Source organism: Callospermophilus lateralis, chromosome 5 (assembly GCF_048772815.1).
Source record: "Callospermophilus lateralis isolate mCalLat2 chromosome 5, mCalLat2.hap1, whole genome shotgun sequence".
Classification (NCBI taxonomy): domain Eukaryota; kingdom Metazoa; phylum Chordata; class Mammalia; order Rodentia; family Sciuridae; genus Callospermophilus; species Callospermophilus lateralis.
The window spans coordinates 118,390,234-118,678,591 of NC_135309.1; the positions used below are offsets into that span (position 1 = coordinate 118,390,234).

General features: G+C 38.2%; 1 protein-coding gene and 1 pseudogene across 1 annotated transcript; one reads left to right on the forward strand and one right to left on the reverse strand.

The window, feature by feature from the left end:
- Positions 1 to 46,329: 46,329 nt before the first annotated feature.
- Zswim6 (zinc finger SWIM-type containing 6) lies at positions 46,330 to 232,183 on the reverse strand. The gene is made up of 14 exons (XM_076856119.2): positions 231,529 to 232,183; positions 115,576 to 115,932; positions 101,726 to 101,874; positions 98,248 to 98,398; positions 69,948 to 70,127; positions 65,420 to 65,596; positions 65,012 to 65,158; positions 61,145 to 61,291; positions 59,665 to 59,925; positions 55,293 to 55,428; positions 51,495 to 51,652; positions 50,669 to 50,832; positions 48,627 to 48,708; positions 46,330 to 47,192 (listed from the first exon to the last, which is right to left on the reverse strand). Exons 1-14 carry the CDS (start codon positions 232,181 to 232,183, stop codon positions 46,330 to 46,332), a joined length of 3,627 nt encoding a protein of 1,208 aa, XP_076712234.1.
- Positions 77,258 to 77,445, forward strand: LOC143399412 (U6 snRNA-associated Sm-like protein LSm5 pseudogene; annotated as a pseudogene).
- Positions 232,184 to 288,358: the final 56,175 nt, after the last annotated feature.

Sequence of the window (288,358 nt, forward strand, 5' to 3'; positions counted from 1 at the left end):
AAACTTCCATTTATATACACATCAATACATAAGCAAAAGTTTGGATAAATAAATCATATTGTTATATTGTGTACATTTACAAATATGGAACAATAAATCCTATTATTATGTACAACTATAATGCACCAATAAAACATGTGGGGGAAAAATTAATATATGATTTGCATTATTTATCTCTACATGGAGACTATAACTAACATGAGTTCTTAAAATCAAGTAAAATGGTAATTTTAAAAAATTAATGATCTGTGTTTATCCTGAACAACAGAAAGAAAAAGTATGAAAGCAAAAGGACAATTGTCTAGAGCAGTTGTGAAATGGGTCTGTGATAAGCCTGAAGGCTAGAATTCTGAAGCTGTGCCTGGGAAGCTAATGAAGGAGCAGCTCAAATAAAATCAGATACCACAGTCACTTCTCAGTCCATACTGCACATCAGAATCATCTGGGAAAGGCATTTTTGGTTTGTTTGTTTCTTAGGAAACCAATGCCCCAGTCCTACTCATGCCAACTGATGAAACCAGAAAAGCCTGTCTAGAACAGTATGAAATTTAATATACATTTTACTCAATTTTTGTTTTTAGAAATTTCTTTAGGAGAAATTTCTACTTCTCCTTCTTACCCGCATTTGGCCTCATATATTGAAGGGAGAGGACATTATTAACAATAGGTAAGGACATCTGCTATCTGTTTAGTACTATTGCAAATTACCCACATGGACGCTCTTCCATCAACATCATAACAATATCGTTATCATAGTTGCCATGATTATGCTCATTTTAGAAATGAGAGAACTGAGACTAGGTGATGTCAAGTATCATGGACAGGGTAAGACAGTTCGTAAGTGGCAGATCTAGAATCCAAAATGAGGAAGTCTAATTCTTCATTCCCATGCTATACTCCATCTTTGGAGCTTGGAATGTGATTTTTGCAAGCCAGGAATTGGGTTAGGAAGGTTGTAACTACTCAAATGCAGATTGACACCTGGAGCCCTACTCCTCCCAAGCTTTATTCAGCACATGCCAAAATGTTTCCTGCCTGGGTCTTGTGTGTGCAGTTGATTTCAAACTCCAAGTCAATTAGGTCCTGGGGAAGGTTTCCACTTTTAGAACCTCCATCCTTAATGATCTTTAATGATCAGAATTCAGTATTTATGGAAAAACACCAGAGAAATTTCTCTGTGGTCTCAGGACAGAAGACTGTAGGGTTCTGAGAAATATGCTGAAACACTCCTGCCTCCACTTCTTCTTACCTGCATCTCCCCAGTAGCTTAGTTTACTCATCCATTTGTTGCTAATTCTATTTTGCCTTTTTGTATTAGCAGCTAAGAGTGGGACTAGGCAGGGATTATTTAAAACTTGTCAGCAGAAAATGAGCAACTACCAGTGTTTCCAAATTCTTTCTGGCAAAATGTGGGACAAAAAATAAGAAGAATATAGCCTCAGATCATATCAAGGTTGCAAAAGCTCACTTACAATCATTATAAGTGTGGATCATATTTTTAAAATATTCTCCTTGCCCTTTAACCCTGAATCCCTTGTGCTAACAAGGGCAGCTGCAGGATTCTGCTGCTCCCGTCTGCTTCTCTTTGCATCCTCTGGCCTCCTTCAAGCCAAGCCACCTGCCTCTTCTCATTCAAAAGCCTCCTCCCATCCCCCTAATTTAGGAACCCCCCCCACCTACCATTTTCCAACATCTGTGCCTCCACAAGGGACTTGAAGAACAAACCCAAAACCACAGCACACCACTCTTCTGTAATTTGCCGGGCTGCCAGCCTAAAAATGAGACTAAATATTCCCTTTTTTGTTGTTGTTTAAACGATCTGTGAAACAAACCAAAGTTGTGGTTTTGTTTTCCAGAAACAGTTTAGTGAACTAGTTTAAATGCAGAGGCAAAGACAATATACTCATGTAACTATATAATTCGAAAAGAAAAAATTCTCCAAAGAAATTTCAGATTACATTCACTTTAGACAAATCAGATACACACATACATGAATAAAATGGATGGGTTGGGGAGAAAAAAAATCAAGCATAAGAAGGGCTAATCTTTGAAAAGCACAACAGAGGAACCCCAAGGACAGAAGCACAAATGTTATCTGCATATTGGGACACCCATATAGGATGTAACTTTTGGTGACTATTAATCTGCCTCCTAACCTCATGGAAATCCTTACCATCCATCACACCCATGTATTTCTCTCCTATTTGATTCTGTCATGTTCTCCTCAAGAAGCAAAGCTGAAGCCCAACTCACTGTGGGCCCGTCACCATCCAGCAAGTGTTTGTTGGTCATCTACTCTATCCCTAACTCTATTCTGGAAGCCAAAGAAGGAAAATTTTACTCACTCAACTAGCATATGTTAATGAGGAACTGCTACGTCTTGGTTCAGATTGGGGACTGAAGAGATGCATAGATAAGGTCCCCATTCTCAAGGCGCTCCTGGTCTCACTGGGAGCAAACCTGGCATAGCTGAGTTACAGGCTGCATTAAGTCCTTCAGCAAAATTCAGTTTCTTCTAGGAGCCAAGCCCACTCTGGGGTAGACAGTTCATGCCACGGAAAGTCTCCAGGCCAGTGTAAAGCCAGGCTGGCACCACATGAGGGTAAGGGTCAAATGTGTCTGAGAGGATAGGGACAGCAGACCCCAGCCCAGCTCTCTCCACCTGGTCTTGGCTTCACCCAGTCTCTCCAGTTCCTCTTGCCTTTCTTCCACTTCTCAAACTCTCCTGTCTCTTCCTAGACTTAGAGTCTCCCTGCTATCTTTGCTATCCCTGGTTGACCTAATCTTTTTAGGTCTGACTTTCTCCTTCTCGTCCGTCATGACTCAGCTCAAACATGTTCATCGGTTCATGTTGGGTGGAAACTCACCCAAATGCAAGGCATTGCTAATCTCTGTGTCAGTTGGTTGCTAGTTCCATTCTTCATATAACCAACTTAGATTTATTTTATATACTTATCCTTGGATTCACGTCTGTTTCCTCCACTTAAAATACATGCTCCACTGGGCTTAGTGGCTCACACCTGTAATCCCAGTGGCTCAGTAGGCTGAGGTAAGAGGACTGCAAGTTTAAAGCCAGCCTCAGCAACTTAGTAAGGCCCTAAGCAACTTAGGATGATCCTGTCTCTAAATAAAATACAAAAAAGGACTGTGGATGTGGCTCTATGATTAAGCACCCCTGGGTTCAATCCCAGGTCACTCCATCCTGTTCCCTATGTCTCAGCACCTAGCACAGAATCTAAAAACCTGATATGTGATTGTTATTCTTTATGTGTTTATTGACTACATGAACATGAATGAATGAAGTGATACAAACCCAAATGTGACCACTGATGATGCTAGTCATTTAACCAATGCAAGTGCCAGGTACAGATCTGGATGCTTTATAATTATTAACTCAATGTAATAATATTTTGAGTCTTAAAGGACAAATAGAAGTTTCCAGGAAGAGAAGAAAGGTAAGGGTGTTCCAGGTAGAGATAACAGCGTGTGCAAAGGTTTGGGGCTGTGAAAGCACACAGCACAATCAGGAGCTGACTGACAGATGACAATAAGAAGAGGAGCAGGGTAGCTGAAGTGGGCAGAGACAAGCTGGAAAGAAAGATGCAGAAAAACCAAGGAGAGGTTTGGGGAGGCAAAGAAGTGATTTTATCCTGACGGCAAAATAGAATGGCTGGGGAAAGGATTTGGAGACTCCCCTGTAATTTCCCAGTAAATGGTGCTGGTGGTTCATCTGCCAGCACAGGGGTATATTATCTTCTTGTGCTTTCTGGGAATAGTTCTGCACTCCAGAGCCCACCCCAGCCATACACAGTGTCTGTTGTGATAGTTCATCTTACATATCAACTTAACTGGGCCACAGGGTGGTCAAATATTATTCTAGGTGTTTCTGTCACGATATTTTTAAATGTGATTAACATTTTTAAATGGGTAGACTGAGTAAAGCAGATGGCTTTCTCCAATGTGGGTGGACTTTATCCAAACAATCTAGGGCCTAAGTACAACAAAAAAAGTTGAGTCTCAGGGAATTTCTCCTGCCTTCAGATTGAAACTGAAACAACAACTACCCTGGGTCTCTGGCATGATGACTCACCCTGCAGATCTTGGGACAGGACCCGGCAGTCCCATAATCACACGAGCCATGTCCTTTTAATAAATCTCTTTCTCCGTATATATACATGCTGTTCTCTGACGAACCCCAACTGAGTCGTTCCTCAGATATTGATATTGGGGTGCAAGGATGAAGGCAGAATGTTTTAGTCAGCTTTTTCACTACTGTGACTAAAAGGACCTGGCCATAACAACTGTGGAGGAGGAAAGGTTTACTTAGGGGCTCACAGTTTCGGAGGTGGCAGAAGAGTGTGGCAGAGGGAAGCAGCTCACATGAAGATCAGAAAGCAGAGAGAGACTCCACTTGTCAGATACACAAATATATACCCCCAAAGCCACGCCCACCAATTCCCACCTCCTCTAGCCACGCCCTTCAGTTACCACTTCAGTTACCCTCTCAGGGGATTAGTTCACTGATTGGGTTAAGACTTTCACAGCCCAATCATTTCTCCTCTGAACCATCATGCATTGCCTCACACATGAGCTTTTGGGGGACACCTCACATCCAAGCCATAGCACAGAGAGAGACAACTTAAGGAATTCAAAAGGAGGAGGGAGGAGTGACATAGGAGTGATGAGACAAGGGTGGAGAAGGCAGGGTCAAGCAGCCAGAGGTCTGGATCTACATCTTACTCCCCAGGCCACTCCTGGGTCCCAAGCCTGCACTGCTGGATGGATGCAGGCTCTAAATGCATGAGGAGCAGGCTACTCCAACCCTGCCTGAGATTCTACATGGTGGCCCTTGCCTCTACTCCATCAGGGAGCTGGAATCTGACCATATTTATGAGTGGGACTTCTGGCCTTTGACGGGGGCCCCAACTGGAAATGAACACCTGATTGTAGACATCCAGCCCCCAGACCTCCAGCCTTTCCAAGGACCAGACTTCTGGCACGAAATAAGTTTCCAGGAATTCTTCACCATTTTCTGCTGCTCTGTCCCTCATTCTACTGTTTCCAGCATGTGGAAGTTTGGCTGGTCGGGGAGAGTGCCAGAAGGCAAGGAGGTAGAAAGGGTGCTCCTTGTAGGGGAAATCAGAATGGCTTGTGGCTCTGGGACCTGGTCTCATCTGTCTGAGCTCTGGGTCCTGAGGCACTGCTCTTCTTGTCTCCGAGTCTCTGTTTCCTGCTCAGTATAATGTGTTCTCTAAGGTCCCCTCTGGGTCCAGGAGCTCAGTGCTAAGTCAGGCTCAGGATCCTCCTGGAAGGATCAACTCGCAAAACTTCTCAGGATTTTAGGAGGAACTATCCACTTTTTGCATCTGGAACCTAGAATAGGGGACCCTATGGTTTGTATGAAGGGACATATTTAACTTGAGTAGAGGTGTAGGAATAACAATAAAACAGTCAGAAGAGGGACCAGCTCACCCAGAGGATCCCACACTCTTTAAATGACCATGAAATCACAAAGTGTAGTGTACAAAACATAGCCCCTCCCCCCGTTTTCTGTGTGTGTGTGTGTGTGTGTGTGTGTGTGTAAGAGAGAGAGACAGAGAGAGAGAGAGAGAGAGAGAGAGAGAGAGAGAGACAGAGAAAGATTTATAAAAATACCATATTTATTTATTTGGACGGGAGTATAGTTCAGTAGAATGTGAACAAGGCCCTGTGTTTAATGCCCAGAAACACACATACACACACACCAGATATTGAGTCAACAAACTTGCATTTCAATTCAATTCAGTCATGGAACTTGCTCAGTAGATAACTTAAAGCAAGTTGATTTTGTGTCAAATGAGGCTCTAATACCTATTGTAGTAGATTAAAGATGGCCCCAGATTCACTGCTACTTCTCTCACTGTGAGGGCAGTCCATTTCCCTCCCCTCAGATCTGAGCTGGACTCTGTGACTTGCTGGGTCAATAGGATGTAAAGGAAGTGACACTCATTATCTGCCAAGTGTAAAGTACATGGAGTCTCAAACTTCCACCACGGTCTCAGAATATTCACTCTTAGATGCTCCCTCTCAGGACTCAGCCATCAGATTCTGAGAAGTCCAAGCCACATGCAGAGGCCAACAGTCAGCTTGACCTTTCATGTGAATGTGCCACAGATGTATAGGCATTAAGTTTGGGAAGTTTGCAGGACAGTAAGGGGTCATCAGAGCACCTAACTTGCAGAGCAAGTGACCAACCTGTGAGATTACTTGCCCAGATTATAGGAAGTACCTCATACACCATCAAGTGCACCACAAATGTAAGGAGGCATGGTTAACAGCATGAGTTCCTGTACTGCCCTTGCCATCCTGTCCCAGTGGCCTGTTCTGGGCCCTCATTTCAGCCCATGGCAATTCTGCCTTGGCTCTATGCCTGAGCACTTGGTTTTCCAAGTGAGCTTTTCAAAGAGGCCAAAATTGCAGAGGGATCCTGCAGGAGCTTTTGTGGCTGCTTGCTGGAGCTCTTAACCCATGTGCCTAAACTCTTATCTCATCATCTGCTCACAGCTGACATTTCAAACCTGGGTGACAGAAGAAAACTGGAAAGAGATGTCCACTTGTGCCCTCAGGCCTGGATGCTCTAAACTGTTGCTGAAACTAACTTTCTCCAACCAGAATCTGGATAGACACCTCCTGTCAAACAGAGGGTCAGTCACAGTGTCAGGAGAGTGAAAATGCAACCATAATCAAATGACTCGGATTTCTTCTCTGATGATCTTGATAAAACCTCTGGTAGAGAATTCTGAGACTAATTCTTCAGCCGGTTTTGCTCACTCACACAGATCCTGTGGCCTTGACCCATCTTCAGTATAGGTCTCTATGCTCCCCAAAAGGCATCAAACATGAGAGTTGACAGCAGACTTTTTAAAATATCCATTCAACTGTTAAAATTTCCTGGTTATCTTCAGTAGAAATAAATACATGATATTTTTGATCTAGAATCTACTTCTTAGAACATACAATTAACAATGATTTCTGAATAGCACACTAGATTGGTGTTGGGTTTCTCTGGTCACCTGTTCCTCCAATTCCTCAACCCGTCAGTACAGGCTGAGGACAAAGCATCACCTATGATGCCTCACAAACCGGATGGCTTCATCTTCTCCTGCAGGTGCAATGCCTGGGTCATGGTTTGTCTTGTGCCATCCTGGCTAGCTGTGCCTCTGACCGGAGGATGGAGCCTAGTGGGGACAGAGGCCTGCAAACAACATTTCCTGGGCCAGTTCCCATGCCAGCTGGCTTGTAGGTTCTGGCAGGAAAATGGAAGAAAAGAGTGTTATGGTCTGGATGTAAGGTGTCCCCCTCAAAAAAGCTCATGTGTGAGACAATGCAAGATGGTTCAGAAGAAAAATGATTGGTTTGTGAAAGTCTTAACAAAAATCAGTGAATTAATTTCCTGATAGGGATTAACTGGGTGGTAACTAAAGTGATAGGGTGTGGCTAGAGGAGGTGGGAACTGGGGGTGTGGCTTTGGGTATACATTTGTATTTGTCGAGTAGAGACTCCCTCTCTATTTCCTGATCACCTTGATGTGAGCTGCTTCCCTCCACCACCCTCTCCCACCATGATGTTCAGCCTCACCTCGAGCCCTGAGGAATGGAGCTGGCCTTCTATGGAATAAGAACTCTGAAACCGTGAGCCTACAAATAAACTTTTCCTCCTCTATAATTATGCTGGTCGAGTCCTTTATTACAGCCACAAAAAAGCTGACTAAAACAAGGAGGAAGGGAGAAGACATCTTTTTATCCCTTCTTCTGGTATTATCAGTGGCATCCCCCGTAGCAGGAGAGGGGGCAGTCCTGGGTTCCTGGTAGTCGTGGGAGCAGCTTTGGCAACTCAGTGCTCCTATAGCAGCACTGGCAGGGGAACATCTTCAGAATCCCAGGCTCCTGCAGAGCCAGTGAGGGCACAGGCTTCTGGCTTCCTGCAAGTTGGCAGCAGCAGGTGTTCCAGAGGCCAGGAGTTTGGCAATCCTGAGTTTGGGGTAACACTGTTCCTTTCTGCAGCCGCAGCCCAGCAGTGGCATCTTGGGCAGTTCCTGCTTCCTGGATCTCCTCATTGTCCACCCTGCTCATCCAGCAAACACATCCGTACACTGAATCCCTCTGCTTGTCATACCTTGGATAGATTTAATTTTCCTTACTAAAGTTTGCTGGTACACAGTAGCCTAAGCATCTGTGGAAGAGAGTGTTCATTATCTACTCAAAACACACACACACACACACACACACACACACACACACATATCTTTCTTATAAATGGGACTCCAATTTCTACCAGAGCAGTAAAATTCCCCAATAAAGTTTCACTTTCTCAGTCTCTTTTGTAAGCAGGGATGGGCCAATGAAATAAAAAGAGCTTTCTGGGATTTTTCTTTCCCAATAAGATGAAACAGGAAAGACTGAGGCTGCCTCTTCTCCCTCATTTTCTGGGAAGACATGATGTTTGGACCTGCAGCTGCTCTCTTGCTTCCATGAGTCAAAACATATCAAAACCAAAGGCAATAGTCTAAGGGTGGTGTGGTAGAAAGGCAGGAAGAAACTGAGTCCTGATGGCATCCTAGAGCATGGACCAGGTATAGTTCACCTTAGCCCTGGGTCCATGCTTCCTACCATTTTTGTGACGTTCTGAGTTCTAGAGCTCTCCTCTAAGGTCCAATTCTTTCCAGAAATTTCTGCCTTCATTTGACTACATTGGAAAGTGGCGTCCAGTTCCTGCCTAGTGGGGTTTGCAAATACACTCAGACAGGGCTTCTTCAAAGAAGGGAAAGGGGCAGATTTAGCAAATGAATAAAGAAATATCCCCACCAACAGGGAAGCTGGCAAGAGGGTGAATGTGGGCGGAAATCTGACAGGAGCAGCCACACTGTATTTGACCTCCCCACTCTCATTTTGAATTGCCCTTTATAAAAGCTCACCACACTATTCTCATTAGAGCCCCTGAGGTAAGATGGAGTAGGTCAGAGGCAGATTATTTGGGTCATGGCCAATAATACAATATCACAAACCCTTTCCCCCTCACCCTACTTTTCCCCTTCTCTCCTCCCTCCCCTCTCTTTAACCAAAATTGGCTGTCAGCTCTCCCCTCCCTTCGGGGCAAACTGGTGCTCCCTGCTGCCCCCCGTTTCTGTTGGCAGCAGGTCTGGCGTGCTCAGTGGTCAGACCCAGTCTTGCTGAGTCCTTCTCCCTGGGAGACGCCCGCCGCCGCCCGCCCGTGCTTTAATTAAGTGGACATCTCTTCCTGCAGAGGTTGTACAGCTGCTGTGGTTTGCTAGTATCTTGCAGCCAAATTAGAATTTTTGAAAATCCTTTGCACTTATTTGCTGAGTCCACTGATCTCTTGCGGGAATCGCAGCCCTCCTGCCCTTCTTGCCTCCCCCCTGCCCCAATGGTTCTTTAGGACGCGTGGCCCAGGGCAAGTGGGCGGGGCGAACTGGTCACTGGTCCTGCCCCCCCCCCCCCCCCCCCGCCTGGTTAATGAGGCCCCTATTTGTGAAGAAAGGGAGGGGAGGAGGAGAAACCTCATTTCTCTCCTTCGATTTGTTTTTTAATCAAATCAAATTCTTAATTACATTTGGCTGGAATGAAATTATGCTTCTGAAGAGCTTCCAGATGGAACTAGGAAAGTGACTTTAGCCGAGCTCTGCGGCCATTTTGGTCAGCTTTCAATGTTTTCTCTGGAAGAATCTGCAGTCTGGTGCCTTTGCTCTGAGGGACAATGGACACTTTATTTATTTATTTATTTATTTATTTATTTATTTATTTTTACCATCTCTCCCTCCAAATGTTGCTGAGAGCTTCTCTCCTGGATGGACTAGGGGACTTCTACATTTAGAGCTTTCTTAATAAGCTGGCTGAGGACCCTTCAAAGGTGGGTGGTCCCATGAAGAGTTTGGGAGATTATCAAACAGGCCAGGATTCAAACCATACCTTGCCAGCTGTGTGATACTAGGCAATGCCAAACCTCTCTGAGCCTCATTTTCCTCAGTCAAATTTTCTTACCTCATAGGATTGTTGTGAAGATTAAATCATATGGTTTGTGCAGAGCATTGATTTCCTCTGCTTTTCTTATCTTCCGGGCGTTTTCTTCAGAGAGAAGAAATGATGCAAATGACATAAAATATAATCTGCTGCTTTATTTAAAGAACGTTTCTTTAAATTTTTTTGATCCACTATTTTCAAGATTTTAAAAAATGGACAAGCAAACAAGAATACCAGTTGTTCATCTCTCACCTGCCCCAGTACCAAGGTCCTGACCTTCTGCTATCCTCAGCCTTAGGAGGGACTGACGCCGCCTGGACATTCTCTTCCCCCGGATGCATCATTGTAGCCTACCCAATGCCATCTCCTAGGAGTTTTATTTTAATAAAATGAACAGAGGTGTAGCTAAGAGAAAACAACTGATTGGGTAGCCTCTGGGAACCCAGGAACTCCTCCTTGCCCACTGAGCAGGTGGAGGGGAGGAGAGGCAGGGAGGAGGCAGAGATTGTCACTGGGGCGGAGGGGACACATTTTAACCACTGGATTCCTGTGATATGATGAATAACCACCTAACTGAAAGTGGAGACAGTGAGGCTGATGCGATCAAGTACCAACGCCCACGCAGACCCCAGCAGGCAGGGAAGGGTGATGAGAAACCTTCAGAGCAGGGCAGCAAGCATCTTGTCATACAAACTGGCTACTCTGTTTCCATGGCACACGTCACCATGAGCACATGTAGAATTCCGCGGGAGGACTCACATTCAAATAAACGTACAGGACACCTCCTTTCAGATTTTTGTCTGGGGCTTATGCCAAACCACCCTGGAGTCACTCATCCGAGGAGCTGGAAGTTAGACTTTGCTTTATTCTCTCAGAAAAAAAAAAAAAAGGAGATCCTGCTCTTTTCCTTTTCCCACCATCTCTTTTACTTCCTAGCTCTTAGTTGAACTGAAACATCATGAAACATGATTCTTCTTAATCACACATTAGGAAAAGTCCTATTGGGATACCACTGTATGCAGAGCATAACTGTTTCAGAGTCAGCTATGAATCTTTTGAGTTTAATTCACTGGTTTATTAAAAACTGAATGTACAATATGACTTCTTAAAGAATTCCAAAATTGTGTCCAGAGTGTTAAAGCAGACAGTGTAAAAGGCCTTCCTTGATATGCAATCCCAACCACATTTTTCCTTATCTTTCTTTAACATAGAGTTCTGGAGAGCTAAATACCGTACTCAGTTTTCCTAGCCACCTTGCAGCCAGGGATGGCCATGTTCTGGGCCAAAGAGATATGAGTGGAAGCCACAGGGAAGCACTTCCCTTTTCAACTAAAAAGACAAAGCTTCTCAAGGAGAAGGCTTTGGCATTCCCCTTCTTCCTGCCCGGAAGCTGCCTTACAAACAGGAAGCTCCGACCTGCATGCTAAGAATGATTGGACAAGGAGATACAAAGGAACTGACAGCCTCGCAGAGCAACTGTACAGCCCTGGGCTGTCCACCCCAGACTTCTTGTTTTTTGAGGAAAGTCAATTCCAACTGAAAAGTTTAAGCCTCTTATAGTTTGTCGTCGTCTTCTTCTTCTTCTTCTTCTTTTTGCAACAAAACATTCCTACATTATACAAGAATGATCCCATAGAGATACCAAAGATTCAGCACATTTCTTTCCTTCTGATTCCTAAAGAATCCCAGACTTGATTTGGTGGTACAGGAAAAGGATCAAAGAAAAAGAATTCAAAACCACCCACTAACTCTAGAACTGGAGCTAGAGCTGCTGGTATTGGGCTGTGTGGCATAACAGACTTTCTATTCCTGTTTGGGGGGATTTTTCAAAATTTAGTATTTAGAAGGCTGGAAGAGATTCAAGTCTCCTGACATAGAAACATGAATGGTTTCGCTTCTCAAACATTTCAGTTGAATGTTTGCCAAAGTTTTTATCTCAGGGAAACTATTTGCTGAGTTTCTAATATTATGTAAAATATTGAAGCAAGACTTCCCCCAGGGGATTATATTACTATTTAGTTTTATATTTCTTCTGATGCCTCCAATAAATCATGAACTTCTTTAGAGATGTCAGAGGGCAGCCTGTCTCTTAAACTGCAAATGACAAGCCATGAATAATGCACAAGAGTCTCTTGCAGAGAGAAACCCTAACCATACAGCCTGTTGCTTTTGGGTTCTTGTTTGTTGTTGCTCAGTGGATCCTGATTTCCGAGGTGTCAGGCTGGTCAGTCATTATAAATCCCTTGAGTCAAGCCCACCACCAGGAAATCTGGATTATCAAGAGGTAGTTGCAACTTCCAAACTGAAACCAAAAAACTCCAGAGAAAGCAACCCATGTGACCGAATTATGTCAACTAGACTAAAAACTCCTTGGTTCCCTACAATTCCTAAAGTATGTGTGGACCTTAACAGTGTCTTAACAAATATTTATTGGGTGGGAAGATGGACATATAGATGAATGGATGGATGGATGAGCTTCCACAGAAAAACTGAAAGAAATAGGACAAGTACATAAAATCATAATGAATAGAACAATAATTAATAAAAACTTACTTACCAAATGGTAGATCAAGGGAAGTATCATGAAAATGGCAAACAGAGAAGAGAGCGAGTATAACATGACTTTACATATCAAAAAAGAAAGCTTAAAGAGCCCACTCAAAAGTAGGACAGATTCTCTAGCTATAAACTACTTTCATCGTTTTCTTTCCTTTTCATTTTTCATGAATTCCCAAAGGAATAGTGTATACAAGTATGTTATAATCTGGCCTTCCCCTTGCCCAGCCTTCTGAATCAGCTGTCCAATATCTCATTAATGGCCTCCAAAGTACAATGTCCAACATCTTTGTCTAAATCATCTCATTCTCTGACTACGAGAGTTGTGACATTCCCAACCTCTCCTCAAATTCCCTTGTGTTTCCCTTTTATGACTTCTACATCTCTGTACTTTCTGACTCCTTCATGCTCCCTGTCCTTACTCTGTCTTCTTCCTCAGGTCTGCCAGCTCCTTGGGTACACCCCTTCCCCTCCTGTTTTTTTTTTTTTTTTTTCCTCATGCTACACTGCCCTGGTGATCTCATTCACATCTATGACTTCAAACATCTTTCTTTTCTGAATAGCCCTCATGTCATGTCTTTGATCCCTGGGTCTAGACTACATCCACCCATTTATTCATTAATCACACATCAATTGAAACCTTATTGTGCACAAAGTCCATTGCTAAAAACGGGGGTTACCAGGAAAATATGGTTTCTTTAAGGCTATCAAAGTTTAGAGGAGACAGTAGTAAAATTATGAAAGAGGATTACAGTTGTCACCACAGAGAAGGGCCACTTGGGAGACCCCAAGGGTAGACTAAGTGGAGGATGGCCCAACAGATGTGATGGCAAAGAAAGAAAGGCAAGGGTATGGAGACTCGACAGACCACACACTGGACAACTTGCACTTAATGGTTTCTATGTGCTAGATGTTTTCACCAAAGAATATTGCCTCACATTTACTCAATGATATCAAGTATCAAGCACTTTTCTAAGTGCTTTTTATATAATATTTTATTTAATCTTCATAGAATCCTCAAAGATAATATTAGTACCTTCATAGTACAGATGAAGAAACCAAAACTGTCTGTAAAGTGAACCCAGCAACTTAGTTAAGGCTTACAACTAAATGACAGAGCTGGGAGCTTAAGGATGGATAGTTTAGCCTCACGAAACATAAACTTCAAGCTAACTTAAGTAAAAGTGGCTTTATTATAGGGATGTGTCCTAGAACCCAAGGGTAAAAGCTATAGTCAAGCCACACTAGGAGCTGGAACTGGGCCCAGAGAACTCTCAGACCAACACAGCTACTTTCTCCTTTCAACAGATTGTCCCTCATCACCGCTCCTCTCCATCAGTTCCACCTTCCTGGTTCTCTGTATATGGAGGCTGGCTCTCTCCTCTTGCTCATCATGGCCTTTGGTAACATCATAGAGGCTCCATACCAGCTCCCTTGTCCCCCAGACAAATAGCACCTTACAAAGTCAATACACAAAAGACTATCCTGTCATGTCTGCTCACTCTAAGTTCTCAGGAGAGAAATTCTCATTAGCCCAGTTCATGTCAGGTAACCACTCATGACCCCGTCAGCTACAGTCAGGGAGTGAAAGTAGAGTAGAATGAGTACCAAACATGGCTACAGGAAACACAATTGTTGGAGAAAGAAGGATGGACTGGGCACACTTCATAAAACATGTCTTCTGTATTTACAGTTGATCTTCTCTTCTACGTGTTCTGTGTTGAAGTCCTATTTTTTAAAACTCTTTCCTATACTACCTTACCTTACAAACTCAACATCCAAACTCAAGATATATCCCCTTAAATAAGCCCCTCTTATTTCAATTAATGACTTAACATCAGCGCATTCCCCTCCCCCTTTAACACTGCAATGTTAACTTCAATGTCGCCCTCTCTTTAATACCCTACACCTGATGTTCTGCCTTAATGATATTCAAAAGTCTCCCAGGTTAGCCACTTTTTCCATCCTAAAAGATCAGCCACTGTGATTCAAATTTCAACAGTGACCAGCATCACCCAAAAAGGATGAGATTGACAAACCTCTATTCTGCTTACAAAGCCCTAAAGTAAACTTGATGAAAGATTGATTAACTAAGCTATCTTGGACTGAATCAAGAAAATTGTAGGAACAATTTTTTTTCTTTTTTAACTCATAAACAAAGAAAAGTATGGGCTGGGCCTGGGGCTCAGTGGTAGATTGCTTGCCTAGCATGTGTGAGGCCCTGGGTTTGATTCTCAGCACCACATATAAAGACATAAAATAAATATCTGTTGACAACTAAAAAAAAAAAAAAAGAAAGAAAGAAAGAAAAAAATTTTACAAAATAAAAGTATTAGCAGATGCAGAACAACCCAATGAGTAATTTTTGTTAAGTGATGAGATGGCACTGGGTTTGTCTATTAGTTAAACTTAAACTAATGATGCTATGGGGAAGGAAATAAAAGATTAAATGAATGAGACGGAACTGGTAGTAGAGAACAAGTAGCTAAAGAAAGGAACCTGCCAAGATCAATAAACAAAAATGGCCCATCAGGATTGATATTCCCAGCAGTGTGCTGGAAATATCTAACACTGACTGCCCAGGGAGAAAAGGAGCTAAATTTACATCAATTTATATGGTACAAATATTACCTCCATGGCCAATTTCAAACTACTAACCTCATTCAATGAGGAATTTAGAAGAGATGCTTGCAGTTGACCCTCCTGAGCCAATAAAACCTGGTTCCAGCCCTGATATATCCACCCTTCCTGCCTTTTTCATCATGTCCTAGAATGAAGGGAGTCTCAGCTCACCCAAATTAGAATCCTTTTAGAATGAAGAAGCCCTCAGCCAAAGTAACTCACCCCAAGGTTTTTCTATTATTAAAAAGAAAAAAAAAAAAAAGCTATTCTATGTTCAAACACTTCTTCCATCTTGCCCTAAATCAACTTGTAATCTAGTACACATTCAAACAAGTGTGAAAGGCAAACTTTGGAAAGGGGACTTGAAGAACAGAGGGAAAGACAATCCTAATGACAGAAATTCGAACAGGATGTCATGTAAGAAGAGAACAGGAGGGGAAGAGGCAATTTCAGGAAAGGGACTAAATTGGGACTCTGTAGGGGGAGAGGAAGATCACGTTTGGGAGCATGGGTATCTGTGGACGGGTAGAGAGGTGAGCTCAGAGAAAATCAGCTGGATCAGCCCGGGATGGGCCACACAGGTTTGTGAAGCACCCTCTGGCCACAGAGGGCCTTGATCAGGACTGCACTTGTTGGAGACCACTCTAGCAGCAGTGTGGTCTTTGGATGAGGTGGCAGTCTGTGAAGGAAGAGAGAGAGACGGGGCGGGGGAGACAACACTGTGTGCATGCACATATTGGGGTATGGTGTTGATCAAAGTCATAAGACTGTAGCAAAAACATGAGTCTTTGGGTTTGAAAGAGGTGGGAGAGGGAATGAAAGGAAGGCAATGGGTTTAAGAGACTTCAGTCAAATAAAAGCAACCGATCAAGATTATAGAGGGATAAGAAACTCTGTAAATGCAATAAAATTGATAGTGTGTGAGGTACAGTGGGAACTGGAGAGATATGAGACAGAAGCAAGAGTGAAATGCTGCAACATGTTTGATATTTGGGGATTTTGAACAACAGAAATATTCTATAATTAAGAAATTAAGTTTTCAAAATAAAAATTTCAGAGATAAAGGATGAGCAGAAGTGTCTAATGTTTTCTGAGTTTGTTCAAAAGAGCTCAAGAGAGATCTCCAAAACATTTCCAGGTATGAAAATTCCCCATCATGGTCAACTCTGAATGGGCTGCAATGACTGTATCATTTTGCAGGAGTGTAGGTTTGCATCTGGACTCATCTATTAAAACTCAGAATCCTGGGTCCAAGAGTACTCTCTCTCTCTCTCTCTCTCTTTAACCTTCTTCTCTGAGGTCTTGCAACTATAGACCTAGCTACCTCTCTTTTGAGCAAAGTCTCTTGAGCGCACTGCTTCCTTTCCATTCTGTTTAACCATAGGTCTCTTGCCGCACTCAGGGACTCAATGCAGCCCCTCTGTCTGGAATTATCTCTTCCCCTCTTGAACTCCCCATGCACCAAATCCAAATCAAATTCCAGCTCTTTCATGTCAGCAGGGCTTTCCTTTCCTCTGTTGAAGTCCCCTTTTCAAAGTCTGCCTCACACAATTCCTATAAAGTATACACCTCTAAAATGAATGTACAGTGAAGGGATCCGTCTTGTTTCTCCTGACTCAGTACCTACTTGGCAACTTACATATTGAACATGCAACACAGAAACTGCTGATTGTTCCTTAACATCCATTCTCTGCTTCTCTATCTTAAAGGCTGTCTTTAAGCTGTGCACGTGGCCACCTACTGCCTGGCAAAGTCTTCATTTCCCAGCCTCCTCTGCATTAGTTCTGGCACTGGGCTCAAGTTCTGGCCAACGGAAAGTAGACCAAAAGAGTATGTGCAGCTTCCAGGTGTTCATCTTAAGGGGGGGGGGAGGGGTGCTTGCCCCTTCCCATGTTCTCCACTTTCTCTAGCTGGAATGCAGATGTGGTGGGCAGCCATGTTGGTCCAGCAGAGGTGAGCAAAGCATTAGAACAGGACAGAGCAAAGATAAGAAAGAGCTCTCTCAGACTCCACAGAGCCACCTTCCTAGCCAGCTGAGCTGCTTGTGTGTACTCAGTTACACAAAGAGAAATACTTTTCCACTGGGCTTAAGCCACTGTTACTTCAGGTCTGCCTTAGAACAGCTGCATTTATATTCTAACTAATACAAGGTGCTTAATACGTGTTTGCTGAATAAGGTCATGGGAGGTGGATTTCAGGTTTGTACAGGAAATAAGAAAACCTAAGGGGATCTTCCTTTGTGTGTTTAGGTTTAGGTTTTAAGCAGCCATACCTTGTAGGGCCCCTCCCACAATGTCCCTGCCAAACCAAAAACTCCTTAGAAACTGAGCTGACTCTATAGCTATTTTATTGATTAAAGCCACTTATCTCAAGATCAATATCCCAGTTGTGCTACAGATAAACGTCACTGGTAGGCCCAGCAGAGTGTCACTCTTCTCCTTGACTGAGGAAGTCAAATAAAAAATAAACATTAAGGGTTGGGAGTGTAGCTCAGTGGTGGAGCTCTTGCCTAGCATGTGCAAGATCCCCAACATCACAAAAAAATAAACATTCACCAGAACAGTGTGCCAAGTGTGACTACTTAATCAAGGGCCCAGCGATATGCTTTCAAAAACTCCTACAACCCAGAGTGTTCTTTGACTTTCTTCTGTGTTTAATCTGATTTTCTCAAAAGTGGCTGAGTCCCCAAAGAATCTGAGCTCCACAGCAAGGAAGGGTCATTTCCTTGTCTGAATCCTGCCAGTGCTCATCCACCCTCATTTTGCAAGATGCTTGCAAATGAGCAGGCAAATCCCACCTCAGACTGCTTCAGGGTATGGGATGAAGGGCCAGGAGATGGGATGTGCCCAGTCACTTAACAGAAGGCACCTGGGCTTCTCTGAACTGCCACTTCCCCTAACCACTAGGCTTGCATGATGAAGTTTACAGGAACTGCATGCCACATGTCGAGTGAAATAGGAGATACAGGAAATGAGCCAGATTCCTGGGCTTCAGGGAGGGCGGGCTCCCTGTTAACCAGAAGGGACCAGAACAAGAGCAGTCACACATGGCACTCCCAGCCCTTGGCAAACATCTCAAAGGAAGTCTGTGTCCTCCCATTCTAGAGACAGTTTAGGGGTTGGATTCTGATGGACTAACTTCATTTCTTTTCTTCTAAGCACGAAGCACTTAAAATTCAAAGTGGTTTCTATGTGGGTGTTAGTGTGTGCGGGCATGCACACACGCACACTTTAAACATGGCTGTCGATCAAACAGTCTGAGGCTTCTTGTAGACACTTAAGAGACTGACTTAAGCTCACAGTAGACAAAGCTAATTCTGGAAAGAAGTCCAAACTGGAGATCTGGGAGGTACCCCTGACTCAGCAACTCAAACCACACTACCAGCCGCACCCTTTCAGAGCCAGAGAGTGCCATTTAAACCTGGGGTGAAAGGTGCTCTGGGCATCAGGCTGGAGGTTGCCCACATAGCTCATCCTCAGACCTGAATCACTGAGCCCTGGATCCAGACCCTCCTAACTCTAAAATATAACAAGAGCTTAAAGCAGCATACTACAGGGACACAGCCACATCGATGTTTATATGGCTCCACAATGTTTATATGGCTTCACAATAGCTAAACTGTGGAGCCAACCTAGATGTCTCTCAGTGGATGAATGGATAAAAAAAATGTGGCATTTATACACAATTGAATATTACTCAGCATTAAAAAAGAACAAAATCATGGTATTTGCAGGTAAATGGATGGCATTGGAGAAGATAATGCTAAGTGAAGTTAGCCAGTCCCAAAAAAACAAATGCCGAATGTTTTCTCTGATATAAGGGGGATGATTCATAGTGGGATAGGGAGGGAGAGCATGGGAGGATTAGATTAATTCTAGAAAGGGAAAAGGGTTGGGAGGGAAAGGGAGGAGGAAGGGGATTAGCAAGAATAGTGGAATATGATGGACATCATTATACAAAGTATATGTATAAAGACTTAAATTAGGTGTCAACATACCTTATATACAAACAGAGATATGAAAAATTGTGGTATATATGTGTATTAAAAATTGCAATGCAAAAAAGTGCATGTATAATGGCATAAATTGACGTGAACATACTTTATATACAGAGATATGAAAAATTGTGCTCTGTATGTGTAATAAGGATTGTAGTGCATTCCAGTGTTGTGTATTTTAAAAAAATAATAAAATCAATTAAAAAAAGAAAAAAATATATGAGAATTCAAAAAAAAAATAACAAAAGCTTGACTTGGGCTTTCTTTAGTCTTCTCACTCCTCTTTTATCTTCCTTTTCATCAAAAATCACACCCATGGTCTCGGCTCTTCTGCTGGGACTGGAAGCCTCCTAGGGACAGGGTCTTCAACGTCTACTTCATTCTGTGTTGTCTTGTATGATACCTAACACAGGCAACTTGATAAATACTTGATCAAGTCAGTTTGATTTTCTGCAGAAGGGTCCTCTTTCTCTCTGCTTTACAAGACAAGGATGATTCGTGCTAGGCCCACCCCCCGCCCCCCTCAGGTCCAAGAGGCGCTGGCTGCCTACTGGCTGTTTGTCACTGTCCAGGAGCAGGCACAGCAGAGGAGCCCAGGCCAAGGCTGCCTTCGTGTGACCCAAATCACACCTAGACTTCCCTTCCTTCTCTCCAGATCCCCTGTTTCTGGGAGAAACCAAACAACTCAGTGATGATTACTGACCTAACAATTAGAAGGGAAATTAAATGACAATAAATGACTTCTTCGCCCCTGCTGGTAAAAGCTCAAGCACAGGAAGGACATTGTTATCCAGGGACAACAGCAGAGCCTGAGTCCTTGGAAGAGTTGAGCCAGACCCACTGTCTTTCCCTGGAGGCTGCTCAGCACCCTAGACACCCCCAGAGCTCAGCCACCATTCCTGGGCAAACTGGCCTGGGGCCAGGGGAGGAGGGACCCCAGGGGACAAGCACTTCTTCCTACAGGGGAAACACAAAATGGCTCTACACAAAATGGCTTCCTATCGGAATTGGAGGATTAAGAGACTTTTTTCTGGTGACATCAGAATCACATCGGCCCCTTGATTTTTCCTAGGAGGTAGAGAAACCATTTCCTAAATATCTCCAGAAACTGTAGCCATAGGTATAGAATGTACCTGAAGGGGAACTGGGCCTATTTCTTGGTGGTGTTCTTGACCTGGCTTCTGTGTTACAGGAAACCACAAGGAGCCCTGGGGTGTGGACTCGACCCACGGTGTACATGGCTTTACCCTCTCTCCTTCGCTGGCTCCATTCCAAGTGCTCCAGGTTTCTAGGGTTCCTCAGATGGACCAAACATGTGCTGGTCCTGGGCCTTTCCTCTGGTACCCTCAGCCTGGAATGTGCTTTCCTCCGAGATCCTCATGACATCTCTTCCCCTCATTCAGTTGTGCTTGGATATCACCCTGTAGAGAACTCTTTGCTGATACTTCTCCCCTCCCAGTCCTAATTCCCCTCCCGAGTTTCATTTCTCTCCATGACATCTATCACTGCTTGATGATTGTCAGTTACACATTTAGTTTACAGCCTCCTTCCCCCTCTAGAACGGCAGGTCCAAGAGGGCTGTATCCTCAGCACCTAGAACAAGACAGGTAAATAGATGCCCAAATATGTTAAAAATATTTATTAAATAAATGAAGAATTATTATCCCTAGTATTGTTACCACATGGGTGTATAAGTTACCCCTGGCCTCAGCAGGGGACAATAATTCACCCAGGAGCTGCTCCTCCTAGGAAGATTTGTCTATGATCCTCCGAGGCTGCACTGTTGTGGCATGCTCCAGGCCCCGCATTCCACCCCCAGCAGGGTGGGGGGCAGAAATCCCTCCTGCTGCTGCTCACTGTATTAATCTGCTAGGACTAAAGTGACAAATGACCACAAGCTGGGTGGCTTCATGACAGAAGTTTCTCGTCTCACAGTTCTGGAGGCTACAAGTGTGAGACCCAGATGTTGACAAGGTTGGCTCCTTCTGAGGATGGTGAGTCTGTCCACCTCTCATGCAGCTGCTGGTGGCTTGCCGGCACTCTGGTGCTTTTTGGAGAGGAGAAGTGTCACTCATCCCCACCTCCATCTTCCACCCATGGCCCCCCTGTGTACATATCTGGGTTTAAACCTCTCTTTTTATAAGGACACCAGTCATCTTGGATTAAGGACCCCCTAATAATGTCCTCATCTTAACTAATTACATCTGCAATGACCCTATTTCCAAAAAAAAAAAAGGTTACATTCTGGGGTCCTGGGAATTAGGAAGTTGACACAGGCATTTAGGCGGGACAGTGAATGCAGGTAACAATCCAATCCCTAACATGCGCCACCTTGCCTAGATTCAGAAAGCTTGCCTTTTTGGCAACATCTTCTCTTGATGCCCCTCTCTCTGCTTCTCAAGGGAAGGAATAGGGACATCAGATGAGGCTGGCCCTAGACCAGCTTATCAGCCTGTGCCCACCTTCCCCGGACCCTCCCCTCAGATGACCATCGCCTAGTGTCTGGGGAGTGTAGGCCTCCTGGGCTTCTACCTCTGCAGCCCACTGATTCTTCAGCCCCTAGACAGGACCCAGATGATTCTCCAGGAAAGACAACTCAAGGCCTCTCTGTGTCCAGCTCTGTCCCCCAGGAGTGGGAGCATGCCCGTGTCCCAACATACACGGTTCACATAGTGCTCCTCGGCGGATCAACCACCCCAAAAACTCAAACATGGAGAATAAACTCAGGTGAATCTCTCCAGCAAGTGGGGGCTCAGGAAAGGAAGTTGAAACAGCCTTTACGGCCACAGCAGGGGACAGCCGGGAGAAATTTCCCAAGAGCTAGGCAGGTGATATTGCCAGCACCTAACTAGGGCACCTGCCCACAATTCCCAATGTGAACACTTTGAGAAATAGAAGTGACAAGACTGACCTCGAGCAACAACCAATATATCCTCTCCAGATGACATACAGACGTTGGAGGCCTCAGTGGGATTTATTATAGAGCTGCCCATTAGCATCGGCACATGGAAGCCCATATCAGAGTGTCATTATGAGCCCCATTCTGTGTGATTTATAAACTACAGTAAACCTGGTATGTTGAGGGGAGTTCCTAGAGCTTCCTCCAGGTCCTAATCCATGAGCATTTCCCCCTGGAAAGGGCACTAAGGAACAGGGGGATACTGTCCTGGCAAACCATGACGTGTTGATCGTACCAGAAATAAAACAGGAATATTTGAAACCTTATAGTGGAAGCCCTGGTATGTGACCTCCATAGAGTTTTTGAGTCCCAGTTGCCCAGTACTGTCTAGAAAATATGATTTCCTTCCTTCCCTCCTGGTTGTATGACATAACTATGTGTCCTGCACATAGTAGGTGCTCACTGAATACAAAAAGGATCTTAGTTGAAGAAGGAACAACCTCCAGACACAGGCAGGACCAGGCAAGCATCCCATGTATTGGGGCTGTTTTAATCTCTGCAGCTCCAATGGTGACTACTGCAGCCAGAGGCAAGAGACAGGAGAGTCACAGGTGCCAGACTCCGTGGGTGGAGTGCAGTCTGTGGTGCCTGTTCTCCTGCCCAGGTTTAAATTAAAGTGCAAAATTTGCATTCTGTCCCCTCAGGGCCTGGCTTAGTGACCAAAGACTTAGGTTTGAAATACTTTTGCTCCAGGGAACTGCAGGTTCAAATCCCTAAGGGATTTCTGTAGGCCTGGCATCCTTCTGAGACACATCATTTGAATAAATGCAATTTAATGAAGGCAGACCTTTTAGAGGAGGCCTCTGCAAAGGAGATACGGAGAGCTGGTAGCGGGGATAGAGGGTCAGAGTTCTATCAGGGGTTTTCTCCACGTTCTTTCCAAATGTCAAGTGGACTTGGAAGATTATGGAGAAACCAGGGAAGGCTCATAGCATAGCTAAGTGCCATAGCCCAACCCCTCCTTGTCTTCATTGTAAAGCCTCCATTATTTTCTTGCTTCCCTGCCTTCCACGTGGGTGCTTTTTAGGAGTGGGAGTGCTTCTGCCTAAACTCTTACAGTGTGGCCATGTGCCTCACCCTCTGCAAGCCACAGTCCATGGGACGGCAGGGGTTGAGGGGTGTTTGCTCAGGGGCTGAGTGTGTGGGCTCCAGTGTCAGCTGACCTGCATGTGACTCCTGGCTTTTCTAGGTCCTGCTTATGTAACTTGGAACATCCTCTGTGGCCCCAAAGTATACCTGTCTCTGCATTTAGAGAAGCATCATAGTGTTAATACCTCTAAGGCATCGCCACAGTGCCTGCTGCCCTGGGCTTGGAGACTTTTGGATAAAGAGGACTCCAACAAAGCTCCTCTTCTAGCTCTCCAAAGCAGAAAGCAGTGAATAAACCTCAGAGTGACCAAGGGCTTCATAACATGAGACACACCCTCAAAAACCACTTCTCTTAAACTAACTTCCCAGAGTTAACCACAGGCTGATGAAAATTTATATGACTTAAGAAGCCATTGCTTTCCGGGCTCTGATCTACATGGGAACAGTACAGAGGGCTATGGAGACAGACCAAGAGGTGAGGCAAGAGAGGGGCCTGTCCTGAGTTGGATCCCCCAGCAAGGATAGAGATCAGCGTGCAGCGTGTTCATGGGGCAGAGACCTGTGCTCATCACCCGGAGAAGGGAGGGGCAGGAGGCAGGCTGGGCACAAGGAGCCTGGGTGTGGTGCAGCCTCAGCAGAGCCCCTAGCTGACTATACCAGGCCCATTGGAACTGGAGAGGCTCTTCAGAGACCCAAGCTGGAAAAGAGAGCCAGACCTTCATACCCCAGGATCAGCCACTAAAGGTGGGCTGCTATAGGGAGGGGACCAGGCTCTGGGAAGGGCGCTGTCCCAGTGGAGGCAATTCCCAAAAAGACTGCTGGTGGCTGAGAGCTCTCTTCCCACAGCACACAAAGCAGCCTAGAGTAAGTCCTTGTATTCTAAAGAGGTTAACAAGCCATACGTCATGGTGTCTACTACAGCCCCCACAGGGACCACCTCTTCCTGTTTTCTTTTTTATTGGTGCATTATAATTTTACATGGTAGTGGGATTCACTATGCCATATTCATACATGCACAGGACACAATTTGAGCAATCCCATTCCCTAGTAACTTCCCTTCCTTCTACTTCCTGATCCCTTTACTTTTTTAGTCTCCCTTCTATTTTCATGAGATCCTTTTTTCTGTTTCTATTTCTCTCTCCCTCCTTCCTTCCCTTCCTCTCTCCAGTTTCCACATCTGAGAGAAAAGATTTGATCCTTGACTTTCTGAGTCTTGTTTATTTTACTTAGCTTGATGTCTTCCAGTCCTATCCATTAACCAGCAAATTCTATAAGTTCTTTCTTCTCTATGGCTGAATAAAACTCCATTGTGTATATGTACCACATTTTTTAATCCATTCATCTGTTGATGGACACCTAGGCTGGTTCCACAACTTGGTTACTGTACATTGTACTGCTATAAACATTGACGTACATGGATCACTGTGGTATGCTGACTTTAGTTCTTTTGGATAAATACTAAGGAGTGAGTGGTATGGCTGGATCATGTGGTGTATTCCATTCCTGGGAATACCTCTTTATTTCTGACTATAAACATTACTCACTACCTTTGGGTAGCCAGATCTTTAGAAATTAATTGCAATTAAAATATGGAGTTTTGGGGCTGGGGTTGTGGCTCAGGGGTAGAGTGCTTGCCTAGCACATGTGAGGCATTGGGTTTGATCCTCAGCACCACATAAAAATAAATAAATAAAACAAAGGTATTATGTCCAAATACAACTAAAAAAATATTTAAAAAAATAAAAATAAAATATGGAGTTTCATTTTGAAATGAAATGGCTCAATCCTGCCACTGCATCTGGAATGAAGCAGTAGTCACCCAATTCATGTGCAAATGGTGGGACGATTTCAAATTGTAAAGTCCTTGAATCAGAAAGAAATTGAGATGTAACCTTATTGAACTCTCACCAGGAGAGACCCCTTTGCAATCCAGCTAAAGCTGTCCAGTCTCTGCCAGAGGATTCCATTGCCTGGGCTGGGGATGTCTCCCCTACCACAAGTCTGGACAGTGCTACTCATTAACTGGAACTTCCTGATGGCAAGTTACTATCAACCTCCAGGAAAGATCACTCATACATCACAAAATAAATTTTCTTGTCATAGATCATCCTCCTGCTATTTAAAGATAAATATTTTGCTTCTTTTCCCATTATTCCAGTGACTCAAGGGAGGCCTATAGTACATATAGATGCTCACTAAGTGCTTAATAAGCCATGAGCAAAAGAAAGAATGAATGACCCCAAAAGGTTTGTGCGTTCAAGGCTTAGTCCCCTATGCAATGATGTCCAAAGGGCTATTAGGAGATGGGTCCCAGTTGGAGGAAGTAAGTCACTGGGGGCCCACCATTGCCTCCTGAGCATTTGCTCACTGGCTGAACAAATGCTGCCTTCATGCCTTGCTGCCAAGCCATTTCATGTACATGACACAACTCAGCCTTTGTAAGAGTTGTCACAAGGATAATATGGTCAGCATTACTGTTGTTGGTTCCTATCCTGTGAAATCAGAAGAGGAGGACATTGGGTTGGGTCAAAAAAAGAAAAAAAAAAAATGAAGAGGGAGCTTCTTATCCCAGAGGGTCCAGCATTTTAGTTGGAGTATAGGACTAATGAAGACCTGGAGCATCCAAGAGAGCTGGCATACTGGGGGACAGCTCTGGATACAACTAGCTCCATGGCTCTTAACTGGGGAAAGTTGCTCCCTGGGGGACACTTGGCTATGTCTAAAGGCATTTCTGCCACAACTAGGGGTGGTCACTAATGACATCTACTAGAAAGAGACCAGTAGTGCTGCTAAACCTTCTACAATTCACAGGGCAGTCCTCACAATAAATATTATCTGGTCAATATTTCTGAGTGTATTAGTTAACTTTCTGCCACGATGACAAAATACCTGAAAAAAAAAATCAGCTTAGAGGAGGAAGGATTTATTTGGCTAGCAGTTATTAGTCCAAGGTCACCTAGCTCCATTGCTTTGAACCTGAAGCAGGCAGAACATCATGGTGGCAGGACCATGTGGCTGAGTAGATTGCTCACTCTCATTTCACTTTAGCCACGAAGTAAAGAGAAGAAGAGGCTAAGACAAGATACACCCTTCAGAGGTGGGACCCCAGTGACTTACTTCCTCCAACTGGGACCCATCTCCTAATAGCCCTTTGGACATCATTGCATTGGGATCCAAGCTTTTAACACACAAACCTTTGGGGTCATTCATTCTTTCTTTTGCTCATGGTTTATTAAGCACTTAGAGAGCATCTATGTGTACTAGGCCTCCCTGGAGTCACCAGAATGATGGGCAAAACACACCCAGTCCTTGCCCTTGGGGATTTTATGATCTGAGTAGAGAAGGGAGTTACTATTTGAATAATCCCACAAACACAATCACACAACAGCAGATACAATGAGGCAGCAATAAGAGAGAAACAACAAGACTGACCGAGGAAGTGTCTAGGAGAAGAAAGGCTGAAGATGAAGAATCCAAGAAGGAGATCAGATGAATGTTTTCAGGGCAAAACACAAGGGAGAATGAGCCAAGTCAGGGTAAATTGTTGGAGGCAAGAATCCATGGGACTTCGTAGCCTAGTTGTCATGGGTGAGTGGACAGAAGTCAGTGCCCAGCCTGGATTCTGGTTCCAGGCACCGTGTCAGAAATGGCGGCCATATCATGTTGGGGAGGGATGGGTGAAGAACCTGGGAGCTCAGATTGCTACTCTTAGACCTGTGAGGAACAACTTTCCAGCACAAGGTGTTTCCCAGAACGCCTTAGGCCCTAGGACACAATGAGGTAGTCCAGTGACAGCCACCTGTTGGAGCTGCCTTTTTTTTTTTTTTCACTCAGCTTATCTCTTTCTAATGCTTTTGTTTCTGGAAGAGTCCTTAGAGATGAAGCCCTGTGACTCAATATTACAGGTGAAATCACTAAGGCCTTCCCAAAGTCACCCAGATGGTCAGTGGTTTGGACAAAGCTGGTCCCAAACACCCAGTCCTGAGCACAATGGAGTGAAGACTGAGCCCCATCTGCCAGCCCCCCCCCACCACCGCACATTCTCCACATGGGGGCACCCCACCCAGTTCTCTGTCCAAGGAATCTTGGGCTAAATGGATTTAGAAGCATTTTGTCTCCACTTTGCCTCGTCCTCAGCAGTGAGGTCATAACAGGAGAACGAGGGGATCTCAGGAAGGATGAAGTCATCCAGGAAGCAAAGACCAGCTCAGGAGGCCTGGGGAATTCCATGGGTGAAAGGGCACAGGCGGCTGCCAGCCCCCTGAAGTGGTTAGAACACCAGGGCAGCCATTGTGGCCCGTCATGCCCTGAGGGATACAGAGTGTCCCTGGGCATTCCTTGTCTAACCAGCTGTTAAACAGGACTCTTCCTGTCTCTGAGTGTTGGCTGAGGCCCCACAACTGAGAACAATGGTTGCTCAAAACCCCCACTCTCTAGAGAAAGGTGTTGGATCCTTTAGACAGCAGCCTTCTCCTGTCTGTCGCCTGGAGGGTGATGGCAAAGGTTAGAGATCAGGACAGTTAGCTGAGCCTGTTGAAGGGGCTGGCAGGGAGGATTTCTTCAGAGAGAGTCGCAGTCTGTCAGAGGCTGTCTGTAAGGGGGTGGGGAAGAAAAAGTGAAGAAGAACTTGGTTTATGTGTCTCCTGGAATTAGAGAGGAGACAAAGATTGATTCCTGGCTCAAAAATGCAAGGTGACAACACTTTGACCAGGTGGGGTGGCACCTGCTTCCAGATGGGCCCAGGAATGGGGACAACTTAAGAAAGCAGGGAGCGGGGAGGATACCCCAACACAGGGATGGGTTTCTCCAACCCAGAAGTAGAAGGAGGTCCACCTGAGAAGTGTTGCCCAAGGTGCACTGCTGCAAAGAGGAGACCCCAGAAAGGGATGAAGCATCCCACCCTTGGGCACCCCTGAGGGCCCTGGCCCCAGGTCACAGCCCACGTGGCTGGAGTTGGTGCACTCTCTCTGGCATACTCACTTCCACTGCGGCTGCACCTGAAGGGACAAGAACAGCAGTAGGGTAAGAGAGGAAATGGGGTAAGGAGGTGGGCCCTTCCCACAACAGGATTCCAAGGTCAGGCCTGAGCTCCGTGTGTGCACAGGTGTGCATACACACGTGCATGGGGGTGGTGGTATATGTGTGTAGTTGTGAGTGAGGCAGGGGAAAGTATTTGAAACATATGAGGGAATAGAGTTTTGATTTCAATGTACTGAATTTTTAATATCTGGGGATGATTGAATGATTTGGGACAATGGAACTGAGCTTGAGTGGAAAAATCACGAGACCATCCCAATCCGTGGAAGAGCCAGTGGAAATGTGAAGGGACCATGTTTGCACCTCATTGAGTCCAACTCAGTCAGTAAACTGATTCATAGAGCCCGTTTCTGGGCTGGTTGCACCCTGGCAGGGCACTGTCACAGTGGCAAGGAAAGGCCCGCCAAAGTCAGAAAGAGCAGGCCCCCGACCTGGGACACACTGTGGCCTCTCTGGTTGTCATGGAACGAGCCCAGATACATCATCACTGGGCCTTTGAGAAAGAAGATGAAAAGCCAGGGCGAGGGTTTTTCAGAAAGACAATTGCTAGCCTGGGAACTAGCATAGTCCACCAGGAGACCCCTGCGCTGGGTCACTCCCTGCTGGGATTTTTGTTTCCTCTCTTCACGTGGGAGATGAGGGAAGGCAGTGGAAACGCCCTGGCTTCCCCCCAGCTCCCTGAGAATTGTCTGGCTATGAGCCTTCTCGGGATGTCTCCTTCCTACGAAGTTGATCCTTCACAGATGCAGAGGACTTGGACTGTGGGGGGTCAAGAGTGCAGAGAAGGGGTCAGGGCTGCAGGACTGATGCCTCCAGACCTTCATAGGTGCTTCTACCAAAAGTCAAAAGCAGGTCATACTCTGACCAGTAATGTGACCATGGAGAAGTGGCCTCACATCTCTGAATCTTGATCCCTTCCTCTATGACACCATAAAACTCACTTTATTGTGATGTCATTGGATGGTCAAGTGAGCAATGGTATGGAGATGGCCAAGAGCACATAGGTGCATGGAAGGCATTCAGAAAATGTTGCTAGGTTAAAAACAAACCCACAGACTCGTTTCCTTGGTCATCCCACTATAGGCCAGCTTGCCTGTCAGCGCATTATCCTGTTGGCTGTTCTCCAAAGGCAACGTGTGACTGTTGGAAAGACAACCCATGGCCAGGTATAGGGTGTTGTCAGCCCAGTCACCAACAGACTCACAGTGCAAAGCCTGGACCTTGTCCTTCCAGATTTACCACCAATCTTCTCCTATATCCTAATTGACCTCTCTTTGATGGTGACTTAAGCCAAGTATAATCACATGTGGCCCGTGGATAAGCCAGACTACCACTATGTTGATATCAGAGGCAAGGGTGACAGAGGAAGAGGTGGTCCCTTTCCAATGTCTGGAACTCTCTCTGTCCGGACTCTGACGTCCCCAGTTCCAAGACATTCTCTCCCCTGCTCAGAGGAACCGCGCTATCCTTTCTTCCTTAAGGTGCCCCTTCTTCTGGGTTCCATTGCAGATTAGATACCCTTGTGCCTTCATCAAATGTTTTGCTGTCACTGATTGTATCACTTGAAGTGGCTGTTTCAATGGGCCTGTGGAGATCTCAGTGTCCCCTTGTTAAATGTTGATTTACTTAGTTTAGACTTTTACTTTCCTCGAAAAACTGATTGAGAGCTTGTTTGGAGGTTCTAGCAGGGGAGCGCAGCTACTCGTATACCCTTGACCGAAGAACGGTCCTCCTCTATCGGGGAAGGTCGTCCTCTTCGACCGAGCGCGCAGCTTCGGGAGGGACGCACATGGAGCGGTGAGGGAGGAAGGGGACACCCGCCTAGCCAGCCAGATCAGCCGAATCAACCCTGGCGATCAATGGGGTGACAGATGTCGCAGCCAGATTGCCCTCACATCCGAAAAACTGATTGAAAGACTAGGAATACCAAACGTGGTCCCAGTCTGCTGAGGCCCAGAATGTTTCCAGCTGTCAACTCTTGGAAATCATCTGTGCAAAGATCTGATCCAGCCCACTAGAAGGGACAGGACAGTCAGGCCTCTGAGCCAGACATGGCAATAGCACTATATCAATGTCTAAAGAAATAATCCTCTGACTTTTTCTAAATTGTTATTCCACACATGCCATAGGCAAGGCTGTTGCCCATTAACAGCAACAATTTGGGGGACCAGAGAGGAGTTTACCAGAGAAGAATTTAAAGGGCACAAAGATAAGAGTTCAGATCAGAGGCTGCGTAGAGTGGAAACAGCTCAAACTTGGTGCTAGGTTGTGTGCCTGAACTCAGCCACTGGAAATGAAATACGCATCTTTTGCCAAGTTGCAACAGTAGTCAGTTCTGTGCTGAGGAGCATTTTTCTGTCTTCATTCTAAAATCTTGTGTCCCTGGCTAGGAATTCCAGCTATTTCCCACCTACTGGGCTTCCCCTGCTGGGAAGGCTCTGGAGCTGGAGCAAGGATACAGCACCCATCAACACAAACTTCAAGGGTACTGTTCTGGTTTGAATGGGTCCCCTTAAACCCAGGAGTTACCAATGTGATAAAATTAAGAGGTGAGGCCTTTAGGAGGAGATTAGGCCCTGAGGCTTCCTCCCCAGTGGGTAAGATCAGATGTTATAAACAGTATTGATAAAGGGAGTCCTTCTGTCCATCTGTCTTTTTCATGTGAGGACAAACTATTTTCCCTTCCAGAGGACACAGCAATTTATGCATCATCTTGGAAGCAGAGAGTGGCTCTCACTAGACAACATTCCTGACAGTGCAGTGATTTGTAATTCTCAGACTTCAGAGCTGTGAGAAATAATTTTTTCTCCTTTATACATTACCTAGTCTCAGGTGCTCTGAGATAGCAACACAAACAGACTAAGATTGGTATGGTTCTCCAAACCAACACTGTCAGGAGAGCGGTGATAAATGGTGCCTCTGGTCAGTTCAAGAGCTCAACAATTAGCTCACGAGCTATTCCTGATGGATAAAACCAACAGGAAGCTCACTGTAACCCAAGAATGCACTCAGGCCTTACAAATGAAGGCCCATGCAGAGGGTCTCAATGGAGAGGAAACATGGGAAAAGCCCATTTGTCATCTTAGAGAGAAAATCTGGACTAAGAGCTACGTCAAGTCCTGACGAACTTCTGGTCCCAGTCTAAGTAGAGCCTGTAGTCAACCCTGCACTTCTGAGGTGACAGGTGTGTCTGTGTTCCTTGATATGACAGGGACCCTCATCAAACCCATGTCAGCCAAAGAAATAACAGAAGACTAAGAACTCTTGAGCCCCTGCTCGTTTCCACAGCTGTTGCTCTGTGGGCTGTGCCCTTTCTTTGGAAATCAAGTGTTGACCATTTATTGAGCACCTCTCAGATCCTGAGGGGTCCATCCCATTAAAACTTTAGATTCTTCATTTCTCACAAAATCTGGAGGGGCAGATCTTTGTTCCACTTTAAAGATAAGGAAACTTTATCAAAATGACTTTAAAACAGAAAAGACAACCCCTGGCTAGAACACGCGCACTTTACTTGTAGGAATGTAAAATGGTATGGCCACTTCAGATTTAGCCGCTCAGTCTTGCCGAGTTGCTTCATGCCTCACTAAGTTGCTGAGGCTGGTTTAGAACTCATGATCCTCCTGCCTCAGCCTCCCAAGCTGCTGGGATTACAATCTAAAGATTCGTATAAATGTTAACCAGAGGTACCAAATGACTTGGAAATTCCATTCCTAGGTATAATCCTGAGACTTAAAAACATGTGTCCATACAAAACTTGTACATAAATAGTGTTATTTATAATAGTAAAAATTTGACAACCCAAATGTTCATTAGCTGATAATTGAACAAAATATATCCATTAATGGAATATTACTGAGTAATTAAAAGGAATGGAGTACTGATACACGCTACAACACGGGTAAACCTTGACAGTGTAGCATTTTATGAAAGATGCTAGACACAAAAGACCACATTTAATTAATTTTACATGAAATAGGCAAATCTGTAGAGATAGAAACCATATCAGTGGTTACTTAGGGCAGAAGATGGGAAGAAATGAAGGGTGATTATTAATGGTCATGGGCTTTATTTTCGGAGCGATGAAATCTTTTAAAGCAAGATTATGGTGTTGGTTTCACAACTCTACAAACACACTTGAAACCATAGAGTTGTATACTCCAAATGGATAAATTTTATGGCATGCAAATATTTCTCAATAAAACTACTTTAAAAAAGTAACATGCTGGCCAAACCCTAACAGATACCTATGCCTACAACTAACCTTTGAATCTAATGTTCAGGGCAATTTTCTTTCTTTCCTTTCTTTTTTTCATTCTTTCTTTCTTCTTTTTTTTTTTTTTTTTTTTTTTAATTTTTGGTACCAGGGATTGAACTCAGAGGGACTTAACCACTGAGCCACATCCCAAGCCCCTTTTTATGCTTTATTTAGAAACAGGGTATTGCTGAGTTGCATAGCGCCTCACTAAGTTTCTGAGGCTGGCTTTGTGATCCTCCTGCCTCAGCCTCCAGAGCAGCTGGGATTACAGGCATGCGCCACTGCACCTCGCTCAGGGCAAGTTTCCAAGAGCAAAGCCAGGCTGCTCTGTGTGTTCTGGTAGAGAGCACAGAGCTCTGCTAACAGGTGGATATGGTCCTGTGTGTTCTTGAGTAAGCTGCTTCATCCTCTGTGCCAATTTCGAAGACATTTATGAAGAGAAAATGAGATAATTGTCACAAACTTCTGTGTCTACTTGTGGTTGAGTATATGTTCATGATACCTTCCCTTTTCCTACAAGGACAAGTCAAAAGAACAAGAACAGGTCCTGCCCTGAAATGGAACGAGGGTGTGAGTGATGGGACCGCAGCAAGAACTAGTAATAAAGCGGAAGCCCATCGTGACTCCTGGACCCCAGTGCGAGGACCCGGGCTCAGTAACAGCTCTGAAATCAAGACGTGTGTACAACCAAGAACCGAGCAGTGAGACTCAGCCTTAGGTTGGGAGAATTTGAGATGTTTGTCCTAGTCCTGCAATTCGTGGGAGAGCTGAGGAGACCATAGGGAGTGGAAGACGACAGAAACAAGTTATCAAAGTAACTAACACCGAGACCTGAGTAATCTTGGTCCTTTAAAAATTTACCTGGTCTGGGGCTGTGGCTCAGGGGTAGAGCACTTGCCTTGCACATGTGAGGCACTGGGTTTGATCCTCAGCACCACATAAAAATGAATCAATAAATAAAGGTATTGTGTCCAACTACAACTAAAAAAATATTTAAAATTAAAAAAATTTTTCTTCTATTTCCTGGTGGGCATTCAAAGCTAGAGAGACCTGTTTTCATTGTTTTGAAATGGTTAAACAAATACAGATGGGATAGAAAAGGTGGCTTTGCTTAGATTATTGATAGCTTTGAACTTTTCACTCAATCATTTCTTTCAAAAGATTACCATTCCCAAATTCAAATGCTAGGCCAATGACCCCCAGAACATTCCTTGTCCTCCAGACTTTGGGGGACAAAAGAGGAGGCAGTGTACCTCTCCATCCAGTCAGCAAGCACTCTAATCCTTCTATTTTCTACAGTGTCTTTAGCACCTGTTCTTTTTTGAAAGAGATGGGGAAAGAAAAGAACAAAATACAAGGGTGTATGGTTAACACCCGGCTCCTGATTTCCAATTCCATCAGCCCACTTAAGATTCAAGAATAGTACAAGCTTAGTGATGCAGGAGCTAGAAATAAAGTTAATAATAAGCACCTCAAAGGACGTGGAGGTAGAATAAGATGGTGACCCAGTTGAGCACATCGTAGATCGGAGTCAGGTAGAGACAGGCCTATGTCTGAAACTCCTTTAAACCTCAAACGCCAACCTCAAAAGCTGTTATGAAATATGACTTATACAATTCCTTGTGCAGCGTCTGGCATTTGTGGGTCTCTGTGAATGGTAGAAGTGAAGCACTTTACCCAGTGATAGGCACAGTCATAGTCCAGGCAGGGGTCAGAGAGCAAGGAGGGAACTGAAAGGCAGAGTCGAAGACCCCAGGGGTGGAAGAAGCCACAGGAGAGCTGGTCGACAGGCAGGTGGCCCACCTGAGAATCTCACACCAAGGTCTGGCTTCAGACCTCAGGACTGAGGCAGTTCCTGCTCTTGCTGGAAGCTTCCAGCAGGGGAAACACCACTCCCAGGGTGCCTTCAGGAGGGAGCCAGGTGGTCCATCAGGGGGAACCAGACAGTAGGCAGGAGGAGGGAGTGTGAGGTCATGTACAACAGGTGACTAAATGCCTGACCGTGGCCAGCAATATTGACCTCACTGGGCAGCAGTTGCTCCATCCAGCCTGTTCAGAAAGTCCAGAATCCCACAAGGCTCATCCAAGTGCAGAGGCCCATCAAGGCCCATAAAGTGCACCACCCAACTCTCCCCCGTCTCAGTCTGAGGCTTCTTTTGAGCTCCACAATTCAATAATAAACAGGCCACTGCCTACATCCAAAGTCTTTTGTGTGTGCTGTTCCTGCCTCAATGGGTTGCAGGTTTTCTGCAGAGAAGAAAGACAGCCACCTCTTTTAATCCTGTTTGTGGTCCTCAGCTTTTCCCAGCTTTCTTGGTGACAAGCTTCTCTCCCCCGAGTCGTGCATATCCGTCTCCAAATACAGAGAGGAGAGGTTTTCCTGTTAAGGTAAAGGGTCCCTGGTAAGAGGCCTTAGGTGAGGTGATGGGCTAGGGGAGCAAGGAGGACCAGGAGGACATCATTTTGGGGGGATGGGAGGATTCTCACCAGGGCCTCAAAGCTTCATGATGAAAAGAAAACAGTGCACATTACTTCAGGCAGCTCCTATGGTGACCTGGAATCTCACTGAGGGAGCTCGGAACTAAATTGAACAAGTCAGGGAGCCAGGAAACAGACAGAAGAGGGTTGGGGGTAGGAGGCGGTCGTATTGCAAACCTGAGGCTCAGGAAGATTTATCTAAAGCCTGGGTAAAAAATAATTTATTAACTAGTTCCTGCGAGCACATGGTATAAAATTCTAGAGATTAAAGTGGAAAGTTAAGTTCCTCTCCTAACCCTGTATCCTAACCAAACAGGTCCACTCCCTGGAGTACCAATTTAGTACCAATTTCTTATGTATTCCTTATGTATTAGGAGCTAATCTATGCACCTCTAAGCATAGTGTGTGTGTGTGTGTGTGTGTGTGTGTGTGTGTGTGTGTGTCTGTGTCTGTCTGTCTATCTGTCTATCTATATTCCTCCCCACCCCTTACACGGTAATATGTGGTACATATTGTTCTGACTTCCCTTTTCTCTACTTAATATATCTTGGAACCCTTCAGTATCTGTGTAATTAGTGGCATTTAACCTACACTATTGTTATTTACCAGCATTTAAAAATATTGCTTTACTTCCCGCTCTCAAATATTTGGAAATCAATGCTTGCCTTCTTTTTTCTTCCCAGAACCTCACATCTTGGTAAATACATAATTCTTACATTGAAACAGCATATCACATTTGCATTCTGTTTTATAGGCACAGCTTCCACAGAGGTTTTCATTCTGAGTCGGCTGTTGGATGGATTCAGTGCCGACCACCACTTCCATTGCCACTTTTTCTGCCGATCTCTTAGTGGACTGAGATTGAACTTGTAGTTTTCAAATCGTGGTCAACATAGTTGCTGGTCTGGCATATTTGCAAATCCTAGTCTCCTGTCTTTAAACATAATCAGCATGTTTGCTGGGTATAAAATTCTTAGATTCCCCACATATTCTTTTTATGATTTGGAAAATATGTTGATTAATACTGTGGAGAAGTTCAACAGGAACCTGATGTTTCTTCCTGATAATTTTTCCTTTATCTTGGCCTTTTAGTCCCTTTACTGTGACTTGAAGCTGAGTATGTCACTTCTCCTTGGGACATGGTATGCCCTTTCATAGTGTAAATCCAAGGCTTCTCTTATTTCTGTAAATATTCTCGAATCAGCTTTTTGAGTATTTATTCTTTTTTATCTCTTTGCTATAGAGATGCTCTTTGTGGCTCTCATGGGACTGACATTCCTATCTAGGATATTCATAGTTCTTGTCAGCTTCTTCATTTCCGATTCATTTCCCTTGCTTCTCCCTCCTTTCCTTCCTGTCTTTCTTGTATTTTCATCAGTATCCATTCGCTCATGTCCTTATCCCAGAGTGAGCTTCATTTCTCTGTCTCCTTGGGACTCTCCTACTACCTGGCAGTGTAGCAGAGTGGTTAAAGATGAGGGCTCTGAAGTCAGGGTTGCCAGAATATGACTCTCATCAACTCGCTTGTCTTTTGGTACTTCATTTAAAAAAAAAAAAAATAGGTGAGATGAGAGCACTTGCTTTATAGAGCTGGAGTTATATGGAGTTACATGGAGGAGTGAATACATAAAATCCCTCTGAACCATGATGGGCACGTATTAATGTCTGAATTAACATTCAAAGGAAGTAGTAGTAGTAGTAGTAATGGCTCTTTCTTCCCTGGACTTTCATTTCTCTGCTTTGAGCTCTTAGAGTGATATGTAACCCTTTTTGGATCTCTTTCTTTTTTAAATGGGGTCATGATTTTTCATCTACTCGATGGCTGCCAAGAGCCATCCATGGAATATGTGTGGACCAGATGGGCATGGAAGTCCACTGAGTGGGAAAGTCTGGTATCTGGGAACTTACTGTGACAACCCTACTGTAAGATGGCCCAAATACATGAGAACTCCGACTCAGCTCTGCCAAGTTCTGGCACAGCACTTGAGATGGGGTGACTTGCTGCAGCCACTCAACCTCTCTGAGATGGGTGTAACCTGCCAAGATGTCAATCAACCTGTTGATTGCAAGACCTCACCAAGCAAGACTCCACCCCTGGAGTCTTATCCCTGCCTTTGATGTACCCCCTTAAATAAACCCCAGGAGCCATTTTCTAGTTGTTCAGCTCCAGCTTCTGGGTGGGCTGGACCTATCAGGCTCTCCAATCAAGCTCCCTTTAAAACTATTTTTTTCTGACTCTGTGTCTTTTGTTTCCCACTAATTATTCTACACTTTAATTTTTCTCAGGTGGCTCACACTCTCTGCAGGCAGGAAGAAGGACCCCTTAGCAAGGCACTGGCTGACTCCCTATAGACAGCCACATTTTTCTGGTGCCTGTTTTTTTTTTAATCATTTATTTTTCTTAGTATTTCCCTCACATGTTTTCTGTAACATAGATCCTGTACTGATTTTTTTTTAAATTACTTTTTACTTTTTAAATTATCTTTCAATGAGGCTAGATCCTTGGACTGATCCTTGGCAGAAGATTCCTATGAGACAGGCTGGCCTGTGTTTCAGACTAGCAGAAACTCCCTGCATAATCATAGAGCTGTGCATGTGAGTGAGTCATTTTGTCCTTCACGGAAATCAGCATTTACGTGACTATACTATTTGGCCTCTCTTGCTCATCCTCTTTGACAAATTGCCACCTTCAGAGATAATTTGTGTGTGTACCTCATTTGGCCTCAGTCCCTGCCAAACGCTGGTTTCAAACAGGGGCCAGAGAAGATCCCCACCCCCTGATCTGCCTATCACCACCATTTCAAAGAAGGGAGGGTCCGTTATGTCTTTTTCGGTGTGGACATGATGAAGCATGAGTTTCATGCTACTTCTTGGTTTCCATCTTTACTTCTGGTGGGGTCATGGCTTCTGTGGCTTGTAAGAGGAAAGGATGGAGACTCTGTCTCCAACCACATGGACGAGCAGCTGATCTGCCATCCTGTAGCCCCACCAGTGCAGGAAGGTGGCTTCAGTGGACTTAGTGTCTGAGGGCTTCTGTCATTGGTAAAGCCACCATCCCTGCAGAACACAGCCCACCTTGCCATGGATTAATTTAATCATTCAGAGATTCCCATCCTGCTTAAGGTGAAATAGGCATTTTTCACATCTTACCATCATATTGTACTTAGATGCCTCACAATTGTAACAGCTGTCATAGCTATTGGAGAATCAAGAACAACTAGGTGCTTTGCCTGAGTGACTTTGTTGAAAGGTTATATTTACTCCCTGAATAGACCAAACCTTTCTACCCTTGGAGTTACCAGAACCAGAAGCACCAACTGATTGGGCAATAATCAGATGAGAATTTTAAATACTTCCTTAATTTAAAAACAAATGTGGACAAGCAATATCCAAGCCTGTCTGGCTCCTCTTCACTGCCTTGACAGGACAGTTTGGTACTCCTGAGTTACCATGTCAGAAGGCAGGAAGTCATTTGCTACCTGGTATGAGGACATTGGTTGAAAATGTCTTGCAATACAGGAAGTCGCTTTCTTGGTAGAGGTTCTGCACACAGCAAGACCAAGTCCTAAGTCTCAGAAAGGTCTCAGAGGGTGCAAACCACCACCACAAAGTCATCGCCTTTATAAAGTGTGTGGTGGAACTTTGAGGCTGTCAGACAAAGTGCTCAGAGAAAGAGGCACTTGAGAAGGTCCCGGGGACAGGAGCGCACCTCCCCCACTTCACCTGGACCACTGGCAGGGTACTCATGAAAACCCAGTGGGACCTGAAGGGCAAGGAGATCTTGAATGTGAATTCTCTGCCTAGCAGTTAAAAGAAATGTTTTTCACACATCATCGTCAGTTCTGAGTCTCCCAGATCTCCTAGAGTGACAGCAATCAAAATTGATTTGGGAAATTTCATCCACAAATTAAATTTACCGGTTCCCAATATGGAAGCTCAGTGGCTTTGTTTTGCCGCCAGTGAGGGAACCTAAGGATTTGAGGTATGACATTTAAGACACAAAACAAAAAGGCATTTGATCATCAGGCACAATTGAATAGTTTTAAAGTGGGCGCAGATGCAATTTCAGCTCTTCGAAGCCAGCTTGGCAGGGCCACCTCAGTCAGCCCTTTGTGTGACTGACTTAGTAGGATTTTTAGGGAGGCTCATGCCTTCAAAGTTTACTGCCTAATTTTCTCCAGGCTTTTTTTTGTTTTGTTTTGTTTTGTTTAGGTGCTGTGTGAATAAGCTAATGCATTAATTGCCTTAGGATGCCATCCCTGCCTAAAATTTTGTTCCCAGACAGATCTTTTGCTGGATGCTCTCTCTCTGCTCCTGGGTTTCTCCAAGAGAAAGCCCACCAGTGTCCAGCCCACAGCTTCTCTGTCCTTCTTATATGTGGCATCTCTGTGCAGCAGCGTTCCTTGCTCTGGACACCGTTTATCGGGTGGCAGGAGGGAATGGCAAGGAGAGAGGGGTGCTGCCACGCAGGGCTCTCAGCAGAGAGGAAGCAGGGCTCAGAGTATGGGGCCATGGTCCTCTTTGTCCAGAATCCTCCTCCACACCTTCTTTTCCATCACCCTTGGGAATAACACTTGGGAATGTTGGATGTAAAGAGCAAAATAAAAATGGTCTTTAACACTGAGCTTTTCCCTATACAGATTCTTCCTGCATCCCCTACTAAAAAGAGTCAAAAAACACTGAGCTGGGTTGGAGGCCAGGAATGAGTGCATCTGACAGTCCCTCGGGTCATTCCAATGCAGGGGGTTCATAGAGTGTGTTCTGATAAACATTAATATGCTAGATGATTCAAATGCCAAGGAGATTGAAATGTATTTTGCTAATGTGAAAGCAATTACTGGGCCTGTACTCCCCCTCCACTCTCTGTTGTAACTACTTGCTGGGATGCACATTGATGGCAGAATTTAGATTAGTCACCTTGGACCCAGAGATGGAGAATGTGGTTGTGCTCTGGACTGCCTATCTATCTCTGGACTGCTAGGTGAGCTAATACACTTCTATGAGATTTTCAACATACACATACATTCATGAACATCTGAAATTGTATTACCTTGACTAGGGTGAAGATAAAATTGATCATGTCATGTTGCTCCATTGAGCAAAATGTGAAAGTTCAGAAGTTGTTGAAGTGTTACACCCACCTCCCCTCACTCATTTTTAAGTTCATCTGGGCAATTTATCTGGAAGGTCAGAACTCTTGTCATATTTCTTTGGGTCCTCTACAGTGCTAAGAGCATAGTACATTTTCAAGAAACATAATAATCCCTTGAGAAGCAACAGAACACAATCAGCTCTGAGTGTGGCTTAGGAGCCCATGGCCTCAGTTTGAATGTGTTACTTACTAGCTGTGTGACTTTGGAAACCTTTCTGTGCCTCGGTTTCTTCATTGGCAAAATGGGGCTGCTAATAACACACATCTCACAGGATTATTGTAAGAACATGTAAAGTGTATGGAAAGTGTCTCCATTTTGACTCTGGGGGCAAAGAAGAAAGGGGCTATTGCCTTCCCTCCTCATTTTGGTTCCAGTCTCCTGTGCGGGAGCCATTCACCTCAGCAGGGCCCAATCTTTTACTCAGAGGGTAAAAGAGGGAGACGGAGGAACGGCTCATGTGGACATTCAGGAAATTACAGCTTTCATTTGATCACTCCCTCAACCTTAATATTTGCAATGTTCAGAACAAAAAGTTGGGGAAAGGAAATGAAAACAAATAAAAGTAGGAAGTGACAGGGATTATTGTTTTCTTATCTGACTTTAAAGCAAACAAGACTCTCCAAATGTAGAAAGTATAAAATTCTTGCCAAATGACAGCACAGGTAGGGAAAGCCCGAAATATTTGTAAGGCAGTTTGTAAGATCTGCCCGTCAGGAGGATAATTATTGTTACTGGCAGAGGAGTCGCAAAATGATTGCATAGTTGAAGAGAAATCTCTCTTCTCTGGAATTTCACACCACAATAAATAGGGCTCCCCTACCTGGCCATGTCTGTGCCCCTTGACCTGTCCACTGTGTCTGGGGCCAAGTCATGACCGGTCTTCCTTGGAGTTTTCCAAACTAGAACTCACCAAAAGACAGTCCTTCTCTGGTGGAGGAACTGAAATGTGAGAGTCAGAATCTTGTTTTCCATCTATGGAGAGACTATTTCAAGAGAAAAAAGTCAGTCTGCAGACAATAAAGATAAGATGCTTGAAAGGCTGAGTGCTAGAACTAGCCAGTACTCAGAGGTCAGGGAGACAAGGAAGGACCTGCAGGGGTTTGTGTGAGACTGACAATTCAATCGAGAAAATGATCATTTTCAGGACTCTCTATTTTGGATCAAGTTACCTTCATTCACTTCTTGTCTCATAGGTATATATAATATTTTAATACTAAAATGCTCAAATGTTTATACCTAGCCCTGGGCTTTCTCCTGAGCTAAGTCCTATTTGACAGCTCCACTTGGGTGTCTTACAGGCAACTCTAAACATTTAAACTGTTTGAAACTGAACTCCTGGTATTCCTCCAAGAAACCTGTTCCTCAGCATCCTCTCCATTTGTTATCGGAACTTCTTCCTTCCAGCTGCTCGAATTTAAGATTTTGGGGTCATGTTTGATGCTTATCTTTTTCTCACATGCCACATCTAATGTCAAGAAATGGCCGAGATTTCCAAGATATGCAAACTCTAACCCCTTATCACCATCTCCACTAACCCCACTGCAGATAAGCCCGTTTTTCCCAGGATCCTTGCCGTTTCTCTGCTTTTCTGTTGCTGTCCTAACCGTGAGGCAGCCAGCAAATTCTCATTTCACTCAAGCCAGATCATGATTCCTCTTTACTTTGGATCCATGTCCCCCTAGGAGGGACAACTCTTGGCCTCTTTAGTCCTCCCTTCTCTTGTAATCTCACCATCCCTCACTCCAGTCTGCCTCGACAGTCCCTTCTTCAGTTCTTCTAGATTAGCACTTTCCCACACTTCTACCTTGGGGTTGCGCTTGCTCTTCTCTCTGCCTCACACATCTGGTGGACATTAGCACGGCCAGCTCCCTCATTTCCTTTGGGTATCTGTTCACGTTTCACATAAGAGATCTTCTCTGAGCCTTCTACTTAAAATTGTATGCCTTTCCCTGCTGTTTTTGCTTGTGATGTCGCCAACTCACTCATCATTTCTCCCTCCCACTAAAATCTATGTTCCTTGAGTACAGTCATTTTGCTTTGCTTGTCACTTATTAGTGCCTAGAACCATGCCTGTCACATGGTAGGCCCAAAGTTTATGGCATGAAGCACTCCCAATTCTTCCAATACATGCTCCCTCTTCTGCTTCAACTAGACTGAATTGGTTCATAAACTGGTATAAAACAGTTCATCTTAAATCTTACCTCTGTCATGTCTTATACTAAAATGTATTAGATTACTTAATGAAAATGTTTTTGGCCTGTATTTTTGTTTTATTTAATTATGGAACTTGCTGCCATTTAACACCTTCTCAGCAATATAGAAAAGGCTTAGTTCTCCTTTGCTACTATATTGTACAGTCATAATATTATGGCTACAGTGACTGTGATTCATTTTTATTCAGTATTTAAAACCTATGAAACTTTCATTCCCTCTCCAAACTACAGCCAGTATTTTCAAATGAAATCCAGTAAAGAGCACAGAAATGTGGAATTTCAGTCCAGGCCCCAATTAGGAACAAATTCTTTTGCCTTAGAATGATCTAAGCTCATCCCTTCTCCTATTTCTCTTTCCTGCTATTCCAACTTTAGGCATCTCAGGACATTTTCTAGCACCAATCCATAGGAGAGGAGAAAACATGAATATATCAAATCAGTTTGTCAACTTGACCCATCATAATAAAAGACTCCAATGTGTGGCGGCTCAGGAATGTTCACTAAAATGGAGATGGGAAAGAAATCCTGGTCTGCTTGGTTCTCCTAAAAATCCACGATAATTGTTGAGATCTCTCTGCAGAGATGGTCAATAAACAGATTAATTTCCATCATGGAAGATCTCAAAGTCTTGGCTACTAGAAGGCACTCTTCTTCTTTTGATATGTTGTCTCCTTTTAAGCAGTTTGTTTCATTAGGAAGTGTCCTAGTATTTTAGCAGATCTATATGAATTTCTATCTGCCCTTATGCAATATCAATCTTCTCAAAAAAGAATAAAATTGCAAAAAGGAACTAACTTCATACCATTTTATAGTTTCTATTTTTATTTCTACTTGGCATTAATGGAATTTTAAATGTCACCATGAACTCATTTATTTTAACTTCCACCTATTGGCTTAACCTGTTGACATTTGGAATTTACTATTAAGGCTAAAAGTCAAAAAGAAACTTTGAAAATATTTTAAGGGAGTAAGTATTCTGAAAATTGTAGCCACCCCGCCCCCAACCCCCAAAAAAAAGAAAAAAAAAAGGATTTGCTGACCGCACTTCTGAGTATATATAGCCACAAGAATTTAAAGGAGGATCTCCAAGAGTTAATTCTATGGTTCCTAACAGCATTATCCATAATAGTCAAAAGTAGAGGCAGTATAAATGTCTGTTGATGATGAAAAAACGAAAGTATGGTATGTACTGTCCATTTGTACATATAATGGGATACAATGCAGTCACATGATACAACATGGATAAACCTGGAGGACACCATGCTAAGTGACATAAGCCTGTCACAAAAATAAAATATTGTATGATTTTATTTATAGGAGACATCTAAGTCTAAAGTAGTTCAATTCACAAAAAATACAAAGTAGAGTGGTATTTAGCAGGCGCTAGGATTATTTAGTTCAATTGCAGTTGAGTTATGCAAGATAAATTCCAGTGATTTGTTTACAATAGTACAATTTACAAAAAATAATTTACTGAGCCGTATACTTAAAATGGTTAAAATGGCAAATTTTGTGGTTTAATAACCATACACAAAATATATTTGCAACTTTTTTTTTTTTTTTTTACAGATCTTTGATGGAGGTGCAGGTGTGTATATTAGAAAATTTACTCCTTTCATGTAATTTCCTTTTAAACACACACACACACACACATAGCCTCTCACCAACTTAGCATTACACATACTTAAATTACGGTCATTAAGAAGGAATGACCATGTATACTGCCTGAAAATAAACTAGCTATTCCATCTGTTGTTTTATCTTTGTGATTATCTGAATTATGTCTGTCTTCTCCAATAAGCAGAGAGTAAGTTCCAGGGCCTGATTTTGTTTTGTTTTTGTGGTGCTGGGGACTGAACTCAGGGTCTTATGCATGCAAGGCACGCACTCTACCAACTAAACTATATCCCCAGCCCTAGGGCCTAGTTTTGTTCTCCATTGTATCTCCAGGGTCTATACAGTGCCTGGGAAATGGTAAATAAACATTTTGTGAAGCAATGTATATAGTATTAAATACTCAGAGAAATAGTGACGCCCAGGTCTGTAAGATCACCATATTCAAGTACAGTAAGAGATAGAACATAAAGGAGGCAGCATCAACTTTCAAAAAACTAATTTTAATCAAAACAAAAATTGTTGATCATTAACAAGTTTATAAAACAGTGATTTAGTTACATAAATAAATTGATATCAGTGTATCAAATCTTAATTACTTTCAACTTCATGAGCATGTTTACATGGGTGATGAAGTACAACCTTTTTTTTTTCTTTTTACCTATTATAATAAATAAAATGGAGCGCATGAAATAGTTCTTCTAAACAAAAATACCTACAAACATACTTCTAGCATGTTCTCTAATGAAGGGAACAAGAGACACTGGACAACTTTTGCACCAAAACATAAAAAATTGCTTTAAAAAGCACAAGGTTACAGAACCATCAGCTAAAGTAAAGACACTATACTGTAACCAAAGTTGGTATTTTAATAATATAATGAACAGTTTGGTAGTTAGATCTCCAGTTTGGTTATTTTAAAGCATTAAGACAAGGCAAGATAGAAGGCTGCTTTTGTTTTGAGTAATTCTAGAGAAAATAAAATATATTTTAAAAAAAAGAAAACTGAAAGTAGAACAGTCATACCTACACAACTTTCTGTCCTGCACAAAGTCAAAATACCTATGCAGAATAGATATATAATATATATAATGTTATTTGTGCACAAAGGTTAGCTTATTATTAGCTCACTGCAAAGGCGTAATGTATCATATGTCAATTGTTTTGGAAAACATTTTGCGTTTTGTGTCAAAAGGATATTTCTTTTTTAAGTTTCCTAGGCTAGGAGGCACAAACCCCAATTCCGGCATACTGTATATTCTTAATGCTAAGGCTTGCTGCTCTGGCTGTGTATTTTGTTGTCCCTCTTTATTCTAGTGCCTGTTACAAGCATGTGTGGTGTAGTGGTAGTTGTTGGTGGTGTGTGTCTTGAGTATACATATATATATGTATACATAAGTTGTATAAATATATATACATATAGAACTTCTCCCAATGATCTCAGTCCAACCATGCAATCCAAAAGGTGGCTCTGCATAGATGCCCAGCATGAAGTTCACCACCTGAGCCAACCCTGAAGCAAGGCGCACTTTTAGTCCTTCTGATAGGTTTTCTCTCAGTTTTTTTTTGTTTTTGTTTAAAACCAAGCTACTGCAGCTTCAAGTATTTTGCATTACATAGAATATTTTTTATAAATTAGTTAATGTTATATTTTCAATATTCAGACATATACTATAATATATATACAGTACAATAAATGCTCTCATTCTTTTTTTTTTTTAATTTTTCTGGATAAATCCCTGAGAATGTATGTTGACAGTCGCTAAGTTTCCACATGCACGAGCATCGTGTGCCATGCTTCTGGACGGACAGCACTGCAAAGCCACGTGAGTCAGCCTTTCACTACTAGTATTTCATTTTGTTGGTTTGTTTAAATATGCTGAAAATGTAAAGATGAGTTACAAAGGAGTAAAGCTGAATCCATTCGAGGTACTTATCACAGGATGGAGGTGTTTTGTTTGGTTTTTAAAGCCATTTCAATTATTTTTTTTTTTTTTGAGGCTGTGAACGTATACAGAAAACAGGAGAGCTATGTGGACTTTTGCCACTTGACAACATATACTCAGTGTAAACCAAACCTTTTTAACCTCTCTCTCACACAAAACCAATAAAAAAAAAAAAAAAAAAAGAATTAAAAAATAAAAGAAAGAAAAAGGGAAAAACTGAAAAACACACAAACTTTCACAACATGACAATTTAGTCTGCAAACGCAATATAACTATACACATATAATACCGGTGTGGCTCTGTTCTTTAAGTTAAAAAGGGTACAAAGGCAGGCTCAAGTAAAAACAAACCATCCCTCCCCTCCCCACCCCCCACCCCATTCATACAAGTTCTATCAACCAAACCTCTCCCGAACCAACATCATCAGTTTCTTTTTGCCTTTGTAGATTTGTTTCAGGTTGTCAATAAACTGTGTAAACTGAATGTGTCCATCATGCGCCATTAGGAAGGTCTCTCGGGCCTTGCTGAGGAACTCAATAAACTCACTATAGTGCCGAGGACTGATGTGCGTGAGTCGTGAGTGCGTTGTGTTGATGTATGCCCCAATCGTGGCATCCAGGAGTTGCCTCAGGGGGGCTTTGTCCAGTGACATGAGCTTACCAGAGTTCCTCCTTCCATGAAGTCCCACCATGCCAGGAGTGGTCAGAGTGCACCTGCGCAAAATGTCTGACAGTACTGTTGCGCACTTGACACTCTTCACCACCAGAGGTATTATAGCTGCAAGCTCATTTTTGCCAAGGGAGTGGCTGAGCGCACAGGCCCACAAAACATCATTAATGGCAGGGTGCGTGTCCTGATTATAGCTCAGGTTGAGATGGGTCATGGCCAGGGTGGCCAGTTTGTAGGCCCTCATGGGGTACCCGCGGTGCTCCATGTACCGTGCTATCGTAAAGAGCTGTGTGTAGCTCATGCCAGTGGTAGCAGCGTCCAGGACGATTTGGTACGCCGTCTCAAAAGCTATGTGATCCTTTTCACAAAGGGTTAGCGCAGAGAGGGCACAGTTCTGTGGGTCCTTCATGGCGCACTGCAAGGCGAGTGTCCGGGCGCTGCTGGCCAGCTTTTCCTGCTGGTGGCAGTCCAGATGGAGACGGACAATGGTGCTATTGGACATCACGGTAGTTGCAACAATACTTGTGGCCTCGGTGGGAGTAAAGAGAGTAAACCAGCTCTGCATGATGCTGTCCAGGGCATAAACACCTGCAAAGAACAAACAGGTGCTATTACTGAGGAGAAGTCTGGCCAGAGGTCTTATTTCCACTTTCATAATCAATGCTTACATTGTTAACCATAACAGGACATGAGCTAGGCCAGAAAATCCTGTAAGGTAATGTGCCTAGGAGCAACCTTTTAGAATAAGGTTATTGTGGGTTGTTATTCAGTGAGATGTCTTAAAGGAACATAAACTTCCTACAATAAGGAAGTGGTCCTTCAGAAATTGGTATCTGTACTGTACTGTTTGCCATTTCACATAGTGGCTTTTTGCTAATAAGTGCTAGTTCACTGAGGCCTCCTGTTCTGTTACCCACTATAGAGCGAGAGGCAGACAAAATGCAACCTCAACCAAATAGGGACTTTATGTGTGGTGTTTTTAAGTTTTAAAAAAACACAAATCAGAATTTTAAGACACATTAAGAATAAGATGTCACCCATAATCAAGAGTTAAAAAGTGGACCTACAGATGACTCAGATGTTGGAAATGGCTAATAAAGTCTTCAGCCATTTTAAGTACACAGATCCAATTTGTAGGGAAATCCTAAAAGTGAATGATATGAAGAGAAGAGACTAAAATCTCAGAGAGAAATCAGGTATGTATCTTGGTGCAGGAATAAGAGTAGTGTGGCAATTCTTAAACATACATTATCTTTGTATGACTTCAACAATCCAAGCACAATATATTAGACCAAGTTCCCTTTTCCCAAAATAACCAACCATTACACATTAATGAAAGAAAAATAAGAAGAATGAGTTTACAGTCTCTGCTGTGTCAGTATTTAAACACTGAGATGGCAGTGTCTTCTCAGCAAGAGGTGTATATCCTTTTCTGATGCAAATAAGAAGAAAGAAAGACAGTTTAACCAACATTTATTTTAAATAGCCACCATTTTGTTTGTGTTGCATTCTTGCTGGGGATGTAGTTTTCTTAGTAATGATCTGCTGCTCTACTGCAGCAAAGGGAAATAGTAGGCTGACAGACCTCACAAAGAGCAGCTTATGGCCAAACAGGGAATTTTCTTAGGGCCAGCTACTATTTCTCACACATCTGAAAATCCACTGAAACCACACACACCCATCATTTCTCTGCTGTATAGTCAGATGAAGAAAGAAAAAACCCAGAGTAAAAGAGGTAACTTTATATGAAGTAAACAAAGATTATTTATTACTGATATTATCTCATTTAAAATAACTGGTTAGAGGTCCACAAACATGACAGTTTAAAATAAGAACAATGCCAAGTGTGTATGACTGAAGGTTGGGTTTGAGGTGTGGGAAAGGGAGCCCCTGCAGATGCTAGAAGGGGCAGGAGTCTTGGAGAAGTCAAAATAAGAGAGGAAATGTTCTTGGATTTGTAAATGACAGGTAAAATCCTGCCATCAGGCACCTGGGAAAGCTTCCGCCCTAGAGATTACCTACCAACTTCAGTAGCACATGTCACCAGCCACCTCACCATCTCTCGCCGTCGCCAATTTAAGGTTGACAGTGTCATGCGCATTACCTGTAAAGACAGGGAGAGTAACATGTTTTGGAGGATTATCCTAAGTCAATGGAAAAAGAAAATTCATTCTAAGGAATAAACTGGTGGGCAGACTCTCTACTACTAGGGGGATGAAAAGTATTTTATTTACAACAAAGATCTATATATGTGTCTGGATCTAAGATTCCCCCAGGTTGACCTTGTCACTGCCTAGGAGGCAAGAGGATCACATTCTACTCTTGGTGGGTCCACTGACCAGATGTGACACCCTGGGCAAATCAATCTCTTTTTTCATATGAAAAATCTGACTGAGCATTAAACACAGACCAGGTTGCCTTTCTGTAGCCAGCTTTAACATCCCATGATCTCATGGTTTGATTTCTGGGGATTCTTGCAAATTCATTCAATTCTTCAAAGAATTTTCATTGGGCAAAAAGGTTTTTGTTTTTATTTTTGTGGCACTAGTGATAAACCCACAGTTGCTCTACGACTGAGCTTTTACCTTTTTAAGGACAGGATCTTGCTAAGTTGCCAAGCTAACCTTAAACTTATGATCTTCCCTCAGCCTCCTGAGTGGCTGGGATTACAGGTGAACACGACCATGCCCAGCTAGATAGATATTTTAAAGTAATAATTTTTATTATTTTTTCAACTTCTTTTAAATCAACTTTCTGGTGACAATGAAGTTAACCCAAGGTCTACGAAAAGGAATCATCTTTGGCATCATCAGAGGTCCCAAGTCAAACTTATCTACCTCCTGCTATTCCTCTCATTATTTAAGATTCAAAACATCAAGGGATATAATACTCCTAAAGCCTTAGAAAGATGCTGTGGGATTCCTTCTTGGGATCTAGAAAGAATGAGGCAAAGGACTAAGCTTTCATTAATCTGCTATTTACTCAAAACTCCAATAACAAGAAAGCTCACATTAATGTTTATTTCTGCATCATACTTTTAATATGTTGAAAGTGAAAATGAAGTAAAAAAATTTATTTTTAAAAAGAAATTTCTAAACGGTCATTGTATAGCTTAAAAGCAATCTCCTATCCCTGTCTCGTACAGAACTGCTTTTACAATGATCAGAATATTTTCCTGTGATCCAATTCTTTAAACTTTATTAACGCAATCACTATAAAGAAGGAATCTAGGGTCTGGGGTTGTGGCTCAGTGGCACAGCGCTCTCCTAGCAAGTGGGAGGCCCTGGGTTTGATCCGCAACACCACGTACAAATAAATAAATAAAATAAAAGTTTTTTTTTTTTTTTTTAAAGGAATCTATAATCAGAAAATTGAGTAATTATCTAATCTGGGCATTCTATTTCCCATATTTCAGGTACTTAGGGTTTCACAATTTCTTTCACTACTTTTTAATAAGAAAAAAAGCAGCAAATGTAACAGAGCTCTCATGAGAAAAGTGGAAAAAAACTTTGTAGTTCTCGGTTTCTGTAGTAATTGTTCAAAAACTATAAGGAAGCAAACATCTATCTGCATGACTAACTTAACTGGTGTTGCATCCTACTGAAATCTGAAACTGGACCCTCGCCTAATCATCCCTTTTACCTAATTTTCTCAAGGTTATAAAAAGGAGCTAGAACTACCAAATGCAAACATGAATAAAAATTCATCTTCCTCTAAAAACCCTCACACTGAATTTTTTATTACACATGATAGCTTCATTCAAATCTCTTGCTAGCAATAATTCTTTTCCATTTATTCAAAGAAATGTGACATAAGATAGTAATTCAGAGAATGGATGTTTTTTTTAATTGAGAAATGCAAACAGGGCTTCTAAATGTCTAGTCCCTGTACCTCAAATAGTATGGTTTAGCTGAAAGTGACCCAGCTCTGAAATACAGTGCTCTTCTGAAGCTTAACAGATTTGTAATCTGAAGAGTCATTTACTTGCACTAAAAAACCCCAAATATACATGTATCCCAAGAGATGCCTTCAATTAGCATTGGGAAAAACCACCAAGCACATACCTGCAAACCCAGCTCCAGAGACACTTTCAAAAGAGTGATGTCTGGCAAACTGTCCATGAGAGTTGCTATTTTAAATGCATCTTGGGCGAGTTTGAAGATGTGTGATGAGGAGTGAATATTTTTCTGGATGGATTCTAATACTGTTTCTAGCCTCCGAACATCACCTGCAATGAACAAGGGAAAACTAACCCAAATCAGATCAAAGGTAAGTGAGGCAAAAATCAATGAAAACCCATGAAACCATAAATGCATAACAAGAGGAAAAAAGAACACAAATAAAGCAAAGCACAAGTTAGTTTACCTGAAATGTTCACAAAGTCAATGGCACAGCTGGTGCAACTATGTTACTGTAATGTCTATAAACCTTGAATTCACGAAAAGATATACCCAGACACACCCTCAATGACTAAAAGCACATATGATCCAGAACCAACATGAAATAGTACACAGCTCTCTTAGTTCCTATTTATGAATTTTTGGTGAATATTTCAGGTATAAAAAAAAAAAAAAAAGCAAACAAACTTTTTGTTTCTAAATCTCAACCATTTGCACCCCCTCCCCTTTTTTTTTGGCATGGTAACTAACCTAACTCAGCTAGCACCAGGTTTAATTATACAGGTAAATAAGGAAAATGCCGGACTCAAATGAACAGTGTCTGTTTTGCCTCATGAGCAAACATAAAGCTAGCATCTAAAGAAAAGGTCCCCTTTACAATGTCTGACATGAACACCACTATTGAGAACTGGGGAGTGGGGGTGGGGTTAAAAAAAAAAAGGCAGGCAAATTAACAAAACAGTTACAAGAAGGCCTCAGGACATTAGAGTACCTTTGGCTGCAGTTAGCATGGTGGATGCCAGCTCACACTGCTGGGATTCAATGTGGCTTAGAGTGAACCAACGAGGGTATCGGTTGGGAACAACTGATGCAATGTGGTGTGGGCGGGTGAGGTCTCCCGTTGGAGCAGTAGATTCCAATACTAGCAACCTGTAATGAGAAGATGAGGAAGGTGGCCTCTAGTTATTACTTGTCTGTTACCCTGGCCACAAGGACTGGCCTACAGAAGCCACAGGAGTGAGTAGATGCTGAAAAATATTGTTCAGGACCTTGGTTCACAAAGAGCTGGAATAACTACTGTCTGCTGCTTGGACACCAAAGTCATACTGTTATTTGCCCATCTCTCAAACCTAAGAGATCTCCTTTCTTTAGCATCATTCAGAAAATTGTAATATTCAGAGAAACTAAAATATTTAACATTAATGAACTTTGAAACACAAGTCTTGATGTTTAATTACTCTTTTTCAATCTTATTCATTAAAAATAAAAATTAACAAAAACAGTAAAAATGGATATTTAAGACAGATTACAACAATTGGGGATGAATAGGTAGCTCAGATGAATAAGCCTAACTTATTAAAAAATATAAATAAGATGGAAAGCAAATAAATATGACCTCCTTTATACATTTTCATAATTTCTGCAGAATTATGACAACAGAAGTTTAAAGTTAGAATACGTTCTATCTGAACCAGACAATATCAGAGAAGATGCAACAGATGAATGTATCCCTAGACAGTTCTACAAAATTATGATTTCTAGTATTTCATTCTATCTTTGATTAACAATATATTGACAAATAATTCTTGAAAACAAAGCACATGCCAAAAAGATGGGTAGAGTAAGTACAACAGAAATAATTCCTTTACAAATATCAAAATTCAGGATAGGTATGTAGCTTAGTGGTAGAGTGCCTACCTAACATATGCAAAAAGCCCTGGGTTCAATCCCCAGCATCACCACCATCACCACCAAAAAAAAAAGTACACTAATCAAACACTGGCCTTACTTTAGGTATAATAGGGTTAGAGGGTTAGAGACTATAGAATAAAAGTTGGAAATAAAGTTATTAGCAGGGGCTGGGGACATAGCTCAGTTGGTAGTGTGTTTGCCTCACACGCACAAAGCTCTGGGTTCAATCCCCAGCACCCCCACCAAAAAAAAAAGTTATTAGTAGGGTAAGGGCGAGATACTGGCCTCCTGGCCTCAGCCAAGAGTAGTTACTTCTAAGGTAAGCCAAATGGCTCTTTTTTTAATCTAGGGACAAAGAGAGGTTATCATTAGAAAGGATGGCAAGATAGGCAAGTAATAAGAATTTTGGCAGGATTGCTATTTAACTTTTTCTTTCTTTTCTTTTCTTTTTTTTAAATTCAGTGTCCCTTCAAGGGGTAGGCATATCTTGGCAGTTGCTGTAGAGGCAACTAGTCAACATCCCTGGGAAAGGGAGAAAATGAATGCTTCCTCAGCCTCCCTCTTCCACAGGGAGTAAGAGGCAAGCAAGCTACATCTCTCTCTCCCTTCCTGTTCCCTTGGCTGCCTTAAAATGATCTGGTAGGTTACATTACTTCCCTTCCATGGCAGGGGTTTGGCTGGGGTAGAAGTGTCAGGCACAAGAGAAAGGTGGAAAACAGTTCCCCTGTCCCCTGCTAGTATTCCCCAGGAAGAAACTGCCTGGGAAGCATCTAAAGGAGAATATAAATGAGCTGAGCTTCTGAGCATTCATTAGAAAAGCAAGGCTTTCTGCCTGGCAGACACAATTACATAAGCCAGAACCACACAGAAACCTCATGCTATTTTACTCTTAAATTTACCATTGGTAGTAACAACAGCATCTGGTGGCATCATAACATTAACATCCTTCCCTTTACAACAAGAGTAGAGTTTTTAGGAGTAAAATAAGTTTAGAGTGGAGCAGCTGTCTCCAAAGAAAACTTCTATTTCAGCTTCCAAAGGGGAATCGAAATCTACTTATAAAAATGTGCTCAAAAATACAAACCAAGTAGTATAAAGTAATCTAGTAGAGGACTATTGCTTATATTAGTTATTGATTCATTTTTTGGTACTTTAAAAATAGCCAAGAGAATATTGTAAGGTTTCTCTAATAAGTTACTCAGAAAAGCATGCCAAATTAAAGGATGTCAGCCTTGAAACACTGACACAGAGGCATTGTACACCCAAGCGTATGCGCACGCACACACACGCTCTCACCCCATCATTTCATAAATATTAGATAAAATATTGAGTGTAGCTTATATCTAAGAACAGAGTTAACTTTGGAGACACTGGTAATTTATAGGCCAGGATTTGCTTTTGAATTTTACACTGATTACAGACATAGAATCTATGATGAAAAGCTTTTTATAGGATCAAACTATTCTTCAATATCCTCAAGCTTAAAGATCTACACGGGCCTGTCTTTAGTTAATCATAATCACGTCTAATCGATATTTTCTGTTTGAAACACAGGGGGTGTTCTATTAATTTTTTTAAAAAGGAAAAAGACTAAAAGCAGATGTTTTAATAAGAAAGGTACATATTTTCTTTAGGTCCTTAAACTTTAATAGGTTACATACAAGATTAATAAATTTAATCTTAAACTCATTAATAAGTATTCACCTTAAACAAATTCATGATAAAAACAATTATTTGCTGAAATTAAAAAGGCATGTGAAAATAAGAAGGTGCATGACCGAGGAGGAGGTATTCTAACTGCCATTATTGAGAGGGAGGGGCGGAGGAATGCTGGCAGTCAGAGGGAGGCCCAGTCCTTGAGGGCCCTAGTAAGCACTCCCTCAACAGCATACACATCCCATCTTCTCTTGGCCTTGAGATGATCACAGACATGTTCTAGTGGGTGACACAGTAGCCTTCCCGTACTACTACTGATGGAATGTGGAATCAAAACAGGTATAAAAGCCTTTCTTGGTTATTACATTCAAGTCAAATACATTCCATGGTTTAGAGAATCTAATTTTTCAAAATAAATATTCAGAAGGGGTTCAACTGTTGTGGTCTCACAATTAAAAATTCTGAAACTCTATTTCTAAATTCTAGCTTAAAGGAATAGAGGGAAGAACCATGATGGCCATAAGCATGACAATGGTTGGAGATGCAATTCTTCCTTCACTTTAGAAGGAAACCAACCTGGGGGCCCTTCAACAGATGTTTGGATAAAGAAAATGCGGTATATATACACAATGGAATATTACTCAGCCTTAAAGAATGAAATTATGGCATGTGCAGGTAAATGGATGCAGCTGGATAATATCATGCTAAGCGAAGTAAGCCAAGCCCCAAAACCAAAGGTCGAATGTTTTCGCTGATAAGTAGATGCTGATTCATTATTGGGTCAGAGAAGTAGGGAAGAATGGAGAAACTCTGGATTGGGCAGAGGTGGGTGAGGTGAGGGGAGGGGGTATAGGTGGGAAGGACAATGGAACGAGATGGACATTATTTACCCTATATACATGTATGAATAAACTAAACTACTGGAGTGACTCTGCACCATGTACAGCCAGAGGAATGAGACGTTGAGCTCCATTTGTGTACAATGTACCAAAATTAATTCTGTCATGTATAACTAATTACAGCAATTTTTTAAAAATTAAAAAAGAAAGAAGAAAAAAATAAGCCTTCAAGCAGATCATCTCCACAACAATTCAGGAAGCATTAAAAAAAAAAAAAAAAAAAGAGTTTCCTTAGCTTTTCTGTCAATTACAGTCAGTAAACAGCCATTTCTGCTGGTGGGGAATGTGGACAGTCTCTGCCTGGCTGGGCTGTGAATACGTACCGCATTGCTCTCAGTGCAATTTTGTATGCCAGTTCAGCATCGTGAGGTAGGAGAGATGTGAAGAGATACTTGGCAAATGTGTGCATTGGAACACTCTCCCGGTGGATTATTTCGCCTAAACCACTATATGGCCCAGCTGTGGGAAGAGAGCATACATGTTTTACTTTCCTAAAACACAAACTAACACTTCTCAAAAAGCATACCTCAACATTTTTGTGTAAAATTTCAACACACATAAGCTAATTTAGGTAAGAATTTAATCTGACAGAAGAAAGGAATAAAATTTTTAGTCAAAAAGATTCCACAGTGTCCAATACAGACTTTAGTTCATGAACAATCTCTCCACTATCCCTTAGCTAAAACAAGAGCGACAGAACTAAGGGGCAAAGCTCAGAGAAAGTACAAGTACCTCAGAGAAAGGAACCCCCTGAATCACAAACCCTCTCAGTGTGTGACAACTGAGCAACCAGATATGCAAATGCACAAAAGACTCTGCAGCTTAACCATGGACCCAGCCCATAGATCCACGCAATCATAGGGTACAGTGACACCAGGTATCAATTCAGAGACTTTATATGCTGCTGCTTCTAGTAAGCAAATATAATTATTCCCATAAAGTGATTAATAAAAAGTTACCAGTACTCAGTATAGGCAAAAGAAAAAAATAAAAACTTAACTAGAAATCTACTACTGTTTGGGCACTGGAAGGTCAATTTAAAAGGCAAAATTACATTTAAGCTGTCAAAATTCATTTCTTAATAAATTCTGATAGGCAGAGCAGCAAAGCAGACTTCCCCTGTGTGCTCCCTGAATGCTGCTCTGAGAAGGCAACACAGACTTCTAAAATAAATTTTGAAAGGAAACCACAGTGGTTAGGTTCAACCACTTTGCACTTAAGCACTCTAAGGTTTAGTTACTGTAAAGTGTTTAATAAATTAGTTTCCATGTCACCTTTGGATAACATCTGTTTCATGATTTCTACAATTATGAACCATGACACTACTGCTTGGACGACATAATACATTTGTTTTTCATGAGAAAAATCAAGTCTGTCAAGGAGTTTAGAATTCAAGAAATGCAGTTCAAAAGAAATGGGAGAGGAGTAACTGAACCGGGTGTGGGGTAGCTGCATGATACATTATAGATCATCTCAATGGAAATTATTTTTTAATACTAATATTTTGGTAGCACTTGAACTATTCAGTATTAAGTACTTTAAATATCACATAAATAACTTATTTTTCATTTAAACAAACAAATATCCATCCTAAATTTTAACAAATCCATTATGATTTTTCTTTACTTGAAAACATTTTAAAATGTCTTGGTGATCCAGTATTCTTTAAAAGTTGTTAACAGCATTATACTCCCATCTTTAGTTCATATAACAAGACTACATTAAGTAAGTTACTATCACAGACTAAATATGTGTCTCCCCAAAATTCATGTTGAAGCCTCAGACCCCAATGTGATTATATATGGAAAAAGAGATTTTATGGATGTTATTAAAGTTGAATGAGGTCAGAGTGGGGTGCTGATCCAACAGGACTAGTGTCTTTATAATAAGAGACACCAGAGAGCTTGTTTTGGCTGTGCCATGTGAGGACACAGGGAGAAGGTGGCTGTCTTCAAGCCAGGAAAAGCTTGAGAAGCAGTATTGGCCAATTGTGGACACTTGCAGCCTCCAGAACTATGAGAAATAAATTTCTGTTGTTTAGCCACACAGTCTGTGGTGTTCTGTTATAACTGCCAAAGCTAAGACACTAACTCTATTTTAAGTTAGGACCAACTACAGAAAAGTTGTGATTATATATATTCTTCATTTCGCCTTCCTGTCTTTTCATCCTATCCCTTTAAAGCAAATTACCTTTTGTACTACTCAGGGGAAACCAGATGCATAATCACTTCTCTATGTCATTTCCCAACAAGCAAAATATTAAGTCAGGTGTCACAGAATTATTTATAGACTAATTAGTGTGATCCCTGAACTCAAGAATACTAAATAACAAGCCAGGCACTGTGTCGCAAGCCTGTGATCCCAGCATCATGGGAGGCTGAGGCTGGAGGATCACAAGCTCAAAGCCAGCCTCAATAATTTAGCAAGATCCTAAGCAACTCAGTGAGACCCTGTCTCTAAATAAAATAAAAAAAGGGGCTGGAGATGCAGATCAGTGGTTGAGCGCCCCTGGGTACAATCCTTGGTACCCAAAAAAAAGTACTGGAAAAAAAAACCCCAGACATTTGGCACTAGGTTTCCCTAGCACTAGGTGCTTTTCCAGTATGCCAAATAATCCATCCAATAGTGTGGCCAGAAGAGTTCAGCACTCAGCAGCAACACAGGGTTACTTCTCCTTCTTCAGATCTGTTATTTAACTTACTCCTGTTAATTAATTTACTCCTGAAATTTGCAGAGTATAAATATACGAGACATACATAAATTTTGATTTGCAAAGCTCCATCTTTTGGAGTTTATAGAAATGATCCCTGGGTTTCCCCTGGGTCTACCTCCTGTATTACCCCAACAAGTCAACAGGGCTCCTTCTCAGGTAGTTTCCATAAAAGGATGAAATAACAAAGACTAAGATAAAGATCAAAAATATCCATAAATGATGAACATGGTAATATATTTAAAAAGGTAAATGATAAACAGATATTACACATTGTCAATTTTGAAAACCACACATCCTCTTCCTGAATTTCAATTTAATGGAAATTAAAAGTCACTACAAGGGCTGGGGATGTGGCTCAAGCGGTAATGTGCTTGCCTGGCATGCGTGTGGCCCGGGTACGATCCTCAGCACCACATACAAACAAAAATAAATATTAAAATTCTCTCTCTCTCTACCTCTCTCTCTTTAAAAAAAAAAAAAAAGTCACTACAGCTGGGCAACATGGCTCATGCCTGTAATCCCAGCAAGCCTGAGAGGCTGAGGCAGGAGGATCACGAGTTCAGTTCGAAGCCAGCCTCAGCAAGGGCAAAGTGCTAAGCAACTTAGTGCTAAGATACGGTCTAAATAATATACAATATTAAATAAAATACAAAATAGAGCTCTAAATAAAATACAAAATAGGGCTGGGGATGTGGCTCAGTGGTGGAGTGATCCTGAGTTCAATCATCAGTACCCTCTCTCAAAAAAAAAAAAAAAAAAAAAAAAAAGCAAGTACAGCCAGTAATAGTCAACCTTTAAAAATGTTTGTGGCTAACAATACTGTTTATAGTTTAAAGGAATTTCATGGAAGTAAAATGAAAGAAAACAACTAGGATTTCTCTATGAACTTGCAAAGATGGGCTTTTTTAAAAAAAATTTTTTTTCCAAAGATGGGCTTTGTATCTTTAGGAAAAAATAACTTCAGAAAAGTGCTTCAAAATTAAAATTAGGAATTTTTATTAAAATAAAGAATGCTATTAAGAAGGCTTGCCTTAAGAATATTTTCCCTTTAAAATCCATTTCTAAGATATACAAATGTGCATCTTTACAGAAAATATTTTCTTTCAAATAGATCTTTAATTTTAGATAAACAAACAAGGTTCAAAATGCTATTTTGTTTAAAACTCTTCCTTCACGTGTATCAATCCAGGATAAAAAATGAAGACAATATGCTTTTTCAACTGGTCAATCACAGAAAATCACATAACACACATGGACTGGTGAAAGAGAAGCTATTTTATCAATTAGACACCTCCAAAATTTGCACAAAGAATAGGTTATTATACTAATTCCATTTATCTTTTTGAGGGAAAAAAATCTGAAAAACAATCCCAACCAAAATCTGTTAGGCCCTTTAAATCTTGAATTTAGAGAAAAAGGAGAACATTTATTTGACTTTCCCTTACAAATTTTACAAAACTTTTTCCTTGGTCAATCTATGCCTAGTGAATCCTATGAAATTAGAGCTGTGGAAAGTCATTCCTGTAGCCTTTAGTTTTTTGTTAGCATGTGCATGACGTATTAAAAACAGATATCAGGTAACACCCCAAAATTTGCAGGAGTGCCAGTCTTTACTTTATTACTTAACTGATTAAGCAAATAGGAACATGACTACCAATAACAACTCCCTAAATATAAAAATCGCATTTATCTCAGGAATTACTCATAATAAAATGGTCCTTTACAAAGCTTGCAGCATTCAAATGAGGTTCATTTCTAACAGGCTATACTATATTACAACCTAAATCAAATGATACAAATCTAAACATCTGTACTTTTTTTTCAGTGATGCTATTTTTTTGAACAGAGAACATGTCCTTGACACTCTAAGATCCTATCAGTCAGAACAACCATATTAAATGCATTCATATAGGACTATTAACATAAGAAAGATTAGCACCTAAATCAAATTGGCTAACTAAGTGGAAAATTTGTCAAACTACCTTCTAATAGGAAGACTGCTTGCTTGCGAAAAATTTTCACCAGTGTATCATCCAGTTCAATTTCCTGAAGCTTAGAAATGAGCTGCTCCTCATTCCGGCAAACTTTCTCTTGAGTATACAGCCCATCAGGCATGATACGCTGCTGTCCCAGTCCTATCAGGGCTACTTCCACGGCCAGGGTTAAATAGGATTCCCCTTCTTCTAAAAACTTGTGTGCAGGTAGATGTTGGTATTCCAGAGACTTGCAGTGTCCCATGTTTTCTATAAAATGGAACAAAGGAAAAAGAGTCAAACTACTTTTGCAGCAGGTAGTTTGATAGACACCCAGTACTAGAATAAATTATTGACTTAATTCTAAGAAAACCAGAAACGTGTTTTTTGGTTAAAGTGCACAGTTTTCTAATCTTTCTAAAAGAGACCATGGGTGACTAAGTGTGTATGTTTTAAAGGATAGGATATTAAAAATATTTTCTCCCACTGAAAATGAGTCACAAAAGAAAACTATGCATTATACTAAGAATCCTCAGGAATGAAAAGATTTTAAACATGATAACTACAATAACACCACTTTTTTTAAAGACTGGAATTAAAAAAGAAAAGTTTCCATTGTTGAAATTCATAATGAAAAGAGTAATCTAACATATGTTACTCAATTTTAGGGTCTTTTGTTTTATCCCAGAGTTTTCAGTTATCATCAGAGGACTGATTCTTTGAGCATTCTCTTAACTCTGTTAAGATGCTTTTATTACAAATTGTAACAAATTTCAATCATCTAACTCCCAAGGAAAGTGAACTCATACCCATACCTTCTTCAGTCCTGACAAAGAGTTTGGGGCACCCTTAATCCATAAAAGCAACCACTACAGGGGAAATTATGAAGGGCAAGATAATTAACCTTCTAAGTTCACCAGCTATGGGAGTAACAACAGAGCAATCCTGTATCCCTTCCTTACCTCCACCATGGCTCTTGCAGGGATGATTCTTAGTGTTCAAGGGGCCAAGAGAACTCTCAAAATACCACTTTAAAGGAATGTGTGATGTAAAACAGTTATAAATGGCATTTAATACTCCCTTTAAAGTAGATTTAAAGTATTTAAGTCATTTTAATGCAAAGATAAATTTAATAATCAACTAAATTAATTTTTATGGCTCTAAAGGCTATGGTGTCTATCCTTACTTTTTATCTTTCTGTTGGAAAATAGTCATAAATGTAGATAAATTCTTAGATGCAGACCCATTGGTCATAAGAAAATAAACATCTTGACATATGCTGCCTGTTGTTGACTCTAAGACCTTTCTCTGCTTGTGGAAGCCTGGCAGAAAAGCCTGAGAGTGCCTATTTCTTTGCTCTCTTATTAACCATGGGTATTGTTAACTACATGGCTTCATAAAGCATACTATAAAGAAAAGCAAAGACTAATGCCACTCAGGGTTTCAAAACAAACAAACAAAATCATCATAGTAATTCCAATGGCTTTACCTGTAAAATCTGAGAACCCAGAGAAGTTTTCATCATCAATGTGGCAAGCTTCCATAAGGCTACTGAAGAGAGTGCCCACAGGGTCTAGGGGGTGTCCGACCCAGCCTTCCAGGTTGGTTATTGAGGTTATGCTTTTATGGGGTAGCTCTGTATAAGAAAAGGGAATTGAGAGATAGGGAGGGGAAAGGAGGGAAGTAGAGGAAGGAAAGACTTTATTGTTTAATAGTAGCATCCTGACAAATCAGTACTACTACAGATGGAAATCCCCCTTTAATTAAAAAAAAAATCAAAAGGTACCATAATCCCTAACTTGTGAACCATTCTGAGTTCTAAAAGTTTACATGTAAATCAATATAAATGGTACTAAATTCCAGGACAGCTCTCAAACATTTATTTCATTCATGTATCCAGTGTACTGGCTTAACATTATTACTCACATTATTAAATCATGTTGTAAGGGGATTAATAAATTCCAAATTTTATTCTGAGAAGGTAGTGATATGAAGACCTCTGGAATCATCAAGTAGTTAACTCTACAACTACATCAAGAAGCTGTCTTCAGGAGTCAGCACTCACTGGATCATCTAAATTAAGGACTTAAAGGTCCTGGGTTAGACACAGACTTCCATGGTTTAATATCATTAAATCACTCCCTTTCACATCACAGAAGTCCTCCTTATTATGGATCTCTAAGTTATTTAAGACAGGATCTTTGTCACAAAGGTGAACAGAAGAAGATAATACATATGTGGAAGAAGCATTTTTCTTTTCATTTTTTTCCCAGAATGTTAGCACTGTTGAGTTAAGTTACCGACTTCTAAGGAAAAGGTTGCAAATGTTTTAAGATATATTCCACTGCTGTAAAATATTAACTGTATCTAAATGTTTTCTAAGATAATAAATAACAGTAGATCCTCCTTAAAGGAAAGCATGAAAGCTATGAGGAAAAATAAACAAGAAAAAAATTGACTTATAAATAGCCAAAGAGTCATTTCATGAATTCATCATTCCTTCAGAAGTCTTCTGGTTTTGAATTATTAACTATGAATACACATAAATGAAAAATGGCTTGGCACAATGTATTAAAATTTATTTGTTTGGTTCTAGATTTCTTGGAAAGCTCCTTCCCTTTGGTTTCTACCACTAGTTTTCTAATACATAACCAGCATTTAAAAAAAAAAAAAAAAAGGAAGAAAGAAAGAAAACATGAGCATTACTCTTTGGGAATAGTCTAATATTGGTGGGGAAAAACCTGTGTTAAGGTAAGTAAGGTAAGCGCTGTGTTTATACAAACAAATTAATTGTCAAGTGATAGAAACTGAGGAAATGGAAGAAATCAATCCAAAAAGAAAGGACTTTGATTTCAGAATCAAGAAGCTAACAAATCATGCTAAGAAACACTGATAATGTTGAGATACTACATTTACTAATCTTGGTCCATTAACAAGCAACTCTTATGGCATTTGGATTTTTTTTAAATATCTATTTTTTTTTTAGTTGTAGTTAGACACAATACCTTTATTTTGTTTGTTTATTTTTACGTGGTGCTGAGGATCAAACCCAGGGCCTCACATGTGCTAGGCGAGCGCTCTACCACTGAGCCACAACCCCAGCCCCTGCACTTTGGATTTTTATGATAGCTACAAAAGTCTATTCTTCAAATATGGATGTACAACAAAAACAAGAAAAAAGCAGGGAAAGATACAGGTGTATTACAAAATCTTGGTAATACTAAAGACTAGTATGAAATAGAAATTTTCACTGCTTGCATGATAAAAGAGAAAAGGATCTAAGAATGGTCTAGATTTAGGCTATAGTATTATATCAAAGACAGTCAAAGGAGTCCAAACTAACATGCTTTCTAACTTAACTAAATGAAGTAACATTTGTATACTTTGTATTTCTTAGCTAATGCAACATTTTACTACACAAAATTTAAAAATCAACATTTCTTAGTAAAATTTATGATTTTTTAAAAAAATCAGATGATCATCATGAGTTAGCTCACTTTGCACTATATAATAAATGCTGCATTCTTTCCTAGCCCGAATATTATCCTTTATACTAAACAGAAGTAAATGCTTTTGATCAAAAATCCTGTGAATATTTAGGGGAAGAAGAATTTCAGAAAATTTTTCCAAAAGTTCTAGCAATATTTTTTGCAAACATCAGTAATGATGTGAAGAACAGGAAGAACTGAACAAAGTAGTCACATATGATGATTACTTACATTCCAAACCTATCTGAATTTTTCATTCTTTGGCTCAAATTGAAAATTTTTATTTTTATTTTATTTTTTTGCTGTATAAATGATAGTGTTAACATTCATAATAATTCCAATATAGAGGGCACTGAAAGTTTTGGCAAACACATGCTCCAAACACCAGCCTATTTCAACAACTTTTAATCATTTAGTTATACTCAAAATGTATGGTGTGTAATAACCTGAAGAATAAAAACAAAAACATAGGCTGGGCACAGTGGGCGCACACCAGTAATCCCAGTGGTTCAGGAGGCTGAGGCAGGAAGATCTCCAGTTCAAAGCCAGCCTCAGCAAAAGCAAGGTGCTAAGCAACTCACTGAGAGACTCTGTCTCTAAATAAAATACAAAATAGGGCTGGGGATGTGGATGTCAAGTGTCCCTGAGTTTAATCCCTGGTACCAAAACAAACAAACAAACAAACAAACAAACCACATAACCAAAAGGAAAAAAAAAAAGTCACACAGCAACTAACTATCCTTCTTAATAAAAATTAAAACAGAGTAAAAACAATTCAAACTGACCAAAGACACATTAAAAATTATATTTTATGATTTATAAACAAAACTATTTAATTTCATAGAAACAATTTTATAAATATAGCAATTAAATTTATACCTACAGAACAACAGGTACACAGATCAATGAGAAAAAGCATATATAAATTTCACTATTTGATGATTAAGCCTAATACAACCTTCTGCGATGACCATTATACTGCTTATTCAAAATTTAAAAATTATGGGCTGAGTGTAGCTCAGGGGTAGAGCGCTTGCCTCACATACGTGAGGCATTGGGTTTGATCATTAGCACCACACAAAAATAAATAAATAAGATATAAAAAATTTAAAAGATTAATAAACTAAAAGAGAAGTTAAATGTGTTCTGTCAGCTGACAGTTCATAAGATGTCATATACAAAACTTGAAAAAAATCTAGGAGTCCTGTTATAGTCACTTTAAATAAATAACATGTCCTCATGTACAAATCATTGTTGCTAAAAAGTTTTAAAGTTCTTAAAAATCATGCCAGTCCTGTTTTATGTAGTTTATAGACACTAACTATTTTAATCTTCTCAATGCTAAGAGATAGGTACTCTACTGAGCCCCATTCTACAGAACAGGCATCTAAATCACAGAAAAATTAAGTCACTGTCTAAGGCTGCTCAGCTGGACCTATTACTGGGATTCAAACATAAGCAGCCTATCCCCAGAGTCCTATTATAATTATTTTACTTTCACAATATATTTGGCTAAACTACTTGCATGTTAGATAATCCATACATATTCAACAGTTACTCAAACAATGAAAAATTCTTCTTAAAACATTAATCTATGTTTTTTGTATGTGGTGCTAAAGATGGAACCCAAGACCTCATTCATGCTAAGCAAGTGCTCAGTGCCCGCTAAAAGATGTTTCTAAAATTTTCTCTTACAATATTCTACCAAGAAAAAGGAAACAATAACATTTTTTACAGCAGTTATCAAATATTTCTACAAGAGATTATGGCTCTAATTTCAAAAGCCATCTCTCCCAGAAGAATACAAAACCTAGTGAGGTCATCACCAAAAATCCCATTCCAATGGAAACAAACTCCTTCACATTCACCTTTTTTTTGAGTCCGGAACATTTCCAACTGTTTCTGTTGCTGTCGTCTTAATGTGTTAACAATAGCTATTGCTAGTCTCAGTGCTTCTCTGGGGTACCCATGAGAACGTAATGCATCCACTCTTGCACAGGCTGTAGGAACATGTTCTAAAACAGAAAACCATGGGGTAAAGTTGCCACTTCTACAAAAACAGATTTAATAGTAAGATGTTTCTCCCAAAATACTATTAAAAAGACATGAGAAACCATTTCTAGACTTGGATTTGAATGAAAAACCCAGCTCCTATTGCCAAACATTCATCCATCTCCCATTGAATCCCTCAATTCTCCACCTCCCACTCTAATAATGCTATAGAAACTAGACAAAGAAGTAAGTCATGGAAATGTCTTTCCGGTTTGGCCACTTACCATGCCAGAGGGGCCACCCGCGGGAGTCAAAGAGGGAGTTTTCAGTGTCGTCATGGTAACAGTAGTTGGTGTATAGGTCACTGCTGATAATGTGCTGCAAATGGCTATCCTGCCAGTGGAGATCGCATGCCTCAATGGCTCGTGTGAACACTGTCCGATGTGGCCTGTTCGATGAATCTGTTTTTTCCACAATTCAGAAAGCCGTGTCAGCTATTGTTCACATGTGAATAAATCAGTCATACCATTCTGTGGCCAGATGTTCATGAACACACCCACACACAATGTCCTGCACCCTCTAAGCAGAAGGGCGAAGGGTGAATTTTCTCACATCCTAAGTACTAAGAGGCAAGTCAGCCCAAAGAGCCACCATTCACTCACTTGCTTTATCAAACACAAACATTCGGCAGCCATTAAAGCTAACGTTAAAGGCATCCTGCAAAAAGAACTGTCAAGTCTACTTTCCATGCCAAATACACTTAAAAGAGGCACTTGGTACAAAAATCATGTGAAAACTCACTGCTCCCCACTTCTGAGGTGCTGTGGTGGGCTGCCCCTGATGGGATCAACAGCTCTCACAAACACTATGCAAGAGATGTGACACCAGCCATGGAACCTTTCAGGAAGATTCATTCAGCCTTTAAAAATACGCATAAGGGTTGTGCTTTTGGTTATATTTTTTAACTATATTGTGCGGTTTTGCACAATTAAAACTATTATGCTTCTTGGGATATAATGATTAAATGCCACTTAATATCCCAAAGGGCATAAATGCATATGTTTAACATTTCACAAAGCCACACAACATAGCTACAAAACAAACCAGCGCACTTACCTTGCCCCTACAGGCTGCCTCCTGACTCCTGGACAGGTTCCATGACTGGTGTGATGTCCCCAGCATAGTGTATGCCGGGGCATCACAAAAGAGCAGAAGCATACACTCCGAAGAGGGTTCAAGTTTCAGGACCTGACGAAGAAAAGAAATGTTTGGGGAATAAAGGATACTCTCACCTCAGCTCATGGGATATTCAATTCCTAAAAATTCTACCTACTCTCCCACCTCTTGGGTCCCCACTCCAAACTTACCATCAATGGTTCACAAACCCTAGCAAACCTCAAATGAAAATCAGGGTAACAAACTATTTTTATTCATGTGTACTTAACTTAGCTCAAATGTTCTGAGACTCAAGTATAAGCAAAATATGGAATTTCCTTATGATAAGGTTTCATCTTCCTCTCCCTAGACCTTTATGTGAGCTCAGACAAAGCAAAAACATAAAAAATCAAAGAACAACTAAGCTAAGAAGAATGGCTCCTGGAGCACTTTTGTAGTCCAGTCTTTCTATTCTGTTGGGAGAACTGACCAGAGCAAGGGAAATAAAGTGACTGCCAAAGTCACATGGCCAGGTGGTGGCAAAGGGATCAAACCACAGATATCCTTACTACAAATTCAGCTAATTCAACTATTCAGAAAGGCTCTTGAAAAGTCCTTAACAGAGACATTACTTCAGCTTGATCTCGGGGCAAGTTAGGTATCTTTACCTGAATGGCAGACATATCAAAACATGTGGAATACAGATAATTTAAGAAGCATAAAAGAATCACATATCACCTACAATGGCCCCTACCTAGATTCCTTGCTGGCAGCTGAACGATATATATATATATGAATGAAGAGTGGAACCGTGCATCCTGCATTATTGAACCTATTAGGGTTTTTTGTTTTGCTTTTGATTTTTTTTTTTGCTGAGCAGAATGAATATGTCTATACCCAGGATGACACTGGTTCCATCACCTCTTGTTTCAGTTTATTTGTTTAGCTCAAATTACAGAAATAGAATTTAAAACTAAAAAGAAACTTTAAGAGCAACTTAGTATTACACATTTATTAAAAGAACAAGAGCTCACAATCTGTTGTACTATTAGTAAAAGCAAGCTGTGGGGGCTAATTTCATTAGAAAAATTAAAAAAAAAAACATGAACTGTTCACCTATTTATATGTGACCGTGGGAATACAGAGAAATGTAGAGGACACACACCAGGATAACCTCTAGATGAACAATAAAACAAATAGTAACAAAAAGGCTCAATTCTCATAAAATGATATTTAAAAGAAAATGAAGGCTATAAAGTTCTGTCATAACATAGCAACGCATAATAATTGATTCTATACACATATACAATGGTTAAAAAGATGTGAAACTGAAAATCTGATTTGATTAGGTGTCAAAATTGTGGCCACTTTTTTAAAACCTTGGATGTCTCTCTGGTTATTCAGTTACTATAGTTAAGACTGAAAAAAAAAAGAGAAACAGACTACCTAATTAACATTAAATTTGGGAAATTTAGAACAGTAAAAGGGAAAAAGTCTAAGTTTTTTTTTTACCAAAACAATTAAAAATAAGACACTGGCTGTTATTCTAGTATATTTTTTAAAAACACTCTTTCAAAATATAGATTCTAATCTTACTGTTCATGAATTCTAACAAAGGACCTCATAAGAGGATTGCCTCTAAGCACTACACATAGTCACTTTAATGTGTAAATACATCAAATCCTGCCATGGCCTGTGCCATAGGCACATTCAGTCCAGGTGGAATGGCACAGCTGCTGGGTTCTGTTGGCCACTGCCAACTCTCTCCTAGGGAAGAGAGCACTGAGGTACTGCAGATATGAGCCCCAGCTTCTTCTGACAGTCAATCAGGAGGATGTGGGCATTCTCCTGAGAGCAAGTGCTCTGGTGCCTTCAGGTAAAACAGCTATGAAACCAGGATCTCTTAGGGCAAACTGTAAATGAAATGAACTGTGGTATGAGGAGGCTGAATCACTTCTTACCAGTTTTCTAAAGCCTATGGAATATTCATGTTTAACCAAGAGTAACATAATAAATGGAGAGTAAAAAGTAAAGTATAAAATATTAGAATGGTAGTCTCCCAAAAGCAGGAAGTGAAACATAGAGAATCCAAATATGAAAATAGAAAGAAATCAAGATTGTCTGTGAGGCTGGGTGTGGTGGTACACGCCTGTAATCCCAGTAGCTCGGGAGGCTGAGGCAGGAAGATCACAAGCTCAAAGCCAGCCTCAGCAAAAGCGAGGCATAAGCAACTCAGTAAGATGCTGTATCTAAATAAAATACAAAATAAGACTGAGGATGTGGCTCCATGGTTGAGTGCCCCCGAGTTCAATCCCTAGTACCAAAAAAAAAAAAAAGATTGCCTGTGAGGTGTCAGTGTATCCTTTCCTAGCAACCAATAGAATAAATATTGCACAGCCAAACTTGAAAATTCTGAGTGTCTGGAAAAAAAATTGGGGGCCTAAGGGGTACTTTTATTTTCTTTGAAGTTATGAAATAAAATCATCATGAGCAATAAAGACAAAATATATTTCAAATACTGAATTCAAGGCAAATATCCCTACACAAAGCTGACAGAGTTAGACAATCATCTTTCTTTTTGATTGGACAAGTCTCTAGAGAATAATACATACCATTTTCTTTCTTTGTAAAGACTAAAAATACTGGTAATATCTCATTTGAACTCAGCACATTGCCAAACTCTTTATTTTTAGTAGTACCAACTACTTATAAAACCAGCACATAGAGGATAGTTTTGATTCTAGATTCTCCTCATGTAATTTAATCTGAACTTGCTTCTGTAATGACTTTAAGGTCTTTTAACTTTTCTCCAAAAAAAGACACAAAATCATGCAAAAGTAGTGGTATAAATTAGCAAATGAAATCTGTATTTTCAAGAGTTACTAGCTAGCTAAGAATCTGGTTCTGAAAACAGAAAACCCTATAGTAGCTAGATAGAAAAATGAGGCCAAGGAAGATTTTGTTGTTGTTGTTGTTGTTTTGATGAAGAGGGACTTGAGCTAAATGGATCAATTCAATAGAAAGAGATTGGCTGAAAAAGCAGGATAGAAACAGAGACAGAGGTTCTTCTGAAACACCTGGGGGCATTTTCGGTTGTTCCACAGATTGGAGGGCAGTTAGCCTTAGAAGACGGAGATAAGTATACTAGACACTTCTCAGTAAATAAGTTTCCCAGTCCAAATGCCCAAAGCATTCCAGGTCCCTCAGTCCAGTCATAAAATGCTTCCATGCTACTTTCTAAAATGAAGAATTTTTAACATATTACATAGTAGGATAAGTATGAATTGGGATAAAACACATAGCTTCTCAAGCATCTCAATAATTTGTTTTACAAAGTAATCTAATACCATTCTACTCTGTAGTTTTTTTTTTAAATTAAAGAAAATTCAAACTAAATAATTAATGGCCCATTTTAACACATACTGATATGTGTAAGTATTACATATATCTGTATTCTGAGAATCTTTTAAAAAAGATACAGAGATCTCAGGGAAAATTAAAACACACACATTCACAGTCAAAATATATTAAGTCCTTGAGTTACAATAAGCTCTGAAGTGGGTAAAATCAGTTCCCTAAATATAATGTGTTATCCTTATAAACACATATATACAGTGAAGTACCTAAAAACTGAGCGGAACATTATTGTAGACTCACCTTGGTTGGCATTTGCACCCTGAGGCAGAGCATTAGTTAAGTTGGGTAATTCGCTGCCATGATTTCCATCTTCCCATGGACAGACATCAACACTGTTCCACTTTTTCAGCTGTTTTAGCCAACTCGCTTTCTGCTCCAACTTGCAGTGGGGATTTAAAACTATACACATCCACAGAGCACCTAATTTAAGGTAGAAAAAGTAAATTTTTTAAAATGACAAAAATCTCCAATTCTTACGTAACAGCTAAAGATAAATTTTAAATCACTTCAAGATAAATGCAAGTTTGCCACTGTTATAATTCAGTTCTCCTAAAGCAAGCCACAAATATAATATAGAATTAAATAGGGGGAGGACAATAGGTTCCCAACTCTGAACCTAGGATCCAAATACTGTTAAACATAAAGAGGAAACATATTTCACAAATGACAATTGTAATCATCTTCCTACTTCTGTGACATCTTAGGGGAAAAGTCAGTAATATACAGAATCCTAAGATTTCGTTTACAAAAGATTCTATACTTGGATGCTACAATATACCATTTCATGGTTCTGCATGAAACGGCAACTTTCTAAGATTATTTGTTTACAATAAAATAATAAAGTCATACAATGGACACAAAAATAATTTCCCAGTCTCCCTACAGGAAATTTCAAACTTTATTATATTTATCAATTGGTATATATATGTGTATATGCTTATATGAACACTAATATGGAAACAAAGATACTAATTGTGGTGCATATAATACATACACCATATATCGTATATAACAACAGTACAAATAGTTTGGGTAAAAAAAAAACAGTAAAATATCTTTTAAAACTAAAATTCATTTAAACAAGTCCTTAAACAATTAAACCAAGAACCAATCTTTACATAAATAAAATCACTAAATGTAGTTTTTTGTACAAATTAAATAAATACTAACCAAAATTTCACTAATCTTTCAAAGGAAAATCAATAATGAATTTAAAGTAAAGGGACAACTCATGATCTACATTCTTCAAAGGTGGTTAATTCAAGCAAGTATTTTATAAATTTTAAAAGTTCAAGTTTACTACTTTTAAAACATGATAGCAGTACATTCATAACACTTTCTCTTTGAAAAGGTATGTGTGCATGTCACTGTGTGTTTTAATCAGTTTTCTGTTAGCCACCTGAATAATGGAGACAGAAATGATCACTGTTTATGCTTGATTTGTCCAAAAGAGATTCTTTACATTCTTTCATATTTACAGCACTGGATTATCTTAAATATGAAGTAAATTTTACCAACATAAAGTTTTTAAAAAGCCATAACCTAAGCCACAAATATTTACAATCTATATTTCTATATTTTTAAATGCCAATTAAAAAAAAACACAGTCAATTAAGATGGATTATGCCCACCACCTCTGCCAATGATTACAACTAATAAAACTCTGAACAATAACCTGAGGACTCTGAGAAGTAAACACAAGGAAGCAGATTGAGAGGGAAATAAAACTTGAAGAAGTAACCCATATGGCTGTGATTTCCCATTACTATATTTCCCCTGGTTTTGACAACAGATTAACCTCATTAAGAAACTCTGTAGAGGGTTCATGCAGCAAAACCTTGAGGAAAACTTTATTTTCCTGGTATAAGAACTGAAAAAGAGACCCTCAATTCAGGAGAAGGAAGGGGGAATCTTTTAAGTCCTGGTCATATCTCATGTGCATGAGACAGAACGGAGGCAGCACAGTAGCACAGCCAAAGCTCTGAAAACAGACATTAGTATCATCACCTGAAGGAAGGGAAACAAGGTATGATCTAAACCTATTGTGATTGATTTGCTTGCTTAAAAAAAAAAGTATTTTAATCTCCAGAGGATTTTAATAGAACCCAGACTCCACAATACAAAAATCAAAATCTTCATGATTTAAAATTATTCAGTTTACAAAGAAACAGGAAAATGTGACCAATTCTTAAGGGAAGAAAAAAAAAATCCAACAGATGCCAAGCAAAATAAACACGATGTTAGAATTATCAGCCCACACAATTTATAGTGATCACTAAACTCTTCAATGAGATAAAGGTACATTATTTAAAAAATTATAAAAGTAATTATCAGAAGTAAAATACAATCTATAAAATAGACCTGAACAGAAATTTTAGAAGTGAAAAAAAATATTAAAAAAAATACCAAGGGGGATCAATAGCACAAGAAGATGACAGAGGGAAACGTTAGTGAACTTCAAGACAGAAATGATCTCCTCTGTTCAAAATTGAAAAGAGCAAGAGGTTTATTAATGTTTGTATTACTAGGTGTCCATAGGAGAGACAGAAAACTCTGGAAGAAATAATTACTAAGAAACTTCTCAAATCGGAAGAATAATTTGAACTTATAGATCCAAGAGGCTTAGTCAACCTCAGGAAGGGTAAACTCTTAAGAAAACCATGCCCAAACAGACCACATAATCAAGTCACACTGGAAAGCAAAGACAACAGGGGAAAAAAAATCTTGAAAACAGAGAAAAACAAAATACCTAAAATAGAACAAATCTTCAAATAATTGCAAATTTCTTACCACCACTCACAGAAGACAGAATACAATAGGACACTACATTTAAAGTGCTAAAAGAAACTGGTGTCAACTCAAAATTCTATAACCAGCAAAAATATCACTTAGGAACGATAATGAAATATAGGCATTCTTAAATTAGGGAAAACAAAGTATTTGTTGGTAAAGACCTATTCTAGAGAAAGTTCTAAATAAAATTATTCAGACTACAGAGACATTAGAGCAAAAAAACAATTTCAGGAATAAAAGTAACAGAAATGGTAAATATCTGAATACATATACTATTTATGCCTTTCTAAGTTTTGAAAATAAGCATGACTGTTGAAAGCAAAAATATAAACACTGTCTTACAGAGTTTAAATGCATGGATATGTAATACTCATAACTATAACATAAAAGAGAGAGTACGGTGATTTATACAGTTGTTAGATTCTACATTCCTCTTGATGTGGCAAAATATTTATTCAAAGTAGACTGTTAAAACTTAGTATATTTACTATAATACCATAAAAAAGGATATCAGCAGATAAAACAAAAAGAACAACAGAAGTTAAATTAAATCAAAATTAATTTTAAATACTTAGATTCAAATAATCTTTAAAAAGGCCACAAAGGAAACCAAGAAAACCAAGGGAATAAACAGAAAGGAAAATTTAAATGTGAGACCTAAATTCAGCTATATCAATAATTTTTTTTAATTTTTATTGTTGGTTGTTCAAAACATTACATAGTTCTTGACATATCATATTTCACACTTTGATTCAAGTGGGTTATGAACTCCCATTTTTACCCTGTATACAGATTGCAGCATCACATCGGTTACACATCCACTGTTTTACATATTGCTATACTAGTGTCTGTAGTATTCTGCTGCCTTTTCTATCCTCTACTATCCCCCATCCCCTCCCCTCCCCTCCCATCTTCTCTCTCTACCCCATCTACTGTGATTCATTTCTCCCCCTTGTTTTTTTTTCCCCTTTCCCCTCACTTCCTCTTGTATGTAATTTTGTATAACCATGAGGGTCTCCTTCCATTTCCATGCAATTTCCCTTCTCTCTCCTTTTCCCTCCCACCTCTTGTCCCTGTTTAATGTTAATCTTCTAGTCATGCTCTTCCTCCCAACTCTGTTCTTAGTTACTCTGCTTATATCAAAGAAAACATTTGGCATTTGTTTTTTAGGGATTGGCCAGCTTCACTTAGCATAATCTGCTCTAATGCCATCCATTTCCCTGCAAATTCTATGATTTTATCATTTTTTAATGCAGAGTAATACTCCATTGTGTATAAATGCCACATTTTTTTTATCCATTCATCTATTGAAGGGCATCTAGGTTGGTTCCACAGTCTTGCTATTGTGAATTGTGCTGCTATGAACATCGATGTAGCAGTGTCCCTGTAGCATGCTCTTTTTAGGTCTTTAGGGAATAGACCGAGAAGGGCGATAGCTGGGTCAAATGGTGGATCCATTCCCAGCTTTCTCAGGAATCTCCATACTGCTTTCCAAATTGGCCGCACCAATTTGCAGTCCCACCAGCAATGTACAAGTGTACCCTTTTCCCCACATCCTTGCCAGCACTTGTTGTTGTTTGACTTCATAATGGCTGCCAATCTTACTGGAGTGAGATGGTATCTTAGGGTGGTTTTGATTTGCATTTCTCTGACTGCTAGAGATGGTGAGCATTTTTTCATGTACTTGTTGATTGATTGTATGTCCTCCTCTGAGAAGTGTCTGTTCAGGTCCTTGGCCCATTTGTTGATTGGGTTATTTGTTTTCTTATTGTTTAATTTTTTGAGTTCTTTGTATACTCTGGATATTAGGACTCTATCTGATGTGTAAGGAGTAAAAATTTGTTCCCAGGATGCAGGCTCCCTATTTACCTCTCTTATTGTTTCTTTTGCTGAGAAAAAACTTTTTAGTTTGAGTAAGTCTCATTTGTTGATTCTAGTTATTAACTCTTGTGCTATGGGTGTCCTATTGAGGAATTTGGAGCCCGACCCCACTGTATGTAGATCGTAGACAACTTTTTCTTCTATCAGACGCCGTGTCTCTGATTTGATATCAAGCTCCTTGATCCATTTTGAGTTAACTTTTGTGCATGGCGAGAGAAAGGGATTCAGTTTCATTTTGTTGCATATGGATTTCCAGTTTTCCCAGCACCATTTGTTGAAGATGCTATCCTTCCTCCATTTCATGCTTTTAGCCCCTTTATCAAATATAAGATAGTTGTAGTTTTGTGGATTGGTTTCTGTGTCCTCTATTCTGTACCATTTGGTCCACCCGCCTGTTAGCATCATTCTGAATGGAGAAAAATTGAAGGCATTCCCTCTAAAATCTGGAACAAGACAGGGATGCCCTCTCTCACCACTTCTGTTCAACATAGTTCTCGAAACACTGGCCAGAGCAATTAGACAGATGAAAGAAATTAAAGGCATAAAAATAGGAAAAGAAGAACTTAAATTATCACTATTTGCAGATGACATGATTCTATACCTAGCAGACCCAAAAGGGTCTACAAAGAAACTACTAGAGCTAATAAATGAATTCAGCAAAGTGGCAGGATATAAAATCAACACGCATAAATCAAAGGCATTCCTGTATATCAGCGACAAATCCTCTGAAATGGAAATGAGGACAACCACTCCATTCACAATATCCTCAAAAAAAAAAAAAAATACTTGGCAATCAACCTAACAAAAGAGGTGAAAGACTTATACAATGAAAACTACAGAACCCTAAAGAGAGAAACAGAAGAAGATCTTAGAAGATGGAAAAATATACCCTGTTCATAGATAGGCAGAACTAACATCATCAAAATGGCGATATTACCAAAAGTTCTCTATAGGTTTAATGCAATGCCAATTAAAATCCCAACGGCATTTCTTGTAGAAATAGAGAAAGCTACCATGAAATTCATATGGAAAAATAAAAGACCCAGAATAGCAAAAATAACTCTAAGCAGGAAGTGTGAATCAGGCGGTATAGCGATACCAGACCTCAAACTATACTACAGGGCAATAGTAATATATCAATAATTTTATACAATAAGTGTTCTAAACATACCAATTAAAAATAACAGTTAAATCAGATTAAAAACCAAGAACCAACTCTGTGCTTGTGTAAGAAACTCACTGTGAATATAATGACAAACTGAAAGGATGAAAAAAGATACACCACAGGACACTATCAAAATAAAGCTGGAGTGACTATGTTAGTATCAAATCAAGTGGCACATTACATAATGACAAAAAGTTCTCCAAAAAGATGTACAATCCTAAATAAGCACAGGGCACTCAATACGACTTAAAAATACAGAAAGCAAAAACAAATGGAATTGAAATAGACAAATCTACAATTATATTTGGAGACTTCAACTTATAGATCCAAGAGGCTTAGTAAACCTCAGGAAGGGTAAACTCTAAGAAAACCAGTAACTGACAAAACAAGCAGAAAGAAAATTAAGAGAATACCTGAACAACACTATCAACCAACTATACCAAACTGTTATTTATAGGATACTGCACCTAACATTAACAAAAACTTACTCTTAAAATGCACAATTATCAAGAGCATCTATATTCTAAGGCCATAAAACAAACTGACAATTTATAAGAGTTGAAATTATATAAAGTACATTCTCTGACATAATAGAAATAACGGAGAAATCAGTTAACAGGGAACTTTGTGAAATCCCCAAATGTCTGTAAATTAAACAACACACTTTCACTCAAAGTAAAAGTCAGTCACAAGGGCTGGGGGTATGGCTCAAGTAGTAGCGCACTCGCCTGGCATGAGTGAGGCACTGGGTTCGATCCTCAGCACCACATAAAAATAAAATAAAAATATATTTTTGTGTCCACCTAAAGTTAAAAAATAAATTTAAAAAAATTCAGTCACAAGAGAAAAAAACATATTTTATGCCTGAATGAAGATGAAATAAGTGTATTAAAATTTGTAGCATGTGGCTAAAAATGTTTTTAGATGGAAATTTATAGCAGCAGATGCTTACTTTAGAAAAAATTAATATCAATAATCTAAATATCCACCTTAAAATGAAAAAAAGAAAGAGAAACTAAAGGCAAAGAAAGAAAACAGCTTCAGAAATCAATGTAACTGAAAACAGGAAAGGGAGGGGGTGGGAATCAACAAAACTCAAAGATGCTTCTTTTAAAAAAAGATCAATGAAATCAACAAAGCTAACCAGGCTAACTGCAAGAAGCCACAACTATCAGTACCAGAAATTAAAGAGGGCACACAATTACAGATACTAGCGGTATTATAAAATTTATAATATAATTACACATATAATTTAAGATACTCTTCAAAAGTCATAAGGAAATACTTTTGAACAACTTTATGCCCACATAAATTCTACAAAATGGAAAAATTTCCTGCAAATAATAAAGTATTAAAGCTTACTCACATAAAGACCTAATAACCTGAATGGTCATAAATTTATTAAAGAAATTAAATTTGCAGTTGAAAAATCTCTAATAATGCAGGTCCAGATGCCTCCTTGGAAAAGTTTCCTTAGTACTTCAAAAATAACACCAATTCTACACAGAAATGGGGCCAGCATTACCCTGATACTAAAATCAGACAAAAAACATTACCAACTGCAAAGAAATATTCCTGGTAAACACAGAAGTAAAATTCCTCAACAAGATGTTAGCATGTTGGTTGGCCACTTCCTGTTTAGCCATGGCAGCTAAAAATGCAACTGCTAGAGCTTGTGGACAAGTATATAGGATCAAAAATTTACATTGTGATGAAGAGTGATAATGAAATTGTTGGAACACTTTAGAATTTGATGACTTTGTCAATATGGTGCTGGCAGATGTCACTGAGTTTGCAATCACACCAGAAGGAAGGAGGATAACTAAATTAGATGAGATTTTGCTATACGAATATAATATAACAATGCTGATTCCTGATGGAGAAGGACCAGAAGTGTGAACAAATTTCCTTGACTTATGATAGATTCCATTTTGTTTTATAATGGCAACAAAATAGATTTTTTTAATAGTCTAATGTTTAGATTATCTAAAGCCAATTTTCCCATTAAAGGGAAATGCTTTGAAGATGTACTATATGACCATTTTTCTAAGTTAATCATGATTATCTTGGAAAAAGAAGAAATTAGTTTGTTTTTTGAAGACTGAAAAATAAAGGTGTTTTTGGTTAGAAGGAAAAAAAGAGATGTTAGCACATTAAATAAAGCACTATCAAAAAGGTAAAACCATAAACACATAGGGTTTATCCCAAGAATGCAGGGCTGGTTCAACATCAAAAATCAATTTGTGTAATTCACCACATTAACAGATTAAAGAAGAAAAACATATAATCATGTCAACAAATGCAGGAAAAGTTCCTTATTCTTTCATGATAAATAAAAGCTCTCAGCAAACAAAAGAACAAAAAGTATAGACAAGAATAAAGGACATCTGCAAAAATCCTCACAGTTAGCATCATAATGGCAAAAGATGAAATGCTTTTCCTTTAATATCAAAACCAAACCAAAAAAAAAAAAAAAGCCAGTGTTTTTTGTTTTTTTTTTAGTTGTTGTTGTTTTTGGGTGGGTGGTGGCTTTTTTTAGTTATATATCACAGTAGTAGAATTAATTTTGATATTATTATATAGATGTCACTGAGTTTATAGTTTCAATTTGCATTTCTCTAATTAACAGAGAAGTTGAACATTTTTTTTCCATATACAAGCATAGAGTATATCTTATTCTAGTTAGGATATCATTTTTATGGATATACCTAATGGTGGGATCCACTATGGTATATTCATATATAAGTACACTGGAAAATTATTTCAGATTCATTCCACTGTCTTCACTTTTCCCATCCCCCTTTCCTTTTTCTCTTTCCCCTATGTCCAGTCTACTGAATATCTAATTCTTCCCCCATTTTCTCCTTATTGAGTGCTAGCTTCCACATATCAGTGAAAACATTTGACCTTTAATTTTTGGGGTTTGGCTTCCATTTACTTACAAATGTCAAGAAGTCATTCTTCTTTATGGCTGAGTAATATTCCATTGTATGTGTGTGTGTGTGGAGAGAGAGAGAGAGAGAGAGAGAGAGAGAGAGAGAGAGAGAGAGAGAGAGAGAGAATAATTTCTTTATCCATTCATTTGCTGAAGGGCACCTCGGTTGGTTGCATAACTTAGCTTTTGTGAACTAAGCTGCTATAAACACTGATGTGGCTATTTTACTGTAATATTCCAATTTTAAATCCATTGGATATAAACTGAGGAATAGTATAGTTGGGCTAAATGGTGGTTCCATTCCTAGTTTTTTGAGGAAAATCTCCATACTGCTTTTTCCAGAATGGTTGCACCAATTTGCAATCCCACCAGCAATGTATGATTGTACCTTTTTCCCCACATCCTTGCCAACATATACTGTTACCTATATTCTTGATAACTTCCATTCTGACAGGAGTGAGAATGGAAGTTATCTCAGTGTAGTTCCAATTTGTATTTTCTAATTAGTAGAGAAGTTGAACTTTTTTTTTTCATATATTTGTTGATCACTTGTATTTCTTCTTCTGAGAAGTGTATGTTTATTTCCTTTGCCCATTTATTGATTGGGTTATTTGGTTTTTTGGTGCTAAGTTTTTGAGTTCTTTATATATCCTGAAAATTAACACTCTATCTGAGGTGCAGGTGGTAAAATTTTCTCCTTTTCTGTAGTCTCTCGTTTCACGTTCTTTTGTTTCTTTTGCTGTGAAGAAGTTCTTTAGTTTGATGCCATCCCATTTACTGATACTTGATTTTACTTCTTGCACTTTAGTAATCTTGTTAAAGAAGTCTGTTCCTGAGCTGTCATGTTGGAGTGCTGGGCCGACATTGTCTTCTAGTATATGTTGGGTTTGAGGTCTAATTTCTAAATCTTTGATTTAATTTGATTTTTATGCAAGGTAAATGATAAGGATTAAATTTCATTCTACTACATATGGATTTCCAGTTTTCTTTAGCAACATTTATTGAATAGGTTATCTTTTTTCCAATGTATATTTTTGACGCCACAACTCTGTTCTTACCAATTCTATTCAGCATCACACCAAAAGTTCTAGCCAGGCCAATAAAATAAGAAAAGGAGGTTAAAGGCAGTTGGAAAGGATAGAAAGAAGAAGCCTTTGTACATAAAGACTATTACCTACAAAAAAAAAAAAAACTTCTAAAACTATTAAGAAAGTTAATAAGACCATATGATACAAATTCAGAGACAAAACAAAAACTCCTACAGATATATATGCTAAATAGAACCAACCAGAAACCACAAAAGTACCCCCCCAAAAGTATCATTTATATTAGCACCAAAAATCATAAAATGCTTGACTTATAATTCTAACAAAACATGTACAGCATCTCTATCTTAAAAACTGTTAAACACTGATGAAAGAAATCAGAGATTCTTTTTTAAAAAATGGAAAGTCACTATATTCATGGATTGGAAAACTCGGTATCATTAAGATGTCAATTATTCCCAAATTGATCTATATATTCAATACAACCTCATCTAAACTCTAGCTAGTGTTTGTGTACACACTGAAAAAAAATAGAATTAGCAAAACAATTCTGAAGAAGGACAAAGCTGGACTCTGAGTACCTGAATTCGAGATTTCCTATAAAATTTGATCGTTACCGTAATCAGAACAAAGGAAGGCACAGAGACCAATGCAAAAGAATAGTAAATTTATGAAAAGACCTACACAAATATTATTAATTCAAGGTTGAAAATCAATTCAATGGAAATAAGATATGTCTTTTTAACAACTGGGACAATTAGATAGTCATGTTGGGAAAAATTAAAGAATCTAAATTGGTATGACATTATCTTATTTAAAAATGAACTCAAAAATGAGACCTAAACTTAAAACCACAAAACTGCTAAAAAATATTCATAATCCTGCAGTAGGTAAAAGTATTAGATAAAATACCAAAAGCATTATCCATAAAAGAACTGATGAAGTAGACTTCATCAAAATTAAAAACTTTCGCTCAACAAAAGACAACAGAATGAAAGGACAAGTTATAGATGAGTAGAAAATACTTACAAATCATACATGTGACAAAGGACTTCAACCCAGAAAAAAAGTAAAACCTTCTCAAAACTAAGAAAAATGAATGAACCAATAAAAATGGGCAAAAACCAAAATGAGTTCCTAAGCCATGAAAAGAGATTGAGGCCTAGTACTAAGTTGAAGAAGAGGTTCCACACTATATGATTCCAACTATACAACACTGGAAGAGGCAAAACTATGGAGACAGTATTTAAAAAAAATCATAATTATCATTAGAGAACAGAAAGGATGAATAGATTTTTTTAGGACAGTGAATTACTCAGTATGATACTATAATTATAGACATGTCATTATACATTTCCCCAAAACCACTGAAAGCACAGTATCTATAGTTAGTCTAATGTAAATTATGGATTCTGGGTAATAATGATGATGTGTCAGTGTAGATTCATCATTTGTCACAAATGGACCACTCTGTTGGGGGAGGGTGATAATGGGGGTGGCCATGAATTGAGGTGGGGTAACTAGTATACAGAAAATCTCCATGCAATTTTTCTGTGAACCTAAAACTGCTCCAGAAAACTTGGCAATTTTCTTTGAGAAGGGAAAAGAAGTCTAGAAAGATACTTCATCAAATAAGATACATAAGATGGCAAAAACATGCTTGCATTGTGTAACCATGAGGAAAATCAAATTAAAATCACACAAGAGACTGGGGCTTGGGTTGTGGCTCAGTGGTAGAGTGCTTGCCTAGCACATGTAAGGCACAGGGTTCAATCCCTGGCACAACATAAAAAATTTAAAAAACAAATAAAAATTAAGGTATTTTTAAAAATCACAAAGAGATAATATCACATCCATGTTTTAATGGCTACAATTTGGAAAAAAAATTAAGTCTGATAACAAGTACTGGAGAGGATGTGGAGCAACTGGAATGCTTATAAATTGCTGAGAGTGTAAATTTGTATACCTAGAAAACAGTACATTTACTATATGACCCAGCAACACAACTCCTATAGATTTGCCCAATAGAATGAAAAACTTATATTCACACTTACACTAAAATGTTTATAGCAGTTTTATTTGTAGTCCCGGCTGAACATAATTTGTAATGTCCTTCAGTTGGTGACTTCAAACTCATACATTCATGCAAGAAATTATCCTTCTGAAGTGACAAAAAACTAAAGCACTGATAAATACATAGTATCTTAAATGTATAATGATAAGCAAAGGAAGCCTAAATCCAGAGGTTATGAAATATCTACATACACGCTCTACATGCACATATGTGTACAACCTCCGCCCCCGCCCCCCCCCCCACTTACTTCACTATTCAACTTCCAGGATATTTTGGAAAAGACAAAGCTGAAGGGTCTGAGAAGAGATCAATAGTTGCTAGAAATTGAGAAAAGGTATAAGCTAACCACCAAGGGACAACATTAGGGCATGGGGGGTGGTGGTGAAAGAATCTTCTCTGACTTCATTGTAGTGGTGGTTATATGATTACATGTACTTGTCCAAACTCAAAACTATATTTGTGTAAAAAGTATTTATGGTATATATTTTAAATTACAGTAAGAGTTACACAACTTTTAAAAATTAAACAACCATTATTAAAATTAACAGTTTAATTCTCCATGGTCAAAATTACTATTTCTATTTTAAAGATACTTAGTCCATTCAAACTGCTTAACAAAAATAATATAAACTGGGTGGCTTAGAAACAACAAAACTTTATTCCTCCCAGTTTCTGAAGCTAGAAAGTCCAAGATCAAGGCACTAGCAGATTCAGTACCTAGTGAGGTCCAGGTCCTCATAGATAGTGCCTTCAAGCCTCTTTCATGAGGGTATTAATTCCATTCATGGACTCTCATGACAAAATTACTTCTCAGAGGCCTCACCTTCTAATGCTATCACACTGGGAGTAAGTAAGTGGTTCAGCATACAAATGGGGTGGAGATGGGGGTGGGGGTGGGGTTCATAACTCTTCAGACCACAACAATCATCTGAGCTATATCCCCAGCCCCAGACCACAACAACAGAGACGTAAAACCCTCTATCTGTCTGAGATTATTAAAAGCAAGATCCTAAGTATTCTTAGAAATTTAAATGATTTCTATGACTCTGAGAAAAAGGAAACACATAAAATTCATTTTAGATTTCCATGTTTACACTGTTATCTAATTAGAAAATTTTCATTTTGTAGAATAAGAAAAATTTTTAAAAAGCCAAGCCTTTATTAACCTAACTGTAATATTCTTTTCTTGCTCACCTCCCTAAACAGAGGTTTCATCCTGAAAGGATGTTCTTAATGTTAGATTCAAGTTCAGAGCCATAATAGATATGGTCTTTTATATTCACAATCATCACTACAAAAGCTGTAATTAGTCTTAATAACCAAATTAACCAAACTGAGTAAGTCATTCTCCAAATTTCATTAATTCAGAATCCCACTTTGAGCATTTATCTCCTTTCCCTCTACATGCCTGAAATATTTGTAGCTTTAAAAATAAAGCTCTATAATGATTAAACACATCATTCTGCTAGTCCTCTAAAATATTAACCCTTTTAAGAATTCAGCCAAAAATAGTACAGAGAACTTGGTGAGAGGTCAAAATCCTCAGCACTTAGAAGACATGGTCCTATTTTCACAAAGAAGGCTTCCTTGCCTGCTATGAATTACAATGAAAACAAATTCAATACTTTTTAACTGCTTTCTTAGTTTCAACACTTCAAAGTATACAACAGCCATTATCCTATCACAGGTGTGTGAGTCACACAGTTTTTCAGAATTACCCATGGCACATTTCAGCTCTACCTATTCTCTACCCCAGCATGCTTTTTCTTTTCCTTTACACTACTCCACCTAATCTGCACTCAATGATTTTAGCAATAATAATAATAATAATAATAATAATAACAACAACAACAAAACAAAAAAACACTATAACATGAGGTAAAGTAAACCAAAACTAGGAAGGCAAGACTCTGAAGAAAATCAAACACCTCTTACCTAAGGTAAATGGTCCTAATAATCCACTTAGTGGTCATACACCTGTTCACACCTTAGATCTGAACAAACCGAAAATGTGGGTAGACTCTTACCTAAGCAGAATACAAATCATCTTGAAAGGCTTTGGTTACTTTTTTTGGTTACTTTCGCATTCCACCAATTGCAGAGTGTCACTGGATGAGAATCACACCACACGCTTAGCAAATGTGGGCAACAGGAATTAACTCTACACTTATTGAATTATTACACCATTTTGTAAAATTATTACACCATTTCTCCCTACCTCACAAACTCACTGTTTCATATTTCCAACTAGAAAAAAATTTTGATTCCATAAGCTCTGAAGTGGGAAGGCTAAGATACAGAATACATGTAAATATAACATATTCAACAGTTCATCACTTGAGTCTCTTTAACAAGCCTTTCTTGTTATTTTTCCTTTCTCTAAAACACGGTCTGATTCTGTAGAGAAATGGCTCTCAATTAGGGGTGACTCTCCCCTCCAGAGGATATTTGGTTACATTTGGTGTAATTTTGGTTGCCAACAGCAAAAGGATGTTAATGACAGTGTGTAAGGCCCAGAGATGTTGCTCAACATCTTACAGTACATAGGACAGACACCCAGAATAAAGAATTATTCTGCTCAAATGTGCCATAAATGAATGTGTGTGTTAAGCTAAAATAATCAAATTCAAGTAAACTAATCAACAGATGAGAAGAGCTGTTAAGACAAGCAAGAATAAAAGTTATTATAAAAACTTAACAATATAAAAGGTATCCCAACACACAATGCAATATTAAGTGCTGTTTTATATGCTAATTTTTATCCCTTCAAGGTAAATTCTAATAATATCAAGTTATACATGTTGGATTTCTAATTGGATTCTATATTTAAAGCTTTTCAATGTCTATCTTTAGGGTACAAAGATTCCTCCACCTAATTCAGCTAACATTTCTAAAAGTGAATGGCATCTACACTTATTTACTTAACAATAAGTGTTGTCATTTATTGAATCTTTACCTCACATTAACCCTGTGCTAAATATTTTACATACATTATCACATTTCACCCTCACAAAAACAAACAAAAGGCTCTATCTTGTAGATAAGAAAACTCAGATTCAGAGAAAAGCAGAAAGGTTATACTGCTATTAAAGCAAGAAGCCAGGATCTGGTCCAAGGCTCATGTTCTCCCCAAATCAATATTCGTAAATACTATGGTGTTCAGCCTTCTTTCCAGCTTACGTGTGGGTCTTAAAGTTCTTTATAAGTTAGGTATATGGAGCACGCATATATGAATTCTAAGATTAATGACTTGTCAGAATCATCTCACTCCTCTTTCAGCAATATAATACAAGTAGTATATTATTATCTAAAATTATGAAGTATCCTTAAAATGTATAGCTAATAACCCCCAGAGTTTAACCACATATACTTATGTACTTAAAACATGTCTCTCCCATGTGTAGGAAAAGTACATCCAACACAAAATTAAGAGGGGATCATGAACTGAAATCTACTTCTATGCATGTATAAGTTTATAGGGAAGAACCCAACTACTATGTATAACCAGAAGCCCTAATAAAATAAAATTTAACACAGGTTCCTCTAAAAAAGAGCCTAATTACACTAAAGAAAACTTCATTTTTCAAGACTGATAGGCACAGCAAATAAGTAATTCCACTGCAGAATAAAATGGCAGATAAACAATCAAAAGCTTAACTTATGATTCAAGATTAATTATTCAAGTCAGAATAAATCCGTTTTCTCTGAAAACATTATGATCAGCTCTGCTAGAGTTAAGTCCACGTCAGCATTTCTGGGATAATGCATGCAGATGTGACCGAGTATGCTTTTTGCCTGGTAGAATATATTGCTGGGTAGAACATGATGATTTGTAACTGAATAAATCAGCTGGCCATTCTGTCTATTGTTACCATTCCCGGTCAATACAACTTGTTTATTTTAAGTTCCCTCTCCTTCCTGGGTTTGTTTTTTGTTTTGTTTTGATGTTGTTTTTACTGTCAAATATGAGCTACACATTTTTATGGAGTGCTTTTTTTTTTCCCCCTGGGGAGGGGGTATAAATAGATCAATCAAAAACTACACATTCTCTATAAATGAAACCCTTGAAAGTGTTTATAAATGTTTTTCAGGAAGATAACTAAGTGTAGAATGCTACTGGAGGAAGCACAGGACAATGACACTGGAGAAGAGAATGGGGTTAGTGAGAGACAAAGGAGCAGGAAAAACCAAAAGCATATTCTTTAAAGGGGAGAATAAGAAAGGTCTGTTGTTCCACTTTTCTTTGTTACAAATGCAGAAAATGAAGGCTATTATATGGAAAGTTTAATTTATACTTTTTTATACCATGCATATTTTTATGAAGTAATAGCAGGCAAAGTACAACAATTACTTTGGTATTTCCAAGGGTTCAACAGTTATAAAACAATTCATAATATTTATTGTATTTATTTTTGTTCTTAGAGGCTATCATAATAATCTAGAATTTCATTCATGATCCAATTAACTAATTATACTTATTTAGGAGCCCTGAAATGCCTAATTGCAGTCACAAATAGGAGATCACTGGCATAATTAGTTGTGCTATCCAAACTATAGTCACAAAATTTCTTGGGTCAGACCACACTAGAACGGTGACCCTAATTATTACAGTACTGTTTCTTAATACAATGCAGTCTTAATGTCAGTCACCTTATGTTTGGAAAATAAATTTAATTGGTAAAAACATTCTTTAAATTTGACATGCTAATTTTTAATTTACTAAAATAGTTCTGGAAAAACTTCCAAATAAAACCACAGGAATCCTATAAGAGAGTTTTATTTCACTCAGGTTAAGCAAGGTTAAATTCTCAGCTAAATCACTTAACCAGGTTCTGAGAAAATTCTAAAGTAAAATAATTATATATATTTTTTTGTTTGTTTGTTGGCAAGACAGAAAATAAATCATAGATATTCCAAAGCAGTTAACTAGTATCCAGGATAATGTTTCTTTCAGAAAAACCTGTGGTACTTAGAGTCTTCCCATCCCATTTGTCAGTGCCATAGGGTCAATATGCAAGATTCATCAAAAACAGCTTGACCCCATTAGAAGCCTGGTTCTATAGGAGATCACAAAAGTCAGTTTCTCCAATCCTTCTTCAATGGAGTAAGAGAGAAAAGGAAAGAAAGACAGAAAAAAAAATCATAGAGAAGAGGAGAGGCACAAAGGCAGATGAATTTTTTGACAGTCAATAGGTGGTAAGGTGAAGGAATGCAAACTGCAGCAACCTACGAGAACATTTTTCACATATTCTACACTGGCTACTTAACTAAGTTACCTTTATGAACAGTTCATGGTTCATCCAACAGTGATGACTCCAAGTCTATGTAAATCTGTTTCTGAAAAGACTCGACTGATATGTAATAGGGTCTTGTAACAGTGATATTTCATTCTAATACATGAAATTTATTAGAACACTCCTCTAAATGTTCTAAAACATTATATAATCTTATTTCAACTGCTTTTTATTTTTCATTTATTTATTCTGTAAACACTAGGTTCTTGTTAATTTACCTCTTGAAAAGCACTCAATGGTACACAATCCATATTTTCACCTAAGCAATTCCCTGAGTCATTGGTAAAAAGATTTTCATTTGCTAGAGAGAACTGGTTTAGGACAAAAGACATCAAGAGCCCTGCTAAAAAATAATAATAAAATTTACCAACACTGATTATTCCACAGCATGGATGGTCAACTAAACACACTAATACTCTATTTGCATGAGAATCCCAACAAAAATGGATTCTTGCAGTATTCTGTTGGATTGGAACTAAAATTTTTTTCATAAAAATAATTTCTTCAGCCACTGACTTTTCTGTGGAGTTCAGAAAGAACCTATGATGAGTGTTGGGTTTCTTGGAGAACAGTTTGTTTCATTTTGCTCTAATTCATTCTATTACTGAATTAAACTTTGATGTATTGGTCTTGACAAGTGCTTCATGCTGATTGTATTGTGTATGATAGTATAATCACTCCCCATGCATTTCCCACTGGCTGGCTGATTAATGCAATAGATTACCTGCAGCATTGATAGCAAAGGGGAATCAGTGCCCTTCTGTACTCTAAACTGTTTGTATTTCAGTATGCATGTATGTGTGTGTTCACACACACAGGCACCCTTGAATAGTCTGCACATAATAAAGCAAAGGATAAGCAAAGGAGCAGGAAAAGAGAAAAATTGAGGACACAGTAAAGATTAGTGCCTTTCAACTATGGTTTACTATGGAAAATACTCACACTTCTTAATATTTCCAATCAGGGATCTAGCATTACACTTCAATTATTCATTCATTTTTTAAATTCACAAATATTTATTGAGCACCAACTACATGCCAGGCAGTTTTTCACCTTTATTAAGAAAGATAATGTTTTAGAAAAGTGTGTGACTTTCAATGTTCTCATTAGTGGAAGGGAAGGGGGAAAGGTGGTGAGATGATCAAATGGATAATAATATAGGGATAAAAAAGGATAGCTATAAAAATCAGTTTCAATGTCCCAATAAAGAAAACATCTGACAATAAGATTATGGACTACAGTGGATGATTTAATGGCTTCAAAAAAAAAAATCTCATGTAACTTGGTCTACATGTTAACAAAGAACATTTTCTGTGTGTGATCAATTTGTTTGGAAGAACAGGTTGCTGGAAACATCACCTTTTTTTCTAAGGTATGTTGGAGGGCAGTTTCTGGCAGCATTTTTAAAGTATTCTGACCCATGGGATTTTCTCTGAGTACCAAACTTACATATTTTACCTAAGTGCCCTATCTGGGGTCCTCCCACTTAACCTCTCTATTCTTGCTCATCCACAAAGACTGTGCTTTCCAATCTAAGCCAGTTCAAGATCTCTGTCTGAGCCCTACTTTATAAATGCTTCTCACACTCTCTTCTAGGTTTGCTGGAGAAAGTTTGAAATTTACTACTGCCTCCCAGAACAAAAGGGGCAGGAAAGCACGACCTAGAGTCAACAAGGTCCAGCTGGTTATAGATCAAAATCACAGAGATTTGGCTTTCTATTTCAAAAGCTATCTTTGCAACAGAAAACACACAGAGTTGAGTGAGTCAGCCACATTTCCGACCACTATATCACTACTTCTGGGTGCTTTGTCACCAGGTCAAATTCTGAGAAAATAGCCCTAAGACCAGTTATAAACTCACTCAAGAGAGTTAATGTCAGAAGGCACCAGTATTTACACCAGAAATTCCTCTTCTTATTTTGATTTTGAAATTTTTAAACAAAACACTGAAACAATATGATGTAATTATCAGACAAGCTTATAGCAGCCTTACAAACTTTCACTTGTTTGCAAATCCTTAAGCATTCTGCCTTGCCCTAAAGTAAATACCATGCGTTATCCCAACTCGGCTGTGGCCCTCAACATATGAGAAAGTTATTTATGTAAATTAAGAGTCATTCTTTGCTAAACCTTCAAGAAGACTGACTATTTAAAAGTCTATTCAAGATAGTGATTATGAAGCATGCATTTTTAATCTCAGAATCCTTTGTTTCAGAAAAACATTCATGGGCTGGGGATATAGCTCAGTTGGTACCGTGCTTGCACTGTACAAATGCACAAGGGCCTGGGTTCATTCACCAGCACCACACACACACAAAAAGAAAGACAGAAGAGAAAAATTTTCATGGAAAGCCTAGCATGTAACAAGGTAAAAGGAGACTTTTCCAGTCAGATTTCCTTTGGTAGCCGTTTCTTAAGGAAAAATACAGTACTAACTCTTAGGAAGTGGAAAAAGCAGTAAAAGAACTTTGTAGAAATTCTGAGGAAAAAGGGACACATTACACCAATTTGAGATCCACTTAACCACCAATATGAGCTGCTACAAATGGACTCAATGTTAGAGATAGAAAGATAACATAAAATAAAGTAACTGGAAACCACTCTTGGTATAAATATTATTGGCACATTACACATGCAGGTTAACACTAAGGTGTACTACAATGGACCACAGGCATCTTAGTTCCTAACCAAATCTCCATGGTCTATGTTTAGAATAGTTTCATGAAAACACATAGTGGGGAGATCTTCATGTCTAATTATCTAAATTACCCAAATTTGTTACAAATTATCTAACTGTACACCTAAATAATTAGACAATGAGCATCACCCCCTCCAAGATTCTCTAGTTGGCTAGGTAATAGAATCAAATGACCTATAAAGAGCTCCTTTAACCCTAATCATCTACTATTTTCTATTAATACATATCTAATTTTTTTTTCTCTTTATTTCCATTCTTCCCCATCCATGGTACTGAATGGACAATTAAACCCTAACATCTGCAGTCAAAAGGACAGTGGACTGCATTTTACAGGAAGTATTTATCATAGGTGTGCTCAGGGTAGAGACTATACATTCTCCCTTTTAGCCAATTTCTGACCCACATTAAAATTATTCTGTCTATGTAAGGATAGGAAGGGTAGCAGAATAAAATAGACACTATGTATACGTGTCTGTATAACCAATGTGATTCTGCAACCTGTACACTCAGAAAAAATGAGAAATTATACCCCATTTGATTCAAATGTATAATATGCAAGATCATTGTATTGTCATGTGCAACTAATAAAATTAAAATTAAAAAAAAAAAGAAGAAGCAGAGGAAAAGCCTCCTCTTCCTAACTCCAGAGAAGGGCAGAATCCAGAGGCCTCTGACCCAATAATACAGAGATCTTAGTTTTAAGAGACAGAGAGCAGTAGGTTTGAACAGAGAACAAAACCAAGCACCGTAATGAGGATCCAGCAGCAGACAGCTTTGAGAATAGTGCTGGAGGGAAGGAAAACCTCCTAAGCAACACAATTGACAAAGGCCCTGGATATAGAGAGAGCTCTGAATAATGAAGGGAAAAACAAAAACTAAGACTGCAGAACATACCCCATTCCACAAAACACCAGCCCATGTGCAGGAGTCAGTAGAGCTATAGACTGCTTGGGAGCCGCAAGTGGTGGCAACTCTGTTATTTTTATTAGGGCTAGGAATAAAGAAAATGAGCTAAAGATCAGCTCCAGGTACTTATCAAAAAGTATTAGAAAAGTAGATCAAAACTTCACTGGATTCTATCTGTAGCGTGTATTATCTATATTTATGATAAGTTAACATGTAATACAACTCTCAATGGCATGTATTTGGCTATACTTCATCAATGTATTATTTTCTCCACGAATCTGAAGTTAGAGAGTATCTGTACATGAGTGCAGTTGGGTAACTAAGCTGGACTAGGTAAAGTAAGCCCACTACCAAGACCAGAATGGTGGTACCATGTGTTGGCAGAGAGGCCAGGCAGCTTTTTCAGGCTTATCTAGGTGAGCTTCATTTTGCTTCTGCTCTGTGCAAAAAAAATCACCTAACAGAGAGGTTTCTAACGGTCTTCTGTGTGTGGTTTTAAAAAAATTTTGGTACATACTAATTTTACAGAATAGTGAGTTTCTTTATGGCACATTCACACATGCACATGACAGAATCTGTTCAATTTTATCACTGTTATCAAATTTATCCATTTAAAAAATTATTTTAGTTGTAGATGGACATAATATCTTTATCTTATTTTTTATGTGGTACTGAGGATCGAACCCAGTGCCTCACACATGCCAGGCAAGCGCTCAACCACTGAGCTACATACAACCCCAGACCTCCAATTTATCCAATTTATCAATTTTCTCAAACTTTAAGATAATCTGATGATGTCTAGTTTGGTGTTGCATTTTTGAAGTCTTTGAAACCTGGAATAAAATCCCAGCTCAGTCACTACTACCTTAGGCAAATTTTCCAGCCTTCATTGGCTTCAGGTTTTTTTTTTTTTTTTTTTTTTTTTTTTGGTAAAATCAGGGATAATAATTAATTGTACCTACCTCACAGAGTTGTTTTAAGAATTACATAAAACAATGCATGCAATTAAGCGCTTAGCATAGTGACTGACAACTAAGTGTTGGCAACTGCATTACCACTAGTAGCTGGAATAAAACAAAAATCTAGATCCTGTGATGACTATTTACTCTGTCTCTCTAATCCCCTTTTGAGTAACAATGAACAACAAGGTTGAATTAAATATCTTAAAGACAGTATTTGTGATAATGAACTCTCAAGTCTGTATACCCTTCCCCATTGGGCTCATCCCTATCTTTATTCACGTTATTCCTTCTTTCTGGAGTATTAGCATTACTTTCCTATAAATCACCTCCAAGGACATCTTGTAAAACCACATTTAGTTCAGTTTGTACAAGTCTTTGTACTAATTTGTAATAAAATTACTCTATCAAGATATTCTCAGTTCATTACAACTGTCCTAATTTACAATGTCTCCTTATGTTTACATCTCTCTAGGCCTTCTTTACTAAGTACCATCACCAACACTAAACTCAAGTGTTGAATACATCTATTCCTCTGGTCACAGTAAGTGCTTACTACCTATTGATAGTAAGTCCGCAATAAGACTTCTGTAAAGTAGGGTAAGAAGGCACCAACAGTGGGACATAGTGGTAAAGCTGTATTGTCCCTGTGCCTAGGGGAAGACAAACTGGTAGATGACAAGCAATCCCTGACATGTAGCTCATTATGACTACACTCTATATTGCCAGCCATCTGGAAGCTACTAAATCTGTACTTACATCTTTTGCTACAAGGGAGTTCTGGGAATCACTCTTTTCTCCATGGCACTAGCAAAGAGGTAACTCCTTATATGGCAAACCACTTTGGACTGCTTTCTAGTTCTCAAGAGAAACAGTTACTCCTCATTCACTAACCAACAGCAACTTTAAACTATGGCAAGCCCAAGTTTGAATTTACACCACAGAAACTAAGGGGTTCAAAACAGTGGGGTGGGAGGATTAAACTTACTGCTTTTAAAGATGGAACACGGTATTTTCCAAACATCTCTCCATAATTACCTCAAGAGCAAAACCTATAGAACCTTTTTTAACCCCCTCTGGCTGTGCACAAAGATGCTCCCAAATTACTTAAGAGTATAATTTTGAATGTGCCACTTGTATGTTTTCCACCTATTCAAGCATGATATGGATGAGTGTAGGAGAATCACTACTTGTGTTTGGGATAGTGGAAGAGACAACATTCTGGGTCCATGGAACAGGTAATTTTTAGTATTTTGCAATACATGTGTGGCCTCAGGGCAGGCTGAGTTCTCTACTGATGAATATAGTTTGATTCACCCTGATTCCAAGTGCTCTGAGTCTCTGCCCCAGTCTAGTGCCCTGGAACATGATTGCTGTTATTAAATAATAAGTGGTCAAACTAACCTTACAACAGAATTCAAACTAGAAAGAAACATCTTACTATGGCTACTTCAGTTCACACAGAGCTAGGTCCCTAGATAAGAAGGTATGAAAAGAACTCTGAGCACCATCCTATTCTCATGAAATATGTGAGGAGAGCTGAACAACACAGCAAGAGCCTTATGTGGCACTGTCCTCTCCCTATCAAACAGGATTTACATACTAGAAAGCATAGTACATGACTCAGCTCAGGTAAAAAGTTAAGTGTTTTGAAACTTGGAGAAAACCATATTATATAATACTTGAAAATCAATATTTAAGAATTTTTTCTGTGACAAAACTGTAATTAAGTCTTGTTTAACTGTTTCCTCCAATGACATCCATTTTAATTAGGGTTTAATAGATTGGCAGCCACAACCTATAGTTTTATGAAGCAAAGTAAAATTACAGTCTAGGAAGGCATTTAAGGAAAGAGACCCATCAATGCAGACGAGAGGTTACAATATATCCCCGCATCCCTAAAGAGCCCACAGTAATTAAGTGTGCTGAAGAGACAGCTATTAGGGCTAACAGTAGGTATGTTGCCACCAATCATCACTGGGTTGTTCTTTGAAATCTAAAGAGTTATTTCTGGGATCAGTTTTCTGAAAGATATGCATTATCACTAAATAAAGAGTGCAAAAAAAAAAAAAAAGCGTGCAACTGCAGAGGTGTGTTCTACAGCTTCTTCTAACCCTCAGTCTCTAACAAATGTGCAACCCCTACACTATAAGGGGGCTTTCTTTCTTAAGACTGTAATACAGAAATTTTCTTATAGCTGGTTATGATACAATATTATTCATCTTGAGAATATTGCCTCATGTATGGGAATATGAATGTCATGTACAGAAAGTAAAATTAATATTTGAAAAACATGTACAAGATAAATGCATCTGCAAACGAGATGCACTGAAGAATAGAATCTTAATAGTATGCATCTGTACCTATTTCATACTACATTACAAAAATCAGGGAATAAATCACAAAAACTAACTTAGACTCAATGAATATCATAGGCACTGATATTAGAAAAGAAGAACTGAGAAGAATCAGTCCCTTTGTTAGCAAAGGGACAGGGAAAGAAATGGACCTATGGCTACCACAAATTAAGCCTGCATGTAGTTATCTGAAAGGGGGAAAAAGTTAAAACAAATGTGCTATTTTTAAGCTAATTTTGAAATATCAACACCATTAAATTTTCATGTATTATATATAATCATAAAAGTCATGCATCTTGGGGAGAGGAGATTTCTGGTCCAATGGAAAAAAAATTGTAATCTTTTGGCTAAAAATCTGAAGGCCCCAATCCCTCTGCCAAGAAGCAGAGTTACATGGCGAAGATAATCTCACTAGTACACTTTTCATCAGATGAAGGTCTGCATGTCAGGAATCTTTTTTTTTTTTTCCTCCTAGTGTACCGGCCACTGCCAGAAATGGACCCATCGATTCCATTGGTGCTAAGGAGTTAAGCATCTGAGATTTAATTTAACAGTTTCAGCTTTATTAAGCTGTCACAGAGCGGCCCCACTTTGATAACAGTAGCTGCTCCAATTATGGCTTGGTTTAGGGTTGACAAGTATAATGATTCATTCGTGGCACATGAGAAGCAATAAAAGGTTGTTTTGCATTACAGCTTTAAAAATGTGGGCACTTTTTTCATTTAATTTGTCACTTAGCTTTTGCTAAGAGGACATTTAAATTGCAGTAAAAGGCAAATGGGGCTTTTAGTTTAAATGTAATCCCCATATTTAAATGATCTGTAATGGTGCAGTGTTGGAGTGGGAACACTATTGTCTCACAGTGGGTCCTGATGGTGACATGTGACATTTGTATTCAGGTCCTGTATTATCCATGTGGCTAAAGGGCTTCCAATTTCATTTCACAGCCAGAAGCCTGCAGAAAACACCAATTAACTTGCAGATCCCATTTGCCGACAAAACTCAGCCTCTTCTCAATGTCTGGCATCTGGCAGTGCTCAGCATTTAATTCCAAAGCAGAGCCTTGAAGCAATGTGAGCCCTGTGTAGGGGCACAAAGTCAAATTCCCCCATTTTATTAAGAAGCAAAAGCCTTTGCTTTTGTAGTCCAGAAGGAACTTTGAGTTAATTTTTTGGTGAATGAACATTAAGATGTGATAGCCATTTTTATTTCTACATGGGATTCTTCACTGAACTTAGATCCCATTAAAATGGAAAGTGACCTCTGCTTGCTATGGGAGTGCACAGGAGAACTTCAGCAATCTAGTAATGATTTTCAGATGGGGTGGGAGCGCTGAGTGCAAGGAAAGAAAAAAAAGAAGAAGGAAAAAAAAAAAACCCAGAAAAACAAAAAACTCCGGGCAAGAATTTGTGATCTTCATCCTGGTCTGAAATCAATCTGGATCTTCATTATGAAGTTGTCCATCAGGGCATAACTAGAATCAGCTGGTAAAAACTTCCACCCAATTACAACTAATATCTTTGATTTAGGGTCAAGATACACAATTTTCAAAACCAACTTGAAAAAGCGATATGTGACTATGGATTACATATAGATACTGCAAATATATTGTAAACAATATATTCAGACAGTATTTTCTTCCTAATGAGTTGTCATTTTACATTTTCTAAGCACCAAAAATTTCTAAATTTTATTCACTCAATGGTAATCCAATAATTTTTCCTTAAATAATACCCTTCATTATAGTTTTTAAATGCTACTCCTTTCAACCTTTATAAACCAACTAGTCAATTCAACATGTACTTCAGAGTTACAAAACTGAAAAGGGTTTACTTGGAAAAGTAACTCATTCAGTATTTTATGAAAATATAAATATATGTTTGACCCATGCATTACACTTGCATTCTTTAACACCACAATGTGCCTGCAAACAGCATTCCAAACCACGGAAACTATCTACTATAGTTACAGATTGATATACATTTTCACTGGAGGAAAGGATACTATCATTATTTCAGAAGGACTAAGATTAAATTCTTACAAGATACTTTTTAAAATGCTAGGGAAAAACATTAACAAACATTTAACATTTGGCAAGCAGTAGATGTATATAAAACTAATGTCAAATTCTTTACCAACTTGTTGTATGACATAGATCATAGAATGTCATCTTGTGGGAATCTCCTAATCTCTCTGGACTTCCTCATCTGTAAAATAGTCCATCTCAAAGTCCCCTCCATTTATGATCATGCAGTACCTTCACAGACAACAGCTTCTCTTGGTCTAGACTAGACCTGGGATCGACAAGTTCACTGAAACTATAAACATATCCTGCATTTCCTACTCACAAAATTAACACAGGCATGGATGTAGTGTGCCCAAAATTTCATTTGTGTGAAATTAGACCCCTCTCTCATCATGCACAAAACTCAATTCAAAGTGGATCAAGGACTTAGGCATTAGACTGGAGACCCTGTGCCTACTAGAAGAAAAAGAAGGCCCAAATCTCCATCATGTCAGCTTACAAACTGTATTCTTCAACAAGACTCTTAAAGCGCAAGAAGTTAAAATCAAGAATCAATCAATGGGATAGTTATCAAACTGAAAAGCTTCTTCACAGCAAAGGAAACAATCAAGATCGTGAACAGAGAAACTACAGAATGGTAGAAAATCTTTGCCTCTGGCACCTCAGACAGAGCATTAATTTCCAGGATACATAAAGAACTCAAAAAGCTAACACCAAAAAAGAAAAAAGAAAAAGAAAAAGAAAAACCCAAATGACCTAAATCAATAAATGGGCAAAGAAATTGAACAGACACTTCAAAGAAAAAATACATTTGCTCAACAAATATATGAAAAAATGTTCAACATCATTAGCAATTAGAGAAATGCGAATTAAAACTATATTGAGGCTGGGGATATAGTTCAATTGGTAGAGTGCTTGCCTCACCTGCACAAAGCCCTGGGTTCAATCTCCAGCACCACACCAAACAACAACAACAACAACAACAACAACAAACCTATACGAGATTTCATCTCACTCCAGCCAGAATGGCGATTATCAAGAATATAAGTAACAACACATGTTGGTGAAGGTGAGGAAATGGTACACACATACATTGCTGGTGGGGCTGCAAATTGTGCAACCACTCTGGAAAGCAGTATGGAGATTCCTTGGAAAACTTGGAATGGAACCACCATCTGACCCAGTTATCCTACTCCTCAGTACACATCCAAAGAACTTAAAATCAACAAACTAGAGTGACACAGCTGCATCAATGTTTATAACAGCCCAATTCACAATAGCTAAACTAGGGAAGCAACCTAGGTGTCCTTCAACAGATGAATGAACAAAGAAAATGTGATGCATATACACAATGAAATATTACTTAACCATAAAGAAAAATAAAATTATGGCATTTGCTTGTAAATGAATGGAACTGTAGTGGAGACTATCATGCTAAGTGAAATAAGCCTATCCCAAAAACCAAAGGCCAAATGTTCTCTTTGATATGCAGATGCTAACTCACATAGGCCCTTTGGGGTAGTGGGGTTTCAAGGAATTGGATAGCAGTGAGTGGGGGTGGAGAGGGATGGGAATGGGAAAGATAGTAGAATGAACTGAACATAACCTTCCTATGTTCATATATAAATACATGACCAGTGTAACTCCACATCATGTACTACCACAATAATGGGAAGTTATACTCTATGTATGTATGTGTCTAAATACATTCTACTGTCATGTATAACTAAAAAGAACAAATTTCAAAAAAAATTCATTTGTCACACAGATTTCTTAAAAGAAAGACATTCATTATTTCCCTAGCAATGAGCTTTTAGAAACAAGGTTCACCCCAACAAATTCACAGTATCCTCTCAATGAATATGACTATAGGACTTCTCAATTTTTCCAAACATCTGCAATATTTCTATTAACAACCAGAAATTTATGGAACAACAAATTTTAGAGTTTGTTCACCTAATTCTATAGCAGCCAAAAATAAAATAAATATTCAAACCACTTTTGATAATTCCAATGTAGGGAGAAGGGGAAGATAAGACTCCAAATTTTAACTAAATGGAGTACAATATTAATCTAGAAACAAAACCTAATCTAGAAACCAGCTCTATAATGCAAAACAACTTTTAAAATAGTATCACTTTTCCAATATTTTAAGGTAGATTCCTGTGCTTACTTTCCTCGAGATCAAGCAATTACTCCCCACCCCCAAAACTGTGCCAAGGCTGTTTTCTGCAAATGTAAGCCCAAGTCCTCAATCTTTCTATTATTTTAACCATTGTGCACTGGTACAAAGTTCATATATGAGCATCTTTGTCTCAGAAATACTATGACCATGTTATCAAAATATTCAACTGTGGTCTTTATTCATACACAACTCAATAATAACTTGTTAGGAAACATATTTACCCAGTTCATCCCAGAGCTGCCTATATTTGTCAGTCATCGCAGTGCCTTGTTGCCTCCAAAGTGACAGGCGAGGGTCAGCCATGAACTGCTCTGTAATCAAGGTCAACATGCGGGCTCCATTGGAGTCCCTCATCTTCAACATTTCCCGTACCTAGTGGGGAAAACAGATCTTTAGAAAAAGGTTGAAAAAGGTTAAAAACAACAACAACAACAACAACAAAAAACATCAATTGAAAGAGACAAACCACCAAACAACTTTTCTGTATTTCGTATGTGTGATGCCTTCACAACAGCCCTCTTAAGCAAAAAAAAAAAAAAAAAAGAAAGAAAGAAAGAAAAAGAAAAAGGTAAATTAAAACAGATCTCTATCCTAAATTGCAATTTACTCTGAGAAATGATCTTTAATTACTCTAAATGTTTTAGAAACCACATGAGGTAAAGAGTTTTCCTTTCTAATTTCAAAAAAAAAAAAAAAAATCGTGGTAGGGCTTTATGTATCTGATTAAGGTAAATGATTAACTGTGTTTCATATGTCTGGTAGAACTTTTTTTTCCAGGTCCCCTTCAAAGTATCTAACCAAATATATTTTGTGTTCAAAATTATATTTCAACAAAATAGGTGACTAGGTAATTTACCCGTTGACAAACAATGAAAGTGAAATCCAGCACTAGAAATAGCTATCTGAACCTAACAAATACACCAAAACAGCTTTTAGCTAAGTGCATTGCTTCATGGGGATGAATGGAATATCTTTGCTAGCCTACAGAAAAACAACACCAGAACAAAAATGACAAATAGTCTGACAGAGAGCTATGCAAGTCCTTCAGTTTTTAAGATAAATTAATAAATTCAATGAATTCTCTTACTGAAATTTTTAATATAAAGAGCAGCACATATAGTTGTCCCTCAGTATTTATGAGGAATTGGTTTCAGAACCTTCCAAAAGTACCAAACTCTGACAATGTTCATGCTTTTTTATACAAAATGGCACAGTATTGAATATAACCTATGCATATCTTCCTGTTCGTTTTAAATCATCTTTAGATTACTTATAACCTAAATACCTAATACCTAATATAATGTAAATACTATGTCAATAATTTTTAGACTGTGCTGTTTAGGGAACAATAACAAGAAAAATCTTTATATATTCAGTACAGATACAACCATCATCAGCCGTCATGGTGGCCTAGGTACAATTTCAATCTATGGTTGGCTGAATCTGCCAAGGCAGAACCTGTGGATACAAAGACAGTGTACATTCGCTCAGGAACATTTTTTGCAATCGTAAAAGAAAATAGAGCTATAGATTCAAGAACTCTCTTGCTGTCTCTGAATGATCCACAAAGCAGAATAATACCCACTGACCTCATAAATTAATGACCTCTCAAGCTAGAACCTTGAGCTCTGCCCATTCACTAGTGCTATACTTCTCAAATAAAAGAAAGGAGAAAAGAAACACACAGTCTCTGCAGGAAAACCTAAATGAATCCCTCCATTCCCCATAGTGTGTACTGCTATGAATTCAACAAATAAGAACCTTAATTGAACATCAGTTGTCACTATAAGCAAATTATTGGGAGCAAAGTTATAAGCAGTAGGTGGGGAGAATCTATGTGGAAGTAAAGTGAAGGAGAAAATGGCAGCTTTGCAGTAAAGCAACCCAAATCTAGATCAATAGATCCAGCTTCAGGCCTGGATCTGACAAGCACTGGAACTCCTTCACCAGCTTCAGAATTCGAAGTCGTGTAAAGAACTCAATAGCACCTCTACCCCGAATCACAAACGTTATGCTTCCAGGAGGATCAGTTAGTAATTCTGAAAACTTTATTCCCAATGTGGAAGCACAAAAAAACCATGAACTGGTGAATCCTGGGAGAGAGAGCTATCAGCTTAAGAATTTTATTTACATTTATGCATTCCATTCAATCTTTAAACATCCATGCAAAGGAGGCAAGTTTAGAAACCTCATTTTATAAAATACAAAACCAATCCTCAGAGAAGTAACTTGCCCTAAAAGCAAAGGTAACAGCTAGAATCAGAACTCAGATCTGTCTTAATAAAAAAGTTATGTCATTTCCAACATCAGATGTTGCTATTACTTCACATGACATACATAATATGAACATAATGTATAGAGACAAAAATAAACTGATGTACAAAATATATAGGACAAAAATAAACTTCAGGCCAATCTAATAACACATCTTTCACATGGCTTCCCCTTGGCCATAGTGTACTCTGCTGATATAACATATGAAATATTCCCTGTATCTAAATATACATTACAATACATTTTATTACATTACCAGTATATAAATGCATTTAATTAATTTATTTTAGTGTACTTTCTGGGTTTGTTTATTTATTTACTTAATTTTGTTCTTTTTTAGTTGTAAAAAGAACTTTATTTTTCTGCTAAGTTGCTAACCTATTGCTCAGTTAGCAATAGTAGTGAAATAAATGCTTTACTATCAAACATAGAAATCAAAACTCTCTATTACAAAACTCAAGTACACCTATAGCCTAAAAGTAATAAATTTTCAGCTGATGGCTTTGAGGCATCATGTGAGTTTGAAGTGCCTAAGAATTACTAAAGAATAATTAAATATGTGTGAAATGGTTTTAGGATTAAATGTATTTCATTAATCTAATTCCTGGAAAATTTGCAATCTACAAAGAGCCCCTAGATAAATCTTTAGTAGCAGAATACACTATTTTCTTGCCACCCCAAGAACAAAGTGCACCCAAATTCTTATGAACTTAAAAAGTTTGATCACTGTGAATATCAGAGAAGTTATTTAACAAAAATATCAATGAATCTAGATATCTGTTCCTTTAAAACCAATTTTAACACACTATCCATAATGATGGCTATATCCCCTAATGAAAACACATGGTTTAATACTTAAAAATGCTTCATACTACCAAAATGTCTCCATAAAGCAACAGACACAGCTTCTGCTCATGAAAAACTTGTGCTGAAGATAATTCTACTTCTTATGCCAGATATCAAAATTTAACACCACTGTCACAAACTTTAGGAGATATGTGACTATTAGTTAATTTTATAGTTGAGAAAACTGATGTAAATAATAAAATCCATGCTTCTAAAATTAGCTTGAAGATGCTAACATTATTAAACAATACATAAGGAACATTTTAAAGGTTGTATTTAAAGTGATGCTTCACTTGAGAAAATTAATCAGAAAAAGAAAAATTTGAAAAGATGGCATTTAAAGAACATTAAAACTATTTATTTAGTTTTCACTATTGGAAGTAGTTTTTTTAAAAAAATTACAAAAGGAATTATCATTTTTGAGAGAGACCAAATTAAAGCTTGCATTACAACACAAATGTTTCTAACTTGTTAACTTGAACTTTGTTTTAAAAAGCCTTTATCCCATTATAAACATGATCTTACATAGTTCCTATACATATGTATACTTAGAATTTTTAAAAATATAAATAATCATACCTTTGCAAAGAGCAAATTAAGCTGCTTCCCTGATCCATGGTACCCACCCTGGGAAAGGAACAGTTTAACCTGTTCTTGAACCTGTTCTTCATCTAAGTGCCAGCAGTTTTCATCGTCTATACTAGCACCTGCAGTTGGATCAGGAGCACCTAGAAATAGAAAGAAAAAATAACACATTTGCTCTTCTTTAAGTATTCTGATAACAAACTTGAAAATAATTAAGATTCTCTATTTTGCATACACACTTAAATCCAATCTCCATTTCAATCATACTTATAAACATATAACTGAAAAACAAGCAAAAATCACTATTATTTTCAAGTCTTTCCTGATCTGTGTAAAGTCAAATGTAGATTACTTTAGACCTAAAATAGTTCCATTTGTTTTAAGATCTGAGACTTGTCTTTAGAGATGAGTTTACAGGTTTTATATTAAATTAAAAAGTCACAAAAATGTCCTATTGTAAATATGTGATCTTTATAAAGCTCTACTACATGGCACATGATATAAAAATGTTTTTCAAAGATATTAAGAAAATGTAAAATAAGTGAACTCAGCAGACTATTTCACTCTTTACTATGTTAATTCAAGAAGCTGTCACCATTATCTGCTACTGTATAAACTACATGCTGACATAAGTCTTTCGTTGCAGAAAACTGAAGATTAAAAAGGGAAATCAAGCCACATGGGAGCAGGCAGTGCAGCTGTTGTACTAAACCAGGTTGTAGTATCACCTTGCCAAACTGCATAAATATTTTATTGCTGAAGTACACACAAAAGATAACAGCAATATAATAAGCCCTATGTGTGCAGACTACCTCAGAAATCCAAAAGTTACCCAGACATTTAGGTAAAAATTAAGCTTTATTATTTGTTAATAAAACAAAATGGCATTGTAAGACTTAAGATCTGTAAGAAAGAAAAAAAATGAAATCTAAAAACCTTTCACCTTAGTGTTTTCATCTCCTATCGACCTTTAATAACTACTTTTGTAGGTGTGGTTTTACATGACTTTTCTCATCTTTTAATGAGCTAATGTAAACTCAACAGGCCAAGAAAATAATCATTAACATCTGCTTAGAACCAGGTCTATTAGACCCAGTAGAGGAAAGCAGTAGGTCATGAACCTTCCTGAAAAAGCATATATTCAGCCACTCATTCATTCATTCAGCCAGTCAGCATATTTTCTGAGTGCCTGACTCAGGGCCAGCCTGCCTCTCTGCTAAACTTGAGCATAGAATTCCTACTTTTACCCAATTTAGTCTAGTTCAATGGCTGAAAGCCGTTGACTTGTCTGACCAAGACCCATAAGAAATACATTTTACATTATGCCTAATATGCTATGTGTTCATGTACTTGCATGATATTAATTAATCTGAAGGAAAAGTCTGATGGGAAAAATAGAAATAGTAGAGAGGTTTAGAGAGGTTTAGTATTTTCTTTTCAAAAGGCTGTCACAATCTTTAAACTGATTTCATACCCTATAATTGGTTGCAACCTGCTATTTTACAAACACTGTATGAGATAAATATCAACCAAATATACAATAATAAATGATGATAACTGCTCAAAGGAAGAAGTCAAGATTCTGAGACCATATAAGAACTCCAACTTGGTCTTGAATTGTTAGGGTAAGCATAACTTGATGGAAAGGCACTAAGCTGAGATTTGCCATAAGTAGGTTAGAAACTCATCAGAAGTTAACTAAAGGTGGAAAAAGGAAGCAACAAGCCTGTATGTGAGACCAAGAAAAGAACCTTAGCCAAGAAGGAACACAACACAATGAATATGTCTCTGTAACCCAAGAGTAAAGGATAAGAAGAGCAACACAAAACAATCCTGGAGCCAGGTGCTCCTATAATCCCAGCAACTCAGAAGGCTGAGACAGGAGGATCGCATATTCAATGTCAGCCTCAGCAACACAGCCAGGCCCTGTTTCAAAAAAAAAAAAAAAAAAAAAGGATGAGGATGTAGTTCAGTGGTTGAATGCCCACTAGGTTCAATCTCCAGTTTAAAAACAAACAAACAAAAAACAATCCTGGAAGAGACAGAGGAAGTAGGGCTAGGGCTTGAGAACCTTTGCTGGTAAAGAATTTAGTTTCTTTTTTTCCGAGAATAATGAATGAGAATTTATTACAAGGTTATCTGAAGTGGAAGAATGAAATACTCTAGATAATAAAACATGTTCTGTCCTGATATGCATCAATTTCAACATTCCTAGCATGAAATATTAATTGTGTAACATAAAAATGAAGGGGGAGATTCTCTGTATGCTACAATGGAAAAATAAAATATCAAGGGGAAGAAGAAAAATATACATAATATACCACCTTTTACATAGATAATGAGGCTTTAAAAAGAACATAGTATTAGTGCCTTCTTATATATGCATAACAACTGGGAAGGATATTTAAAATGAGTAACCTAGCTACATGGGGGAAGGAGATTCTTCACTGAGTAGCTTTCATATTTTAAAAATTTTGAAACCATGTGAAATACATTTATGTATCTAAAAATATCACTATCTGAAATATGGAGAATGGATTGGGGAGCAAAATATATAAAAAGAGGATATCATTTTGATAGTTTGCACACAAGATAACAATGGTAACTGGAAAAACCAGCAACAAGAACAGAAAAGGAGAATCTGACAAGAACTTAAGAAAAAAATGCAACAAGACTTGGGAAGAAACAGATATATAAGGTATGGAAGACTAAGGGGTGGGGACAGACATGGGTTTCTGGATTAAACAATGAGAAAGAATTTTGGACAACTCACTGATAGAGACCACTAGAGAAGGACTAGGTTTGAGGGTGGAAGAAGCAGCCTTTAGGCTATGAGTTATTTTAGATATGAAATATCTCTGAGTAGTTTGGTTTTAAAATTCGAAATACCTTTCAGACAGCGAAGAAGAGGTGAGAGAGGATTTCAAGCAGGGACCTGGATGTACTAGGGATGTAGTATGAGGTTTAAAAAAGAATCCAGGCCACAACCTTAAAGCCAAAATTTAAAGGCTAGGTAAAAAGATAAGCAAGAAGAGCAAAAGCAACTTGTGGCCTCCTAAGAAGAGCTGCAGAGCTCCTTACATATGGCTCTTCCAGAACTGAGGAGGAAAAGCTGTTCCAAGTAGAAACTGGGCAACCAGACAGATGTTTAAGCTCCACAGAGCAAGGATTATAATCTGCCTTGTTCACCACTGCTTCCTACCACCTATGGCTTCTGGGTAAGCAAACACTTGGAAGAAGGAAAAAAAAAAAAAAAAAAGGAGGAAGGTATGTAAATAGCCTCACCAGAAGGACTCTTACTTGAAAGGTTAAGAACCATTGTAAAAAGCATCCTCACATACATTATCTCATTTTCTCCTCACAGAATCCCTAAAAAATAATACTGATCATAACTCTCATTCCAGAGAAGGAAAAAAACATGCTCTGTGTGGTTACAACTTATCCATACCCTCAATGCTAAATCTAGTCTTCTGGTTCTCTCACCCTGCCAAGGAACATATCCTAGAACCCAGAGCAAAAACTGAACCCTGGGGTCACCAAGGTAGGGGCTGTGAACTTTAAATGAAATATAAATTTAAGAAAGGAATATTGTTATGTTTTTGGCATGGTCTTATCTTATAGGAGGCCATAGGACCACGATAATGTGAAGGGTTAACTAAGTCTACAAATGTATCCCATAGAGATTCAAAGTCCCTAATTCACCCCCCCCCCCTTTTGATTGTAGGAACACCCTTGCACACACCACTCTGTACAAAGACAGCTATACATTCTTTACCTAAATATACCAAAAGAGACTTTCCAAATACCAAAACTATAGGATCTCAACTTTTAAGTTCTTCCCAACATCTTGCTAAAACTCCCCTTGGAAATCTGAAACAGGTCTCCTACCTTCTTAGGGTAAACTCTGACTCGCTCCTGGTCATCCAAGTCCACTGTTCCTTCTGATGAAGTGAACTAAATAAATCCAATTTCAATCCTCATAATGCTTATATCCTCCAACTTTTGTATTTGTTTTCTCCCGCTCTGACTGACTGTGTGGAGAGCTCTGCCCCAGAACTGCTTGGAATAGGGATGACTGTGTGGTGGCATGGATCTTCAATTCACAACCAACATCACCCACATATTTTAAGTAGATCTGATTTTGAATTGAAGAAAACCCCAGCCTTTTCCTAATGGCCTGAATTGGCAGACTGGTCTACATTCAGATATCTTACCAAAAATATCAAAATACACTTAATTCTTAAATTATTTTAAAGCTAAGAGCAAGAAGAGACAAAAAAGTCAGAAATGACTTCTGATTTGAATTACACAGTGAAGTTATTTCTTAAAATCAGACAGATTTTTAAAAGTATTTTATATTTTTAAAAACATGCTAGATTTTGAAATTGCTTTAGTGAACAATTTAACTTACATATATACTGATTCTGGTTGTTCCCTAGGTAGAGAAACATATCTAATAGCAAATGTATAAACACATGAATTATGTCTTCTCACATTTCTAAAAAAAACATTTTTGGTTTCGGTTTTTATTTTTTGGTAGCTAGTATAGAATTAACTTACTCCTTGAGAGTACTGAGGAAAGAGTTAAAGCATGGGAAAAAGAAATGGCACACAGATAAAATTTCACTGCAGATAATCTACAAAATCTATACACAAGTTGAAAGAATGTGCAGGTTCCTAAGTTTCTATCAGAATTCAGAAGACTTCAGTTCTAGTCACAGTTTAGGAAAACATTCATCTCTAGCAAATTACTTAAGCTCTTCATGTCTCCATTTCCTCAATGCTAAAATTCTATAATTCAGAAATCAAAAAATTAACTAAGCAATAAAAATTAACTGAGCAAAGTACAAAACTTTCTGTAAGAATGTAAGCAAAAATAACTAGTAATTAAATAAAATAGAAATTTACTCTATTATACTTCTCAACATTTTATGAGTAAGATATATGTTCCAGGAAATTAAGTATCTACAACAATAATAATTTTACGCAAAGCATAAACTCATGTGTTCAACTTTAATGCTGAGGTATAACTATTTCAACCCTAATAGTCTTGATTAAGTGCATTAGAGTGTTGTCTAAGCCTTACATAAATTGTAAGATTTGCACCATTTTAATTTTTATTTTTTAATGGCTGTCTATCAAAGACAAAACTCTCATCATTTAACTCAGAAGGGAAAACAAAGAGAATTCAAATATTTCTACATTTGCTATTAGATTGCCCCCCAAGTTGGGCAGGAACCAGAATCTCTTAGCTAGTGTATAGATTAAATGATCCATTTAAAGTGTTTTAAAAACCTATCATTTTTCTACCCTTATTTATATTTATAATTATAAATGCTTTAATATTTACAACTTATAATTAATGTTTGTGAGCATTTTATTACCAAAGCTTAATTCTTCAGTTTAAAGCCTTCAGGGAAAGTAAAATTATCTGTTGAAGAAAACAGTGCAACAGTTTAATTGTCTCATTCCCAGACATGGATATGGAAGCTTGATTTATCTCCTACTTTACCTCCTACCTTGGTAAAATGACACCTCAGGACAAGAGCAAAGGAGAATTCATGGACAGGAAGAGCCACTACCTTAGTCTTTGGCTACCCTTGTCTACTTCTTGAGTAGGGTTCTGACTTAATTTTGATTTACTGCAACATCAAAACTCCCTTATCCCAAGAGTTCCCCAAATTAAAAGCATATCAAAACTCCTGAGACACCCTCTGAAAAATAGATGCCTGGGTATGACTTCAGACCTACTGAATCAGAATCTTTGCTGGAATAAAAATGCCGGAGGGGAGAAGACAAAGATTTTACATTTGGAGAGAATGTTAAGTATGGTGCCAGGGCCGTCACAAAGATACCTCTTCAGTATACGGAATGTAAGACATACATAATAAGACAATTATCTCATGCCATGGTTCCCTTGAAGCATTAGACAACACCAAATCATTCTGCACATTTTAACCTGAGCCATAAAGACAGGTTCACAATGGGCTTAAACTATGTTTGGTACATGGAGTTACCCACAGTGTTGATTTTAATGTGTGTATGTTGGGGGAAGGGGTATGTCTTTCTTTTCCTCTGCTGGAGAACAAATTTAAATGTGAGAAAGTGAAAGGCTTTAGCTTATACAGTTCACATCTTCATCCTATCTGCTTCCCTAACACTATTGTCCAAATAATGCTTTTAACCATTAATACTTTCTAAAGATGTTCCTTTTTGTTGAAATTGTCAAGTTTAGTGTATTTAGGCAGAATACAGAAGCAGATATCTATACTGCAGAAGTAATTAATTCAGTCTCTTTTGGGGAACCTATAGAAGAATGCTGTCTCCTACAGTTTTAGTGCCTGCTGTTAGAGCTAGAAAACATTTGAGTCTGTGGCTTGCAAAGGCACTGGTACACCTGTCCTACAAGCTAAAGGCAATTGCACTAAGAAGAAAAAGGCAAGATAGCAAACTTCAGTGATTCAGACTCAAACAGAAGTCTTTCTTTAGAGCAGAGAGGTGAGAAACTAGAAGGTTGCTTAAAAAAAAAAAAAAATTAAAGTAAACACACTCTTTAGAAAAGATTTAAATGTTACCCTTTATTAAATGCTCATTTCAAGTAGTGACTGACTAATGCCTTCATTTCAATTTACAATTTTGTTGTAAGTTGACCTTTCATCATCTCTGTCCTCTACAGTCAGGGTCAGTCCATGTAATCCTACTGCCATGATAGAGTGTGATGTCCTCCTCAGGAGCTGTTAGAGGGCAGCCTGCTTTCTTAATTGTGAGGGCTAATGGCAGAGAAAGCCCTGGCATACACCACGTTCTTCTCCCGCAACAAACCACCTTCCTTTCAGCTAAATGCCAAGGAAGTAAATAAGCAGCACAGCCATCAGCATATATCTCAGGGAACCCAAATAGACCTGTCAGGGTTTATGGCCCCTCCTCTATTATTTTCCTCTCTTCTGACTTTATTACTCATCCCTTATTATCATTTAATTTACTTCAGGAGTTCAATAGTATACTTATTCATGTAAAGAAATAATCATGTATTTTATATGGATAAAAAGCAATAAAGTATTTGCAGATTCTCCAATGCTCATTAAAAAAATGCAGAGTATAAACAGTGCATATCAAATAAGTCATTTTCCATTACTTATCTAATAAATGTATTAACAATTACTTAGTACACAAATACAAATACCTAAATGCAAAGTTCTTAGAAAAAGTCCTATGTGTCACAAATTTAACTTCAGATTTATTACTATGTTTGCAAGCTTTGAGAACAGTTTGCTCAGGGGCTAGAGTTGTAGCTCTGTAGGAGAGTGCTTGCCTAGCATGTGTGAGGCACTGGGTTCAATTCTTAGCACCACATATAAATTAATAAAATAAAGGTCTATCAACAACTAAAAAATGTTAAAAAAGAACAATTTTATCATTTTAAAAGACACCTGTAAAAACTGGTTCACAAAATATTTTCCTCAACTATTTACTACAGCCCTTGAAGGCTCATGCTGCCGTACTGCAACTGTGGTGATGATAGCAACCACTATTTACTCCTTTAACCCTTCTGACCTTAAATGAAATCATACTCTTTATTGTGCACATTTCACAATTTACAAAAACAAACTGAGAAAAGAAGAGATTCAGTTACTTCCCAGTAACAAAGCTTATAACCAAAGAAGCCAGTATTTTAACTTACGTTGTCTAACTTCAAAATTAGAACTCTTAAACACTGAACAATCCCAGTGGGAGATAATAAACTCATCCAGCCAGATGAGTTAAAAAGAAAGACTTAGGAAAGACTTAAGAGTCAGTTAAAGAAGAGGAGATGGACGAGGAAACTTGACTATAGCATTATGAGGTGGTGTCAGAGATGACTACAGAGTGTGAGGAAAGGTAAGATTTGGAAGTGAAAAGAGAAAGGATGAAGGATACTGGGCTAAAAGTTAACTTGGCTGTCTCTGTGTCACCCTAGCAAATCCCTCATGAGCTACAAATGTATGATTCCTCCAAATTAAGAGACATAAGTTTTAAGACCACTTCTTTGCTAGAGTAAAATGAAAAAACTTCATGTGAAGGAAATAAAGTAATATCACCTGTATGTGATTCTAGATCCAAAGCTTTTTTAAACAAATATTTAAGTCATTACAGAAACATCAAGCTTTAGTTATAACTTAAGGGTAAAACAAATGATTTATGAAGAAAAATTTGACAATAATTACAAAATTCAAAATGCTGTCATTTTTTCCTGGTATTTCTAGTATTTCTACGACTGAGACTAAATTAAGGGAGACTAAGACTGAGACTAAGTAAGGGATGTTCACAACAACTTTGTATGTAGTAGAGAAAAAAATGAAAATAACCACCTTAAGGTGATTCAGCAGGTTAATGAATAAATGCATCCAAACTGTGGAATACTACACAACATTTAGAACAGGAATAGACATATTTGTACTAAATAAATATTAATGATATATTTAGAGAAAAAGAGATACTGCAAATACAAACTGTTTTTAAAGTGTATTTAAGTGTGTGTTTTCATGTCTGTGCATATGTGCTCAAGAAGAAAAAATGTCTTAAAAGATATATGCCACGGGTCTGTAGTGGCTGTCTTATTGGAATAAGGGCTTGCTAGAGTCTAAGGGTGCTGTTGCAAGGGGGAGCTAATAAAGGCTTGCCTTTTTATCTTCACATACATCTACAATAAACTTTCCCAATGCACATGCTTATTTTTTTAAATTTTTCTTTGTTTCACACTGCTGCACTTTAAGATAGAGAGCTACTTTAATTCTACAGAATAAATTTACTAATTATTATGACCACCAGATCATACCTTTGTTTCACCAACTGTCAACACCAGAATGCTCTATAATAAAAAGGATATGCTACTAATAATCAAATTATCTCCCTAGGAAACTTGAAAGAACTGGTTGCTAATGTAAGCTCAATTACAATGAACACAACCATCCACTGGGAAATAAAAGGAAGAGAGATGTGACACAAGGCCTGCATCAAATGACTCCAACTGTCACTCACTGATAGATCTGGAACATATATATGTTATTATATCCTTAAAGTATAAATCTTCAAGTTCCTTCTAGGAACAAGACAGAATAAAAAAATGACAGTGTTACTTTGTGTTTAACAAATACGAATTCTTATTATGTCTTAAGTATTATGCATAGGGAGGCTACCAAGATACAGAGTGTCAGCCCCTATAAAGCTTCATTATTTTCAAATGAAAATTAAGAGCTTAAGTAATAAAGAGGGGACTGCTGAGTGTATTTGCTTGTTTGCTTACTAATATCTAGGAGAGCTTAAACAGACCGATATGTTAGATAGCTGGGACACAAAAGCAACTGGAGGCTAAGTTAAGAGGACAGGCAGGCACAAACAGATGCATGGTCTCAGTTTTATAAGAACCATGCTCAAATTGAAATGGAAAAATAACACACAAATGCATATCTCGGTGAAACTACAGGAGTGCACTTTGGCAGTCTGGCTACTACTATGTCTTTGCCAATATACCCCCCATCAAAAAAAAAAAAAACATTTTGGAAGAGATCTAGATGTCAACCCTCATCTGACATGTGAATAAAATAAATACCCTTTACATCTGACTAAGATAGTACCTTGGGGTAGATGGCATGGAAGTGAGAGATAAGTCTTGCCTACTTTTGGAATTAGCCCAGGCCTCTGAATGAAAGGGTCACTAAATTACCCTCCTCCCTCTCTAAGTCAAGGTCAGTACCACTGGTTTCCCTCAGTATATTCCTTTGTTGTAGTTGCCCAATTCAAACTAGCTCATAGTGAGGTCAATAGAAGAAAAAAAGCACAAGACAGAAAGTAGAAGAGGAAGGAATGTGTACCAAAAAATCTAGGGAAAGCAAGTTGATCTCCAAATTACCCATTTCCTCAAATGGCTTCTGCTCTCAACTATGATATGAATACTTCCAGGTAAGCTTGGTTATCTTTTTAAATTATTATCATTATACATTCCTATATCACATCATTAAAAATTTCCAACACTGTTATAAAAGATTATGAGCATTTAAACATAAGAAAAAATTAGCCCTGAGAGTTACACAGGTAATACATATTGAACACAACACTGGACTACAGGACTCCAAATTTCAAGTTCAATAGTCTGTCCCCATTTCACAGTTTACCAGCTACAATTACATCTCCTTTAGTAAGAACAACAAAGGAACACAAGAGTCCAATGGAAATAACACGAGTGGAGTTAGTGCTATCTCTAAATAAGTACTTAGCAAAGACATCAGCTTCTCTTTCAAGAATATAGAAGGTGAAAAGTTTATTAGAATATAAAGCCAAGAGCAAATAATTTTGCTTTAAAAATACCAAACTGGCAATCTCCCTGGTGGGCCATTAACATTAACTATCTCACAACCACTTTTAGCATACAGTATTTAATTTTATAATAAAACTGAGGGAAACTTTAGGAAAACACAATGAAACATAAAAAGCTCTATTGACAAGGACTGAAATATTAAAATAACTAAGTCAACATTCCAACTTATTTCTTTTTTATTGGGTGGTGGGGGTTACCAGGGATTGAACTCAGGGCACTCAATCACTGAGCCACATCCCAGCCTTATTCTGTATTTTATTTAGAGACAGGTTCTCATTGAGTTGCTTAGTGCCTTGCCATTGCTGAGACTGGCTTTGAACTCTTGATCCTCCTGCCTCAATCTCCAAAGCTACCGGGATTACAGGCACTCACCACTGCGCCCAGCTTCCAACTTACTTTGACTGAAGCTGTTACTATGAATAAATGACTATGTACAAAAACCATTACAATTACAAGTTTGCAATACCTAGTTCATAAGAAATTTGTGAGAAACAATGTGCATGAAATAAATAACTAAAATAATCAAGTCGAAATCCTATTTTAACCATATTTATCTAGCAAGGTAAAAGTGAGGGTTTTCTTTGGAGAAAAATGAAATCCTCCCAATATTCATATTCAAGGCATTTTTCTCAAAGGAAAAATATACCCACAAAACCATACAAGAAAGCACTACTTTTAAAAACAGAAAACTTTTGTACAGATGTTTGGAGGCAGGTGAGACCATGTAGTCAAATAACTGTAAAACATGTTTAATCCCACCCCTTATGAAGTCATTAATCTAACAGTTAAAGTAAGACCCTCCAGGGAGCAGATTTCCCATTTCATCACTTAAGGTCACAGCCTGCTTTCTACCTCTCTTCTTTTTAACCACTTGTCACACTAGAATAGAAGGCAATAAGGCAGTATGTGTAATTGGCCCATTTCCAGGCTGGAAGCAAATCCAATGATAAATTAAGTGGAGAAAAAGCTGGTAGTATAAACTGCTCAAGTTCACTGCTCTCATGAAGTTGTTTTCATACCAAAGTTATCTGAAAATCACATTGAATCTAAAGCTAACCTGCACTGTCCTTGATATTCCCTTGAACATTTTTTCCAATTTTAGAAACCGTGAAAGCAATGTCAAATGAACACATTCTTACATACAACTTTAGTTAATATTGTTTCATTAGTCCCAATATTTCAACATGGAAATGCATTTTAAAATCTTTTAGAAAAGAAACTTTGGGGCCACGATCCTTCAAAACAAGCAAGACAAATGCAATAAGCATCTAATTATTGATTTAGACCTTTGGTTAAACTAAAACTTAGACAACAAAGTGACCCTAATGGATTATATGAACTAAGAATAAAAGAAAAAACAGAAAAAAAAGAGAATGCATAAAAGTCTAAAGAAATGGTATATCCTATTCTACCTCCACTGAGCAATTTAATAAGAAGCCACAAATAGGCTCCTGAGAAATCTCTGGAATGACTGTTAGCTGGTCTGAATTTTCACAAGGCAGCAAGATTTGAGACAGGGAAAAAGCCTACTTGAAAAGTCCTTGAAAGCATGTGCTTTCAGGGGGTTGAAGGTACTTCTGTAGCAGAGTTGTTTACACTTCTGTTATTTAACATTGGCAGATTCTATCAAATAAAATGCTTTACAGACCTTATGATAGCTACTCTAATAAAGCCTAGACTGTTATGGGGAGCACTAGAAGAAATATGACTGCATGGATTTTCCTCTGACATAAAACCCACATTATCTCACAGTACCGGGAGACCTGTAAAAGAATGTTCACAGCAGCTCTATTCAGAACAAGGCCTGTCCACAGTGGAGAGTGATATTCTCATTCCTATAATACTCTAGAGCTGGGCTGTCTGATATGATACTACTACTAGCCACATGTGGCTACAGAGCACTTGCAGTGTGGCAATAGTATGATTTGAGATGTGCTGTTAAGTATGAAATAGACATCAGATTTCAGGTGTAATATGAAGAAATGTAAAATATCTCAATATTTTTGTTAAAATAGTATTTATAAATACTGAGGTTTATTAATAGAATGTGAATCAATATTTTTTTGGTATACTGAGCCAAATAAAACAAACTATGAAAATTAATTTAACTTGTTTTTTTTTATGTTTTAAATTGTGCCTCCTAGAATATTTCAATCTAGGGCTGGGGTTGTGGCTCAGTGGTAGAGCACTTGCTTCACATGTGTGAGGCACTGGGTTCAATTTTCAGCACCACATATAAATAAATGAAAAAAATGAAGTCCATCAGCAAAAAAATATTTTTAAAAAATATATACATGTGGGTCACATCATATTTTTACTGAACAGAGCTATGCACATCAATGACAATGAAAGAATTACAGGTATACAAAATAATATGGACAAACTCTACACCTGATTTTGAGTCAGATATACAGGAATCACACTGAATGATAAGTTGGAAAAACATCAAACTAAACCAGTGTTTAATGATGTCAAGAACACCACCACCAAGGGCGTGATTAACATAAAAATCAGGCATGGTTATCAAGGAGAAGAGAAAGGAGCTATGACTGGGAAGGGGCACAAAGAACCCTCTCAGGTGCTGAGAGCCATATACTTCTTGGCTTAGGTTTTTTTGTTAAACTGTCCACTCATGTTTTATGCATTTGTCTGTATTTTATATCTCACAATTGTAAAAGTTTAAAAACATGATCTCAAACTTCTTTCTTTAAGCACTTCTATTTTGCTCTATCAAATAATGACTTTGGGGGGAAAAAACTAAGAATAGAGTTGGGTGACTTGTCCTACATCTCAAATCTGTAACTAAAGGAAAGTGAAAATGTTAAGTTGCTGAGCTGTTTAATCAAGACTGCAACACTTTCTTCAACATATTTTAAGTATTTAAAAAATTATGTTTGTTGTTCATACATTTTAAAAGCACAAGGAACTGTGCTTTACATTACTGTATTATATGGGAAAAAAGTGGTGGGTATATTTCCAAACAGTTGCATATTCTCTTAAGCTGATATATTTCCAATGTACAAAACAGACTCCTGATAAAAATGTTTACAAATAAATAGCATGTTCAATGTGTAGAAGATTTAAACGAAACTTTTTGTGACTTCTTATACAATGGTTCCTATACAACTATTCATATCCTAAACTCTAAACAAACTGTAATATCCTAAAAATGAAAAAAATTATGACCATGTATAAGTTAGTTTATTGAAAAGAGTGAATTAAATATCTTAAGTGTTTTGCATAATACATAGCATTGATAAAATGTTGCTAAATAAAAAGAGTATAAAAACCAAGCTTTAAACAAATGATTTTCTGAGCACAAGAAGCATGAAATGCTTCAAAAGATAAATTTTAGGATATAAAACTAGATTTAAAAATTTAGAGCAATGCTCATGATCCCTTTTATATTTAATTAATTTTATGCAGAACCAAATTTATAAATGAAAAGGACACCAGAGAAGGAATCTATGGAATCAATGTCTACACTCACCATGAACTTGGTTGATTTCCGAATTTTGGGAAAGAATTTCATCTGCTAATTTTTGAGCAGTTGGCAAAACTTCCGTGTGGTGCACTGTGATCAAATACTGTACAAACTTTTGTAGCTGGTCTCTATTCATTTGAAAGAGAGTCTCTGAAATGGGAAGATGCAGTTTGACCTGATCTGGCTTGCGGATGCGGTATAAAGACAGTGCCACAACATGGGCACAATAAAATATGTCCTTGTTTCCACAGCTGCAGGTCACTGAGGTAATCTTGCAACGGTCAAAGCTGATGGCCACGTTGCAAACAGTTTCTGGCTCCGATTGTATTGCAGGTTCTGTCACTGTGCCACTCAAGTGGAAACCTGTGTGAAAGACAGGGAGAGTTCAGAGTCCACATTCAGATGCTATGAATGTTCTAAATCTTGAAAACGTGGTGCTGGACAGCAAGGAACAAGAAAAAGTGACAGCTTTTATTTTCAGGTAAAAACATTCAGGCACTAACCACCACCCAATCCCTCCCCCATAAAAATAAAAAAATAAAAATGGGAATTTTCAGACAAGTTGAGGTAGTTTACACAACCAGATAAAAACTATTATCAAACCAAGTTGGATCACAACATTAGTAGACCATAATCACTTTACTCTGTATCTGTGGTATCGAGATGAAAATATTCTAGATCAGCATGGTTCATGATCTTTCTTTTTCCTTTTTATCTTTTAGAGTCAGCCAGATCAACTTTCTTTTTAAAAAAATCTCTCTCCTTCTCTCCACTTTATTCTAGGCAGCCATTAGTCTGCTCCAACCAACATGGTAACTGAGGAGTTTCACAAACTCTCATAAACTTTGACCAGAGAAAGTTTTTAATTTAATAATCCTTTCTGTAGCAGACATGACATATGTCCCAATACAACAAAATCTTTGAGCAGCAACTGCTGGTAGAAAGTTAGAGACAACCAAATCTCATATACACCACATACCAATAAGTGACTCATAATGATTATTTCTTTCCATATCACACAGAGGAAAGCTGGTACAGATGTTAAGATTATTAAACAAACACACACATACACATACACACACACACACACACATACACGTGCACACACACAGTACAAAAATCACAAGGGGGAAGGAAAGGGCCTTAGAAAACTCATACGTTAAACTTAGAACACAGAAATCTTCTAAAAGTTCCATGACCAGTGGCCATTTGAACTCTGCTTACAATGATTCAAACTCTCACCCCACACAGGTAGTCAATCTCTCTTCAACAGTTCTAGCTAAGCTCACAGCCAAATGAAAACTGCCTCCCACCACAGCTATGTACCAATTAGTACTAGTCTACTTGGCCAGAGGACAAACCTTCCACACTCCCTTTCCCTAAATGCATAAGGAAGTTAACCTAAATGGTAGGGTGGGGGCGGGGGGGGGGGGTTGATCATTGTTGAGTCCTAACTACTCAGCCTCTCCAAAGTCACATTTAGTGCCAAAGAGCCAACCCTGATCCCTTTGGGAATATTCAGGACTCAGTTTTACTTCAGGATTTCAAATGCCTGACAGAAATTTGAGTGCCACATAATGAAACCTTGGGCTCTCTCTCTCTCTCTCTCAGTCTTCCATTACACTATTTAATAACATTCATCAAGCCGGCCACTGATTCTTTTGACTTTGCTAAATCATTCACTAGAAGGATCTTTACCATGTGGGGAAGTCTGGAAGAGGTGGTACACATGGAGCTGAGGATGTGTAGCTTGAGAGGAAGAGGTAGACAACACTAAGAGTTTTCACATGAGATGTTTATACCTAACTTACTGTCTCCCTGACAGAAGCTACTTAGGACAGAGATGGAAGAAACCCACTCACCAGAAATCTTTCAGAGTAATATAATTTCAACTTGATAATTCATGATCAAGAACTCTTCATAGAAGAAGAAAAGTATTATAATAATTTTGACTAAATAAGTCAAATAAAAAGAGCATTTCATAAAAACAAGTTATCATTGCTTCACAATAAGAGAATTTGAGAACTATCATATAATAACCATTTGGTTTTATTCCACAAATATTGCACTGTTTCAAATAGATATCCCAGTCTCCTTTATCTCTTATTATCATTAAGTTTTTCTGAAGAACCATAATTAAAATAAGTATACATTGGGCTGGGGATGTGGCTGTCACATATATGCTTGCAGGAAAACCAGATAGATAACAGAAAAATAGTTTTAAACTGGCCACTGACAAAAATCAACCCCTTCCCACTAAAAACTATCACCTCTCTCCTTGCCTGCCACATCAATGAATTTGTCTCTTTACAAAAGTGATACTGGAGAATTTTTCTAATCATGGAAAAGCTGAGATAATTGAGGATCCATATGACAGAGAATAGTTAGTAAAGAGCCTACCAGGAGGGTTGTGGGTGCAGCAGGAGTGGTAGAGCACATGCAAGGTCTTGGGTTCAACCCCCAGGACAACCTTAAAAAAAAATCTTTTTTTTTAAACAGACTACCAGGAAATAATGTACTGGAGGCTTCAAAAAAGCTGACATTAATTATCAAAGAAGAATCCCTTAGGAAAACTGATGAAGACTTCAAGCAAGTTTTTGCAAACATTATCATATTTATTTCTGAGTTGTACAAGTCAAAGAATATATTACTTAATCTTAATATTGTACAAAAAACTGTGCTGAGAAAATTTCCATTTTTGTTGCACTGACTATTGCTATTCTTGCAAAGTGTTTTTAAAAGCTAACTACAAAGCATTGTGACTTCCAAAGCAATTTAACCCAAATGATATGTGAAGGCACAAATAAACACAAACATGTCTTACAGAATAACACTTCGTTAATCTGGTATCATTAAAGACTAAGGTGTTTCAGGAATGTTCACTTTTCCACATAATTCTAGATCATCTTTCAAGTGCCCAAACACCTTTAAAAATTCCAACCCTTTTTGACAGAAATATCTCCAAATGTGGTACAGTCTACCCTGCCACCCCAATCAGTGTCAGCTAACTGGTCACAGTTAGGGTGCTACCATAAGGTGCAGATGGCAGTTTAAAAGTGGATTCCTTTGGTTACTTTTCTCCAATATCAGCTATCATAGTGTTCCTCTACCACTAAGCCCTTTAAGTGTCTTTGCTCTCAAGTCAGTGGCACCTCTAATTTGACTAGTTTTGTGGCAGCTATTTAATACCTGGAGGCCTATTTGGTTGGTGGGGGCTCCCCTTGCCTTTTTGGCTAGGGTCCTGGAAGTCAAGAGGCATGAACCTTAAATAAAGGAAAATCACATGCAAATACATAAAAGGCAGCTGGTATATATATTACTTTTTAGGACTATGCAGTACTGAGTTAATTCCATCAAGCCTTCTTACTTCAGGATTGTATTATGGTGTACTTTGGCCTTTACAACTCATCAAACCTTTGAAAGTCACTAGCTCTGAGTGGCTTTTAAATCATACCACAGCACCCACAGGAGAAGCAAGGACAGTATATTCCTCCTTCAACAATACCAAGAGAGTTGTAAGCCATCCTCCCTCACCTCAAACACCCTACCCATCCCCTAAGCTGCTGGATTTATCTCTTGGATACTAGGTGACCTAAAATAAAACAAGGCTTCTGAGAATTTAGTCTTTCTGGTGTTCTGACTAACTATAATGACTGGCTGTTTAAGAATAAGAACTGAGCACACAAAAAGGGGCAATCCTGCACTCTGTGATAAAACATGGGATAATTTTATTTTCAAATAACAAAACTGAAGAAATTATTATAAACCTTGTCTTAAAAATATTTGCTTACTTACATTTAATACTCTTGTAACAATATATTCATTGGTTAATTAAATACACTAGATAAGCTAAATGGTATAGTAACTAATACTTACTATGTGTCCTTGGCAAAACAGATGAGCCAGTTGTTGCTCCACCCCAAAACCTAAAGGGAAACCTTTCCTAAACTCTGAGAAATGCTACATACAATCAACACCCACATGTAATGATCAATGTGAAAAACAAAACATTTCAATTCAAATCATACACAATCTCCTGAACAATTTTACAGGCATTATAAAGCCTAAGATGGAAACAATAATCTCAATTCAAAAACCAACTTATCTATCATATTCCTTCATATTACTTCTTAACTACAAAATTTTCTCAAAGGGAAATGCTAAATTAAAGAGACTGCATCCTATGAGCTGGCTAATTAAATCCTCTAATCCTAATTTCTAATACTAACCTTAAACAGCTTATCGAAAGACATTAGGAGATTTTGCCAGTAATCACTTAGGAAGCAGCTTCAATTTTTCTGAAAAAAAATTATTTTTTAATGAAAAAGATTTATTTCAAGTCCACCTAAAAATGCCTATTTGGAAGAAAAATCACTCCTACACTGCATTAATATTTGAGAAAGACAATGGCAAATTAATGCAAAGGCCAGACTGTAAACCACAACACACCATATAAACAACATAAAAATTTACGAAGCATGCATTGGACAGGCCCAACAAGAGCTCCCAACAGCATTCTGATCATTATTGGTTTTATTTTCTTGTTAATAAATATTCTTACACCATTTCATATAAAAATCCAATTAATCAGAATACTTATGTTAGGTATGAGTGGTGTTAGTTATTTAAAATTATTTCTGAAAATAAGACATTTATCCACTAATTAGGCTATATGCAAAGAGTACCTAAGAAGTAAGTTCAGTATAAGGGGGCAGTGTTAGACTTTTTTTTAAAGTCACATCATTCAGTGTTATTTCAAATCCCTAAGTACATAAGGGTTCCCCTGCAACCACTGCCATTATCATTAAGTAATTTTCCAGGTTGTATTTCTGAATTTTAATGCACTTATTTAAGGGAAATGATCATGCCCAGTCTCAGATTCTGGTGGGTAGCCACGAGGGGATTCTGATAAGCCAGTTAGGTAGAATTTGAGTTAGTATTTCTACAACTGTAACTCTGTATAGAATTTAGAAATTAAGTGGTTCACCCCAATCTGAAATTAAGCTGCTTTCTCTGGTGCCAGACTTTTTCTAATAGAAGCAAAGCAGCTCTGGCCTTCTGGCCTTCTTAAAAGAAGGGACAGCCAGGCAGCCCTCCCGCTTCAGGACCTCTTACAGAGCCCTCATGGCTCCCACCACACGTCAGTGCTCCTTTTTTCCCAGGTCACTCTGGCCTCTTGCCTGGGTTCCAAATTTTGGAAGAGCAGATGAAGTTTTTTTAAAGCCCTTTGTTGCCCAAATACCAAGTCTCAGCATATCAGCATACTTCTGTCTTGCCTCCTGGGCCCAGTGTCTAAATGAGGAGACAGAAAATCCTCTTTACCAGTTCATTTCCTGTTGTTGCTCACAACCACCTTTTTTAGAAGTGGTGGTGAAGGGAAAACTCTGGGGACTCATTCTACTTACCAGAGCTGAGAGGTAAGGAAAAGGTGTGCCCTGATCTGGGAGGGGATAAGGCAAGCCCTACAGCCAAATTCTTTCACCTACACTCAGGGAGTTCAGTACAAGACCCCATATTTTGATCCTAACTCATTACTATTGCCTTATCCCATACCCAGGCCCTGACCCACTTCATTCTCATAATCAATATTTTTAGCAGGCATATACAACCCTTTTTATAGGTAAAGAAACTGAGCTTCTCTCAGAGAGGCAGTGGTTGAACACACTAGATTAAATAGGCAGTAGATTAAAGGAACTAGAAGGAACATAGCATTTCTACAATCCAAAAGATACACCTGCATTTTTTTTTTATTTAAAACAATATCTTCCCATGCCAATGACTGAAAAGATACAAAGGAAGCAAACCAACAGTTCCAGACACTTTATGAGTAAACTGTTTCTAAGGTTTGGAACCCTTGGAAGCAAGGGATGGCCATCTTTCATCTCTGTGACCAGCACAGTTCTTAGAATAAGCCACGCCCATGAAACTTTATCAAACTGTATCACAGAGAGCTCTTCCAAGCAACACCTGCCCTGCCACGCGGAAGTCACAACCAAATGCTTTGAAAGTCACAACCAAATGCTTTGGCCTCCAGCCCAGGATACTTTAACTCAACTAAAGACTATTCCTAAAGAGTCCACTCCTCTCTTATACTCCATTAAACAGGAAGGTGACACTGTAAAGGCCCATGGCATTCCTATCAAAGAGGACCACCTTGTAGGAGGTACTCAAGAATGTTACATGAAAGAACACACTAACACTCTTATAGAAGGGCTTGGTGGCACACACCTATAATCCCAGCTGTTTGGGATGCTAATACAGGAGGACTGCAAGTTCAAATCCACTCTAGGTTAGTGAGACTGCAAGTCAAAACATTATACTTTCAACAAAAAGGAGGTGGGAGATGTAGCTTGATAGCAGCATGCATGTGTGAGGCTCTGAATTAAACCCCACTACAGTCAAAACAAAACAAAACAAAAAAAAAACAGGCAACACCCCTTGCCCCCTCCCCCCAAAAGACTCTTTCTATATGGAACATATAGACTGGTGCTTTGCAAACTGCAATGTGCAACAAAATCACCAGGAGGGCTTATGGTAATAGAGATTCTCAGGCCCCTGGTAACCAGCATTACCTGGGATGAATTACTGATTCATCCCAGGTAATGCTGATGCTGATGGGCCTGGGGACCAAACATTGAGAACCACTGACCCCAGATGATTATTAAAATAGCCTAAACAAAATTTTTTCTGGTCAAAATACATGGAGTAGACACAGTAAATGAAATGGTAGAATATTTAATTGTGATATTAAATATAATTGTGATATTAAATATATATATATATACACACACACACACACACATATACAATACACACACACAAGAGTTGGAGTTTAGATCAGTGCTAGAGCATGTACTTGGGTTCAATCTCCAGCAACAAAATAAAAAACAAAATTTCTTAAAATGTACAAAATTTCTAGCTTCTTATATTCTTACCAAATGCTCCTAGGCTAAGAAGTCATGTATGTGATATTTAAACTTATCAGAGAAAAAATACCATTTTCTAAGTTTCAAAAATTGTTACTACCATAATTGTCAATTCTTACAGCTGTACCATCCAATTTTAACCTTAATTTAAAAACTGAGTCAAAATGTTAAATATATATATATATTAGTTAGAGTATTTATTTTTTAAAAAAAGACTGTTCACAACATCCATGGGATTCCCGGTAATTAAGCATTCTTTATGTATAATAAGTTGTTCATATAATGATAAAAAATATTGGCAACTATTTGAGTAACACACTTTTTGCCAAGGGCAAAGTCCACCCTACAAGAGAAAGTCAGAGGCAATAGAATGCAGCAGGAGGTGGAACAGCACTGTAGAGAGAATTAGAACCTTCTAAAGCAAGGTCAGCTTTCTTTCAAGCGCCATTATGCCTCAGCTAAATGACCTTAGGCAAATACTTCACTCTTGATTTTTTTTTTTTCCATTTACAAACAGGGATAATAATAGCTATTTTGCATGGCTTCAGTAAGCATGAGATGAGAAGTGACAATGTATGTAAACCACTACCACAATTCCTTTTATGGAATGCCTGCTCCCATCATTACTGTAGTACAAATGCTGCAAGCTCTGGGAAGCTTGGCATTTTCAACATGTGCACTAAAACCCCAGCCTGTCAGAGTAAGTGCACATGCTGCTGGAAATGCCAAGTTCCCAAGAGCATGCTGGCATTCTACTATAACAACAGACAACAATTTGCTGTTGTAGTAATTCATATTCCATTATATTCATACTTCCAAATTAACAGAACTGCTATCATTTCTTTCTTTTCCCATTTTTCATAGCACAATTTTAAAATGTAACTTGATTTTAAACGAAAGAAAAAAAAAGAAGGGATCCTAGAAAATTTAATTTCATCTCCACTTTTAGTTTCAGTAAGTAAATGTTTCATTCTTCTATTTCACTATTCTCACTACTAAAATATAAAACACCTCTTTTATCCCTAATGTTTACCCTTCTATGTCAGGTATGTAAAATTATTTTCACAGCTTAAGTCTGTCCTGTTACTTAGTGGGATACTAACTGAAAGTTAGAAGCAACAATAAGGAGACTTGCAACTCTTGTTATGGAAAAAAATGACCACAGCTTTTTGTTTTCAGTTATTTAAGGCACAGTAAAGTCAGAGCTTCTGCTCTCCTTGAAAAATCCCAAAGAACACTATCTCCTGCAGGATTGCTATTTTCATGACTGGAGATCCAGCTAAAAAGAAAGTCCTCTCTGGTGTGTGTGTGTGTGTGTGTGTGTGTGTGTGTGTGTGTCTTTAAAAACAGTAAGGTGGTTGTATGTATGATTTGGCTAAATGGTACATTTTTATCTTAAATACTAGTGAGTAAAGAGACAGATTATCTGTTCAAAATGCAAATAAAATTACTAAAGACATTCCCACCCTTATCTTGGAGCAGTGTAATTACAGGTGATTTATTTTCCTTGTTTGAGTTGGTGCGAGGAAAGTTCTTTTTTTTCCCCCTAAAACTTCTACACTACTTATAAGGAAAAAAATCACTTCCCCCCAAACTGAAAAAGTGTTCAAAGTATTCCTAAATCAAGAATTTGAAATATAAATGATTTCCAGTATGTGTTCTGGGAGCCACACATCTAGTGCAAACACTGGATGTTTCAATGATCACATCCAATACAAACACTGATGGTCATCATGCAGCTCTGCCACATTGACTGGCCCAGCCTGCTTTGGCAATAGGACACTAAGGCTCTCCTTAATTCCTAAATGGTTGGTCCACCTTATGGTTAGCCACAGTCCAGAAGATGACAAGCTACACAACTTAAAGACTGACAACTGGGCTCCTGATTCAAATTTTAGTCCCACAGGCAAGTTATTTATTACCTTTTTCTTTTCTCGTTTTTTAAATGATATAAGTAGACATTAAATTATTTCTTAAAAATTATGGAGGTAGGCAGTTGTAACGGCATGATACCCATGATGAAAGGATCTCACATGCACTTACATGACACAAAATCTTTCACCTGCCTTGGCTGTTAATGGTCATCTCAGATGATTTGACAACTTTGGCGAGAAGGGGAGAGAGAAAGGATAAATACTGCCAGAGCTACAGTCACTTATATGTCACTGGCATTTTTTTTTAAAGCTTTGAAATTCAGTATGAAAACAAGTTAAATTATTTAGTTTTAAGCTAAATAATTTTTACCCATCTACCTATAATTGTGATTCTTAAGGAATGATATCTTTTTGTTGTGTCCAGTATAGTTTGTAAAATTTCTAGCAATATAAAAGAAAATCTCAGATTGCATAAATACAGGGTAAGGCTTAACTATTCAAATTATGTGAAATATAGAATGAACAATATAGAAACATTTTCAAGCTCATAAAAAATGGAGTAAAACCAATGGATTATCTTTCCTGCCTTCTTGACCTAAAAAACTATATTCTTTCTCTATCCATTGTACTATTATGGACATGAGTGGCCACAGCAGTCACCAGCCACTTCTGTAATCCCCTACTTGGTAAAAGACAAGGTACAAGGCTGCAGGAAAGCAGTCATGAACAACACAAAGTTCTGTGTTCAGTTCTAACGAGTCACTGCATTACTAGACAATCTGATAGGAAAGTCAGATTAAAGCTGAATTCATAAATAAATAAGACATCTCTAGCAAAGACCTTATTAACAGAAGGAAAAAGAAGAGTTCCCAAGATCATGTAAGTTTGGATTAAGTACATCTAGCACCACTTTTGGAGATTCAGAAAGCACAAAATGAAATGGTAATGGTTCTAAGGACTTACACAGTAAAGGGATTCCTACTGAACTCTATTTACTAGACTGTTAAAGAGGAATAGAAGTAAAAAGTCTAAAACAGCAGCTGTAAGAAAATAAAAACATAGATCAGATGAGCAGTAAGGCTGCTAAAGAGAAATCATAAATCAGCATCAGCCAATTGACAAAGTTTTGTGGGTTCTTTTCACTAGGAGTTCAAGCCCACCTGGCATTACACTGAAGGCTAAAGATAACTCCTCATCCATATTCCCTACCCACCATTGAAAAAAAGCTAGTAAGTATTTATTGGGAAAAATCAGCCTGTGTTGAAAGCCAATCTCCTTATAATACAATACAAAAGAAAATACACCAATGTTGTTGTTACTGCACCACAATTATATTCCAAGGTTCATCTGACATTCTCTCAACTAGAAATACCTACTGGTATTTGGTTAACTAGAATACCATATTCTCGTTACTCACAATGATCAAGAAAAGTGTTTACAATATTTTATATCCAAATCCTCAAAACTTGAGAGAATAAGCTCTCTGTGGGAAGACTGAAGAAAGACTAAGATGCAGATGATGTATTAGAATTTATTCCATAATATAACAAGAAAGACCCATGGTCCTATAAAAGATGATCAGTTAATGTTAGGGTCTCCACGGCATTTACAAGTACTCAGAACAGAGTCTGATTTATGATACACAATATCTACTGCATGAATAAATGAATGAATTGAAAAGTAAAATTTTTATTTAATAATAGGTTAAATGAGAACTAATATTATACCAGATTGTTTACTGTGTCAAGTTGCAATATAGCAAAGTCTAAAAACAAATGATCTATCTGTCTTTCCCAGGAAACATACATAAAGAAGTAATTACTGAAAAGTAAACTATAATCATAGGCAACATCCCTCATTAATGGTGTGACATTCACAGTGGCTCAGGAGGATAAGGCAGGAGGATCTTGAGTTCAAAGACAGCCTCAGCAACTTAGCAGGGCCCTAAGCAACTCAGGCAAGACCCTGTCTCTAAATACAATATTTTTTTAAAAAAGGGCTTGGGATGTCAGTGATTAAGCACTCCTGGGTTCAATTCCCAGTACCCACCCACCCCCAAAAAGTGTAACATTCAAAAATCTCACAAAAAAATCATTAATAATAATAATACAGACTATTGTAAGTAAGAATTTGGTTTTATTTCTTCTGAAGGCAAAGTGTTTATGCTGTAAATGAACAGATATATTTTAGCCAAAGAGAAGAGAACGTTCCACCTGGATGCTGGCGAAAAAATTATAGAAAAAAAAAATCAGAAAAATTTTAGCTATTGGTCCAAGGATCTAATTACGATTTTCCTTTGAATGTCAAATAATTGTTAAATAATAAATAATGATGACCTTACAGTGTGAACTTTGGATTTAAAAAAAAAAAATCAATAGATAGTGAAGAATCACCATGCCCAATTTTTGACTGCTGTCCATTTTTAACAAGAAATGTAAACCCAAATGGCTTCAAATGTAAAAGAGTGCTAATTAAGTAGCAATTATGTACATAGTGACTTAGGTTTCGGAATCAAAATCTATGCCTGAGGAATGGCTATATAATGGAGTGGGAACTGACCTGGGAAAGAGACTTGAGATTAATCCCAGCTCTGCTACTAATTAGCCATTTAACTTCAAGACTTTGGCTTATTTTCATACCTATTAAAAAAGGCTAAAGGACTAAATTGATGATCTCTTACCTTCTTTGGAGCAGGTGGGGAGTCAGGAAAGGGAGAAGGTCATAGATCCCTGGAGCATCTGAAAAGGGGCAACAGATGTTACCCCCAAAACATGTATGAAATTAGGCAGAGTATTTCAGTTTTGTTTATTTAGGGTAAGGACATTCCTGTAAATCTCCCCCCATAGACTCTCAAACTCTCCAACTTCCAAACAAGTCAAAAGCAGCTAATCATGCACAAGACCCTGCATCACCAAAAAAAAAAAAAAAAAAAGCAGCTTATATACTTAGGTTCAAAATACACACTGAAAATCTCAACTTTTGCCTCAAATTATTTTTTCTTTAGTTTTTGAGGGACTTTTGAAGACACTTTTAAAAATATTTTAAAATATATGTTTTGTGTATTTCCAAGTCATTTAAAGGCAAACCAAATATTATACAAGTATCCACATACTTGGAGACAAATACACTGTTCCAACCCCAAGAGGCTATAGTATACATTGTTGAGAATAGGGGATTTATTTAAATATAGCCTACACAATACAGAGCATCAAATGATGAAATAAGAATAATTCTAGAATAGGTTTTTAATGGCAATTAAATGGGGGGAAAGCATAATATATATGATTCAATGGCATAATATATATGATTCAATGACTGATTACTACCCTATTGCATCATCAAACTTAAATAACATATATATTAAATTCAACAAAAATAATACATCAAATACATAAGATAACAGTCAAAAGATATGGAGGTTACTTCTTTAATCAACTAAAATTGTTATATTTATAAAAGCTGCTTTAATTGCCTAAAATTTAAATACATTTAGATAGGTGGTCAAGGACTTTTCAGTTTTAAAAACAAATCTACCAGAGAATGAACTATGCAGCAAGTTTTAGGTTCTGAAATTTTGAGAAAAAGACCAATACATTTATAAATCAAACATAATGAATGAATGTTTCATCATAGTTCAAATAATTTCTCTGGCACAGTATGAACCCTGCTACTTGAGGTAAAAATAAATTTGCCTCTTCTCTCTAGGGTCAAAAAGGTAGTCAGAAACTGGAAAAAGTCTAATTTCGAACAGAAATGTAATCGTCTGCCTCAGAAACCTATAAATGTTAGGATTGTAAAATATGGTACAAGAAGAGTAAAGACAATAGAAGAGGCAGCTATAGCAGTATCTTTTACTGATGTAATTGATTTCTTCTCTTTGATTTCTCTCTCCCTCTCCTAACATTTGTCTTTCAAATTCTACATTTAAATCTCTACTAAACATTTGCCTCTTTCCCTCATCCTTTATTCCACCAAAGCGACCTTTATATACATACACACAGCCAGAGGAAATTCATTTGCTAAAACTGAGAGAATCTTCTCTTTTTCAGCTGTATCCCAGCACTCCAAACCCTACCCAGACCACTTAAAAGTAGCTGGAGCACATGTACAATTACTCTAAAAAGTTTCTGTTGTCATTGTTGTTTTGCTGTATTTTTCCCCCCTTTGGGGCAGTTCTCCAGGTATACTAAAAGGAAAAGCCTAAATTTATCAAAGGAAAAAAAAAAGGTTTTTTACATATCCAATGTCAGCATTTTATTAACAAAAGCATTAAAAATCAATTCAGATCGGATAACTATTTTCTAAAAAATATTTTCTAAAATACTAAGGAGTCCCACTTATTCTCTTGGGTGATTCTCTTGAAACAAATTGTGTTTATTTTTTTTATATGAAAATTAGATTCACTTTCTTTTTAAAAGGCCTCCAATACATAAAATCTTTATCTGAAATTGGATTCTCCTCATATAACAGTGACAGCCATACTAATGATATAGTTTTTAAGAGTGAAAACCAGAAATGAAAGGTTGATATCTTAAGGGAAAACTAAGTTAGCATAATTTGATTAAATGAGGATCTTATTTCCATGATCATGACCTTACCAAAAGGTAGTACTCGATGCTCAAAAACTTTGGCTCTCAATAATTCTGAAGAATCAAAGGTTCAGCCTGAATAGCTGAGGGGGCGTTTATTCCTGAAACCAGCATTTTCATTTTCCCATGCTGATGAAGGCCTTTTGAAAATCTGTCTACACATCCCTTGCTTCCTAAATAGCATAAACAAAAAATCTAATTTAACCTTTGTATGATGACTCGAGGTACCTTACTGTGTTACGTTATGCTCCCAAAACTGCACTAAGAGCCTCACTCAGTGCCCTGAGGGTCATGTACCTGCCCTCCACTCTTGCTCTTCTTCTGGAAAAAGTCAGGTGCACCCTTCTCAGTGCATTTTGTTTAACAGCTGCAACACCCACTCCCTCCTCTAAAATGCTGTTTAAATCTGCCAGGAGTTTGGAAACTTGTTAACCACAATTTTTAGAGCTATGTATAAATAAAGAGTATGTAAGGTCTGAGGACAGATTTGTAAGGTTTTCTTGTGAGTTAAGGCTTAAGCTTCAGTATGGGGATACTGTGAATTTGCCTTGACAATTTCACAGCCCATCTTCTTTGTGCATTTATCAATTGTATCCCAGATAGAAAATAATCATTAGAGAAAACAAACTGCTATTCAAGTTCTCCATGTAAGTGCCAGAAAAGTAGAAAAGGTTAAGTTCTAAAATTACTTCTCATTACTAGAAATATGTGCTGATGTGTTAACATGTCAGATTAATTGCTACGGTCCATATTAACAAGGAAAAAAAATAATTTCTTGTCACCACATGAATCCAATTTTCTAAAGACATATAAAAAGACTTTGAAGAAAGGCTATACCTTTTCCCCCATGACAAGCACAGCTTTAAAAATCTTGGTTTCTAAATATCATTCCTCAATAAAAGTCACCGAGACTCTTAGACAAATGGAAGGTTCTAGGAATAGGGTAAAGAAATAAATGATGAGCCAGGAGAATCTGATGGTGTCAAAAAGGAAGTACTTTTTTAAAAAATTTAGGGAACTGTCCCAACCTAAAAAAACCCCCAATAGCCAGGCTACAACTATTTTGAGTAACAAAATAAACAGTGATGGTATTAGACTATAACTCAAAAAATTTAAAAATTATCTATGGGTCTATACCAATATAAATAAATTACTGAATGAACAAGCACATAAATGGGAAGGAAAAGGACATATCTTCCTTACAGAAGACGTCTACTTAATAAATGTGGAAGGAATGATAGAAATAAAAATTATCACAAAAACACTGTAATAATATTTGCTGTAGGCAAGATACACACTCATGATAAAATTAGTGGGTGAAGTTTTTAAAGAGAAAGAGAATATTGCATAGCCTCAAAATATCTCCCCTCAAATACATCTGAACAACTGTAGTGATTTCAACATATATCTGAATGTTTTGATACTCTACTCTCCTGAAGGTAGAGCTTAATGCCCACCTCAAGTTAAGTGTGGGCTGGACCTTAGTGATTCCCTTCAAATGAAACAGATACGGATATTCTCGAAAAATGCTGAGAGTGGATGTAAGATACTCTCTCCATAAAAATGGTAACTATGTAAGGCAAATATGTCAGCTATATTTAATCTTTCCACAATATACATATACTTCAAAACATGTTATACTGGGTAAATACATATAATTTTGTGTCAATTTTAAAAAACTTTAATGAGCATGAAAAGCAAAAAGTATTAACTTTGAACTGGAGAACTCTGGCAACTATCACCTTAAGCAACTGATTGAAGTTAACAGAACCAATAAGAAGTCATGTTGCTATTGTGCATTCCCAATATGATATAATGAGCAGAACACAAGCACCATTTTTGTGGTGTTTGTGCAAAATAAGGCACCTTAATCTAATCATGAGAAAAGCATCAGATAATTCTCAAATTAAAGGACATTCTACAAAACACCTAACCAATACTCTTCAAAAAAGTGTGAAGGTCATCAAAGACAAGGGAAGACCAATAAACTGCCTCAGACTGGAAGAGACTAAGGAAAACATGACAACTAAATGCAATATGGTATCTAGAATCGAATCTTTGAAGAGGAAGAAGACATTAATAGAAACAGTACCTCAGTGATATAAGAAGTTAACATCAGGGAAGCTAGGTGAAGGGAATATGAAAACTCTAATAACTTTGTAAATCTGAAATTATTTCAAAATAAAGTTTGATAAAAAGACATCTGATGCAGTTACCTAGTTTTAGCAACCACAAATACTTAAGCCACAAAGACCCTGTGGGTTGCTTAAGGTAAATTTCTCATATTCCAGTTAAGAGAAATTAGATTAAGAGAACTTTTCATGCCAAAAAAAAAGGGGAGGAGAACACTAAAAAACACTTGCACAGGGCTAGGTTGTGGCTCAGCAGTAGAGTGCTCGCCTAGCATGTGCGAGGCCCTGGGTTCTGGGTTCAATCCTCAGCACCATGTAAATAAAATAAAGATATTGTGTCCAACTTCAACTAAAAAATAAAATATTTTTAAAAATTACCTGCACGTGTGCACCAAGAGATGTACAAAATAATGTTCACGATAGCTTTATAATAAAAAGCAACCCAAATATCCATATATGCTATAACATATTCATTATAGGAAACTAGGTAGCCATGGATATAAATGTACTAGAACCATCTGTGTTATGGTGTGCATGTGATTTGTTCCCAAGTGACTGCTCCCCAGTGTGGCAGTGCAGGAGGATCTAGGGGAAGATCTGTGGGTCACTGAGGACACTGCCCTTAGAAGAAAATTCTGGTCTCCTAGAGTAAGTACTTACTAGAGTGAATTATAAGTACAAGTACAGCCACTGAATCTCTCAGTCTTCCAGTCTGGCTGCTGGGTCCTGTACTTGCTTCTACCATGATATCATCTTCTGTTAAAGAATTCCAATGTTACCAGTAATCTTAAATTTATAAGGTAACTATTGGGTACATAAGAACCAGTAGTGTTTTGCTTTATAGCTCAAACATGTATTACAATATTTGTGTGTGTGAGAGACTTTATTAAAAGTATAAGGGAGAGAGTTCAACTTTTAATATATGGCATATTCTGCCAAATAAATATAATTCCTTAGGTACTAAAAAATCTTTCTGTCTCTTTACAAATACCAAGCTGAAAAGATTTATATTCACCTTTCTTTCATGAATCTAGATAACAGCCATTTCTAAACAAAACATTGTAAAAAGTAGAATACCCATTCAGAGTTATTTTTAAAATGTAAAGTACACTTAACTAATGAAGTCCAATGTCACAATGGGCAGTTTGCTTTCTCCCATTTAAAAAGAAAAAACCTTTCCCATCTCTCTTCTGTCATCCTGAGATGAACTACTTTCCCTTCTATGTAGAAGTCTGAGGGAAAGACGACTGACTGAGAAAAATGCACCTGAGTTATCCTACAAATTCTGAAAACCTCTGCCTCCTATACATTGATACCAAAGTTAACTCAGTACTTCAAGTAAAATGCCTTCCAATCTTCAAGTGCTTTATGTGTTATTTTTACAAAAGCCACAAATCATCATAAAAAGCTCTCAAAAATTCAAATTCAGCCAGGTGTGGAAGGTGCATGCCTGTAACCTCAGCAGCCTGGGAGACATAGGAAGGAGGATCAAAAGTTGAAGGCCAGCCTCAGCAATTTAGCAAGGCCCTAAGCAACTTAGAATGGGCTAGGGATATGGCTCAGTGATTAGGCAACACTGGGTTCAATCCCTGGTAACAAAAATGATTTTTTTAAGGATTAAATATTATTAGAAATCTAGAAATTTTAAGAATGACTTAAGTTATTGCATGTGGATATAAAATTCAGTATTAAAAAACTTAAGGGCATTTGCTTTAATTTTAAAATTATTTCCACAATCAATAATAATAAAACCAGGAAGTTTGCCTCCGATTACAAAACACTCAAGAGGCTTTGGGTTTAATACCCATATCTCTAAATATATATTCTCAAAAGGGAGGAAATTGAGCTGTAAGATATCAAAAATATGCTCATAAAGTGATAACTTTGGTCAGCATTAAACAAGTTTTATAATGTAAGGTAACATACTCCAGGTTTACTCAGTGAGGACTACTTCATCCCACATAAGAAGAATCATTTACTTAATGCTTACCAATCAAATTCTGATTTTAAAGGAAAAAACTTCAGTCACACCAGAGGGTACAAAAGTAACCATAGTAATGCTCAAACCTACATTTTCTTTTATGGAGGAACTTGTATGGTGCTGTGAAATTTTGCTTTTGAAAAACTATAAAAATTGTGGAATTAAGGTCACTAGAGAAATCAAAACAAAATAAAAACTTATACAACGTTTTGGTACTTCCTACAGGACTCTTGAAATATAAATAACAAACTCTTACACAATATATTTGTAAAGGATAATAATTTAAAGCACAACTTGGTCTTAGAAAAAAAATAATCTATTTATTCTGTCAATCTAAATCACTCTTGACATTTGTACTCTGACTTACTGAATCTAACTAAAACCTTCCTGCCATGATGCCAGTTTCCTAGTCAGGCTTTCTGAAAGGACTAAGGAAGCTCAAGTTCCCCCAGCTAAACAGGAACCAAAACGTGAACCACCTCCTCTCTATAGTTGTAAGCAGAATAACACACTCATAAATCAAAGCAGTTTGTATAGATCATAATGGCAACAACACTAGCCAGACTATCTTCAGGAACTGGGACATACTTTGAAAGAAACAGGAGCTTCAAACTACAGACCCCAAAACAGACTTCTTGGAACCACAATATCCTTAAATAAATAAACCTCAGTTGAATGAAGTAAAATTACAGACAGCCCCTAAGAAACACAGTGGACTATTCAAGTGCTCCCAAAATGGCCAATGGCAAAGGTTCCTTCTCCCTATGCTCATTTATTTCTCTCCAGTACAAGTTTATCCTTGCCTCAAGCTTTACCTTCATAAATCATTTTGCCTAGTTCAGAGTAAGAGCAGTATTTGCTTTGTATACTACTTACTACTAAATATTTAGTAAGAACAGTAATAACCATCTGATTATGAAGATCAAGCATTCAGAGTTCAGAGAATAACCATAAGATTACCATCAAAATGTGATAAAATTTTATCAGAGAAAAGATTTTATCTACCCTCTTTGGGGGAAATGTAGCAAGGTGGCAATTCAATGGAATGTCCAATTTTTGGTGGCCCCCAATTTGGTACAGTAATTTTTTTAAAATAAATGGCAAATAAGAAATCACTTAAACAAGAGTGCACGCACCTCTGAAATGCATTCCCATTTGGTCCCATTCCTTCCCTTTCTCAGCAGCATGAGAAGGCTGATTAGTCAGTATTATCAAACCACTCACAGTCATTCATAGCAATTCTTTTTCCTTTTCCTTTGTTCTCCTTCCTCCCAGTACTGGGGCGGGGTGTCTAACCTCCAGCCTCACTTTAGGGAAGTGTGCTACACTCTCCCCTTTTATTTTTTGTGACAGGATCCCTAAGTTGATAAGCCTGGCCTCAAACTTGTTATCTTCCTGCCTCAGACTCCCTCCCAAGTAGCCAAAATTACAGGAATTCACCAGCAAGCCAAGCAACACAGACTATTTATTTCTGATGTGTTCATCAGTGCCCATTTCACCTATGGGTCAAAGAAAGTTTTGGACAAGTCATCATTCTTCCTCTCATGTAACTTGATACTACCAGAGTGGTTAAGAGGGGGAAAAAGTGGGAAAAAGAGATATTATATAAGGAAGGCAGAAAAAAAGAGGGAAAAGAAAGGGGGACTGAGGATATGAAAAGGAGCAGGAGGCTTTAGCACAGAACTTATAAAAGCTCAGGACTGCTATTATATTCAGACTTTCTAAGAAGCATCTGGGGAGGTAGACCCCTGGTTGTTCTAAAATGGAAGCTGTTCTTTCATTCCACTGAAGTGGCAGGGTCAGTCCAAACTGTTCAGTCTCATTCCACTTCTGTGTGCCCTTTCTAGTTCAGCTGAAAGCAGGGTGACTAGTTATTCATACTTCCTTCAATCAACCTTCCCTTTTTGGCCATTATCTGATGGCACCTAGAAACCTATCAGGGACAGGGGTTTCACTCACACTGTCCTCCCATTTGCTTCACCCTGTTCCTGTCCTAAAGCGGTCACACTTAAAAGGGAGAGAGTATTAAAGACTTGAAGTGTGTCCTCTTGCAAAGCTCTAGACAGCTTGCCTTACAGTATTCTGTACATTTCAGCTATGCCAGCCAAAAGTGACCTCTTGCGTTATGACAACAAAATACCAGTAGAACCAAACTACTAAACACCCTTTTGAGGTGCAGGCTGGCATAATTGTACCAGAGGATAATTGTGAGATCATTTATGTGGCCTTTTTCAAAACTAGGCTATCAGATATAACCAAGTATTAAAATTCCAGAAATTCAAAGTAATTTTTTTGAAAAACCAAACTGCTAAAAAGCTGAATGCTTTGTCACATACCTTTGAGTAATATTAAATATTAAAGTTGATGTGGATCTATGTTAAACTGGCCCTAGAATTCAAACAAAAATAAGTGATTTTTCCTATAAAACTCAATCCAAGAGATCTAGAATGAGAAACCAGTATAACTATAAAATTGTGAGCATACCTTATAGTATAGGTGGGTTTTTTTCCTAAATTACTCTTCTAAGTAAGTGTTTTGTATAGTTCATTAGGAATCAAGATTCCTAAATGTAAATGCCAAACAAGAATCCTGTAAGATGGCCAAGGGCTATTACAACAGAAAGAAAAAAAAAAAAAGACACTCTGCAAGGACTAGTATGACAGTGCTATGATTTTGTGAGGTTTCTCAGAACATTCCTTTGAAGGTGGTATTTCAAGTAGATAATGTCAAAATATCCTGTATGTACCTGTTGTTCTCTATTCCTATTGACACTCTGATTTAGTATCTCTTGTCAAGGCTAGTCCCACTTGATTTCCATTCTCAACTATGGCCTTATCCTTTCTCTTCATTCCTAAATATGCTTACTTCCACATGGTAAATAAATCTTCCCATCAATTTCTTGGTTCACTGTTTTATCTTACTCTCTTTCAAGGTGCATCTAATCAGGGCCAGTATGTCTCAGATTGAAAAATCCCTTTAACTTTCTTTCAGAATACTACTGACACCCCCAAACAGAACATTTTCATGTTCATATATATTGTCCTATTTACTATAGAACCCTATGTTTTACTAAAGTAAAAATTAAGTTCTCTAACCACTTAACTGAAATAATGTTGCCATTCAACAAACCATTTGTGGGAGAGACAATGAAATAGTCAATGAGAAGAAAATTTGTTGGTCTACATTCATCTGTACAGAACTTGATATTCTCAAAAGTGACTTCTGCTGTAATATCTTATCTGATTCAAATATCCACATATATCAAGAATAAAAAAGACATGGGTGACAATTAAGACCCAAGCACTGTTAGGTGCTTTTGCATTTAGAAGTTTCACAGCTCAATAAAATATATATTATGCACCCGCATACACACTTTATACAGATAAGGAGAAGGAAATTCAGAGAGGTTATGATGTGAACATGCTAGTAAGCAACAGTTCATCTAACTCAGCTACACCATGCTGCCTATAATCTAGCTTAGTCAAAGAGAATTTTTGTAAAACCATAATTGCAGTTAACATGAGAAGACTGGTCTGTGACATATTTAAACCCTGTGAATACAGAAACAATGAGTCTTAACCATGTGCAAAAGTCCACACCTCACTAATCAGAGATCACTAACCTGATCCCTGCACTCTCCATTTCCCTCCATAGCCCCACCCTATATACGCAATGTGTGCTCTTGGACAGGTCATTTAACCTGTCCAAGAGCACATATTGGTAGGTCTTGTTTCCTACATGTAAAAAGTGGAAGGTAGAAGAGATCATTTTTAAAGTTATGTCCATCACTTTTACTTCTGATAATATTCAACTGTACAGATTAAATTCCTTAAAAATATGCAAAAGTATGGGGGCTAGGATGTAGCTCAGTGGTAGAGCACTTGTCTAGCATGTGCAAGGTCCTAGGTTCAATCTCCAGCACTGCAAATGTGCAAAAGAAGATGAAAATCGCCATTCTACAGAGTAAGAACTAAGTTGTTAAGTTCTTCTTTACAAAGTCTTTAAATACAGATGATTTAAGATGCATATCAATAGTTACTAAGTAGCTTTGAATAATGAAAGGCAAAGTGATGGAAGTCTCTCCATCAAGCTGTCTTCACAGCCAAGAGCAGTCCAAATCCAGTCTGCCAAATTACCAAACTATGGCTGAGAGAATAATATGAGTATGTGAATTTTAGTGATGAAGGAGGGGGTAAAAAAGACTGGGGACGTGACTCAGTTGATAAAGTGCTCACCTAGCATGATCCTAGCCCTGGATCTAATACCCAGTACCCCACCAAAAAAAAAAAAAAAAAAGTAAATTAAAAAAGGAGAAAATAAAAGGGCTAGCAATTTCAAACTTGGAATCACTGCCTAAACTGTCATAAAACTTTTCACATGTAAAATAATCTTGTGCAGATTATCTGTAGTCTAGATGAACAACATAAACTCATTACCTCATATAATTTCCTCTGCCAAATATGCCTCTCTTCTTCTCTCTGTAAGTCCTAATGATCTTTACAACCTATTTCAAATCCACTCAGCACAGTTCTCTATTACTTAGAATGTTATCACCCTTTATACACCAAAGTATATGTTCACCCTTCTGTGCACCAAAGTACTTTTGCAGATTGTTCTTATCACTCTTAGCACACAACACAACACTATGGTGAATTGTTTCTATGCCTGTCAGTTTCAGTGGACAGTAAGCTGTTTTATTCATCTTTGTGTCTCTAGTAACTACCAGGACCAGGCACACGGCTGGCACGCAATAAATGTTCACTGAAATGAACTGAATGGAATAGAAAACTTCCCATTCACTCATCCAACATAGCTTTAGGCCTGAATACCCCAAACATTCATGCTCAGATATGTTTTGGATAGCAAAGGCAAACTTCAAGCACCCTGTAAATTCAGTTCTCAGACCTATTTAGAAAAAATATTTTAAAAAGCTGTTTATAAAATTCTTCATATTTCTTATGGATTTGGTGGCCAATAAAAAGTAGATTGAATGCCTTCAGTATCTTGAATGCTAAGTTATTCTGATATTCATGATATTCTTTCTCCTATCTAAAAGGGTAATAAGTTGATTACATGAAATATCCACTGCCTCCTATTATTTATTCTACTACTGTATGAAGTTAGTACTTCAACTTTAGGTTCAACAGTATTTTCTTTACAACAGAAATAGCACCTAAGAGACTGCCATTTTTTTCTATTTCACAAAAAATATGAAAAGAGATCTGGGCCTTATGCCAAAGAGTTGTCAATTGTTCAAACAAGATTACCCTACCAAATCAGTCATCTTCCTTCTTCCATTAGGAAAGAGATTAAAATAGAATTACACTTCAAAATGTGAGCTCAACATTTTAAAACCACTAAGCTTTCTGTATCCTTAATATACACTAGCTTTTAAAAAAATCTTTACTTCCTAGCATTAAGCAAACTGTGGCATAGCTTCCAGTCTCAAAAATCTTTCCCACATTTCCTGATTTGTCAGAAAACTATTAAAATTAGCCCAGTAAAATACTGAGTGAAGATATGGCATTTCAAGCACATTCCTGGCATTCAGGTTAGGTAGAAAGGACATCTGAACTATATGAAATACCACCCCATTCACATCCACGTAAGAAAAACCAAATTCTGAGAGAATACACGATCTTTTTTTTAAAAGTGAACAATGTGGACAACCTGCTATCTTTTTATACTGGAAAAATCGCTTATAAAAATAGTTCATTCTTATCTAGTAAAGTTAAAGCTACATATACTCCCTATTACTTAGCTGTTCCATTCCTAGGTATACATTCCCAGTGCACGTACACATACACCAAGATATATGATCAAGAATGCTCTCAGCACCATTTTTATTTTTAATACCATTATTTTATTTATTTTTTTTAATGTGGATCGAACCCAGGGCCTCACACTGGCTAGGCAAGTGCTCTACCTCTGAGCCACAACCCCAGCCCTCAGCACCATTATTAATGATAGCCTAAAAGTGGAAGGATGAACGAAGTACAGTACAGCAATCCAACAATTAGATTGCTACACAGCACTGAGAATACCATATGTAAACAACACATAAATCACATAATCAGGTGCAAAGAATACATAAAGTATCATTCCATACCTATCTGTTCAATTGTAGACATGTTTTATGTACTATTCTACATGTATCTTAAGTTTTCACAATTTTAAAAAGCAGTCTTTTAGCTTAAACATTCTAGTCTCCACAAATAAAATCTTTCATTTACAGCATTTATAAATTTGCCTTTCCATGACTATAAACTGCTTAAGGTAAAAACTGACTTTATTCATTTTGGGGTCTCAAGAACATCATGATACATAGCAGATGCTCAACAAATAGACTAGACGGGTAGATGAAATGAATTATGGGAATAGAGCAAATTCAAATGGCAGATGAATCTCCATAAAGCAAAAGAATAAAAGTCAACATGGATTAGTTTTTTAAAGTCAGTCCCAAATTTCAACTAACAAAATATATTCTTAAATGCTGGATTCTAATAAATTACACCATTTGGATGCAGGATAATTTTAGTATGTATTTGCTCAAAAGTGTCTGAGCTCAGTTCAGTTGCCAAATTCTGCTTTTCCCTTTTGCAATACAGCTGCCAGACTTCTAGTTATCAAACTGTATTAATAATTACTTAATTTAAATACAAAAACACATGCACAACCCTCTTTATGAATTTACCCCCAAGAGTTATAAAATATTTCTCCATTAAAAGGCACATCTCAGCACATCCTGCTGTTCCTGGAGTTGGAATGCTTTCTTCCTCCCAGGTCCCTGTCAGTCTCCTATGGACTATAGGACTGAAATTAGCTATTCATTACATGTGAAGGAGTGCTGGCTGCAGCCCCTGCAGAGAAAGAGTGCTATTTTACATGTCAATTTCTGTACCAACGCATCTGCTACCTTACTAATATGTTTATTTAATTACATATGCATAATGTACAGGATTATATGCTGTTCGTTGTCTGTTTGTTCTGATACTACAGACCCTTAAGTAGTATTATTCTGAATTATTCTCTTTAAAAAACATGGGACTTAGACCTCTTCCCTGGTGTTATCTGTAACAGAGGCACAAATGAATGGCATGCAGAATATTAAAAACCAAAAAATCATGAGTCAGAGTTAGGATACCAGACATAAGTGTCGGACCTACAATTACTAATACAATTTACTTTGTATCCTAGAGTACCTATTCCTGAATATGGTTTTGTATTAGGTTGCTATGAAATGAGGAATAAATACAAAAGAGGATGTAATTTCCAAAAGCTTCTGGTAAACCCAGAATATTAAAATAGTTCTTTGTTTGGAAAATCTGTACACGCATGACAAAAGTCGTATTTCTACCTATCTTTATCAGCAACTCATTCCATATTAAAGATGCATTTTTTTCCTGTAAATTACAATAATACTCATAAATTGCAACAATACTCAAAGTTGGTAAATGGGGAAGGGACAGCTTGATAGGATTATGAGGAATAAAATAACATTAGCAGCTTTTGAGTTGTGTAATCATAATGTAAATTGTCACTGCTTTTGTTCATTAACCTTCATACTCAGTACGAAATGAGAATGTTCAAACGAACCATCCTGGCCAGGCAGAACAGAGTGTGCCTACAGTCCCAGCTACTGGGAAGGCTGAGAAAGAAAGACCACCTGACCCAAGGAGTTTGAGGACAGCCTGGGCAACATAGCAAGAATCCATATCCAAAAAAATAAAAATAAAGAACCACCCAGAATGGCAATACAATACTATTCAAACCTAAGAGATACTAGATTTAAAATAAAGAATTAATGCCTGTGTTAAAATAATAAATGCCAAAATTAGTACAATAATCTGGATTGCTTTGCCATAGTACTGCTATAATTAATGACCTCTTTAGATAAATAAATTGGGTTATTCTGGCTTTATACATCATCCACATTTCTAAACGAACATTCCCTTTAGTTCTGGGAGACTGCTAGTAGGTTTTGCTTTTGTGTGTAGTTTTATACTAGATAGTGGACTATTGGTATGATATAGACCAGTAGCCATCTACAGTGCCCAGGGTGAATGGCTGGAATTGTCACATTTGGCTTTTTCTCACAAGTCCAAAACATGAGGCCTAAAACTTGGATAATAAATTTTAAAAAGAATTTTAAAAAATTTAATCTATTTTTCTCTTAAATGCCTAAGTTTAGGTTCAAGTACTTCAGGAAAACAAATCCATGAATGCATCTTCATCACCACCTATCCCACACTATCTTTTAAAGTGCCTAAGCAATCCTTTGTTCTTGAAGCAACTCTAATGCCTCCATTTCCCCCTCCTTTGTGTTGTGTAATTTTGCTCAGTTTCAGCAGGACTTTATGTCACCTAAAATCAATTTATTTGGTGTATGTGCAATTTGAGGCAGATGCTTATACTCATTTAACCTTCACCTCCTCTTGACTATAGAGAAGAGAATAAAAACAAGATGGAAGAATAGTCATAGGTCAACAGATAAAATACATGTCAGATGATAAAAGCAGTAGAAACAAGTACAGACTGATATAATCATAGTCATATCAAGACTGCGCAAAGTGGCACATGCCTGTAATCCAGGAGGCTGAGGCAGGAAGATCCAGGGCAGCCTGGGCAACTTAACAAGACTGTCTCAAAATAAAATTAAGAGGGCTGGAGATGAAGCTCAGTTGTAGAATACCCCTGGATTCAATTCCCAGGGCCATCAAAATAATAATACTTCAGATTGTAAATCATTGCTAGTAGAAAGGACAAACCATCTTCACTGTTTTTGTACTGATGAACAGAACTAGCTCTATTTCTGAGAAGAAAAAACCATCAAAGTACTTCTACTTTCTCACAGCTGTGAGTTTACATCTGTCATAAATTAACACTTAACTTCCTTCTAGAAGGTATGCTTCAGAGGATAAGGGTTACCCATTTGTTCTAGTGTAATTCCCATAATGCCTACTATTTAGTAATGATGACCAATAAGTGTTTGTTGCAAAAACATTTAAGACAGCCAGAAATAAGTAATCTGATAGTTGGTAGAAACTATTGTACAAACCCACTGAAATGGAATCTACCACCAGACCAGAAAAATCAATGGGGAACAAGAATTCCATGAACAAGCTAGTTCACAGTCTCACGTCAGGATCTGCAGCAAAAAGAAGGGTCAAATAGTGCGGCACCTACCTGAAAAGGTCTTGACAAACTACAGTAACACTTCTAGGGAAAAAAATAATAATAATTGATCTGTAAAATTTATCACTAAGATTACCACCACTAAGCACAGATCAGCTGATGTTCCAGATGCTGCCAACATCTCATTTCTTTATAATTAGTGCCTAATTTTTTTTAAATAGAAAAATTACTCATCTCCAGTACCTTTTATTTAGGGGGGGGGGGCAGTGCTAGGGATCAAATCCAGGGCCTTGTGCATGCTAGGCTATATCCCCAATCTACCTATATCCATTCTTGAAGAGACTAGAAAGGAATTTTTAAATGGTGATACCCCACCTTTAATCAGATTTGAAATATAAAAAGCAAGATTAAGTGTCATTTAAAATCACCACCACAAACTAAACAACCTTAGAAAATGTAATAAATCTACTTCCTATGTCATCAACAAATATTTTTAAATGTAATCCTTAACAGTTGTTTAAAATATGCATAACTAGGTTTGGAATAGTTATCCTGATTTAAAGCTAAAGCACATCTGTTTATGAGTAAGTAAATATAGTCTGACAGCAATTTGGAACATCTATCAGAAAGAATCAACCGCAAGCTTAATAAGCATTATTTGTATTCTACATAATACTCTGTTCTCTATAGCCACTGCAGTAATAAAACACACTCAAACTTATTTAGTGTGTACTAAATCCAACGTACCTAGGCAAAACACTGAAAATTCCATTTGGATGGTCCCCAGCCCAACTTTTTAAAATATTACTACCATCTGGTTACTAGTCTGTGTTTACCAAAACAGTAGCGTGCACACATTTATGTAGCAGCTGTGGTCAAAAACTTTAAATCAATCCATTTGGCTACATGAAAACTTTTCAACAGAAAAGCAAATATTTTAAATGTATACTTTAAAAAAATTCTATTACTGGTTTTAATATCACTCCCCAAGGACAAAGCTAATAAGATTTAAAGTGGAATTTGAAACATCTTTATACTTTCAATCATTTATCAAATGACAAAAGGTCTATAGAAGTGATCTGTCCAAGGTTCGACAACTAGTATTTAGACTGTGTCCAGAATGCAAGGTATCTCCTGATTTCCAATAGAAGAGTCTTTCACAAAGTTGTTTCATCTGAATACTGGGGTCCTAAAAGTTGATATTTATCGTGGAAATATAGCATAATAATATAATTTAATAATTTAATAAATGCAGATTAAAAGTATTTTAAGAGCATATATCATTTTCATAAAATGTAACAAAACATCATATATTAGAAAACTTGATTCATATTAGTTTCAACTATGGTTGAGCTTAAAGCTTCCTGGGAAATTTACAAGGTTTTTAACATATAAACATTTTTCATTTCTTTTTCACATCTTTTCTCCAACCGTTTCCATAAAAACTATCTATAAACCAATCCTATTTCTGTAGTCAAGAGGCTAAAAAGATATGCTGTATCTAATGATGATTTCTTTCTACACACCTCATACATACACAAATAACATAACTGTCATGTTGTATCTTTCCTCTAAACAAAAAGTTCTACTTAGAACTACCAAATTTTCAAATGATACCTCTCTTAAGAAACAAACCTAATATCCAAACATAAATTAATATAAACATTTTCTATGTCTTTCTGGGAGAGAAAATAAAAGGCAGTAAGCCAAGTGCACTCTATATAATTCTTTGTTGTTACTATAAGAAAACAAATTTTTAGGACACAATGGGGAATATTTTAAACTTATTTGCTTAAAAAAATCCTATCCTTGCCTTAAACCAAAATGAATTCAGTTTCCTTCTTTCTTTTTCATGATTCTTACAAATAAAATAAGCCAACAATAAGTGATAAACTTCTGGGGGGGGGGGAGGAATTTAAAGTGTTTGGGGACAAAGGTATAGCAAGGATTGTTATTGTTAATAGGTAGATTGTTCACTTTGCTGGCTTCCTGATTCCTCACATTTTATTTTAGAACCTAAGAATCCAATAGAAAACCCAAATTCAAAACTTTTCTTTTGAGACAAATGAACAAAGGGGTTTGTATCCATTATGTCACAGGTGCCCCACAACAATCCGCCTTGTACAGAGTTGCTACTAAAGCAGGACAAGCAGTATTATTTCCATTGGAAATAAAGTAAGGAATGGAGGTATATCACACACCAGGACCCAGGCTAGCAAGTCACCTGTCAAGCTGTGGTGAAAGCCACTTCATCTCAACGGTTTCAATTAACATGTGGTAATAGTAATAAAAAGCTATGTGCAATGCTTCCTTCTGCTCAGTGTTTTCGGTCTTCCTTTCTCTGACTCTGTCAATTTGGTGACTCAGTTTATAAGCTGAGTCCTGCAGTCTATGTTGCACAGGTGGTAAGGAGTCCATCTAACCACTTGTATACATATACCTCTTTCAAAATTCAAACCTTGTACAGGCTGAAATTTAATGTTTTGGAGAAGAGGAAAATCAAAAATGTTTTGAAATTCTCTCTGAAAAACAGCCTGTTGTATTAGAACACAAACAGCAGCTTGTTCTTATCAGTCCTTTGTTTGACAAGTCTGGGCTGGCTAGAAAGGTCATTTATGCCTCAAAGCATCAAATTAACATTTGAAGACATGAATTTTAAAAATGGTTATTTGCTTCCATACTATGAATGGATAATGTAGTTCACAAAAACAGAAGGGGAAAAAATTCACTACACTCTTACCCGAGTCACTTCCACCAAAAAGACCAAAAAGCAATAACAAAAAACAGAAAAAAGAAACCCCAAAATTTCCTCAGGCAAACTGAACACTGGTTTTATGTCCATGTCAACATATGCTGTCTGTCTTAATTAAGGTTCGTTTTTTTAAAAAATATTTATTGTAGTTGGGTACAATATCTTTATTTATTTTTATGTGGTGCTGAGGATCGAACCTGGGGCCTCGCACCTGTTAGACGAGCGTTCTACCGCTGAGCCACAATCCCAGCCCAAGGTTCAGTTTTTAATAGAAGAGTTAAGAAAAAGGATAGCTAAAATGATTAAACTTTTAACCAGAAAGATGGGGTGGGGGTTCACTAATTACCCTTAGATGACTTGGGCATATCATAAAACCATTAAATAAGGCTCTTTCCTCTTTCATTTATAACCCTTTACTCCAAAACTAATAACAACTGTACAGGATAAACTCCTTATTCCATATTTTCTTGGTTCAAATACACATTTTTTTCCCTTAAGTTTCCATTTATTTTCCCAACACAAGCCTACATTCTTATATTTTTGAAATATAACACACCATTACTAACTGCAAACTTCAACTACATAAAAATTAACTCAAGATCAGAAAATACTTTGGTTTCAAGAATTATCAAGGCATGTGAAGTCAGAAATTCACCGTACAGCTTCAGAAGTGCCATTTACTTTCATTATAATTCATTTTTTACACATATATACTGGAAAGTATCACAAAGAGTTGATAATATTATGAAAACCGTATGACTTAATAAGGTTGAATATAAGATTTTAAATAGGGCTGGGGATGTGGCTCAGCAATAGAGCCCTCATCTAGCACGTGCAAGGCCCTGGGTTCAATCCTCAGCACCACAAAAAAAATAAATAAATAGGGGCTGGGGTTATGGCTCAGTGGTAGAGCGCTCGCCTCGCATGTGCGGGGCCCTGGGTTGGATCCTCAGCACCACATAAAAATAAATAAAAGTTATTGTGTACAACTACAAAAAAAATAGATATTTAAAATAAATTAATAAAGATAGTGTGTCCAACTACTTCTAAAAATAAATATAAAAAGATTTTAAATATATAATGACAATATAATACATAGTAGGAAATAAAATGAGAATCTTACCAATTTCTCAAAAATATTATATAAAATTTTGATAAAATTTTTGAAATGAGGCAAATTATAAATCATTATCAATTCAAAATAAGCTCCAAAAAAATTAAGTCTATCTGTGAGACATCTGCACCCCAATGTTTACTGCAGCACTATTCAATAGCTGAGAAATGGAAGCAGCTTAAGTGTTCATCAATGAATGGATAAAGAAAATGGGGTATATATACACAATGGAATATTATTCTTCCATTAAAAAAGAATGAAATCCTGTCCTCTTGTTTGTTACAACATAGATGGAACTGGAGATCGTTATGTTGTGTTATGTTAAGCCAGGCACAGAAAGTGAAGTACTGCATGATCTCATTTGTATGTGGAATCTAAAAAAACTGATTTCACAAAAGTCAAAAGAAGAATAGTGTTTACCAGTGGCTAGAGAGGCAGAAGGCAGGGAAGGATGGGTAGAGGTTGATCAATGGATACTAAGATACAGTTAGACAGGAGCAAGAGGTTCTGAGGTACTATAATTCACAATTTAGTGACAATAGATAATGACAATGCACTCTATATTTCAAAGAGTTAGAAGGATTTTGAATGTTTTCACCACAAAGGTATGATGTTTGAGGAGACAGATATGCTAATCCTAATTAGAAAACTGCACAATGTATTCATGTATTGAAATATTACATGGTACTCTACATATATGTAGTTTTGTGTCTCAAAAAAAATTTTAAACTTCAAAATGCAAACTTATTCTTTCCCCTTCTGGAAATTAAGTTAGTTCCTAAAATCATGTCTCAAAGCTGTTGTTTCCTAAGGCACTTCCCGCCTCTTCTCTTCTCCCTGCTTAACACCTCGCAACTCAAGTATCTGAACAGTCCATGTTCAGGGTTCTCTCAGGATTAATGAATGAGCTCATAAATCCAAAGACAAAGGCTTCCTCTCAGGCCTCATCTCCCTGAACATCTCTCTACAGCATCTGATCCTACTGAATCCAACCCTATGACCTGGCTTCTGTAACACTGCACTAGCATGATTCTCATTGACACCTCTTCTCAGTACCTTTCTCTACCATTCATGTATCTAAATGATCCTGAAGTTTGAGATTCCATCCTGTAGATCTACTCTTCCACACAAATCCTGGGACGCCATTCACATGAAAGATAAAGAGACTGGCATCAAATGGGACTTGGCAATGGAGTGGCCCTATCCTTGGATTATTCTCAAATCTTAGCAGCTAATAGCCTGCTAAGCCTCTATGGGCGATAGCCTCTATGCCCCACTTTTTTCACCACCACCACCACCACCAAAAAAAAAAAAAAAAGGAACCACACACAAAGAGGCTGAATCTGAAATCTGCATCTGTATTTCCTGTATTCTTCTAATCAACAGTCCCCCCAATCAAATGTTTGCTAGCTATTACCATGTGGACAATACATGTTTGTAGCCACCAATACCTCACTCTAATACCTTACACTTGACAAATACTCAGGTGAATTTATCAAATTCTGAATTTTGTCAAACTCTGCATCACTTCCAGACCATATTGGCCTATATTTCTCTCATCTTGGCTACAGAAGAGATTGCCAAGGGCTCCTCTAAATTTTCTCCTCTTTCCTATTACCTTTTCTTCATTCTCAATGCTGTTCTCTAAATCAGACCTCACTTCCAACCTTAAATAAATGGACTCTTTTTCTCTACCATCTTGCTGCCACTAAAACAGGGAGCAGCACAGCCTTGCTCTATGTCAAGACTAATATTATAAACTCTGCCAGAGGTGGGACTATATTCTATAAGAAAACCAAGGACCTGGGAATTGCCCTACTTTGCTTACAGCCTCCTTTTTCTTTTTCCCCTTCAGATTTTTCTACCTCCATTTCCATGCCATTTTATACACACGTGCACACACGCACATGTGCAGTTGTCACTCTCTAAAATAAATTGATAAAACTCCATCTTCCTTGATGGAGTTCCCCTATAAAAAAATTATTCTAGCAGTCATGTCAAACAAGTCAATTTTTATATATATTATTAATAAATGTCATGCCATATATGTTAATGTATTCATTTCCAGTTGACATTAATATTGAATCATTTAACTGTTTATTTCTGGATTTAAAAAAAATAATAAATTTCAATACAAAAGCTAGATGATCATTCTATCTGATTACAGCAAGAAGTACATTATCCTTCTCTCCAAAACAAATCTTTGGGAGGAGCAGGGCTCCACCAAAAATAGGTATTCAAAACATGTCTCAGAATCTGAAACTCAAGTAAAAGGCAATACTTGGCTGTCCTTCTCATACATAAACAGTAGTTTTAACTAAGGCTTTCCTCAAATTTCAAAACATGATTTAAGTGTAATGGACCCAAGAAAGTGAAGTTTTCTCTAAATTAGTATGAATTTGCTTTACAACAGTGGCAATGGTAAATCATTCATAGTATTTCATCTTCTTCTTATGACTAAGATCAACAGTCTGCCAAGGTAAAGGGCACAAGCCACATCCTAACAGTAAGATTTGGAGCAACAGCTATTATTACAATATAAAGATGTCTAATGAAGTAACCATGTTCTCTAGCCCTTCAAATATTACTGTCATCACTGTACTTTTTAGAAAATAAAATAGTCTAAAAGAACACCAGAACAGTTTCAAAACTCAGGGAAACTACTATAGTATTGACTTTATTTTGGAGAACCAAAACAGGCTAAGTGATTTAGTTCACAGTAGCATTCATGCCAATGGTTTTTTGTTTGTTTGGTTGGTTTTTGGCAAAAAAAAAAAAAAAATTGTTGTGATGCTTCTTAACATTTGAATCAAAGTAAATGTCTTTTTCCCCAAAATAAAAAGTAAATTCTGAATAAACTAGAGCTCCCTTAGGTACTGTTCACTATCGACTACAGTCGTCTGTATTCCCCTCCAGAGTATATGTTGAAATCTAGCAGGCTCATACTTAACCTATGCAAGGGGCATTGTCAAGGTATACAGCAACCAAGGAAGCCATCTTCGGTAGTTGTGTAAGGGATCCTCAATATAGAAGAGGTGGTGTATATAGTAAAATACCATTTTTATGGACTGAATCAGAAAGACTCATTTTAACTATAAAAAATACAATATGAGAATTTAGGGTAAGAATTTATAAATTACTTTTAATTAAGATAAAAATATAGCTCAGAGGCATAGTGGCTGCCTCGCACATATGAGGCACTGGATTTGATCCTCAGCACATAAAAATAAATAAATACGGATATTGTATCCATCTACAATTAAAAAGAAAAATATTTTTAAAAATAAAAATACCCTGGAATATATATAAACAAAAACTTAAATACAGACAAGTCATTTTGCAACCACTGTAGTAAAGATTAGTTCAAACATGAATCCTCAATAGAGGCCAAGTCTCAAGACAAAATCTGATAAGTCTATATTTTCATAGTCTCAAAATGTCTTCCCAGAAGTTGCTTATTAGCTCCAAAATAAAAAATAATAACTATTTAGTGAAAAAACTGGAGAACAGTTTGAGTAATATCACAATTAATACTATCAGTAAAGGACAAATAGATTTCATGTGTGTCTAATCATGATGCCCTGAGAAGGACACATTACTTATGTATTATTTGGATGAGGAAGACATAACCTGAATCTAATCATAAGAAAACTTTTCACTGTACTTTTTTTTTTTTTTTTTGGCCGAACTTTTGATAGGGCAAAGTGGAGGGAGGGGAAGAGATGGGGAATGGGGGTAGAAAACATGGTGGAATGAAATGCACATCATTACCCTAAGTACACATATGAAGACATGAGTGGTGTAACTCTACTTTGTGTATAACCAGAGACATAAAAAATTGTGCTCTATATGTGTACTATAAATTGAAATGCATTCTGCTGTCATGTATAACAAATTAGAATAAATAAATAAATTTAAAACTAGAAAAAAATAATGTTTAAGAAAAAGAAAACTTCATAAAAACTCCAAGTTTTTATTAGAAAAAGGTGGGAACTCTAATCTTTAAAACATCAATTGTCATAACAGATGGAGAAAGTCTATGGAAATGGTATAGCATAAAGGAGATCAAATAGACATGAGAACTACATGTAAACCTTATGTACACTAGATCCTTTAGACTGAAGGAAAAAGAAAAAATTCTATGAAGAACACTGTTCTGTCATTTGACAAAACTAGAATTCGAATGGTGTATTATTTAAAAGTTGGTATTAAACCTTAAGTTTAATGAAGATGACAGCTCTATGGTGTCTACTACGGTTCTCCTGGAGAATATCCCTACAGAACTCACTCTCAAATGGTTCATGAAAAATTTTTATGTGTATGCATGCACATGCATAGAGACAGCAATAGTTATTAAGTGATAAAGTAAAAGGTTAACAATACATAGACAAAAGTAAAAAGTTCACGGATATTCTTTGTAGTATTATTCTCATCATTTCTATAAGTTTGAAATTATTGCCAAATATAAAAGGTTGGTGTGTGTGTGTGCGCATGCATATGTGCTACTTCAATATTTTGCCAGTGAATTTGGTAAACAAGTGTTTGTTATTTAAATACTATTGTGAAAAATAAGACTTCATCATATTATCATCTTATATTCTTTCAACTCACACAGTAGCACGAACGCCTCACTGAGGTAAAGTAAAGTTTAACCAATCCAAAGGTTTTAAATGCTTCCAGGCTTCCACAACTGAATGTACAGATCAGATCCTACTTTTACATGGCATAACAAAGGGAGGAAGAAAAGAGATAAGAAGCTGCTCAGATCACCGAGCTTCTTAAGATCTCCAGTTTGATCTGCTCATTTCTTACTAGAGAGAATGTAAAATTCTCTAGCTTGGCATATAAGATCCTTCACAATTTGGGTTGGCTTATATCATGAGGTCTGTCTACTGCCACCACGCCCACACACCCATGCTTTCAACATTGAGCCACCCTGATTCCTTTTATAAGTCCTTGCCTTTACACATTCTGTTCCCTAGGCCTACAATGTCCTTCTCCAATAGCCTTTTTTTTTTTTTTTTTTTTTTGGTGAACCCTTTTCTCATGCCTCCCACTTAAGTTTAAATGTCACTGCCTCTCTGAAGCTTTTCCATTCTCCTCTGACAAAGTTAGTCTTACTCCTTTACAGTCTGCTCCCAAAGAACTCTATTTCTAAGTTGTAAGGGGATTTTTCTTCCTGAGCTTCTCTGGAACTAGAACACAAGGTAGATCTCTCAGAACAGGGTCAGTAATCTTGAACCTCATTATCTTCCCAGCACAGTGCTTCATAAATATTTTCCTGGGGATATTGTTCAAGTGGTAGCACGCTCACCTGGCATGCGTGAGGCATTGGGTTCGATCCTCAGCACCACATAAAAATAAATAAGTGAAATAGCGATACTGTGTTCAACTACAACTAAAAAATACATTAAAAAAATAAAGACAAGTCATAAATACTTTCCTTTTGAGTGATACATATAGTAATAGTGCATCTTATAATCAATAGTGTTGATTGTGATAAAATACAGCATCATTCTTAGATAGTAACTCATTTTTACAGATGAGAAAAAGGCAGCACAAAAGAGTTAATCTTGCTTAAGCTTGCACAGGAGAGCTAAGATTCAATCCTAGGCACAATGCCTCCAGAACCAAACTATTCAACGACAATGTCTCTCCAACAGGAAGATCCCCCAGCAATGAATGGGCTGGTTTCAGAGCTGGGGCAGTCGAAAGTGAGTTTTGCAGGATCCTGAGAAGCAGCAGTGAGAAAGCCAAAACTGCAATGAGCCTAAAATTAAAATGCCTGAGGAAAAGTCTGGGATTCTCCTTATCAGTGTCTGCTCTTTCTGGGCACAGCCTGGGTCTGAGTCCTGGCCTCACTATCATCCATCTCAGGAGATATTCTCTACATCTTTATTTTCTCCCTCTATAAGTCCAAATTTCCCAGTAAATACAATTACAGTTCTCTGAGATAGAAATTACTCAAAATACAACCTAAGTTAGCCCTCTGCTTTACATCCTAATCCCTTTGACATCATCTCTGGTAAGTGGTTACCTGGTCTTAGCTCAAACAGTAAAGCACCTCTTCTCATTTTTAGAGAGATGGATAAAGATACTTATATTAAAGTCCATCTCCTCCTAATTTCCACTCCCATGTCTGCCCTCAGAGCCTGCACAGCAAATTTTAATCACTCATCTTCATGACAGTCCTGGTCCTAAAAGAAGTGTAGTAAGAAGGCCTTCTGCTTGCTTCAAAATATGGCTGGCCATCAGCAGAAGCAATGGACACAAAAAAGGGGTGGTAGCAACAAAGAGGAGAGACCATTCATGGGGAAGGGAGAATAAGAAAACCTGTTCATAAAGAAGGTGGCTTTTCAAGGATGAAATGTCAGTCCATGCCAAAATTCAGTAATATGCTGGGAGGAATCTGGGACAGTTTCTTTACTGTTGTTTGTTTTGGGTAGTGCTACAGCTCATACCTGAGGCCCAAGACATGCTAGGGAAGCACTCTACTACTGAGCAACAACATATCCATGGGCCCAAAGATTTTTAATGAAAACAAAATGTTGAATTTTTCAACATATGAAATCTTTCTGGACTACAAAATTCTTACTTTCATTTTGTAATTCTCATTGGTTTGCATACATAACCATCACATTGACAGTGGAATACAAGGTTCAAATAAAGTGAAACTTACTACCTGGGTGGTGACATCTGATGCTTATATTCTTCACTCACTTAATTTCTGTCTACCTAAGGTAAGAAACTAGCACAAATGCAACCTCTATAATGAGCTGAATGAATGAGTTGAACCTATGAATGACCAAGTCAGATTGTTTCAGTGCCCACATCCCTACAATTCCTCACCCTCATTTCCTACATCTTCTGCTCCATGGCCTTAGCCCAGTATAGAACATGGATAATGCCTGATGCCACGCTACCACTCACTGCGACCAAAAATAAAGCTATATATTTTGCTAAAGATACCGAAAACTTCTGTACAGAAAATATTTTAAAACCTTATTGTTGGTGATCTTTCAATTTGGTGTTAATGAGTCACTTCCTGGTCCAGAAGCAAGTGAAACTATCTATAACATTGTCAAAACTTTCAGATACACTGTAAGAAGCTAGGGCATTAATATCACTTTGCAGGTCTTTCACCTAGTCTATAATTTAATCCTATATTGTCGTTCAACAATTTGCTAATCTCCAAAGCACATATTAGCTTTTTTGTATGGTCATTTTCTAGTTCTATCAATTAGTTCAATGTGATGCCTTATGAGCAAACATGAAACAACTTAAAAATTACTATTGAAAATTAAACACTGGTATTTGTAGTTCCTACAGTAACCACAAAAATATTTGTATAGACAGTAGCATTTATAAAGTATTTTCTAATATATTTAACACTAATATCAATCTTGTGAGATATGACCTTCATTCTACAAGTGAAGAAACTATAAATTTTAAAAACATCAAATGATTGGCCCAGTCCATACTTCTGGTAAGGGGCAAAAGTAGAACTCAACTTACATCTACCAACTACAATTTCTAGGATCTTTCGATTAATAAAACCATGGTTACTTCTAAACCAGCTGCTCACATAATGCCTACTTGGATTAGCCCATTTTCTGTTGCATATCCTCTTCTGTATAATTAATGCAACCTGCGGGGCAAGGGTCACACAAAACTATCATCCTAATAAACATATCCCTCAGGACCAATAAACCTTTCAGAAGTTTGCAGTGTATGAAAAGGAACGATATTCTAGACCAGTGTTTTCCGTTTTTATGTATTTTTTATTCTAATTTGTTATATATGACAGTAGAATGCAATACAATTCATATTAAACATATAGAGCACAATTTTTCATATCTCTGGTTGTATATAAAGTATATTCATGTCTTCATACATATACTTACAGTAATGAATTAGACAACTCATTCCACTATCCCCACAACCCGTCCCCTCTCCTCCCTCCCCTTTGCCCTATCTAAAGTTCCTCCATTCCTCCCATGCTCCCTCCCACCCCGTTCAAAGAAAACATTCGGCCTTTGGTTAGACTAGTGTTTTCTAATAGAACTTTTTCCAATGATGAAATAATTGTTACTTAAGCTGCTCAGTACATTAGCCACACATTCTTACTACAGATCTGACATGTAAAACTGAGGAACTGAACTTTTAATGTCATTCAATTTTAATCAGTTTATAATTTTAATAGTCACATTGGCTTGTGACTACTTCACTGGACAATACAATTCTATACCTGGAAAACTGGAAGCAGAGGTTTACTGTAATATCTAAAAGTTGCAGCCATGAGCACAAATGAAAAAGGAAATCAACATAATAGTGAGCCCAGAGTATAGCACTGCTTTACTTAGTGGCTCATGGAAACTGAATTAGATGTTTACAACCGACAGTAATGGAACCAACAAGATAATAATGGTAGAAATTATCATTCAATCTTTGTAAATTTTTCTGGTCAGCCAATCCAGTCAGGCCTGACTACAGAAGTCAAGGCCTGTTGATACTACAACTACAAAGGGCAAAGAACTCAACTCGATAGGCCACAATGACTTTCCTGATAGAAAATCCATCACTCTGCAAGGAATTAAATTATAAACAGGAGATAATAGATGTGAAAAGTAAGGTGACTTTGTAAATTAGATATTATTTATCTATTAATATAACTCTATCCATGCTTTGAAGAATTTTTTAAATTTTTAATTTTTAAAAGCATCTTAAAGGCCATCCCCATACCTCTGTCCTTATAGTAGCACATCCCTACCTCTACTGCCATCCACATCACTTCTCTCTTAAAACATTTGTTTTTGTCTTTCCCCACATTCACGTAACAAGGCACTGGGAGGTTTTGTTTAAATCATTCTAATGGATTCTGCATCAAATTCTTCTTTGTGTTAAAACAACTGGGACTTTCAAAACCTCTGAATAGGTTTTATGAGTCCTATAAACAAAAGTAGTTGCCAGGTCCTGTCCCTTTAGCATATCCACCTTCAAAGCACCTTACTAAGTCAAAAGTCTTTAGTCTTGGTTCTGATTCTTTGTCTACTAGATACTCTGTAAACAACTTAATTTTTCATTGCTCAAGTCTTCTCATTTGTAAATGGATGGGATGATTAGATCATCTCTAAAGTACCATCCAGTTCTGTGACATTCCCATTGGTTTTCAGTTTGTTTCAAGGTCTAAGACTTCTTAATAAGAAAAAAAAATCACATATTTTGCTTATGGTGCAAAATATAGGTACAATCTGTTTCAAAAATTAACAGAACAATCTACTTATTCTCTAAAAATTTTAAGCGTACCCAATTTCTTAAGTATAGAAAAAGTCGCTCATGCATTTATAGTATTTTTAAATGAAAGCCTTCTACCAACACCATAGCAACCTGTAACACCATGCAAATATGGACTTTTTTGGTTAGCTTTCGTTTTTTATTTATTTTTCAAACTCTACCCACACACAGCCTTTTAGTCTTTCAAGCTCCTGCATTCTAAATTGTGAACCTGTACCCTCAAACAATATCTACTATGGTTTGAATGTCCCTATCAAAATTCGTGTTGAAATCTAACTGCCACTGTAGCAGGAGTAAGAGGTGAAACTTTTTTTTTTTAAGAATTTAACCTTTATTTTATTTGTTTTTTATGTGGTGCTGAGGATCAAACCCAGTGTCTCACCTGTCCTAGGCAAGCGCTCTACCACTGAGCCACAACCCTGCCCCAAGAGGTAAAACTTTTAAGGGGTCATTTGGTCGTTGTGGGGAGCCACCCATGAGCTACTTGAGGGGTCTTTACTTAGTACTGACCCATGGAGACTTGGGATTTTCCCTTGGGAACTATCCCAGCTTTCCTTTGCATATCAGATCACCCAAAGCATGAGACCTCTATCTTAGCTCTATTAGTGACACAGTTCTGGTAGCTCCAGAGTCGGGCATAACCTGTTGGGAACTGGACAGCCAACACCTGACCTTTTCTGGCAAAGAACACTCCAAGGAAAACCTTTGATGTCCATATAAATAAAGTAAGTATGGGCTCCATCACTCCCTCTTTCCAGTGTGGAAGCCCCATCCCTAAGATTGAAGAGCCGTCCTGCCCCTGCTTTCAAAAATAACTTTCTGTGTCTTGTGGGGGTTTTTTGCGGCCTTCTCTTTCTTAGCTTTTATTTTGCAGCCAGTCCACTCCACGAAGAGGGACCCCAATTCTGTTGCCAGAGGAAACCCAATTCCATCACCTGCCCAAGACAAGGGGAAGAGGTCATGAAGTCTCCAGGACTTCATAAATGGATTAATGTCCTTATTTGGGAATGGGCTTTGTTATAAAAGCTTATTCTGGGGGCTAGTGGCATGGTTTAGTGGTAGAGTGCTTGCCCAGCATGCACAAGGCTCTGTGTTCAATCCTAAGCTTCAGGAAAGGAAAGAAGAAGGTTCACTGGTAGACCCCTATGTCTATCTCTGTCACTCTTTCTCTAATATTCTTTTGACATGCAGCAAGATGGCTCTCAACACACAAAGCCCTTGGAACCTGAACTTCTCAGCCTCTAAAACCATAAGCCAAGTAAATTTTCCTGGTCTGTGGGGTATTTCTTTTTAGCAGAAAAAAATAGACTAAGATAATATTTTAAAAAACAGTATTTATGAGAACTGAATAAACAGCTTTTTTTTTTTTTTACCTATAAGAAGGCTCCTTTGGAAATTTGCATCTATTTCTAACTCAAATCATCCATTTTGGATCTTGAGTAATTTTAGTTGGCATTTAGTTGGCAGAGGTGAATGTTTTTAGTTTGGCAATCTTCTAAACCTGCTTAATGTAGATAATATCTAATGAGGTAGGACCCTCTAGGAGACATAGGCAGTGAACTCCTTGTGAACTATGAGTCCTTTTCACTTAGTAAACATGGCCGATGCTAATAAAGGTAAGCATTCTTTGTTTCTCTACCCATCCTCTCATTCATTCTCTTTGCTTCCTTCAACTTCTCTTTTACACAGATTTTGTGTTTTTATAGTTTTAGCAACTTAATCGTGTCAGTTGGTCTTGTTATCCATTGTTGTTTGCTGGCAGTGGAGCTGGCTAGCTGCATGGGCTACATGAGGCCAAAGGAGGGGGCATAGCTACGCCAAATCAATCCCAGAGGGATGGACCTACAGAGATCAAACACTTGATTCGTATCTCATGAGTATGAGGTCCTAATCATTTGCCTAAAAGACTTACCTGCTGGTCACTCATCACTTCTCAGAAAATCCAAAAATAAAAATTAAAAAAAAAAAAAAAAAACATGCTATCACACTGCCAGAAGGAGAGCTGAGATGTACAGGCTCTCGCAGGTACATAATCAGTTGGGAGCAAGATCAAAGCAGCATGATATCAGAGGCTGTGGCTCCTGGAAATTACTGTAGGAATATTTAAAATTCTTATTAATTTTTTCAATAAGCCTCATAGTTACTGGGTGGGGGGATGATAAAGTAACATAAAGAAAAGTTTCAAATAGTAGGGAAATTCCAAGGGTTACTACAACTGACTCATCTTAAGAAGGCCTCAATAAGCTGGCAGGTAGAACTGCACTGTAAGGACCAAACCCTTCTGCTTCCTTCCTGTCTATTCATCTCCAGAATTTGGATTAATTGACCCACATTCCTTTAGTTCTACAAGCTCCTGTGCAAAGGCATATTTCCATCTAGTCCTGTCTACCTCCAGTGATTCCTAAAATCTGCACACTTCTTCCCATCCCTATATTTAAGAATGTTAGACTTAAAGATTATCATCTGTGATTTTGGTTTTACAGTAAAATCAGGCTGCTGGTATTCCAAGTCCTGATAAGCTTATCTTGAATAACTTAAGCTCCCATTACCTTTCATTGGTAAATATTTTATGAAGGCTGTTGTCCTTAAGCTCTCAGTTGTTTAAAATAAACCCCCCAAAAAGCTTTAAAAGACCTAACCTTCTGGGGTAGAATGTAGCATACACAGTATATTGACTAATTTAAGCTCATCCCATAGCAGATACTAAAAGATAGCTTTTAGGTGACCAGTTTTTTTTTGTTTTGTTTTTGTTTTTGTTTTGTTTTTTTTTTTATGTGTGTGTGGCCAATTATAGTTCTCACCACATACCCAGCTTAACAAACATTCCTACACGGGAATAAGTTGAGCATTTCTGCCTTAATATTCCTGTGTCAAACATCAAAATAATGCTCCTTTCACAACATATGAAGGACCTCCTCTAAGTTACTTTACAGGTTCCACTTCATACATTTCAACTTCTAAACTAACTAGCAAAAGACCATTTGAACTCCGCCACATTAGCTTCTCTGTAAACATTACTCCAAATAAACCTGCAGAAATATGGGACTACTGGTTCTATATTCTAGCCAAGGAGAACAGTGACTGAGAGCATGGGTTCAAACCTGGATTCCAATCCCAACAGTGACATCTGTTACCTGTGTATCCTTCAGCAAGTAATAAACCTCCCTGAAACCCAGTTTCCTCATCTATAAAGTGAGGGTTCAACCACCATCTATTTCATCTCCTTATGAGAATTAAAGCTGAGATAAAATAATGCAGAGTGCCAGTCACGTAGCGTTCAACATCCATTGTGGTTTCTATTGTTTGGGTCATTTCTGACTTCTTACTAGAGGTGTCTGGTTATGTTACCCTGTGTGCCACTTCATTAGCTTCAAGAAAGTCTTTTTGGGTAGCGGGGCTAAATGCAGGACTTCCAATCCAATCTGTATGATTGGGTTACTCAGCTTTTTGGACAAAAGTGCCAAATGAAGCCATTATTTGTTGTTTCATAGTCACAGATTAAATGGTTCTAGCATAAAAATGTAACTAGTTTTAAGAAAAATCACATGAGAAAGTCTGGACATATCAGTTACAGAAAAACTCAAAAGCAGGCCTAGATTCATAATAGAATCCCCCACAGATAAGAAAAATAATATTTAAAACATTAACCTCCCAATCTTCTTACCAATACAGAAATGTACAAAAAAAAAAAAAAAAAAAACTGGAACAATGTCATGATCTTAACACTATTCCAAAACCACAGCTGGATACTATTTTAATCTTCACAAAATGGAAAATCACTCTGTTTTCTACTTCTACTTTATTATAGAGGTTGGGTACCCCTTATATGAAATGATTAGAACCAGAAGTGTATTGACTTGGGATTTTTTTTTTCAGATTCTGAAATACGGGTATATAAATAATGAGATCTCTTGGAGACGGGATCAAGTCTAAACACAAACTATGTGTTTCATAAACAATGTATACATCTAGCCTGAAAGTAATTTTACATAATAATTTTAGTATATGCCTATATGTTAACTGACCCATCGCATGGGGTCAGGTATGGAATTTCCCACTTAATCTCAGTGCTCAAAAGTTTTAGATTCTGGAGCACATTGGATTTTGAAGCATTGTTGGATTTTGGATCAGGGTTGCCCAACCTGTATAGCATCTTTTCTTTAAGCCACCTAAAATCTCTTAGGGATAAAGAACCAAAAGTAAGCAAAGAAATACTTAAAAAATGAATCAGAAGAGGTATTGGGTGCTTACTCATCTGAAACATAAATTTCTTAATCTATTTATCTCCCAAGCATAGTTAATGAGCATAGCAGAGTCCTCTAATACTTGACTGAGTCAGTTAGGGGTTTGTTCACTGAACCTGTAACTATTACAAGATATCTCCCCTTCCACAGTAGAGACAGGAGTCTCCTACTATTAAATAATTCAAACTGAGTTACTCAGATGATCAAAACAAAAGTTAAACTCAGATATTTTCAGGACTGTAGGCTACCTCAGTGGTAGAGCACATACAGCCTGGCTGCTCAAAGCAGATATTCCAATCACCTTGGATTTTTTTCCTGTTCCTTACCACTCTAACTAATCTCATCACTAAACCCTGTTATTTGCCCACTTCTCTCCATCTCCACTTCCCCACTCTCAGCCAAGGTAATCCTTCCTCGACTCTGTAATAACCTTCTTCACGAAGGTCTTGTTTCCAACTCTGTTCTCACCAGTGTTCACACAGCAGCCAGAGAGTGGCTCCTACTACATTAGAATAAAAGCCAACTCCTCATCATGCCCTAGAATCATCTCACAGGATCATCCCTCCCTACCTATTCTCCCACCCCATCTGGTATCACTCTTCCCTGATATTCCTCCACTCTACTATTCACACTAAATTCCTTTCAGTTCTTTGGGTACATCAGGACCTTGCCACCTTACTTCACACACACGTTTTTAATATCCATTAGACTGCAAGGTCCACAAAGCAAGGAAACTGTTTTTATACAGCAGTATGTACCTAGGAACTGATATAGTCTGACCCATAGGTAGTAAGTATTCAAAAAATTCTGCGAAAAAAATGAATGGGAACAGAAAATAAATTTTTTTGATGAACACTTTCAATAATAAAATTGATAACAATACATAAAACCAGCTTCAATGAGCAGAAATCACAATAAACCATTTAAAATTAATATTTGAGATGGACATACCTAAGAAAACAGATTGTTTACAACAGCTCTTAGAAAGGAAGAGATTAACAGAAGAGTTTTGAAAATTGAACACAATGTGCCTCTTTTTAGGTTTTGACAGTCTGTTTTCACTGCTGAACTTACTCTCTTCAATTCCATCTCAATGGAAGTCAACCAGTAGCCCAGGAAAGGAATATGCAAATATTTAAAATACTAAACAGAACTAAGACACAAATGTGCTGCCAGCTGCTCCAGATAACATAAACAAATGCTTTCACATCATTAATTCCTTATATTCAAGCAAACAGGAAAGAAAGATCCTAAACCCAAGCCCTGAAACATACTGCAATCACAAGAGTATGCCTGAGCTATCAGCCTTCAAAGGACTAAGGACTCTGCTTCTCTTCTCACTCCATTTCCTAATAAACAAGGAAGTTGTCAGATCTGAAGGATGACAGTTCTAGCTCCAACCTACTCTAGAGTTGTATTCCAAAAGAAAAGCTGCTTAACTTTATCCTGTGAGGTATTCTCTTTTTATCATGGGGTCTCAGAATAGGGGTCCTCCGTCTCAGTTCCGTATGATTCACTGTATGCAATGAAGGTATCTACATGTTTTGTTAAAAATTTTGAACTGTCTAACAGAAATAATAGGTTTACCAGAGATAAACTCCAAGGCTAACAAACACTGATTTTTTTCTTTCTTTCCTTTCTTTTTATTTTATTTATTTATTTATTTGGTGGGTTGAAATTAAGTCACCTCAGTGTGGTTATATTGGTTATTTGAGGTTATTCTGCACTGGCAGCTATAATATGTTTTGTTAATTTTCTAAAAACAGAATACATAATAAGTACAAACAAAAATGTATATTATGGTCTAAATGTCTGTGTCCCCTCAAAATTCGTATGTTGAAATCCTCACCTCCAAGGTAATACATTAGAAGTTGGGAGCTTCATGAAGTAATTAGGTCATGAGGTTGGGGCTCTCATGAATAAGATTAGTGCTCTTAGGAAAAAAGGGACCTTCACTCTTCTTTCTACCTTGTGAGGGCATAGTAAGAAGTCACCTATGAACCAGAAAAACAGACACTCAACCAGAAACTCAATCTGCTGGCACTTTGATCTTGAGACTTCTTGGCCTCCAAAACTATGAGAAACAAATTTGTTTACAGTCCATCCAGTTAAAGGTATTTTTGTTATAGCAACATGAAGGTATTAAGACAATGCAGACAGTATCTTTCAAAACACGCATTAACTAGACAAAAGTAATTTTAAAGTGTTCTTATTAAAGACAAAGTTCAAACTCCCTAAAATACAGTACTGGGGCAGAAAAAACTACACTGTAGCTTTGGACTAAAGCTTTCAATTAGGTGATTCCTATTTCACTAACACTTTTTTGCCATGTTCCCATCCTTTAAAATGCAAAATGTACTCACCTTAGTCAGTATTAACATTAAAACTCAGTTCAGTAACTAGGTCAAACTATTCTTCTACAGAGTAGTCCTAATACAGATTCATTCAACAAGACATAAACATTCATTCTATGTTGAGGGGATTGTAGCTTAGAAGAATTAATAACTATTTTTGAAAAAGAAAAGGAAAAAAGGAATCTCTACTTTAAATACACACTCCAAGCACTCAAGTTTTCACTGAGAATATAGAACCTCCCACAAAGGACTTCACATCAAGGGTAGTACAGTCAAGCAGGGGCTGGAGAGAACACTCAGCATCTGCACCAGGTCATCATTTCTTCTGCTACCTATTCATAGCAGGCAGAACCATATTGTATCATTACCCAGAATATTCTTACATTTTAACAGCTCTTTTTTTTTAACCTTTAGTCCTATTATGAGGGAACTAATTTAAAAAAGCATTTCCTCCTGGGGAAACCAAGATATAGTATGGGATTAAAACTGAGTAGATACAGTCATAATTGGTGACTAGGCAAACTAAGCAAAATTCACATTTCAGTCTTAATTCAATGTTTAATCTACCAAATATTTCTGTTGGATACTCCATGTGTTATATGAAATGAGCTTAATATTTGAGTTCAGTGTAACAAAACAGTTTACAAATTATCATACTGTTAATATTCTACATAACACATATTTTTGCAAAAAGGAACCTAGTAAAAAACACAAGACCTTAAATCTAGTGTGATATGTTTTAAAAAGAAAGTTACTGGGGTTGTGGTTGTGGCTCAGTGGTAGAGTACTTGCCTAGCATGTATGAGGCACTGAGTTCAATCCTCAGGACCACATAAAAATAAACAAATAAAGGTATTGTGTCCATCTACAACTAAAAATAATTTTTTTAAGAAAAATGGGGGGGGGGGATAAAATTATTATGATACTATTTCACAAACTCAAGTTGACGTACCTAAATATTGTACAATTATAAATTTAGGGCTGAGCACTCAAACACTTGGTTAATGTAGGGCTTAACATACTGCCTTTTGCCAAATCAGTCCTGAGTTTTTGTTGTCTTAATTTCTATGGAACTATAGCTTTATTTCACCTGAACTGCTATTCATAGGTGAAATCACAGAGACCGACTCCAGAAGGTAAATGCTACTGATGCCTAAGAAAAGATCGATCAAGATCACACAGAAGTTACTTTTTAACAAGAACAAACTATCAGGCAACTTCAGTACACACTCAAAACAGTCTTCCTGTACTGGTCTGGTCAAGTAACAAAGTTTTCCATGAAGCTTAGTGGCTCTTTCGAAATCTTTTGTCTATGAACTTGTACTGTACTCCATGCTTACCATCCAGACCTCTCACTGCCCCACTATCCCCCTCCACAAAAGAGCTAATAAACTTTTAACAATAAAATCAACCATTATGAAAACAGGATATGAGAAGGAATGAGGAATATAGGTAGCTGTATTCTTGGAAGATGTCACCAAGAAAAAGCCCACATTTTTCATTAAAGGCTAAAAAAGCAGCATCAATCACTCAAAGCTATTATGCAGAAAGGTGGTTTTAATAGTGATGCATTCAATTTTGGCAATTTTCCACAAAAATTTTCTTCCTTTTGATCTTTGTTTTACCAAACTACACTTGAGAGCTTTTACAATATCTTTCTGGTACCAATCCTGAAATGAAAACAAATTTTAGGTAAGAAACATTCAGAAGTTCGTTATTCAGCAAGAATCACCTTTATGCCCCCTCCCACACTGTTAAAAATAACCAGTTTTCACTGTTTCTCCTTCCCTCAAAAGCAAAAAAAAAAATAAAAATGGCCCTTGAAATTTGACAACGTGGTAACTTTTTTGTTTGTATCACTATACACAGCTCTGGCTTTCAAAACAGAAAAAAAAGTCTTTCCCCTTATTATAAAAATATCTATAAAACAGAACTTATCATTAAGAAAACGCATTCTGGAGCGCCGCTGGGCCATCACCCTGTCATCCCATCCCTTAGCTGTCAGTCAATGCACGCCCCGCCCAGTTCCGCCCCCACCCCACCACCCCCCGCCCAGCGCTGTCAGTCTGTGGCTCTGGCCCGCGGCTGAACCGGCAGCGCTGACGTCAGCTGGCGACCGCGGCCGCATTCCTAAACAGTTCAGACAAACCCACTGGTGGGAAGCTTCGAAAGCCCTCAGCTGTAGTGAGGAAAGCAAAGACTTGGCTGACAGCCAGACTCCTGAGCTCAGCATTTTGTAATGCACTTCCTTTTTACTTAACAGCTTGCATAATGTCTTTAACCCTTCCTTCACCTGCATCACACCTTTAACCCCTTCTTGTCTCCATCCAGCTTCAAAGCAAACCTCACAACTCGGTCTCCCACGAGATTTTAATATGTTCTTCAGCAAATCAAAACTGCTGAAGCAAAGTGATTAAACATACATGCTCCCCTCCCACAAACTGCCCACTTTTTGCTCCTTAAGGCACTGTTAACTTTCAAGCAAGGCAACTAAAACGTTTTATTTATTTATATATATATATATATATATATATATATATATATATATATATATATATATATATATATACACACACACACACACACACACACACACACACATATACATATATATATATACATATAAATATAATTCTTTTTATTATTATTATTATTCTTTTTGGTAGTGCTAGGAATTGAACACAGGGTCCTCACACAAGCCAAGTACAAACCCTCTACCACATGAGCTATCCCTAACCCTAAAACAAAACATTTAAATTTAAATTTTTATTTTTTCAAAACCCTCCTTTCACAATTTATCTTTTAGAACATTTTTAAAGATAATACCATCTAGTAGCCCAAAGCATAGAAGGAGCAAAAGAATAAACAGTGCCAAAATATCCTTCTAGTCCAATTCCTAGTTGCCCAATTCTCACCTCATGATAAACTAGTATTATTTCCCCTAGAGTTCACCGAGGAAATTTTTAGTTATTTAGTTAGGATATATTTCCATTTCTGTACTGTTTCGTCCTTTTACACAAATGGTAAACATAACTCATGCTGTTCTCTACTTTTTTCCTTGGCCCTTTTTTTTTTTTAATTGCATAATTGCATGGAATTCCACCACAATTTGCCAATCCTCTACATCTGGGCATTTAGATAATTCCCCATCTTTCTGCTATTTTGAATAATGCTGCCTTGAAAGTCTTCTATGACTCTATCCTTAGAATAAACTTGGAGAACTGTTAGGTCAAAGCCAACACACACTTGTAATGCTGAAAGATCCAACCTGCTGCCCAACACTGAAGCTGTACCCACGGAGGCCCATTTCCCCCTCTTCCACTCAGTGTTTACTCTGCAATGATCTCAAATCCCATATCTGTTCCTAGACCACTGTTACCAAGATTTGTTAGTTTTTGAAAAAGAGCTAAGAAAAATGGTACTTCAGTGTAATTTTAATTTATATCATTCAAATTATCAAACTGATCATCTTGTTAAGAACCATATGTATTTCTCTGTGAACTGTAAAATCATCTTTCTTGTCCATTTTTCTACTCATTTGTCATTTTCTTACTACTCTGTAGGAGACTTTTATGCTTTTAGGAAAACAAGTAGCCTTTTGTCTGTGATAGTCTGAAGAATCTTTTCATATATTAACAAAATCAGCCCTTTGTATCAGATGATTTATAAAACTTTTTTCCAGTTTGGTGAATTAGTTCAGGTGTCTCTGCCATACAGAAATTGAGGGATTTTTATATGGTTGACTTGTAATCAATCTATTCTTGTACGGCTTCTGGTTATTGTCTCAGATATAGACTATCATTTCTCCTTCAGTCTATAAAAAAAATCTCTTATGGTTTCTTCTAGTAAATGTTTTCAAATTTACATTTCAATATTTGGGATTTGCACTTTCTGTTTCCCTAGATAGATACCCAGGAGTTCCAACACTATCTTTCCTCACTAATTTGAAATGCTATCTTTATCATATTTCATAAATTCTCTTATGTAAACATAGGGCTCAGAGGATTTTTATACTGCATTTGTTATAAATGACAATTTTAAAATCTAATAGAAAGTAAGATACTTTTTCCATGAACAAGATCTAGTTTGACAGATTTCAGATTTTGGAAATTTTACTTTAAAAATCAAACAATCCATTTTAAGATGTCTGAGATGAAGTAAAGCATAGTGTCATTAGGCTACATTTAAAGACATAGTTCTTTTAAAAACAACCATTCTTTTAGTAACATTACTTCTGACCAATTACAGGAGGTACTTTTAGTGTCCATAAAGACTTCAGATAATTATCAGAAAAATATATAATGATGACAACCCTGTTAAAGCAAAATTTGATCCCATTTTTAATATAGCCTTAAAAGAACATTTTTTAAGAAACAAAATGAGCAAACACAAAGATGAACTAGTCCTTTCAACTGATTTTTACCCTCCTTTCAGTATCTGTTAGGGATTACTATATACACCATGACTCTATGAAATTCCTAGGTCTTACATTTATGTAAACTATCACTGATAAATATACATTTTAAGCATACAAATTAGTTAAGCAGACAAACATTTTCAACTCTAAGTAGATGTTTAAAGACAATGATATACAACATCTATCAGTGGTTGCAAACACCAGACCTACTGTTTTGAATACTGAATTTCCACTGTTTTAGAACTCATGAGGTTGTAAAAGTGTTCCCTAAAAGACAGGAAAATGACCTGGATCTTCAGACCTGTACATTAATGGGAAAAGGGGAGGGTTCAAGGGAGGAGAAATTCTGCCAAAACAAGGAAAGGCCTCAAACCCTGAGATGCAGAAGACCCTAATGCATTTCAGACTGTCCTCTATGACAGGGCTATCATTTTTTTTTCCACAAGCCTCAGACCTCTCATAACCACAGACCTCTCATGACCACAGAATAGATGTCAAGAGAAAGCCTTTAAAGGAATTTTCCTGTTTGATCCAAATGCCATTTCTTAAGGTTCTGAAATACAGCTCAAAAAAGAGACTTAGATATTCTGTATAAGATGAGGTGCTATAATTACATTACATTACCATTTTAAACTGTGAACCAATTTCCCTATAGAAATGATTACATAGAGAATAAAGTCCCAAAACAAATGACATTAAAGCTCTTGATACTCTGCCCCTAATCTACTCCTCTATTCTTGTATTTCACAGAGCCTATACTTTGGCCCCATGGGAGTGAAGCCTGCTGTTTCTGAAATATGCCTGCTGACTTTGCTCACATTTTCCTATGTCTGGAATATTTTCCCAACAAAATGTAACAATCTAAAAAATCTGCCATCATCTCTTTCTCCTCTGAGTCAGCTCGTCATAAGCTCCATTAGTTTCTCCATGATGATGATGGTGGAGGTGGTAAAGAATGTTAAAGAGGAATACCATCAAGATATGTTTATAACTTTCATAGTAATATAAAGATGAAAAATACTAAGAAAATATCAGAAGGACTGATACAAAGAAGAAAAAGATCCTATTTACTTTAAAAATCCATTTATATTTCCCACTTCTATGAACAAAGAACACATTTAATTAAATCCCTTCCTTGGGAGGAGGAGTTAGCAATTTACCACTCTTCAAACATCTTTCCATCAATTTACAAATTAATAGGAACATAAAGAGGATAAAAGCTAATATACCATTAAACATGGTATTACAGAAAATAACCCCCACAACAGGATCACTTCAGATTAAGTTCAACTGTTCTCTCAACTTAGAGCTGTGGCTATCAGTTCAGGGACCCCTGGTACATGTTACCCTTTCGGTCATAAATCCTACCATCTCAACTACTGGTATTGACTTCTATGACTTAAAACCCAGGATTCCAAAGGTTAAGATGAAACAAATATCCCACAATTCTCAAATCTGACAATCAAAAATCACCTGCATAACTCAAGAAATACTGAGATTCTTACGACTCATGTCCCAGATTTTCCAGAGCTTTATATCTGAGGGTAAGGCCCTCTGGGATCTAATCTGGGGGCCTTCCCCTAGGTGACTAACATGTTTAGGAACAAATAGCTTAGAAGATGAGAAGATGGGGCAGGGCCATGAAGGGATCAAGAAGGCTAAAGCAAGTGGTGAAAATCCCTTTCCTCTCCTGGGTTTACCTGTTCCCACATCTTCTCCCTCATACCCCAACCACCCCCGCCCCCTCCCGCCAAAAAAGAGGCAGCTACTGAAGAAAAGAACAGTGATATCAAGAGCTGCAGAAGTGGTGGCTACAGGAGTTTCCTCATCAAAGCCCATCTGCCTTCCTCCACCATAAGGTTTGCTCCTCATGCAAGAATATGAAGCAAGGAGTAAAAATAAGGAAAGGTCTCTGTGTGGTGGGTGGGAGTCATAGCTTAGAGAAACTGGAGAGAAAAATCAACTTCAAGAGAATGATGGCAGCCTTTTGAAGTTTTCCATCTGCCTCAAGTATGCCATTCTTTGCCTAAAGATTAGAAAGTAAATAAGATGTAGCCATTAGGAACAAGAAGAAAACAATCATTTTAAGAATTAAACTGAAAAATGTAAAAATGGGGGCAAAAATTTTCCTGTGACATAAATATTTTTTAACCCTTTCAATATGGCTATTAAAGAGACTACAAAATGTCATCTAATTCTCTGGGCAGACTACAGTTAAACTATGCAAGGAAATCTACTAAAAACTATACTTCAGGGGCTTAGGGTGTAGCTCAGTGGTAGAACACTTAGCACTTGCCTTACAGTCATTCCATCCCCAGCACAGGGGTGGGGATAGGGGGTAGTTGGCAGCAAATATGCTACACTTCAGCCTATGTCAAAAATACCACTTAATTACTCAGAAGCTCAGAACATTGGAAACTAAGAACTGAGCATTAAAAATTGCTTTCTTTTATGATACAAAATCTATGCTGGCACAAAAAGTTTTCAACTCTCATACAAAGAATCCAAGCACACATTATTTTGTCCAATTCCAGACTCTTGTTTACATGCATGTTTTCCCTTCTGGTGTTATTCAAGAGATTCTCTTTTCTTTTCCAAGTGTACTTTCTAAGACCAAAGACAAAGTGTTCCTTTCCCAGCCCCTCCTTCCCTGGCTTCCATGTGATGAAGCACCCATGCAAGAAATAAAGGCCCTATAGCGCTCATAGTAATCTTACTTGTTAGTGTGTGAAAAACCAAAGCTGCTAGCTGCATATGGATTAGAATTTCCTTGTTTACAATGGCTCTCTGCTGTTATTAAGAGAAATAGAACTGCTACATGGTTTAGAAATCCTATGCCATTTTTTACATTTTAACTTCATTTTTCTAAACAGCATGGCTTTAATGGTCCAAAAGGAGTTCTGAACCCTAAAAACTCTACACTTTGGAAAATATGAAAACTACGCTCCGGGGAATAATTATTCAGTCTTAAATGAGTGCCTCAGTTGGAATTTTTTAACAATAAATCTGCTGATGGTTTCAAAAGATAGTATTACTCAAGAACTAGAAAGAGGTACCTCAAGAAAGATATGAAAGGCATGTGTCCTCAATGAAGTCTGAAATCTTTGTTTCTTCTAAATCAGATGTAAAAACTTGGTGTGTGACATCATTTGCAAACAGCACATTACTCCTGGTGTAATGCACAATGTACTATGTTAATGTTACGATGGGATCCAGAGTTAAGAGCTATACATTTCCCCCCAACCATTACCTATATATACAATGTAATAGCAGAGATCTTTAATTTGTTCATGTCGATATCTCCAAGGCTTACCTATGTGTAAATAATTACTGATTAATTAATGCTACCCAATTAAAGTATATACAAAAATAAATTTAATTTCTTATTCATTTAAATATAAGGCTCAACTGTGCATATACTGAAATATAAATTAGAAATTATGCCCAAAAATGCGAACTCTAAATCTTCCTATAGGGACAAAGTAAAGTCATTATGGAAATAATAACTCTGAATTTATTAAGTTGGGTGCAACTGGAAAATATTTAACCTTTATGGCACAAAACTTTATATATTTAACAAAACTAAATACCATTAGAATTCCTATTTGTACACACAGCCCCAAAGACTCTAGAACACTATTATAATCTACAAACCATTCAATATGTTATTCTCTGAAGAAAGTTAATCATTAAAGACCTCTTGTTTTGGAGAACCTCTAGATATAGTATTTCCTATATTTTTGAAGCACCCCCCACCCCCCAAAAAAAGAAAAATCACTGGAATCCATGCTGCAAAAAAATTAAAATTTCAAGCATTTATGGATACATCTAGAATATCATTCTCAATGGAGAATCCTTCCTTTCACCCAATATAATTACAATTGTTAGTCATCTTTTATAATCTTCACAAATAAAAGACTTTTAATTTTAGAATTGTGCTCTATTTCTGCTTGATACCTTACACTAAATGGTATCCCAAACATAAATACCACAACTCAGGATGTACATATTCCATCAGGGATATTTTAAGAGTGATCGAATAATAGGAATTAGCTCTTGAATTTTATCCCATCTGTAAGACTTTGGGAGTATTTTTCCAATCTCTCCCTTTAGCCCTGGACCTGGGGTTAAAAAAAAAAAAAAGCTGTGTGGATGCATACTGAGGCACACAGACATGAATGTACTAGGACATAAGAATAAAGGACTAAAGTAGTAGTAGCAGGGAGAGATTGGTGTGATTAAAATGCTTGGCTTAATGGGATATCTGGGCAGTGATATTTTGAAAATATTTGTGCTAAAGATTTTTTTGTAATACATCAAACTAAAGAAAAAAAGTCACATAAACCAATGCAACTAAGGAAATTCTATTATAAAGTATAAGTTACCAAGTACAAAATATAGAAATGTGGCTTATTCCCTCTACTTTGAACCTTGACACAGAATTTCTGGCTTAGTCTTATCTCACTATATATCCATACTAATTTTTTACTAGCTCTTTGCCAGGTAAATTCCAATCATGTTGATCTATCTCATCAGTGTCTATATATCCTTTATTTTCCAAGATACTTTTTCAACAGATAGCATCCCTCAGAAGATCTCTGTATATTTCTCCTTATGCATTTTCAACTTTCTTCACCCCCACTGAATACTTTTAAACTATCAAGTTATAGTCTTGAAAAACCTTAGCATATACTTGTAGTTATACCTCAGGAATAAGACTGGAAACCTTCTAAGTTTAAGAGATTTCCTCCTTTTGTTGGTCTACCAAAATCCCTGTTTAGCACTCAGAATTAGGTACTCCAGAGGTCTAGAAATCATGAAGAGACTATAGACATGAAGAAAAGAAAGGGGGGGTGTGACATTAACAGAGACCACTAAGGCAAAAGCTAACTACAACATGTAATGAGGGAGTAGCATCAACAGTCCTAATACATACAAAATTTAAAAACAAATACAGAATTTTCAAGATAGAATAAATTAATGAGAAATTTTTTGAGGTCAAAACTTCAAACTTAGACAAATTACATATAATCATTAAAAATACATCCTCAAGAGCCCCAGCACAAAAATTTTTAAAAATTATAATTTTGTCAGTAGAAGCCTAGAACCACTGTTAGGGTTCCCTATCAGTCAAATGCAAAGACCCCAGCAGTCTATCCTAAGTATCTCTAATTGACTTTTCTCTGGTCAACATTTTCTTTTTTTTTTTTTTTTTTTTAACATTTATTTTTTAGTTGTAGGTGGACACAATACCTTTATTTTATTTTCATGTGGTACTGAGGATCAAACTCAATACCTCATGCATGCTAAGCAAAGTGCTCTACCTCTGAGCCACAACCCTAAGCCCCTGGTCAACATTTTCATTAACCACTTGGAACAGACTCAAAAACATGATCAGAAAGAATGAGATAAGAACCCAAGGAGTTTGTTAATACCCAGACAGGTAGATGGTTCAGAAAATTCAGCAGGCCAGAACAAGTAAGATATATAAAATAATCCACAAAAAGGAAGATTAACATAAAGCACTCCTCAGGGTCTTTTTGAAAACACAAGCTGCTCATCTAAAACATGAGGCCTTGCTCACAAGCAATTCATGTGGAAACATCAGGGATGTTACAGAGAGATGCTATTAAAACAAATTAACTCAGGCTATATAATGAAATGACAGTTTCTAAACTTTCTTAACATGCCCATAATGATTATATCCTATCTGAAGAACTATAAGCTTTTCTGAGAACCACATTTTATAAGTGGCGCCAAAAAAAAAAAAAAAAAACTTAGAACATTTTAGGAAAACTAGCATGACTGTAGAAATCACACATCATGGCAGGATGATCAGAAATCTGGTGGCATAACCTAGAAAAGAATCAACTTGTTCATTATCTGAAGATGTCATGTTATACTTCCAAACATAGAAAAAAATATTAGGACAGTAGGAGGACAGGCAATTCATACAATACAAAAAGCTAAGGAATAGTAAGTTGCTTAAAACTATCTTGAAATCCAAGCATTCTCAATCTTGAAAGGCAAAACAAAGACTAAACAAAATATCCAAATGAAGACAAAACAAAGACCTGCCAAGGATGCTTCAAAGAGGGTATCTATTTTCCTTAAGGTTGCACAAAGTTATTTCCAAACCTCAGTGTACTGGTGAGAAAACTGAAGCCACACCAGGCAACTGCCTTGTTCGGGTATCACAATAGCCAAGTCAGTGCCAGAGGCCATTTTCTGGGTGCCCAGATTTGTGTTCTTTATTCTGTTCTATCTTTTCACTTCAAGGATCAGGTTATTTGTTCCTCACGACAGAGGAAGTATTCTCTTCCCATGAGTTCATTCAGACTTGGGAAATAAGGAGACAGAATAATCAATCACCTTGCTCAGGACAAGACATTGTTTTTCCATTTTTAGTAACCTATACAGCCCAAGAAACACCAACCTTTAATGTATACTGATCCTTCAGGATTTGGGCCCCTGGGACAAATGATGAGCAATACTTCCCCTGTGCTCCAACTCAGGAAGTGCAGACAGATTTTAGGGGGAAAAAAATCAATAGAGGATCTTATGTTTCCCTCTGTCAAAAATACAGAGATGGGGCTAAGGTTGTAGCTCAATAGTAGAGCACTTGCCTAGCAGATTATGAGGCACTGGGCTTGATCCCCAGCACCACATAAAAATAAATAAAATAAAGGTATTGTGTCCACCCACAACTAAAAAATATTCTTTAAAAAGACAGATTGACACTGGACCCACAAAGAAAGAGTAGCTTAAGTTTGTAAGAGAAACTGGAGTGCCAGTGTTGCTAATTTTCTCAATCCAATCACATAGAAGGATTTAATGCATAATTGGACAAGCTCAGTGTTTTCAATCACATTTTCAAATAACCATCTTTGCTTGTCTTTTATGGTAGCCATCAACAACTCTCTATCATTTAGCCAAATACTTAAAGTCATCTTTCCTTCTTTCACCAAAGGTATTCTAATAACATCAGTCCACAAATGTAGTTTGCTCCCTCAGAGAAAATTATTCTTAGAACTGAAATCACATAATGCTTACTTTAATCATAAAAATCACAATTTTAATGAGCCTCTGCTTGACAGACAAGGTACCAGATGCTGTACGAAGTACTTTACAAACATGTTGAAAGATGAATATTATCCCCATTTTATAGGTGAAGAAAACAAGGCTCCCTAAAGTTATTTGTACATAATACTGCCTGTCTCGTGCTCAAGGAGATTGATGAAGCAAGGCTCTAATCAATAACCACAGCAAGGAGTAGGATCCAAGTTCACCCGAAAGTTTCATAGGTATCAAAAGCAAGAAGTATCATGCTCTGAAATACTGCTGAGATTCTATTATTAAATGGTAACAGGAGGGACTAAGTGTAGACACAAAAAAGGTAAAGTGGGAAGTCTTGAATAGTTAATAATGGTTTAATTTTCCTTCTGTGCTGGGAAGTGGGATCAGATTCCTTCTCTTTATCCTCTTAATGTGGATAATGTGGATTAAGTGGATCTGGACCAGAATCCACTCTATACTTGTAGTAAGCAAAATAGGTTAACGAAAACTTGTCCCCTTCAGAAGTCACCTCACAATAGCTTGGCTGTCACTGATAGGCTGCACATGCTACATTTCCTGGAGGATCCCACTGCAGGACTGTGGATTCAACAGCACATGCAGAAAAACAAAACATTTTTTATCCTGAAATGAATATTTATAGTCATGACTACCACCTCCCAGAGCATCTCACTGACTCCCTCCCATAACCAAGGTGATTTTGATTACTATCAAATTTGTTAGTCATAAATCCAAAGTGTTTAAATTTATGAAAAATCATTGATTATTATATATGAGTACATTTTGGTAAAATGTTTAAAATATATATTTCACTCAACTGAAATAATGCTTCTTTTAGTAGGAATGCATCTGGAGCCAATGTAATGGTTTTTAGATTGAGTCCAAATTAATATTCAAAACTGAATAACCTGTTTATTTTGTACCACAAACAAACTCAGGCAGACATTGAGCAATTATAGTAACAAGTCAGTAGACCTGTGTTTTAATTCTAAGTTTCTCTTACTAATCATGATTAATCATTACCCTATCTGAGAAGTAGTTCCTTAGCCTGTGAACTGGAAACAATTTTTAAATTCTATAGGGACAAACAGATTTATGGATATTATGTTTACAATACTCCTAATAGATTAAATATCTCCACTTCAACAATGTAATAAATAATATTTGGAAGTCATTAAAAGGATAAGCTCATTTAAGCCTTTCCAGCCCCACCCTACCCCACAAAAACCTTTATTTTTTAACATTTTTATTCAGCAACAAGTAAAAAGTTAAACCAAAAATTTATATTTAAAAATGTTTAAACAGTTTATTTATAAATGAAGATTCTCTATCCTTTGTTCTATAAACCACTTAAACCAGGCCAATTTGACTTAGTATTATGCTTCTCTTTTTTTTATGAAAAGGACACCAACACTGCCTGACATTTGTACAGCATTATGCAAGCTAAATAAAATGTTCCATTCACTTATGAATGAAAACATTCTATTTTCACAATAAACCTATAAGGTCAGAAGGGCTAGGCAATGTTTAGATAATTTTACAAATGAGGAAGATGAAGGTGATGGAGATTAGTCAGTCAGTCTCTGACTTGAGCTGATTTGACTTACAGATCTTTGACTTTACTTACAATGATACAAAAGCAATAGCCTTTTAGAAACCATAGTTCAAACTTTTATCTTTTCTTGCACTAGCAATATGTGTAACAATACTTTTTAGTCAACCAATCATAAGAGTAAACGACCAGTACTGTACAGTGTACTGTATTTCTAAGCTATCATGCTTAGTAGGTTAGGTATATTAAATGCATTTCCAACAGTTTTCTCAACTCAAATGGGGTTACTGAAGGATAACCCCATGGTAAGTAGAAGAGCACCTAGCTAGATACAGTAGAAGTGTAAGCAGAGGCCAAGCCTAGCCTGTTGGTCACCCTGCCCAAGATTACTTCTGCCTCCACACACCAGATAGTACCTTCTGATCTCAGTACTATTTGCAGAATTATAAAGAAGCACAAACTTTCCAGTTGTTTAGTTTCCAAACAATACGCTGACTTAGAATATCTTAAATCAACACCTCTCAAAAAAAAAATGTACAGCTTAATAAGACATTCAAAGTTAACTGCCCTCTGACCCCCACTGAGTAAAATATTCTTTACCCCTTCTAAACAATCGTATAGAGAAAAATTATCTGAGAATATTTTAATATTAGATTATTAATATACTCCATTGAATAATAGTGCAGTAAATACTTGTGTCTTTCTTTAAAAACTTCATTTAAGTGAATAAAATGTCTTAATTTATAAATTAGAAAATTGCACATCTTCATCTCTCCTGATACACTGAAAAGCATAAACATTTTTAACCAATTGTTTTTCAAGTTTTAAAATCTATTTTGTGTTAAAGTCAGGTTTTTAAGAAAATCAATTCAATATTTACTGAGTTATCACCATGTATCTAGCCCCATGTTCATTTAATCAATTAAACCATTGATTTTTATCTTACCTCTGATATTGTTTAATTTAGTATTCAAAGATGACACTCTAACAGATCCATATCTATGTGTAGGTATGATGGGGAAAAAAAATCAATGCAAGCAAATGGCCTCTTTTGCACTACAAAGGCTGCTATCACACTTCACACAACCCATTATCTGTCTTGATTTGGGCGAGGCTCTGAAAGGATACACCCTATACCACCCCCACACTTGTATCCCTCCACCAGGCTGGGCCACCAGCAGAAATCTCCTCAGTACTGGGCAGTTACACAGTCCATCTGAAATGGCGCCAACTTTATTAGATTATTTCTGCTTACCTTTCAGGCTGTGATGGCAGTACTGACAGGTAAGTCACATTATAAATGTATTCCCTCTGGTACTACTGCTTAGCATATTCCCTAACTTATGAACAGGATTTTATCAGTCCCTGAAATGAGTACATGGACTTTCATTTGTTCATCATTACTATGTCCATAAATCAAGGCAGGCTAATTAAAGCCTCATGACACTCCAGTGTCCCCAGAGGAGCAAGTCTAACTCCTAATCATGACACACAAGGTCCACTGTGGTCTGATCTGCCTCAACCATATCTTCTCCTGCCATCAACACTCAGTGTCACCAATGGAAGCTGTATGGAATATTCTGAACTATGAAGAAGAGGTAACTGTTTCACATCTCCTCACTTGCACAAGGATTATCCACTGCCTAAAATGCCTTCCCATTCCACCTCCTCTGCCAAACACCTCTCCCTCTAACAGTATTTGCCTGACCAACTCCTCTGATTTACCACCACTGGGTATAAGACCTGCTTCTTTTTTGGAAACCTTCAAAGGTCCCCAAGGACAACTACAGATAGGTAACTCCACCATCACACACTCCACTCAGAGGGTATTTATTGTGCTATTATTCAAACTACATTCTTTGAAGCCTTTTTATTTTCCATCCAGTGAGTTCCAAAAAGATGAGGAAGAGTCTGAGTCAGCTATACAATCTCAGGACTCAGCCAGCGCTGGCACAAACAAATCAAACAGTCAATAATGATGGAAGGACCAATACTGCTCAGCAGTCCAGGGAATTGTTCTCACTCAGGAGTGCCAGGGTCCACGCTGTGAGAACTTGGCTAACTCTTCAGTCCCAGCAGCCTGGAGAAGATACTGAGTGGCATGCTCTGGAACAAGAGCACCCTCTCCCAAGGATAAGCAATCCAAGTGGGATGTGCTGAGTGGAGAAAGGGTGAGGAGGCATATGTTCCACCATCACTCCTGTGAAGGAACCCAACCTGAAAGAAGGAAATTTTCTTTTAATCATAAAAGCTTGGCTTTTTTCTCAATATACATGACCTTGTCTCCTACATCCATCAGTAATTACTATTCTGTAACAGAAATAATCTATCCCAGCAAAGCAATGAAACAAATACTATACCTCAAACTAAAAGAAGTCCTTATCCTTACCTAGACAAAATGTAACTACAACTTTTCTATCCCACCCCTACTGGAACACTCTACAAACTGACTTGAGAGTTTGCTTGTTTTTATTTTACACATCATATAATTAGGGTAGTTATCTGGTTTCCAACTTTCTCGCAGATTAGAAACAGCACATTTGAGAGAGGAGATGAAGAATATAAAAAACATGTATTTTTAAAACTATTCTCAATGTCCTTAAATCCAGCAATCTGATCCATTTTCCTAAACATATGGATACTCAGTACATTTAATCTAAAGGACATAGTCCAGATGCTTAAATAAGTAAATCTCAGTTTTCTTGGAATGCTGACTAAACTATACATTTCTCAACATACTGCCAAAGTTGAAGTATAGCTGTATTCAAAATAAAATTATATAAGCAGGGCTGGAGTTGTGGTTCTGTGGTAGAGCACTTGTCTAGCATGTGTGAGGCACTGAGTTCAATTTTCAGCACCACATATAAATTAATTAATTAATTAATTAAAGGCCCATGAACAACTAATAAAATATTTTTTTAATTATATAAGCAATATCACTTGTAGAAATTCACCCCAAAATGCAAATGGTCAACACAAATATGCCTATATGTTCAGGGTAGAATTGTTCACAATAATGAAAAGCTGCTATCTATTTAAAGGCACTGAGAGGGGCTGGGGTTGTGGCTCAGTAGTAAAGTGCTTGCCTAGCATGTACGAAGCACTGGGCTCAATTCTCAGCACCACATATAAATAAATAAAGGTCCATGGAAACAATATTCTTTAAATTTTTTTAAAAGGTATTGAGAAACAGATTATGATGTATATACAAAATGGTACTCGATCATTTTAAAAGATTATATTCATTAGCATGGAAAGAAAGCCACAACAAAGTATTAAGTGAAAAATTAAAGGCAGGTAAGCAGCACATTAAGTTACACAACTTCACTCATATCACAAGAGTGACACTTATGTGTATGCTTTGGCATGTAGACAGGGGTATTATATACATACATATTACTGAAATCACTAACTGTGACAATTTTTGTATTACCAAACTCTTAATTGGGATTTTTTTTTTGCTTCTTCACAATTTTCTATAGTATCTGAATTCCCTACAGAAACATAATTTTCTATATAATGAGAAAAAATATTTTTGAAAGAATATGCTCTAACGCAGGCATATCCATCTCAAACACCATTTTACAGAATTAAAGGGAGGAAAAGGCAAGTAGGTGCATTTACATAGTAGGCAACTACCATGTTTTTTACTTTCCATCTATCTGCTACAACAGAGAATTCAGCAGAAAGCTATATGTATTTATCACCACAAATTCATCAACACTACCGCAAAACACAGCTTTAAAGGCTAGTATATTTATATACAAGGATATCTTACATATTGTTCTAACCATATTATCAATTTCAAACAGTTCGTTTTTCTTTTTTTAAATACATTTTTTAGTTGTAGAAAAAGGCAATGCCTATATTTATCTTATGCAGTGCTGAGGATCAAACCCAGCACCCGGCACACCACTGAACCACAACCCCAGCCCAAATAGATCCTTCTTTTTACCTAGAAAAAAGTACTTCATCAAAGTTTCAGTGTTAAAACACAAAGACCTGTCACTCTATGAAACGGTTTGAATTTCCCCTCCCAAACTCGTATTGAAGTTTGAAATTTATTCTTATTTTTTAAAAATATTTATTTATTTACTTACTTACTTTTGCATTACAATTCTTAATACACCATTATATCATAATTTATCATATCTTTGATTATATATAAGGTATGTTGACACCAAATTCACATCTTCATACATGTATTTTGAATAGTGATGAGGGTCTCCTTTCACCAGCCATGCTATTCTTCTTCTTCCTCCTTTTCCCTCCCACCCCTATTCCCTATCTAGAGGTAATCTTCCTCCCTTGCTCTCCCTCCCAACCCCATTTTGAGTCACCCCTCTTATATCAGAGAAGACATTCGGCCTTTGTTTTTTAGGAATTGGCTAATTTCACTTAGCATAATCCTCTCTAATGCCATCCATTTCCCTGCAAATGCCATAATCTTATTCTTTTTTATTGCCGAGTAATATTCCATTGTGTATAAATGCCCCATTTTTTTTTAATCCATCCATCCACTGAAGGACATCTAGGTTGGGTCCACAGTTTAGCTATTGTGAATTGTGCTACTATAAACATTGATGTAGCTGTGTCCCAGTAATATGCTGTTTTTAGGTCCTTTGGGTATAGTCCAAGAAGAGGAGTAGCTAGGTCAAATGGTGGTTCCATTCCCAGTTTTCCAAGGAATCTCCATACTGCTTTCCAAATTGGCTTCACCAATTTGCAGTCCCACCAGCAATGTATGAGTGTACCTTTTTCCCTGCATCCTCACCAGCACTTCTTGTTGTTTGTCTTCATAATGGCTGCCACTCTTACTGGAGTGAGATGGTATCTTAGAGTAGTTTTAAATTGCATTTCTCTGATTGCTAGAGATGATCAGCATTTTTTCATATATTTGTTGATTGATTGTACATCCTCTTCTGAGAAATGTCTGTTCAGGTCCTTGGCCCATTTATTGATTGGATTATTGGGTTTTTTGTTTCTTTTTTTTGGTCTTTATCTTGTTGATCTCTTTTTATACCCTAGAGATTAGAGGTCTATCTGATGTGTGAGGGGTAAAAATTTGTTCCCAGTATGTAGGATCCCTATTCACCTCCAATATTATTTCTTTTGCTGAGAAAAAACTTTTTAGTTTGAATCCATCCCATTTGTTGATTCTTGGTTTTAATTCTTGTGCTATAGGCGTCTTATTAAGGAATTTGAGGCCTAGCCCCATGATGGAGATTAGGGCCTACTTTTTCTTCTATTAGACCCAGAGTCTCTGGTTTAATCCCTAGATCCTTGATCCATTTTGAGTTAACTTTTGTGCATGGTGAGAGATAGGGATTCAATTTTATTTTGTTGCATATGGATTTCCAGTTTTCCCAGCACCATTTGTTGAAGATGCAATCCTTTCTCCAGTGCATGCTTTTGGCACCTTTATCTAGATAAATGTATATTTGTGGGTTAGTCTCTGTGTCCTCTATTCTGTACCATTGGTCTACTAGCCTGTTTTGGTGCCAGTACCATGCTGTTTTTATTACTATTGCTCTGAAATATAGTTTAAGGTCTGGTATATCAATACCACCTGTTTCACTCTTCCTGCTTAGAATTGCTTTAGCTATTCTGGGTCTCTTATTTTTCCAGATGAATTTCATGATTGCTTTTTCTATTTCTATGAGCAATGCCATTGGGATTTTGATTGGAACTGCATTGAACCTATATAGTGCTTTTGGTAGTATGGTCATTTTAATAATATTAATTCTGCCTATCCATGAGCAAGGTAGATCTTTCCATATTCTAAGGTCTTCTTCTATTTCTTTCTTTAGGGTTCTATAGTTTTCATTGTAAAGATCTTTCACCTCTTTTGTTAGGTTGATTCCCAAGTTTTTTTTTTGTTGTTGTTGTTGTTGTTGTTTTTTTGAGGATATTGTGAATGGGGTAGTTTTCCTCACTTCCTTTTCAGAGGATGTGTCACTGATATATAGAAATGCCTTTGATTTGAATTCAATTGATACTATAATGGCACTGAGATAGGACCTTTAAGAGGTGATTAGGTCATTAGGGCCTTGTCTTGTGAACAGATTAATCCCACTATTGTAGGAGTGAGAGAGAAAAACTACAGAAGTGAGTTGCTTATTAAAAGGATGAGTTCAATTTTTTTTTCTCTCTCTGACACGTGCATGCTTGCCTGCCCTTCTGCCATGCAATGAAGTAGCATGAAGGCTCTCACCAGATAAAGGCTCTCAATCTTGGACTTCCCAACCTCGAGAACCACAAGCCAAACATACTTATATTGGTTATAATTTACCCAGTGTGTGGTATTGTTACAACAGCCAAAACAGAGAAATATAATCTTGAAGGAAAACATATGCAAAATGGAACTGAGACCTATAAAAGCCCACTAGACTACAAAGAGGAGCCTTGGCTTAAGAAATTTTGAAAATAGTATTTTTAAGATTGCTACCTGACAATTGCTCATTCTCAATAATTTTTTGTAATCTCTCTCCAAAGCAAGAGGAAATAAATTGGGCATTGAGGGAGGAGGGAGTACAAAGTAATAAGAATTTAAATTTCATTTAGGAAAAAAGGCACAATACTAGTCACAGTATTTCTGAATTCTAGTAATTTTCCTCCTTAAAAAATGCAAGAGGGATAAAGAAATGTATCTCTATAATAATAACCTTCTTAGTCAGAATTAATAGCCCAGAGGGGTGAAAATAGTTTTTAAAATATGGTAAAAAGCACACTGAAATATAACACTCTCAAAGTAGACTAGCTGCCCTTATATACTCTTGGGAAGATGGGACGTACTACAGGTAAGTGAGCAGAGTGGCATGCAAGCAGGTAGGCTGACAGAATCAAGGAAAGGAGAGACAGAATGGAGATGAAGCAGAAAGAAAGCTCTGTAGCAAATAAGATGGAAGAAAGGAAGGAAAATTCCATTCTGTCTTATGCTGCACATGCCCTCCGGAAATGTTGTTAATGGAACCTTGTCATGACAAAAGTTCCCCAGATTGGCCAAAGAACCTCCTTTTTTGGTTCCCAGATCAAAATCTATGTGCACCTTTCGTACATTAAGACTAGTATATGGGCTGAGGTTGTGGCTCAGTGGTAAGAGTACTTGCCTTGTATGCGTTTGGGCACTAGATTCAATCCTCAGCACCATATAAATCATTAAGAAAATGAAGGTACTGTGTCCATCCAAAACTAAATATTTTTAAAAAGACTAGTATATATATGGCACACCACTAAGAAATTATTCTCAGTCCAACAATTCCTCATCCAGATACATCTGTGGCAGATGTAAGCTCTAGTGACAACAATGACAGTTGCACACAAAGACCAACAACACAGACACGGGAAACAAACACAGAATGGATTTAAATCTGTCAAAATTATATTCTTGAGACCCTTAAACTGGACTTTTTTCCTCTGTTTTTTCCCTGTTTCCAAATGCATTTACTAGCTCCTCTATTAAGCTGCAAAGTTCTTAAAGCTAAAACTAAAGTATACCTGTGCTTCAGTACACACATGTGGTGCCATGAAAATCCATCTCTGATGAGGCAGCACTTTCCTTAAACGATGACCACCAAGCAGGCCAGAGGAGCCACAAAGATTTCACTGACAGATGGTAACTTCTAGCCCTTTTTAATCTCTGCTCTCACTTCTTCAGTAAGTTTGGGGCATGTGTCCCAGTATGCCAAGTTGCAATTACAGATATTTAAGCAACATTCATCTAAAATGATTCAAAAGACAGCCAAAAGACAAGTCTAATGAGTGAAAAAACATCAGAATTTCATAATTTTATCAAATTTCACAATTATTCCTACTTCTATATAAATAGTATGGGTTTGCATTTTAAGGTTTTCTAGTAGTAAAAAATGCTTCAAAAGCCACAATTCTAACTGAAGACTGCTCAAAGTCTCTCAATCACTACACTTTTTAAAGCCACTGTGTGGTCTCAAATGCCAGCTCTCCCACTATCAACTTTGTGGCCACAGGTAAGTCACTTAATGTCTGTGCCTCAGTCTCCTTATAGAGTTGTTGAGAGCTTTAAATAAACACATGCTAAAAAAATCCTTAGAACATTATATAGTACTTAATATTACTATCATCTTCATCAACATTCATCCCATATTTATCAGGAACACTTCAACTGAGCCTCCCAGCTAACAAGAATGTTACCTCTAAATCATTTCAAATATAACCCAATTTGAAAAGACAGTATAAACCCAGATTGTTTCTTACACCTTAGAGGACATTTTGGTATGTAGAAGCAATTCTGCTAGTAGTGGCTTTTCAAGGAGTTTAGCCTATCAAGCAAACTTCTGAACCGTGAACTGTTCCATCTTTCAAAGAAGAAAAGTAAAAAAAAGAGATAGTTTTATAAGTTTTAATTTTGTTTTTTCAAGGGGTATCTCTGACAGGCCACTAATTCAAATTAGTTTTAAATATATTTGTAGGGTGTTCACTGTCTGAAGAGCTTCTGCTTTATAGTTCTAAGTATAACTGTTACAAGCATCCAATTTGTTTAAAAAAGCAACAATTTCCTACCAAAAAACTTAACACAAGTGTTAGTTTACGCTTTTTCTCTATTTCCTGAATCTAAAATATTCTATTATTTTGTCTAGTACAGGGATATTATTTAAAATAATCATAAGTTCCTCCAGTGTGAAACATCAGAGAAAACATGGAATGGACACAACCTTGGTTTTCAGAAAGCTTATGTTAACTAGGGGTGTTTGGTTGGTGTCAGATGTACTGTATCTTATTTCTAATATTAGCCCATTTGTTGATTTTGGGAAAGTGTAGATTTGCCCTGAAAGCAGGTGGCTACACTACTATAGAAAGCTGTTTTCAGACATAAAGCAACCAATAGCAGAGAAATAAACTCTCAATAATCAGAGCAAGCCTCTTTTAATTCATTATCAATATCCTAAATGAAATGATAAAATGCAAATGCTCCCCTGAAAAGAGTTTTAGCAACTGAAGATAAAAGGACCTGCCATAAATGGGTAATGAGTGGGATAGAGGACACCTGGCAGAAGCACATGGGAGAGCCTCAAAAATTAGAGCTAGAAATGTTCCTTGGGAAAGTAGACTGTTCAAACAGTATGAAAAACGTTTTTAAAAACCACACAAAGAGATTTTTAAAACAGAAAAATCTATTAACCCGCAAGTTGTTGGGGTATTTTTCTTAAGTACACATATGTTTTGGAAACTTCAGAATCTTGAAATATACTCCTGATTAGCTACACTCAAGTTTCCAGCTGCCTTTACATTTGTTCACTTTGTCAAAGCCAATTCTACCAAAGCCCTTTGTCCTACTAAAATGCCAGCTCAGCTCACCTTACTGGAAAGGCTCTTCTGGTTTTGTCAGCTGTGCCCATGATAAGCAGCTGGGAAGTATGGAAAAAACATTAACTATTGACTGAAAAAGAGTATGGACATGGAGTTTCACCATTTGTTACAGAAGAGATTATTAAAAAAAAAGTAAATAAAGAAAAATGAAATTAAAAGACTATTCATTGCTCCACACCTGCTCAGAAAGGCTTTACAATCACCAATCCACGTAAAATAGCCACAGCTCAACTAAAGGAAGTATTTATTAATCCGTGTTTAAACAGGGACAAGGAGAAATGGGGCGGGGGTGCCAAGGCACAAAGGCAAAGGCAAGGCAAATCACTGAGAAGCAGGAAGGGGAATGCCCACTGATACACTAGGGATAAACCAAAGGTCTCTCCTGAGATGTGTGTTTCCCTGATGTACTACTCTAAATAAATGGCATAACCAGGGCAGACAAACATCAGTTTGGAATGCAGGCAGGAGAACTTTTCACAACTTCAGAGTATAAAATGTGTTCCCAATTCGTATGTAATGTATAAGGCCTAATGCAGACTGGGCCTCATATATGTCCCATCTTTAGCAATGTTCAATCGCCAGGCAACAGTGCCACAGTTCCCATTATCTCCTATACCTACCTATGCCCTCCAAGAACTATGGCTATTTTGAAGGCTGTCCCTTGAGCCTATATAAGAATTCACAGTATAAAGCCCCACATCCAATCCAAAACTAGCCAAAAAACAAATCCAAGCAGGCACTGACAGTCTAGTACATTTGCCTCTATTCAAAAGATGGAGTGCTAGGTAGCTGTTCCTTAAAACTCAGGCAAATGAACACGATCACCATGGCTACCAGGGTTATGCAACCCTTTGGCCTCTAGGGCACAGGGGTGAGGGAAGGCTCCCAAAAGAGCTAAGTTTCAGGTAGGTTTTCAATGGAGGAGCCTAGCTCTGGGACACAATGTGTGAGTACAGAGTATGTGCATTCCATCGTGCAACAATGAGGGGGAGAAGAGCATTAACTTTGACAGAATGCCTATGCAGTGGCCTAGATACTAGACATGAATTAATTCAATTACAGCAACTGAGGCCCAGGAGAGTTAAATAACTTACCCTAAGTCACAAAGGGAATAAAGACCAGAACCAGAATCAAAACCTAGGCCTGTATAATAACAAAACAAATATGCTATCAAACCTGATGACTTTCATTGTTTTTCCTCATTATCATGCTGCCCTATAATAGTTAAGCTTCAACTATAGACATCAATAAAGCTGGTGGCTTAAAACTCAAGAGGGATCCAGCATCCCTGACAACCCTGCAGCATACACTGGCCTGGGAGAACTTCTTTAAACATTAAAATATTACTTTTTAAAAAATCGCTTTTGATGAAAATCTTTCTCAAAATATTTAATTGCCTTATTGAACAGAATATACCAAGCTCCACTAGCCAGTAAATGTGTGGTCCATGCAGTATTTTGCAATCTGGGATGAGAAACTGTGCTATACCTTAGAGATGGATGGGGCTGCACAAACCACTTAATCTAACCAAGACTGCAGGAATTTCTTCCTGAAGAAATTGTAAGGGCAAAATATTAAACAGATGAAACAAAACCCATTTACATGTAACCATACAAATGAAAAATTTATTTAAGCAAGTTTGACACACACAATTTCCAACATCCCATCTAAATTCAAAAGTATTCTACCAGCACTGGCATTTCATCTCTGCAAAAAGAAAGAATGCCCTCACCATTAACAAATTCGTCACCTGTCAATCTTAACATTTTCTAAACTCTGAATTTAGATTCAACTAGACAATATTAAAACAATGGATTCTAAAGTTTTATGAGGTTAGTGATATTATTTTACCCTTTATGAATCTACTTTCCTCCCTGCCCAGATTCAGAGGGCTATGTACATGCTTCCTCTAAACACTTTGATTCAATTTGGATGGCATCCTATTAATAAATATAAGAGATTTTCATATTATATACACACACCCATTATACATATACACATATATGGGAAAAGTTCCTATCATTAGGTATTATATTAAAATAAGAAATGCTTAAACAATGTGGTATGCTAGAGTCAACAACCTTTCCAGGTCTTCATTCACTCAAAACAAGAACAAGATTTCAATTGCTACTACAGACAGCTGCTGGAGGGAAAAACAAAATGCCAGCCAGCCATTCCATCCACCACTCCCATCACCTGCCTTTCATTATTCTCCCACCTCCAAACTGCCCATTTAACCCAATGATGAGGCTGCTTGTCAGCTGCTTAATCTCTTTGTTGTCTGTACAAAGTTATTTTACCATTATTTCTGAAACAGGAAAGGAAAAAATCCTAAACAGAAGCAAAATATGGGGTTTCTGAAGATTAAAAAAAAAACTTATTTTTTTAAACAGTATATAAGTTAGATTTTCAGTAACATGCTCAATTAATAAGCACAAATTTTTCCTGTGTCCTGAATTTTTATGCTGTATTTATTTTATTTCTTTCAGATTAAAAATTGATAACACTGCTTTGAAATGAGAGAAATTTCACTTGGAAAGATGTTTTTTAAAAACCATTAAAAATTATACTGTCTATTATTTGAAAGTGAAATCCAACTTACTATTTAAAAGTAAATTTATCTCATATTTCCTGACTTTGTGAACTCCCTACATGTTAATCCATTGCATTATTAGCGTCCTTGAAAGGTTGCTCCCTATGTACCCCAAACATCTTTTTTTTTGCTTTTCACGCATCAGTATCACAACTTTACTGAGGTGTGTGGGGTTTTTGTTTGTTTGTTTTTTTAAGAGAGAGAGAGAGAATTTTTTTTAATATTTATTTTTTAGTTTTTGGCGGACACAACATCTTTGTCTGTATGTGGTGCTGAGGATCAAACCCGGGCCGCACGCATGCCAGGCGAGCACACTACCACTTGAGCCACATCCCCAGCCCCTGAGGTGTGTTTTATAACCCTTTTGGGAAAGCACCTAAGAAAGAAAAATTTGACATCATTAGTGTCCAGTTAATTTTAATAGTGACTGCCTTACAACTCTGAGTTCCATGTCATAAATGAAAATCCTCTCTCAGTATTTCAAGTGTTGATGGGAATTGGCAAGGCAAGGGTGAATTAGGATGCTCATGTAATTTCTTTAAGATTATAGAAAACTACAGATAGAAAGAACTGCCCCTTTCCACTCCAAATATCAAAGTGTAAATTCTGGCTATTTTATCACCAAATGACTGACAGTTACGGGTGGAAAGAAAAGAACCAGCATGAGAGAAAACACAGGACCAGCCACTACCAGTCACACTTGTCTATCAGATGAACATGATGCTACTTAGTCTTGATTGCATTCATGTGGAAAGGACCAGCTCTGGCCTGCATTCCATTTCTCATTTTCTTCACAAACCTTTATCACTCTGTGTCTATCCCTGAACAAAGAACAGAAAGTTTAGCGGGTGAACCTTTACTAGTATATAATACATGTTAGCTACAACCAGCTTCATCTGTTTTATCAAGACAGATATCCACATTCCACTTCCACATGAAAAGCCCTAGTAAATTTTACATTTGTTTTGAATGGATTGTATTACATTTACCCACACAGTAAACTACTACATAATGCACTGAGATGGAGGGATCTATTCACTCCACGCTGTATGAATGCCTCAACCACTAAAGGGAAAAACAGCCCTTCTCATAGCATTCAAAAGGATGACTAGACAGAGTTCCAGCTGAAAAGGAAAAAATATGTCACTCAAGGTTATCACAATGTTGATATCCTGTATGTTTTCTACATCAAAGAAATCACATTACAGACTAGACCCCCCCCCAAAAAAAATAAGTCCCCCATTATCTGTAGGGGAAACATTCCAAAATCCCCAGTGGATGCCAGACACCACAGATAGCACCAAACTCTATATGTGCTGTTTTTTCCCTCTATATACCTATCTATGAGAAAGTTTAACATTATGAATTACACACAATATTAAAAACAAAACAGAATAATTATAAAAATATAATTATATACTATAATGAAAAGTATTATATACTATAATGAAAGCTTTTCAAAATATATGAAATGTTTGTTTCTAGAATTCTCCATTTAATATTTTTTGGGCTGTGGATAACTGAAACCAGACAGGGAAACCACAGTTAAGCGAGGGGTGCTGCTGTATAGACAACTGCTTACCACTGAGGTGTGTATGGTCCTTTCTTCATACTTTCAGATGAAACCATGACATGCATCATGTTAGTTACTCTGAACTCATTATCCAGGACAGATGTACCCTGCCTGAAGTAAATTCAATATGGCCATACATGAAAAAAAAAAAATAGAGAGATGATTGAAACTTTAAAAGAGTCTTACAATATTATTCCTTAAAAGTAAACCCTAGAATGATTCTTTCTACAAATATGTCTATTACATACTATAAGGAACAGTGTTTGCAAACACATGAATGAGTTTATGTTTGCAATAACAATTCTTAACTAGAGGTTGGTAATTGCTGGCACAAAAACAAAAGAGCAAAAGTCATCTCTGAAATCAATTTAATGGTCAGTGCACAGGAGGAGTACAATCTCCCTTGGCTCTAGTCAACATTTTTCCAATAAACAAATGTTTCTTGAGTACCTGTTATATGCCAGACAATTCTAGCTGGATCAGCATTTCCTGTACCTCCACTCTATCTCCTGACTTGACACACAGAAATGACTCAGATGGTGGATCACCCTGGTGTAATAACTCAAAAAACCCTAAGGTTTGTCAAGATTTTAAAGTACTGAAAATGTAATGAACATTACAATACTACAATTTTTGAAAATTAGATTTAAATCTAGTGAGAAAGCCAGTCTACAGATAGCTAATTGTTAGGAAAACTTTCTGAAGCAACACTACTACAAGAGAGTACTTACTATTGACTGTCCAAATACTAAGAATTACAAGCCATACAAAAGCTAGTGTGAGGATAGAGTGTCAAACAGAATAAAACAGTTCCACGGCTATTCAAACTCAAAAATAGGCAAAGGCATTTTCTCATCTTAAATATCACATAAACAGGCTTAACATTTTGCTTACTATCAAGTATAACTTGGCATTTGCATTGCTAATAGTCCTTTTTCAAAATGTGCTCACACTTGGAGTTCCTTTTGAATAGCAATAACTGGATTTACTACCTACCCTAGGACCTGGACATGCTAACAACATCAAGCTACAACTAAGCATACCTTCATGTCTAGAGTACAACCAGAGCAGAAAATATTTTGGAGGCAAGTGTGCACTATAGATCCACCTTTTTTCTTGGAAAGGCATTGTATAGAAAGGTTCATCCTGCTTTGTTCTAGCTTTCACTTGATAGAGCAAGACCAAATACAGTTTATTCCTCATGAAAGACATTGCTTACAAGACAATAAACAATGGAAAATTAAAAAAAAAAAAAACCTAAAAGAGCTATTTACTGATAAGCACTAGAAAAAGGGGGCTTTGCTTTTTTGTGGAATCAAATTTTTTGTCTTCATACAGTTATCAACACAAAACTAGCCAAAGGACCCTTTGGAAAAATGAAAACTGTAAAAGGCAAATGGATTACTCGACCACTTCTGTGTGTATGTACTTCTGTGTGTATGTTTAGACAACAAAGATTTAAAGAAAAAAGAGGTAATAAAACACATTTTACCAATCCAAAAGATCACTCCTGGGGCAGAAAAAGAATTCCCTTCACAAGGTCTAGCCTTGAAACTGCAATAAAAAATAAAAATATTTCTGAATAAAGAATATAAACAATGTTAACTTCCAGACTGTTCTGATCTTTTTAACTTTATTTAATTTTTATTATGGTTTAAAACTGAGAAAATAATATCTTTGTCCACCCGCCCCCACCGTCTCTCTTAAGGTAACTTAAGGTTATCAACTTCTTGTGACTCCTTCCAACAAGCATCATATAATATTTTCTTTTCTACTCAAATTGCAACCTAACACACACTACACTATACCTTCATTTGTTTTTTAATGTAACATTTACATCATTCCACATCAGTAATTTCCTCATTCTTTTTCATAATTGCATAATATTCTATCTTGAATAGATACTATTTTATTTAACCAGTCTTCTATAATGAACATTAAGGTTATTTCCAATGTCTTCAGTAAACCTCAAGCATATTTCATTTCAATTCAGCATATATTTCTGGATGTGGATTTGTTGAGTCAAATAGATTTGTACATGCATAATTCTGATGAATCCTGTGAAATTATCCTTCATAAAGACTTTCCCAATTTATACTCCCACCATCAATGCATGAATGTTTATTTCTACACTCCCCAACTGTTGGGTTTCTTTCTTACTGATTGGCAGAAACTGCTCCTACATGAAGGAACTTTGCCCATTATCTCTAATGAGTTGTAAATGTTTCTTCAAGTTGTCATTTGACTTTACTTGTGGTAGTTTTTAGATAAGCAGAAATTTACACTTTTTATGCAGTCTATGAATCTTTTTCTTCTGCTTAGGATTTTGTTTTAAAAAAACTTAATTTAAAATCATAAAAAATTTCTACCCTGGTTTAGCTCCATTTCTTTTGTGACTCTGCTCTTTAAATTAAAGTCTGATTCCATTCTAGTGCAAGTGTGCACTACAGATCCACCCCCCACCCCGCAACTGATTTCAGATGCCATTTTCATCATCACTTTTATCATGTCATGTGTGGTTGAGGGTTTCTCTTCAATCTTCACATTTTATTTCATTGGTCTCTACATCTATATATGTGCCTTCACCACAAGCTTTTAATTACTGTAGCTTAATGATACATTTAATATCACACAGAGCTGGTTCTACCTCTCATTACTCTTCTTTTCCATAATGTTCCTATTGTTGTATGTTCACTTCTATGTTCATTTTAGCATTAGTTAATCAAGCCAAAAAAAAAAAAGAAAATCTTATTGGCAGTTTTATTGGGGTTACTTTCAACTGACAGCAAATTTTAGGGAGTTACTCTTATTTTTAAGTAGCAATCCCAATACTTGGCAATTTCATTCCACCAGATTAGAAATGGTGTTTTCCATGCCTTATCTAAAGCATTTGTATTTCATATCAGTATGTCTCCAATCACAAGATGACAGTCTCTCGCAGCTAATGTAGTGTTTCCCATTGACCTTCCCTCTACAGCCAGGAGGGCTGTATAAAAATGGATGTCAAATAACTGTTGAGGGCTGTGGCTGTGGTTCAGTGGTTCCTGGCATGTGTGAAGCATTGGATTCGATTCTCAGCACCACACATAAATAAATAAAGGTCTATCAACAACTAAAAAATATATTTTAAAAAAAAAAAAGAACTGTTCAACAAATGTTGAAGTAGCATATTCCCTAAGTTTAGCCATAAATTAAATGTAAGTAGGAAACAATTCTATAGTCATCATATCTTTTCTTAACATGAAAGCTAAGCATGTAGACATAAAGAATTGAAAAAGATCTCTACAGATGATCCAGACAGGTCCTAAGCAATCATTTATTCTGAATATAAATCACTTCTATCATAATCATTTATTTTATGGACTGTTTCCTAAGTTTCCATCCAAAAAACATTCCAAATTGGAAAATTATGATCATTTTATGCCAATATTCCTATAAAATTATTGCCACATATAGCATCTTTTTATCAACATGTAGATAGAAGCAAAAGAAAGGATGGATGGGAACAAAAAAGTAAAGAGAAATGATATTTTACATTTAAATTTTATGATTTATAAACACTGACGAAAGTCATATCATTTGATAGTCATGTGCATAAACTCTGGGGACTACATGAATTGAGTACATAAAGATAAAAAACAATTTTTTTTTTTTTTTTGCAGTGCAGTAAATAGATCCTAGGACATGCAAGGCAAGTGCTCTACAACTGAGCTACATTCCCAACCCAAAGAACAATCACTTTTATAACCAATAATTTTTATTTTAAAACCAAAGCATTCCCTTCTTCTATATCCTATCATTTTAATGCTAAAAACCTTAGATATCAAAACACAACGTTTTCTGTTAAAGGGTGGGGGGAGAAAAATATAAGTTGGCAGGATAGATCATGAAATTATGAGTAGGCAGGACAGATCATGAAAGGTTAGTAGGCAAAGTAAAACTTCAGACTTTGGTCTTAAGAATGATAAAAAAAAAAAACAGTAAGAGACTTTAAACAAGAAAAAAAACATGATCATAACTGCTTAACAGACCATTTAGTTACAGTGTTGGGAAGTCAGTCATAGGGTGGCAAGGGTAAGTTACAGAGGAAAAAGTTACTACAGTGAATCAGCCATAGTGATTGGACTTAGTGTAGTGGTGGTAATGATGAAGAGAGGATTCACTTAAGAGATACACAGGAGGTAAAAATGACAAGATATTGATAATTTTCTGGCTTGAGCAACTCAGTGGCTGGTGGTACCATTTACAGAACTAGGGAACAAACAGGGAGAGATAGGTTTGGAAGGAAAATAGTCTTGAGATTCAAGTTTGACATGCAAGTCAAGTGCAGTGAACAATCACACTATAGGAGTCTAGAGCTCAGGAAAAGTGAACATCTGAACCTGTTGCTTTGAGAGAACATAAGAATATGGTAGTGTTTTGAGAGAACATAAGAATATGGAAGTGAGAAATCTCAGTTAATAAATCAACAAAAACACAAGGTTCAAGTGCCTAATGTTCAATCAATAAGTTACAAATTCTGAAATAATACTCTCTCAAAAATAATCAAGTGATAGAGGATAACTGCTGGATCTAACAGGTAAACTTTCTGAGATTCATACAGATTTAAAGGTTTTAGATACCTCAATATGAAAGGAAACTGATGACTACATGAATTATTTGGTTTACACCCCTTGAGGCTCATACACAGTTCACCTAATGGTCTTGTCTCAAGGCAAAAGATTTAACAGAATGCCCTCTTAATTGCTCCCTGGACACTCTGTACACAACACCATGTGATCCTAAAGTACAGATTCCTACATAAAACTCACCTTCAGAAAAAAATCTAAGATAAATATCTTACCAACTACTTCTGACCAAGTAGTTTACATTATCTAAAACCTAACAAATCATTATGACAAGTACTAATAAATTCTCAACTGTTTTTTCTTTTTTTTTTCTGTAGCATCATTAATGTCTATTTCTTTTTTTTATTATCTACACATGATATTACAATGATCTTGGCAATTCATACATTGGGATCATTGGGGTATAATTTCTCATTTTTCTAATTGTACAGACTGCAGAATCACACTGGTCTTAGAGTCACCTATATACATACATAAATCATAATGTCTATTCTATTCTGCTGCCCTTCCTATCCCCCCTACTCCTCCCCTCCTCTCCCATCATTTCTCTCTATCCAATCTAATGTGACACACTTTTTTTTTTCTTTTTCTCATCACAACAGCATATATGTATTCTGTATAACGAGGTTCTCCTTCCGTCTTCCATGCAACTCCCTTTCTCCCTCTTTTTCCCTCCCACCTCTCTTCCCTAATTAGTGGTATTCTTCTTCTCATGCTCTTCCTTCCTATCCCATTTTGAGAGTTTTTTCTCTAAAATAAAAGCAATTTAGGTAAAGACATCAACACACTATTTAAACCATATCATTACCCCCACACACAAAATTCTAAACATTTAGTTGTACTATAAATATAATGACAACTTTAAAATTTCAAAAGGGAGAAATTTTATTCCTGAGGAATGTCTTCTGTGTCTTCATAATGAGCACAGTTGGAAAAGTCATCAATTTTAAAAGTTTAAATTACAAAATAAAATTTAGGTAGCCTAAAGAAAGAAAAGAATTTCCTAAACTACAAGAAATATAGAATGAGTAGTAAACTTCTAGAAAGACAGGGAATTTTTTCTAAATTTAGAAAAGAATTCACAATAGAAAACAACTGAATTCTGAAATAAAAATTTAAAAATCTTCCCCATGTCCTAAAAAGAGGGTTGCTGAAATCTCAGCAAGGTGATAGCACACATTCCTCACTCCACAAGCAGAGCACAGGTGCAGACACAGCAGCCACCACCTATCTCCAGAGCTCATGCTCTCCACCACTATGACTTCTACTGCCTTTACAAAGATTTAGAGAATGGGAATAAAAGATGCATGAAACAGGAAGTGCAATGAATATGGCAAAATATTTAGCTTGCTAAGTAACCACTGAATTTATACCTTCAAATTAGAGATAAATAACTTAGGTTTTGCTATTTAAAAAATTAAAAACCAAGAAAATGCCCAGTGTGTGAAACTGGTAGTCGATTTGGCAATACATATATAGTGCCATAAAACCAACCAACATGCCCTTTGGCCCCGTTTCTTTTTCTGCAAGCCTATACTAAGAGAGGAAAATGAGCAGAGTGAAGGGGGATGCTAACTGCACATGCACAAAGATTCTTATGTAAGCACTATGCAAAAACAGAAATTTAGAAACACCCTAAATGCACAAAAAAGACAATTATCAAATAATAAAATGCAATAAATTCACTGGTTTGCTATACACAGTCATTAAAAATAATTATAAAGCATACATAATGGGCTGAGGTGGTGGCTCAGTGGTAGAGCATTCACCTATCCTGGGTGAGGCACTGGGATGGATCCTCAGCACCACCTAAAAGATAAATAGATAAATAAAAATAAAAGCATTATATCCACCTACAACTAAAAAAAAATTAAAGCATATATATATATATAACAAGAAAAATGTGTTTCATACAGTGTCAATCCAAAAAGAGATGAGTATAAATACTTTAAAATGCAGACAACCCTTTGTTAATACACAGGAAAATACAAAAGGGAAACCACTAAAATTGTGCTATGGTGATACAGGATGATTTTTATTTATTGTCTTACAAATGTTTTATAATATGATTTCCTTACATCTATTAGATAAATATGGCTTTTCTTGATGGGGGAAGAGGGATTTCACAAGGCATTTACAAATTTAAAATATTAAGAACAGAAATTTGAGCATTCTTTGGAACTTTTTCTAAAAATGAAAAATAACAGGAATGTCTACATTGAATGTCTCAAATAATCTGTCCTACATGGTTCAGGTCCCACTGTACAGAAGTTGAAATATATATTACATTATATACATATATATGACTGTGAGCTTGTTTGGGGTCTTGGAAACTATCTCAGAAGCTATTTAATTATGAATGCACTGAAAGTCATGTGAGTTTTAAACTGGGATATTCCATAATCTTATTTATACTATACCTCCATTTTGCAATCTTTTGCTTCCAATGAAATCTGGCATTTCAAATGCTCAGAACAATCTTTGCTTAAAAACAAAGAACTACTTATACTATGCATGCTTTATCTAAAAAACTAATGTCATTAAAAATCATTTTAATAATATTTTGAATCTTAGCATCTCCCCTATTAGACTGACAGTTTCTGAGGGAGAGCAGGAATTGTATCTCATTTAGCATGGTGGTTGGTTCTCACTCAAGCATGCAGAGCTGTGCTTGAGGATGTATACAACAGGAAAAACTAATGTCTCATAAATCAGAATAATCACAAAAAACACGATTCAAGTAAGCAGACATATACAGGGCTGTCCAGATCCAAAGACACCTTTGTTAGATATACCAAGTATTTCTGAAAAAAAGAGGTGAGCTACCCAAAGCAGTAAATCTAAAAGTCCATCCCCTAATCCCCCTAGATTACCTAACCCTGAACACTGGAATATTCAATTCTAGTCAACCATAAAGTTTTAAATGGCCTACAGTTTAAATTTACCATAACATATTTTGTGAATTTATCATTTTTATTATTATATAAAATGGTGGTTAACAGAATGCTCACTTATTGGAACATGTCAAAAGAATGTACTTGAGTTTGATCCAATTTCCCAATTATTATCTTGGTAATTATGCAACAGTACTTGGCTTTCACTCACCTATGTGCAAAGATAATTTTGATTGAATTTAATGTTAAATAGGATAAACTCCCAAAATAAGGCATTTAGCTCACTAGGACTGCCATGTTTGCTTAATTAAAGCCAGGTCTTCATATCTAGAACAAAGACAGGAGGAAGAGTACACAATCTGTATCCAATACTCAATGAGGTGACATTATATCACTAAGAGCATCAATAAACATTTGTGTGTACCTTTACAGTTCAAAAACAGCATCACATATCAATTTTGATAACTAAAATGTATCTAGACCTTTTCCTTATAGCTTTCAACACGGTTCCTTCACTCTCACACATGCCACTTCACATCCAAATAAGCTGGTTGGTATTATTACCCAACATAGATATGTTAAGTGATAAATGTAAGTGATTTGCCAAAGTTTACATAGCTGCTAAAGCAGAAACTACACCCTGGGGTAAAGACACCTTAATTTGCCTCTCCTCCTCATGCCAGCTCTCCAACAGAGAGCTGGCCAACTTGCATCTTGTGCAGACAGCATGGTCAAAGGAAAATCATTTCATGACATCCCAGACCTAAGTCCTCTCTTGACAGCTAGCCCACAGTGAGAGTCATTTAGAAACACATAACCCATAGTTCTTTTTTTTTTTTTTAGAGAGAGAGAGAGAATTTTTTATTATTATTTATTTTTCAGTTTTCGGCGGACACATCTTTGTTTGTATGTGGTGCTGAGGGTTGAACCCGGGCCGCACGCATGCCAGGCCAGCGCACTACCGCTTGAGCCACATCCCCAGCCCCAAAACCCATAGTTCTTACTCAAAAGGCAAACATAATTTTTAAAGGTAAGGCTCCTGTTCAACCAAAGCCTAGAATTTTTATTTTTTGGAAAATTAATTTAAAAGTTGAGGGACTGGTAAACTAAAGGAAAATCAAAGGCAGATTTTTCAGGTTTTCCCCATGTTTTTCACTGTTTATATCAACCAAGGCAACATCTCCATCACATAGACCACCACCACCAATTGCTCTAACCTATATAAATGACAACACCTTTTAATGTCAGTACTTTTAAAAATATTCCAACTAAGGAAAAGCTTCCTAGAATTTATTGTTTTAAAATAAAGAAATTACTGATGTATCTACTATGAATCACTAATATTTATATACAGTAGGCTAACAAATATGTTTTGGTCCTTACCATGTACTGGGCACTAGGCTATTTACATACAAAATCTCAATGAATCCTCACAACAATCCTGTGGTATAGGTACAAACACCTTATAAACTCATTTCCACCAATGTGGAAATAGAGGCACTGAATGTAAGTTCACAAATCAGAAATTAACAGAAGTGGGATCTGAAGCTATTAAGTCCAACCATTAAATTATAAGGCATCTATGCTCTGACTGTTCTCTTTCAAGGTTTAGGGTACTCGGGTAAGCATGGATGACCTGGATTCAAATCCCAGCTCCACAGTTTACTGATAAACCTTAGGGAAGACAGAGAAAAACCTGTCTTTTCAACAACAAAAGGAATATAAGAGCTGCATCATAGAGTTGTGAGAAAATGCAATACCTAGAAAGCAGTGACTGGTTCAATCAGAGGGCTCAAGAATCTCCATCAGCAATAACATGGTGACTTCTCAGGAGATAGGTGAGGTGGCTTGGGGCTTTGGCCCCACAACAAATGGCCTCAAACTGCTCTTGTTGAGTTATTGAGTCTGGTTTTTCTGCTTTTTTTTTTTTAAGACTTTACTTTCTCAAGTTATCAATCAGGCTAGCACACTTATATGACAGGGTGCCCCCTTTGCCTCCTTCTTCTATGCCTTCTTCAAACATGCTGCACTAGAACATTGTATAGCTAGGCATGCATGCCTATAATCTCAGCAGCTCAGATGTCTGACAGAGGAGGATATCAAGTTCAAAGGCAGCCTTAGCAATTTATCAAGGCCTTAAACAATTTAGCAAGAGTCTGTCTCAAAATTTTAAAAAGGGTGGGGGGGCAGATTGGGATGCAGCTCAGTAAGCACCCCTGGTCTCCACCCCACCCCCTCAAAAAAAAAGCTGAATAGCTAGACGATCATTTCAAAGTAAGAATATCAAGGTTCTAAGGGAGGATTCAGAGTCTCGTAACTAGTTAAAAGAAAAATTTGTGTGTAAATGAAAATTTTAACTAATAATTTTGACTTTTCAGAGTTTGGGGGGTTTTTGGTGGGTTGTTGTTTTTTTTTTTTCTTATTCATCTTCTTTAAGGAATTTGAAGAATGTTGAGGCTACCATACATTTTAGACCTATAGGATAAGCTTGGTCTCACTGGAGCACACTAAAATGTGTTACTGCTACCATTCTGTCAAATTAGATACACAAAGGCAAGGGGACGGGAAGTGGCTGTGGGATGGTACATGGGATTGCTCAAATAATCCATAAAGCATAAGCGATCTTCTCCTCTAGCTCATGAAGGGAGTACAGGAGGTTAGAAATGACATCTAATATAAGATAGGTTTGAGGGTTGAAGTGCTATATAGAAAAGCAACTCAGATATTGGGCAGATATCCTTACCATGATTGGCAAACTTATGCCAAATGTAGTGGGGTTTTTTTCAAGGTGTCAATAGACTATTATTATTTTTTAATTTATTTATATGTAGTGCTGAGATTTGAACCCAGTGCCTCACACATGCTAGCTAGGCAAGTGTCTACAACCCCAGCCTAAATGTGGTGGTTTGATAGAACAACTTTCCTGCACATTATCCAATCCAATGCTATTTGCATATGTTCTGTACTAAATCAGCAAAGGGAACTGACTCTGCCTTTCAGTCATGAGCCCATTAGACAAACTTAAGTACTGAAAACCACTAAGTGGTAGAAGAGAACATAATCACACTGTTTACTGTGAGACAGAGTCTTCACTGTATTAAAATAAAAGCACACAAGGGACGGTGAAATGGAGGTGATGATACAAAACATATTTGGGATGCCTCAAAAATAGAAAAGTTGTCAAATCTGAAACAAAGCCTAGAAGATTCCATTCTTCTTACAGCAACTGTATCAAGCATCAATTTTTTTAACATTATACCATTGTAATTATCACTCCTAAACATTTTTCAAAATTTAGCAAGTCATCCATTCCTTATCTAAGAAAGTGATCTGCAAACTAATGGAAACAAATTTCAGGTTTTTAACTTCCAAACTATTTTTATTATCTCTATGACCATGATATTCTACTTTGGAACTTTTAAAAATACTTAAGGTCACTGATATAACTGATAAAATGTTACATTCAAAAAGGCTAGAAATCATATAGACCAGGGGTGAGCTAACTTTCTGTATAGAGCCTGAAACTATTTCAGGCTTTGTAGGCTACAAAGTCAGTCACAAGTACTCAATTCTACTATTAAAAAAGCAATCAGACAATTAGTAGTCTGAATGTTTGTGTACCCCCAAAATTCCTATGTTGAAAAACACCATGAGTACTATGATGTCAGCAGATGAGGCTCTCTGTGAGGTAGGGTTCCACCTGCAAGAATGGGATTAGCACTTTATAAAGGAAGCACCAAAGAAATCCTTCTCCCCAACTCCCTCCTTATAAGGAAATGGCAAAGAGGTACCATCTATGAATCTGGAAGAGGACCCTCACCAGACTCCAACTTTGCCAGCATACTGTTCTTGGTACTTCCCAACCTCCAAGACTGTGAGAAATAACTTCTGTTATTCTTAAGTCACCCAGTTTACAGAATTTTGTATGGCAATCTAAAAGGACTAAGACAAACTGCTAAGCATGGATATGTCCCAATAAAGCTTTATTTATGGGTTCTGAAATTTGAATTTCATGATTTTCACACATCACAAAACATTTTTCTTCTTCTATTTCTTTCCTAACCACTGGAGGGGGAGTATGAAAACCATTCTTATTTCACAGGCATACAAAAAACAGGTGGCAGGCCAGATTCGGCCTGTGGGCCATAAATTTTCTGATCCCTGACTGACATACATTACCCTGATAGTCAAAAATGGAAATGCAAAAAAAAAAAAAAAGAATCAATGACTTCAATTTTTAGATTAGGTTACCTTCAAATCCTAGAGGGTACAGTATATACTGTATTTTCTGAAATATAAAACGATGCTATACAAACTATTCGAAAATCCTGGCCTCTAAAGTTAACACCAAAAAGTTTAATATGAGTGTGTATGTCTTTTCAACAACATTTTAAACATATTTTAGCTTCCCCCAGAAATGACTTAAATCTTGGCAGTACTCAAGATTACGTTCATCCTTGGACAGCTAGGTTCTCTCTACATCCCGCAAGTCAACTAAGCATTAAGTAACGGTACCAATTATAAATCTCGACATGACAAAACTATTACCTGAATGACAAAAACTATTAACTGAAGCTTCATTAGAATAAATGTTGTTAGGTCTAATATATTAATATTATATGAATATTATGGGATCAGAGAAAAACTTTTGAGAACATAGGATTAATCAATCTTCTTGTAGCTTGACAGAAGTATGCAAGGTAAAATACCTATAAAATCATGCATATATTCAAAACCAGCTGTGTGTAAATAGATCATTGAGAGTATTCTTACCAATTCTATAATAATTTTTTAAATATTCTTTGTTAGTTGTAGATGGACATAATATCTTTATTTTATTTATTTTTATGTGGTGCCAGGGATCAAACCCAGTGCCTCACATATGCTAGGCAAGCACTCTACCACAACCCCAGCTCCTTTATAACAATTTTGAATAACCATACAACTACTTTGATTCCAAAATCACACTCTCTGGGAATTGACATAATGAAATGCCTTTTGGGGTTTTGTGTCCTGGGGATTAAACTTAGGGGCACTCTACCACTGAGTTACATCCCCAGCACTTGTTTTCAGACACAATCTCACTAAATTGCCCAGGCTGACCTGGAACTTATGATCCTCCTCCCTCCACCTGCTGAGTAACTGGATTACAAGCATGCTCCACCAGGGCTGCACTACTGCACCTGGCTGAGATGGCCTTTTAAAAGGTACTGGTAGGGGCTGCAGAGGTAGCTCAGTGTAAAGTGTTTGCTTAGTGAGTATAAGCCCTTGGGTTCAATCCCCAGCATTGCAAAAAATAAAATCTTGGCAGTACTCAAAAAATAAAATGGTGCTTTTAGCCTGTACTGAACCTTTTTAACCATCTAGTAGGCCTCAGTAGGCTCATATTCCCACTTTCATATTCATAGTAAGTTTCCTGGTTTGGGGAACTTGTTCAAGCAGGCATAAGAAATCTATTAACTATAAACTGCTAACTATAAAGCTTTCCTTCTTGAACCTCAGGGGGAAAAAAGAGACAAACCGAAACCAGACTGGCTTACCCCAGGTATCTAAAAAATCCGTGATTTATCCAGAACACACACAATGTTGTTTAGGGATACCAAAATATCTTAAGTCAGCATTTGGAAGGGAAAAACTTGGGCAAAGCACTTATTTTGGACCCAGAAATTAAGACTGGTTTTACAATGTTTAAAAGTTACTAAGTAATTTCATTTGTCCAGATCTTGCTTACAAAGGGAAAAGGCAAAAATGACTTTTCTGGGGTGTGTATATAGCTCAGTGGTTGAGCACTTGCATAATGTCCTGGGTTTGAGTTCTAGAACCAAAAAAGAAAAAGAAAAAATCTTAGAAGTGTCAAGAGCTAGGAGTTGGAGATACACACACACACACACACACATACATATATAAATACAAATATAAATTTATATAAATATAAGTATTTACATATTAATATATTAATATATTGATTAAAAATATATTTATATAAATATCAATATTTATTTATTTTAGTTGCAGATGGTAAATGGGCAGGCTCCCCTCTTAAACAACTAACCTATCTCTTAAACAACTACAGTGACTGGAGAACAGGTTTTTCAAAAAGTCATAATTCACTGAGAGAGCAAAAATTAATGTTGTAGCTGGGCGTGATGGTGCACGCCTGTAATCCCAGAAGCTCAGGTGGCTGAGGCAGGAGGATTGCAAGTTCAAAGCCAGCCTCAGCAACTTAGGGAGGCCCAAAGCAACTGAGCAAGACCCTGGGGATTTAGCTCAGGGGTTAAGTACCCCTGGGTTCAAGCTCCAGTACCCCCCCAAAAAATGTTATATATATATATATATATATATATATATATATATAGAGAGAGAGAGAGAGAGAGAGAGAGAGAGAGAGAGAGAGAGAGGGAGAGAGAGAGAGAGAGAGAGAGAGAGAGAGAATTTTTTAATGAAAATGAAAGTATTACTGAGAAAATCACAAGCATATCATGTTTGAACCCTTAAGACTAATCTTATGAAACTTTGTTTCTGTTATTTACAGTAATGTATGTGTGTACTGAATTGTGATGTAAAGTTCCTTACTTTGGAGGAGTGTGGCAGTCTAAAAATGGCTTGAAATGCCTGCCAGAACTAAGCAGGCATAAAAGATAAGCATTGGGAAAGCAGTCAGACCTGGAAATTAAAAATGCAGAGTCATCATCACTTAGTGGCTAATGTGGTTTAGTTAAGTATCCCCAAAAGACCCATATGTTAAAGGCTGGTCCCCAGCATGGTACTATATGGAGGTGGTAAGTCCTTTGGGAGGTGATGACTAATGGGAGGTTCTTTAGTCACTGGCGGTATGACCTTGAAGAGGACTGGGGGATTCTTGATCTATTCCTGGTCCTCTTTGCTTCTGGGCTCAAGAGGTGAGCAGGTATGCTCTGACTTGTACTCCTGCCACAATGTGCTGCCTCACCATGACCAAAGTCATGGGGCCAATTAATCAACCTCTGAAACTGTAAACTTCCTGACCATGAGGTGAGCTGTGTGCTCCACCATGTGTTCCTTGCCATTGCCATCTAGTATATCCACCAAAGAGCCAAAATGATTGTCTCTACCTGATCTTGGGCTTGAACCTCCAAAACTGTGAACTAAAATACGTCTTTATTTGTTACAGGTTAATAAGCCTAATATTTTATTAAGGCAACATAAAGCTGAGTACCACAGTGGCATAGAAAGCTTTGGGATGATTGGCATCATCTAAGAAAAGGGCATCGGGAGGAAAAAAGAGCCTGATCTCAAACCCTAGGAATACTAACAGACTGACAGAGGAAGAGCAACCAAAATCAAATGAAGGAGTAGTAAACAAGCAGGAGGGACATTGTGGAGTGAAGATTCTCCTGGCAAGTTTCTTCTACTCTTTTACAAGCAAAGACAGTAATTAAAAGTTAAAAAGGAGGTATATCCCTTTCAGTCTCTCATTTTTTTTTTAATATTTATTTTTTAGTTTTTGGCAGACACACATCCTTGTTTGTATGTGGTGCTGAGGATCGAACCCAGGCCGCATGCAAGCCAGGCAAGTGCGCTACCGTTTGAGGCACATCCCCAGTCCCCAGTCTCTCATTTTTAAAAAACTAAATGTGAATAAGGAAAGGGTTGGAGAATATTTATGCAGCAAGAGAATAAGAAAAACCCTAAGGAGCCTGGAAATTTACTTAGTCTGCTAATACACATATAGGAATACTTTGATATTTTATGGTGAGTACCATATCCAAGAGAAGATGTTGGTATCTATTTAAACCATCCTTTTGTATGTTTGAAGACAACACCTGGGAGAATCACGTCATAGTTAGTCATTTTAGGGCTGTCAGCTTTCTAAAGGTATCAAACCACCACAGAGTAAATCATTTCATTAAAATATATTTTTCACTATCTTCTTGCAAATCTCACACTAAATTTCCAAAAGAAAAGGAGAATTCTCAATCATCTGAAAGCAAATGCTCTCAACAGAAAGTATAATGGAATTACAGGGTTGCCCTTTGTTTAGACTGGAGTTGTTCCAAAGCTATTATCCTAAGCCCCTGTCAATAAAAGCCACAGCCCTTAACATTCTGGGCAGCATCCTTATTTGAAGGTAATGGGGCTCTCTTTAAACATGTAAGACATATCATCATGACTACTTTAAATGTCTTTGCCCTAGTTCATCATTTCTTATAAATAACATACGTGTACTCATGGTCTTAAAAAAACAGGACATTTCCAAGTATGGGATAACTTCCTTTTTCAACATTTACTTGGGAAACAATAACCACTGCTGAGAACAACCAGTGTGTTATAGAACCAGGAAGATGATACTGAGATGGGCCCTAAAAATTACCTTATCAAGTTCCTCCATTTAACAGTTAAGAAAATGAGGGCTCTTCCCAGGTGGTCCAGAGGAAAGACTCTGGCTATCACAGCCAGTCAAGTAAGGGCTTCAACCCTGCTTCTGTTCATTAGAGTTAGTTTCTTGATTTTTTTAAAATAAGGGTTGAAGGTTTGGTTTCCAAAACTGTAATGGTTTCACTCATCATGGGATTTCCCTACTCAAGTAGTCTCAATTTCTCTAATAAAGAGAGACAAATAGAAAAATTTAAAGTAAGGGTATCTGTCACCAACCTCACCTAGGAGCACGAAAGGGAAACAGTGTACTTAACAGCACTTAGCACAGTGCTGGCACATAATGGTACCAAAAGTGAATCCCTCCCCTGCAGTCTCCAATCTCTTTTCTGTTCAACGCAGAGCCCAAATTGAGACCCTACTCTGATTTCCTCAGTGACTTTACCATACACAAAAGAAAAACGCCAAAGAATATATACTTTATATTCCTATTGGTATTTATTTATTTAGGTACTGGGGCTCAAACCCAGTGTCTTATGCATGCTAGGCAAGTGCTCTACATCTGAGCTGCACTCCCAAACCCTCTTGGTCTTTATTTAACTAAGAAATAAACAGTAAATGGTTTCTTATAACATATCTAAATACCAATTCAATATAAGAGAGCACTGCTTTGTGTGTGTGTGTGTGTGTGTGTGTGTGTTGGGGATTGAAGCCAAGGGTGCTCTACCACTGAACCACATCCCCAGTCCTTTTTATTTTGTATTTTGAGACAGAGTTCTGCTAAGTTGCTCAGGACTTTGCTAAGTCAATAAGGCTGGCCTCAACTGGTAATCCTCCTTCCTCAGCCTCCCCAGCCACAGCGATTACAGGCATGCATCTCCACACCAGGCAAGAAAGCCTCAGTAAAAGAAACAGAAAACAAACTTCAGCACAGCATCACAAAGGTCAAGGCTATAATTCCATATAAATGGGTACTGGTACTAGAAACTAGGAAAAGAAAAAAGAGAAATAGAAACCAAAATACCCCCACATATTAGCTGTAAAATTAGTCAACAGTGATCTTGAAGAGCAGGTTCCACAGGTGGGGGTGAAAAATCAAAAACAGTAACAAATCAAAAGTACTAGATAAGCAAAATCAATGGGAACAGTCTCTCCATGTGAAGCAGTAAGGAGAAAAATCAAACAATAATCAGATATGGAAGCAAGATCAAGAGTAGGCATGAAAAAGCCCAAGACTGTGAAACCAGACAGTGCTCTACCAGTAGTAGCTGTGTAACCTTAGAATTACTTACCTTTTCTGTGTCTCAGTTTCTACATCCGAAAAGTAAGGATAAAAATGGCAACTACTGGTTCTCATCTCTTCTCTGCATTACAAAGGGCCAGAAGTCTATTAACTACAAATTCCAAACTCCCCTGTCAACCGTCTTCCAGTTGGGTTCTGCCCATGGAAAACACTGACAGTAGACTGCAAGGTGAAAGAAAATGCCTTTTTGTATCCTGTTTCTAGAGGTACATCCAAGTAGAGGCAACAGACACGGAATATTCCAGCATCATATGTGGTGTTTCAAAGCAAAAGGTCCAATGACTTTCTCCAGTCTGGAAAAGCACACTGTGAATGCAGCAATTATCTGACACCCTTCTCCTTTCTGCTCCTTCATGAGTCACCTATGCAATGCACACAAGCACACACACATTTGCATTTTCACCTCTTTGCTCCAACATCACCCAACTATATATCCTCCAATATTTTTGTTTCTCCAGTCCTTTCAGGACCACTATAACCAAATGGCTATATTAAGTTCTTCCCTGCTTAAAACATCTAGTGTTTCTTTCATTTTCCTGACTGGATCCAAACTGATAATACTAGTTCTTATGAATTTAAAAGTGCTTTAGAACATGGTATGGAAATTAAAAAGCACTTCAAAAACATTAACAACTGCTGTTCTACTAGCATCTATTTTAAAATCCCCACGTCCAAAATTGAGCTACTTGTCCTCCATACAAACTCTTTCTGAAAATAGTCTCATCATCCATTTCATCACCTAGGCTACAAATGAGAGTTACCTTTCTTTACATCAATAAGCAAAATCTATAGGTTCCCTCTTCCCACTTCCCTTCACCAGGTATAAGCCTTTTATTATCTCTTATCCAGTCTGGATCAAGGTCTTTCCCTCCCTAGTGAATTTTCCTCTTGCAGTTTCCAATTCATTTACATTGCCCCAAGAGACTTTTTTAAAGGAGGAAGTGGGTGGTGTGTGATCAGATCACCCCTCAAAAACTACCAGTGATGCTGAAGGTCATGAGACCATTCAGCCACATAAAGGTACTATTTAATAGTAATTCTCAATAAACTACTCCCTATTTGCATCTTCAAATCTTACCTTCCCCCGAATCCATTCCCAAACTCCTCACCCTTTGATTCCTCCACAACTCTGCACAAGGTAAACCCTCTGAATGAAATGTCATCTGCACTCCACATACACATAGCCTTTGTTAGATCCCTCTACCTCAATCACAACCAACCTCTCCTATTCCAACTTTCACTATTATAACTTACTACCATATGTGTCAGAAGTTGTAAGTATTCAGCTCCTAATAAGATTGGATATAATATTTACCGCTTAAATATTCTCCACACAGCAACTGGAACCCAAGGCCAGCTATTCCATCCACCAGTCCATTAAGAGCTCTTCAATAGTTGGAAATCTCCTCCTACTCCCTGTACTATACAAAACATGATTTTGTGTGTGCTATGAAGAGTGGAAAACACTGCTCTACTTCATCTACAGAGCTCAGTGCTAAACAGAAGTATAGCTCTGGTTTCTAATACCGCTCAAAAATCAGAAAGAACTCCTTCTCCATTTCCAAGTTTTTACTAGCAGCATTTCCTATTAGAAAACCTTACAAATAAAATGAAAACTGTACTGGTTTCTCACCTACCCACAACTGTTTCCTTGTTTTTTTAAATGTGAATATAAGTTAATGAACGAAAACACAGACCTTTTAAATATAAGAAAAATATATATTCCAGACATATTTAAATTCATAAATATTAGATTTTATTTTGGACCATTAAACACATAATTGGATTCTAAGACAGTCAATTGAAATTCAGAACACACTGCTCCCTTAAGGGGCAAAACTGTGGTTAGCTTCTTAGGCTTCCATTTCTTTTAGTTTAAAACAATGCTGCTCCAAATAATAGCAGTTAAATACTAGTGTCTAATAAAAAATATATATATATTAATTTAAAAGGCTGAGGAAATGCATAAATTTTTGCAGAGATTCTAAGATGATGTTCAGGACTCTTTCAAGGGTTTAACATTTCTAACTTTAAATACTTACAAGCTACATTTTCTTTGTTACAGACCTATCATTTTAAGTACCCTTCTACCAACCAAAATTTAATCAGTTTAATCACAACTGAAATAACAAAGGAGAAGGAAAGAAGAGAGAACACTAAAAAATTAAAGGGAGATAAAAGGGCAAAGAGGACAAACGGAAGAACTTAAGACTTAAAACAATGAACAAGAGGGGAAATGTGAAAAGAAAAAATGCAGAACATTTCAGGCAAATAATCAAAGAGAAACTGAGAATTTTCTCATTGTCTGACACAAGGGGACACTAACAACCAAGGGCAGCTTGGTTACCCTTTGAATAGGAAGAGGTGGGTTAAAACATATCTTGGAATACCAATGAAGGAAAGTCTTTCAAAAGTATACAGAAATGTTTCCTAAATTGACAAATGCTAGTTCCTGAAAAGACTTCCCTGGCTAACATTACAATTATAAAAGGACACTTTGGTTTTCATAATGCTAAATTTATCTATTAAGACTGAACTCTTTTTTGGGAGGGCAGAGGGGCATATCAGATATTGAACCCAGGGGTACTCAACCACTGAACCACATCCCTATCCCTTTTTATATTTTATTTTGAGATAGGGTCTCACTGAGTTGCTTAGTGCCTCACAAAGTTGCTGAGGCTGGCTTTGAACTTGCAATCATCCTGCCTCAGCCTCCTGAAATGCTGAAATTACAGGTGTGAGCACCACTCCTGGCATGACAGTACTCTATTTCAAGATTAATTTTTGGTACCAAAATGCATTCTAAAATATTTGACTGTATTAAAATAATATTCTGTTTTAAAATGTATTAATTGCATGTGCCAGTCCTGGGCCTGTCTGCCCACACATCTAGTCTTTGTGAGTTGTGTACCTCAGGAGAGCTGAGCCCTTTAGACCTTTTCTCAGGATCCCAGATCAGATGGCTCTCTCTGGGTTCAGCCTATGAGAAGCACTGACGGAAAACTGGCACTGATGGGAAAAAGAAAAGAGCCATGATATTTCCTCCACTTCTTCTATGTTTCAGGTATGTTCTCAACAATGGCTACATCTCTTCCATGGCTCCAATTCCTACCAACTCCTATAAGGAGGTTCCACACTCCTCAGAGAACCCTGGCTCCAATACTCCCATAACCCAACCCCTAGTGGCATATTACCTTCTTGCCCTTGTTCATCTTTAGGTTGGTTCACCATTCTGTGTTGCTGCCTCAGCTCCTCCAACACCTGGGTAACCAACATCTTTTTAAAACTTAGAGGGGTTTCTCTTTTCTTGGGTGAACTCTGACCAGTACATTAGGCCAGTGGTTCTGCTAGTATCAGAATCACCTGGAAGGCTTATTTAAAACCCAGATGCTGGACTTCATCTCCAGAGTTTACCAGCAGTACATCTACAGTGAAGCCCAGCAATAAACACATATATATATATATATATTTTTTTTTTTTTAAATAAATTCCCAGGTGTAGATGAACCTACTGAACCAAGGACCACACTTTGAAAAATACTATAAATGTATGTCAATCTGTTTCCCTCCTTTTTTGAAGGACAATAAAATCCAAACAACACTCAAGGAAAAAATCCTTTTAAAACAACTTTCCCTACACTAGTATGGATGTCAATATGTTTTGAAAGGATGGGTTTTAAAAACAAATAAAATTTAAACATTCATTATATACTTTACCTAGAAATACAATGTCAATTTTAAATACCACAACAAACACACCAAACTTTTTATGAAAAAAAAATGAACTTAAGCTCTTGGATTATTGGAAAAAAATTAGCCAAAATGAAGTCTCAAAAATACAAAATAATCAATTGACTGGTTCGTAGTTCTACCTGTGAAATTTAAAACTAAAACACAGCTTCAAATAATTTTTCAAAAGGCAACTAAATAGAACATGCCAAGTACAGTGGCAAGCATGCCAGTAATCTCAACATGGCAAGCATGCCAGTAATCTCAACAACTCAGAAGGCTGAGGCAGGAGGATAGCAAGTTTGAGCCCAGCCTTAGGAACTTACACCCTAAGTAACTTAGTAAGACCCGGTCTTTTTTTTTTTTTTTTAAGAGAGAGAGAGAGAATTTTTTTAATATTTATTTTTAGTTTTCGGTGGACACACATCTTTATTTTATTTTTATGTGGTGCTGAGGATCGAACCCAGCGCCCCACGCATGCCAGGCGAGCATGCTGCTGCTTGAGCCACATCCCCAGCCCCAAAGATCCAGTCTTAAAAATAAAAAGTAAAAAGGGCTGGGGATGTAATTCAGTGGTAAAGCATCCCCGGATTAAAGCCCCAATAGCAAAAAAAAAAAAAAAAAAAAAAAAAAGAACAATATTTTGGAACCAAGTTTTAAGGATCACTATATGGTATTTAGATTTATGCTGGCCAGAAGTTAAAATCAAATACATAACCAAATCATAGTTGAACTGTGCAAATAAACAAAAAGAACTTAATAAAGTCAAGCCCAGTGGTGTACCCCTATTGTTCCAGTCACTTGGGAGGTTGAGGCAGGAGAATTGCTTGAGCCCAGGAGTTCAAAGCCAGACTGGGCAAAAAGAGGTAAGACCCTTTCTCAAAAAAAAAAAAAAAAAAAAAAAAAAGAAAAGAAAAGAAAAGAAAAGAAATTATTTTGAGATCAATAAAGGATGTACAGAGTACCACTAAATTTTTTTAATAAGTGAGCCATATATATAATTTTAAACTTTCTAGTAGTCATATTCTTAAAAAGTAAAAAAAAGGCAAAATTAATTTTGACAATATACTTACCACAGAAATTATCAACCAAGTTATTCCTATTATGTTTACACTCTTTTTATTGGACTAAGTCTTCAAAATCTGTGCATGTGTTATACTTCTAGCAAATCTCAATTCTGACCTGTTACATTTCAAATGTTCAGTAGTGAGATGTGGCTAGTGACTACCATATCAGACAGAAAAACTACAGGTAAATAGAAATTCACCAGTCTCTTTAAAGAACATATTGATATTTAGCACAATATAACAACTATTCTGCTTATTTCCATAAATTACTTGTGAATTATAATTTTAAGAATTTAAAGCTCTAAATGTTTGTTCTTAGTTCAAAACTCAAGTTACCACTGTCTCCTGCAACCTAATACTGTACTTTAAAAAAAAAAAAAAAAAAAAAAAAAAAAACCCTCTCAAGAGAATCATATTGTAAACAGGTAAGTTACCATCACTGCTATTTCACTTGAAGTCCCCAAGCCAGGCCACATCTCAACTTGCCTTTCTCTAGCCCAAGGGAAAACTTAGCAGCCACTACAGGGCTCCACTGATCCCCAGGCTAAGGAATTCTCATCTCCTGGGCTTGTGAACAGAGAGGTAAGTCATAACTATCAACCTCAATCTCTAAGCTCAAGTATTTGGTCCTTTGGCAAGGGAAACTAACATTACCTGATCCCTATGTACTATTCATCAGCAGCAAATAGAACAGTGATTTAAAAAATGTGACATTGTTAATGTGATTGAAATATTACTTTAATACTCAGTGATCTATATAAAAGGGAATAAATAACCTATGTAAAAATTTTAAATCCAAATAGAATAATAAAACAGTTTTTATCTTTAGTGGAAAGTCAAAGTATAGGTATTGCCTTTAATTAATGTAAGTGACAATCAAAACTCTTAAGGAATATTTATCAAGTCACTGAGTAAAGAATCAGACTAAATCATAAGCATGGTGCTTTGAGAAACTCCCTAAACTAGTCTTAATATTTGAAACCCAGAGTATGACACCAGTTACTCCAGAATCCAGTGATATATGGCCTTAAATTATGCCCTAAAGAAATACAGGGGGATTGAAAAGGTGCCTCTAATACCCAACAACCTCTAAGTCCCTCAAAAATAAAGTGCTGTTCCTTTACTTATCAGAAAGTGAGTTTTCTTTTGCACATAAAATTCTTGCCATAAGCATAAATGCATTTGTGTGTATGTGCAAGAGCAGTGAGATAATTACACACCTTTGGGGCCTAAATACATCTGGTGTCACATCACACCTTAGGAATACAGTTATTTCATTTTGAACCATTCACTCTAGAGAGTAATTACTCATCCCATAACTCGGTCATAAAAACCAGAGCTCAGTGTTCCAGCAATCATATAGCATAGATGGATTTTTATATGGTACTTTTATAAATCAGATAATCAAAATATATTCCTTAATAAGTTAGAGTACTAAAATTATGACAAGTTATATGGACTTCCTAAGCTTTTAACTTGTGCCCAGACTGCACAGAAAGTTGCAAATGCTGCTGACCGACAGCTATGGAATAAGAGTTAAATGCATGGGAAGTGCATTAATCTGAGAAGGAGCTATGGTGAAGGCACAAAAGCATCCAAAAGACCTTGGATGTTGCCTAGAAAGACACATCTAATCTTTCCTGCAAACAGAGCCACTTCCTAAAAAAACAAAGGGCAGAAAGAAAATATTAAGCCTTGCTCTAAGAGTTCCACAGATCTTTAGGCTGTAATTTGGTAGTAACAGAATGTCCATAGCCTTTTAGCAACCTGCTGAACCTCTCCATCAACAAAGCTGCAAACAAAACCCACAGCACATGGAACCGCCATCTAGTAACAGTGCTGTGTGCACCTCGTCTGTTCCATCATTCTTCTCTTTGCTTTGATATCTCTACTACACACAGTGCCTGCATGTTTCCAACTAAAATCAAGGAGGCAATAAAAGAGAAAACAGTAATTGTTTTAAGCCTATTAATGCCCCCAAATGTGACTGAAAGTTTTTTGTTGTTGTTGTTGTTGTTGTTTGTTTTAAGCTCAGCAAAGAAAAAGACACCTTCAACTGACTCCAGTATCAGCTCCATAGAGCAGAAAAGTAATACATCGTGGATGGGTCATATTATCTGTTATGTTCAGAGGTCATAGAACACTGTTCTCCAAATGGTTTATTTCAAACCTGTGCAAGAAAACAAGTTGCTCCTAACAACTCTTAGAAAAGAAGGTGATACAACAAAAAGATCCCAGACTGGCAGGGTGCTTCTGGACAGGATTATAGACATCTCATGTCTATTTCCTCAGGAGTAGAATAAGGAGAATACCTTTCTCCAAAGTTGTTACAAGGGCCAGAAATCATGGTTGTAAAGCACAGAACTGGCACTTGGAAAATGGTAGGTATTATGAGCTGCAAATACATAGCTTGGTAAATGAAAACAAATTTCAAATTAGAGCTAACCCCAATTCTCACCACAAAGAAGACACCAAAAAAATTTTTAATTTATTCCAGGACTACTGTTTGTTTGTTTTTTGGTACCACAGATTGAACCCAGCAGCACTGTAACCACTGAGCTACATTCCCAGTCCCCCTCCCACCCTTTTTTTTTTTTTTAATGTTTTATTTAAAGATAGGATCTCGCTAAACTGCTTAGGGCCTCACTAAATTGCTGATGCTGTCTTTGAACTTGCAATCCTCCTGCCTCAGCCTCCTAAGCTGCTAGGATTATAGGAGTGGGCTACAACTCCCAGCTTCAAGACCACTTTTAATGGGACAGAAATAACTTTATGTGGCAGATAGTTGATTGAAATTTCTTACTTACATCATTCTACCCTGCTACTTTTTAGTCTGAATAACATTAAAAAATCAATGGTTAAAATGATGAGGAAAAAAAAAGAAAAAAATCGAAGAATTAAAAGATGAGAAAAAGACTGAAAAAGCAAAGCTCAAGCACAGGCAAGCATGCATAGAGTAACTGACAGAAAAATAACGTTCCACAAAGAAATGCTGGGGGGTTGGGGATATAGCTCAGTGCTAGAGCACTTGTGTAGCACATGTGAGAGGCACTGGGTCTGATCCTCAGCACCATTTACAACTAAAAAAAAAAAAAAAAAAAAAAAAAAAAATTTTAAAGGAAATGCTGGGGCCCACATGACCCTGCCTGAGTTCTGTCCAAGGTTAATGCCTTGCCCATAAAAACCAAACACAATGGTTCATTCAACAGAACTGAGGAAAAGAGGAAAGAAGAGAACTGATTTATATATGTAGACAGGAGAAAGACTCCTGCTCTTACTACATATCTACCATTCTTCCCAGTAATACATGCCTAACTAAATTTTCCAGTACATGTCATATAAATCCACATCACAATACTATTGACCTTGATAAGGTGCTTACTGGAAACAAACAGAGCTTCTCAAACTCTTCTAAGAAAGTCCTTCTACCCACAGAGATGAATGCAAATGTACTTTTGAGGAATCTAAGTGTTGCCTAAAGTGACCAAAACACAAAACAAGGCTATATTTTTCAAATTGACATATTCTTTATATGAATAAGTGTGGGATTAAGAGACAGACAGAATCACTGAATAAAAGCAGTGCCTCCTCCTGGAGAGCTGAGAAAAATATTCCCCCTAGAGTAAAACACCACTTTCATTCATTTATTGAACAAATTTCTGAGATCCAACTATGTGCAAAGGTTTGTCCTGGTAACTGTAAACAGAACACATACACATACATACATACAAACAAACACATATATAATTTCTTCCCTTCTGGAGCTTACGATCTTATCAGGGGAGACCATTTAAAAAGAGAAAACACTCCCATGGAAAATTAGGGTTATAAAGGACAGAATTGTTTACCCCATTTCTAACAATTAGTGCATGAACCAGTAAAAGAGTATTCATTCTATTGGGCAAAGAAGAGTATGGGTCAAGGCAAGTGGCAAGGCAGCTTAGATACAGTTGAAGGGCAAGGAAGATATTATAGAGGGGTCAAATGAAAGTCAGGGTAGGGCATTCTGGGTCATGTACACTCATGAATGACTTTAGTCCTATAAGTAAAGGAAAGTCACTGTAGGTTCTACATAAGGCAAGTACAAATAACATATAATGACTGCAATATATACCAATTCTAAAAGCTAATGCCGATGTCTAAGTTTATAAACCTGATTTAACATTCTTATCTATACATGATGTCCACTCTTACACACTCAAGTGTGTACACATATAGAGCATTTTAAAAAAAAAGTACAATTCTATGTTACATTTAGAACTGTGGAAAGGTCATTAACAGACCAGAAAAGGGGTGGAGGAGGGAGCATGATGTAATAACTCATCCAATCTCAACTCTACTGAAGACATTAATCTTCGGATAACTGAAAAATAACGTGAGTAGGTAGTCCTTTTCATATCACCACAGTTTCCCAAAGCAAGAACTTAAGAGAACATCAAATCTGGAATTTTAAAAAAGCACACACAAGCAAGATTTCAGTTCATAGTAAGCTCTGAAACTGCATTTGAGACTATTTTTCTGAAATATTTTATTTGTAAATCTTTAAATCAAGGGAAAATGTGAACTCTTTTTATTTATTGATGCAAGTCTCCAAAAGGAGGGAATACAAATCTTAAGTACAGTCAGTAAGCTTATGGTAAACTCTAAGTTTTTAAATTAAAACATATATCTGAATCTGGGAATTTGATATCTTCTTCCATCCTCCACTTGCCCATGGTAAATACTTAAGGAAGCTAGAAACTAAACCTCCAGTGCTTGGATTAATCCACAAACTGTCTATTCATGAGTAGCAGGGATTTAATTTTATCCATTCCCCTTTTCACTTTCAGGAGAATTCTATAGTTCCAAGTGAAGACAAAATTCATAAATAGAGTAAAAATCAATGGAGACACAGACATGCAGGCCACCTTGCTAAATGATATATGCTGTTTAGGTGCACTAGAACAAGGAACAATTACAATCATAGTAAACTATTAATAAAACAATCTGTGGGTAGTGAAAGTCATTGTTTTAATTATAATAGGACAAAATTTCTAAATAAAAAAGTTTTTTGTAACTACAAAATCAATATATGATGATTGCATAGTTTTGGGGAAATGCAGAAAAGATAAATAAATGGAAGAAATTATATAAAACTGAGACACTGGGGCTGAGGTTGTGGCTCAGTGGCAGAGCACCTGCCTAGCATGTATGAGGCACTGGGTTTGATTCTTAGGACCACAGAAAAATAAATAAAATAAAGGTCTACTGACAACTAAAAAAACATTTTTTAAAAAATTGAAACATTGCCAAAATAAGAACATATTTCCCTTTTGTGTAACTCTTTAGAATTCAAAATACTTCCATTTATTCTCAAGTGGGACTCTTAGCAGCCTCAAGACAGAAGTGACTACGGTGCAATCATTCATGTTTTGTAAGGAGTAGAGGATGTTCATTCAGAGTCAGTAAATGATCTACCTAAAGGCACACAAGTACTAAGACAAGACCCAGCGAAAAGAACTCTAATCTTCTCATAGCTTAGGCATCCTCTCCAAGCTCATGGCCGTGTGATGGCAAATAATAACACCTGCTCACGTAAGTGGCTAACTAACTACAAGTACCTAAAATGAGCAGTACCTGAGAACATCAATCCTAAGATTAAAGATGTGCAAACAGAAATGTACTATTAATACAAGCCTCTAAAATTCAAATCTAAGTGAGAATATGAAGATTTACCTATCTTTAAACTGCAGAAAATGAAGTGGGGAGGATACATCAAACCTATGGAAATTAAGAATCTCTTAAATGCTTCCTCTTGGTCTAAGCATCAACACAGAAATGGTGTATTTCCTATCTGAAGAGATTGTGGGGAGTCCTTTCATGAAGACCAGAGGAAAACCCAAGGTCTCCTTTTAGTCTCAAACAACTCCTCCCCCTCTCCCTTCCCTCCCCACTGTCCACACGCAAAGTACAATTTTAAACTGATTTATTTCTTCCCCTCTTCTTCTGGGAAATAAAATACCTGGCCAAAGTAATCATTGACTTTTTCATTCAAACTAAAATACTTCTAAGAGTAAAAGAGGTGACAACTTGTCCAGAAAAGGGAATATAAACCAAGACTACCAATTATCTGGATAACTGGGTTATCTGGATAACCCATCCTTCTCAGGATGCCAACCATTGAGAATATATCCCTTTTGTTAAATTGTTCAAAAACCTTCTTTGTTGTATTCTACTTTATGCAAAACAAAATTTTAAGCAAATTCTACCTCAAAGGAATCATCAGCATTTTGTAGACCAGTTAAATAAACCACTCCTGTTAATTTGCTAATGTCTTTTCACAACGTATAAGATCTTACAGATGTTTTGAAGTTCTGTGTGTTTTGAAAGTCAAGGGGGTAGAGTGGGGTACATTTAAAAAAAAAAAAAAAACCTAAAATTTAGTTTTACCAATTTCTTTCTTTTTTGGGGGGTTGGGAGTACTGGGAATTGAACCCAGGGATGCCTCACCACTGAATTACACAAACTATATCCCTGAATGCTTTTTTTAATTTTTATTTTGAGACATGGTCTCACTAAATTGCTGAGGATAGAACTAAGTTGCTGAGGCTGGCAATCCTCCTGCCTCAGCTTCCCAAGTCATTGAGGATTACAGGGTGTACCACTATTCCCAGTACCAATTTCTTTTAAAAGTTAAATAAAAGGAAAAGGCAATCTCTTATTCCCACAATACAATCTTATTTTCTTGGGCAACTCAAAAGTACTTTGCTACATGGGTATAATACCCAAATTTCTTTCTGCTTAAAAGCTAGAATCACCTTATAAACAAACTGCTTTCAGAATAACTTTTTGGCTGATGATAGTAATGTCCTCTTAAAGAAAGAAAATTTCCACAGTGTGTGCAGAAATGCAATGACTACCCAATACTAAAAAACAACCTACCTACCCAATGGTCATACTGTTATTCAGAATATCTTCTTAAGAGACTATATTATAGCAACTAAGATTCAGAAAATCAAATAGAAACTCAGAAATGTGCTTTTTTCCCACCAAAACAAATCCATAAAGGCACCCATAGCGCTGGCATATCATCTAATCCTATCATTCATTCAAGTGACATTTCAATGTCTGCTACGTACACACTGCACTAACACTATTAATAGTTGGCTCTCCTGGATTTAAAATTTGCCATTATAAATCCAAACTAAGAGATTTGTTTTTCACTCCAAAAACAAACTTTGTATTTTAATTGCTTTTTAATTCTATCTTAAACTAAACTAGAAATATCCATTAAACAATGAGCCCATAACAGTATATGGCAGAATATTTTTTATTTTCATTTGCTAGCACTTCATATATTGAGTCAATCTGATTAGCCAAGTGATGTTCCCACCATCAACGGTACTTAGAAATCTGCAATCCTACACAGAATCTGATATTCTCATAAGAAGACAGGCCTCTTCATTTCCTCAAACTTTATTTTACAATAAAGATGAGTTCCACAGTTGTGTTCTAAAGTTTGGAAGAGACCATGAAATCAGGCTAGGGTCAGTTTCTCCAACAACCCCTTGTAGAATTTCAGGTCTACCTACTTTCACAAAGGGGGGGTGGTGGACATCACTGTATTATCTAAATGAATCTATCAGAATTTTTTTTAAAAACTATGAAAATTCTAAGTAATGCAATGGTTTAGATTTATTAAAGAAGGTTTCTTAAGAGAGTCATGTTTAATTCTAAATTATTACAAACGAAACTGCAAAAGAGAAAAAAAATTGGGAAGGATTAAACAGGAAAACAGCAATGTAAGGAGTACATTGAAATGCAATAGCATTATATCTCTAACACTACCACAGACCGGTTTTGATCATACACTGAACTTTCACATATAAGATGTCTACAATTTTTAGCAAAAAGTGTCAAGAGGGAAAGCAAGAAGGGAAAAGCAAAAATGTTCTAAAACAACTTTCAATAAGCAGTCCGCTGAAGTATAAAACCCTGGAAAGGGAGGCCACTCTATCAGACGATCATGGCTACTTGAATTTTTGGTGCTCATATAAGCTTAACCCACCACTACCACCACCACCACCTTTAAGTTCCCAACACACACACACACACACACACACACACACACACACGAAGTTAAAAAATACAAACCATATTCTTGGCTCAAAAGATAAATTTCATAGAAAAGCTCAAGAATTCATAAGTTTTATGATGTATCAAAAATCAAAATATATACCATGGCTAATATATGACCTAACACACATTCAGAACTTCATAGCACTAACTTTTAAATCAATCCAGTCACTAGCTTGATATTATCAACGTTCTAACATCTACAATTATAAACTATGAAAATAAAAATTGTTAACAAAGAATATGAAAAATCTCAAGTGAAACAAATCTGCTAAAACAATTTTAAAATCCATTTTTAAATAAATGTATTTTGTACTGTTAAAACGAATAGTTTTTAAAGTTTTTATCCCACTGTTGCATCCTTACTGCAAGCAGATATGCAATGCCACCAGCCTTTGGAATTTCCTGCTATTTATGAAACATCTTAATTAGTAACTTGCCAATTAGAGATCCATGAAAACTGAAAGAAACCGCTCTGACAAGTTCCTAAAGAAAAATAATTCCAACAGCATACTTATAAGGCATTTAAACCACACTACCAATAGGCTCCAGTTTTAATCAAGCTACTTTTTAAACTAGAGCTGGCACCATTTACATGACACACCTAAATAAAATTGAAGAGTCCATAAAATGTCACTTACCTTCTACCATGCAGATTAGTTTTCCATGCCTATTAAATTACGTATTTGCATGTATATATAGAGATCATACACAGATGTATCAGGTGATGATCTAATGCCAAGTCACTTTCGAAATAACTACCATAATTTCTAACTGTAAAAAGACACCATATGGTATAATTACTACACTGTGATATAGTTCAACATACTTAATGCCCTATTTGAGACATTCTATTTCCTAATGAAATTTTTGTTTTCACCCTAATAAATAAAATATTCTTGGATCAAAATTTGCAAAATGCCAAACTTCACTTATCCAAGATGTAAGCATCTATGTTTAAAGATGTAAATATATAAATAAACTAAAATATCTGTCTTCTGTAAGCTAAGGCCAGCCGTTCTCCTTTAACCAACCATTAACCTTTAACCATCACTAAATCATTCAACTTAAACTTTTATTCTCACAGAAGTGAATTCAGCAGAATTCATCCAGTAACCACCTTAAAGAAAAAGAAGAAATCAATTTGATTCTATTTCTAGTTATTTTAGCCAATTATTTAGTACTACCTTAGGAAAGGTACCAGATCAATGCACCAACTAATGTTATCCTGACCATCCAACAGATCTAAGTACATTATACCACTCATCGCTACTAAATAAGCAAATAATCATCACTATTCTGTTTCTACTTACAGGGTGGTAATTCACTGTGTACCACAAACCATCCCTAACTACGCTCAGCTTTTCCATGTACCATTATAGAAAGACCATAAATATTACATTCCTGTTACTGTAGGCCCTTCCAAAAATACAAATTCATGCTGTGACATTCTTTTCACTCTTCCCAAAATTATTCAAGAACTAATACAACATAATTTTCAAGTAAGTTCATAAATTCACATATGCATCCAAAAGTTTAAAACTCAGTTTGCAAACACAATCTACATAATGTGGACTGGTTATAGAGTATACAGAATCTGGATGCATATACTGGTATTTCAAGTAAAACCTAGCTACTCCCTATACAAGAATAGTAAGCATTTTCAGTTAAATATATTACTAGAACATTAATCAAACCTAAGCCTGCATAAATATGTTAGCAAAGAGAACCGTAGATGAAAAAAGTACATGCTTTCTGAAATGTCTTATGACACTTATGATTATTACACAAAGCAATTCAGACTCTCCAACTTCAACAATGGCAATTTTAAAAAGATGCCAAAGCATATTAAATAATCCAAATAAGTCTTGCACCTCTTGGAGACACCACAAAACCAAAATTTTTAAGCCAGATATGTGTCTGACCTGATAAGGCTTGCCTTATGAAATAGTTATATATTTCAAGATTATTTATATGGTTATTTAAAATTCATTATTTCTTTAAAAACACGTACCCTGTATTTCAAAATAGTACATATAAATACAGTACCACAGCACAGAACACATCTGAAACTTAGTTCAGTTCGTTTGAAGAAAAGTTAAGTTTCTGACATTTGCCAGCAGTCCCACAAAGTGCTGGCCCTGTGCCATCATGGCCTGGTGCCAGCCTGATGTAGGGCCAGGCTAAAAATAGCAGCTCAACAGCAGCTGGAACACATAGGTCCTTCTGACCTCAGCTTTATTTCCCTAATTCAAAGGAGGCTGGAAGGAGGGCAGACACCTGCAGGGGATGAAGGAAATAAAATATGTTCTTGATAGGTATTTTTTTACCTGTCTTGTCTCCACCCCCCCTGCCCCCCACCCCCACCTACCCTCCTACTCCTCACTTCACCTATCCCATCCCCCAGAAAAGAAAAAAAAAAGAGAGAAAAAGGTGGGGGGTGGGGGACTAGTCCTTTTAGGCAGGCTGGGTCAGAGCCTCCCCATCTCTTCTTGCCCTCGAGTCTTATTTGATTCCACCAACACCATAAAATAGCCACTGATTATTTCAATCCTTGGCATTACTACTAACTAGAGACAAAGTATGAACTACAATCTTGATAAGAACAGCCAATTTCATTGGGCTGAAGGTTCATAATTATACCAGTGATATTTGAGGAGGGAGAAAAGGGAGAAATTATTAGAAAACATTAAGAAAATAAAATTCAGCCTCGTAAGGTAACACATGCCTATAATACCAGCAATCCAGAATACTAAGGTGGGAAACTGAGGCAGGAGAATCATTAGTTTGAGGCCGAACTCAGCAACCTGTGAGATCCTCAACAACTTAGCAAGAACTTGTATCAAAATTTTAAAAATAAATAAATAAAAGGACTGCGGATGTAATTCAGTAGTAAAGTGCCCCTACACTCAATCTCCAGTACTAAGTAAATAAATAACAATAAACTGAGGAAGTTTGAAAAATGCTAAAAAAACATCCTAAAGAACAGAACTAACACATTATGAAGTTTGTTCATATGAACAAGAGATTACAAATTTCTGGTATTTGAGTTTTAGGATTTTATAACAAGGATCTATAAAACTAATGACCATTTCTTTACAGAAATGAGTTAACAGAAAAGGGGTATCAGAAGCAAAGGTTCAACATGACCAAAGACAATGCTGCTTCCACCTGTGCATGCCTTTACCAAGGAAGACAAATGTTGAGAAGGCACTAGTCTTTGTCCTTTGTACCTAAATTATTTAAAAAAAAAAAAAAAAAAAAAAAAAAAAAAAAAAAACCTACACTTCATTGACAAAATTTCTGGTGTCTGTCAAGAAGTATTTCACAAGTAAAACCAGACATATTTAAAATTCTAAATTACATGGATTTAAGTAAACAGATTTTAAAACGATTCTGTGGACTGGTTCTATATATCTCCTTATGCATATTTTCTGTACATATTCCAACAGCAGAAATACGACAGCAACTAACAATGAAAATGTTTTAAGTAAACAGACTTAAGTAAGGCAAGACAAGGCAGCCAGTCACCTGATTAAGCACATGAATTCACTAAACAAGCTTCCAAATTATCTGATCAGCTTATTGGGTTAGAGTTTAAATGTACTGACAAGTTCTACAGCATCCTTCCAATTAACATCAGGGTCTGGCAACTGCACAGTTGGAACTATAAAACTCAAATCTCACTACTAGCAACAAGAAATAGTATTAATTTTTAATTACAGTATTTTAAGGGCCTTATAATGAGATAAATATGTACTTTCTTAAATAAACTTCGAGCACACACTTTGCAGCACATAAATTATTAGACCTAACCGGCAAGTTATTTGTTTCAAAAGTTCAACTTCTTATGGAAGTTAATCAAAATCACCTAACACAATCATCATCCAAAGCTGAAATTCATTCATAAAAGACATTTTTTCGCTGCGTGGTATAAGTCAGTGGTAGAGTGCATATTTTAGCACATGCAAGGCCCTGTGTTCAATCCATAGCAGAGAGGGGAAAGAAATTTTTAAGAGACACTGTTTTTCAAGTAAAATTTTAAGATGCATATTTAAAAATCATAGCTTTGAGCATAATTTACAATTCAAGTCACTGTGAAAGTCACTCTAAAAAGTAACAAGAGACTATAAGCTTAAAGCTTGGTGTGTAAGAGCACCAGAAGGCTATCTGGCTTAGTCATGCACTGGCCTGTATGGGGAAAGTTACTTGTTCTTTGTGTGCTTCAATTTCCTTACCTGTGATATGAGAACAATAGTGCCTACCTATGACTGTTTGTATAAGTTATTACTGCAGAGAGAGCAGTATCTAGCACATGGTTAACTGATGTAGAAATGTTAGCTGCTGTTACTACTCCATTTGTAAATGTTGTAGTACTAAAATCATTTTCAGTGAAGAACCACCCCAAATCATAGAAAATGTCTTTGAAGGTTAGAAGTTTCTAATATCCTGGGGCCCCATCAATTACATGCAACAGTGGTTTCGTATACAGGCCTATCCTGAAGCATCAATTATGCACTATTTACAGGTGATGAGGGAATGAGAACATTGTCTAGAACAGTGAGATACCTACAAAAACAGATCAAATGCAAACAGTACTGTAAACGCACTAAACTGAGACCAAACTTCTTACTGGGCATCATCTTCTGTTGTTATGAATAACCAAGCACTTTAAACTTTCAATAAATTCTTTTTTACATGAATGTACACATACATTCATAGGTATCACACAGCTGTACTCAAGTTTGGCACAGTTAATGTAACTTTTCCTGAACTTAAATCTCTTAACATTATCACAGTTTCCAAACATCTACAAACAATAGTACATATTTTGCATGCTAGAACCATTACTAAACTGAACACATTAGAATGTTGCATGAAACTAAAACACTACATTGAAATACTTTCATAACACTCAGTAAAATGACATCTCCAACAGTATTGTCAATTTACATTCAAGAATACAGTTTTTTTTTATTTCTGGGACTAAGAAACATTCCCAGCAAACCAAGAGATAGTTCATGCTGCTGTGGAAAAAGAGATTCAAGGTTTAGCTTTGGCAATTACTAACCCACTCTGGAAATTCTACTTGAAGTGTTTGGGCCTCAGTTTTCTTATCAGAAAAAAATTTTAAAGCTGGAGTTGATTTGTTCATCTCCACAATCTCCATAAGTCTATGAATAGATAACAGTATAATCAAAGAGTATTTTATTTATAAAAATTTCTCATATGGAATAATGCATCTGTATACAGGGATCACTGAAATATGCTTGGAATAACAGTACTCAAATTATAACTGGGTTTATCTGTCTCCTTTTATCCCCATTTGTAAATGTGTGTGAGAGACAGAGGCAGAGACAGAGAGAATGCACATGTGCAAGTGCATTTGGTGGCTCAGGCCAGCAATTTAGGCTGAGGCAGGATAATCTAATATTTAAAGTCGGCTTCAGCCACTTAGGAAGACGCTATTTCAAAATAAAAATGAAAGTTCCCCGGGTATATACAGTGGTATCACCCCACGATTCAATTCCCAGTACCACAAAAACAAAAAAGTATATATGTATGTGTATGTCAGCTGACACAAAACTAGTTATCATTGAAGAATTCCACAAATATAGCCAGACATGATGGCACAGGCCTATAATCCCAGCTACACAGGAGGCTGAAGGCTGGAGGATCGCAAGCTTGAACAAGGCTGGCCTTAGTGAGACCCTGTCTCTAAATAAATAGAGTTAAGAATGTAGCTCAGTGGGGGAGCACGCCTGGATTCAATCCCCAGAAACTTTTTGTTGTTGTTGTTGTTTAACAGATGTCAAACATTTAGCATACCCTTAAGCAACAGTGTTCTATCAGCTGAATGGCAATGCTTCAATCAGCTAAACATTCAAAATCATAAGCAAATTTTGCACTGTCTTCTCTCCAAAGCTTGCTTTAGCTATCTTTTCTAGATGAAAAAAGGAGAATTCTATTTTTAAAGAACTAAAAACTATGCATATAGCATATTCTTAGCAACACACAGGGCACTAAAAACAAAAACCAAAAAGATACCCAGGTTTTATAAACAAATCTAACCAACACACTTTATTTTTGAGACTATGGCTATGACTAAGAAACAAGAATCTCTTTTCATGGAAATGGACCATGTAACATTTCTCTCAAAATTATTATTCGATATTGATTTTTCAGGAGATAGTCTTCCCATGCATTTAAAGGAGGAATAGCTCATGCTGTCAGATTTATGGCGATCCTCAAACATTTTACATGTTAAAAATAAAATAAGAAAGTTAAATTAGTCTTTTCATTAGATGAAAGCACCATTTTTTAATTATAGCACGGTAATTTGGAAGGTAATTAAAACTGGTTTGCCAGTTTCATATAGTTTATTACACTTTAAAAAAATAATCTGCTTTGTTTCTAATATATTTGTTCTTACCTACAATCTAAGTCAATAGTAGTTTGAGCTTAATGACTGCCCTTATGAAAATTTCTAACATTAAATAAATGTTTTATTACATAAATATGTAAGTATGTGCCTTCAAGGTACCAAATTCATTTTTGCGGATGCACTCTTTTAGAAACATCAGGGTATGTGTCCCTCAGTAGAATTATTGTCATTAATAAAACAATTAAATCTTACTGTCATAAGTATGTCACTGCTAATTTTTAAGATGTTTACCCTGTACCCCTTTGCACAGTGGACAATCTATTACTATCTCAATTCTAACTATTTCATAAAATATATGTATATGTATATATGCCGGCATCTCTCATCTGCTTGAAATTCACCTTGTTTCAGTGAAGAAAATTTACAGTGAAATAGTACAGATCCAATCACGTGATTTTTTAAAAGGATGACTTTCCTAAAAGAAAACACATCATTCTTCTTTTGCCATCCTTTTCACTGGACATATTACTAGCTGAATTCACACATTTGTAACTAAAGACAATATAATATGAGAAAAGAGATGCTGGGATATATTTTTCCATATGAAGCATCTGACACTAATTGATCAACCTTATGAAAAAAAAAAAAAAAAAAAAGCCTTGGAATAAACACCCTGAAAATCAACAAAGACTAAGATTGGGCTGGGGTTGTAGCTCAGTGGTACAGCACTTGCCTAGCACATATGAGACACCGGGTTCAATTCTCAGTGTGGCTTATAAATAAATAAAGTTCCATTGACAACTAAAAAATATTTTTAAAAAGACAATAAGATTAAATTGTCTGATTAATTGCAATAATTATTCTATTAAAGGACTTATTCCATATGCATCCTGAAGTTTATAAAAGGGAATGCATCAAAGTTTTATATTTGCAAAAAGAATGAAACCCAACACAAAAGTAGAAAAAAAATAACAGGGATGGGTCTTTTCAATCCAAAGATATACTCATTAACAAGATCGTGTAGCAAGAAATTTCAAGACTGAAAAAAAGTAGAAATATTTGCTTAACCCAAAACTGCAATTCCACCTTCCATTATTGTTTAAGTCCTTGTGCTACAAAAAAATATTTTCTACTAAACACTTTAGATTTCCTCATTGGGTTAATACAAGCCATCAGAGAATGGAGTATAGGGACAGATGCTACATATTCCTCACCTAAAACTGAATATCTAACTTCCCCCCAAATAATATTGAGGACATACTCAGATATCAAAACATCTCATCCACAAAAATACAAAAGATACGTGTGACTAGTTTGAAAACTTCTTCTTTTGTGTATTGTACTTTTTCATTAATCAAAAGGCAGAAAAAGGGTTGGGGACATAGCTCAGTGGAAGATTATATACCTAGCATGCTCAAGACCCTGGATTAAATCCCCAACACTGGGAGTGAGGGGGAAGACAGAAAAAGTATAGGTATCTATAAAAAATTGTTCTGTATTTAACATTGAAAATCCATTCAATAAAATGTACCATCTTTAATTTTAAAAATACACAATTCTGAAGGGACTTTTTACATCCCTGTATCATCATCTACAGCCTATAAAGAAAATCTAAGTGCTCAAAGAAAAACCAATAAATTACCTCATTTAAATTTTTATTCATCATTTTTGTTTGGTTTTTGGTAGGATTGAACCCAGGGATGCTTTACCACTGAACCACATCCCCCATCCTTTTTTTCTTTTTAAAGAGAGAGAGAGAGAGAGAGAGAGTGTGTGTGTGTGTGTGTGTGTGTGTGTGTGAGAGAGAGAGAGAGAGAGAGAGAGAGAGAGAGAGAATTTTAATATTTATTTTTTAGTTATCAGCGGACACAACATCTTTGTGAGGATCCAACCTGGGCCGCATGCATGCCAGGCGAGCGTGCTACCACTTGAGCCACACCCCCAGCCCGATCCCCCATCCTTTTTATTTTGTATTCTGAGACAGTGTCTCACTAAGTTGCTTATGGTCTTGCTAAGTTGCTAAAGCTGACCTCAAACTTACCATCCTCTTTCCTCAGCCTCCAGAGCCGCTGGCATTACAGGTGTGCACCACCACATCCAGTTTTATTCATCTTAATTCTAACAATAATCCTCTTTTACTGCCCTGCCACCCCCTAAGAAAACCACAAAATTTTTAATAATAAATGTGGAAAGGTTTTAAGAATGTGTGGACCCAAGTGTTAACAGAATTCCAGGCAATATTCTCTTCTCTCCAAAAGCAACTAGCAGAAAAATAAAAAGCCAACTTCTTTTAAAACTACCTCCTTCTTTTTCATCCAAAAAGACAAGATTCTAGTTTTTCTTAAACATGTCTTGCCTCTAAAATAACTGTTTAGTCACAAATAAGGAAATTGTGTGTTTCAAAACCAAAAATAGGGGGAAGGGATATAACCAGGCTTTCATAAAGAACATGCATGTCCACACTCAAGCATACACAAACATCCACGCAAACACACCAAAACAAAAAAAGACAAAATCTCAAGTCTAATTTTTAAAGTTTCTTTAATTGCAAAAAAAATATGCTTCTAGTTTTAAACAAAAACCAACTATAAGATATGCATAAAGAATGAAGTAAAATACCTGCCAACCTTGCCTATTCACTTCAATGCCCTTCTCCAAAGGCACCAACTATTCAATGGTTGCTTGAATTGTTTTCCAGATGTTTTAATGCATTTAAACACAAGTCTGCCTTTTTGCTGTAAAAATGCAGCATTCTCTATGAAGTTTTTGACATAACTTAAAATGAAATATTTTGGTTATCTTTCCTTGTTAGAATATATAAATCAACTTAATTCTTCATGGCTGCATAGCATTCTTCTAAATACTACTTAATCGGTTCCCTTCTAATAGAAGTTTAGGTTGACTCCAACTTTTTAATACTGCAGACCATATAGTAAATAAGCACTGCTATACAGAGCATTTTATGCACTAATATCGATATTATCTATAGGATAAATTCCTAGAAATGAGACAAAAAGACTGTGCCAAAAAGCAAGGTAGTCAGCATTCTCTTTCCCCATGTCCCCAACTGATTTCGGGTACCATTACTATCTATCTTTTAGTCTTCACCAGTAAAGTCGATGAAAATGGCATCTCATTTTTATTCGGTATCTCTTTAGGTAAGACTTAAGAAAGGTATACTTATTAACCATTTGCATTCCATTGGCTCTGAAATTTTTCATTTTCCTACTGAGTTATTCATAAATTTTTTGAACTTTTTACCAATTTTTAGGAGTTTTCAGCCAGCCTTTGGTCAAACATGCTATAAATAAAGTCCAGTGAGCTGCTTAACTTGATTTATGGTGCTTTCAGCCCTCCAAAAATTTTTAGATTTGTATTCAATTAAATTAATCTTTCCCTTCATCATTTTAGTTTTCTATCATTTAAGGGAAGCTCTTTCCCAGGCAGAAATTTGGGGAAAATTGTTTATATAGTAACTTCTATTTTATTCCTTAAATGCTGTCAATAATACTGGCATAATAGTACCTTCAGAGACTGCTCCCTGTTCATATCATTATTGAACATAAATAAGTCAACAATAGTTTCTCTAAAACCCTTCCTATAACCAACTAGGGGCAGTTCTGCACTAATTAAATATTGTTTATAATTACTGTATCAAATATTTAGTTTATTACTTTTAAGTTTCTTCTTGAAATCTACAAGTTGCAAAATAACTACCAAGCAGGCTTAATTTCTAGCAAGCCCAACTCTCTATTCAATCCTTAACCTTCAACAGCATGAATGTAAAATAAAACCCGACAACTAGATCTTTCCTAGTGTAGCTGTAATTTAGTCATCTCTATTAGTCAAGGAATACTTCCTGTATGAACAAACTTGCAGTTCTGCAATAGCAGAAAATGCTTATGGTGGTGCTATCTACACAGTATTCTGTTCTTTTCCATCTCAGGTTCTGAAACAACAACAACAAAAAAAGTTCTACTTCAAATCACAATTATAAAATAAGTCTCTTGAGTTAGTATAACAATTCAAACTATCCCTTAAAGCTAATCAGATACTTAATCTAGACACCCTCTCTCAAGGGGGGGAAACAAACCTTAAGTTTTCTATCTCACAGTTTCAGGTATCAGACCATCTTCAGTCTTCCACCTCTTTATTGACTGGCACAAATAATAGAACTTGGAAGTTAAGGCAATTGACACAATTCAGAGGGGAAAAAGAGTATCTTCCACAATTTGGACAGTATTTGTTTAGCATGTATGGATTTCCAAAGTGGTGGTCAACTCTTGAAACTACCCTAGAAGCATCATAACACTTCACATCCAAGGACTGCCAATTCCATTCAGTGGCTTCCTTCCCCTTTGGGAACTATTCAAAAAGTTACTATTTTCTTTTACAACTACTCACCCAGGCCTCTTCCACTGATGAAAGCAGGCAAAGCCCACGCTGTGTGTCTGTCTCCTAGAGAAGATTGCATCTTTTATTTATCGTCTCTTGGCTTTATTTTCACAGTGAATTCCTGGCTTAAATGCAATCAGCCAAGAAACCCTCCCTATGTGCTCTCCTGTCATTCCTCATTGCTTGCAAGCAGAGTCAAGCACAGAGAAAGAAAAAGAAAGAAAGAAAAACCTCAACGTTGCCAGCCAAGCCATAAAAATTTACACTCTAGTTTGTTATATACTGAGAAACCATAGATGTGTTTCAATCCATTTCAAACCAGCAGAAAAGAAAAATGGTATAACTTTAAAGAATGCTAATTAGATGTTTAAAAGGAGGAGGAAGGCAAAAAGGATGGATAGCCTCAAAAGCTAGCCCCTTTAAACAGAAGGAAAGGGTGCTGAGCATAGAAAAGGACAACACTGGGGGCTTCCTTTGGAAATAAATGACCATGCAGAAAATCACGTTTGCAGATTGCATTAGAATTCAAATTAACCAGACCGGATTAAAACAAATCTTAATTCTCTCTTGGGGCCACTATCCAGACCCACACCCCACTCCCCCGCAAAGGAGGAGGCTAAAAAGAACGGATTACAGAGAGAAAAGACTGAGAAACCAGAGATGCTTCCGAAATCTATCCCCATCCGTTTTGTAGGGTGTTCACTACAATTTCAACAAGACTAACATGGTAAAGAATTGGAAAAAAATGCGATTTGTAATTAGGAGAAAATATGCAGAGAGAGGAGTTTCACTATAGCATTGTTCATTTTGATGCAGTTCAAATATTCCCACCGTTATGGCTGGCAAGATATCGGGACAGAATGGGGGGGGGGGACATTCCGGAGGTGGAAGGCCAGGGGACGCTTTTAAACTCGGTATTTGAGAAAACTCTCATGGTCTGTGAGAGAAAAGAGGGCTGTGCTGCTTTAAATCACAAGTCCTTCTCTTGCCTTTGTCAAATATCTTCTACTTTACAAGCCCTGAAAAGAAATAAAGAGACTCTTTTGTTTGGTTTCCCCTTTTCGGAGACTGACAGAAAATTGAAAAGGACACAAATAAACCTACAAACGGGAACAAAGTGCCGGGTCGTGCCGGGCAGCCGCGCCAGGGGGACGCGGGAGCGGCCGCAGAGCCCGTTGCCTGCGCTCCTGTAGTCCGACTTCAAGTGGCAGTCCAGAGGTGCTCCTGGCGGCTCGCTGAAGCACCAAGACCTGATCCCAGCGCGGACCAAGCTCAGGCGGCAAGGCTCCCGAGCCGCCCCACAGAAAAGGGAAGCGCGAGCGGCTCCCTCTGGGGCCCGCGCCCTTTAATTCGCAGGCGTCCTCGGAAACAGAGGTTCCTCTGTAGAGGGTCCAACCTGCCTCCGCCTCCCTACCTCGCTACTCGGGGACAGGGGAGGCTCGGGGAACGCAGGACACTCAAAGCGGGGCGGCCGGCGGAGCTCGCCTGCGCCAGACGCAGCAGCGACCCCGGAGCGTCGCGGCTGCCCGCCCGTCGGAGCCCAGAGCGCAGCGGCCACCAAGCGGCCTTAATATGCATTCCCCTCCCCTCAAACCGCGGTGAGAAGGAGGAGGAAAAGGAAGAAAGAAGAGCGAACGACAGACCAGAGGAGAGGGGGGAGAGTGCGGAGCGGCCCGGCCCCGGCTCGGCCGGGCCGGCATTGTCTGTGCGGCCCGCGCCCCCTCCCCCGCCCCGCACGGCCCCTCCACACACCCGAACCCGAGCCCGACCGTCCGCCCGCGCCTTTGTCCACGTCCGCCCCGCAAGACGGGCGAGCAGCCCTCCAGGATGTACGCCCCGAGGAGGGCAGGGAGAGCGCCAAGAGCCAGGGGGGCGCCTACACCCACCCCGCCGACCCAGCGGAGGGGCGCGTCCTGCTGATTCATTTCCACTCGCGCTGGCCCGTCCGGGGAGACCAAGACGGGGGCGGGTACGGAGAGAGGAAATGGGCGCTCTGTTCGCATGGACTGTCCGAGCCAGTGAGGACACGGGGCGGGGGTGCGAGCGCGCGCCGGGCTGCGGGGATGCCCGCGAAGGAGGAACGGGCGGCCTCCCCGAGGGACTGATGGACGGACAGACTGCCCGCAGCTGCCCCGTGACTCACCGACTTGCAGGACGTTGTCTACGCAGCCGTTCTCCAGCAACGCGATGCCCCGGCGGAAGGGCAGCCGCGTTTCGTCGCCGCCGTCCGCCGCCCCGGCGGCCCCCACCGACGGGGCCCCGGCCCCCGCGGCGGCGGCGGCGGCGGCGGCGGCGGCAGCGGCGGCGGCGGCGGCCGAGGTGGCAGCCGGCGAGGACGAGGAGCCGCCGCCGCCAGTGCCGCCGCCCGCGCCGCCGGGGCCGCCGCTGTCGTCGCCGGGGCCGCCCGCGGCGCCGCCACCGGTGTTGAAGGACGAGTACATGCAGATCTCCCGCTCGCTTCGGGGAAAGGACCAGTAGACTATGCGGCGTTGCACCGGCTCCGGGATGCGCTCGAAGCGCTCTTCCACGCGCTGGAACGGCCACTTCTCCGCCACCCTGCGAGCCGCGATGTCCAGCAGCGACTCGGGGCTCTGGGTCTTGCCCGGCGGCAGCAGCGCCGCGCCGCCCCCGCACGCCGCCGCAGCCGCTCCGCCCGCCCGCGGGCCCGGCCGACAGGCAGAGCTGTAGCCGCTACCCGCGCCGCCGCCGCCGCTACTGCCCCCGCCGCCGCCGCCGCCGCCGCCCGGCCGGCAGCAGAGCCGTTTCGCGGGAGGAGGCTGCTGTCCGCGCTCCGCCATGACCGCGCCGCTTCTAACCCGACAGCGGAAGTGCCGGGACCCTATAAACGGCACAAGGAAGCGCGACACGCAAACGCCGTGGCGACGCCACGCTGCCATGTAGGGCCCGCCGCTCCTTGTACGGGCACGAGAGGTGTGGCCTTCTCCGTGACGCAGAGGCTGAGGCGGAGCTCCGATAGGGAGAACCTCGGCCTGGGGGCGGGGCCTATGCAAATCGCTGGACTGAAACATAAATAGAGCACTCGGCGGACACGGGGGCGGCGGGGGCGACCGGGTTGGGTGCCGGGTGGGTTGTGAGAATGTCAGGCTGCCGTGACGCGGGGGGCGGGACTCAGGCGGGGTTCCCGCGGGAGGGGGCGGATCTCTGGGTCTGGCCCAAAGTGGGTGAGTCTCTGTGCCCCCTGCCTACCCAACTTACCCCTCCAGTACCTTACGTCTCTTTGATGTCCGACAAGTGAGGAAGAGCCTTGTGGGTCGTAGCAGGGAGGGAGGGGAGCCAGGGGGTGTGCAGAGAGGAGTGTTCGGGGGCTCTTGGGGGCGGGGCCCGCGGTCCGATGCCCCACCCCCCGTCAGCTTGCCCGCCGGGGGAAAAGCCTCTGGGCGGAGGAGGCGCTTTCAAAACAAAGAAATGCGGCACGGAGCCCGGGGGACGCGGGTGGAGAGGAAGGCGGAGGAGGCGCGGCCGAGGCAGCCTGGCTGCCCGCTTCCCTTCCAGCCAGTCCGGGGAACTACCCCCACCCCCCAGCCGAGGCTGCAGCTCCGGGGAAGGGGGAGGAGGGCTATGAACGGCGGTTGTTTCCACTTCACTTTTGTAGACCCGGGTGGGAAAAGAGAGCGCCCGCGTAGCTGCACCGCACCCAGCCCTGAGCCCCGCGTCCGCTCTGTCCCGGCGGCCGGTCTGGGAACCGAGCCGGCCGAGTGCCCAAAAAGGAGTAGACCTCTTGGAACCTGCCCCGCAGCACCGCGACGCGCGTCCCGAGCTAGCCGCGGCTGCCTCTCCCTTTCACTTCCTCGATCCCTTCGGGCTAGGAGGCCAGAGACGGGTGGAGCCGGGGAGCTTGAGATGCCCGTAGCCGCGCCGCCGAGATCCGCTCCAGACCCTGGGTTCTGCAGGTCGGGTGGAGCGTCCACCGGGCAGTGGATTTAGCAAACACACCTTTGTGAGTACACACGCTACGGGGCGGGCGCAAACCCCACGGGCGCGCGCTCACACGGCCCAGCCGGCTGCAGACTGTGGTGGACAGCGGCAGCGAGCGCGCTCGGTGCGCACTTGGGTCTGCGGCCAGGCTCGGACTCTGGAGTCCCGGGGCTCGGGACACGCACCGCTTTCCCTGCGACCCTGGCGGCGCCAGAAAGGCCTGTTTTCCGGGGGCTAGGCAGCGAGGGAGAGCTGGCGAGCCAGGAGCACACGCTGGTCGCTGGTGTGAGGGCGCGGGCGGAGACAGAGGAGCGGGTCCAGGTCTGAACCGAGAACCTTGCGGACATTGTTCTTAGCACTCCACAGAGCTTGGTCAGGTCACGTCCAAGCGCAGACTTAATTACCACGTTAGACACCCTTATTCTGCCCCACCTACTGTTTTAACTGTAAACAGTGTTATAGATACTCTCCTATTGTTGAAGATAAAAGGTATCTCCTTTGACACTTTCTCATCTTTTAAGGTTATCGACTGCTACCCACCGCCTGCCTTTTACCCTGGATTTAAAAGGAAAGAGCGCGTCACGTTTTAAAGAAAACCGCCCACTCAGGACCCAGGCGGTGGAGACCTTGAGCTCAAAGTCGGGCCTCCATGAGCCCCAGGCTGCAGGTCACTGGGGACCGGACGCTGGCGGACTTTCCATAGCTGCTTACTTGTTAGGAAATTTTTGGTGACATTTTGTTTTTGTATATCCGTCTAGTATTTTTCTGGGCATCTCCTCAATGCCAAGGAAAAGGCCTGGGCAGAAAACTGGAAGATCTTTATGGGTAGATGGGAGGTGAAATATCTTTCCTCCAGTTATTTCTTTTCTAAACCTCTTTAAAAATAAAAGTAATTTTTTAAAAAATATATTTTAAGACAGGTGATTGAAGAAAATAAGTTGAGAGGCATAACAGAATTTGAGCTCCACTTTGCACTCGGAAACAGTAATGATCCGATTTAGGCTTGTGTAATGTGTAGATTATCGAGCATTTTCACACGTGTATACACAGACTCACTGAACTGGAAAGTTAAAGATGACAAAACCTGTGCCCCCAGACAGGATAAGTGACTCATTCAGGGTTATATGGGGTGTTAGGGGCAGAGATTAATTCACATTGAACAGGAAAATAGACACCTTAAAAGATACCTGACCTTTAGAGATTTTAATATTGTAGTGAACCAAAGAGAACTGGATTTAAGGCATGACCTTTCTCTGGAAGAATTCAATTTAACTGTAATTCAAAGATAAGTCCAGGGCCACCAGCTCAATCTGAACTAGTTTACCCCCTTCAGTCTCTGACACTGTGACCACTAGCTCCCTCTTAAACTACCACCTCATCCCTGGGCTTCCCTAAGGCTATGCTGTCAAGTACTAGTCTCCTACTTGTCTTCCATCTTTTTTAGTTTCTCTTCCTCCAAATTGTTTAATGTACACCCTGCCCTATAGCTTAACATGGTCTTCTCTATTTTTGGTGACCCATCACTTGGAGAATTTCCAGCATCCACTCTATCAAAAAAAAAAAAAAAAAAACTATTTCCAAAGCTACTTGTTTATCTCTTCCCAGTGGCCACCTCACTTTTCCATCACCTCAGGATGCCCATGGGCACCTCAAATCCAAAGTACTGCTTTTCTCCAGAGTCTGTATTCCCTCTGTCCCCTGTCCCCTGAATTTTTATTGCTGCTGTCGCCTGTTCCTAGGCCTCAAAGCTGTTTTCCTCTGACTTTGCCTCTTGCCTGCAACTCCCACAGTTTTACTTGCTGTGTTGTCTATCCCAGCCCTTCTTGCTGCTCACAGTCAATTATTCCTCCTCTTCACTCTGCAAGAGCCTCCTCACTGGCATGTCTGTATAGCCCTTCCTCCTCCAAATCCTCCTCCACCCAGCTGCTGTGCTTCCTAAAGTACATTTCTGATGGTGTCACCCTCCTGCTCAAGTCCCTTTTAAATGACTCTCTGCTGCCTACTGGAAAAAATTCAAACTCAGATCTGATATTGATCAAACCCAACTTTCCAGCCTTGTCTCTCACTAAAACCCAAAAGAACTTCTCCCTTTCCCCAACAGAAATTCAGATGTGTTCCAACAGGATTTGTCCACTCCACACATTAGCTCAAGACATTCCTGTGGCCTGAAATATCTCTCTTCCCTGGCAACTTGTCAAATTCCTACCCTTCCTTCAAGGATTTGCTCAAATACCACTTATTCTGGGAAAATCCACCTCGGTGTGTGATCTCTCACTCTCCGTGAGTCCCTCTAACACTTTGGATCTTCCTTGTGACATTCATACCGTTCTGCCTAGCATCACAGTTATATACATAACTGTCTAAGCCATTGTCTTCTTTCCCTTCCCTGGCTAGAAATTCTTTGAGGTTTGGAATCATGCCTCCTCCATCTCTGTAGTCTTTGAGTGCCCAGCACAAGGCTTCTACCTCCCCAGAAGTTGGCTACACCCATGAGCAAGTAGTGGTATGTCATCCTTGGCTGATGCTTGTGCCACCCTCATTTGTAGAGATTTACAGCATTTTTTCCTGGTGTTCATAAAAATAATTACTAAATTACTTATGATTGCCCTTTTCCAGCAGGCTTCTACACCAGGGACCAAATCAGGGGTAGAGCCCTCTCCAATGTTTCCCATTAGGCAATGGTAGGAAATCAAGTACAGAAAGTGTACAGCTTCCCATATGCAATGACTCATCATATCACATCACACCATGCCACATCAGTTAGTATGGTCAGGAGCTAGGCTCCCCAAAGGCTTCATAAATAGTACTCCCAGGAGTTAAACTGATTAACATAAGGAAGAGAGAACTCTCCACCTCCACCCAGACACCATATCCAGTACCTGTCCCAGTGCAATTAAATGCATAGCTAGATGGATAGACAGATGAACGGCAAAGGAATTTATTTAAAAAGAGCAGTGGAGTCCTAGCCAGAGATCCATCATGGCTCCATTAACTTAAAAATGAAAATTTTGAATTAAATTCAATGACAGTTTATCAAATTCCTGAAGTGGTGTTTTTCAGAGATCCCTCGTGTACCCCAAGCATAACGCATGTAACTTTGGAGCTAGAGACCAAAAAGTAACACCTGTGGCAAAGCTCCCCACATGAGTCTTCTTCACACTAAACTTTGAAAGCTACCCTTTGATGGCCAAAATGTCATAGTCCTCAATGCTTAGGAGGAAGCTGCAGAAATAAAACATTTCTGTTTTATTTCTGCAGCTTCCTCCTCATTATTGCTAGTCATCTTAGCTAATTAAGATAATAATTTGCCATTAGTAGGAAGGTTCCAACACATGAAAATTGGATTAGGTCTAAAGAACTCCAAAGTCATTTAAAGAGGGACATAAAGTTATGCACATTTGCATATTGTTTTTTATAGTGAAATATGTTTTTGATATTATAACCAGAGCTAATTATATTCCATAGAATATAATTCGATCGTTTGGAGCAAATAAAAGCCGAAAACAGTATAGTTAGGCTATGAACCAGGCAGTAGTCTCCCATCCAGTAGTATGACAGAGAATTCCATTCTGTGTGGTTAAAAGGGATAAAGAAAGAGATATTAGCAATGACACTTCATCCATGAAAAATGTCCTTAAATAGGGAAAGTGTCAAAAGATTTTCCTTGCCAGTCTTTTTTACCAAAAGCTTTCTTGGGCAAAATAAATAAATAAAGTTGGCAAGGAATAATCAACCCAAAACAAATCAGTTTGAAACTTGCTCTATTTTTTTAAGAGGAGAAAAATTGATGCTACAGAATCAAGCCACTTTACTATCAATATTTTTAGAGAACTAGGTCCTTTACAAACAAGAACTCATGTTGATGCCCCAGCCCTCCCTATACAAGAAGCAAATGAAGAAACTGAGACTGAGAAATTTGCTAAAAGTTATTTGACTCCTAATCAATCAGGGAATTCAAATTGAGTTTGTCTGACTCCAAAGCCAGAAGAACTCTTTTCATTATCCAGTGTCTCCCAAACTTGCCAGATCATCAGAACCATCATGAGCACTTGTTAAAAATATAGAATTTTTTTACTGATTTCCTGGATAGTCTTATCAGCAGGTGTGGGATGGCATTAACCCATACCCTGGATAGTTCTTCCTAAGAGATAACTCTGGAAAACATCTATCTCATACCACATTGTCAACAGTTCATTCGTTAAGATGTACTCTTTCAAAATTTGCTATAATTATAAGTAAATGTATTCAATCACTGATAACCAACAGATATATTTTCCATCCTACTTCTTAAAAAAGTGTATTCTGTTAAGATGGAAACCTTTAAAGTTTTAAAAAATAAATTATTACCTCTCAACATGTACCAAAAAATCAGATTGGCAATTTACTTACAAATTAAATTGCTTCGTATTTTATGATTTGGACAATAATTCTACCTTCTAAAGGTAATATGTACTATTTGCTTTCATTAAATATTAGGTAATCTACTCTTGTTAACTTTTAAAAAACATTTTATGTAAATAGAATCTTTGTACAGTTTCAATGTTGTAAAAACAGACCATTCTCTTCATTCTACCATTCAGTCCAAAGTGCAATGCTAAAGATCTTAGGAAATAAAAACTACTCAGAACCGAAATGTTTTTCAAGTCTCAAAACTAAATGGTAGCCAAAAGAAATAGAAATTCACATTTAATTATAGATTTTAGTCTGTTCCATTTTTAATAACTAACTTTTTACTAAGTATTTTGTTAAGATTATCACAAGATTGCCAGGCACGGTGGCACACACCTGTAATCCCAGCAGCTCGGGAAACTGAGGCAGGAGGATTGCTCTTGAGTTTAAAGTCAGCCTCAGCGACAGCAAGGCAGTAAGCAACTCAGTGAGATCCTGACTCTAAATAAAATACAAAATACGGCTGGGGATGTAGCTCAGTGGTCGAGTGCCCCTGAATTCAATCCCCTGTACAAAAAAAAAAAAAAAAAAAATCTCAAGATAGAAGAACATTATTTAATTAGATACAGTGATGATAGATGACATTTTCTTTTACCTGCATCAACTAGGAAAAAAATACTACAATTTAAACACTAAAAAGCTGTATAGAAGAATCATAATTTAGAAAATTAACAATTTCTTAAAATTGTATCAGTTTACCAGTTGACTCTTTTTCATCTCTGATATGTGATTATGGTACAAGAAAAACACATTTAAAATCTTAGATACTAACCAGGCACTATGGGGGAACACCTATAATCCCATCTACTCAGGAGGTTGAGCAAGAGAATCCAAAGTTCAAGGCCAGCCTGGGTAATTCATCAAGACTGTGTCTCAAACTAAAAATAAAAAGAGTTGGGGATGTAACTAAATGGTAGATTGCCCCTGGGTTCATTCATTGGTACCACAAAACAACAAAAACCATTAAATACTACAGTAGGAACATATTCTCTAGGGAACAAGATACTCTGACATGTATAAAGGATACATTTGTGAAAATAATGTCATTGCAAAATCATTTCACAAGCATATGGCATGAGCATTTTCCAAAGTGCTCAAACAACATTTCATTCATTCTCATTCCTGTTTGGAGAAAGTAAAGATGTAGAATTTTGACAATCAAATAACTTCAGGGGACACCTTATGCCTAGATGGAGTATTTGCATTTAAGACACAAACATGAAAATTAAAGTTAAAAATGTGAAAGTCAAACTTTAAAATGGAATTATTAAGGTCATGTTATCACCTACAATATTTTTAAATATTCAAGAACTCACTCCCTGTCAAGAATAGCATCATGACAATTCAGATGTGAAAAGTGTCACTTCCAATGACTTTGTTCAAACCCAGAATTAGATAACTTGTGAAAATGAAGAGGTTTCAGCAAAAGCTGGTGTATCAGACATTTTTCCCATGTGAAGTCTACATTAACTAACACCTCCACAGAACCAGACTACAGCAAAACCAGCACTATGCAGAACCTTCCTGAGAACCATTAGGTTCCCAAAAAGCTGATCTACCAAATCAGTTTTCAGCACCAAACTGTTGTATAAAGCTTAACCCTGTACACTAGAAATGTCTCTAAAACAGTACATACTTCTTGGACTTCTTAAATATATCACAAGGAGTTAGTAAAAATACGATGTTGTCCTTAAGATATACCAAGGTATATAAGGTTGTCCATAACTAAAAGCTCAGTTTGCTCCCTCCCTTTCTTTCTTTCTTCCTCCTTTCTTCTATTTTATTCCTTTTATTTTTTTCTTTTTTAAATTGTGGGGGCGGTTTACTGGGAATTGACCCTAGGGGTGCTTAACCACTGAGCCACATCCCCAGTCCTTTTAATTTTTTTTTTTTTTTTTTTTTTTTTGAGAAAAGGTCTTGCTAAGTTGCTGAAGCTGGCCGCAAACTTGTGATCCTCCTATCTCAAACTCCCAAGTTGCTAGAATTACAGGCATCTGCTGACTTACCCACTCCTTTCCTTTAAAAAAAAAAAAAAATGTTTTTATGTTCTACTTTTCTAGGTTTTTTGTTTGTTTGTTTGTTTTTGGAGGGGGTCTTCTCCTTTACAGTGTGCCTTGTTGCTTTTACTTAGGGTCATACAATCACTCATAGCATTCTTCTTCTCTTTCTGAATTATTACTTCCCCTCTACTATGGTCTCAGAATGCAAACAAACTGAGAAGTATGTATAAATAAAAATCAACTAAATTCTTAAATGAGACTCTTCCCTCTGGTTGAAATGTGTGTCATCTTTGTCACCTTTATTTTTCCTTCTTGCAGACTTTCTGGATCCCAAATGGGTCTCAGATAACAAGGAGATTATTAAATGGCTAAACTGTGGCTTCAGGGGGTTAATACATGATGATTATTGAAATCCATGTGACTGGGGTGTCTACCAAATCGTCATGCACAAAATAATATCTGGTGAATATGACTTAGATTTAAAGTATTTCATGAAATCTCAACCTTTGGAACTTGGTGGGTCACTCCTGGAATCTATGGCAATGTTCTGACAGATTTCAAATGAACCAAAAGCTGCTGTTGCTGGGTCGCTCAGAAGAATTGTCTGCCCTGCATTCCTATTACGGCATGAACTCCCCCTGGAATGAGGGCTGGAGATCAGATCCTTCACAACCTGCTCCACAAAAGGCAAGGCTGTGCATTCGAATGACCTGGCCCTGCCCACCTCTCCAGCTAGCCTTGTCCCAAGTTCATCCCCCTCATCTGGGGCTTTGCCAAGACAGACTGCTCAGGCCAGCTTTCAGTTCCTTGAACATTCATTTGCTCCAAAGGGCTTTTGCCCAAGAGTACCCTGTCTGGATGTTCTCTTCCCCAGGCCCTGCAGCCACTGCCAGGTTTCCTCCTACTCAGCTTCATCACACTTCCTTAGGAAAGCTGGACCGCCCTGCCAGGTCACTTCTGCCTATTACACACTTGAGTAGTTAGCTTACTTACTTCTCCTGGGAGCTCTTGTCCAAGTTGTCATTTTTCATTTAGTCATACACAGGACAGATTACCTGGAAAATAGTAGGTGCTCAATAAATATTTGTTCACTCCATGAAGGGAGCGGGGGCACTTCGGGCAGACTGGCCTCCTTATTATGGTCAACATCAACATCAAGGTATTCCAGGAGAGCAATTACCAACAGCTTACAAAGCACGTGGGTCTTTCCTTTCAAGAAACGAATAAATTCTACTCTATGAACATTCAGCAGCATGATGTGAAGCTATTACTGCTATGTTCTGGAAATCATTGCATTATTTCAAGCAAAGAAATAAGAAGGAAATCTTCCCAAACAAATGTCAAAAACTTTACCACACTGTCACACATGCTGCCTGTAGCATTTGTCTTTTGTTAATTTTTTTTTTCCTGGCTTTCATCTCAAGTGTCTCTCAAATTTTGGCAATTTCGAGTCTCCCCGTTACTATGGAAGAAGGAAACAATAATCTCAGAGATTGGAAGAGGAGAGAAATCCACTTTATGAGGGTTCTAGTGTTTTCCACCATCAATAGTAATTTGTGCATTGAGAGAATGTTGATTAGGAGGCAGTTCTTCTGGGTCATCAACAAATATTTATCTTTGTGCTTCTGATGTGCCAGGCATTGTTCTGCCAGGACAGTCTCCACCTCCAAACTGCTACATTGAGGATAAACATGCTCTCCCAGATGAGGGCTCTCCGGTTTATCCTTAAATGAGGTTCAAGTTGTGGAGCATGAACTAGGAGCTCTAAGTGAGATCTGTCCCTTTTCCCTCCAGGCACCAGCACACACTTCAGCACACATTTCACAGAACTCTTCCTGACACCCTGGAAACTGGGGTTACAAAGAACCATACTATATATAGTGTCAATTTTATTTGTTTCTGTCCCTATGTCACAGGTGGATAACATATCTTAATTTTCAGAGCAAGAAATAAACATTCGATGTTGCTTTTCGTTTTTGTTGTCCTGAAGTCAGGATAATTGCTCATATCCACAGAACCCTTAACCAGTAGTAATAAAAATTCTTGAAAAATCTGGGAAAGGAAAATAGTTTGTCTCCTTAGTAGGCAAATGTACACAATTTTACATCCTGTTAGAATGACTTCATTTCTTTCTGACTTTGAACCTAGAATCTCCATGCATGTATATGCCTATGTAAGACTTGGTTTTAGTTGGTTAAATGATAGTGTATTATAATAGTCCACACCTTATATCACCAGAAAATTGGAAAGTTCTCTGAAGGACAGATATAAGAGATTCTAAAACCAACTATTCATTTGCTTCTGTGTGGAAATTCGGCCTGCTCGTCTCTCCCTCTCTGTTTAAGTATAGACCTTCCTGTTGAGCATCAACCTGATGAATTGCTTTCCACAGCAATCCCCCACCCACAGCTACTTTTTCTTGCCTCTGATTCTTGCCTGAGGAATACCCAGAGGAGGCCTCTACCTAAAAAGCACATTTGAGCAAGGCAGTCTCCAGACTAAAGATATCCTACAATTTACAATTCAACCATTAGAGTTTTGGTTCTTTGGCACCTTTGTTAGTCTTTGAAAAAATGTCAATATCCCTAGGAAGGACTAAGGCTGAAGTCATTATCAGTTTATGCTCCCAACAGATTCCTGAAACAACTGAGTGCCAAACCTCTGTGGAATATTAAAGTCAGGACAGGCCCTAGATAGAGGGCAGTGCTAAAGGAAAGAGAGACCTCTGTGTGGTGAAATTAACACTGAACGGTCACTAATTCTGCCCTGGATTTCACTCTTCGATTAATAGTCTCTCCTTAAAGGTCTCTTTCTCCACCCACAACACCCACAACCGCTTTGCTTCTCTTGCCTAGGTTTGACTGTGTGTGAGGCTGTGTGTGTGCATTTTATCTCTGTGCGTGAACATCTGTGTCTATATCCCCAGGTCTTTCTTTGGTCGTGACACTGGCTTGTCTAATGGTGGTAATCATAAAAAATTAATTCAGATTACTTGTTGGATGATTTAGGTATTTTCAGCTTCATTAACAGCTAATCACTGCACAATGGATTACTCCTCCAGGGTTTGAAATATGCCTTCAAGGTGGCTAGACTCCCGGAATGATCGTGTAAGGGGACTTCAAGAGGGTGTCCTATACACACAGCTATTATGTCTTTTGTGTGGACATGTGTTTGCCTATGAACTGTCTGTGCATGTTCTTGGCAGATCCTCTTTCTTATTCTCCACTCGCTGCCGCACCCCACTCTCTACCAGGTCTGTCTTCAGATCCCTCGGTCACCAAGCCTCCCGGAGAGAGGCGAGAGCTCATTTAGGTCTAGTAGCACCCTGAGAGGAGCACCCCAGTGTGCCCTTGGACGAGACAGGCCAGCCAACTGTACCCATCAGGGTTCACAGTGAAGCTGGAAGTGAAAGGTGTATAGTTTGAAGGCTGGGAAAGGTGCCACTGGGGACACAGCCAAGTGTATTACCACACTTGGAAGGTGCTCATCTTGCCATGACCTGAGGAACAAATTAGCACCAGTGACAAAAGTGTGACCCCAAAGCCAAGGTCTTATGTGAACTCTGTCTCCAACCACTGAGAATATTCTGGTGCGCGTGGAAGTTTGGTTGGCACAGAAGCCGATGAACACACCGCCCCCTTCCATGACAGCCCAGGCTTTGACCAACAAAAGTCGGGTTCACCAGAGTGGCAGCAGATTAAGGTAGGGCACCAGACTCAAACCTTGCATCCACATCTAATTCCTGGTTTTGCAGGTCTTATACAAACCACTAACTCTTCCAGCCACACAGGATGCTCTATAGGTAGGACTAACCCTGTCTGCCCTTGACAGGGGCCATTTCCAAGGGCTGGTTGGATCTGTCAGGGGTTTTCTCTTAACATTTATCAATGACCATTGTCAGGTGTTGCTAGGGTTGCAGGAGAAAGGTTTCACTTGATTGGCTAAGCAACTGTATTCCTTAACCAATCCAAACGCTGTGCCTGGGGGAGGGGGGACTTAACAAGATAGAACAATATCAAGCACAGGCAGACGCATTCCGTGTACTAATAAGGCGTCTGGAAAAATGGAATTATAGTGTGCAGGAATCCCATGCCCCTCCACAGCTCCAGCCATGGCATAAGTTAAAGTCATTCCCACTGATTGGAGGATATCAAGATTTCAAAACAGAGGAGTAGCAATTGTAAGGAGGAAGTAAAACTCCTTGCTCATTGTGTTTCACAGCCTTCCTTAGTAAAACTGCTGAATTGTAATTTAAAATATTCCACCCTTTCAAATAAATTAAGCTCATTCCTTAAAAACAGGAAGTGAGAGAGGCACACATGCATTGTCAACTAGACATGCACAGACCTCGTCCCACAAAGCAAAGTTGAAAATCACAGAACAGTCCCATGTATTCATTTTAGAATGATGACAACCGGGTTCACCACTGGGGAGGCATTATGCCTCTGGCAGTGCACTCTTGGGCTAAAACCTGCATGCTAATTAGGAAACAAATGAAAGACAAATATCAGCTTGAAGGGAAATTTGGATCTAGTCGTAGATATTCAGACACTCAGATAGACCTTCTGGTACTGAGGAAAATCGGAGTGTCCTCAATGGTAGCGATGACTGAACCCTCTCTTCAGAAAACAACTGCCAGGAAGCCAGATGTTCCTGCTGAACTCTGGTCATAGATCAAAAACAAACAGCATTATCTGGCCTGAAAAATGAGTCAAGCTTCTGTATGGCACTGACTCCCCATTCAGTTAGCAATACAATCACCAAACTGTAGCATTTTTTACTGTCTGTTTTTACTCAGTCACAAGAAAAGTTTAAGTCTTTCTGGACAAGCCTCTTGCTCTGCTCTCAGACCTGTGCTCTGGAAAGATGGAGCTGCCATTCAAGAATACTAGTGGAAGGACGGAAGGAAGGAAGGAAGGAAGGAAGGAAGGAAGGAAGGAAGGAAGGAAGGACAAAAGGAAAAAATAAAATGTGCCAATGTACATTTTCTGTGCAACCCAACCCCTATTGCCCATGTCCCCTATCCAACTCCATCTCTTATGCTCACGAAGGACCAGTTGAGCTAAGGTGATTGAGCTTATTTTCAAGTTCTGAAATGCAATTTCAGTGTTCTGTCTGTATTTTACTTCGTATGCATTTTGAAGTAGCTCAAAATGAGAGAAAAGAATAAAAGATTTCAAGGCTGGATAGTTTTACCTCCCACCTCCACTGGTATAAAGAATATCCATGGGCATAAAATGATTTTGGAGAAGGGATGGCAACAGGACTGACTTAGGAACTGCACAGAAAGGAGAGCCTCACAGTCCTCTCCATCAAATTTGGGTACCCACTTAATGCTATTCACACTGCTCTTCAGTAAGACCAGTCTCAATTGGACTTTGCTCTAAATACTCCGGTACCTTAATGGAGTCACTATTGATAGCAAAAATTACTATTCCAATGGGGAAGAAATTTAGAGCATGTTCAATTAATTCTATGGTTGCGTAAGATGCAAACGCAGATACTTGTGCTGTTGGCAACATCTTATAAAGTGATTTAACCCACTTGCATGGTTAGGCATAGCTTATCATATGGCCCTGTGACTTTAACCCCATTCATTTCTCCCTTTTGATGACCTCCATCATGTTTGTATATTAATTCTTAGGACCACTATCTTTATTTCAGAGATCCTAATGTCCAATTTGATATTTCTAACTCAGAACCCATTCTGATCTCATCTGCTCTCTTCAGAAACAAATCCAAGAGAACAGAAAACTAACCATTCACCTATAATGTTCCTATGGAACAGCTGGACCTGGACTGGTAGGTTTTGAAATTTGTCATCATCCTAGATTCTTACCCAGCCTGGCAGGTACACCCCCAGTCACCACGCAGCATTCTCCAGGGTTAGCACTCCAGGGCTTTGTGAATTGGTTCATTCTCTCCGTTGTTCATATTTCAAGATAACTTTTGATTAGAATCATCCAGTTCATTTGGTTTAGAAGTCTTACTAGATCAATGAAAAAAACTTGACCCCAAATTTCAAACTGCAAATAAACAAAAGTTCAACCATTTAAGTTTCACACACACCCCTTTTTATTCCCGGCTGAACCACAATCTCCAATACAGGGGGAAATCTGCTAATGATTTTAAAAGTACAGAAATGAAGAAGAAAACAAACAGCCTGGGATAACCCACAAATAAAGAATCAGTTGCAGACCATTAATGATCACTAGGAAAAGATGGAATCAGAGAGGGAGCTACTCAGGAGTTCACATGAAAGTTGGAAAGATCACATTGAGTTTGCACCCTCAAGAAACTAAGAAAAAGTAGGTCAAAACAACAATGAAGTTAGGGTGAAAAGATGTGAGTTTAGTTTTCAAAAGTTTAAGTTTGTAGTAAATGTCCCTTTGGTTCAAACAAGAAACAAAGGGAGAAATCAAAAAGCTTCATGGACAAGCAGAGCAGTTGGTAACAGGTCTGAGTTGGTAAAATCTTGGAAAAGGCTCCAAGACACAGCCTTAGAACAAGCAGGAAGGACCCCTACATCTCTCCCGCTGTCCACTATTTCACCAAGACCTGCCTGCTTCATAGCAGACTGCTCCCATTTTCAATCTTGATTGTGCCCTAGCCATCACTGACACCTAGCTCTCCCTGTGGATTTCTTTCTTTTGTTTTAGTTATTTTCTTAAACCTTTTCCAAGAAGGTCCATTTTTTATTGATTCCTGCCACACATTCAAACTTTTTAAGATACCATCTCTCAATAACATATGCTTAACTTATAAAAACCCATTGATCACATTCATGAGTATGAGGTCTGATTTGTTGTTGTTGTTGTTGTTGTTTGGGTAGGGGACAGTTGTGGCTATTTCCAGCCATCAACATAGAAGAGGGCTTGTTATATTAAAGTGAATGATAGGTTTAGAGTTGGCTTCATTTCTATGATTTCTTGAGCATTTTTACAAATTATCAATTTCCTCAGTTGTTCCCAAATGGATGTTTCTTTAGGCAAAACCATAATTACAGCACATTCAGTAAAGCTTTTAATTTTCTTGCATCTACAACAGATTTGGGGAACATCATTTAAGACCCACACACTTTGTTTTGATTTCTGAAAGAAATAACTATAAAAGAAATTGATTAATTAGACTTTATCAAGATTTTAAAAACCTTCATCCAAGAGACCCTTAAAAATATGAACAGGCAAGACATGCACCAGGAGAAAATAATTATAAAACAAACTTGACAGAGGGACAGATGACAGGATATGTAAAGAATTCCTACTCATTAATACATACAAAAAATTGAATGGAAAATAAGCACAAGACAAAGTGTTCAATGTCCTTAGTCATCAGGAAAAGGTAAATCAAAACCACAATGAGGTATCATTGTATGCCCACCAGGATGGTTTATAATTAAAAGACTGATAACAATGTCAGCAAGGATGTGGAGCAACTGGAACACTCTCATGGTTGGTGGGAACATTCACTTTGGAAAAGGAGTAGACTTTCCTTTAAAAATGAAACATACAGGGGCTAGGGATGTGGCTCAAGCGGTAGCGCGCTCACCTGGCATGCGGGCAGCCCAGGTTTGATCCTCAGCACCACATACAAACAAAGATGTTGTGTCTGCCAAAAACTAAAAAATAGATATTAAAATTTTTAAAAAAATAATAAATAAATAAAAATGAAACATACAGCAGCTATAATCCAGCAATTACACAACTAAGTTTTTTCCCAAGGGAAAAGAAAACATATATCTATCAAAAGATTTGTATAAGAATGTTCATAATCGCTTATTTATAATAGACAAAACCTAGATACAGCCCAAGTGTCCATCAAGAGGAGAATGGATATACAAATGGTGGTAGAATCGTACATACATGCGAATACTACTCAGCGGTATAAAGCAATGAACTACTGCTACAATAACATGAACAAATTCCAGAAACATTATTGTGAGTGAAAGAAGTCTTACACAAGGAGTTGATTCCATTTGATCACTAATATAAAATTCTAGAACAGCAAAATTTGATGTGTGACAAAAAAAATCAAAACAGTAGTCACATCTGAGTTTGGGAAAGAGGAAAGAGACAAGGATCGACAGGAAAAGGGCTTGAGGGAACTTTCTATGGTGATGGAAACGTTCTAGATCTTGGTAGGGGTTTGCGTACACACACACAGATTTATCAAAGCTCAGAAACTGCATACTCAATTTTTACATTTCAACATATGTAAATTATATGACAAAAGTAAATATTGAACTGATATTTTTAGGTGGAAATTGGTTGATGCCTATAATTAGTTTTTTATGTGTGCTGGGGATTAAACCCAGTGCCTTACATGTACTAAGCAAATGCTCTACCGACTAAAGCACATCCCCAGCCCTACAATTTGTTTTTGAATACATGAAACGTAAGATAGATTAATGGAGGAGGCATGTACAAGTATGTGCATGTATAGAGGTATATTTATAACACATATGATAAAACAAGAATTGTAAAGTTTTAATGGTAGAATCTACAACTAGATGGTGGGTATGTGGGTGACTCTGTAAAACTCTTTCAACTTGATGAATATTTGAAAACACTCATGATAAAGACCTGAGACCCACTTGAGTTGTTTGTTAGATTCAAAAGCTCCACTTTCTTAGCATTCATATTAGCAGATTATAGAGAAAATAAAGGCTGGGATTAGAAGAATCTCCAATCTGATTTCTTTTTCTTTTCAAATTTAGTATGTGAGTGGACAAAAGAAGCCAGAAAACAGTGACTGTAAGAGAAAGAAAGGGAAAGAGAGTTCGGAAGATATGTAGCCTTAAAAAACAACAACAACAAAAACTCCTAATGTAAAATGTTGAATATCCAGAGCAGGCGCTCAGTCTAGACTTTGTAGAATCAAGAAATTAATGAAAACACCAAGGCTGAATCCTCAGAACCACTGAGGAATGATAATTACAGACAGTATTTCTGGAGCAGACACATAACCTTGAGTCCCAGGATACCCCCTAAAGCACTCTAATAGTATGCTATTTGTGGAAGGTTTTTCCACCTTTAATAACAGAGAAATAATGTTAGAAGGAAAGAAATCCCTCATTTAGCCACTGGGGTGTCATTACTGAGCCCCAGCTGAAGGCCCCTTAAAAGCATCCATGTGGTGAAAGAACATGTTTCCCCATGAAATCAAAACTGAGTACATCTGAGACTTTTGAACATCTTTTTCTTTGGATCTTAAAATGGATTTGTGCATATTTGTGAAAAAAAAATTTTATGATGTGCTATCTTCCAAAGTGAATGGTTATTTATAATTCATAAAAGACCTGAGCACAGGAAAATCTTTTCCTTTTATTAGTCCTGTAAAGTTAGACCAGCTGATCTTTTAGAACATATTATAGACATCAAATTCTCCTCCGTATGGTTGAAGTTTCTCTCTTCAGACTAAATGCGAAGAGACAGTGCTACTGAATCTGTTGCTCAAGAGCTGGTGGGGTCCAAATCTCTTTTGATTAAATGTTAAATAAACAAAACACCACTTTCAGAACCAGTCTCCAAAGACACAGAAGGGAAAATACTTGGAATGCTAAACATACTTTTCAAATCTTGCACAGCCTTTGTAAAATATGAAGGCATATTTTAAAATGGATTTTCTGTTTCCAGCATTTAACCAGTCTTCAGACACAATTTTGCCACATTATTTCCTTTCCACTGCTTCTGGCTACTTATGAGTCAGAATCCTGATAGCATGAGCAAGAGTGACTTGGGCCAAGGAGTATGGGCACCAGGGGATCTGGACCCAGTACAGGGAGCCGTGGTGCCAACGGTTCCCATCCAGCTGCACCTGCATGTCCCCCACCAATCATGATATCATGGAAAGTTATTTCCTTCAAAGAATCCAGCTTTCTTAGCTCACCCTGCTAGGGTCACGTCTACCTCATTTGCTGCTGTGCCACAGACCCACATAAAAGAGTTAGGCAGATCTTAGTTAAATCTGAAAATAGCACATGTTCTTGCTTTCTTTGAAGTTCCCTGCCCTCTAATATTCCAGATGAGCCTTGTCAACTCTATTTTAGAACTATCTGGAGATAGATGTGCTCTCTGTAGCCTGAATTTAAATGCCTTAACTAAAATATGGATTGCTAACTGCCAAACACAAAAAGCCAATTCACTTTGAGAACAGATTCCTTGACCAAAAGAGGGGGGAAAAAATTGCCTCACCCTTGGTTCTATAGCATACCCCTATTCCCACTGCTGCCTAAAAACAATGATTTCAATTCAGTTTCAAAGTTTCTGCTAAACTGAGAAGTTCTTCCATAATATAGACAGTTGGGGCGGCCAATGAAGCAGACGTTGTAGAGCTGAACACAATACTGACGTTCCTTGCTCCTGAGATGTGAGAAGTCCCATCAATATTGGATGGGAAAGGAAAAGAGGTGAAATTCAGCTAATGGTGATTACATTATGGTGGGCAAATCTCTCTAGGAGCCTCTTTCTAGTTAGTCAGCTTTCTATCACTATTGACAAATCACCAACTTATAAAGTGAAAAGTTTTGTTCTGGCTCACGGTTTTGGAGGTTCCAGAACATGGTTTTGTGGCCCCATGGCTTTTGGACCTGTGCCGTGACAGCATAGCATGGTGGGAGCTGGTGGCAAAGCAAAGGTAGTCAAGAGAGGAAGAGGAAGAGGAAGGGGCTCGGGTCCCACTATCTCCTTCTAGGGGATGCCCCCTACCATGATCAGCAGATCTCCCATTAGACCCCACATCTTAAAGTCTCCACCACCTCCCAATACTGCCAAGCTGGGGACTAAGCCTTTAACATATGACCTGCAGGGGGTCCTCCCAGATCCAAACCACAGCAGAGGGAAAGACCGGCTGACAGCTCAGTACTCTCCTTCCCCTCTTACTAGCTCTCAGGCATTCAGCTGCCAGAGGACAGTATAAATAGAGAGAGGAGGAATGCAATATTTAAGTGCTTTCTGAGCAAGTTTTTCACTATCGTGTGCTGCCTGACTCAGAAGATCCGAATGAAGAGATCTCAACCTCTTGGCCACATGCCAGCTTCCCTGTGTGGTACTAACAGTTGGGAAGGAAAAGGCAATATTTATTCTGAGGACCCTGACAACACCATCCCTAAGTCATGTGTCTACTCCTGAGAGGTTTGCATTTTACAAGATCCAATGAGAGAGGCTCCATGAGCTGTATTAGAATGTTCTTCCCTTTTCCACCCTCCCTCTTATTCAACAGATCTAAGCACTGTTTGGAAAAAAAATTAATGATGGCAAAACCAAATATGTGATGTGCTATCATTTTAGTTTTAGTTTCACCCTTCCAGAATTTATTTCCCTATCACAAAAATTGAAATCTTTCAAGTCTTTCCTCTTCATCATCCACCACTCAAAACATTCAATCATTCTCTAACATAAACCTTAATCAAATATCTACTGTGTATCACATCCATCCATCTACCCGTCCTTACTACAAATATCACTTGGGCACTTAGAACGTGCCAGCCCCATGGTAGAGATGCAGAGATGAAAATCTGTGAGCTTTGCCTTTCAGAAGCTCATGTCACACTGAGGATGCTCTTATCTATGTCCCATAGGCTACACGGAGTAAAGTTAACTTGCTGCTGTCACTATACAATGGCAACGAAGCAGGGGCATAGCTTCACTCTGACAACTTCTCTAGGTTCGTGACCTTGCCCACCCCTTTCCTTTGTTTGCCACCCACCCTCCCCACTGGAACCTCATATATGGTCAATGAAGAGAAAAACTAAATGTTCACTGCAGAAGGAAAAATTTTGAGGGCCTGGCATGAATAAAACATAAAATAATGTCAAATGCTCACTCTGTATTTCTGAAATTTAAACAGCTACTGCCAAGTGCAGTGTATTTGATTTTCTTTCCTCCTTTCCTCTACTGACCCCTCCTCTGCAGATAGGCCTTTGGGGTGAAAGTTCATCTGGCTAATTCACCCACTCCAACCATCTTGCTGATCTCTAGAGACAAGCAAGGGGATCATTCCTTTGTGTGCTTGGGGGTGGAGGGAGGGGCCTAAGCATGGCTTCTTTATCCAGCATCCACTAAGCTATGTCCTTTAAAAGATTGCTCTATTTGGGAGAAGATTGGAGGGGAGAGCTGAACTGGAAAGAAACCTGAATGAGAAGAAGATGCCAGAAAGGCACCCAAGGCTTCCCTTTAGGCTGCCTCTAGCCAAGGCTCTGACTAACACTAGGGTTTGTTTATGGCATTTCATAAATAGGCCAGGCGGGCTGCCTTAGCCAATACTTCTTGAAGAAGTTTCCATCCCCCAGGACAAAGCCAGATTGTCCCTGTTTGCCTGTTGCAGTTCACCAAGACTGGTTTACAGGTTTGCAAATACTACAGGGTCAAGATATGGATCCTCTCATCTCCAGAGGCTACTGTCAGAGCCAGAGGTAAGTGGGACAGGCACCTATGAAAGGAATGCAACTCTGCCCTACCTTGTCTTTTTTTTTTTTTTTTTCTTTTGGTACTGGGGATCTAACCCAGGGGTACTTTACCACTGAGCTATATCCCCAGTCCTTTTTTTTTAGAGACAGTTGCTTATTCTGGCCTCGAACTTATGATCCTTCTGTCTCAGCCTCCCAAGTGGCTGGGATTACAGATGTGTACCACTATGCCTGGCTCTAATGGTCATATTCTTTAAAATATTTTTAAAACCGGTAAAATTTACCTTAAAATTTATGTGTACTCATCTTACACAACTTTATTGACATAGAATTCACATATCATATAATGCACCCATAAAAGTGTATAATTTAAAATATTCACAACCAGCACAACAAGCAATGTAGAACATTTTTATCACACCATTCAAAAACTCCATATCATTAACACTTTCCATTTCCCTCCAAAATCTCCCAGTGCTTTGTAACTACCCAATCTACCTTCTGTCTCTATGGATTTTTCTACTGGCTATTTCACATAAATAGAGCCATACAATGTGTGGCCTTTTATATCTGGCTTCTTTCACTTAGCACAATGTTTTCAAAGCTCATTCCTGGTATAACTTTATCAAGCCCTATTTTTCCAAAGCATTTTCATTTCATGTAGTCAAAATTTTTTTTAAAACATTGCTCATAATATGCTTCACATTTTTTACACTAAGTTTTTGGATGTTAAATTCTATTGTACACTTGCAGCAATCACATCTCAACCAGATCAGCTACATTTCCAGTGCTCAATACCTACATGTGACTCCTGGCTACTGAATTGGCCAGCATAGCCCTAGCTGGAGTCCTTTCTGTTCCTTGTTAAAAACAAGAACATAAACTCCTCCTGCTTGCTATCCCACTCCTGGGCATCTCTCATCCCTATTGGCACCTACATCATGATTCACAGTGACTTTAGGATTTAAGGCAGTCCATATATTGTGCTGCTTAATTCCCTTTTTGTTTCTCTTGCAGAGGACTATGGGATCTGGCTTCTACCTTGGCCAAGGCAACTGAGATCAAAGCATGTGAGCAGGTAACTGGAGCCCTCTCTAACTGCTGGCTCTGCTTACCCAGGTGCTATGGTGAATGGCTCATCTTGCTGCTGTAAAACTGTCTGCTTCCCTTCTTGAGAACAGCCTTGAAAAAAACTTAACAAAAGAAGCTGTTCTCTTACTTTAAAAAAAAAAATAAAATAAGACTGTCATTTCTTAATTGTCTCCCTGCCACATTTTCCAGCCATTGTTTTGCTAATAATAGCTCTAAGCACACAAATAAAGCTCACTGGTAGTGGTAGATTTGTGAAATTGCTACAAGCTCCCTCACAGCTTTATCCTGCTCCTGTCAGCCATTTCCCCAAGAAAATGGACGTTTAATCAGTGCAAGGTGCATCTTATTAGTCTGGCTCATCAGCTATCACCTCTTTCCAGGCTCCAGAGAGAAGACAGACACCCACAGCGCTGCCACCAACTACCCAGGATCCAGGAATTTCAATATGAAGCAGCGTCTTTATGAACCAAGCACAGTATTTATCTCAGTGTGGCTCCGTCTATATAGTAATATGTAAGTTATTTCTAAACATTTGTGACTCCTAAGATTGGCACATGGAAATGTTTGTGAAATTACCTTTTTTTTTTTGTGTGTGGAAGAAAAAACTTACAAAATAGAGGTCTACAAAATGGAAGAATGATGGCAAGTTTAATAGGTACATACTTAATAAAGATATAAGAAGAGCAATATTAGCAACTTTCCTGTTTGTTCCAGAGCAGGAAGAAAGGGAATGCACCAAAGTTGCTAAAGAAGGGATTTGGGGTTGACTTTAGGAAGAACTTTCTGGTAATAACATTAAAGTGCTGAAGAACCCCACAGAAGAGGCTTTAGGGTTTCCATCATCATATATTGCACTGGCATTGACTGAGCACCTTTTAGGGAATTTAATTAGGAAATTGTCATTCAAATATTTTTGTAGAGTCTGGTTTCGTAACTTGAAGTGTTGCTATCTCTTTATTCAAACTTAGCTTTCCTTTTTCTTTTTCTCTTCCTTTCTCTCTCTCTCTCTCTTTCCTTTATTCATTCTCTCCCTTCCCCCTTCTTTCTTTCCTTCCTTTCTTTTTCTTTCTTTGCTGCTGATAATCCAGGGCCTCACAAATGCTCCACCTCTGAGCTACAGCCCAACCCCTTGTCTTTTCTTGTGCTTGGCTATCTATGATGGGCCCATGGTTCTGGAGTCTGAAGAAAAAAAAAAAGAAAGAAAGAAAGAAAGAAAAAGAAAAACAGCTTTAAAATTAAAGATTATTTTAACCATAGAAAAAATGTTATTCACTACACAAGTCAAGATATTTTTGGCCCTTTGCTCAAATGGCCATTCATAAAGCCATGACATTCTAGGAAGAGATAGCAATGGTAGATACCTTGGAGGTTTGGAGACTTCCTGTGAGCTTGCTTATATGTAGTACCTGTTTCCTTTTGCTCAACTAAAAATTTCTTTTCTATAGAAAATGGCACCAACGCTGCCATTCTAGGATTTTCTATTAGGCCTCACTCAACAACTACTTGGCTATGTATGCACAACAGTTAAAACACCCAGTGCCCCAGGGAATGTTGTAAAATTTTACTGTCTTCAGTGACACCCTATTCCAAGAGCTGCGGAGAACCAAGTTTTCATGGGAGCACCTGGCTATGAATCACTGGCTCATTGGCCGCCATTTGGAGTCTGTTTTCTTGTTGTAATTACATTTTCCTTCTGTTATGCACATTCCTGTGATGGTGGTTCCTAACCTTTCCAAGGGGTGCATATCTAATTCCACATAACTCTGAAATTACTTCAGTTGTTTCCAAGGCACTCTTTTGTGTCATTTTAAAAGTGTTTGAAACATCTTAATAGTCCCATTTTCTTCTTCTTTTCCTTATGCTTATTTCCAAATGGAAGGAAATCTTGTGTGGTAATAGGGTGGTGAGGGTCAGGTAAGTTTACTTTAACTCCTGCTAGTTATTCCATGTTATACTTCAATGGGTTATTTGCATCTGGTCTCTATTTGTTAACATCGATGGGCTGTGTTTGCATAACTAGATCGAATTATGAAAGGACTTCCATTCTGAATGTTTAGCACTGACAGAATGGTTAATGTTCACACACACAGAGATCACCACCAAGCAACCAAGCTCCAAGTACAGATAGCAGCCTTGGAAAAGCTGTGCTGGAGGGAAAAAAGATTCTCTTAAAGTTCATCCGGAAGCCTTTCTGGTTTCAATTTCCTCTCTCCTTTTGAAATAAGATCCAGTACCCCCAGTCCTCCACCTTGAGTAAAGTAGCTGGGACTTGGCAGGAAGTGGTGTGGCAGACCACCCAAGAACAGAGATGTCTGATGTGCAAGGGAAAAGTTAAAAGAAAATCTAAAGATGATGTCAAAGGGATGGGAACGAGTCATGGATCCAGGCTCCCTCTTCCCTCCAGTGAAGGTCCCCACATTGAAGCTTTCAGTTAATCATCCAGCTGGAAAAGGTTGGACTAAGTCACTTCTGGCCCATAACCTCTGCTTTAAGACAACGCACAACTAACCCATTCCAAAGACTTCCAACACTTTCAAGTTCTTGAGAAATGTTCCTGTTCCTTCAACCCCTCAGGCTGTCTTTTGACTCTCTTTTACACACATTTCCTTATCACCATCTGATGTCTATGGTCTCTTCCTTTAAACTGTGAAGTTCCTCAAGCCAAAGAACAGACCTTGTTCCACCTGAGTGTGCCTAGCACCTCCGTGCTAATACCTGGGATGGGCCGAGTTAACCCACATCTGGCTTTCAGTACTTAGCTTATTTTATTATCAGTTGAGACCAAAGGGCTCTCTATAAGATTGCAAGATCTGGAAGGGCAGGACCTCAATTCATGAACAGGGCAAGCGACTCCCTGCCAGAGTCAGTTTCCCTGATAACAACCACTTCTGGGGTGTAATTTGAGGAGTATGGGAAATATCCCTCCACCCCCACCTCCTGAAATTCCATTCAGAACATTTTATCACTTACAGTTTTGATCCTTGTTAAAACACAAACTCCTCTGAGAGCAGTGACATGATAAGTTATCTGTAACTTAGGATAGATAAGGACAGGTAATGAGCCTGGGGGAAAGGAGATGGAGATGTCAACAGACAGTGGAGTTTAGGTGTCAGTCAGCCCCATTCACACCAGAATCTTTTCCAGAAGGTCTGTGAATATGAAGAATTACTCTCCGTCCCAAGGCTCAGCAGACTAGACTATAAATAAGAAGGGAGACATTTAGAGAGCCCTGACTATGTGCCACACAGTGCTCAACAACCTATCATCCCCTCAGCTACCAGAGATACCAGCTACCAGCTACCTATTATTATCCCAACTTTACAGATGAAAAAACTGAGCCACACAGGCCCAGAAGTCAAACAGCCCCAGGAGAAGCACTATTGACATGTAAATAGTTCCCAAACTTACTTTCTCATCCCTTTTCCACATTCCCCCTTGATCATCATCCTTCTTTTACCCTTGTCTAAAGACTTTCCTTAGATAATCCTCATGAATCCTAAATGTGGGAAACACAGACAATTAAGAAGACAGCAACAGGGTTCCAGCTATACATAAGCCCTCTACAAAGATGAGTTTTCAAGAAGTGGCAACCAACACGCTGGTTGAAAATTGTGATCTACGACTTTAAAAGTAACTGTGAGTTCCTCTCAAATGCAGTACCTCCACTGAGATGCTTTCTCCCACCCCATACTATTGTCTAAGCAGGGTCATGAGCCCAGCAACCTTCACATCACTTGACACACATGGAGCCTTGTCCGGGTGCTGTTCTGCATGTATATATGTTAATTGTAAGACAGGTATAAACAAACACACATATGACCCAGCTAACAACAAGAGGATGAGTTGAGATAGTTCATCTTGAGGGTTTAACTGGGGAAGATAGACTCCTTTTTAATCTTTACATGGAAAAAATTATATGAACATTTGCTCCCTAGAAAAGAGGTGATTGTCCAATAACTAGAAGCAGACCAAGCTAAGATAACAACAACAATAAAACAGACAGATAGCAGAGTAAGAGGCAGGATGATGGCACCATGCCTTTTTCCTGATAGGCGCCTGGTACACGTTGTAGGGTTTTGCTAAATGGAATGCTGTGACATTGGAAATTGGATTGCTTTGAGAACATCCTCGCAGAGCAGCTTGCAAGGCAAGCATAACTGGGAGATGACCTGGGGAGCCCACACCCCTGCCTACATCACACAAGGAACTCCAGGAACAGCCCTGCCTGCATGGGAAGCCCAAGCACCAGACAGGTGTGGCAAAGCTGAGCAGCCCTGTACACAGGGGCAGAGTGTGGCTGCTCTTCACCCTCCAGGACCTCACTGCTCTGAGATTCTGCTAGATCCTTCCCCGGAGCAGCAAAGAGAAAACAGCTGGGCTCTCACACCAAGTTCTACAACCTTCCTTTGAGGGCACCTGGCTGAGGATTTAGCTCAGTTTAAGGGTATTGGGGCTGGGGATTTAGCTCAGTTGGTAGAGTGCTTCCCTTGTATGTGCCAGGCCATGAATTCAATCCCCAGCAACACACACACACACACACACACACACACACACACACACACGTTAATTTCTTAAAACAGCGGCCAAATGTTTTCTCTGACAAGTGGATGCTAATCCAAAATGGATGTGGATGGCATGGGATGAGTGGAGAAACTTTGGATGGGGCAAAGAGTGGGGGCCTAGGGATAGGAAAGATGGTGGAATGAGACAGATATCATTACCCTAGGTACAGTGTAGGATTGCACGAATGGTGTGACTCTACTTCATGTACAACCAGAGAAGTGAAAAACTGTGCTCCATTTGTGTACAATGAATCAAAGAGCTTTCTGCTGTCAGGTAAAACTGATTAGAACTAATAAATTTTTTTTTAAGTTTGAGGGTATTTACATGTAGTGTGACTTTAAAACATTTGAATGATCTTCATATAATTCACATAAAAGAAGTAACTCTTTGAAGCAAATCACTTAAATCTTCAAAAATTGTGTTTGTAATTTGGAGGCTTTGGACTGATTACCAAATTCTCCTTTTCTTTCATCATTATCACCAGAGGCCACATTTTATGTTCTTCTATATAGATACTGTAGGTTAAACTTGTTGAGATTTTTGGAGGCTCATTACTACCAAGAAAACACTGATAACCTTTGTGCTTTACTCTTGTACTTGTAACATGCAAGTAGGAAATTTCTTACTTTTCAAAAAAATATTTTTTAGTTGTCAATGGACCTTTATTTTATTTATTTATATGTGGTGCTGAGAATCGAACCCAGTGCCTCACACATACTACTTACCACTGAGCCACAACCCCAGCCCCACATATTTCTTACTTTGAAAGAAATTTTTCACTTTCATGATGACCTTGGCTTGCAACTCTACCAGTGCTACAGAGTATCGATAGCTCCTTAGGTTTGGTTCCTCTTCTTTCTCTCTCATCCATGATTAAAATTAGAACTACAGTAAATATTTTGATGTTGTTGTTGGTACTGGGGATTGAACTTTGGGGTACTCTACCACTGTGCTCATACCCCGCAGGCCTTTGTATTTTTATTTTGAGATAGGGTCTTGATAAGTTACCCAGTTCAGTCTCAGACTTGTTATTCTCTTGCCTCAGCCTCCGAAATCACTGGGATTATAATACCACCACAATTAGGATTCTACCCAGCTCAAACATACATACATATAGTTAACCAAAGTTAGAGGGGTTCTCCTTAATTTTGTAAGGAAATGGATTTTTTTGGGGGGGAATTATTGAACATGTCCTCGGTAATCAGTACATTATATAATATGTTCAAATATCAGCCTTCAATTTCTCCTTCTTGAAAAACTAGTAGTAACCCTTAACTAATGGGATGAGGAACATCTAATTGTTCACACAAGTCCTGCAGAACCCTGAACATCCCATAGATCTTACCTGTGTAGGCATTTCAGCTTCTTTCTCTTTAGGGTGTTGAATTAGAGATTTTATTTTCTTTTTCTTTATCCCCACCTTCAAAGATTTAACCCAGGGCTTTGCACATGCTAGGCAAGCACTATGCCATTGAGCTACACCACCAGCCTAAAGCATTTCTTTCATAAAGCACTGTGTTTAGGCACCAAGTCCTTATCAACTTTCTAGGGAAACTTTTTCTCTCTCTAATAAAGCCATTGCTAGGTGATTCTGCAGCACTTGGTATCCCTAGCTGGACACTCTGTGTTTGCAACCATATTCCCTCAGAGAGATCAGCATTCTCTCTCAGCACTGTGATGAGGACAGAGGCATTTTAAAGCCTCTACTAATGGGAATGCTTTCTTCCCATTTGGAGTTTGAATGCAAATGGTTCCTTCCTTGGCCGAAATGTGGTTAAAGCCACTGACTAGCCTGTGTGTGTTGCCCAAGGTATTGCTGTTTGAACACCTCATGTTCAATATCACCTTGAGTATGCAAACACATGAGGCCATGAGAAATATTCTGGCATTTCCTTAAGGCAGTACAGATGAGGTGAGTGGGCCAGCCAGTCGTTTGACCTTGAGCTCAACAGACAGTTGCTACCATTCCATAGCAATTGTGTGCAGGAAAACAGAGTATGTTCACCATAATGTGAATCCTAAATAAATCCAACAAACTCTAGGTTCTCATGATATCTACATGAAAATCAGATCATCCATGAGGCTCCTTAATTTGTAAAACTCTTGGTTCTTCCAGAAACTTTGGGATAGCCCACATACCTGTTGCTGCAGGGATAGTTTCCAATTCCTACAGTCATAACTCCATGATTTTCCTATATCAACAGTTGTCAGTTAACAAACCCCTGTCTTGTTAGTAAAGTGCATGCAAGTCTAGAAAATGCCAGGGATGTATTAAGTATTCCAACAGCAAAAGGAGGAATCCATCGCCTGTGTTGCCTGCCTATTGGCAAGAAGCAGGGTATATGGAGAAGCAGCTCTGGCCAGAAAGAGGGGTTCAACCAGATGAGAAATGGCCAAATCCTGACCAAGCTCTGTATTAGCTGCAGGAGAGAGCCCAGCCCTGGCTTTTAGAATTGCTCTCTCTACTTGCAAGCAGAGGCAGGGCACCCAAGAGGGGGGCCTGGGAGGCTGGGAGGCTGTTCAGGCAAATGTGAAACTCAAGCCCTGAAAGCTAAGCTCCAAATCCAAATATGCTGTTACGCAAAGCGCTCACAGATTGGCTCACATTTGATTATCGTCTGAGGTTACTTGTTGGCATGTGCTGAGTAATTCTCTGGCATGCCCATGGCTCATCAGTGGCATTCCTTTTTGAGTCACCCCTGGACCAGCAGCCTGGCTCAGGGAGGAAGATCCAGCACCGTCCAAGAAGCTATCGTTTTTAGATGAAACGGAAAGCCCGCAGCCCTGATTTGTTAATGTTATGGTGCTTGTGTGATTTTTTTTTTTTTTTCTGCAAAGATGAGTTGGTGGGTACTTCCAATGAGTGTTGGAGGGATCTGAGGAAACATATTGGGGGTTGCACCTAACTGTTAAAGTGTGGAATAGTTGTCTGTCATCATCTGGAAGAGAAAAGTTAAAATTCCTGCCAGAACTCTGGAGGCAGAGGGAGATGGCATCTCTCACGGGAGCAGCATTAGGCCAATTACAATGCTCAGCATTTTCCCAGCACTCTGAGTTCAGAGCTCTTTGCAATCAGTTTGTTTCTTTAGCTGGGTTTCTTAAACACACATCACCCCTTGTGGAGCTCTCTGGGCCTCCACCCAAAAGCTAAAGGATACAAAGAGGAAGAAGAAAAGACTGAGCAGCCGATTCTACCCAAAGAACGAAACCAAGCCAAACATTCAGTGTTTCATTATTCTCCAAAAGCCTGTCAATACTTACAATGGGGGAACCAGGAACAGGCAACATACACAGCAATAGAAGGTTGGCTTTGTACATTATGGAAAAACAAGCAGTCGTTGAAATCATGCTGTACATTGCAGAAGAGATTTTAATGATGTGGAAAAATATAAACACTATATTGTTAAGTGAAAAGTTATAAGAGCATATAGATAGATGATTATATTTTGTAAATATAGATGTTTATTTCCATGTGACACACATATGGAAAAAAAAACTGAAAAGATACAAGTTACAATGTTTGTAGCAATATTCCTAGGCTGGGATGGATTTTGGTGGGGTGGTACTGGGTATTGAAATCAGGGACACTTTACCAAAGAGATGGATGCATCCCCAGGTTTGCTTTTTTTATTTGTTTTTGGTTTTGGCAGGATCTTACTAAGTTGTCCAGGCTGGCCTCAAACTTTCGATCTTCTTGCTTCAGCCTCCCAAGTAGCTGTGATTAGAGATTAGAGACATGCACCACCATGCCCAGTGATTAAGGCGAATTAGAAGTGATTTTTCTTTTTGTTTTCCTTCAAATTATCTACAATGAATATGTTTTAATTGTGTCTACATCTTTTTATTATTATTATTATTAGAAAATAAAACATGCTCAAGACTAAGGGTCACACAAGACAGAAATGTACAAAGTCTGAAGCAAAATTTCAGGGCTGAAAATGTGGCTCAGTGGTAAATGACTTGCCTAGCATGTTTGAGGCCCTGGGTTCAATTCCTAGTACTGCAAAAAAAGAAAATGAATTTCTCTTAGTCCTGACAAAGAAATAGTCCCACATATACAAAAGTATAAGGTTTTTTTCCATTTAAGTTTTATTTCTTTAGTTTTGTTAATGCTTCATAATTATACATAGTAATTGGATTCATCATAACAAACTCATACATTGTGGAATTCAATTTTAGTTCATGATCTCCCCCTTTGTCCTCCTGTCTTCCCTTCCCTCTCCCATTCTCCTTTCTGTGCTTAGCTCATCTCTTAATTTATATTTGATTGGTTCTTTCTACCCACGTATAAAGCTGAAGTTCCCTGTGGTATATTTATATACACCCATAATGTGATTTTCTAAGAAATCATTCTGCATTGCCTCCCCTAACCCATCCCCCCACTCTGCCTCTTGATCTCCTTCTACATTACTGATCTTCCTTTATCTTATCCTGTCTCTTTCCCCCGCCCCCGATTTCCTTTATTTTTCTCTATTTTCCTCTATATGAGAGTTTCTGAGTTTGGATTATTTCACTTAGCATGATATTCTCCATTTCTATTACTGGAAAATGCCACAATTTCACCCTTTTTTATGGCTGACTAAAATGCCATTATCTATCTATAAATAGATATATGTATATATCACAGTTTCTTAATCTAAATTCATCTATTAACAGGTATCTGGGTTGATTCCATAACTTAGCTATTGTGAATTGTGCTGCTATAAACATTGAGGTGGATTTATGCCAAGTTTAGATCTTCAGGAAAATACCAAGGGGTGGGATAGCTGGGTCTATGGTGGTTCCACCCCCATTTTTTGAAGGATTTCCATACTGCTTTCCAGAGTGGTTGTACTAGTCTGCACTCCCACCAACAACAAACAAGTGTACGTTTTCCCCCACAACCTCTCAGCATTTATTATTGTTTGTATGTTGATCACTGTCATTCTGACCAGAGTGAGATGAAATCTTAATACTGGTTTTGATTTACATTTCTTTGATTGCTAGAGATGTTGAACATTTTTTCATACATTTCCTGGCCATTTGTATTTCTTATTTTGAGAAGATTCTGTTTAATTCCTTTGATGGGCTCATTTTTATGCTAATTTTTTGAGTTCTATAGTCTGGATATTAATGCCCTAGCAGAGAGGTAGCTGGCTAAGATTTTCTCTGTGGGTTCTCACTTCACAGTCTTAATTGTTTCCTTTGCTGTGCAGAAGCTTTTTAGTTTGGTAACATCCCACTTATTGATTCTTGGTTTTGTTTCTTGCACTTTGGGGGTCTTGTTTTGGAAGCTGGTGCCACACCTATATAATGGAGTACTGACCCTATGCTTTCTTCTAAAAATTGTAAAATTTCGGGTCAAATTCCTAAGTCTTTGATGCATTTTATTTAAGTTTTATACAGGGTGAAAGATTGGGGTCTAGTTTCATTTTTCTACATATACCTATCCAGTTTTCCCAACACCATTTGTTAAAATGGCTATCTTTTTTTCAAAATATATTTTGGGTACTTTTGTCAAATATCAGACTGCTATAGGTATGTGGATTTGTCTCTGTGTCTTTGATTCTTTTCCATTGGTCTTCATGTCTATCTTGAAGCCAATACTGTGCTATTTTTGTTACTATAGCTCTGTAGTATAATTTCAGATCAGGTATTGCGATACCTCCTATTTTGCTTTCCTTGCTTAGTATTGTTTTGACAATTCTGGGTCTCTTATTCTTCCAATTGAATATAAGAATTGTTTTTCCTAATTCTGTAAAGAATGTCATTGCTGTTTTGATGGGAATGGCCATTTTGGCAATATTAATTATGTCTATCCAAAAATATAGGCTGTATTTCCATCTTCTAAGGTCTTCTTCAATTGTAGAGCTCTTTTACCTCCTTGTTTAGATTAATTCCTAAGTGATTTTTTTTTTTTTAGGTAATTGTGAATTGGATGATTTTCCTGATTTCTTCCAGATGAATCACCGTTAGTGTATAGGAAAGCTATTGATTTATGGGTGCTGATTTTGTATCCTGCTACTTTGCTAACTTTGCTAACCTCATTTATAAGCTCTAGAAGTCTTCTGGTGGAGTTTTCTGAGTCTCCTACATATAAGATCATCAGAAACCGAGATAGTTTGACTTCTTCTTTTCGTATTTGTGGATTTGATTTCACAAAGTTATAGTTTTAAATGTATTATGAAATGTTTACACAATAGAATTACATATAGGTCTTCAACTTTCCCTTTTTTCACTAAACATACCTGGGACATCTTGCCTGAGATAGGAGTTCTTTCTTTATTAAGTCAATCTGCTGGATCTCAGACTGGCAGGAAATGAAAGTTACCCCCACAAGCCCACCAGATTGGGGATCTCCTGGCTTCCTCCTGCAGGCAAGGAGGGGAATAAATGGGCACCAGGGTCACAAAATATCAGAACTGAAAAGAACATTGCATGGGACTTAATTCAACACACTTCTTAAGTGATAAGAAAATGAAGGTCCAGAAATTAGAATACAAGTCTTCTAACACCCTGTCCAATATTGTTCTCACTATATCACACTACAGAATAGATGTAAATCAGCACTTTTCAAAGAATTTTCATCTTGCTAAAGTTTTGTTTCTGTCTTAGCATGTCTTGAGAAAACTGGAGAAGGCAATCTACCCCATTTTACAGGTAATACTAGCCACCATCTGCCAGATACTCTGGACTGGATTCTAAGCTATTTGCCTGAGTTCTCACACACTTTCTCACTTGAACTCTCAAAAGTTGGTACTGTTTTTGTGCCTATTTTACAGATGGAAAAAAAAAAAAAAAAGCTAAGTGCAGTGGTACACGCCTTTAATTCCAGCAACTCAGAGGCTGAGGCAGGAAGATCACAGTTCGAGGCCAGCTTCAGCAATTTAGCGAGGCCCTAAGCAACTTAGTGAGACTCTGTCTCAAAATGGAAAATAAAAAAGGGCTGGAGGTGTAGCTCAGTGGTTAAGTGCCCCTGGGTCCAATCCCCAGCACAGAAAGAAAGAAAGAAAAATAAATAACTCGGAAAAAATTAAGCACTGGGTAACTTGTCAATGATTGGGCCAAGTCTAGCCTATGTCTAGCCATGGAGTCCTTTCTTTTAAACATTGCACTGTATTTCTTACAGGCTTAGCACATCAAATTATTGCATAAAACAAATTTTAATTACTCTTTCCCTTCCCCTTTGTTGCTATCCAGTCCTTCTCAAACAAAGGAAAACAGCAAGGACGATAGAAAATACAATCCAGTGTCAGGCACGGTTCAGGGGCCCCACTTGGCATTCAGCATTCCATGCCAAAAAAACCGGTAAAAACAACACAAAACACCCGGTTCAACCACAGCGATTCTCACAGTTGGCAAAGGAGTGACCTGGCACTTTTCCTCCAGGGATTCAGTGTGTCCCATACAAGGTAGTAAACTGCTTGCTCCCCAGGTATTTTTATTTCTTATGTAACCATGCCCTCCTTTCAACTCAGCCAACACGTTAGCGCTTGCAGGTAAAGCCGATCTTCTTTTCAATCAGACACACAATGTGCGTTGAGTCATGTGTAAAAGGCCCATACAATGTTTTTATTATTAAAAAAAAAACAAAACCCCAAGGGCTCATCTTACAATCCTCACGTGTGTGTCACCCTCGTGGAGAGGGCCTGCCTGGTGCTGCAGCGTGGGGTCTTGTGCATGAGGGGAGGAGTGAGCTGTCACTCTGTTTACCCAGCGCTGGCTTCCCATAAACTGGAGGTTTGGGTTTTACCTGGACATTTGAACTAACACCTTATATCATATGTTTACCCTCCTCTTCTTCTTTCCTCTTTCAGTGTCTCCCCTGCTTGGGTTAAATCTCTTAGCCTTGCCCATTATCTGAGTTATTTCCTCTCCTGTGTTCTAGAAATCTGAATGAACTTCATTATTATTCCCTCAAGCACAGGGCCAGTCCCCTTTCCCTTTCTTTCACACTCCCAGAGCCCCTTTGATGCTCCCTACCCTGTCCCACACATGCCATTTTGTCTCCTTTCTCTGCTTGCTGGACTCTGTCAATTTTATCCATTCTCAATAAACAGACAGGAGGCGTCATCCTCAGTGTGGAGATTCCACATGTTGAACTGTTCCGACTGTTGTCCATTGTGATGTTTGTTCATGTCTAAAAAGGTGCTTGCCTGGAGACACTCAAGAGCTGGCAGTCCCCCATTCTCTAGAAAACTTCGTTCCCTTGCTGTTGCTCTTTAGAAACATGAGCATGACCATTCCTCCCAGGGTGTGTTTTCATAAGCGCTCTTCTCTGTCCTCTGCACCAAGTGACACCCAAGCCATGGAGAAGTCTGGCCTACAAACCTACAACTGAAGAACTGAAACAGGAAGGAAATAACACGGTAATTATTATGCCTAACTGCTTTTGTCCTGTTTCTATAGGTGAAACAACTATGTCTTCCTCAATGGTTTGGTAAACTTTTGCAAATCCCATCGTATTTCATTTCTCCCCTTAAAAGAGTTAATGTATATAAAGGGCTTAGGACAGATGTAGGACTCTATAAGTGAAAGCTCTCATTTGTTTATTCTCATAAAATTAATCTAAGCCAGGTGAGGTGGTGCATGCCTGTAAATCCCAGCAGCTCGGGAGGCCACGGGCAGGAGGATCACAAGTTCAAAGCCAGCCTTGGCAATTGAGAGAGCCCCTAAGCAACTTATTAAGACCCTGTCTCAAAATAAAAAATAAAATCAGCTAGAGATGTAGCTTAGTGGTTAGCATCTCTAGATTCAATCCCCAGTGCCCAAAGGCAGAAAAGAAAAGAAAAAAAATGAATCAAGCCACATTATGGAGAATTTAGAAGAGAAAGAAAAGAAAAAGGGCAGATGCTTTTCCTTAAGTCTGCCACCTGTGGTCATTCTGTTCTCTCACATTTTAATGCACTGCAAGAACTCACATTTTAAAAGAATTCTACTGAGGATAATTTCAGAAAGTAAAGATTTGTTCTTATATTTTTAGGCTCTTCAAGACAAGGGGGTGGGGAAGATGATCTTTGGTAATGTGAGGAAGCCCAGAGCATCAGAGCATCATCTCCTCCAATTATCTCCAGGTCAAAGCACCCCCAGCACCCCTGGAAGATATTCAGAGCCCCAGTGTCCTCAGTATCAATATTTTCCAAGCAAGAAATTGCTAAGATTAATTTCCTATCAACAAACTCAAGACTAGAATATCACTCCAGACATCCCAGGAATGCTTTGGTTCCTTCTGTGGGGCATCAGCAGTGCACATGTGAAGGCTAAGACTTTTTGTAAAAATAACAGTCACCTTGATTTGCCTTCTGTGGAAACTCTGCTTTTCATACAGTGGGCTTATTTTAAATGTGATGTATTTTATCTGATGAGTAAAACCTTAATATCTCTGTATCACTGCCCTCTCCCCACTAGCACTGAAATATTCTTTATATAAAGCCACTGAAATATTTTATTTCAGAGGAATAAAGGATATGAATATGACTAAGAAATGGGTGCAGCAGCACATGCCTGTAATCCCAGTGAGTCAGGAGACAGAGGTGGGAGAATCACAAATTCAGTACTACCCTGGGCAACTTAGTAAGACCCTGTCTTAAAATAAAAAGAGATATATTTTCAAAAAAAAAAAAAAAACAAAACAAGAAACAAGAATGACTAGGAAAATCTTTCAATTTAGAAAAGTAACTTAAACCCCTTAGAGTATAATGTCCTAAAGGGCAGGAGAATTCTAAAACACCAATAAAATTGTCAGCTTTTAATAATAAGCCACATTTTTCATAGCACTTTGTCATTGGCAAAACACTTTTTAACAGTCATTATGTATTTATCCATTCATTTACTTGTTCTTTCAACACCAGGACCACATTAGGACTTTCATAGGCCCTAGGCACTTTTGAATTCTTAAACCCCTTTCTCCAATAAAACACACACACACACACACACACACACACACACACATTAAAATGATTTAATAGATTCTTGTGAGCTCTAAACATTTTTTTTTTCTGATGTGAGGAAAAATCACAGCATTTCCCCCTATCCTTACAGTTTATTTTGTTCTTCTAATTTTAAGATAGATTAAACATTTTGATAAGCTCCTAAAAGAATTATGGGCCCTACACATTGTGCTTGCTGTACCTACTGCATAGACAGCCCTGCTTGCCCTCCTGGACCAGGTGCAGGGGAGGGGTTAGAGAGGCTAAAGTGAAAGAGGTTCAGGAATCTCAGGAAAACAGACCTGCAGAGAAGTAACATTGTGGCCTGTAGTGGGGGCTATGACTGAGATCTGTTGCTTATCCTGCAAGAGCACAGCAGGGCCAGCCTCCTAACTCCGTGGAGAGGGAGAGATGCTTTATGAGAAGAGCATCTTGCAAGTGACTCTTTCAGCCAGCATTTTTCAGCCATTTGGTGTTTGTGGTTTCAAGTTTGAGAGTTTCTGGCAGGCCACTTGAGGAATTGAGAAGTAAAACAAATTTTAGAGAATTGAAACTTTTTGTTAATCTCAGTATATGGAGATGCTCAGGATTTTATATTCTGACCAGTATGTGAGATTTATTTTTGCTACAATTGCAGGTACATATTGGGACCTTTATGTCAACCAACAGCGTCCAGCTGAGTGGGCCCTGGGCTCTGGTTGGAGGAGGGTACTCTTTGTCTGAGAGTGAGGAACCAGAAGTTCAGGGCATCTAGTTGGATTCAAAGGAGGACCACACAGATAAAAAAAACCCTTTTCCTCCTGATTATATAAAAGACTATAATCAAGGCAAAATATAATTTTTGTCATTGCCAAAGAAGAACCAGATTAATAAGGTAATGATAATTTTGAGTCTCAGCCAAGGAGGAAAAACATAGATCAAAATCTGACAACACAGTCCATTGCAAGATGTTCAACACACATCAGCCCGCTGAGCAACAGCAGTCAGAATCTACTATCCTCAGGATAATAACAGCAAACACTTAGGATGTCCCAAGGACCATTCTGAGAGCTTTATAAATACTTTTAATCCTCACCATGATTCAACTATGTGAGTGTTTTTATTGTCCTCATTTTTAAAATGAAGAAACATAGACCTGGAAACTTTTGATAACCTGCTTTAGTAAGTGTCAGGACTAGAATTCAAACTTACTCCCAGGTCCAGATCTATGCTCTCCATCCCTGCACTTGGCCACCTGTGTGGAGGCTTCTTAGCCCCTTCTGCTATCTCATATCTGCCTCTGAACAGCCCCATACAGAAGCAACCGGACAACACCTCATCCAGGATTGCAGAGCAGAATAGAAACCCACTGTTTCCCCACTACCACCCACCATGCGCAACTCAGAGATACTTCAAAAATTGAACGTCGTAGAATGAATGGATCAATCCCAAGACAGCTTCCATATGACATCTCAGACAGCCAACCAGATCCAACCCATAACTAGCAGCACTGGCCATACTGCCAGATAAAATACAGAATGCCCCCAGTTAACTTTGAACTTCAGATGAACCACTATTAACTTTTAAATATAAGTATGTCCCAAATATTGCACAGTACATACTTATAGGAAAAAAAAATTCTCTTTTACATGAAATTCAAAGTCAGCAGAGAGAGTTTTGCATTTGCTAAGTATGAGAACCCTAAGCAGTAGCTAACTTATCCATACATCCTACTAGGGGCTTTGCTCGCTTCCCTGCTCAACTCCCCCATCTCTCCTCCAGGTCCTGGACATCACATGTACAAAAACTTGTATGTAAACCTTTGCCTAGTTTCGTCTTTCTTGAAACTCAGACTGCAACAGAGCAAGAACTTTGCCAGCTATTGTCACCTTCACCATGGAACCAAAATCACAAATAAGTAAATCAAGGTTCAGAGAGATTGACCCAGTTGCCAGTACTCGCATTCAGCTGCTCAAGCTTCACTAGTCTATTACTATGAAAGAGCTTTCTGAGCTCTTCTTGAGAGACATTTAAGCATTATTAGAATGGGCATCAATTGGTTTAGACCATCACTGACTTAATAATTACCTCCATTTGTTGAAAGAACAGCCTTGTAGTCAAAAGGATAGTGTGACATATGGACTGAGATATCAGTCTCAAAATAGCTGCAACATCAAGATGCCCAGTATCGGGCTGGGGGTGTGGCTCAAGCGGTAGCGGGCTCACCTGGCATGCGTGTGGCCCGGGCTCGATCCTCAGCACCACATACAATCAAAGATGTTGTGTCCACCGAAAACTAAAAAATAAATATTAAAAAAAAAGATGCCCAGTATCTCCTGTTTTATGCTAGTCAGAATGGTCAAAATTAAAATATAAAGTTTTCAACCTCAGCTCTTTACAAGAAAAACGACGACTTGCTACTATTTTTATATATAACTAAATATATATTTATTCCACAAGGGATGACTAATTGTAAAGAGAGACATTCAGAAAGCCTTGAAAGTTGCCTTTGACCTGCATCAGAAATTTGGTTACCTTTCCCCTGCATCTCCCTGTAGGTTAGACTCCTAAGAAGCCAAAATAATGCATACCACCAGGTGGGACAATTAGAAAAGAATAGCAAACGTTAGAGAAAACCAGTGCTAAACTTCTCAGACCCAGTGGGTATATGCAGGAATGAAACTTCTCCAAAACCAAAGCACACCTTGCTTGCAAATAAGCCTAAAATGAGAAAGAAACTCTCCTTTGCTTCTGAAAAATGAAGACTGTACATATTAAAAAAGCCTTTGCTCTATGTCAGCTCTCTGAAATAGAACCTCTTTTTGTTCCCTTTGTCTGCTAGAATCTTCATTGTGAAGGAAGGAAGCTACAGGAATGAACCACCTTGGGGTAAGTAAACCCTTCTGCAGGGTGTCCCTGGACATGCTTCTGAAGCATGTTACCTCTGTGGCTCCCTCCAGCGAGGCCTTACTAACAGCAGTCCAGGGAAGCAGACAGATTAGAGGGCAAGCTCCGGTTACCTATGGCTGCCTGCCCAGTCCCCTGGGTATTTCAAGGCCCCCACCTTCCACCTGGACCGTGGCCTCTGACCCCAGCCTTGTGGCCAACATGGTTGGGGGCAGGGGCTAGGTATCAGGCTGCAGGTCCTGGGCCACAAATGAAAGAGCCAGTTGTTTCCATGCCTCAAGCTCTCTTGTGAGGCCTGGGAGCTGCAGAACTGGTATTTCTCCAAATCCTGGCTGTCACGTGGCTGTGTAGACAAGCTGTACCCGATAGCTGGACATGTGTATGTGTGTTGCACGGGAGTCGCAGTCTAGCTTCCAGTCCCAGTTCTGCCGCTGCCTCGCTCTGGGACTTCAATGAGCCTCTTTGTTTCTCTGGAGCCTCGCTTTTTCTTGTCTGTGAAATGGAATGGTTGGATCCTGAGGGCGCCTGGGGAAGGCTGGGGTAAAGTGAGGGGAGGCAGTGCTGGGTAGGCAGGTCCCCGCCATCCTCTTCAATCCTCTTCACTACCCAAAGTCAACGGAAACGACTCACCTTTTTACCTGTCTAGTATTTAGGGTTTTTTTTTTTTTTTTTCATGTAAGATTTTTTTTTTTTTTTTTTGAAGGTTTCTGTTGGCTTCTAAAACCCACCAGACTAGCCTCTCCAAATGACCTTCCAAGTGTAAAACCAAACTTCAGATTTGGCCTTTTTAAAGGATAATGTGTGATCATTACACACTGTATACATGCATTGAAGTATCAAATTATACCCCATAGGTTTATACAATTAAAATAATATATTTTAAATGAATTGCACGTTGAGAGGGTGGGAAAATTTGATATATTTCTGATACTGATAATTCTCTTAAGCAGTGTCTACCCACCCACCCCCCGCACATATAAAGTTTCTAGAGCTCAATGACCCCCCCACTTTTGTTACACCTGATGAAGGCTCACACGTTAATTATTTAGCCACTGATGCTAACTGGAACATAGTCATATGAAGAGACTGCCTTGAAAACATTTCTGCATGTAACATAAGGCTCTTGCAATTTAAACATATTTTTTCTTCTTTCATATCAGCAGTTACTTTGCAGATCTGGGCTTAGACGGCTTAGCAACAAAGGGCACTAGATTGGTGAATTATTCATGTAATCTACATTTCCTGGTTGCTGTGGATAATTGACAGGTGTCATGTCACCTTTTACAAACATCCCACAATTATGGACCATATATCAGGGTTTGACTTCGAAGTAATGCTTCTTTTCTAAGACAGTTTCATATTTTATTTACAGCATGGTGGCGTTTTTGACTCGGCTGCCTTTTTCTCTCACTTTTGATTCCAAGCCTTTTGCTCCACTTAATATAACCAGGAATATTTAAATAATAAGGCTTCCTCTCAGTTTGCTAAAGGCAGTCATTCATTGCTGCCGTGTTTTATTCATTCAGCCATTATGTTAGTCAATTTCTTGACTTAAGAAACTTCGGATGAAATGCAACTGTAAGGAAACCATAATATAAATCTGTTTTTATGACTTGTTTTGTTCACAGGGAAAAAACTAAAAGCAAATCTTCCTGGGGTCTGACATAAGTTGTAAACTGTGGGGAAAGTTGGCTAGTTAAAGAATTATGACTTAATAGGAGCAATGGAATATTTCGAACCTCTACTGGAGCTGGAAGTTTTTAAACATTAGAAACAAAGCCAAGGTGAGTTCTAGTTGGCCTAGTGAGAAAATAAACCTGGAATTGATAATTCTGAAGACTAGTGAGGGAATGTATTCAGACATCTAACATTCAGAATCAAATGGAAACTTCAAAATCCTTAAGCCCTGCCTTCCTGCTTTCCCCTCACAGGAAAACGAGGCCGAAGGCGTGCAAGGACTTGTCCACCATCCCAAACCTTGTTGGGGTGAAAGTTCACAGCAGGTCAGCTGATTCCTGTTCCAGCACTTCTAGTGCCCTGCCATGCTGGGGCCCTTCTCATTACCTTCCCAGGGCTCACCTGCCTCTTCCACTGCCAGCATTCACTTGCTGTTCCCTGAGGCATTCACCCCTTCCTCATCCTCAGTGTGTGATGCGGGTGGGATTATCGCACACCCACTCCCAGGTGAGCATGATCGACTAAATTCATTGTCGGATCCATTTTCCCAAATGGAATGGTGTGTGATGTAAATCTGTCCAGAGCAAGACAGGACTCCTGGCACTTGCACAGGAGCTATGAAGACCTTTTCTGTCCCACTAGACTGGCTGGTGTAAGCTGGGTGAGGTCTGGAGCTACGGGAAGGGTGGGTGGGGAAAGTGCCACCTGATACCTGAAGGGGAAGCCTGCCAACACGAAACTGAGCAGAGAGAGCAAACCTGGGTCAAGTAAACATATCATTCACCTTCTAAACTAGGACCATTCTGAATGAAACAGAGCAGGACAAATGCTAAACCAGACAGGATTCTGGCACAGTGTGCATGAACAGGACCATTCTGGGAAAACAGGGACACAGGGCATCCTGCTGCCCAGGGGCATCACCTGAACTGCCAGGAAAAGCCTCAACCCTGGGTTGAGCTAGTTGGGTGAAACCATCCCTCCCTCTTTGGCCTTTTTCAGTTAGATGATAATGAACTAATGTCACTGTTGAAGCCTATTTGAGTTAGGAGTTTTGTCACCTGCATAAGAGTTTTAATTTACACAAATATGGTGCTTCCTAAGCATTGTGGGTTTTTTTTAAAATCTTTCCCTACATCACATCTTAAACTTGCAATTAAAGGTGATGATTATGTGTTTTAACTTTAATAGATATTAAAACTTTAACATTTTACTTGAATACAAACTATTCAAGAACCTTTATAATTTATAGAGATGTTGCAGGTTATCTTATTTTTACCAATAACTCCGTGAAGTGGTATTGTCTAAGATTTGGTAAAGTAAAAAATGTACCTGAATTCACACAGCTGGGGTGGCCCATATGCAGTGCTATCTTTTCAGAGGCAAAACACCCACAATTCTGATTTTCGCTGTTTATCAATTTCTGTGGTGTAACTGTTCCAACAATGAACAATTTCAAGTTATCAACTAACAGCACTGAGCGAACAGCTAGGAAGAGATGCTTGGCTCTCTCACAAGCCAGCCGTAGTACCCCGCTGCACGGGACGTGATCTAAAACATCTTACTCTGTCTTCAGTTCTCCCCATTTGTATGCTCCAGGTGCTGGGCAGCAAGTGGGCAGTTCTGAACTGTGCTCTAATTGCAGATGTGCCCCAGGGCCAGTGGTGCTAGGAGCTTTCCAAAGAGCTAGACAGCAATGGCCAAGCCAATTAGATTCTGCATTTCTCCAATCTGTCTGATGCCCACCTTCAGCAGGACTGTGTCCACAAACTTAGCACTCCTTGTGCTCCTACCTGGATGTGCTTACTTCCGTGGCTCCATTACCCCACTCTGCTCTATTCATCCCACAGCTGGTTTAGGCGAGTTACCCAGGGCTCTGCTCTGTCTCTAGCATCACTACACAGAATAGGAATAGGGACAGTAAGACATCCAGAGGAGAAGTCAAGGGCTTGGAGTAATTCTTCTCTGCCCTGGTGTCCTTTAGGCTGACTCAATACTGTAACTGTCTTTGTATTCTGAGATCACTGCCAACAGACTTGGGCCCCCTGCAGAGAGAGGGACACTTAACCGTACCCATGCACATTCATTATCTCATTTGAAGATATTGACTGGATTATATGCTAAATGTTTTGCCTCAGCAGAGAGAGCTTGGAGAATGGTTGAGTCATATGAAAACCCTGGTGACAGCAACCTAATTTGCAGTCCTGGGGCTTAGGGGAAATTAGCCAATCTTAATAGGGATTGCCTTAAAAGCCCAAACCTACTCGGTTGTGAGTAAATGCCACAGAAACCTTAATTGCCAAAAATCATGGAGCTGTGGAATAGCAACAGTAAAAGTAATTTTGCAACTTGACATCTAGATTATGCAAAAATTGAAAATAAGACTCTTCTGGTGACATTACAACTCTGACTCTGGGTAATGGGGTAATGGAGCCACCTCTTTTTAATTGTGACTGTTCTCTCTGCTCTTGTAAGTTGGGAAGGAGGGAAGCAATGCCAACGCCACCGCATTAGTAACAGCTAATTCTACTGTGGTCAGTGCTCAGTCACCCACTTTCAAAAGGATAACGAGACAAGTCATACAGGCCTCTCATTTTGGCATTGGTTTTTATACCTCTGTTTTGAATTTGTAGATATGTCAGAGCGTCTGAGCATTTCATTAGAACAGCTTAAGGAATCAAGTTCATGAAGAACGGGGAAGATGCCCTCTCTCCCCAGCTGCCCTCCTGCAGTGTAGTTCCTAGGGGAAGAAAGGGCTCTTTCCCAGAACGATTGTAAGGTTTGTGCCCTCTCTAGTTTTTCCTACGGAAGAAGTGATGGCGACTGTGACTCATATTGCTTTTCTACATCCAGAGAAAATAGAAATGAAATGAATCAACCCAATCTTTTTTTTTTTTTTTTTTGTATCAAGATAAATGTGCTCATGCAAGATGTGTAAAAAGCATAAAGCCATGGTGAGGGCCAGAGTTCCAGTTTCATTTCAAAGCCTATGATTTGGCTGAGGGGCTGACCTGCTGAAGAGCAAGAAGTAATCCATGGCAGCTTGTAATGAAGAGGGGAGCTGATGTGGATGGCTAAGTCTGTAAAAATCCAAAAGAACTGGATATGAGGGAGGGCTGGAAAAGTCAGAGAAGAATTCAGAAAGGAGGAGACACTTAAGCTGGGCCTTGAACGATGTAAAGGGAAAAGACATTCCCGCTAATCAGAATGAAAGCATCATGAGACACACAGAGCCGTGAATGTTCAGGGCATTTCTCTGCACCAGTATAGTGAATCAGCTTGGGTTCTCCCATGGAAAGTGAGGAGATGTTAACAAAGCAAGCTCCTCAGAAGAATATGTGTTAACTACTCATAATGTTAAGAATAAATTGACCCTGCCATGAAAGATAAGGTGGCAAAACCAGCCACCGTTAACTGGGAATTAACCCGGGTGCATGTGTATCAGACCGTGACTCAGAATTATAATTCCTGGCACATCAGCATCCACATATATTCAGAGGGAAAAGTCCTTCCGATATTTTCAGCTGGTGACCAAATTTGATTGGGCACAACTAATTTGATTTGCTGTGAAGTCAATTTTGCCATTAAGATGACCACAAAAGAAACTAGACATTGATAAATTCATGAATTATTTAAAATTATAGACTCAATGAAGCAGATATTGTAGACCCAAAGGACACAAGAGTAATGAAAATGTAGGAGCATTACATATTTTTAGGAGTTTAAATGTCTACATATTTCTAAATCTGGAAGCAGCTTTGATAAATGAAGGACAATGGCTTACATTGTGACCTAAGACACATCCCTGGGGGGCCTATATTTCCATCAAGCTAATCACCATTTTCCCTTGCAGGAGGTGGGATGACCAAAAGTTCTGGATCTTTCTAGCACAATGTGTCACTTGGACCACAACTGAAGTTTAAAGAGACTCAACTCTTCCTATATAGAAACAGCATATTTCCCTCCCATCTCCCCCAGACAAATAGGCCCCTTGTCTATGACACGGAGCCCTAGAGAAGGAAGTGTCTTGCCCAAGAATTGCTCTGAGTGGAGCCAAGAGTTGCATCTCGGGGAGAAATCAAAAGCCATATATTCTACCCCAAGCAAGTTGAAAAAGGGGAATATTCAGTATGTGCAAATACCAGACAGGGACCTCATCAGAGATAAGTTCTACTATCTATAAGAAAATTAAGCAAACCATTGAAAGAAGTTAGGGACTCTCCTTCCAAAACTTTTTTTTTTTTTGGTGTGTGTGTGTGTGTTGTGTGTGTGTGTTATTGAGAATTGAACCTAAGGACTCGTACGTGCTAAACAAGCACTCTGCCACCAAACTACATCCCCAGCCCCAGAGGTTTTTTGCCGCAGCCCGGCTGGCTGGGCAAAATAACCGGGGGGTGACGAACAACTTGTGTATATTGATACAGCAGGAGTGGGAGCCGTTTATTGTAGGACAACAGAGGTATTTATACATTCCACACAGCTTATCTTAATTAGCATAAACTAGATACAGCAGTCAACCAATAAGAAATCTCCACACTTAATGGCTCGCTGGCATTACTTCACAAACCACTCCCTCTGGCATTTTGCCAGGCGCCATCCAGACTTGTTTACAGACCCTACATTTCTCTGGCAAAATGCCAGGCGCCATCCTGACTTGTTTACAGACTCTAACAGTTTTTAATATAGTATTTAGTTAGAGACAGTAGATGGCAATAATTAGCCCTCTGTACATGGTTTCTACTAAACTTCTGCTCCCAAATATCTTTCTATGGGATGATTTTTAAAATTTTATTGGGAAAACGGAAAAGCCCAAAAGGAGCAAGTAAAAACTTTACAATTAAGTGAAAGCAGGAAGAAAAGACTTTTGACACATGTTGAGATCTTGGCTGCAAACAACAAAGACCGTCAGATCACCTTGGGAAACCTGGACACGTGCCAGGAGAATCTGCAAGGACTGGAGCAGACGCACAGGCCTTCAGGAACAGTGGCATCTCTGGGTGCAATGTTCTGCCTTCTTGCTCTGGCAGCCATGCATACTCATCCTCTTCTCGATCCTGACCAGCTTCCTCTTGGTTTCTTCTCCCTACCATCAGCTTGCACGTGGCTTCTGGCCCCGTGGGCCCCTCTCTAACCGAGATTCTTCAGTTTCAGCTCCCTGGTATTCACTAGCACAGTGCTGTACTGTAAATTCTCAGAGTATGAATCTGATTGGCTCAGATCACCTGTTAGGGTCAAGTCACATTATAGACAATTGTCCAGCCAATGCAATAGCTGTCCTTAAGTCAACTGCCCACCATTGGTCTAATCATCAAAACCAATGAGGGATGGGACGCAAAACCGTTTGGTCCAGGCATTTCTCACCAGAAAGAGCTGAGGTATGGGCAGGCTCTGATTGCTGTCTCTATTAAATTACAATGCTACCCAGAAGAAGAGCTTTTAAAGTGCAGCTTGAGGGCATGTACTATTATTTTATTCATGCAATCATTTATTCATTCTGGCCTATCTCCTATTAAAGAAGATTTGAGATGACTTACAAATCTGTATATGATATGTTAGGATCAAATAGTTGAGAAAAATATAGGCAAACAGAAAAGAAAAAAGGAAAAAAAGAAAAAAAAAAGAAAGAATGGGAAAGCAAAAAGCCAGGAGCAAAATTAACATCATGTAGTACATTAACATTCAACACTAGAAAATTGCTAAAGGGTAGTGTTATGATCTGCATATTTGTACCCCCCCCAAAAAGTTCACATGTTGAATCCTTACCCCCAATGCAATAGTATTAAGAAGTGACGCTTTCAAGAACTGAATAAATCATCAGGGCAGAGCCCTCAGAAATGGAATTACTGCTGTTCTATGAGTCCTGAGGGAACTGATTTGCCTTCCACCTTGTGAGGACACAGCAAGAAGGTACTATCTCCCAAGAAGAGAGAGAGCCAGACACTGAATCTGCTGGTACTCTCTGCCTGGAGTTTCCAACCTCTAGAATTGTGAGCAATAAATTTCTATTGTTTACAAATTACCCAGTGTACTGTATAAGGTATTTTATTCTAGCAGCAAGAATGGACTAAGACCTTGAATCTGTGTCTGAATCTGAGACCTGCCAAACTTAATATCAAGTAGCTACGGACAGGGAAGAGTCCTGGCAGAAAAAGTCATTTATAGTAGAATAGATTACTTGCCACGCCTATGGAAGCCTGTCCCTTCAAAGAGATGTCCCTCTTCTCTCTGTGTTGATTTGTGGCCTGCCTTGATAGAGAAGGCGAGTCTAGAGTGTCTCCAGGCTTTCCCTGGTCCTGAGTTCATAAAGATAGCCGAGATTTCATTGACTGCACCAGAAACAAATCATTAAGAAGGTGAGATTTTATGGAGCAAAAACCAACCTCCAACACAACTTCAATCCTCAGTCCCCAGCCCCCTCCCAAACTGGAGACATAGTTTGAAAGCTGCAAAGGCCGATAATAAATTTCTCATTTCTTTTTTATTGTGCATAGTAAGGCAAGAAGTACACAGGAAGGCTGGCTCAGGGATTTCGCTGCTCTCCAGTTTTTTCTTTTGCCTGTAGCATTTCTGATATCCTCAGATCTTCTGAGGCTCTTTATTTACAATTTTTTTTCCTTCCTTTTGATGATAGAGAAGCCTAAAGTCCTGGAAAACTTGGTCCTGGTGCATGACAATGGAAGAGGACTACCCAAGAGTGGCAGGCATGCCATGGAAGGCAAAAGGGAATGCTCCCTCTCAGACTGGATCTGGGAATCATTCTATTAAAAGGACAGCTGTCGTTTAATATTCATTGAGCAGCCACCATGTTCTAAGTGCCATATGAAGCATATACGTGATGGGACTTTTGGAAAGAGGATGCTAGTTTGTACAGGAACCAGTTACTGCTGGTATTTGATTTGACGGCTCCGTGAAAGCTGTAGAAGGGCTCCCCTTTTGCTAACTGAGAAGAACGCTGTATAGATTGCCAAGACGGTGATCCTGAAAAACCATTTACAATATTCAATTAACAATAATTAAGGCACTCAGTGGGAAGCTCCTCACTGACTTGCTAAATAGCAAAAATTGGTACTTGGCAGTCCCCGTGGATGAGAGGAAAGATAATAAGTACCCCAAATGTAAAGACAATCGAAATGAAACCAATTATGACCAAATTATATTACACAAATAGAAGCACAAGTTGAATCAGGAATATTTAAGGTTTTGACAAGAAATATTAAAAAGACATTTTAGCCATTAATTGATCATCTAATCTAGTTTAGTTCTGGGAAAGAAGCTGGTTTATAAATGTTTAAGTTTTACGTATGCTGATAAGGGACCACAGTCTATTAAAACAGCCTTCTATTTTTAGGAGCTAGTAAAGTCTAATTTTCTGTTAATATAGTTAATAATGAATCATAATTGATTCTATTACCAATAATCTTATTAAAAAGACAGTTATCTAGTCATTTAGTCCATCTTTTCCCAATCACATACTCAAAAAATATTAATGCTAATTTGATTTACTATATTCAAATTTAGTAATTTTAGGGTATCCTCCACCAACTAATTTAACTTATTTTCTGTAGCATTTAAAATTGTTTTTAAATTTTTTTTTTTTTTTGGTAGCAGAAATTCAACCCAGGGGGTCCTAACCACCAAGCCACATCCCCAGCCCTTTTTATTTTTTATCTTGGGACAGGGTCTTGCTAAATGGCTTAAGACCTTGAAAGTTTCTGTGGCTGCTCTGGAACTTGTGATCCTCCTTCCTCAACCTCCTGAGTTGCTGGTATCACAGGTGTGTGCCACTGTACCCCACTGTTTTTAACTTCTTTATAGCTTTTTTTAATCACCTATTTCCCTCCTCCATATATTTGAAATTATACAATCAACTCTAAAAACTTATAATGATCTCCAATATTCAGTTAATGGTGGCCTATATAAGCTTCTAATAAAGCAAACCTAAAGCATAGAAGACTTATTAGATTTCACCTGACCCAGCCTCTCCATCAGTATGTGAATATATGTATTTAAATTTAAATGTTTAAATTCACCTTTATTTTAAGTCAGTTTGATCTCTGGCAAGAAAAAAATGAATACATTCATCATTATACATGCAAACTTCAATAAGAGTTATATTTTAAATCATTTGGTCTTCCAATTCTTCTGTATGTCTAAATCTGTCAGCTCCATTTAAATTTTTACAATTTTTATGTTTGAACAAAATCTTCATTTCTATTATCAGAAAGCTAAGCCAAATCAGTCTTTTCATACAGAAACAACTCTGGAAAGGCATAAATCAGATGTAAACATATATGTCTCTCTCTCTCTCTCTATATATATATATAGATAGATAGATAGATAGATAGATAGATATACATACATATACACATGAAAACATATGTGTGTATACATATATATATTTTCAAAAATCATATTAATTAATTAATAACTACACAATAGTATGGATATAGTTTATTTCATTTGATTAACCCTCAATTGTTTAAGATTTTGATCATATGCAGTTTGCATGTATATATATATTTACATACTGAGATTGTTCTTTTGCGATGAGTTTATACAAGTCATGTGTTGGAGCTTGTGTGTACACACACATACACACACACACAAAATTGGCTTTCACACACACACACACACACATACACAAACACATATAATTTGCCTTCAAAAAAGTATTATTTTCCATTTCCATGGGCAGTGTATAAAAATGTCAAATAACTACTCAGGACAACTCTGGTTTTTCTTGTCTGACAGATAAAAAGAGATATTTGACTGCCATTTGTATTTTTGATTATTGGTAAGGTAGAAAATGCTTTCAGATGTTAAATAGTCATTTCTTCTTTTGTAAATTCTCAAATAATTTTCTTTGTCTACTTTAATATATGTTTAATATATGTTGGTGGCATATACAGTATTCTAAGTGGTTTGTCCCATTCTGTATTCATCTTTTCTATTTGTTCACAATAATTTTTCCAGCTAATTTTGATGCTTATTTTTATTAAATAAACATTAGAACCAATTGTGACAAATTAAAAAAAACATTTGGGTTGACTGAGAGGTGTTTTGTCAATTTTTGTAACAGTTTTTAACTGGCTATAATTTTCAGCATGGACTCGACAATGTACAAGGTTTCTCTGAAGCTCTTCCTTTCATTGAAAGGTACTAAGCTGGTTATTATGGGGAAACTGTCTTCAGACCTATGAAAAACAAACAAAACAACAACTGCGTTCAGCTGAATAGGAGTGAACACCAGAGAATTAGAGAGTAATAAATTTGGAGTTCAGAGTTCCAGAAAAACAGTTGAATGAGACTTGTGGGCAGATCTGTGTTTGTTGGTGAGCCAGTGGTTTGCTTCAGTGGCTTGACTGGTTTAACCTGAGGATTAGATGAATGTGCCCCTTCAATTACCTCTTGTGTCTCCTTTAGGGTAAATATCTACTCAGACCCAGCCATGAATTCTGATGGGGAGCAGAGTACTGACTTAGTCTACTATCTGGGCCATTAAGATATTTTCTTCATTCAAATAAAAGCAATGGCCTGAGCTAACATACTTTACTAGGGAGAACGTCTGCTGAACCTCTAAGATTTCCATCAAAATCGTAGTTTGCCAAGGTGTAAGCTGACCGCATCCTTTATAGGCTTGTGGATCAGCCAGCTGGCAAGCCCTGGCCACCACTCTCCCCAGGCAATCAGCCAACAACTCAGCACTCTGAGCAAGATCATTCCCACTGCAACATTGACTTTATTTTTCGAGGTGTTAGCCACATTCTGTTAATTGGGATCTTTTGCAAAGACTTGTGGGTCTTTTGAAGCATCCTTTCTCTCATCGATTTCCAGGGAAAATGTAGAGTCCTGTCACATGTGTTTTCAGGAAAAAATCTGTAAAAAGACTGAAGTTGACTTTTTTTTTCTTTACCTAAGTCAACGTAGCAGAAATGAGGCAGGGGAACTGTCAGTCATTCCTAAGGATAACAATTTTCACTACTTGACAATCTGAAATATAAAATTCGAGCTATTTCATGATATGTCTATGCACAGCCCCTCCCCCAGATATGATGATATGTGTTGAACAGCAGAGTTTAAGGCCCTTTGCTTAGGCATGATAATTTAAGAAAATAGTTAGCTCATCAGAATTGGCTGGGAGCCCTGTTTTCATATTATCCAGACAGAAGTCACTGAACCACAACTTTGCTGCTTAGAAACAGGGGCTTAAAGGGAGGAGGGTGGAGAGGTATGAATAGTTAGCCATAGTCAGTCATGAAGTGTACTTTACACTCAAGGATAAACGGATACATGCTAAATTATACTCAAAGAAACGTCTGGAACAGCACTCAGGAGATCTGTTGACTGAACTCTGCTCTTCCTCAACCAGGTGACCTTAAACAGGACCCTAACGTTCTTCACATGTAGAAGGTTCACATGGGCCCCCTCCAGGCTGTAAAGCTCCATGTTCTGAGGACTTGATTGAAGAGCCACATTAATTATTGCTATGTTGAGGTCCACCCTACTCTTTAAAAATCCTTCAAGACTGTTAACTTAGGTTCATTAAGCACTTGTTTGATCTATGAGAAAACATACTTGATTCAGCAGAGTATAGCCTCTGCCTCATCTGAAGAAGTTCACAGCCTCAAAATGGGTGAGTAGGGAGGTCCCCACCTGGGTAAGGTTATTGAGACCCGGAGTAATGAGGGGTTTGGAAACCCACAGGTGGCTCTTTCCACTCCTTTAAGACTTTGACACTGTGATATCTGGCTGGACACAGCAAGCTGGGTTTCATGGAGAAATGGGCATTTGATGAGAACCTTGCATGAGTGGCAAGATTTCCAAAGGCAGCGATGAAATGGACAAAATTCTAGGCAGGGAGACCAGAATAGAACAGAGGTTGATACAGAAAATCCAGACATTTCAAGAATCCTTGAATCAAAACACTGAGAGACAAAAAAAAAAAAAAAAAAAAAAACCTGATTTGTTTGCAATTTCAGTTAGAGGGTTCATTTATTTGTTTCACAAATATTCACTGAACATCTACTCTGTATAACACACCCTGTGTGATGATACAGGATATCCAAAGATGACTCCAGAGTTTTCAGACAGTTTTAAACCTGTTCTCATACAGGTTTAATCAAGGCTTTTCAAGTAATAAATGAAATATGCACAGTTTATATGAAATAAAGAAGTCATAGAAGGTAACAAAGAATTAAAAATCATCTACCTTGTTTCAATTTATCAAATTCGGAGGCAATGTCTCATCCAGCACATAGAATAAAATATAAATTTGGATGGGTACAGAGGCAATCACTGATTAGCTCAAAGCAACATTTAAATTGATCTTTCCAGTGAAAAGGCATTAGAAAAAGCAATCTAAAGAACACCTGTTTAGATGCACTAGAATCAACAATTAGGTTCTTCAGGGAATGAGGAGTTTTTAGCAGCCTTCACTCCAATAAGAAGCAATAGAGCTTAGCATTTTTATTACTATAATCAAGAACATTTAAGGGGGCCAGAGGAAAATATTCACACCCACCTCTTAACTTGAAGAAGAGGCAGCTCCCTTAAGTCACTCACTTAATTAGCAGGGCCGGGGCTGCAAGATTCTCTGCTTGACACTTCCTCTTTAAGAAACCTGGGCTCTTTCAACAACAACAAAAAAAGATTCAGTCTCAATCATGTGACCCAAGAAGGAGCAGGTGGTGAATCTGATTGGCACAGAGGTGGAAGCCATGAACTGGGTGCCCCCATACGGTCTTTAGTCTAGAGCAGCTGGTGCTACCCACGCTGGCTCATTCTGAAGCCACTGAGGCTGGCACTGTACAACTCCAGGAGCATTATTCACAGAGACCAGGCTGGGAATGTGAAGTGAGAAAGCTTGGCTTCACTCTTTGCTGCCCCCTTGCTAGATTCCTTCCTAATTATAATAATAATAGCAGCTAACTTTTATTGAGTACTTACTATATGCCAGTTCCCATACATCTTATGTACAAGATCCCATTGATTCGTTGCAACTATTTCATGACCTTGGTAATAGCAATACCCTCGTTTTATGGATATTTGAGTGTCCATACAATTAATTTATCATCTCAACTAGAGCACTTTGGAGAGGAAATTAGTACTATTACTAACAAAACTGGGATGACAGCTGTAAACCAGGTCTGACCCTGACAAGCCAGAGCATGTGGTCACTCTACAGATAAGGGCATTCAGGTGCAGAGTGCCAGCTTGCCCAATATCCAGGAAGTGGCTGAGCCAGGATACTCTGCAGGGTCAGCCACAGTGTGTTCCTGTTGAACAGCTTTCCTTCTTGGTGCCAGGCCTTTCGGAGTGTTCATGTTTTGTTTTGGTACCAGAGATTGAACCCAAAGGTGTTTAACACCTCACCACTTCTCCAACCCCCTTTTTGTTTTTGATTTTGAGACAGGGTCTTGTTAAGTTGCTTAAAGCTTCACTAAGTTGCTGAGGCTGGCTTTGACCTTGAGATCCTCCTGCTTTAGCTTCCTGGGCCATTGGGATTACAGGTGTGTGCCACCATGCCCGGCAGTGTCCATGTTTCTGTCTGTAAAATGAGGATAATGAAATCCACGTTATGCAGTTATGGAAAGATGAAATCAGATTGAAGTAACTAAACTATGAGGAAGAGCTCAGAGTGGTGGTCACTTGATACAGCCCAGTTCCTCTCCCCAGATCCCCTCAATGTGACCGGGGCAAACCCTTTCTCTACTCTGGCCCTCCGGAGCCTCATTCATGCAGAAATAAAGCTGGGGTAAGTGGGAAACATCCCGTTCAACCTCAGCATTCATTCTTTTTTCTTCGATTCCTCCGGAGTTCCTCTCTGTTCACCCATGTGTCCGGGAAGGAATGCCCCGTCCTCTGCTTTTGATTCAGAGAAATGGGCCCATCTGTTTATACTTAATTTCATTTTTAGTGCTTTCTCCAGGAGGTTGAGGACCGTAGCTGTGAGAAGACTTTTGCTCCCCCCACCCCCACCCTTCCCTTCTCCCCTTTGCCTGCTGCCTCTGCTGGGCCTCCTCAAGTGGACTTTTCTGGATTTGGGGCAGACATGACAGGGAGGCAGCTGGTCTTTGGGGAAAGGAATCGCTTTTGGATTTGACTGGATGAATTTTTTTCCCTCTGCAACTTCACACCTATCATCTTGTCCTCTCTAGGGATCACAAATGTCTGCACAAGGAAAAAAAAAATCAGCCATAAACTGCATTCAAAGGTTACTGTTTGATGCCAACATAAGGACTATTTTTCCTAGGAATAAACATCAGAATTGAACTGGGAATTAAATGCCTTAATGAATTCAAGGCAGTAGGAAGTGAGAAAAGCATACAGCAGTTAGACGATGTGAGATGGTTCCTTGTGCCTAATACAAATTGTCACACTAATGTGGCCTCCAGAACAGCAAGGATACTGAGCATGCAATCTTCCTTCCCTCCCCTCCTTACTTCAAAGATATCAATGGAGCACCTACCACCTTCTAGGTCAGGAGCTGTGCTAGGCTCTGAGCATTGCGAGAAGCCAAAAATAGACAAGGTCCCTGCCTTCATGAGCTTTCACAGTAGTGGTGAGAGAGAGAGCAAACTGATAACAGACAGACACGTGTCAGAGAGTGACTCTGACACGTGTCTGTCTGTTATCATAAGTGCTTGGTGCCACAAGGTTTAGCCTGGGTAGGGTGGCATGGCCAACTGTCCGTGAGGAAGCAATGAGGCCCAGGCCCCTACGGGAAGGATGAGTCGGGGTGTTCCGGGCAGAGGAAGCAGCTTGTGTAAAAGCCCTGAGGTGGGGGAAGCTCCCAGAGTTTGAAGAACTGAAAGAAGGTCAGAGAGACTGGAGTCCTGAGAACAAGGGGAGAGGGTGCAGGATGGAGCCAGGGAGGGAGGTGGGGCCGGACCCAGCCTGGCCTTGGAGGCCTTTTTCAAGAACATGGTCTGTCCCTAAAATGCACAGGAAGCTTTTACAAGTGCTTCCAGCAGCAAGGTGTCATGACTAGAGCTGACTTTTAAAGGATTACTCTGGAAAGAAAGGAATTAAGAAAGTGCTGAGGTTCAGCATTCCAGAGGCCTTGGGTTCCATCCCCACACTGCAGGAAGAAAAGAGAGAGAAGAAGGAGGAGGAAAACGGAGGGTAAAAATAGCTACAGTTCATGGAGTTGTTACCATGAATTAAGTATTTTATTTTTCTTTTTTGCCGTGCGGGGGATTGAACTCTGGGCCTCACTCAGGCGAGGCGAGTGCTTCATGTCCCTGCCTTACCACAGAAAGGGAGATGGGGACACAGAACGATGGGGCAACACTGGGTGGCTCTTAAGAGCTGGAACCAGGCTGGGATGCCGGCAGTCGTCCCTTGGTGGATTGCTTTGTGCACATGGGCCAGGCTTCCATGGGGCATGACCCTGGATCAACTTGGAAGCTGTTGGATGGGAAGAACCGACAAGACTGAGTCCAGTGGTGTGGGACCAGGAGTGAGGTGGGCAGCACAGCCACCATGCAAGTACCTCCCCACAGCTCTGGAGCTGAGGACGAGGAAGCAGCGAAGGCCTCCCAGCCTGGGGGCCCACTTCTCCTGTTTCCTTTTCTCCAAACCCCACCCCCTTCACTGAGGATGGAACCCAGGGCCTCACAATGCTAGACAAATGCTTGACCACTGAGCTACACCCCCAGCTCCCTTCTCGCTTTCTTTACTGGGAATTCTATAAAACCTAAGCACTGCTTACTGCAATTCTCTTCCTTTAAAAATCAGACCTATGCCATTTCGATCCCTGCTTTACCTGTTTATTCCACTAGATTCTTTTGGTTTCTAAAAGTTTTACTTCCACTCTGACTGCATTCCTAAAATTCTGGCTGAGGACTGCATAGATTCACATGCTCACTGATTCTCCCCCCTCCTCTTCAAAATTAATCTGAGCAGATAGTCAAACACTTCCTCTTCTGCCAACTGACCTTCTTAGTTCTGACCCTGGTCAGCCTTGACCCTTGGGAAGTATGCATTGCTTTATTTTAACAATCTACTTTGGGTATCTACATATTAAAATTTCTTAAATACAGAGTCAGGCATGGTGACACACACCTGTAATTGGGAGAATTGGGAGGCTGAGACTAGGAGACAGGTTGGAGGCCAGCCTCAGCAACTTAGAGAGACCCTGTCTCAAAATAAAAAAAAATAAAATAAAATAAGATAAAAAGGGCTGGTTATGTGGCTCAGTGGTAAAGCACCTCTGGGTTTAATTCCCAGTACAAATCAAAGAACAAAAAACAGAAAGTACTTGCCTATAACTGCCACTAAAATACAGTTTTTAAATACCCATTTATGCTATATTCTTGTCTCAAGATAAATTTTTGGAAAACTTATTAAAGAATAATCTTCTCAGATAGGCACAAGGGTGCATGCTGTAATCCCAGCTATTTAGGAGGCTGAGGCAGGAGAAGTTTGAAGCTAGTCTGAGCAATCTGGTAAAATTTTGTCTCAAAATATGAAAAGTAAAAACGGCTGGGGATGTAGGTCAGTGGTAGAGGACCCCCAGTTCAATCCCCAGTACCAAACACCCACCCGCCCACACACACCAATCAGTTTACGTATGTCCCCCTGATCGTGGATAATGCAATTTATATGCATATATTTTCATTTTAGCCAATCTGATAAATGAAAAAATGGGATCTTTTTCCATAGTGTGGAGGAAGGGAACCATTTCAATATTTAAAAGCCAAATCTGGCTCCCTTTTTGGTAAACTGCCTTTTCATGTCCTTTCTCACCTTTCTGTTTGATGGTTGGTTTTTTCCCTGTTGATTTGGAAGAATGGAGAAGGTCTGAGGCTGACTTGGTGGAGGAGAGGAGAGTGCTGGGGTGGGCTGGGTCTCTAGCACCACCACAGGCTCCTCCATTTCTGCAGAGGACCAGAAGACAGGCTCTGAAGGTGCTCCCTGAGGGGGACGGGTCTGAATTGAATTGTGCTGCAGCCCTGGCCTGTGATTTCTTTCTCCAGGGGGTTTACAGTTCCCTGAGACTGTTGCCAACAGGCCTGCAGATCAGCTCAGTGTAGGAAGGAAGGAAACCCCCATTCT

Excerpts from the sequence above, each read along its gene's own strand:
- Zswim6 (XM_076856119.2), bottom strand. The coding sequence starts at position 232,183 with ATGGCGGAGCGCGGACAGCAGCCTCCTCCCGCGAAACGGCTCTGCTGC. Across the intron at positions 115,933-231,528 it reads AGACAACGTCCTGCAAGTCG|GTTTCCACTTGAGTGGCACA; the intron begins GTGAGTCACGGG and ends TCTTTCACACAG. Across the intron at positions 65,159-65,419 it reads CGGGTGGCCCCTCTGGCATG|AACATGTTCCTACAGCCTGT; the intron begins GTAAGTGGCCAA and ends TTTCTGTTTTAG.